This window comes from Ahaetulla prasina, chromosome 1 (assembly GCF_028640845.1).
Source record: "Ahaetulla prasina isolate Xishuangbanna chromosome 1, ASM2864084v1, whole genome shotgun sequence".
Lineage (NCBI taxonomy): Eukaryota > Metazoa > Chordata > Lepidosauria > Squamata > Colubridae > Ahaetulla > Ahaetulla prasina.
The window spans coordinates 63,853,539-64,141,896 of NC_080539.1; the positions used below are offsets into that span (position 1 = coordinate 63,853,539).

The following is a 288,358-nucleotide window of genomic DNA, read 5'->3' on the forward strand; positions in this document are numbered from 1 at the left end:
ATAACAACAACAACAACAACAACAACAACAATAATAATAATAATTTAATTTGTATACCGCCCTTCTCCCGAAGGACTCAGGGCGGTTCACAGGCAAATAAAATCAACAATAAATAGGTACAATACAAGTAAAAACAGTAATAAAAAACTTATTAAATTTGGCCCATAATTAAAATACATAAAATCATAAAACCTCATTTAAAATACAAATGATAAAACTAATTCTATGCCAGTCCTGCGTGGAAGAATAAATACGTCTTCAGCTTGCAGCGGAAGGTCCGGAGATCAGGAAGTTGACGAAGTCCTGGGGGAAGCTCGTTCCAGAGGGTAGGTGCCCCCACAGAGAAGGCCCTCCCCCTGGGGGCCGCCAGCCAACATTGTTTGGCTGACGGCACCCTGAGGAGGCCCTCCCTGTGGGAGCGCACGGGTCGGTGGGAGGCAAATGGTGGCAGAAGGCGATCCGTAGATACCCTGGTCCTAAGCCATGGAGCGCTTTAAAGGTGGTAACCAGCACCTTGAAGTGCACCTGGAAGGGGTTGGCACATTCCTAATAGTACCCCAAGAATTCAACAGCAGGCACTGCTATTTTGCACTTGCTTTGTTTAACTTGCAGTCCTGCATTCCAAAAAATTGTTAGCACCTTTCGTAAACTGTCTCCCAATTGTTTGTCTGCTGCAGTGACAAGGACGTCGTCAAAATAGGGCTCAGGAAGAGGGCCCGCTTCTGATTGTCGGACAGCGCTTGAAGATCATTAGCTTCGAGGAAGCATTCAAACCATGCCATGTACGATCCCTACTTCTCTTTCACGGGATCGAATGGCGTTGGCAGTGTATAGGCGGACATCATGTTTGTTGTGCTTGGTTCTTGCAGACTTGTCTACCTGGCTGGATTCATTAGTTGTCAGCTCTTTTTGTGCTACCTGTCTACCCCGATCCCACCTTTGTCGTCATTGTTAAGTTGGGAAAGTGAGGAGACAGGAGCCAGGTCTATGTGAACAACAGCTCTTTATTTCACAGTGAGAATCCAGCAAATGTACAGTAGGAGAAGCTCTCCTTATATAGTATCTTGGCCAGGGTGCTGGCCAATAACCATTGAGCTTTTTCCTGCTTAATTTTCCCTCCAAAATTAGATACTTAACAATACATTTCTGTTTGGTTATGAAGAAATATCTCCAAAGTCAGATGTAAACTAAATGTGGACTGACTTTAGCTACACACCTTCCCAGCAAACTGCAAATGTTAAAGCTCCAGGTAAAGACGATTTATTTTATTTACTTACGGGACCGCCTTCTGTTACCTCATGCCTCCCACCGACCCGTACGCTCGCACAGAGAGGGCCTTCTCAGGGTGCCGTCCGCCAGACAATGCCGGCTGGCGGCCCCCAGAGGAAGATCCTTCTCTGTGGGGGCCCCCACTCTTTGGAACGAACTCCCCCCTGGTTTACGCCAAATACCTGACCTTCGGACTTTTCGCCGCGAACTGAAAACATATCTGTTTGTTCGTGCGGGGCTTTCTTAAATTGTTTAGTTTTAACTTCTAAATTTCTCTTTGGTTTTAATTGGGGTTTTTTAGATTCTTAATTATTTTAAATTCGGCCACATTGTATAATAAGTTTTTTAACTGTATTTTAACTGTATATTGCTTTTTTTTTTATTCTGGCTGTACACCGCCCTGAGTCCTTCGGGAGAAGGGCGGTTTATAAATCTAATAAATAATAATAATAATAATAATAATAATTTTAGGATGAGTAACCACGGTTGCATGTTGGAGGTTCCTAAAAGAATGCTAGGAAAATCTGTATTTTAAAGAACATTTGAGGGAGGGGTGCAGAATAGCCCTTCTCTGCCTGAGGCTGTAGAGACCCGGCACCAATCAAAACACTTTTTGTGAAGCAACTGATCAACACTGGCAGGGTAAGCCACTAGTATAGGAAAATAAGAGCAAACTCCACTCCCTTCTAGTACTGATGATGTTACCTAGTTTGGTAATGAAACATCTGCAAGAAAACCATCAAGCTCAGGGAGCACCAAGGACCCCACAGTTCAACCTTGACCTACAAATATTCTCTTCTATCGATAAACACTTTTTGGTTAGAGGGACTCAAAGCCTGCCTTATATAAGATGGCTCCCAGTTTTGATATGATATCTAAATTTTGATATGATTTCTGTAAATAAGGAATGTAGAATTATAATGGCTAAATCTTTGATTCTTCATACATCAAAAAAATACAAAGCTAAGGAATAAACAAATAAAAAACAGATTTGAAAAAAGAAAAGGCTCAGGAAAGAAGAGGAGTGAAAGTGTAAGAAAGAAAGAGAAAAAGAAGGAAAACCGAAAAAGAATGACTTCCAACTTTCTTTGGTACAGATATAAGTAAAAAATATATCAAACTCTTATTCTAAGATTAACATTTGTCTACCTTATTTCCATAATCCCATATCTAATCATCAAAGCTCCAGATCAACTTTTAATTTCAGTTTCTCACAAAAAGTCCAGTAATGGTTCATATCGCTTTAATCACTATTTATTAAGGAAACCACAGCTGATTTATATAATTGCACCAAACTCTAAATTGCACCAAACTCTACCCGTTCCAGTCCGGTTTCCGGCCCGGTTACAGCACGGAGACGGCTTTGGTCGCGTTGGTGGATGATCTCTGGAGGGCCAGGGATAGGGGTTGTTCCTCTGCCCTGGTCCTATTAGACCTCTCAGCGGCTTTCGATACCATCGACCATGGTATCCTGCTGCGCCGGTTGGAGGGATTGGGAGTGGGAGGCACCGTTTATCGGTGGTTCTCCTCCTATCTCTCCGACCGGCCGCAGTCGGTGTTGACAGGGGGGCAGAGGTCGGCCCCGAGGCCCCTCACTTGTGGGGTGCTGCAGGGATCGATCCTCTCGCCCCTTCTGTTCAACATCTACATGAAGCCGCTGGGTGAGATCATCAGTGGGTTCGTGTGAGGTACCAGCTGTCGCGGATGACACCCAGCTGTACTTTTCCACACGGACCACCCCAACGGTTATCAAGTGCGGTCCCGGTGCCTGGAGGCCGTACAGGTCTGGATGGGGAGAAACAGGCTCAAGCTCAATCCCACCAAGACAGAGTGGCTGTGCATGCCGGCATCCCGGTACAGTCAGCTAAATCCGCGGCTGACCATCGGTGGCGAGTCATTGGCCCCGATGGAGAGGTGCGCAACAGCGTCCTCCTGGATGAACGGCTGTCTCTAGAAGATCATTTGACGGCCGTCTCCAGGAGAGCATTCTACCAGGTTCGCCTGGTGCGCCAGTTGCGCCTTTCTGGACCGGGAGGCCCTATGCACGGTCACTCACGCCTTGTGACGCCTCGCCTGGATTACTGCAACGCCTCTACATGGGGCTTCCTTGAAGGGCATCCGGAGGCTGCAGTTAGTTCAGAATGCGGCTGCGCGGGTGATAGAGGAGCCCTCGTGGCTCCCGTGATAACACCCATCCTGCGCAGGCTGCACTGGCTACCTGTGGCCTTCCGGGTGCGCTTCAAGGTTTTGGTGACCACCTTTAAAGCGCTCCATGGCATAGGGCCGGGTTATCTACGGGACCGCCTACTGCGACCAGATACCTCTCACCGACCCGTGCGCTCTCACAGAGAGGGACTCCTCAGGGTGCCGTCAGCTAGGCAGTGTCGTTTGGCGACGCCCAGGGGAAGGGCCTTCTCTGTGGGGGCTCCCACCCTCTGGAACGAACTCCCCCCAGGACTCCGTCAACTTCCTGACCTTCGAACCTTCCGTCGCGAGCTCAAGACACATTTATTCATCTGTGCAGGACTGGCTTAGATTTTTAAATTTAGAGGGGTTTTAAATTTAAATTGATTTTAATATTTATATTTTATATTTATATTTATATTTTTAATAATTCGGGCGCTAGAATAAGTTTTTTAAGGATTATTTTAATTTGTATATTGATATTGATGTTTTATATGCCTGTGAACCGCCCTGAGTCCTTTGGGAGATAGGGCGGTATATAAATTCGAATAATAAATAAATAAATAAATAAAACAGGAGTGGAAAATCCTAAATTCTAATTTAGACCCATGCTTCTCAACTTTGGTAACTTTAAGGTGCACGGACTTTAATTCCCAGAGTTCCCCAGGCAGCATGAAGTTCACCCTGCTTAAACTTGCCAAGACTGAGAAACGCTGGTCTACAGATAGGGATTTTTCCATTCCTCTTTTATTGGTACTTTTATTTTTACTTACTTAAGAGCAATCATAATGCAAAATCCTCACTCCCATCCCATCTCAGAGCAACCATAATTCCCTCACTAACCTGCTTCCCAGCTTCATTCTCCTGCGTGCAGGGCAACAAAAAAAGACCATATGACTACCAGTTTAAAAAAAAAGTACAATCAGTCCTTCCAAGTTCTGGGAGGTTGGGGGGAGATCTCGTAAAATTAGAAGGTCTGATTGAACTTAGGTTTCCTGCCTAAGCAGGGGGTTGGACTAAAAGCCCTCCAAGGTTCTGTTTTCTATTCTATTCTATTCTATTCTATTCTATTCTATTCTATTCTATTCCTATTTTTTTTTGGACTGGTAGTCACATGGTCTTCTTTTGTTGCCCTGCACGCCGGAGAACAGAGCTGGAAAGCAGCTTAGTGAGGGAATTGTGGTTGCTGCAGGATTTTTCAAGCGGCCATTCAGGCCAAAAACAGGGTGCGGGGGGGGGGGTGTAAGTACTTCCCCATGCCCCATTTTTGCTAGCACAGGCACCACGGGCCGGTCCTTCATTATTTCCAGGCCCACCCCGTGGGTTAGATCTAAGCACCCTGTGGGCCGGATATGGGTCTGACAACCCTGTTCTAAACAGAATGAAAAACTTATTTTTGTTCAGAAATGATAGTAATGGACTACATAATTTTAGCTAGAATTTCTTCAGTCATTTTCTTCCATTGCCATTATTTATATCAACCAGTTGTCTTTTTATCTGGTGCACTTAGATTCATTCTCCTGATTTTTTTCCTGTGACCTGCTTTGGAACATTTCTGGTATTGAGTTCATGTTAGAAAATCGTTATTTTTTGCAAAAACAAAAGCTTTGTGAAATGGTATGACTATTTTTCAAGGAAGATGCATAAAAGCTGTATTTTTCAAAGTACATATTGTCGATTAATCCTGAAAAAGAATAGTTTTACTTTAGCAATCTCAAGTTCATGTATATTAGTAATATATTACTATATTAAAAAGTCACTCTGTGTGAGTTGGATGGCTATATAAATCTGTTAATACCTTAATTAATTAAAAAGGAATGCATCCAATGTTATTTATTCAGGGAGATTCTTTTCCACCTACACCCTTTCAAAATCTGTGACAAAAAGCCTTCAAAAGTGCTAAGTAAGAAGAAAAGCACCAAAAAGAAAATAGAGAAATTTACAGTATGGTAATACAGTTATTTTATTGGACAGAAGCCATTCAGTGCAGGCCAAAGATCCCACCATTAAAACCTAATTGTCAGTGTAAATTATCTTAGGCCATACACAGCTGAAGGCCAATTCAAACAAATCAGAAGGCTAATAAAAATACTGATGTAAAAGAAGATGTCTGAATAATATTTATTCCAGGGGAGGAAAAGGAAACTTTCTGCTATAGAAAATACTGAAATCCACTTCAAATTAAAATTATATAAATTTACACATAAAGTAACAATTTAATAATTTTAATGACACTTTTTATTAGTGACCCTGTTATCTACAAATATGTCATACATATTGTGGTCTAGCAAGAATCCTAAAAAAAACGTTTTTTAAATTCAAAACCTCTCTTTTTGTATGTGCATATAAATATAAAAGGATAAGATTTCTGCAATGTCCCCTCTACTATTGAGGGACTTTGACCCCTTCTTGTGGATGACCCTGACACTAAAAAGAGCTCCTGGGACTGATGTTATTTCTATGCCAATTTATTACCTGAAATACTTTTCTTGCTACAAACTCCATGTTTAATCAGAACTTGGGAAAGAATTTCCTGAGTCCCTAGGGAGATAGGGCGGTATATAAATGTGAAAAATAAATAAATAAATAAATAAATTTTAGCTCTCTTTCCCTTTCTCATCTTTATTTGTCTCCTGCCAGAGAACGGCCCAGTTTCCCAAAAGAGTAAAAAAAAAAATCCCTCTACAGAATCAGCAGGTGTATGAGAACTCTTAATTTGTACTAAAGTAAGGATCCCTCTTCAGAAATATCTTGCCTAAGATAAGAGGATGTATACAGCAGCTGTCAGTCTTGTAAATACCAGGTGGCATCACAACACATGCATGTCACAGAGACAACTTTTTACAGCTTCATAACTGAGGTTGTTTTATTCTAACATGACGCCTCTAATTATGATTTATTGGACTACATCTAAAAATGATAGTTGTAAAACATACTTTTCAGAATGAGCTCTTTTAAAATAACAGGATTACATTATATGAGTATTTGGGAGTAAACATCCTTGAATCTCATTATTGGTATGATTGGATATTATTTACAAGTTCCTAATATAATGACATTCCATTATTGATATTTTCCAAATGAATTTTTAGATATATTTGATAATTTTCATTATTACCAGTTGCATATATTTGTAAAAAAAAATTTGAACAAAAGATATTTGGAGTAGACGATGTGAATGAAATAAAACTGTATTTAGATGTCAGCTTTAACCTTTCCAGTACCAGGATCAAAATCATTTTATTTTATTTGGCGTGAGGCCAAATACACCTGTTCTTAGCTTGAAATCTTAGTATTACAAATATTTCTCAATCAGAGAGGTAAGGAGAGTACAGTAGTAATTTTCAAACCTTTTCAGTATATGGAACTTGTTAGTTAATAAAGGAAAAAATCCCAGAAGCCTTGATCAACAGTTCCACAATAGAAAATTGGTTGTGTCTATGTGAAGAGGTGTGAGTGTGAGTTTTAGTCTCTCATGGAATTTCATTAAGTTTTCATAGTAGTTTGAAACACAATCCACTCAAGCAGTCATTTAGGAGAAGCACAGATTTTTATTTATGCTATTCAAATGAGACATACTGTTGTTTCTTTAGAAGAAAAGCCGAGTACCAGTAATTTTACTATATACATAATTAGTAACAATAAATGGTTCCTAACTATGACTGTTATATGGTATAAAAATTGCTTCTCAAGGACATTATCCATAAAAATATATACTAATTGGTTATGCACCCAATTCTTTATCTGGCACTTTATTAGGCTAATGGCCCAACATACTCAAGATATAATCTAAAATCATATAATCCCAGCAGAGTCATCCAAATATATAATCACAGCAGGGTCATCCAAGGCATGAAGGTCATCCCAGTTGTCTAGATAAAGCAAGTACACATCTATCTTGGCAGCAATGATATAGGAAGATGCTGGAGGTGAGAGATCTGTTTAATAACAACAGTAATGGATAATTTCATGTTGTGCAGGAAAAGTCAATGGTAAACCACTTTGTATTTTATCAAGAAAATCATATGGATGAACAATATACTGTAAATTTATGTGTTGCTAAGAGTTGACATTGACTTAATGGCACATAATTAATCAGTTAAGACCTCCCTCTCAATCATGTCAAGCACAGTACTAAAAAATCTATATATTCATTTAAGGAGGCAATTGGGAAAAAGTACTGTATGTTCTATCAAGTTTAAATTATTTGCATTCTCTTGGCATAATAGAACAGATGGGTTCCTTGACAACCAATCCTCATTCAAAACTCAGAAAATTTAACACAAACTATAACAATAGGATAAAATCTAATTAATTGCAGTTAGGTTGCAAAACAGTTTTATTTTAATAATAGAATTCATGCAATCTACTAAAAAGACAAGATTATAAATATCAGAATTGGTCTTTTTTTGACTTCTGTTCTTGATAAGACTGGAACTCTAGGTGTGAGGTTGAGCACATACCCTAATTGTGCTAAGTGTGCTGACTGGTTTTATCTCAGCTGCTTTATTTGTTATTTAGTGTTTTTGTTAATGTGTTTTTATTATTAGCCATATATGAGATGGGTATAAACTGAATAAATAAATGCTATCTGTTATGTATTAACAGTTGTGCCTTTAAATATTTGAGCGGGAAATCAGCACGTTGCTGATTGGACGAAGCCTCCAGCAGAACTGTATAAAAGGAGAGGTTTTTCCCCCAGCCTGTTGCTGGGTTCACCCTATATTAAAGAGCTGTTGTCACTACCCTGGTCTCCAGCCTCGTTACTTCCCGAACTTAACATTGGCGACGAAGGTGGGATCTCGAGGCTAAGGAGAACCAGAACCGAGCTGAAGCACGCTAGTCCCGAACCCAGCAAACTCAGGGCAGAAACGCGGAAATGGCAAACACGCCACCCGCACCGTACAACCCGGGCAAGGAGAAATGGGGAACATATATGACCCGTTTCGAAAGCTTTCTAGAAGCCAACGAACTACAGGGGATCCCTGATAACCGCAAGCGGGCTTACTTCCTAAGCCATTGCGGGCCGGAGGTAATCGAGATTGCGGAAGCCCTGGCAGAGCCAACGCCGATACAATCGGTATCGTGGCCGACTCTGCAGACTTTGCTGAAGAACCATTTCGCACCGACGCCGTCAAATACGTGCAGCGGTTTGAATTGGAGAACGAGACAGATGGAGGGCGAGTCCATCGGTGACTACATGGCCGCTTTAAGAAGAGCGCCCAAGGACTGCGGATACCGAGACTTAGGCGAAGTGCTACTCGAGCAACTCATCCGAGGGTCAAGGACATCCGCCACGGCGACGACTGCTAGCCAGGAGCAACCTGCCACAAGCCACCGCTCTGGACGAGGCCAGAGCACACGAAATGTCTACTAAAGCAGCAGAGACTCTGCAAAAGCCTCTTCAATCCAAGACGAGCGCAAAGCCAACGCCAGTACACCAGGAGGAGATTCAGTCCGAATCCGAAGGTGAGGGCGTGGATGAGGAAGGGGTCTGCCGGACCGAGAAACGCGACACTGAGGACCGTGACGAGTGCGGAAGCTGCGGAGGGCAGCATCAGCGCCAACGCTGCAGGTTTAAAGACGCAACATGCCGGCGGTGTGGGAAGAAAGGACACTTAGCTCAGGTTTGCAGAGCGGCCCAACCTTCCCGCCGAAAATTCAAATCGTTGAATCAAAACGCTGAACCGGAAAGGCGGCCCGCGATTGGTTCAAACAAGAAAGGCGAAGTCTAACCAAACGACTGTCATTATAGGCCGCGCCTCAACCAAAGTGGAAAAGAAGATTTTCACAAAGCCCAAGATCGAGGGAGTACGGTGCAGGCTTGAAGTAGACACGGGATCAGCGATAACCATCATGTCCTGGGACACTTTGGCGAAGTCGCTGCCGTCCGTCGCGAAGCGCCACCTGCAAGCACAACGACTACGAGTCCACGACTACCAGGGGAATCGCATCCCTGTTCGAGGGACCACCTCCGTCCGAGTCGAGTACGGCCCTCACAAGAAGACCCTGCCCATCACGATCGTCGAAGGAACTCTGCCCAGTCTGTTGGGACTAGACTGGTTTCGTGCCCTGGGCATGGGAGTGACTGGCATCTACAGAAGTGACTGCAATTTGAAAGACATTCTCTTTAACGAGTTCGAAGATGTCTTCAAGGACTGCCTGGGCAAGTACAAGGGGACCCCTATATCCTTCAACTTAGACCCCAGGTAGCCCCATTAGGCTTAAGGCGAGGAGAGTCCCTTGCCCTAAAACCAAAATTGATAAGGAGCTGGACAAGCTCATAAATCAGGGGTTTTGGTGCCAGTCGATCACGCAAAGTGGGAGACGCCAATCGTCACCCCATCAAATCGGACGGGTCAATTAGAATTTGCGCTGACTACAAGGCGACGCTTAACAAAGCCTTACAGAAAAGCGTACCGGTTCCCGTAGTGCAACATTTATTGCACTCCTTGGGGCAAGGGCAAGTCTTTGCAAAGTTAGACTTGGCCCAAGCCTACCAACAACTGCCAGTAGACGCCCGCACAGCGAAGCCCAAGCGATTGTGACGCACAGGGGGCATTCAAGTGCACCCGATTGCAATTTGGGGTTAGTGTGGCACCAGGGCTGTTCCAAAACCTGATGGAACGACTACTGCAAGGGCTCCCAGGGGTAGTTCCCTACTTCGATGATGTCCTAATTTCAGGGGAAAACATGGAGGAATTGGGGGAGCGGTTAAGAAAGGTCTTGAGCATTTTCCGGACAGCCGGATTAAAAGTCAAGACAAATAAATGTCAGATAGGGGTCGAATCGGTCGATTTCTTGGGCTACCGGATAGACAAGAAAGGAATTCACCCTACTGAGAGCAAAGTTAAGGCAATTAGGAAGGCTCCAGCGCCCAAAAACAAAGCAGAGCTGCAGGCATTCCTGGGATTGGTTAATTTTTACGCGGTCAAGGGACGACTTCTGGTATCCGGCGGCAACGGACATCTGGAGGTGCCTCTCCTGCCTCCAGTGTCCGAATCCGGCCGCCTCCGAGGCCCCCAGGGGCCAGGTGTTCCGAAAAGGACACCTGCCGCACGGACGGCTCGCCAGGGGTCTCCCAGCCGACATACAGGACTGGGGGGACCGATGCTGGCGCGTCCTAGGCTCGGAGGGGTTCGGAGGCCTCAGGCCGCGGCCATTATTTTGGTCGTCGCCTAGGCCGCTGTGCCCAGTGACACCGGGGCTTTGGATTTATAATTGCAGCAGCCTGGTGGCGAACAGGGAACGGAGAAGAATTGAGGAAGGGAGAAGGGAAGGAGATATCGGCAAATGTGAGTGGAGTGCTCCGGAGTGCGGGGGTTTCTCCCCTGCGACTGGAAGGAGCACGAATCACTTTGGAGAGAGGAGAACTTAAAATAACAAGATTACGGTTTTGTGGAGCTCTGGAGAGAAGAGGTGATGGAGAAATTTAGGAGGGAGGGTTTGAGGCCCCTCCTCTGGGGAACAATGGTGGCGTCCAGCTTCCGCCTTCACTATGAGAATCTTGATGACATCACTTCCCTTCGGCTTCCTGGTTGACTAACTGTACTCTGGACTCGTTGCTCCTGTGAGTGCCCCCTGGTGGATCCGGAGGAAATTACAAGGATACTGTGCTTGCCTGAGGATTTAAAAAAATTTTTTTAAATGGCAAAAGGTTAGAGACCAACTGCTGGAGAAATGGAGAGAATTTTGGAAAAGTTATCTAATATGGACAAGAAACTGGATGAAATAAGAGCAGAAATTGTGACTATCCAAAAGGATTTAAAGGACACTCAACAAGTCTCAGCAGAAAACAAGCAGAAAGTGGAAGGTCTGGAGGGAGAGATGCGGGCAGTGCAGAAAAGAGAGGAGACGACAGGCAATGCTGTGCTTGGACTACAGATGGATAAAATGTCTTATTTCCTTAGGTTTCAAAATCTGGAAGAAGTGGACCAAGAAGACTTGAGAGATGTTGTGACTAAACTGTTGGGAGAATTTCTTGGGAGAGGTGTTGACTTTATGAATTGGGATGTGGATCGAGCTTATAGAGTTAATTCAAAATATGCACGCACGCATGCAGTTCCTAGAGAGGTTCATGTCAAATTTGTGAGAAGAGAGACAAGAGATGAAATTCTTAGAAAACATAGGAGTGGGGCACTGACTTATAGGGGCAGGGAGATAGCCATTCTGAGGCAGATTCCCAGACAGGTACGTGAAATGAGAAAGAAATATTACTTTTTGTCAAGCAAATTGTACCAGAAGGGAGTAGGCTTCAGATGGCTGATGCCAGAGGGATTGATGATTTTCGGGAGGCATTACGAAAAAATTAGTACAATTATGGAGGCTGCGGCCTCCGTGGAGGAACACAAAGCCCTCCTGGAATTAGATGACCCAGGAGTTGAAGAAGGGGAGGTTATAGACCATGGGGAGGAGGCGGCTGCCGCTGTTGCGGCCCTGGAGTTGGGTCAGGCTGAACCCAGAGTTCTGAGATCCAAAACTAGGAAGTGACAATGATATTTGGTATTGTGTTGGTTTTCCTTATTCTCCTTTGTATGATATTCTGATTATTCTTGACCCTTCTTTATTGCGTATGTAAGATTGATAAACTTAGCTACTTCGTATCACCTGCTTGCCATATGGCTGTTGTATGTGTTTAAAATTTTGAGTAAAATTCTTATCTTGTATAAGAAAAATGAAAATTTACCATACCTGATATGTATTTGTATAAACCTTTTTTGACCAATAAAAACTTTTTGGATAAAAAAAAAAAAAAAAAAAAAAAAAATTTTTACGCGGTCTTTTTGAAGAACAAAGCAACCGTTGCGGAACCGCTGCATAGGCTCTTAGGAAAAAATACTGTTTGGTCTTGGGGAAAGTCAGAAAATAGGGCTTTTGAAGCAGTAAAGAACCTGCTCTCAAGTGATAGCCTGCTCATCCAATATCACGACTCACTACCCCTAGTGCTGGTTTGCGATGCGTCCCCTTATGGGGTGGGGGCTGTACTCAGCCATAGACTTCCAAACGGCACAGAAGCCCCTATAGCGTTCTACTCTAGAACGATGTCCTCCCCAGAGAGGAACTACAGCCAATTAGACAAAGAAGCATTAGCCATTGTATCAGGGGTCAAAAATTCCATGAGTATGTCTTTGGGCGAATTTTGAAATCGTGACTGACCACAGACCGTTACTTGGATTACTGGCTGGCGACCGCCAACGCCTGTGGCACTTTCGCCACGCTTGACTCGATGGACTATATTTTAGCCGCTTACTCATACAAGCTGCAGCATCGACCGGAAAAGAAGTGGGGCATGCAGACGCATTGAGCCGATGCCCACTGCCAGGGGCGATCAAGACCCCACTCCGGGACACCCATCCTCCTTATTGACTCGTTGGACTCTGGCCCAGTCACATCAAAGGAAGTGGCTCGGGCATCATACCGGGACATTGTGTTAAGGACTGTACCGGTTGGGTACAGAGGGTGGCCGCTGCGCCGGGCTTAACGGTTCAAAGAATTTGTTAAGAAACGTGATGAGCTCTCGGCTCAAGGGGTGCCTGTTATGGGGTGATCGTGTAATAATTCCTGTTAAGTTAAGGGCAAGGTATTGGACCTCCTCCACGAGGTCACCCAGGCATCGTAAGGATGAAGGGGTTAGCTAGAAGCTATGTATGGTGGCCACTCATGGACGAGAGATTGCTGAGAGGGTAGGGAAATGCCAAGCTTGCCAAGAGTCCAGACCGCTACCCCAACAGCCCCAGTCAGAGAATGGGAAAAGCCCCAAGGGCCTTGGTCAAGAATCCACATTGACTTTGCTGGCCCTTTCACGGCCAAACGTTCCTAGTGGTGGTGGGCGCATTTTCCAAATGGTTAGAGATCATACTTATGAAGTCCACCACAGCCAAGCAGTAATCGCAACCCTCGCCACCTATTCGCAACTCACGGGTTGCGGACACTCTGGTGTCCGACAATGGGCCCCACCACGGCAGCCCAGTTTGAAGAGTACCTGGCAGAGGAAGGCATCCGACATGCCCTCTCTGCACCTTTCCACCCTGCGTCGAATGGCCTTGCAGGCGTTCCGTCCGGGCGCTAAGGAGGCATTGTCCAGGCTCAAGCCAGGTGACTGGCAAACAAAATAGACTTTTTCCTAGCCGTCCAGCACAGAACCCCAAGCACAGCCACTGGAAAAAGCCCAGCCGAATTGCTAATGGGACGGAAACTCCGGTGCCCACTTGACCGTTTGAACCCCCATTACACACCCGAGGGTTACAAGGGGGAGCTAGAAAAAACAAGGGAAATGAGCATAGGCGACGGTGTGGGCCCGAAACTATGGGGACGGCCCGAGTTGGGTCGCCGGACAAGTAACAAAAGTAACAGGGCCAAAATCGTACGTGGTAGAGCTACCAGACAACCGAGTGTGGCGGCGCCACATAGATCAGTTAAGGAAACGAATAACTGACCAAACCAAACCAACAGAGACAGGTAATGACCAATACCACTTTGAATCCACAGCTGACAATGACCGGGAGGCGCAAGACTTAGCTGAGGTCCCAGAGTTCCAGCGACGCCATCAGGTCCCCGAGGAAGCAGCAGGAAAATTCAAAATTAATCCAAGGCGGATGGCCAAGAAAAAGTCGGCCAATAATCCAGAGCCCGATGGCCCAGAGAAAGAGCTGGGAGGAAAACAGCCCCTCCGACCAGCTCAAAACACCACCAGAACTGAACCGCAGGTCAGAAAGAACTAGGAGGCGCCCAGGTTATTTGCGTGACTACGCCGAAAAATAACATGTAAATAAATATGTAAATAAGACCAAGTGTTTTCTGGGAGGGAGGTGTTATGTATTAACAGTTGTGCCTTTAAATATTTGAGCGGGAAATCAGCACGTTGCTGATTGGACGAAGCCTCCAGCAGAACTGTATAAAAGGAGAGGTTTTTCCCCCAGCCTGTTGCTGGGTTCACCCTATATTAAAGAGCTGTTGTCACTACCCTGGTCTCCAGCCTCGTTACTTCCCGAACTTAACACTATCTACATAGCTCTGCTGTTGAAGAGCATTTGGAAGCTAGTTCAGAATATGGCAGCATGCTCAATATTCAGTGCACTATAGTACACTCATGTAATGTTGCAAGCCGTCCCTAGCTGTTTCAAAAAGAAATGGATGGCAAGTAAATTTAATAAATAAATGCAAATGACATTGCTCTACATGAATGGGCTTAGTGGGCTTCCAGAAGCAGTTCAAGGCACTGGCAGTCATCCTGAAAGTCCTACATGGCACATGGGACTGCCTAGCTTTTGTGTTTGTCCCACCAGATCTGAGAGGATGGGCATATTCAAGGTCTCTTTAATATAGCAGCATCACCTGATGGGGCAGAGAAAGCATGCCCTCTCTATCATGGTGTCTGCTTTATGAAACAAACTTCAGTCTGAGTTTCAGCCCCAATGCTGTAGGCTTTTTGAAAGGCCTTGACCTGGGTTTTCCCCTAAGGCTGAGATGTTAATAGAGATTGTTAATGTGGTTAGGATGATTTTTTTATTAGGGTCTCTACTAAATTCCGTTAACTGATTTAGTTCATTTATTGTGTTTTTATCTTTTGTTTACTCCCTAGAGTTTTCACTGACTGGATGGACAGCTCTATGAATTTGGTTAATAATAAATAAACACAGTAACTTAAACCAAAGTTCATATCATAAGTACATTAGATGATACATTTTTTTTCTGCTAGTTTTTCTTCCTACAATTTAATTGCAGCTCCAAATAATTTAATCTGAACTATGACTATATAAATTGGATGACTACAATCCTATATAACTTTACCTAGACTAATCACCGAGTTCAATGGGGCTAACTGTCAGGTAAATGGGTACAAGAGTACAGTCAACAACAGCAATCTTATCAGAAATATATCTTGAATCACATAAGTGCACACAGTACATGTTAATTATATACTGTAGTCCACAGGACAAATTCCTGTCTTCCCCAATCTTGTCTCCGATATATTGGATCACAACATCAAATATTCCCAGCCACCTGAAGATATAAAAATGGAAAGGATGTTCATGCTAAAATTTAAAACAAAGCAAAATTATTCCTTGTTCCTCAAGTTCCCTAGGAATGTTGTTACAATATAAATAAAAATTACATTTTTACTTAAATGTTGCAATAGGAAGTCACATATTTTTGTTTTAAATATAGTTTCAAAGGCAGGAGTTTTTCAAATACCAATGTTAAATATCCAGTTTAATTTATATTGGCTTTTCTTCAGCTGTGGGTAAATAATCATTTTACAAGAGAACAGGGAATTCTAGGTCAAGGGAACAAGCCACAATAATGCAATGTGATCAGTGACAACTGGCTACTAGAACTGGGAAATGTGAGGTTTTTTAAGTTGATATAATAGCAAGGCTGTTGAATGAAATGAAATATTTTACATTATTTATATACTTCCAAGTGATTAGTGGTGACTTTTAGAAAAATCCTGTTTGAATTTCAAAAGGAACAAAGAGATCTGAAAAAAATGCACTATATAAATTACGAATTGAATTTACAAGATTATAGTACTGCCCTCCATAACTTTCTTTCCCAGTTTAACAACCATTTTTTTAAATTCAATCAATAAGAAGGAAGGACGTGTTCATCAGAAAGAGTCTAAGCATCCCTGTGCCTCCTAGCAACATACGCATCGCCCCTTACGCCCACCGGGTTTCTGCAGTATATGTGCAGGAAGGCACGTAGCTCAGTTTCTGCAGCCCACCTTCTGGGAAGGCTTCCTTTGAAAGAGAAAAGCCCAGCTTTGCCTAATCATCCAAAGGGAGGGCTGAGTGCAACCCACCGTAGAGCCCTCGGGCTTTGTGAGGGAGCCTGAACGTGCCCTCCCACACATGCACCAGTCCTGCTGCTTTCCCCGCCCCCAAAGGTTAGTCTACGTCCATTTCCACCGAGGGGCCTCCTGTCACCATGCGAAAAGCTCAGCAGCGAAAAACTCAACATGGACGGGCGAAGGCAGCGCCGCCTTCTTATTGGCCGAAACTTTTTCCGCCTCGGCTTTTCATTGGACGGAACGCGAACTCCACGAGTCGAGCACGCTCTGCCCGGACTGACACCTCCGTTCTGGCTCTAATCTCTGGGAGACGGAAAGGAGGCGGCTTTTGAGGAGCCAATGAAACCGGGAGGGGGCGGAGCCTGGGGCCGGGCCTCAAACCAAGAGGGCAGGGGCGAGTTGGTAAACAAGCTCCGCGCCTCGTGGTGCCACGGGGCGGGTGTCGGGGAGCTGGCAGTCGGGGTTGGGAGCGGCGCCGTGCGGGCCGAGGTGAGCTAAGCGTTGGAGACATACGGCGCGGCCTGGCACCTCATATGGAGGAGCTGGGAAGGCCTCTAATCTCCGCTCGCCTCCCGTTAGCCTCTACAGCGTATCGGTCCTGTAGCGGCCTGATGTATTCGGCCAAGGGGAAAATGGTGTCCCCATGAGCGGGGAAGCAAAAAGATTTTGGCCGCGGTCGCGCGCTGCGAAGAGTGTCTCTTCCGAGACGTTGTGCCACGTGCCGGCAGTCGCAAAGCGGGTCTTCAGCTGTGCCTTGCTGGGGAGGCGACTGAGGGGGAAAAAAAACCCGAATTGCTGCTACTGTGGCGCTGTGCGTGAGAAGAGAGGAGCGGGGGGTTCCGGGAAATAGAAATCGGGCTGAGTGCGCTGAGACCATCCCTTGAAAGCAAGCTTAGCTTGGGGCGAACCTTTTACGGCCCTTAGAGATGCGTTGGATTCTTAACTTCCATCCGACTTGAGCCTGCTGGGGAAGTTTTAGTATAATCCGTCTGGAGGGCGCTGGGTGGGCAGGGCTGCACACTGGCCCGTAAGAGTTGTCTAAGGCGCAGTGTTAATCACAGGATCGGATTGACAAGCTTTCCGCCTATTCCACGCTTGAGTCAAGAACGTGATTATTCGTGGTTAATTACCAAGGGACGCCAAAGTCAGAGCTAGTTCTGCGTTGAGAAGCTACAGGAGGAGGGGGAGGCGTGATAAGTCTTGTGTCGGTGTGTTTGTGTTTGCCTGGGCGGCAATTGCACCTCTGTTTTCTCTCCCTGCCTTATATTTCGTTCATGCCCACTACCCCCCCAAGCTCCTTTGCTCGCTCGCTCTGCTGAATTTTAATGTAAAATGTTTGCTACTGGTATATTTTGCTTCCTTAGGAAGTAAAAAGGATTGGTAGGAAATCCTGATTCAGCATTTTATGCTAATAAGTGAACTCTTTAAGAATTGGGCAGACGTTTTTTAAAAAAAGGCAGAGTCTGAGCTGTTGTAAATTAGGTTGTTGGGAAATATTCACTGAGAAAACTGTCTTTTGAAAATAATTTTTTTTAAGCCCCACACTATAGGGCAAATTATTTAAATGGGGAAAAAATGTGCCCCATATCTATTTCCCATTTTCAGTTGATCTTTCCACATTTTATTTTTGATATGCAAATTAATTTTAATCTTTTTTCTTCTGATCCTGTGAACATTATTTAAAGACATTTTGCATGAAATGATTTTGTATGGAATCTGCCCGATGTGCCTAGAATAGTGTAAGATGTGCTGTTTGTGCCATTGTAATAATTCTCTTTTCGGTCTACCTCATTGGTCATGTTCTCCTGATGAGGCTATGTAGCTTCAAAAAGAGCAACATCCAGAAAATTACTGGTCTGTCAAAAAAATAAAATCAATTCCAAAAAAATAAAATAGCATTTAGATTTCTGCCATGAATTTAGTCTAAAAATAAAAAAAACTTTTTAAAAGAGATAATAAGTTGTCATTTAAGGTCAATGGACAATATTTGAATAAAACTTAATGTTTTGTGGCATGGAAATTATGCCACAAAACATGGCATAATATTGGCATAAGAATTATTTGGGCAGGGCACAAATATCCAGTGAAATAAGGCTACATTGCAGAGATTGGTTTTCTATTATGTAGAGGGTTGGGATTTTTACTTTTAAAATAATAATAGTCTTATTGCTCAATTATTCAACTGCTGAATGATGGATGAAATCAGTGCTCCAAATTCTTAATCTTTCCATTGAGTGCTCATAAATTTAACTCTTTAACAGAAAAAGTGTTGCAATTTTGTTGTTGAATATTGTTGCTTTGATCACAGAGGAGTTCTAGGATTGCAGTTTGGTCACTCCTGGATTAAATCACTGTACTGAATTGTATTCATAAAAGCTAGCAGTGGAAGATAAAATTAAATATTTTAAATGAGAGTTACTATAATTAGTTTAACACTGGGTGACTGCTTATTAGAAACATTCAATCCCAGACTTCAGTTATGCAAAGAAACATAAATTATTAAAAGTTCCAGCACAGATTTAAATGCTTGAGTAACTGTTGGTCAAAAAATTGTAAATGCTTCTTACATCTAAAATGGTAGCCTATAGAGACCTGCCTGGTTGGAGTTCTGGAAGATTTCTGTTTATTTATGCAATTTGAGATTTGGAATGAAGGCAACTCCTCCTCATCTTTATCAGTGGCTAACACACTAATTCACTTGCTTTGACTTAACAGTCTCTGGAACAAGATCTCTAGCTTTAGTCCAGTAGGCTGATTTAGAATTGTAAGAGCATGCTGTGAATATTCTTTTAGAAAGGTTAATGGTATGCCCAGGTGTTTCATTCACAAAATGAATATCATAAAGAGCATAACAAACAAGTTACAAAGCACTCATTTACCAGAAGAGCAGGCTGGTGAGGATGCTGTTTGGGATCCCTGTAGCCTTGTATGACATGTTCAATCACCCAGCTTATAGTTGCTTTTTCCCTTGAAGGTGGATAATTTACAAAATAAAGAACTGGGCCGTAGAACATAATCAGTTTTATTTTCTAGCAGTATTTTTTGGAAGTAAATAAGATTTTACTTTTCTTTGTAGTGTGCTAGCTTTTGATTTAATATATTAGTGGAAAAAATAAAATCACATGGAAAAAGAATTTTGGTTACTGTTTTCTAGGAAGAGACACCTCCCTGACATAGGTACCAACTTTCAGAAATATATGGCATCCTTAATTTTAAATATAAGACACATACATACTCTTATGAGTAGCTGGGTAAGTTTTTAGCTTTCATTAAAACTAAAAAAAAGTGTTAGTCTTGTTGCACACTAACAGTTGACCTTAAAAAATCAAATTCAAGGATTCAAACTTTTGTTGTTTCTAACTTAGATATTCATTCATTAGCTAAGATAGCCAAATAACACCCCTTATGTTCATCATAGAGTTATATCTAAAATACTACATGTTGGGACAAATGTTCATTTTGTATTGTTATTTTCCCCAGCAAGTTATTGGCTAGCTGCCATTGAAGATGGAACACTGATAGAAGTGTTTTAATACAGCAAAATAATTCAAAAAGTATAGGGGAATAAAAAATGTTTGTGTCAGTGCAAGAAAAAATATAATGGTCTTTGATATACACGGCTTTAATGCTGAAATTTGTATTTATTTACAAATTAGCAAAGGATGACTGTAATGAAGACTTAATCAGTACAAACATAGACCATCTTCATTTGACTCACCAGCATTGAGAGCAATGATCCTTGTAACTTTGAAAACTAAATAAATCATATCTGCCAAAAGTTATCTTAACACAGATATTATACATGAATTAAGAAAAACATGACCTTGGAAAGCTCTTAAAAACAAAACAAAACTGGTATTTGGGGGAGGGAGGACTTCTCCTTTCCAAGAACAGTTGTATACCTGCAGGTAGTGATGGAATATATTTTCATATCATGACAGTATAAAGAGGTGGAATCTTCATTTTTTTAGCCTTGTTAAGAATTTTAAAGAATAAAAATTGCAAAATATGGAAGTGTTTTTTAAAATAATTTCCTCTTTCCTGAGTTTTGCTGACTAAAAAACTTATTCTATAAATCTGTTTATGCTTTGACTAGGTGTAGAAAATAGCTAATAATAGCAATATGTAAGCACTTTCATGTTATCTTTTATCAGTTATTAACAGCAGTTAATATAATGTTTATACTGCTAAAATCCCCTATGTTTGTTAACTTTATTTGCAAAACTTTGAAGAGATCATTATTTATTTAAATCTTTATAGCCTTCCCAATATCAGTGTATCCAAGGATGGGATGCTTCAGAAACAAAGCATAATGTACATGATTTTGGTAAACCAAAAATACAGACCAGACTACTTACACTGACATCCAGCAATTTGTCATTCTGAAACAAAGTTAATGTCACCCTTGCCTGTAATGTAAGGACATTCTGTAATCTGTGTGCCATAGCTGAGAAGGCTTTCTGTCACGTCTCACCTAATGTACAGCTTCCAGTAGAAGGAGTGAAGAGCCCCCTTGGCATTTCCTCATGTTTGGGGTAGATATATTTATGGAAAAGTTTTCCCTCAAATACTAAGTTTCAAAGTAGTTGAGAAGAATTTCACATAAAGAGAAAAAAATGGATGTTTGGGAGCAGTTGAGAGAATATTTTTTTAGTGGGTTCTAAGAATCCAATTTAATTTGCCTGCTTCATGCAGTTCTAACAGAAAAAAAATGAATATCCCAGTTTGGCACTTGAACGTAAAAGCGAGTAGAGGGACCTTGATAATTAAATTACAGGAGACAATGTCATGCGACTGATTCATGTGAAATTGGAATTAAGAGCATTCCAGTCCAGATTGTGTACAATATATATATGCATTTTCAATTACCTATCAGTTTTCCTGTGATACAACAATATGTTTGATAGAGTGGTTATAATGAAACTTAAAGTGCAATTTATGTTGGTTAAACTTGTAGCTGGTTAAATTATGTATCAGTCTTAACTTTAGGAGAGTCTCTTGCTTCTGCCACCGAAATGCAGAGAAATTATTTGGGAGCTGATTATAAAGTTAGAAGAAGGATAGGCAGTTCTTGAGAGATATGCAGAAGTTTACTAGTTCTTCAAAAGTCCCCCAATTCTTGCTTTTACATCTGGCCACTTATCTCCTGTTAATTTTGCTTTATTGACTTAGCTGTGATCACCGGGGCAGCCATCTCTTTTGTATAAAACATCAGTTGATTTTAAATATAGCTTTAAGACTAATTGACAGCCCAAATTCCTCACCATTCCATCTATTTCAGTGTCTAGTCTGGGCATTCCTATCATTTGACATTTTTCTCCATTTGTAAATTTTAGGTGAATTCACAAACTGAATTTGATTTTTCTGGAGGAGGAGGACATCTTTATCTAGATGTAACTTCAGCCAGAGAAGCAGTTTCTTTACCTGTTTTGTCTCATCTGGATTATTTTACAGCTTGTTCCAGTCCCTTCCCTCATGTCTTCCTGAGCTCAAAAATTTCACAGTCTCCCTTGGAAAAGTAAATGGATGGTAAAATTGAATGTCACAGGCATATTTAGAATATTTGGGCCCAAAGTTATGAATTATTTCCACTAGCCTTTACATGCAGACATTTACAGTCTGGAAGAGAAAACAAAACAGTGTGATATATCTTGCCACTGAAAATGAAGCACCTTTTCTGTTACTGGTTCCCTAGAAGGGACTGAAGCTGTGGTCACAAAGTTAACTCAGAAAGGTATGTAGCATATTTGGTGCAGACTGCTTAAATTAGGAAGCAAGCAAAAATATGCTCAGGGATTGAATTCATAGCTTTGACAACAGCTGCGAAAGGAGAAGAGTATATGTAGCATTTTGCTTTATGACATATCAATGGTAAATTAACATATATCACTGAAGAATAAAATATATTAGTGTATTTTTCTATTAGATTGTGAAAAGATGCTGACTGTCCCTAAAGTTGACTATGTATCTCCTTAGCTGTTTAGGAAGAACAGTAATAAGTTCTGTACCTTCTGCCAGTTAATTGTGTTTAAATCAGATTAAGTAGGATGCTGAATTAGTTCAGGAAACGTACAAGTTCAGTTTGTCTTGTTCTCTTGCTTCTGTTTTGCTTTGTTTTCTGCAAATGTAATAAATGTGGATTTATGTATTCAACCAGGAATACAGCAGAAAGTAAAATCTTTCTAAGTGTTTAATAGGAACTAACTTCTGCATAACATCTAGATGACTTCTGTTGATGAGTTTAGATATATAGTGTTTTATGCAGGGGTGAAATATAAAATTCATTACTACTGGTTCTGTGGGTGTGGCTTGGTGGGGGCGGTAATGTGACTGGGTGGGCGTGGCCAACTTTTTTTTTAACTTTTAAAAGCATTTTTTCTACAACGTCTTCAGCCGAAGAGGCTGTAAAAAATGCTTTTAAAAGTCTCTGATGATCAAGCAACTCAGCTGGGATTACCAGAGGAGCCTTTTAGAAAAAATGCTTTTAAAAGGTTCTGACGATTCCAGCTGAGTTGCCTGATCGTCAGAAAAAATGCTTTTAAACAATTCTGACGATCCCAGCAGAACCGTGCGATCATCAGAGGCTTTTTATTTACTTTTAAAAGCATTTTTTCGGCTGAAGAAAAAATGTTTTTAAAAGTAAAAAACAACAACCTCATGATCGCGCAGCTCAGCTGGGCATGGGTGGGGGGGGGCGGGCAGGGATTTTGCTACCGGTTCTCCAAACCATCTGCTGCCATCGCTACCGGATCGGGTGATCTGGTCCGAACTTGGAGCATTTCACCCCTGGTTTTATGTCATCTTACACTATTGCCATTAGACAAACCTAATACATTCCTCTGAGGGCTTATTCATTGTTTATGTAGGGGCAGGTAATTTTCCCAGTGACAAAATACAAAAAATATTGCTGAGTATGGAATTGCTTTATCTGTAACCAAACTTCAGAAAAAAACACACCAAACCATCTTCTGGAAGATACTGTATATTTCACAATAACAGATACTTAAGTAATGAAAGTAGGCCTAAACATTATGCTGCTCCCACTCCTGTGGTAGAATGATGGTGTATAAATGTCATTTTAACTGGGTATTTTTTCTTGTGTTTCTCATAGCACAAAAGAGAAATACATATAGCCCCAATAGCACTGTTCCTCGCCTCCTGACAAAAATAGAATGTTACTTTTTAAAGAGATGCCAGTAGTCCCTGTCCTAGTGATAAAAGCAGCTGCCACAATGCTGTTGCATTACTTTAACCAGAAAATAGATCAGTGCTTTGGCAACTGCCCACATATACCTTCTTCAGTCATTAAGGTCAGAAAAGTGGACAGAGGGAGCACATGAAAACAGCTGACATAGTATTGAATCATTTTCATGGCTTAAAGATATACCCATTGCACTATGGCAGGTGCACTTGTGAATTCCATCTGTCTTTCAAAGGATTGAAGGCTAGTAGTCATGACTTGGTAAATGAAGTGACTCACACAAAGTAATTTGCTTAATGTTTTGCAGAATGACCTTGAAATCTTGTAGAATGGCTGTTAGTTATATAAGGGAGCAAACAATTTTTGAAAATGAAGCAGAATATAAAGTATATCTGATTTTACAGTCCTCTGTACATTTCTGTACAGTTATTACTGTGTTTCCCCGAGAATAAGACCCATCTTATATTTTTTTGAACCCTGAAATAAGCACTTGGCCTTATTGCCATTCTCTCAAAAGCCCCATTGGGCTTGTTATCAGGGGAAAACGGTAGCAGCCAAAAACTTTGGGATAGTTGAACATAAAGTATTGTTGGATTAGACTAAGAATTTCATAGAACCATTTTCTTCAGGCAGATAATTATTTTAGTCTATGGTATCCAAACATAGGAGTCTGGCAGGGTTTTTTTGAGACTTACTTTTAATAAAAGGCATAAGCTTTCATAAACAGCAGGTCTTTTCTCAGATGTATGGAATTTTGGTTGCTAATAACTGGATTTGACATGGTTTGTTTTGATGATTAAATATTTGGTGATAGTCTCAGAGTTATACATTTTATTATTTGTCTAGAGATACCACTGTACATGAGCAAATATTGCTATTTACCAGGTTTTAGAATATATTGTAATGGTTTCAGTTATGGCATTGCCTGTGAGAACTTTAAAAAAATCCTGAAGCACCCACTCACAATATGAAACAACTGTGGAGTTTTAACGCATAGTTTGGCTGTGTTAAATATTCTCCCTGGGCTTTAGCACTCTGGCCACAACCCTAACCATATATAGTGAGAATAGAAAAATATATGTTGCCTATTTTTATAAAACACTTGCGTTTCTAGTCTGTAAAAAATAAAATGCTCTGTAATGAGTGTTATCTCCTGTATAGTATACACATTTTCTGCAAATGATTGAGCTTTATTTGACATTGAGGGAGAACTGAAATCTTATATGAATTAATTATTTGCAGATTTGTGGAACAAAATGTATTAAACCTATTAAGCATTTATAGTTTTGAAAGTAATTTGTTGTTAATCTTCTATAATTTCTTAGATGAATAACTTAAGCTTGTCTTAAAATATATTTTAGTTGCATCTTGAGGAAAACTTTGAGATAAATTCATATACCTATAGTCTGTAGAAATGATATTTTCTCCTGTGCACTGCTTAGAGAGTCCAAAGGAATGGGTGATACCTTGTCTGATTGGCCAGAGAGTTGTAATTTGTTTAGACACGCCTTCTCCTTCCTGTTTAGCTCGTTTGTTAACTCAGTCGACCTAAAGACACATATTCTGAATATTTCAATTGCTTGGACTGCTTTAAAATCACACAGTAGAAGAATTTATTGTCAATTTGCTTCGTTTTGGCTGGGGAGCGATTTCTGGGACCGCGCCCAGCCAAGTGCCGGACAGTTGAGCCGTGGGGCTCTGCAGTGCTGTTTTTTACTGTGGAAAGGCCTGCCTGGCGTTGGGAGCCTCCAGCTTCTTCCTTGATCTCTCCGGAGCTGGTCTTGTGAGTTTTTGGTGGTGGATTGGTGTAGGGAGAGCCATGGTGTCGGCTCTGCACCTCTATTAGCTGGGATCCGTGGCGTTGGATTTCAGCTCCCTGGGCAGACTGTGTTGTAATTCGCACTTAAAAGCCTTGGTGTAGGCTCAGCACCATTTTGGAATCCCCACCCACTGCAGCCTTTATTCTATTACGTTACAAGCCGTGGTGTCAGCTTGGCGTGATTAAAGCCCTTAACTGCCCTCCATACTGAGGTTTGTGTACAACAGGCAGGTGATTGCAAAGAAATTGTCAACAATTAATTGAGAGTTTTCAAAGAGGAAATTTATTTGGCTGGTTCACAGTTACCTTGTGGTTTCAAAATGGCGTCTCACAGTAGATCTTCTAATGCCTCTCCCTCCATTAGGCAACAAGCCTTGGAGGCTCCAGTCACAAAAAACAGAGGAAATCTAGATCCAAAGTACCAGTTACTAGATGACAGTCCTCTGTTCAGGCCTCAACTTCATCTGCAGCTGATAATGATGCCATGAGGCGACAACGTGCCTTAGATAAACAATTTGATAAGGCACAGAAAAAGGCAGAGGCTAGCAAGCTACATTCCACTTCTGCTTGCAGCAGGGAAACAACTGATGCATTAAACCTCTGACTCTGGATTCCCAACCAAGTAAGTTTGGTTGGTCTCCCACTGCCTCCACTAGCATACAGCCACTGCAGGCTGCAGATATAGAGGTTCCCTTGGGCATAGCCATTCGTGAACCAGGATCCTCTCAGCAGCACAGGGGTTCTTGTCCCTCCTCTACCTTTATGCCTATCGCGGCGGGGCTCCGCCCAGAAGAAGGCCAAGGCACTTCACTGTCACAAGACTTGTACAACATGATTGCCCAAACTATTACCAGGGGTATTGATGCTGCTCTTATGCAATGGTTTTTTTTAGTTTCACTGCCAGCGACAGATTCAAACCAAGAGCCACTTCTCCAGTATGTCATTCTGACAGAGAATATATTCTGGACTCTCATTCTTCTTCACCTTTGCAGCAAAGTGACATAGCCTTTCATAGTGGAGAAGAGTAGTTGCTGAATTATAATTTTTCTGACAATGAAAGGGTCATTCCTGATAAGCCCCCTGTCACAGGTCTGTTTTGTCACCTATTTAAAACACTATTGTACAAGGCAAAGACAACAGCCATTATGGGGCACTTATTGGGCAACCTGAGGGATCCTCGGAACCTCAAGATCCCATGGCTCTTCTTTTTACCAAGCCTGTTACAGAACAAGAGGTGGTTCTATTCCCTAAGCTCTTTGTGGATGACACACAGTGACAGTGGAATCCATCTCTGCCCCTAGTGGCATGGATAGGAAAATGTACATGGTGGAACAAGAACTTGATGATCTCCTCAAACTTCCGATCCTTGATGTTCTGATGGCCAGTTTGGCATCACCTAACATCCTTCCGATTCACTGAGGGCCTGAAAACGGAAGATCGAAGGGCAGAGCTTGCCACTTGTAAGACCCACCAAGCAGCCGCCTGGGCCATTTGTTCCTCCATGGCATCCTTCTTTTCTTGGACTTCTATAATTTGGCTACGTCAAATGCAATCCCGGGCGTCACCTGAGGCCACCCATTTGCATCAGGACTTAAATAAGCTAATTGCTGCAGCAGAATATTCAGCAGATGCTACCCTCACCTCTGCTAAGTTTGCTTCTCAATCCTTAGCGTTTAATGTCACCTCCAGATGCCTCTTATGGCTGAGGCACTGGCAGGCAGACATGACAACAAAGTGGCGCTTAGCAGCATCCCCCTTCAAGGGTAACTCTTTCTTCGGGGAAGCCTTAGACCCTATATTGGTGGAGGGTAAAGATAAAAGGAAGGTCCTCCCTCACGTCTTTTGTTGAGCAGACAAACGAATTGGGTATCCTTACCGCAGGCAGCCCTTTCGTGCATCTGACAAAACGTTTCAGAGCCTGGCCTACCAAAGGTCTTTTCCACCAACAGCAGACAGGTCTCCCTTTCAGGATCAATCCAGACAGCCACAAAATAGATGCCTCTTTCAGGGAGCTGGCTACCGACCATACCATTGGTCCAAATGACTGTCCCGACGAAGGCCCTATAGGCGGTCGCCTGGGCAGATTTGCAACCTTTTGGTGACACATGACCACCGGCGCCTGGGCATTACAAACCATAACACTAGGTCTAATCCTAGAGTTCAGTTCCAGTCCCTCTCGAAGCTTCATCCAATGCTCCGTCTCAAGGGATCCCAAATCCAGCATCTGCTGGCCATTCAGTTCATAGAACCTGTGGCTCTTCAACACCAGGGGTTCGTCTTCTATTCAGTACTCTTTCTGATGCAAAAGAAATTGGGCGGCTGCAGAGGAATCCTAGACCTAAAAAAGCTGAATGTCCACATCAATTACAAATGCTTCAAAATGCAATCCCTGCACACCATTCTGGGTTGCATAGGACAGGGAGATCTTTTGACATCAATCAATTTACGAGAAGCTTATCTGCATGTGCCCATCAGACCGTCCCACAGGAGATTCCTCAGGTTCTCCTACGTGGGATTGCTGTATTACCAATACAAAGCCCTGCTGTTCGGACTTTTTCCGTATTCACAAAACTTCTGGACCTGGTGGCTGCTCACTTGCGGATGAAATCCATATGTTTGCTATGTTATCTGGATGACATTTTTCGTCCCCTCAACAGGCGAGTCTAGATCTCCAGACCACAATACAATTCCTCCAAAACCACAGGTTTAAGGTGAATTGAGAGAACAGTCACATGACCCCTCCACCAACCTGGTCCATCTGGGAGCACGGATCGACATTCAGGTCAGTCTCATCTTCCTCTCCCAGGAGCGTCGATCTAGCATCTGCTCCACCATAAGGCAAGTCAGAACCCTCAGAAGGGTTCCTTTGATGCTTCTTTCTCAATTGTTAGGAAAAATGATGTCCTGCCTACAGATTGTTCCTTGAGCGAGGTTGCACTCCCAACCTCTTCAATGGTTCCTATTACCAAGTCAACAGGCGGGCCTCAGCAACTCCCCCAAATGGATCAAAGTTCCCTTCAAGGTACTCAGCTCCTTGGGGTGGTGAACGTCGAGAGCCCTGGAACGGGGCTGTTCCTTCAGGGAGTAACCCTGACTGACCCTGACCACAGACGCGTTTTTTTGGATGGGACACTCATCTACAATCTCGAGTGACCAAAGGTCGGTGGTCCCCACACAACCTCCTCAAGGACATCAACTGGCTGGAACTGAGAACCGCCCATCTGGCGCTTCTCCACTTCCAGTGTCAATTGTCAGGGCTATTACTGAAGGACAATGTTACAGTCAAAGCACAAGTGAATGCTGGGGGGCACCCGATCCAGGGCGCTGATGAGTGAGGCTGCTGCGATAGGTCTATGGGCAGAGAAACACCTGTCCTCCTTGCGGGCAGAGCACATCGTCGGAACCTCCAATATCCAAGCAGATTGGTTGAGCAGAAAGACCATCGATCAAGCAGAATGGAAACTTCATCCAGATCTGTTCTGCCAGGTGTCAACCACATTCGGCCCTCCTCAAGTAGACCTTTTTGCCAGCCCAGCGAATGCACAACTTCCTCGGTTCTACACCAGATTCCGATCACCAGGGGCTGAAAGGATGGATGCTGTCCATTGTCTGTGGTCCCAGGGCCTGTTGTATGCTTTTCCACCGATGCCTCTAATACTGAGGGTCATCAGGAAGCTCCTGGAGGAAGGTGCAGAGGTTCTTCTCGTAGTTCCTCACTGGCCCAGAAGGAACTGGTTTGCGGACCTATTGACCCTATCAATATCTTCTCCCTGGAAGATTCCTCCAGACAGGATCTTCCTCAGCCAGGGGGCTGTGCTCCATCCAAACTCTCAATGGCTTCAGCTGGCCTTCTGGCACTTGAAAGGGAGATCCTGAAAAGGGACCACTTCTCAAGGAAGGTAATCTCTACTATCCTTGCTTCCTGATGTCGGTTGACAACCCGCATATACAACGCTACGTGGACCTCCTTTTGCCACTCGTGCACCAGGCAAGCACTAGTTCCAACCTCAGCAACTGCACCACAGGTATTGGGCTTCCTGTAGGAAGGGTTAGAGGCAGGACTAGCAGTTAATACCCTCTGTAGACAAGTAGCCACCTTAGCAACTATTCTGTCCTGCGAGGGAGCTTCTACCCTCTCTCATCATCTGAGGGTCTGTAGCTTTCTAAAAGGGGCTTCCAATCTGCAACCTCCGCCTGTTCATAGATACCCTTCTTGGGATCTGTCCCTCGTCTTACAGGCACGTCCTCTCCGTTCAAGTCTTTTAGTTCCGCCAGTCTCAGGCTTTTGACCTTCAAGGTCAAGGTTTCTCATCGCCATCACTTCTGCTCGAAGAATCTCGGAACTGGGGGCTCTCTCAGTATGGAAGGACTTGTGTATTGTGCATCCTGACAGAATCATCCTTTACGTGCCAAAAGTCAGTTCCTGGTTCCACCGGGCCCAGGAGGTTATCTTACCGGATTTTTTCCCAAATCCCAAACATCCTAGGGAAGGCCGGTGGCACACCTTAGATTTATGCAGAATTGTCAGGCTAGAACTTGTATAGTTAATTTGCTGTACTATTTTATGTATGAAAGGATTGAAGTAGGTTATGGGATTCATCATTTTAGTTTATAGCAATCTGGCCAAGCATTTACGATTGTGGTGATAGCTTCCTTACTCCCTAGTGCAGTTTTTCTTTGTGTTTCATTTAACAAATATGTTTTTCAGGCTTGCCTGACTTACTCATGGATTTTCTTGTATCCCAAAATACTGTACAATATAATCTCCACCCCCCCAACCTGATGCTTTCTACGTATATTGACTAAAACTCAGGTCATAATAATTCATTGTAGTAGGAATAACACATATTTCCAGTTTTTTTCTGAAAGAGAAGGAAATATATGGTTTCAATGCAGTGCTATCATAGTCTTGTGTCAAATGATTACTTAATCACAGGAAACAATGAAAATCTGTACTTAGAAAACATGCACCTATGTATCTGAACTGTTAGTACTCTTTTTTGCCTTGTATATCTTTTAATCTCAGTTTCTAGCTAAATGTATATACAGTGAGTGAAGAAGCAGAACTTGATAAAACTGTACCGGAAAGGGTTTCTGCTCCTGAGCTCTTTAGTTTAGCTATAGGAATTTGGCTTTGCAGCTTGAACCTTCAGGTTTTTTGCTGAGGTTTTTAGATATCTTATGTTAAAACTTTTTTTAAGCAACCACTGTGCTTTTATTTTATAAAAAGTAGGAATTCCTTCTATAATTTATGTTCAGTGATTTCCCTCCCGTAGAGACTTGCATATCTACTGAAGTTCGCAGATGACACAACAGTGATTGGTCTCATTCGAGACAATGACGAATCCGCATATAGACGAGAGGTCGAACGACTAGCCTTGTGGTGCAACCAAAACAATCTGGAACTGAACACACTCAAAACCGTAGAAATGGTGGTAGACTTTAGGAAAAACCCTTCCATACTTCCACCTCTCACAATACTTGACAACACAGTATCAACAGTAGAAACCTTCAAATTTCTGGGTTCTATCATATCGCAAGATCTCAAATGGACAGCTAACATCAAAAACATCATTAAAAAAGGACAACAAAGAATGTTCTTTCTGCGCCAACTCAGTAAGCTCAAACTGCCCAAGGAGCTGCTGATCCAGTTCTACAGAGGAATTATTGAGTCTGTCATTTGCACCTCTATAACTGTCTGGTTCGGTTCTGCAACCCAACAAGAAAACACAGACTTCAGAGGATAATTAGAACTGCAGAAAAATAATTGCTACCAACTTGCCTTCCATTGAGGACCTGTATACTGCACGAATCAAGAAGAGGGCCGTGAAAATATTTGCAGATCCCTCGCATCCTGGACATAAACTGTTTCAACTCCTACCCTCAAAACGACGCTATAGAGCACTGCACACCAGAACAACTAGACACAAGAACAGTTTTTTCCCGAAGGCCATCACTCTGCTAAACAAATAATTCCCTCAACACTGTCAGACTATTTACTGAATCTGCACTACTATTAATCGTTTCATAGTTCCCATCACCAATCTCTTTCCACTTATGACTGTATGACTATAACTTGTTGCTGGCAATCCTTATGATTTATATTGATATATTGATCATCAATTGTGTTGTAAATGTTGTACCTTGATGAACGTATCTTTTCTTTTATGTACACTGAGAGCATATGCACCAAGACAAATTCCTTGTGTGTCCAATCACACTTGGCCAATAAAATTCTATTCTATTCTATTCTATTCTATTCAACCTTTTTAAAAAAATATGTTGAAAAAAAATATGTCATACTTTTGATTTCCAGTCTGTGAATAATTCCTTCTTCCTTTGTCTCTTTTTGCTATATCTTGCTTCTTTAGTGGGGCTTCATTCTGTTATCTTTATTGCTTTTGTGCATGATTTTGTATTTTTCATTCATTCCATTATTCTCAGCCCTGGCATGTTTCTTGTGTAAAGTCTTTGGCTGTATATCGTATTTTTCCCTAGATTTTCTTACATTTGTCTATCTTTGATGTACGCTCCCTCTAAAGAACTGATTATTGGGAAAATAATGAACGAACGTATCTGTGCAGAAACTCTTCCCTTATTTTGGTTTTAATTAAATTATTTGTATTAAACACTTAGATATGAAAGCCAAATTAAGGATGAAACAGTGATTCTCCAGTGTGCTGAGCAGAGAATCTAAAGAATGGGTTAACTCTGCTCTTGGAGACTGAGTCAATCAATCTTTTGGTCATGCCTCCTTTGCCTGCGCATGCCCAATTTTAACTCAGTCTTTGCTCAGAGGAAACGTGCAGAAGAGTGCTCTTAGAACAAAGAACAGAGTTATTCCTTGGATTCTGGAAACTTTACAGTAAGGTCCCAGCTCCATGTTAGCCTTCGCAAGACAGTGAATGGCTAGACTGGCTCCCCCAGTTTGTCTGGCATAGCTGCTTCACCCTTTCTAATTGGCTGGTTCCCCCAGTCTGCCCGGCATAGCTGCCCTCATCACGGCTTGCTCTCTGGTCTGCCCGGCATAGCTGCCTCGTCACGGCTGCCTTCCCCGGTCCGTCCGGCACAGCCATCTTCGTCCCAGCTGGCTCCCCGGTCCATCTGGCATAGCCGCTGTTGTTCTGGTTCCAGGATAGAGCTGAGGCTGTATCCTGGATAGAGGAGGAACTTTGGTTTTGAAGCTACCAATACTTCGGTGATGAAAAAGCAAATAATCACCTTGGCTTTCAATAGGGTAAACTTAAAAGGTTGCAACATACTTCCCTGTTCAGTGGCTCCTATGAGTCAGAGCCATTCCTTCTGTATTGCTTGATTTAGCCCATGTTGGTTCAATCAGCCTTTAAATAGAAGATAGCACTAGGAGGATAAAATTGCTGCTTCTCTGGATGTTAATATTTTTAAAACCAAAAATAAATGCTTTGTTTAGAACTTGGTGCCAGTTCAAATCTGCCCCTTGTAATCTCCATTCATTTAAACTGAGATAAGGGAAGCATTTTTAGAATTGCTTTAAGATGTGAAATGTACATTGCCCACATAAGTGTGGGAGGGGAAAAGGTCAGCCTATGCTTGAAAAGAAAACCTGCTATTGAGTTCAAATGCGGTGGGAAGAGGCACAGTCTTCCCACTAGTATAAATACGATCAGTTGGTCAGATTCAACAATATTAGTTATTTCCTATTACTACCTACATAAAGATTGAATTGCCAAAACAACTTTATGAGCCAAGAGGATATTTTTAAAACTACCAGCTGTTGATTTAGTGTATATATTTCTTTTAAGGCACGCTATCAAACTCGGATCGCATCACGTGACGTATTATGACTTTTTTGCCTTCATTTTACTGTATTTGTTTAGGCAAAGTTGTTAAAATGTTTTGTTTTAAAATATCTAAAAAGTTCTTAGTGTGTTGGTTATACCTCCATTTAATATTTTAATTTAGTAGAGTTCCTTTATTTTTCAATGTTAACACTTGTTTTTCTGATACTGAGAATCATATGTACACAAAACGACATACTTCAATAAGAAGAGAAGAATCTGGAAGGGTGTAGAAAAAAAATGAATATTTTAAAAAAGTTAGCTGCCACCATCATTCATTAATTACAAGGTGCTGACTTCTGGACAGATCCAAATTGTTCTTCAACCTACACACAGCCATTTTGTATCATAAGCAATAAGTGACTGTCAGAAAGCCATTCATCTTTAGTCTACAAGACCTAGTCCCAGTCCTATGCTTCCAAAGTGTGTTTAATGAAAAACTTTGCTGGCAAGCATACCACCAGAGAGTTCTTCAGTGCTATAAAGCCAGTGTATGGTTCTTCTAAATCAGGATGCTCCCCCTTGCTGTCATCTGATTGGTTGAACTTGATCAGAGACCAAGAAGGACCGAAAACCGCTAGGCTGAACAATTTTCAAACTTACTCAATTGGCTCAGTTGATCATGATATCTTACAACAGATTCCTCTGCTGCCAATATTGGATGCCAGTTCGGTGTAGTGGTTAAGATAAGCTATAAACCAGGGGACTGGAAGATCTAGTTCTGCTTTAGGCACAAAGTCAGCTGGGTGATCTTTTGAAAACCTTGCCAACAAAACTGCAGGAACTTGTTCAGGCAACCTCTGAGAATCGGACATGACAAAGAATGAAGAAAATAAATAGATTATCTAGTCTAAATTCACATATTAAAAACTTGACTTACACTAACTTTTCTTTCATTCTAGTATTCAATGTTCTGATTTAACTGTTTCATAATGACAACATTTTGCAGTTAAGTAGATTGAAAACATAGCTGTGTTCATTGGCTTTTTCATTTGAAGCCAGTTTGAGCCATAAATAGATTGGGAGCTTCAGTGGAAAACTGCTAATAACAAGTATGATCCAATTACCGTATATACTCGAGTATAAGCCGAGTTTTTCAGCATGTTTTTTGTGCTGAAAAACGTCCCCTCGGCTTATACTCGAGTATATACGGCTTATACTCGAGTTTTTTTTTTTTCTTCTTTTTTTCACATTATACCGGATGGTGCAAACTTGGCGGGCTTTTGCATTAGCGCGGGGAAGCCCTGCCGGTGCAGTGAGAGGGTGGGGCGGGGGAGCCGCCAGCCTTCTCGGCTGAGGGAGGGAGGCTTTCCCTGACCGGTAGCTGCCTCATTTCCCTCCCTCGGCTTATACTCGAGTCCCCAGTTTACCCCAGTTTTTTGGGGTAAAATTGGGGACCTCGGCTTATACTCGGATCGGCTTATATTCGAGAATATACGGTAATTTGCTTATTCATGTAAAACTAGCAAAAGGGAACTGCTCTTATTTCTTCATGCAATATGTTTAGCTTTTTAAAAACTTTGTGGATGTTGAGCAATATAAATGTGCCAGTAGTTTCCTTTATAGCTTATCCGTTAACTTTATTTTGGAAAAATGTTGTAAAGAGGCTATTCCACCATGACTGACTCTTTCCTTTTGCTGCTTGGCTCCTTAACTTGTTTTCTCTTTCCTGACTTTGTTATGCTGAACAGAGCATTCTGGCACAAGGTCTTGGATAAAGGAGCTTTAGAGTTTGTTAGATCATTCATCAACCTTCTCTAGTGTTTTCTGTTCTCAGCCTTGGCGCTCCCTGGTTTCAAGCAGAAAGAGCATTCCTAGCTCTGTTTCATGGCTAATTATTTAAAATATCTTTGTCCAGATCTTATAACTAAAACAAAAAGCAGAGTAGCTTACGAATATCACTAGTCAGATGGTCCCTTTCAGTAGATTTACAATTTCAAAGATATAAAACACAACAAAGATATGGGAAGAGAGGAAAGGTCAACTGTATAACCACTAGCGTTTAAAGTTACAGTTCTGTGATCAGCTTGAATGCAAACAATTCAAGTATATGTTGAAATGTTGCTAGATGATACTGAGTGTTGGCTATGGGAAGGTCTGCATGAATAATATATACTTTATCATTGTGTAGAGGCATGTTTCCAATGTTCATGGTATGCAGAGATATGAAATCTGCTATTTATGTGTGTTGTTCAGATTGAAGGTATTCTTTTTTCCTCCTTTAGCATTTGAATATTAGAATGTGGACATTGGATTAGCCCAATTCTAATGTAATCTGCAAATCCAAACTACCTTTTAGGGGATGGTTAACTTCTTAGTTCATACCTGTCATAATTACAAAGTTCTGTTGGGCATAACATTTATTTATTTAATTGAGTGCTTTTGTACTGAGACAAATTCCTTGTGTGTCTAATCACACTTTGCCAAATAGAGAATTCAATTCAACTGCGTGGCTGTCCACTCAAAACAAGTGATTCTGGGTAGCTTACAATGATACCCCCCAACAAACTGAAGAAAAACAGTTTTAAATAACTTGTCAGCAGCTGAGATAAAACATCATTATAAATACAATACAAGTTCTGTATAATTTTGGTTTCAATAGCCATTCTTCTACAGGTAGTCCTTGATTTATGACCATAGTCCTAAGACTATGGTCTAGTCCTAAAATCAGACGAAGTCCTTAGTCTGCTGTTGTTCACCCTGTTGACCCATGACTGTTGTGCTAGGTTTGCCACCAACCATATTGTAAAATATGTGGACGATACAACAGTAGTGTGCCTTATTCAAGATGACTTGAATAAGGTCATCTTGAATAAGGGGGGGCAATAAGTTGACTTTGTAAATATACAAATAGAATGAGACCATTGCCTTATACACTGTAAGCTGCCCTGAGTCTTCGGAGAAGGGCAGGATATAAATGTAAATTAAAAAAAATGACAACGAGGATGCTTACCGCAAGTAGGTAGAGGGTTTAGTGAACTGTTGTAACAAAAACAGCTTCATTTTAAACGTAGGGAAAACTAAAGTGATTATTGTCGATTTCAGAAAAGGTAGGCACAGCCACACACCTCTATGTAGTAATAATCATCTGTAGAGGTGGTTAGCAGCATCAAGTTTCTGGGTGTGCAGTCTAGCTTGGTCGCTCAACAGTGAGACACTGGTGAAGTGGGCTCAGCAGCACCTATATTTTCTGTGTCGCATGACAAAAGTTCATCTTTCTTCAACCCTTTCCTTATCACTTTCTATAGTGGGACAATCGAGAACATCCTGTCATATTGCATTACTGTCTGGTTTGGAAGCATTACTGCTTCAGTCAGGAAGGCAGTGCAGAGAGTAAGTGAGGATGGCAGAAAAGATCATTGGTAGTTCATTCTATCCAGGACAGCACATAAGCGATGCTCGAGCAGAGTCCGCGTGATTGTCTGGGACACTACACATCCCCTTCATGACCTGTTTTCCTTGTGCTCACAGAAAAAAAAAGAAAATAATAAAGTTATTTTACCTTATCTTATCTTATATTTGGGACCAGTATTTCTGTTGCTAAACAAGGTGATTGTTAAGTGAGTCATGCCCATTATATGATCTTTTTGCCACAGTTGCTGTGTTTAACTAGCTTCGGGTGAATCAGTGCTTAACTTGATGTACTTGTCTTTCCTTTTGAGGAAAGATTTCCTTTTCAGTGCATGGCATATGGGTTTGCTGCTTTGAAAAGAGAAGTCATTCAGAAGAAGAAATTTGCTACATGTTTCTTAGACTGTTGGCCAGGAAAGGAAGTTGAGTGAAATAACTGCGGTATTTAGACAAAATATTAAGATAGAAATAGTGAATTGTTTTGGCAAAATTATTTATTTATTAAACTTCTATACTACCCATCTCACCTATGTGACTCTGGGCAGTTTACAGTTAGGGGTTTTATTGTAGTGTTTTAATGTTAGTTGTGAGTCAAAAGGAAAGATTCCTCAAAATTAATTTGATTCTCAAGTATGGTTAGATGACTTTGGTGCAGGTGAAATTTATATTAACCCTTTTATGACATGTTGCTGAAGTCAAGAAAAAAGTGTGCTGGAAGTATGGCAGTGAGCAAGGCAGAAAAAAGTACTTATGGGCCTGTGTCATAGAAGAAGGTGCGATTAGAGTCTTGTCCTTTTGGCGTTTATTTTTTGTAATTTGAAAATGGCATTTTTAAAGTTAATAAATATTTTACAGTTTGTACGTTCCTTTCTCACCAATCCCAGCTGTGGGTTTTCCATTGCTTAGAATATATAGGCAACAGACAAGTTCAGAAGAATATTGCCACTAGTTTCTTTAGTTTCTTAGCCAAAAAATGTATAGCATCACTTTCAGCCCAGATATATATGTATGGATCTTGTATAGACAAATAGGATCATTAACATGTGCATAGGCAGGAATCCATGAACACCAGTTATGAATTATTTTTTTTTACCTGAGAAGGGAACTTTTCATTTAGCCCTGTAAAAGTATTAAGTAGATAACTATCAGCCCTCCTGGGTAAATAAGATAGGAAACAAAACTAGGTGAATTAAATCTACTTTATTGTAAAGCTACCTTAACACAAGTCTGAAAGTACAAAACTTCTCACCCCCACATTTAACTGTTCGATCCATTAGGATGGGTCCTCTTTTCGATTGTTTCCTAGGCAACATCTTTTCCTTGCTATCCCCAAGGTCATTCCCATGTTCCATTACAATCACCCTGCAATAAGCAATCCATAGAATGTGTGTGTGTATTCATGGACTCTCATAATTTGGGTTTTACCTGACTGTTATCTTATGTCTTCCAGTGCTGGAGGTGATCAGTCATGGCAAGTGATGCCATCATGATGGTGCGAGGGCTGACAAAGCTCAGTAAGGCAGTCCTAGAGACACAGGCAGGACAGCTACGACAAGTAATCCTTGGTGGGGATACATTAACCATAGCCCGAAGCTTTCAGGCGGTTGCTGAGGAACAGTTCAGTGCTGCTATGGGGAAAATGCAGGTAAAAATATTACTATGTGTTTGTTTGATTTCACTTGTCTCTTTCCTCTTTAATTGATAAATACTTGCTATTGTCTTCCCCCATGTCTTGCATGTAAAAAGCATAAGAATTTTTTATTCAGTACTACTTGGGTTTTTTAATATATACCGATTTTTTTTTAAAAAAATGTATTTTAAAATAATATAGCTTACATTGCACTAATCTGGGAATTATTATAATCTTGCATTGACAAATTTTCCACAAAGAGATAATATTCAGTGAAATATTTCACTTGATGAAATATTTTATTCTAAAATTTAAGGATATATTCTTGGTGTTATGATTGCTGTTTGGGGGAGAAGATGAAATTTGCCCATTAGCTGAATGGCTGGAGTGGTTATGTAACCAGTGGTAAAATAAAAGAAAAAGTCAGATGGGACAGAAAGCCTTAAGGGCATCAAGGGAAGTGACTTTGGCACCCTTATAAGAACATTCTAGCATGTTATTAGCCGCGTTCACTTGGGCTGAGACATAATAAGTCTGAAGGCAACATAAATGTCAGAGACAGAAGTAGCTATCTGAAGACTACAACTTTGCCTCTTTGAAAAAGCACTGATAACTCAGTATGTTTGTTTTCATATTATTTTTGTGTTTTCAGTTGGTGTGAGGACTTTTGATTTTGTTGTTGTTCAGTTACTAAGTTGTGTCCAACTCATTGTGACCCCATGGATCATAGCACACCAGGCTGCCGTGTGCTCCACTGTCTCCCAGATTTGTCCATATTCATATTCATTGTATAATGTTTATTGTTTTCTTTTGATAGCTAACCATGTTTTACTGGAGACTTCATTTCAATGCTTTGTTTGCAGGAACTGGGCAAACAACAGGAAAACTTGAAAGATATTGGTGAAGACTTTGGAAAAGAATACAACTTTTCAGAATCAGAGCTGGGAGGCATTACAAAGGACTTCTCTTCTCCTCAAGACCATAAGCACAGTGGTACAGAGGACCCATCTTATCCTTATGATGTCAAAGGACCTGTTCAAAGTGGTGGGAGTGGAGATGCTACTGCAAGTCAAAATCCCATTTCTGCCAAAATAAATACAAAGCTATTTGAAGGCTTTAGGGACCCTGGGAATCCTTTTGCTCTTGTCTTTGGCCAAATCCGATTTTTTCACCAAGACCATTCCCCTGTTGGTGGATTAACAGCTGAAGACATTGACAAAGCCAGGCAAGCTAAAGCAGATCCACAGCAAAAGCCTCACAAACAGATGGTTAGTATGCTATTTCATGGAAGTGGAAAAGCTTCTGATACAGCAACCTTTATGTGACCAGTCTCCCTATTTAGCTCCTAGACACTTAATGCCTGGGTTGTGTTGGGAGATATATGGTAATTCCTATTGTTTTTAATTAACTAAACTTTTGGCTTATCTTATAGACCAGTACATACAGTGTGAAATATACTGAGGAAAGCTAACCCTTTTATTTTATTCATGTAGTGTAAGTAGGCGATCTTGCTATTTATTTAAGTCTATTAATAGCAATAGCACTTAGATTTATATACCGCTTCACAGTGCTTTACAGCCCTCTCTAAGCGGTTTACAGAGTCAGCATACTGTCCCAACAACCTGGGTCCTCATTTTACAGACCTTGGAAGGATGGAAGGCTAAGTCAACCTTAAGCCTGGTGAGATTCAATCTGCCAAACTGCTGGCAGCTCGTGATCAGCAGAAGTAGCTGCAGTACTGCACTCTAACCACTGTGCTACCATGGCTCTTAACCTATTAGATCTTAATTAACCTATTAGATCTTGCTATTAACCTATTAGTTTATTTGACAAGTTCCTAGCTAGGTTATATCCTGGAACTCTAATGAATCCTGCCCTTTTTAGGGAAATATCATAATGTGTGAATCTGCCTGTTGCTTATTTATATGAATTTGTTTTTCTGATTGCATGTTTCATGGAATGGATCAACAGATTTTATGTTCAGATAAATGTGCACAGATTTGTTCTCTTCCTAGCTTTTTTACTTAAGAATCATGCACATTTCTAAGTTTCTTATTAATAATTTTTTTTACTTAAAAAGTCCTCTAAACTGCTGATTACTGTATCTTAAATTGGGATTTTTAAAACATATTTTTCATTTATGTTTTTGTGGTATGCTGTCTTTGAAGTCTTGACAATCAAACCTCAGAAAATGGAGAGCTTAAAATAATTTATTATTTTATTTGGTTTTGCTTTTCTAAGCTAGATGTATGCGGGTGTCCTCTCAAAATTAGTTCAACTTTCCTAACAACCAGATATTTGTTTAGAAAGGTCATGATATTCCCTAGAAATAGACTTCTTCTTTTTAACATTTAACAGGTGTTCATCTTTCCTTTGCTGGACATTTGATATTTTGCTAAATTGTTGGAATGGTTAAGAAGCTAAGATTTGTTAGTTGTTTTTTTTCTGTCCATGAAATTAAAAGTCAAACAGGTGCAGCAAAGTTTGCTTATTATTCTTTTTGCTTTGGATTTTTTTTAGAAGAGACAATTCTGTTTATTCTGTACCCCCAAATATATTGTGATTCAGTTCCTATAATTCTATTGGCCATGCTGGGTTGGAATTATAGGAATTGAAGTCCAATAGTCCAAAGAAGGAGCACATTAAGTTAAGGAATGCAGCTTAAAAGGACATAGTTGAATAGAACATGTTATATCACTACAGAGAACTGAATAATTACAATGATTTAGGAAATAACCCCAAATATACATTCATCTAAAACAAAAATACTATTCTACTGAATTTGAATATTGGATTTTTTTTTTTTAAAGTATGAAGATCAATTTTAGAGGAAATTCTCTCTTAAGTGTTAACTCTCCTGTCTTCTCAGAGCTTCTGGTCATATTAATGCCCATCTGATGTTTCTTGAAATGAAGACTTTGGGAAAATGCAATTTTTTATCCCACAGAAATCAAAAAACAAGGGACCTAACAGCACAGCAGGCCAAATTACAGCCAAGAAAGGCCAAGTTCTGCCTAAAATTGGATACACATTAAAATGGGATTTGAAGTTGACAGCAGTGCTTATTCTGATTAAGTGAAGACAAATAACCATAATCCCTTGTTCATTTTGTTTTTTTGCAGAACAAAATATGCATTAAACAAAGTACTCTAGGGAAGGGGAAACAATACTTGTATAAATGGCTGAGTTTCTAATAGTCTCATGAATTAGTGAACAGATGTAAAACTTGGGTAGATGAGAGTAGCTATGTGTTTCTTTAAATAAATTTGAAATAATGTTCTTTGTGTGGCAGAAGTTCCTAGCACTTGGTGGGAAAACTCTCTTTTAGACCAGGGGTCTCAATCTTGGCAACTTTCAGACTTGTGGACTTCAGCTCCCAGAATTCCTCAGCCAGCTTTGCTTTGTGGAGTTGAAGTCCACAAGTCTGAAAGTTGCCAAGGTTGGAGACCCCTGTTTTAGACCATCTGCTTGTGAAAGATTTTTTTATTGTTTATTAGTAGATCAAGCATCTATTTATGCTTTTTTTTGCAGCTCAGTGAACGAGCTCGAGAGCGAAAAGTGCCTGTTACTCGAATTGGAAGGCTTGCTAACTTTGGAGGTGAGTCTCTTAATTTAGGGAGGGAAAAATGATCTGAAGTTGGAAAATTCTGAAAAGACTAAAAGTCTGCATGTTACATTCAGAGAAAGAGTTGTTCATCTGTTAATGAAGACAGATGGCCCTGTGCTCTGGCTCTCACAGTGTTTGATAAAACACAGAAGAGATGGGGGAATGAAGGGTAGAGAGAGCTGCTCCTCAAAGTCAGAAAAAAATGGCAAGTAACCATCAATAACAGTAAAAATGTACATTTTTAAATATAAGGATAAAAATATGTACTGTATTAAAACTAATATATTGACAGAAGCCAGTAATGAATCTTCATGAAAAATATTTTTTTAATTTTTAATTTAATTTTTTCATTTTACAGTATTTTATTTATTTTTGTACAGCTGCCCATCCCATATAAAAGTGATATTTAACTAAACGTTGTACATATCTCTCTCTCTCTCACACACACACACACACACACACACACACACACACACACACACACACACACAATCCCAATTAAAAACAAGTATAAAAACACAGAAAATAGAAGAGGATATAATATAAACCACAATAAGGAAGCCATTGCAAGATCTTCCCAGTTTCCTGGGATCCCAAGCTCTGACAAAATGGCCTAGTTTTGAGCGGCTTGCAAAATGCTGCGACAGATGGCGCTAATCTCACTTCTGGGGGGAGGAGTTTCCACAAAATTGGCACCATGGCAGAGAAGACCAACCTTTTGAACATCAGATGTAATTCCCTAGCGGGTAGAACCCAATATTTCTTTTAGGAATCAATTGAATTTGAATTGAATTTCAGGAAAATCTTCTCTGAAGGCTATATAAAGTAATTTAACAACTAAATAGTTAACAAATCACATTCACATATTGCTAGCTACTTAATTATATTTTAGAAGTGTTTAAAACAATTTCACAAATGTTTAGGGACTCTTTTTATTAACACAATTGAATAGATTACTTCCGGCCACCTTTTTTCTATAATCTCCAGTCTTTTGATGATTTTGAATTACTTGTAATAATGTATTGGTAATACTTCAACTAATACTTTCTATATCAACTCATGTTTAGAGAGGAGACAAGGTTCTGAGATTTTTCATCTGTTAACTGAAAGTTGGTTAATACCATGGAAGTTGGTAGGCTGCAGAAGCATGGGGTAGGAGGAGAGGGAATGTCACCTTTCACCAGACTGTTTTGGCAGCCAAAGTGAAGTGAGCACATATTAGTTAAAAGAGAAGCCTCTCTATTTTATGACCTTTCCTATTTATAGCCAGAGTTGGCATCTATCCTTTATTTTCATTTCTCCCAGATGAGATTTACTTCTATATACTTTTTGAACATTTCTGTTTGTATAATAGAGTGATAAGGAACTTGGCTTTTACTAGGTAAGTTACCACTGGCCTCTGTATGTACTATATACTATCCCATGAAATAGAAAAGAGTAAAAATTTCCTTGAGCCAGTAATTGAAATGACTGCATGGGTGCCATTTTTGTCTCTTACCGCTTGTGCCTGTAGCATATACTTCCTGTTCGTTGAATATAATCAAACCTGCAAAAAATTGTAGATGTTTGCTATAGCATCGGAAATTATTTCTTTCTGTGGCCATTGGAGTCTTTTAGCACTTTAAAAAAGCTATTGTGTTTGGCACAATTTTTGTGTGACATACATGCATGTGCAAGAAAGTGGCCTATTCAGAACTGGGCCCTGTGAGTGGCAAGCTGGCATACATGCATGCATGCACAGCTTGAGCGGTAGGCCATGTGCACCACTTGCACAAGTTGAGCTGCACTTGAGCGGGTGTGCACGTTCACTTCTCCCCCACTGCCGGGCCGCAAAGTTTGGGGACCACTGCTTTATGACACTCAATGTTAACAACTTTCCTCAGAAGACTGGCCATATTAACATAATTGTTACATTAACCCTTTTGTGCTTCGATATGTTGCTGCTTCTGAAATTGATGAAACACTTCATATGGAAGTGTTTTTACTAATTCTAATAGTCATATTCTTGCCTTATGAGATGATAGTGGAAAGATTTTATGGCTTCTGCAATTTTGTATTCGAAGCTGGTTTGTGAGAAAGAATAGGAAATGGATCTGTCATGGTTTTGTTCATTGAACAAATACATTTATAGCTTTGCATTTTAAGCTATAAACCAATGTGTTTCTCAAGTTCTGTAGCCACACTTCTGCAGTGTTCTATTGCTGTTCAAATGGAGAAAATCAGCTGTTGTGTTAAGATCTAGTTTCTGTATTTACAGCAGTTGATTGGAAGAGGGTTGAGAGCTATTGCTTTTAAGTGGGCCAAGAAAGTGGGCCGGGATAGCTCAAGCAGTAGAGAAGCCTGTTATTAGAACACAGAGCCTGCAATTACTGCAGGTTCGAGCCCGGCCCAAGGTTGACTCAGCCTTCCACCCTTTATAAGGTAGGTAAAATGAGGACCCAGATTGTTGGGGGGGCAATAAGTTGACTTTGTAAAAAATATACAAATAGAATGAGACTATTGCCTTATACATTGTAAGCTGCCCTGAGTCTTCGGAGAAGGGCGGGGTATAAATGTAAACAAAAACAAAAAAATGTGCTGGAATGGGAAGATCAGAAGGTGATGCTGAACAGGCCAGGCAAAGTTATTGACTTGAACAGTACATGCTTGACTGAGAATGAAAATGTGGGACAAAGTGGCCTTATATGTTAGATCAGGGGTCCTCAACCCCTAGTCTGTGGACTGGCACTTGTTTGTGGCATGCGAAGCCCATCCACAGGGCCACTGAGTTAGATCCATCATGGCAATGAAACTTAGTTAAACTTGGAGCTTAAATATGTTTATGTCTTAACAAATTTTCTTTTATGTTGTGAAGATCTACTTCCAATATTGCCTTTTAAGAGAACCAGTGGATGTTTTAAAATGCTTTCTTCCTCAGAATTTAAGTAGACTCATTTGGATGTTATAATAAACAAACAGTATGATTCGTACAGCTGATGACACTCAGCTGTACATTTCCACCCCTGACCACCCCAACGAGGCCATTGAAGTGATGTCCCGGTGTCTGGAGGCCGTCTGGGTCTGGATGGGGAGGAACAGGCTTCGACTCAATCCCTCCAAGACTGAGTGGCTGTGGATGCCGGCATCCTGGTACAGCCAGCTATTTCCATTGCTGACTGTTGGAGCCGAGTCATTGGCCCCTATGGAGAGGGTTCGCAACTTGGGCATTCTCCTGGACGCTCGGCTGTCGTTAGAAGAACATATGACGGCCGTCGCCAGGGGAGCTTTTTATCAGGTGCGCCTGATGCGCCAGTTGCGCCCCTTCATAGACCGGGATTCCCTATGCACGGTCACTCATGCCCTCGTCACTTCCTGCCTGGATTACTGTAACGCTGTCTACATGGGGCTCCTCTTGAAGAGCACCCGGAGGCTCCAACTGGTCCAGAATGTGGCTGCGCGGGTGATAGAGGGAGCTACTCATGGCTCCCATATAACACCTCTCCTGCGCAAGCTGCAGTGGTTGCCGGTTGCCTTCCGGGTGCAATTCAAGGTGTTGGTTACCACCTTTAAAGCGCTCCATGGCATAGGACTGGGCTATTTATGAGACCGCCTGCTGCCACCGATAGCCTTCCACCGACCTGTGTGCTCACACAGGGAGGGTCTCCTCAGGGTGCCGTCAGCCAAACAAAGTCGGCTGGCGACCACCAGGGGGAGAGCCTTCTCTGTGGGAGCACCTACCCTCTGGAATGTGCTTCCTCTGGGGTTACGATTACTCCCCGACCTCCGTGAACTCAGGACTTTCGCCGTGAACTCAGGACTTTTCTGTTTCACTGCGCAGGGCTGGCCTAATACACTACGATTTTTAATTGGGTTTTTATCATTTCTTATTATAGTTTTAAATGGGATTGGCCAAATTGAATAAGATTTTTAAGATTTTTTAATTCTATTTATAAAATTGTTTTATGTTGGCTGTAAACCGCCCTGAGTCCTTCGGGAGAAGGGCGGTATAAAAATCAAATAAATAAATAAATAAACAAAATGATTCTCCTGTGCGCTGCTTAGAGAGTCCAAGCAATGGGTATTCACTTCGTCTGATTGCCCAGAGACCGAGTTGGAATTTGTTTAACCACGCCTCCTCCTTCCCTCAGAGCTCCAGTTTGTTAACTCAGTCGTCCTAGAGAGACTTCAAATAGTTAGCTCCATTGCTTAGACTTTGCTAAACTTTTTAGGACGCAGAGTGAAGACAGAGAACTGTACCATCATTAAATCCCTTTGCTGCGGTGACGGTGGCGCTTTGCCTCGCACCCAGCTGGGCGCAGCTCAGCTGAGCTGCCAGGCATAGCAGCTACGAATTTCTCCTCCTGCAGGCCTGTGCGGCACATGGAGCTGCTGTGCCGCTTCCACAGATTGAGGAGTTGTCCAGAGTGAGTTTTGCAGATGGAATAGTGCTAGGGAAACGGTGGGGTCAGATTCGTGCTAGAAAAGGAGATTTACAATCGTGTCTGTGGTGTCGGATCACGCTTCTCCCCTGGACATACTGCAGCTTAGTCGGCTTCTTTGGAGCCGTGGTGTCAGCTTTGCGCCATTTTGCTCGCCCCCCCACAGCTTTTTTCTTGGTGCTCACGAGCCGTTTTGTCAGCTTGGTGCAATTAAAACCCCGAGCTGTAATTCATACTGGAGTGTTGTCTAAGGCAGTATGGCATCTTGGGGAGATTAAAGAAGGTCCTGTTTGGGCTGGATTCTTCTCCAGGCCCCACACCTCATTTTGCATAAGGCCTCTTTCACTCCTCAAAATGGCGGATCACAGTCACTCGCCTTCCAGCTCTTCTGCCTCCTCCTCCCTCAGGCATCAGGCCTCAGAGGCCCCAGGCCACAAAAGAGGGAGATCACGGACCAAAGGACCATCCATCAGGTCCAAGTCCTCTGCCCCAGCATCTTCTTCCTCTCCATCGGATAGAGATGCCAGGAGAAGGCAAAAAGCATTGGAAAAACAATTTGCCACGGTCCAGAAAAGGGCAGAGGCTAACAGGGATCCTGCCATTCCAGAAAGCAGCAGGCAGTCAAGTACTGCCTTAGAGGCAGGCATTCTACTTCAGACCCATTAGCCAGATCAGTTAGACTGGTCTCCCAATGCTTCAACTGGGAGATAGGAATTTCAGGCGGCAGATATGGATCCTCCTTTTGGAAGCAATCAACCCGGAGCCAGGACTTCCCCATTGTCACAGGTCCTCCCGTGCCTTTGCCACCTTCACCCCTACTGTGGCAGGGCTCCATCCGGAGGAAGGGCAATGGTCTGCAATGTCACAGAAAACGTGTGACATGATTGTACAGACTATTTCAAAGGGCATTGATGCTGCTCTTATTCAAAGGGTATTTTGGCACCATTACCAGAGGCGGAGCCTAACCAATGGGCCCTTCACCCAATTGGTCATCTTGACAGGGAATATATACAGGAGCCTCATCTCCTTTACCTTCGCATCATAGTGACACGTTGTTTATGGTCGAAGAAGATATGGCAGACTATAACCTTTCTGAGGACGAAGGAGTCATCCCTGACAAGCCAGCTGCCATGGGGCTCTTCCGTCATGACCTATTTAAAACCTTTTGTACAAGGCAAAGACAATAGCCAATATGGGACTGCTTATTGGGCACTCTGAGGGCTCTTCGGACCCTCAAGATCCCACTTCTCTCCTACTCACTGAACTGGTCACGGAGCAGGAGGCCATACCATCACCCAAGCTCTTTGTTGACATCATACAAAGTCAGTGGAATCAGCCGGGTCCATTTCTGTTCATGGATAGAAAAATGTATATGGTGGAACAAGAGCTGGAGGAGCTCCTAAAACTTCCAACCGTAGATGTTCCAATGGCCAACTTGGCTTCTTCCAATATCCTCCCTTCCGATTCGGCTGAGGGTTTGAAAACTGAGGACAGGAGGGCAGAGCTATCTGCTCGTAAGACCCACCAAGCGGCCGCCTGGGCTATTCGATCTGCCATGGTAGCGTCCTTCTTCACCAGGATGTCTCTAATGTGGCTTCGCCAAATATAGTCCCGGGCATCCCTGGAAGATACTGGTTTGCATCAGGACATAAATAAGCTGATTGCTGCAGCTGAGTATTCCACTGATACAACCCTCAATTCGCTAAAATTTGCCTCCAAACAGAGTCATTCTCTGCCTGGATCTGACATTAGTGCCAAAGATCAACACCTGGTTTTATAGGGCCCAGGAAGTCATCTTACCTGACTTCTGTCTGAACCCCACCCCAGGCATCCCATAGAATGACGTTGGCACTCCTTGTATATCCACAGGGCCCTGTGCAAATATATTGACAGGATGGTGCTGTTCAGGAAGATGGAAGCGTTATTTATCTCCTTTCAACCCAACGGGGACCAAGATGATTCCATCCACCATTGGTCACTGGCTCAAGGCTTGCATAGCCCTGGCCTATGATGATCAGGCCCAACTACAGCCCGGTCATATCACGGCCCACTCGACAAGCACAGCCACCACGGCGGCTTAGGCTATTCAAGCTTCTATCCTAGAAATTTGCAGGGTGACCACCTGGGCCTCGCCCTCGCCCTTCTTCAGGAACTACAAACTGGAGAAGTTTTTCTCAGCTGAGGCAGCTTTTTGGGAGAAGGGTTCTACAGCAGGTTATTCCAGGCGAAGGGACCCTAGACGCCTCCGCTTCCCACCCTAGGGATATTTAGCTTGGGTATATCCCATTGCTTGGACTTTCTAAACAGCATACAGGAGAAGGAACGTTGCTCTTACCTGAACGTTTGTTCTATGTGCGCTGCATGAGAGTCCAACCCCTCCCTATTTCCATATGGGTCCAGGAGCGAATGTGTTTCATTACAGGTTACATCCACTCCAGATCCAGACCCTTGTTAACAAACTGGAGCTCTGCAGGAAGGAGGAGGCATGGTTAAACAAATTCCAATTCAGTCTCTGGCCAATCAGATGAAGTTAACACCCATCGCTTGGACTCTCACGCAGCGCACATAGAATGAACGTTCATATATGAGGGAGAATCTTAAGGAATTTTAAGTTTAAACAGATTCCTTTTCCTGACCTTAGACAAAACATATACTGCTGTTTTGGCTGAATCAATACAAATTGGGGAGAGGAAATAGCCACACAAACAGTTCAGAATTATTATTTGACCAAATTTTTAGGACAGAATAAAACTTTAGTTTACCTGATTCAGAAATGTAGAAAATTGTGATATGTTTGTAATATGCTTCAGATGAGAACTAGTTTAGCCCTGGAGTTACTTAGTCTGAAACTAAATATCTGCAAGCAAATATCCAAGCTCAGAGAGAACTAAGGACTTCATAATTTCTTTTCATCTATTTTCAAAAGGTAGACTTTCCTTATTCTTTGTAATTACATTCTTTGCAATGCTCCTTTTCTCTGTGTACACATTGAATGGACATAGCTTAGGAACAGATCATCATGGAGAAAACCTATCTATGTGGTCATTAGGAGTTGAAAACAACTTGATAGCACATAATTCATCATCAATGATTATAACAGATTGCACAATGTGTGATAATTGTATTTTGAAACAATCATTCTTTTATGTGCATTCTCATCCATAACATCTTTTCTTTTCATTTTACTAACCATCTTTACTTTCTACCATTGTAATTCCTCATGCCTTACTTTATCCAAGCAGTTTTTATATTCCCTTGCATCCATTTTCCACTCATTCTATTTGGTGGTATTTTTATTTATTTATAATTACATTTCTATACCGCACCATCTCCCGAAGGACTCAGGGCGGTTTACAGCCAAAATTAAAATACACACACCAATACAATATAAATATAATAAATAACAATATTTAAAAACAATTAAAAACAAATATTTACTGGCCGAATCACTAAAACGGTCAGAGACCGATTAAAACCCATTAAAATTTCGCTAAAATATGTCTTAGGCTAGTCCCGCTCGGTGAAATAATAAGGTCTTCAGTTCACGTTTGAAGGCCCGGAGGTTGGGGAGTTGGCGTAACCCCAGAGGTAGCTCGTTCCATAGGGCTGGTGCCGCCACAGAGAAGGCCCTCCCCCTGGGGGCCGCCAACCTACATTGTTTGGTCGACGGCACCCTGAGGAGGCCTGCTCTGTGGGAGCGCACAGGTCGTTGGGAAGCAATCGGTGGCAGAAGGCGGTCTCACAAATACCCCGGTCCTAAGCCATGGAGCGCTTTAAAGGTGGTAACCAGCACCTTGAATTGCACCCGGAAGGCTACCGGGTAATCTTCTAAAATGTTTTCATAGAGTTCTATTTCTATACTTATTCTGTTTTTACTCGTTTTTTAAATTTCTCCCCCCCATCAGTTTTTTCTCTCACGAGTCTCTCTCTTTTTAGAAAAGGGGTTCTGTGTTACATTGGGAATTCTTCATCATCCTTTTATTGTCTGAAAGACTGATTGTCTCAGTCTTTCATCAAAACATCCAATTCAGTCAGATTAATTCTTTTCTTTGTACACATTAACATTTAAACCATACAGTCAAAACAATTAGATTTGTCTCTAAACATCCTCTTTTTCTTTCATTCTTTGGTCTCCAAATTATTTGAGAGTTGCAGATACATGGCCATGTGGTGATGTTTTGCCTTAAGGAATTTGAGGGTTTAAGATGAGGTCATTTGTGCTTTTTTAGCAGAGTAGTGCCTGTAGCCTTTCCTCCTGAAGGTTTACCCCAGATAATAAGTAAGGAGGACCCAGGAGATCTGTGCAATCTTGTGGCCATCTGTGCTGCAGGAATGACTCTTGGATCTTTTGGCAAATGCCATGTTTTTAATTTTCTGGTAGCTGAATTCTAGTTGGTCTTCCTTGGAGTACTAGGCTAATGCTCTCAATTCTCTTTTAAGGTCAATAAATGTTGTTAATTTTAATGTTTTAACTTTTAATACCTAATGGTTTAAATCTTTTAATTGTTTTGTACAACTATTTGTGACATTGTAAGCCTCCCAGAGTTTCTTGATAGTGACATGGGTAGCATACATATTTAATAGAAATAATAAATAAATACAGGTAGCCCTTGACTTGCAACTCTTTGTTTAACAATGGTTTGAATTAATGGCTTCCAAACAAGTCAGTTATAATTTAAATTAGAAGTTATGACCATTGTCCTGCCCTTGGTCACATGATCATAATTTGGGTGGATTGCTTGCATTTACAAACAGTTGCAGTATCCCACCATCTAGTCCAACCCCCCCCCCGCCCAAGCAGGAGACCCTATGCCATTTCTGACAAATGGCAGTCTAATCTCTTCTTGAAAACTTCCAGTAATGAAGCTCTTACAACTTCCGAATGCAAACTGTTCCATTGGTTGATTGTTCTCACTGTCAGAAAATTTCTCCTTACTTCTAAGTTAAAGCTCTCCTTGATCAGCTTCCATCCATTATCTTTTGTCCGGCCTTTGGGTGCCTTGGAAAACAGCTCCTCTCTGTGGAAAGCCCCTCAACTTCTGGTACACTGACTGTCATGTCTCCCCTGGTCCTTCTCTTCACTAGACTAGCCATACCGAGTACTTGCAATGGTTCATTGTATGTTTTAGCCTCAACAACTATACCAAACTGGCTCCCACGAAAAGGGCATGGTGAGAATTTATATTGAAGCTGAGAAAATGAAGAACAAAGAAGAAGGAGTTCATCTAGTATTCTATACGGAGGTTTTCATTATGAAACTCCAAAGAAAAACAACAGTCTGATAATTTTACTAAGGCATTGTCTGGCAACTGAGCATGCTCAGCTGGAATTGTCAGTATATTCCTGCACAAATGCAGTTGAAATATGTAATGTGAATTTAAATTACATGTATGCCACCCAGAGTCTTTGTAGAATTGGGTGGCCTTATAAATACAAATAAATATTTCCTATAGTAAATGCTTAGAATTTAGCCTAATCTTGACTATAATTTTGTGTAAATGTTGCTTAGTAAACATGACATGATTGTGTATCTCCAGTAGTTATAATAGTGAACACTGAAAAATGAGGAAAATTAATGTTTCAGATTTCAGTGATGTGTCCTAGAAAGTTTCAGAGTTGATACATATTAATACACATGAAGATGTAATTGTATGCCAGAGGCATTTTAACTTACTTCCTCTTCCTCCTTCTTTATTTCTTTGTTCATTTAAGGCTTAGCTGTTGGTCTTGGCATTGGAGCATTGGCAGAGGTTGCAAAGAAGAGTCTCAGGTCTGAAGAGCGCAATGGTGAGTTTTTCTTTGTTTGCTATTAATAAGAGTTCCCAGTTTCTGAACGCTCCTTGTTTCTGACCATAGCATGTTATGCAAGAACAGAGAATAACAACCATTTGAAATAGTTGTATTAATGGATAAACAGGTCACCATACCTTTTGCTTTTAGCTTGTTTTGTCTTCAGAAGTTATCTGCATTTCTTACTTATTTTGAATTAATATTTTAAGAATAATGGTGATGATGATGCTGTTTGTTGAAGGAAGACAAAGACTGCCTCTTGTCCCTTAAGAAGGATTGGGGAAAAAACTGACCTATGAACTGAGAATGAGGGATGGAAAAGAAATCATCTGCGTCTTGGACTTGGTCAATGCAGATGTCTAATCTGTTTGCTTAACAAAACATTCATGCTGGATTGTCTTGTTTTACTACGATCTTTGAAAATTATTTTGAAAATTGACCTATTTTTTCCTCTTAGATTTGTGTTTATGGTGACGCCCGATGTTCTCTGTGTATACACAAACATGTATACAGATTAAACATATAGCTGTTCTTTTTAAAAGCTCTACTGTTTGTCTATGAACAGTCAGATGCTGAAGTAAGGGTTACATTAAAAGGAATCTAAGATAAAGGAATAGGATTATTTTACAAATAATGTGGCAACAGGATATTGTTTTACTCATATTGTCCAAACTGGGAACATTTCACCCCTGCTTTATTCTGTCCAAGGCACAAAGTATAGATAAGATACTGCTTGACAAAGTATAGATAAGATACCTTTACTTGTGCGAGAAGAATGCAGACATTTTGTTGCCACATTTTGGGCTGCTTACACATACTTTGGCACTCTCAATTCCTTCAACAAAGAATACTTTAACATAAGTTAGTGGCCGACGTGTCATTATGCCAAACATTGACAACAAGTTCAATGTTGGTGTCTTAACCTACTAAATAATGAGCAGCTATCATCTTTGCAACAGCTTCTTGAAGAATGTCTATAGGGGAGTAACATAAATAACATAAATAATTTGTAATTATACTTCAGCTTGAAACCTAACTGTAAATTCCAACAAGAGTATGTTTTCTGCTATTATCTGACCATTTAGCTTTGTAGGGAAAAGATACATTTTCATAGCACTAGTGACTACTAAGCTAGTCTTATGTGACCTTGACAAGACCTTGGTTAATATTTACAGACTAACCTTTACAGGTTGACTTAAGATCACAATTGAGCCCAAAATTCTGTTATTAAGTGAGACTTAAGTGAATTTTGCCCCATTTTATGACCTTTCCTGCCTCAGTTTTTAAGTGAATCACTGCAGTTGTTAGGTGAATCTGGCTTCCCCGTTGACTGCTTGTCAGAAGGTTGCAAAACGTGATCACATGACCTTAGGACACAGCAATGGTCGTAAATAAGAACTAGTCGCCAAGCATCTGAATTGTGATCACGTGATCACGGGGATACTGGAAAGATTGTAACTGAAAAAAGCCATGTCACTTTTTTTAGTGCCATTGTAACTTTGAATGATCACTAAACGAACTGTTGTAAATCAAGGACTACCTGTATAGTCCTTTTGCTAGATAAGGTAACAAGATACTAGATATGTTTAATTTAAGGAAGAGAAGGATTGGGTGACATAGCTGTCTTTTAATACTTGAAAGACCATGACAGGAAAGGGGGGGTCAATTTATTCTCTAAACAACCTGAAGGCAGGTTAAGAAGCAACGGGTGGAAACTTGTCAAAGGGAGATCCAACCTGGAACTAAAGAGAAATTTCCTGACAGTGAGAACAATTAGTCAGTGGATCAGGAAAAGCTATATATAAATAGCTTTCAAATGTTGTATTTCCTTGTATGCTCCCAATATGTTATATAATTATCAAAACAAAAACATACTGAATTAACAGCAATAAAATGGCATTTAAAACTTGACAGTCGATGTCAACTTTTGTCCAAAATGCTGAGTTTGTAACTTGTACAATAGGACTTCTGGGGCAATTTATTACTATCATGGTATCTGAAAGAGTATTGAGAAATAGGCATGCATATTACCTGTGCACTTCTGTGCACATTCACTCTTAAGTAAATAAAATAGTAACTTCAGAAAACGGTGCAAAATTACCTGTGGTCTGTCTGAAAATGATTGGAAAAAAATGACAAATTCATAAATACAGAATATGCTGTACTGTAAACTGCATAGATAGAAAGATGAGGCATTTGGTGTGAGTGCATTCACACCATTGGCAGAATCCCTGAAAGCATTTCTTTGCTGCTGTCTCGTTTCAGCAGACCTTTCCCAGGACGTTGTTGTGCAATCGTTCTATTTACATTTTCCTGTTTTCAAACAGTGCTTTGTTTAACTGGGCACTCCCCGATCTGAATGCAGGCAGAACAAAACTAATTGCAAGAAGTTAAACTTATGGCTGCTAACCAGTTTAAAGCTGGAGAAATGGGGACAGATTGATCTTATTTCCTGAGTTTAAGTAAAAAGAGAAATTAACTTTTAAGGGCTTTTGTTTTCTACTAATTTGAAGAGCTTTAACACAGAAGAGCCTTAGACCTTTTTGTGCAGCTTCCAAGTTCAAAGACTACTTTTTCTGGCAATTTTTTTCCTATTGTTATGCATAGCTTATAGGTTTCCATAATACAGCATAATAAGAAAAAGATAAATATCAAAGGGTCCATTTTGAGGCCTGTGCCTACTTGGCTCTGTGCTATTGAAATAACATATATTTTCCATTTATCTCTTTTTTTGGTCTTCCCAGCTGGATTTTCCACCTGTCTGTTCTGTCATTCATTCCAGAGCTTGCAACTAGAGCTGTGTGGCTCCTTCCCCCCTACCCACCTCCCAGGGTTGATGTCACCTTGTCAACAAGCAGCAGGCTTATTTTGTGTTTGTAGTTGGGTCAAGACATAGAAGCTTCAGGACTGTGGCTAAAATAATGGATATGTTTTCCCCTCATTTGAATCCCTTAATAAACTTTTTCTTAGTATATAGTTAAAGAGCCACAAAGCAGTCTTCAAATGAGAAAATCCACTCGTAGTGTAACTTTTACTGAAATGAGATGCTGAAAAAAGAATGCAGAATTTGCTTTAGAGGCAGCCATATCGGTTATGGCAACCTTCCTCAATCTGGTGGGTTTTTTTTAATGAATGTTGGTTTTCAAATAGTGTCTTATGGGCTCCAAATTGGAAAATTGAGTGATAAAATTCTGCATTCTCATTATAGCACAGAAGTCCACTTGTTAATAGCTTTGCCAGACAGAAGAGCCACAGAACAAAAATGAAACAAACAAAAATCCAAAATAATGCAATATTAAATCAGCAATTGCCTATGCTAGGTAATGTATTTTAGAAAAGACCAAATTAATTGGAAGAACATATACATATGTGTAATCTTGAAATAATATTTCACATATTCAGATTCAGTATCTTTGTTTAAAATGACATTATAACTAATAAATGGTAGCCAATTTTGATTGAATTTATTTTTTCAGTGAAGAGTTGTTTTATTTTGTGTATTTTTATCTAAATAAATGTCTCCCCCCCCGTTTTTAATCAGCACTCATCCAGTGATGCACACACTTTAGTTTTGCAACATTTTGCAATAACAGTTTTAATGCCTAATCAAGTTTTATTTCTTTTGCTGCACAATATGTAGACATTCAGAAATATAGACAGTAAACAGTCTCAGTCTGTGGGTGGTTTCTATTTCCTCCAGAACTACTTTTCACTATAGTTTACTGGCTTGATTCTAATGCCAACTTGTGGTTTGCCATAGAGTGGAAAGGCACAGACCAAAGGTTTGTGAAAGTATATCAGTGATGGTTTGCTCCTGATTCTGTCCGGTTCTATAGAACTGATAGTAAAAGCGGCGGGAGGCTCCGCCCACCCAGCTCGCCATCATAATTGATGAACTGCGCATGCACAGAAGCGCGTGTGCGAAACAAGTGTGTGCGCTTGCTCCCGTTGCGAAATGGTAGTAAAGGTAAGTAGAACCCACCCCTGAAGTATATGTATATATTTAAGTATTGGACCCTGTTTACAGCCAAATTATTTTAAATAAAGTATGCGTGGGCAAGGAAGTGCTTATTTGAAGCATGAATTGCAGATGAGACTTACTGTACTACCAAACAAACAATGTTTTAAAAAGCTTTTTGATTAACCTTGCCTTTCAGAACCATTATAGTGTTTTTAATGGGAGATATACAAGCCATATTAGGTGAAAAGACAGTGTTTCCAGGAATATAAAATGAAATTCAATCTTGATACGCCCTCTTGTGTTTGGGGATGAATGAACTTGAAGGTCAACTTTATTAAAAGTTCAGGGACATGATTTAACTTTCAGTATTGCAAAACAAATACATGGTTATTGAGCCAGAGAAGTTTGTGAAGGATGTTGATAAAAAACATGATGGACTATATTGCTTCAGAATACTTACAAAAGTTGCATAGATGAATTTGGTCCCAGATTATGCAGTTTTGTTACTATATGAAGCTATATGAATATCATTAACCAAGAAAAATAGTTTAGTTTTCTCCTTAGCCATGCTTCTTTGCACAGATGAGGAGTGTTTTCAGTATGGGTATATTAACACATGGACATGCACTAACGCACAGAGAAAGAAAACAGAATATCTTGAAGAAGGTATTCAATTGTTATTAGGCTAACAGCTTAGCCTTGGTAGGGAGGGACGGCGGAAAAAAATCAGAAGATTGTCCTGCCTTGATTCTATTTGGTATGAGTGAATGTATAAGATGCTATCAAGGTTCTGTTGTTATACCCTGTAATAGTAAAATAGAATTCCAATATTCTTTATGGACCTGCCTCACCTCAAAGGAGTGACACACAGAACACACAAAATATTCTGCAGAAAATATCTGATCCATTATCCAGTGATCCTATCCCTATGTTAACATCCTCTAAGTCAGTGGCCAAAATTATTGATGCTACCTGACATTGAAGGGCATAATTAAAGACAGTGAGATTGGGGAAGGTTGTTAAAAACTTTGATTCGCTGTTTGATGTTTAGGAGGAGAAAATCTACTACAAATCATAGAAGAAAAAATATAGAATACAGGAGTTACTCATTACTTAATACTCATTACTTAATATGAGTTTTCCAATATGGTTGAAAAAAAGGGTAGGCATAGGTCAGGTTATAGGTAATTAAAAATATATGTCTTCTAATCACAGTCCCTAAAGAACTGGCAGAATATTTCAATTGGTTGACTTTTCAATTTGTCCTGGAGTTGCAGTGGAAGCCTGTATAGCCTTGCATATGTTTTTGCTGACCATATTTCAACGTAATAAGATAAAATATTTTCAAATGTTTTGGCTGCATATAGAGCCATAGCATAGAAATAAATCAGTCTATGCTTTATTTATCATTAACTTTAATTTTCCGTTTATAGCATTTAATTATGTAATTTTAGAATTATTATGTTTTCTCTGGAGTATAACTCAGAGTAATGTTGCACCCAGCATACCATCTGCTGTGTTCAATCCTGGATAACCTCACCTGTAGCAGATTTCAGAAGGGCAGATTTCTTCTGTGTTGGACCTAAGGCCTGCTTGATGCTATCATACATCCCCTTGATGTTGTCTGTATCAGCTGCTATCTGGATCTGCAAGCAAAGTTGCAGCCAATAGTCGTTAGCACAGCCTAGCGATCTGTGGGACTTTGCTACGAGCAGCTCGCAGAACCTGTAGGTTGCACTCACTTTAACAGGCTTTATATGCAATTAGAGCTCTCCTTTTTTCCTCAATGGCTGACATCAACTTCTCCGAATGGGCTTCAAACCAATCTGCTGTCCTTGTGGTCTCCTTACTATATACCAGCAAGGCGGTGTTATAAACCGCATTCTTGAAATATTCCCATTGTTCAGTTGCATTTGCTTCAGCCGGGCCTGGGAAAGTTTCCTTGAGTGCTTGTGCAGATTCCTCCACTTTGCCCTGGTTGTGGGTCTTGTTGATAACAGTTCGTGGTCTTCCTTCCTTCTTTGAGTGATGCATTCTTCTGATTAGTGGGACAGGCAGCCAGGCATGGGTATATCTGTCTGATAGCCAGTGGGACCGAGTCTGCAAGCTGACAAGCACCTCCTCTTCCTCTTGCTTCCCAGCTTTCTGACTCAGTCTGATTGGGACAGACGTGCCTTAGAGCTACTCCTTGCTTGCAAGGGTTTTTTTCTCTTTCAGACATTTATTCCAGCAAGAAGGGTGACATAGTCCGATACTACTGAAGACTGCCTTTGCAGCAATTGTCATCTAGAGGGCTCCCAGTCGCTGGTTGAGCCCTCTCTGCCGGCGTGAAGGGTGATCCAGCCCGATACCACCGAAAACCGCCTTTGGGTGTATTATCAGGGAAGGGAGCTTGCGCCCCCTTCCTTTCCAGTGTGAACAGTTTGTATTACTAATGCAAATACCATAGTAGCAGCAAAACTCCAACAGCTGTTGACCATTTTCGTTCATCTTCCTGACGCCGAACTGACCTAAACAGGTGGACCAAGAACTATGATCTGCTCCAACTCTGGCATTAAAATCACCAAGAATAAACAGTGGTTCTTTCTCAGGGATTTTCTTGATAGTAACAGCCAGATTGTTGTAAAATATATCTTTGGATTCTGCTGAAGATGATAGTGTCAGTGCATATGCGCTGATAAAAGTAGCTAACCCTGCTGATGACAAGAGCTGCATGGACAGAATTCTTTCACTCCCTGAAGCAGGTGGAACAATAAGTCCTAGTAGGGTGTTTCTGACCGTGAAGCCAACCCCATATTCCCTAGACTTGTTTGATGGTTTTCCCTGCCAGAAGAATGAGAAGTTTCTCTTCTTAACAGATCCCAAGTCTGACAGCCTTGACTCTTGAAGGGCAACGATATCCATTTGCAGTCTGCTCAGCTCCATGTCTATGACAGCTGTCTTACATACGTCATCTATTTCTTATAAGTCGTCTGAAAAGACGGGATCATTATCCGAACATTCCAAGTGCCCAACTTTAGGGCTAAAGTTTTCTTATATTTGTTGCATTGTGCAAAGTTATCGATCTGCTTGTCGGCTTTGACCCTAAACCCCACACACCCTGTGAGGTTAGCAGACCATGGTAACTGAAGAAGCATTAAATAACATTGAGTGTCTGCCTGTCTTGGAGGAGCTTGATAGTGAACCAAGTTTAGAAGAACTAAATGTGGCCCTGGATTCCCTTGCCTCTAGCAAGGCACCCGGGAAACATAACATCCCCGCCAAAGCTCTGCAATGTTGCAAAGAGAACATCTCCACTGAATTGCATGAAATCTTCTGTCTTTGTTGGAGGGAAGGTGGAGTACCACAGGATATGAAGGATGCAAATATCATCATACTGTATAAGAACAAAGGCGACAGGGGTGACTGTAACAACTATCGCGGCATCTTTCTTCTTAGTGTCATAGGGAAGTGATTGCCTATATCGTACTGAAGAGGCTTCAGGTGCTTGCAGAGAGAGTCTATCCAGAATCACAGTGTGGATTTCGAACCAACAGGTCCACTACTGACATGGTATTTTCCCTTAGACAGCTGCAGGAGAAATGCAGGGAACAAAGACTGCCACTTCTCGTAGCCTTCATAGATCTTACGAAGGCTTTTGACTTGGTTAGTAGGGATGGCATTTATAAAATTCTCTCCAAGATTGGATGTCCCCCTTAGCTCCTTAACATCATTAGGTCCTTTCATGAGGAAATGAAAGGCACTGTAGTTTCTGACGGCTTAACATCAGATTCCTTTGACATTCAAAGTGGAGTGAAGCAGGGCTGTGTCCTTGCACCAACTTTATTTGGAATCTTTTTTGCTGTCATGCTGAAACATGCTTTTGGAACTGCAACAGAGGGTATCTATCTCCAAACTAGATCAGACGGAAAACTCTTTAATTTTTTCTAGATTGAGAGCAAAGTCCAAAGTCCAGCTGAAATGCTTACGAGATTTCCTCTTCGTTGACGATGCTGCTATTACTGCTCATACTGCCGAAGACCACCAACAACTTATGGACTGTTTTAGCAAGACCTGCCAAGACTTTGGACTAACAATTAGCCTGAAAAAAACACAAGTCATGGGTCAGGACGTGGATTTATCTCCCTGTGTTACAATCTCTGCACAAGAACTGGAGGTCGTCCATGACTTTGTGTACCTCGGTTCAACCATATCTGATACTCTCTCTTTAGATACTGAGCTGAATAAACGTATTGGTAAAGCGGCCACTACATTCTCCAGACTTACAAAAAGAGTATGGCTTAATAAGAAGCTGACAGAACATACAAAGATCCAGGTCTATAGAGCCTGTGTGCTGAGTGCACTCTTGTACTGCAGTGAGTCTTGGACCCTTTACGCACGGCAGGAGAGAAAGTTGAACACCTTTCATATGTGCTGTCTCCGACGTATTCTTGGCATTTCCTGGTATGACAAAGTTCCAAATAGTGCAGTCTTGGAACGTGCTGGAATTTCTAGCATGTATACACTATTCTCACAGCGACGTCTATGCTGGCTTGGGCATGTTGTGAGAATTGCTTATAGTTAAGATTTGTTTTAAACAGGATTTAAGGTATATATATTGCTATATAGTGTGCATTTTGGCTTTTTGGCAATTATGTAGAACTGTATGCTTGAGTGTTCTCATTTCTCACTTTACGGATACACTTCTCTATTTGTTTAGTATTTGAGAAAAGGACTCTTGACTTCCTTAATCATTAACTTTCTCCTTAATATGTTACTTGCTGGAGATCTATTTGTGACCAGAAAAGATAAATTCAAGGTGATGGGGGTGGGAGGAGGAGTTTTGTACTCCGCTTGAGCTGTTAGTTTCCCATGCTGTAAGCAGCTTTATCTTTAGCTCTTAAGGATATATGAGCACATTATTTTTTTTTTAAAAAAAACCAGGGAGTTCTGAGATTGAGTTGTTTGTACAATGTATTAATGGTGCTGGTACAAAGGAAATTCTATACAGATAATCCTTGACAGTTCATTTAGTTCAAATTTACAAAGGCACTGAAAAAAGTAACGTATGACCATTTTTTCACACTTACGACCGTTGCAGCATCCCCAGGGTTATGTGATGCTTGACAACTGATTCACATATATGACTGTTGCAGTGTCCCGGAATCGTGTGATCCCCTTTTGTGACCTTCTGACAAAGAAAGTTAATGGGGAAACCAGATTCATTTAACAACTGTTACTAATTTAAGAATTGCAGTGATTCACTTAATAAATATGAGAAAAGTCATCAAATGGGGCAAAACTCACTTAACAAATTTCACACTTAGCAAGATAAATTTAGGGCTCAATTGTGGTCGTAAGTTGAGGACTACATGTATTATCACCCATTTTTTTAATTTTCTAAATATCTTTTACTCTGCTGGTCCCCAGGAAAGAAGGCTGTTTTGGATTCCAGCCCATTTCTCTCTGAAGCAAATGCTGAAAGAATTGTGAGTACCCTGTGTAAGGTTCGAGGTGCTGCACTGAAGCTGGGACAGATGCTGAGCATTCAAGGTAAATATAATAACCTATGTAGGTTTCCCCCCCCCTTCCTTTTTAACACTCTTTAAGTTTACTGGATGAAGTACACATTGGGAAAAGCAAGGATAGATGAGCACATTGAACAGTACTGGATAATAATTTATTAAATGTATTTGCCACCTGACTCCGTCATTCCAGAGGGAACATAACGTAGTTTTAGAAGATGGTACATAACAAAAACGTCTTTCTCAGTAAATCTCAAAGTCTCTCCCCCTGTCTTAAAGGAACAAGTCTTGTTGAAGTTTCATCCCTCCTAGAAACAACTAGAGGTTGATTTTGCTAAGACTGTATATCTCTACCTGGATCCTTGTTAGATTTGATAAATAATTACCCTCATTTTTTCAAAAAGTATGCTGGATCAATCTAATCCACTTTTACCCTGTCCTGTGCTGAGTGGACTAGATTTCCAATTGCTGGAAGGACTTGCAAGAACATCTAGGTGAATATGGTTGCAAATTCGAATGTGATTAAACTTCTTTCTCAGATTTATCCCACAATACAGGAAGTTTGGAACTGGAATTTGTAGACAGCGTATAAATATTGAGTGTAGGATTGCATCTCCTGTTTATAATAATAATAGCTGAGTACATACACCAGCTTATAATAGCTGGGTACATACACCAAACTGAAACATGGATTGTTTGATTAAGAACTCTGAATAAGCTACAGTTGATAAGGTTTACATATAGTGCTAAGTTATAAAACATGTTTGGAAACTACAATTGTGGAATTGTATATCACATACTAAGCCATAAGTTGTTTTTGATTTTGGCTTTGCACGGTGTATGAATCCAATCAATATAAACATTGAAGTAGAATTTTTGTAATTTTGATACCCTTTTTCCTTCTCCTTTTAACCTAAACATCTAGCCTGATGCAGGCTTCTAAGAAACATGAACTCTTGGGCATTGGTCATTCATCTTCTGATTAAAATGACATGACTGAAACGTCAAATTTAAAAGGAAGTTGCATTTTTAAAAAATATGAAAAATGAAAAAACCTCAAAATAATTTAGATTTCAGAAAAAAAAGAAAACATATTTCATTTTTCAAAGCAATAAAATAAAAAGAGAATTGAGTGGCTTAGTGGCCAAGGCAGCTGTCATCATACTTTCAGGATCAGACAAAGGTAAATGTTTCTTAGAAACAGAGCAGGGTTACTGCTCTGAAGCCTGGTTTGGGGTACTTCCAAATACAGATAGTTGGTTGGTGAGAAGCAGGATATTGGACACGTTAAATCTTTGTTCTCTTCAGGGTTAAATAATATGTCAAGAGACACCACTATATCTTATCCCTGTAATTCTCCACTATAGTTACTTATATTAGATGTCTATTACCAAGGTCCTGTAAATAAAGAATTTGACACAGCTTGGTAGGTAGGTAGATATATCCATATAAGCTTTTACTAGAATTACTAGTGTTTGTCACACAGATGTGAAGTTGGCCATGAAAGTTTATGTTAACATTCCACAATCCTTCACAGTCTTCGTCCCTTACCACTTTTTTTTTTAATGTAGAGGATTGTCTCAGTTTGCTAATGGGATTATTTGTTAACCTTTAAGACATCCTAACATGTTGATATAATAGACTAACATGGCTCCCTTTCTGGAAATTGGGCTGGAAAATGTTACTTACGTGACAAATATACCTAAATTATGCCATTTTAGTCCAGCAGTTCATCAGGTTCATGTGGACAAATATGGAACCGAGTGTGTTGTAAAAAAAAAAGGAATTTAGGTATAAATCATGCTGTGCACACCCAGAGCATGCAAAAGTGGAATTGTTAATGTTACCAGAATTGTGAAGCCAGGAGAAGCAGCTGGCAGCCCAGCCCTTCCTGTTTAAAATTAAACAATTTTTCTGTTATTAAAAAAGCATTGCAAATGTTGCTGGAAGATTTCAAAGGGGTAAGCAAAACCTAAGTGAAAGCAATATTAACAGAAACTATGGACATACAATTTGTATTCTTCCTCTAAATTCTGTCACTCTTTTGCCGAGTTTTTTTTTCTTGCTCTGAAAAGAATCAGGCAATTGGACTTGCTACATCAGACATTTAGCTCAGTCTACTGTCAGTAATAATATTTGTTAGTTTTTAAGTCAATGTTAGAATAAATACTGTTTTAATGTTTTATCTTCTTGCCTTTATTAGTTATAGGCTGCCTAGAATCACCTCTGGGTGAGATGGGCAACATATACATTTAATTAATCAGTCAATCAATCAATAAATGAGTTGCTGCAGCCTGCTTGTAGTTGTTTCATGCCCTAAAACTAACTGCTAACTCTATTTTATGATTAATATGGTTAATAACAACTCACTGGGGAAAAGGAGCCAGCGGAGTTTTATGAATTATCCATGCTTATAAAGGGATGGATATCAAGAAGAGCTCATTTTTCCTGTTTACTTCAGCTGGGTGCATCATTGCTTGGAGGTAGTTACAAGAAAAATATTTCTAGGACATGTCTGATACACAGGAAAACTATGAAATGAATTGAATAGTATGCTACATAATGCAGGACAAATTTACCCAATGTAGTGTCCTCCAGATATGTTTAACAAGAATTGCCACCAACCCCCAGCCAGAATAACTCAATATTTAATTCAGCATATCTGGAGCCACCAACTTGGGGAGGGCTGTGGTAGGGAATGCATAATGCTTTGTGGTAGCTCTACTTCATTCTCTTAATCTATTCTCCTTCATTGCTTACTCTGTTTGCGTGACCTTACTTTCAACTGATTTCCTGATTTACCAACCCTAGCAGGTGAGTTCCCAGCTATATTTGCTGCCTGTTCTGTCTCCTGTCTTTTAAAATGGTTTCCTCACAACCTTCCACCACCTCTTATAAATTATAAATGTGCAATGTAGAGACCTTTGTCATCACATGATGTAGGTATGTTTTGGGTGCCTCTGCTAGATGGAAAGTACAGATTATTATTACATTATGCCACTTTAGAATGCTTCCTCTAGGAGTCCTTGAAGGCTTGGCAGACCTGTTGGTATATTGCAAGCAAGGCAGATATGGTCACATTGTTAGGATTTACATTCTGCTTTTTGGATGGAGTGAAAGACAGAATTGAGACAATTGATATATTGACAATTAAGAAGCAGTTGTTATCATGAGAATAATCTGCTTAATTGAGCTGTTTTAATACGATTTAGTGGGGACAGCTCTGGAATAAATGATTTCAGCACTGAGAATTTCAAACTTGTTTCTTAAGAGCAGATGACACAGTTATATTGTGGGACAATCCACATTCTGTATGCTTCTGTATGCTTCTAAAAATAGCATACATGAAATCTAGCACCCCAAATTTTGCTTTAACACACAGCTCTTTGGCTTGCATGTCCACTATCTGATTTGTGGCCTTCCTGCAGGGAAGTGCCAAGTGCCAAAATGCTTGAATATTGTTGTGCACATTGAGTCCACTTTTGGAATGTGGGTAGTTAAGGTTGGGAGTGGATGACTGCTGGCTCCTATTTTCATCCTTAATCCCTTCCACGATTTTATTTTAAAAAATGTCATAACATCATCAGATTCCCCCAGAAGATCATGAGTCTAAAATGGAGTCTCTGTTCCAAGAAACTTTACCCAATCCTTCTTTAGCAAAATGTTTGTGAACCTTTTGAGCTGTAAGTATGAATGTAAAGATTTGGTATAATAGTTAAGATGGTGACCTAGAAAAAAGGAGACTGTAAGGTGTCCTTTAAGCGGTAAAGCCAACTGGGTGAATCTGTTACTCAGCCCAGCTCATCTCACAGGCACACACAGACGGCTTGATGAAAATATCTAGGGATACTTCAGAAGTAAGGATCCTGTCACTATGACTACCAGAATGAGTATAAATTGTGCAAAATATATACTTTTATATACACTGTATTGGTCATCCTTCTTAATAACAAAATGGCTTCCTAACTGTTGCTCGGTATTTTGATTTAACACATAGAATGTGCATGATCTTCTGTGGTGTCATTTGTGCTGAGGATAAGAAAACCATAATGTACATTATACATAATTTTCCTGTCACACAATGAAGAAGTTAAAATGCTTGGCTGTGATAGATTGGATAATAGAGATTATAAAGCTTTTTATAATTGTGGACTGCACCATGTTTTTGTCACTGTATGACTGACCCTTGTTTGGGTTTTTGTTTCCATTCTTCTCGATAGATGATGCCTTTATCAACCCACACCTGCAAAAGATTTTTGAACGTGTTCGGCAGAGTGCAGACTTCATGCCTTTAAAGCAAATGATAGTAAGTTACTGGTTTAGGAATGTGAGAGGTGAGAATTTGGGAACTGAACTAGAAATCAGATTTTTATCATTTAGACAATGTCTCCTTATTCAGACGATGGTATTCTTAGGCAAACAGGTGAAACACAGGGCCTATTCTTGCTATATTGTAGCCATAAAAGCTCTGCCTGCTATTTTTTTTAAGATTAGCTCTTTACTTTGTAAGGAACGGGTTTTTTGGGGGTGGGGGGGCATATTGTGCAAGTAAATTACCAGTGGCTTTGAAACACATTGTTGATGTTTGTTTAAAATAGTCCATATCTTATAATATAATATATAAGAAAGTCTAATTTATATTTAGATAATGTAAAATTTTTTGTTCTTATTTTGCTACTAGAAAACGTTGAACAATGATCTTGGCCCTAACTGGCGTGATAAATTGGAGTTTTTTGAAGAGCGACCTTTTGCTGCAGCTTCTATTGGACAAGTTCACTTAGCTCGTTTGAAGAACGGCAAAGAAGTTGCCATGAAAATCCAGGTGGGGCTGGTACAGGAGTGAAATGCTACCGGTTCGTTCCGGTTCGGGTGAATCGGTAGTGATAAATAAATACAGGTGAACCAGCAGTAAAAAAAAAAAAGCTACCAGTTTGGGTGAAACTGTTCTGCTTACCTTCCTAAGCCTCCTTTTGGCGCACATTGTGCATGTGCACACAATGTGTGTTTGGCACACAGTGTGTATATGCGGCCACTGAACTGGTAGCAAACCAGTTCAGATTTTACCACTGGGCTGTTAGCTTCAGTATTTATCCCAAATGTGTTTTCTGATAATATATTTGGCAGTAATACTGCTGCTGGGGATAATGTTTCTAGCTTTTTGTTGGGTCCACTAGCTGGAGGTTACCAGTGTTCCTGAGCTCTGCCACTGTTTAGCCTTCTGATATTTAGGAAGAGCGCCATACAAATTTCATATTAGAAATAGAATTCAAAAACATATGCACCTGTTTATTGGAACATACCTCCAATAAAATAAATTAAGCCAAAAATCCCAAAGGAGTAAATGAAATGGGAAGTTGAAAAAACGTTCCAGATGAAGTTAATAGGAAACCATTTTTGTCTTATTTGAAAGAAAAATAACACAAACATACACTGGTAATGATCCGAATCTGAGTACTACTTGATGATTGTTTCATTTAAAACATTCTGAAAACTAAGAAAAAAATCAACTACTTTGTTATAAAATATCCCATATTTAATTTTAACTTTAGAATAGGCAATTGGGTTGAACATTCTTTGTATATAAGGCAATAATTATTTGTTGCCAGTTAAGCATAGTAACTGCATTTGCCTTTTCCTTTTATGGTGAAATCAGAGTGGGTCAGGGGAAAATGAGCTTCTTTATTGGGCAGCTTAGACTGCGTCAGGCCTTCACAACTTGAGATCAATTGAGATATGATCTTAGATTTATTCTTTGGCTATGACAATTGCCAATGCTTGGTTCATGTGTATTAACTTTCCATGCCTGTTGATCAAACTGACTATCTGAATTTGCATCTGGTATCTAATTCTGAGAATAACAAATGCAAAGCATTCTGTGTATGGAAATCCTGGCATTGAAGTTGGCATAATTCTTGATTGTCGGAGTTCATTTCTATCTGTGGCTACATTGCTACTTGTTTTTCAACAGTATTTATTTAAAATCTAGCAATCTAGATTAAGATAGGAGGAATTGAACTGTTCTTTAAACTGTTTGTGTCAGTCAACCATCTGGAGCAAAAATATTGAAATGTGAAGGTGGCTTTTCACTCTTTAAAAAAAGGAGGCAGCATAGTAATGTATCTGCATTTTCTACCTCCGGGTTTTGAGATTAGTTATATTTCTAAACACAACATTTCTACTTATAGAACTGCATAATGGAAAAGAGATTATTCTGAATATAAAGAGCCCTTATAAAGGATTTTGTGCTGACCCTTTGCTAATTGATAACTAAATATTGAAAGGCCATTCCCCCCCACCCGCAGAAAACATAATTTATAAGCAAAGATCTTAATATCTTTCATATACCTCTCCAGAAAATAGTGGGGAAGACTTGCATTTGTAAGTCTGCTAGCAGTCAGTATAGATATTATAAAGCTAGATTGGCCAAGAATCAGAGTTGGTAATAAGCAGCCCCTTAAGATCCTCTGTTCTTTTTTCTATGCCAAGCCCAAACCATTATTATATTCTTTAGACTTAATGAAGAATGATATTTCAGTTATGTATATGCATAATTAGATGCTTTAAGTGGGCAAGAAAGCAGGAATGACCTTAGAAATATTTGGAAAAAATATCTCTTTATTATTGACATATGACCTGGGACTGCGTGGTTCTGGCTTCACACTATCAGGAACACTACAGATTTCTTACCGCTAATTTAAAGGGTATTAAGATTCAGAATCAATTCTCTGCTCATCATTGTCCTTTTCTGTCTTGCAGTATCCAGGAGTGGCCCATAGCATTAACAGTGATGTCAGCAACCTGATGACTGTCTTGAGTATGAGCAATGTTCTTCCAGAAGGTAAAATTGTTCCAAGAGGGAGGGAATGTTAGGTTTCAGAGGTTTGTGTTGAAAGAGTTGATGGGAAGCTTCATCTCTTTTCCTCTTCTAAATGATACTCCTAAAGCAGATTCTGCAATTGGGAAAACCTCTATGTTTTTGAGAAGTGCTCCCCACTGTTAACTACAGCATAACAGAGTAGGGAGATTTGGATGGGCCCCACACTGTTAGCCTTTTAACAACTTAAAACCTGGTTGTTCCTGTAGGCATTTGGGTAGGGATGTTAATGAACTCTGCTAGTTGGTTGTAGTAAATTGGGAAGAATTTTCCTTGACGCTGAACTATTATTAGTTATGTGAACTATTATTTTATTGTTGTTTTAATCTTTTTTTATTGCCCAAAATAATCACTGTGAAATGGGTAGCCATATAAAATGTTCAAAAGACAATTTTAGCATAAAAATTAAGATGCACAGTTGATGGCTTTAGCCTCTGTGTACTTATGCTTTACATATCTGAAAAAATGACCACATCTGTGAAAGAACACAGCATTCATGCTTAATTTTAAGTAAGCAGAGAGAGAAGATGAAAGATTAGCTTGTTGTGTAATATAGTATTCTTTGTCCTGTTGGCAGTTTGTGGCCAACAAACTGCCAATAAAAAAAAGAATATTGAACACAATTTTGTACCTTTATTAATTTTGATAATGAAAGGGTGGGGTAGAATGACTTCCAGCTTTTTTTAATGTGTTGTTTTCTTTAGTTATGGACATGGTGCCCAATGGTTTCCCATACTTGCCCTATTTATGCCATATCAAGGATGGCTTTAATCTCATAGTAGATATAAGCCAAGATGCCAGTTTAAACCTAATTCTTTCCCCTTTTCTTTTGCATCTAGGTCTTTTCCCCGAACACCTGATTGAAGTTCTAAGGAGAGAACTGGCCCTGGAATGTGATTACAAGAGAGAGGCTGCCTGTGCCAAGAAGTTCAGGTAAGATCCTCTGCCTCTCTTTGTTCCTGATCTTCCTCTTTTAGGAAGCATTATTGGGGAGGTACAGTAATACATTTATGCTGCAAATGGTGAATGCAATTTTATGTTAATGTAACTTTTGGGAGTATCTGAAGCTAAAAGAAAAGGCTGCAAAACAGAGTGAATGTCTTGAATAAAACACTTTAATATTTGCTGATCAAATTGCGCAGACATTTTAAGATGTTTCATCAATTTGTTGCCACTCAGGGAGCTGCTCAAGGACCATCCCTTCTTTTACGTCCCTGCTGTGGTAGATGAGCTGTGTGGTCAGCGTGTCCTTACAACAGAACTTGTGTCGGGGTTTCCACTGGATCAGGCTGAAGATCTAAGCCAGGAAATTCGGAATGAGGTACTCTTTCATCTTCGCTGATGACAAAAGAAGACCTGTAAACAGCCACAATCTGACTTCTTTCTCAAACATTTTGTAAGAGACACTTGTGAAGTCTGTAGGTTAGAGCTCTGGTAAGGCTTATAATCTAATTATGTGGTTGAGCACATTTTGTTTCATTGGGAACGATATTACAGAGTCAGTTTAGTTCTTCGCTTGGAACAGTTTTCAAGTAAGAAGATATGGAAGTCTTTTTGCAACTGTTGATTTAACTCTTTAAATCTGTGTCTCCAATAAAAAGGGTTTTTGGGATACTTCAAGATTTTTCAAGCTCTGCATTTCAAACACTGAATTTCATCTGGAAGGTTATCTATAAACGGAAGGCTATTATCTGTTGGATTTTACTCATTAATTAAGAATGAATGTATATATGAAGTTTTCAAGAGATCTCTTTTCCAGCTATTGGAAATGTTTAACAAAACTCAAAAATAATTCTGAATACAGGGCAAATAATATTCTGGGCAGACTATTCTCTGCTGCTGAACATTTTTTTTTCATGCCTGTTCCTGTCAAACAGCTTTGTGACCTTGTGAGTAGAACGACAAGCTTGCCAGAAAAGTTCACCTTCTATTTCCTTGGCCAAGTAATGAGAAATGCATCATCTTCTTATTGCATAAGCACCCAAATATAGGTTTCCAAGTTAGGGGCAATTCTAGCTGTCCAAGGCTGATGGAAAAGTACTGTCAGTAAACAAGAGACAGAGGAGAGTTGAAGCATGGACAAAGGAGGAATTGGAACTGAATATGGCAAGGAATAGAGAGTTAACATTAGGTCTGACAATCCCGCAATGGCTGACAGACTTGTCCTGGTGTTTTAACATATCCTGTAGGAAGCTGTAAACATGTACCAATTGTCAGCCTAGAGCATATTTGCACCAATATTAGTAATTGGGTAAGATTATCTGTATAGGCTTGCATTATTGTCTGAATAAATGTAACCATGTAGTGCTACTAGAATTGTGTTGTTTGAGCACAGCTGCCCACAAAACACACAACTTGTTTGTTAGAAGCAACAGAATGAAAAAAAATGTGTTTTGAGTTTCTATTTTAGATTGGGTCAGTTGAAATACATTGCTTTTTCTAAATTTTACCTTTTCTTAGCTTAGTGTGGTCTGTGGTAGTCTTTGTTCTCTTGTTCATTTGCAACTCTTTTGGTCTTCTATTAGTTATTTTAGCTCCCTTTCCATGCCCTTTCATTCTTTCTATTCAAACCCCTCCAGGTAAAACAAAATGTTTATGTTCATGTTTCCTTTCTGCTACTTGTCTATATCTTGTTTCAAGCAAATGTTTTTTATAATAATTTGAGTATCTAGGGTGGTGTGCTTATTAGAAAACTGTGTATAATATGGACTATTTTCTTACGTGTCACAGAATATTAGAATATCACTATTATACAATAATGATACCCCCCCCCTTTAAAAAAATCCATAAAGTCTAGAAAAACAAATAGTCAGATGGCAGTGCATTTTTTGATTTTTAGTAAAAGCTTCCTTTCTGAAAAAAAGCTTTTGAATATTTTAATTTTCAAGCTGTAGAAGAATGCAAGTTCTCTGTAACTATGTCAGCTGTAAAGCAATAATGCTGGTTTTTCCTCATTGTGCAAGTTCTGCTTTAAAAGAGAAGAAATATTTCATATATCCAGTATTATAGTTATTGAATTGTAATTTTGTATGGTTTATGTCCTTAGGCTTACCGTTACTGCTGAGGAAGCTGCTACAGATGTTTTGATCCTGCTCCATTATAGAGTAGTCAAATCTTTTATCAGATCAAGTTGCTTTTGCATCTTGAATCGTACATTGGAATCTAATCATAGCATCTATCTTGAACTGTATCTTCAATGATTTGCTTATTCCTAGTATATATTGCTTTATTTATTTTTTACTTATATTCCACTTTGTTTTGTTTGTGATTATATTTGCAGATCTGCCACAACATATTGGTTTTGTGCCTGAGGGAGCTATTTGAGTTCAGGTACATGCAGACTGATCCAAACTGGTCGAACTTTTTCTATGACCCAGAATTGCACAAGGTAAGCTCCCGGAAAGTTGAAATGCACACTCTAGAATTTATTTTCTTTTTGCCTCTTTACATTATTTCCAGTAGCTTTGCAGTAGGATAAGTGGACACCTGCTTTTAAAGTATGTATCAGTTTTGGGGTGAGGGGGCTCTAGTAGTATGGAGAGGATTCTGAGTCATTCCAGCCATTTTTTGGTTCCTATGAAACTTTGGTTAGACCAGACAATATTTGTCATCTTGTCATCCATAGGGTCTGTGTTTCAGAAGAAGCTTTGTACTCTCTAGCACCCACATATTTCAGGAAAAGAAGGATGGTGAAATGTTACTTTTATGCCAAAATATACTGGTTCTCTAGCTAAGGAAACTATATAAGGATTTGGGGGGAAAACTTGAGAGAATAAAAATTCTGGATTATAGAAATTGAACAGTATTTTTATGATGCTCTCTGTCTTCCTTTTACTCTGAAGGTGAACAGAAGAGTACAAAACAAAATTTAAATTAGAGCCCAAGGCCTATGCAATGTAACTTAAAACAATTCTTGTTTAGTCCAAAGATACTGTATTGTAACAGTTTAATTTTATGGTGGAATTCTGTTATTAATCGGAATATGCTGCAGCCTTAGGACTGACATGCAAAAATTGGTAATTAAAAATGCCATTTCCAGACACCTATCATTTAACAAAATTTCTAGATACCATTGATTGGAGATTTGGTACTCGGTATAGGGTAACTTAGATAAATAACATGCAGGATCTGATTATCTTGATCACCGAGGAGGCACATTATGCTGAAGTTCAGTGTCTTCTGGTCATTGAAGGGTCTTTGTCCTTTATCTGAAATGTCAAACTGCAACTTTCCACTGCAGAGACAAGAAGACAACGAAGCCTGGTCTCTGTACCCTGGCCTACGTAGCCTGGCCTATGAATAGCCTACCCAATAGCCTACTTGTACTACAGATAGTCCTCGACTTACAACCACAATGGAGCCTAAAATTTACATTGCTAAGACAGTTAAATGAGTTGTGCTGCATTTTACAACCATTTTTGCCCTGGACTGGTTAAGCAAATCATTGCAATTGATAAGTGAATTGAGTGAGTGAATGTGGCTTTCCCCAGCTAGGAAGATTACAAATCACATGACACAAAGACAGTGTAACTGTCATAAATACATGCCAGTTGTCAAGTGCCCAGATTTTGATCATGTGACAGTCTGGATGCTGCAGCAGTTGTGTGAAAACTGGTCATAAGTAACTTTGAACAATCTCTAAATGGATGGTTGTAAGTTGAGGACTACCTATATACGCCTTTTCAGCTGCTATCAAATATTTTACTGCTCTATTTATCCAGTAGTATGCTTATTATAAGATGTGCTATTTTGTAAGATACTGTAATGGTATCATTTTAGGATTTTTTCAGCCATTCCAATGAAAAATAGATGAAGAATGTAACTTCTGAGAAACTAGAATAAACGTTATTTCAGACCATTCATTTAGAAATGAACCCTCTGGAATAATTCTGCTTTCATTCAGAAAATTTTGTACATGTCTCTTTCTAGGTGGCACTTCTGGATTTTGGAGCAACACGTGGCTTTGATGAGAAGTTCACAGATACCTACATAGAAGTAAGGGCTATGAATTGCTGTGGAGCCTGTTGTGGGGCTTGCGACAAGTGGATGCTTTTTGTTGCATATTTTTTTGTGATTTTTAAATTTTTAAATTCAATTTAAAGGTAGTCCTTGGGTTCAGTGGGAATTGGAGCTGGTCTGTCATTGCTAAGAGACATGGTCATACAGCACATCATGTGGCTGCATTGCTTAGCAATGGCAGTTCTAGCAGTCCTGGTTGACATTGTTAATCAAGTATCACATTGATCATTAAGCAAGACCCTCACATGATCACAACTTCCAACTTCCTGCCGACTTCCCTGTTGACTTTGTTTGTGGGATGTTGGCAATGAATGTCAGAAATAGTGATCACATGACCATGGCTCACTGATGTCATAATCGTGAGCCAGACACCTGGATCCAATTGTGTCTGCAGGGATGCTATGATGCTTAGAAGTCTGAGGACCGGTTTTAAGCACCATTTGCTCAACTCAATTGTAATAGTAAGTACCATTCGCTTGGCTCAGTTTTAACAGTTGCTGAATGAACGGTTGTAACCCAAGGTCTACATGTGTATCTTCAAACTCTGAGAGTATGTTACTCCATATCACAGGCAACATAACATTACTTTTCTTGTCTTTGCCTTCTAAAAGAGAATCAAAAATATTTAATCAATAAGTCCACACTTTTCTTCTGAGGAAGGATGTCCTCTTGTCCTATTTACATGTTTCTCACCCCAAATGGATAATATTAATATTAAATATCAAACAGTTGTTCATATTTAACTAAACATCATGATAGCCAGCCATCCTATATTATATCAAATTGCCATAGAGGGAAAAATGGCTATCTGATCAGCTATATATGAACAATTGTTTGATATTTGTTCTACAGCAGGGGTGTCAAACTCGCGGCCCGGATGCGTGATGCACTAGCCACACCCATGCCCAGTTTAGCAAAGGGGAAAAAAGTCACGATACATCATGTGACACTGCTGTGACAACGTGAGTGTGACACCCCTGCTCAATAGGATCCAGATGCTAATACAGGTTTCTGTGATAAAAATCACATTATTTTTTTTAGGTCTTTTTGTGTTCCTTTTGGAACTCTTACTTTAGTTTCCTGGTACTGACCTCTCAGAAGAAATATTCAGATATTTATCCTGAAACTTGGGATCAAATTTTTGCCTTACATGTTTTGGGAGACAGCAGAAGCTCTTGCTTTTTAAAGCCAATACCTTTTAGGAATTACTAAGATATTACAAGGGTGACTTGCTTCCTTGTGAAATAAATGCTTTTCTTGGCTGCAAAAAATGCCTAATTAGATTTGTTTTTGATTATTTTCCTCTTATAGTTAATCAAAGCAGCTGCTGACATGGACAGAGAGAGAGTACTAAAGAAATCAATAGAAATGAAATTTTTAACTGGCTATGAAAACAAGGTATGTTGCAGAACCAAACAGTCCCTACTTTGCCACCACTATGAGTTGAGTTTGATTTTCTTAATCAGTAGAAGCGAATGCAACAAATATCCCTTCTTACACACAAAAATGTCTGCTGTTTTATAGGGTGTCAAATTTTTCAACTTCCAAACATTAGGGGTGCTCTAAAGTTGTGACATGCCTTGGGGATTGTAAATATATTTTAGTTACTTCAATATAATTTAGATGTGCATGGTAAGTAACTACATAAATACCATAACTTTTTAACATTTGGTTTCTTTCATAGCTACTCAGTTGTTACATTGCAATCTAATAGGTTGCCAAAGTGTTTTCTGTTTTAATGTGTGATGAGCAGAAACCACTTCCAATCTGCTTCTCTTCCTTTTGCATAAATAGCTAAAACTAATCTGGAAGCCTTAGTTGGTTTAAGCTGTGGTTCCAGTTTCTTGCTCACAAGCAGGCAAAATTCTAAGGTGGTAATAAAAAGAAGTATATTTCCAAAACCTGAAAATCACTGCAACTGCTGAATCATAAGTCACCCTCTTTCTCTTCCCTCATATAGTTTATCATGTTAAGAAATCTTGATAATCCAGAAACTCTACTTTAGCTGCTGATCTATGCAGGACAAACATGTGTCCTGTTGATCTTGAAAAGAGTCTTCATTCTCAAGTGATCCTTTTTCAGATTTGGCTTGAGCCTTTTTATAGAAAACAGTCTAAAACGGAAAAATTCAATCTAAGTTAAGCCATTGCACACTTACAGAAGCAGGTGCTAACTTTCTATATAATATTGAAAACTCAAAATTTAGTAACAGGCAGCAATTTCCCATTTTATATAACAAGGAAAGGATTTCAGCTGAATTTTTTTTATAAATAAATGGATGAGGGGCTGGTTTATAAACTAGGGAATTTTCTCTTTGCTGTTCTCCATAATTTGAGGTCTGTGTATTGATTTTGTATTGAAAAAGCTATAGTTATAGAATCATATTCCCTATTCTAAGTGTACGTTCGCTTAAAAATACGTAGAATTGGATTGGAATTATATGCTACCCTGGTTGTTCAAATTCCATCTAACCAGATTAGGGGATAAGCATGTCATGTATCTGCCCCTTTTTAAGACTTGCACTGCATTTATTATTCTGCACTAAATTGCCAGCCACAACTGTCTTTATCTGTGCTAAGAAGGCAGAGTCTATTTTGTATATTAAGCCAAGAATCGCTGCTTGTGGGTTATTATTCCAGAGCTTGAGTACAGCTGGATTTTTACTACTGCTGCTATTTGTCAGACCATTTTTGTCTGATTTATGTTGGTGATTATTGATTCTTTCATTGTCTTTTCAGTAGACCTGCTTGAAGTAGCCAATCACAATCACTTTCTGTTTTGTTTTTAATCAGGCTATGGAAGATGCCCACTTGGATGCTGTCCTTATTCTTGGAGAAGCTTTTGCATCCAGTGAACCTTTTGATTTTGGCTGTCAAAATACTACCGAAAAGATACATGGATTAATTCCAGTCATGCTGAAGCACAGGTTGGTCCCTCCACCAGAAGAGACCTATTCTCTTCATCGAAAAATGGGTGGCTCTTTTCTCATATGCTCCAAGCTGAAGGCCAAAATTTCATGCAAGAATATGTTTCAAGAAGCCTACAGTAAATACTGGAGTAAAAAGACCAAAAACGAGTAATGGCACAAAAGAACTATTAAATATTTTTGTCTTATGAATATGGCCCAATCATCAAGCTCTGGCACACCACAGTACTATTTCTTCCCTATCACACCTCCAGAATTGCTTTAGCAATGCAACAGATGATCTTCTGGAAGCAGAATAATTCTGAGGAAATTGTGCTTCTATTGGGTACAGTCCCTCTCAACATTCTCACCAGATTTTAGGTTATCTCCTGTTTTATAAAAAAAAATAGTGGTTTGCTAGTTTAGAAGCTGTGGAGGCAAAAATGAACTGCTGCATTTCATACTGTCCTAGATCTTGGCAATCTTTTTCATATTTTAACATTAGTAGCTGAGTTGACTTTTTTTAAAGAAAAAAAAATACTGAGGAGGAACATAAGTCAAAATGAGTTGGCATAGAAATTTATTTGTACTTCTTTGTTATTTTCCCCATCTTCAAGATTTTTTTCAGTTTCCTTCAAAAGTTGAAAGGCTTTCTTCTGCAGTTTCATACTGCAAAGAATAGAATGCCAACATCATTTACAACAAAACCTTATTTTTGTATGATACTTGGTGGGAGTCTGTAATGTCTGGGATTTTCTTATAGAACAGTGTGAAATATATATATGTGGAGTCTCTGGTGCTCAACAAAACGGGATTTTAAAGAATCTGATACAAACAGTTCATTGGTGTATGTAGAACATCTGACCTTGAAATTTGGTTGTTTATCTTTGATTCTTTGAGCTATAAGTAGAAGGAATGTAATTAACGAGGTTGTCTCAAAAATTGGGTTTACTCGTTAAATGGAGATTTAGAGAAGCCAAGCTCAGTGGCATTTATGAGTCCAGGAGCAAAATTCTAATTTCTCCATCTTCATATTTGGTAGTGCAACTTTTGATGAAGACAGAAGATGTATATTCAGTATCAATTATGTTTCAGAATTGCATTGAAAAGCATGATCTACATTTAAATATCTCAGTGCGCGCACACACACACAATACTATATATATATATATATATATATATATATATATATATATATATATATATATATATATATATATATATATATATATAGACATAAAATTTGAAACTTCAATTTTGAACTTATTTGCAATAAAGAGGTGCTTGTGCAAATATTGTGTTGGTGGAGTTAATTGTCTCAGTGATAAGAATCTTGTATTTTTTGTTGTTTTAGTCTTTAGACAGTCGGAGGAGCATGTTAGACATAATTCAACACAAATAAACTACAGCCACTATCCATTGAGTAGGAAGAGTTTGATATTTACATGTGTTCATCTGAACCTGATTTTTCAATTTATACCTCACCTTTCTATCTTTATGTAAAATAATTGTTAATTTAACCCCAAAGTCAAACTCAGTTCCCAAAAAAGTTTTAATAACTTGAAAAGCCTCAGATGAGGATGTGCAATGCCCACTTAACAAAGAATAGAGGAAATTGTTACCAAAGATCTTGTGGTCCTGCTTTTCCTTTATATATTCTGAAAATTTGTTGATTGAATGCATGAGCAGGCTTCATCTGGACTCTATTTTACTAAAAGTAATACTTTAAAGATACATTGCTCTGGTCTGAAGTATAGGCAACCTGACACTCTGCAAGTGTTTTGGGTTGTGCCTCCTACGGTCTTTTGCTATTGATCCTGCTGCAGTTGGATCTGATAGTAGTTGTCCAAAACCTCTAGAAAACTGTTTCCCTACAATGTGTGTCAAAAAATACTGCCATTATGCTAAGAATAAGATTTGGCTGAACATAAGAATTGAAATACCAAAAAAAGTTGGAAAGCTGAATTTTAAGAAAGCAGACTAGGAAGAGTTTTGACGCCTTTGAACTTCGTTGTTGTTGAAGACTCCTAAGAATGCCATGGGCAGCCAAGAAAACAAATTGATGGATCACTGAATAAATCCATCCAGAATTCTCAGATGAGGCACAAATAACCAGGTTCAAATTAAACTATTTTGGACATATTATGCAAAGACTCAGCTCTCTGGAAAAAAAGATCTAATGCCGAGAATGGTGGAAGAAAAGAGAAATAGGATAACCAGCAACTAGGTAGGTAGATTCAGTTATGTATAGTGGTGATGAATACCACTGTTGAGAGTTTTGAAAGAAGTTAGGGATAGATCATCCTGAGAAAATATATCTTATGTAGTTGCTAAGGGTCAAAAATGATGGCATATAATCAATTACAGCAAGTTACCCTGTGGCCTGGAATAATCAAAGTAAACATTTCTTTTGAAACCAGAAAGTTTAACTGCGACATTCTTTAGCTGACTGCTGACCTACCATAATGCCTTTAATACTTTCTGCTTAAGATGGTTAATTCTGTTGCTAAATGTGTTAACAATAAATTAATTGAATTTTTACCTTTATGCTACACCAGAAACTATAAATCCTGCAGGAAGGAAGGAATAACAAAGATTTCCCACTTTCTCTTGCCTAAATCAATTATTAGAATTTAGGATAATGGATGATGGAGAAAGAGTCTTGCTGTGGATACATCAGTAGTTAAAAATGTCTTTCTAGTACTATGACAGAGCTTCAGAAGGTCTGCCATTATTTATTCCAATTTACATCAATTTTGGCTTATCGCCTAAGGCACCAAAGTGATCGTGAGAAAAGGTTTAACAATAGCAAGCAGATTTTGTGGACAATTCTCTATATGTGTGTGTATCAAATTGCTGCTGAAGAGGATATGCATGTCATATTTTCTACCAATCTATAGCATAAGTATTTTTATTGATTCACACTATTTGCCTTTCAATATAATTCATTGTCAAATTAGCAAGGATTTGGAAAGGGTGTCTACTTATTACTTTATTATTTCATTGGTCCTAAACCTCTCTCTTGTTGCCTAAAATATTTTACAGATTGCTTCTATATATTTAGATAAATTGATCTTATTTCTTTGGAGCTGTTTACTGTGTTATTCACATAGTGCACAATTGATGGTATTGAAGCGATTATATTGAAAGGATATTATGGAATTCAAGTGCTAAGTTCATAGAAAAATGAATAGATGTTTGTAAATTATAAAATATTATTTATAATCTGGTGCATTGTTCCAATAGACCATTATAGTCTTCCATTTCATCCAACAGGAAAGAAAAATTTTAAAATTCTGTACTCTACGCTGCAATATCAGAGAGTTAAAGAGGGAGATGAAATGTGTGAAAAGATGAAAAATGAGCATTACTAAGAGTATAAAAAGCTGACAAGGGGCTTCTTAAACCAAAAATATTAAGTGCCAATAGGAATCTGCTTTTTGAGGAATTTAACATTACTGTAGAAAGTATCACTCTTCCAGATGTGATTATTCAAATACCTTTAATCAAAGAAATTAACAATCTCATTTACAAGGAATGTATTTGAAAAATTTAATGCCAAGAGAAGAAAACCACTTTCTTCCTGCTTGTCACAAAAAAATAAGCTCCCCCAGAATCCTTGATGCCTTTATCTGACTGTTCCCAAGAAAATGCAGTCAATCTGGTGAGATTCCTGTAACATGGGTGACTAGCAATAAAGCTTCTGTTTGCGACTATTTACAAGTGGTTCTGGTTGCTTTCACCTGACCTGACAGTGCTTCATGCAACATTTATGAAATGATTTTCCAAACAGGAGGAGCGATTCAGTGAAACACAGGTCTATGTCAAAGCGAATCAGAAATACACACTGTAGTGATGTGGTCACTAAATTCTCTGAACATCTCATGACTAAAGTTCTACATGTCATTACATCTTCACAATCAAAGACAATACCAATACTAGTTAAGTTATGTGAATTCAAATTATTTTAAAGAGAAAGTATGGTTGATTTTGTCTAGAGAAATAAAAGTGGTCCAGCAGTTTTATGTTAGAACCATCAGGATATTTAACAATGTACTTGCCGTAGAAAAAGGCATGGGCTTTTCTGTGGCAGATTTTTAGAAATGGCAGGAATGTTTGTGGGCAGGAATAAAGTACATTGCAACTGATATTTAGCAACTGTATCAGATATCCTTCCTAATTGTTTCCTATAAAATAAACTACTGTAAATAGCACACTGGGTAAATAGTATTATGATGGAAGAGGGCTGGGGTGGAGATGGCAAGGTTTTAACAAATAAAAAATAAAAAATAAATGCCCTCACCGTTCTGCTCTTTTTTTCCTAACTAAAAAGCTGCATCTATAGGGTCGCACAATAAATTCCTGTTTTCTGTTTGTTGCAGTGTATCAGTAAACAAGAGCAAATTAATATTGACCTTACACTTTTAAGTTTAGTTTGTCCTTCAAATAGCCATTCATTAAGTTCTATTCACAAAACAGTATATTCAATATTCATCTGGATTCATTGCTTGCAAACCACATGCTGGAGAAAAAAATATGATCTTAAATGTTTTTAACCTCAGCAGCATTGAGCAAACAAGAACAGAATGTTTGATTAGTCTATGGTTTAAATTAAGTAGATGCTTTGGAAGAGAGCAACCACTCCTTAACGTTTCCTGGCCCAGCACTTCTAATGTAAGAAATTAAGATCTTAATAGCTGAATTTATGGACCCATTGTTACCATAAAATTGATCTGAGGGGGAAGGGAAAAGAAGACAAACGATCTGAATTTCTAGTATTTCCCTGTTTTATTGCAATACATCAAAGTAGGTTAATATTAAGTGTTATCAATGTAAAATATTGGTGGTCTGCCACTTATTACATCTTTGACTGACCCACCTTAAATATTTCTGTGCAATAGAATCTACATCATTGTTCTGGAGCAGAGAATCTCTTACAATGTCCTCTACAACACTGAGGACATGAATCAAAAAGACGAGTGAGAAGAGCCAAAGCAGAAACTTCCCCCTCCCATGCGCACTTGTCAGCTTTTATACTCTAAACCAAAACAAAAAAAGTGATTACATCTAGGCCATGCAAAACTGTACAACAATATTACAATGAAAAAAATCCCTAAAAATATCTTTTTTTAAAAAATAAATGATATGAAATCGTACATAAAAAGGCAGGTATAATTCTGTTAAATACCATTTTTTGGTTGTGAATTGCTTCCTCATCAGTGTGACTATGTTTTTTATGCAGAATGAGAAAGGAAAACAATGACTCTCTTTTGTGGAATTGCTTTAACATGCAATATGGTCCCCCAAAATTTAAAGTCCCCAGCTTTACTAATTCCTGAAGGCCCCTATAGATGAAGAATTGCAAACCTAGTTTCCCAGGAAAATCCAAATGATGACACTTTGAAAGTGACAGGGTAGTACCTTGATTATTAGTCCTGTTGCTCTGGACTAAATTTTGCCAGAAGCTTTTCAATAACCTTCCTCTGAAGGCACATGCATGTCCTGAGGACTCCAAACTGTACACCAGATAAAGGACCCCAGTTATAAAGAGGTAACTCTCTGGTATAATCCTAACAAGCCAATTTCTTTTCATTAAACAACAGACAAGGAAAGAAAAGAGGAGTAATCGCTGCTGCTGTTGCACATGTGTATGTTATCCCTGAAATCTGGTAGCTGAAAAATCACAAGTATTTTTAACATCCACCATCCTTAACTCAATTTATCTCCCAAGTTTTTGACTTTGGAACAAAAGCTTTGTTTGCAATTTAAGATGTATCTCTGGTGAATCACATACCCAAAAGTACATTATTGCATTAATATGTATCATATTAAAACATTAGTCTGTTTCCAAATACCTGAGTTTAACATAAATGTTATAGTGAATCCCCCCCCAACCCTGCTGTTCTAAGAAAAGAAAAGAAAAAAGATAAATAGGAATACAAAATAACCTGTCAGTCAAATTTTAGACAAAGCTATTAATGAAAGATTGATTCAGAAGGACAAAATTATACAATAGAAATATATTCTGAAAAGAAACATGAATATTGTGTATAGATTGTTTCTATTTTAAATACACAGAGTCTCAAGAGGTGAACCATCTGAGGTTCAGTTATAATTATAATCCAATTTATTGAATCTCTTAAATATAACAGGGCAATGAATGAAGTGCCTGAATCAATTCAAAGCAAGCTTCTCCTTTAAGGGCCAATGTAGCTTCAAGTTGCATACAAAAGTGATCCTAATAAAATTAGTCAGGATTCAATCAGAGCACATGAAAGTGTCTGGAGAATAAGAATCATGTAGGAATGAAAACAGAGAAATGCATCACAGGAAACCTCAACTTTACTAGCTAACTCTTCAGAGATTTAAGAGTGTTTATGATGGGTACAGTCGGAAAAAAGTACCCAATAATTTATCAAGATTGGTATTGCAAAGTCACAAATCCTAATGAAGGATGAAATGTGCTTACATTTATTAAATAGTTCGATGTTATGTAAAACTATTTCTAATCTGCAGATTCCTTTCCCTTAGCTCTTGTTTGCATGTGTGACAACTATGTCTCCAAGTGAAACAGGTTGATTGCCATAGGACTTGTTGAGGGCTTCCAAGATCATTTCTGAAGTCAATAATTCTGCAAGCCAGGTGCAGTTTAAAGCTAGAACCAAAAGCCTTTAAAAAACTACCAGCCAATTAGGGGTGGAGGGAATGCTAACCTTTTTGCCATGGTATGGAGCAATGACAAGAGCATCGCTATAGGAAAGACTAAAGGGGTTGAAACAGGATCTTGGAATAGCGACTGTCAAAGGAGATGAGAGCTAATAGATTTTATATGCTGTTCTTGTCACTGTGAGTCAATTCCTTGGAGAAGTCTTGCAGGAAATTCCTTTAGTATGTTTAAGTGAAATTCAAATCTTTTGTTTCTAACTCATAACAAAAAACCACAATTCTGAGATTCTTAATAAAGTCAATTCAACAGACAGGTTTAGGATACAATGCTTAATAGCAAAATTTTAAGTTTGCTTCCTACTCCCAATTATTCCCCAGCATACGAGAGCTAAATGCAAACCAGGACACAAAAATAACAGACTGAATACACCTAGATGATTAGAGACAGGGATCTCTATCTTCCAGAATTTGGCGTGATTGTAGTTGATGATTTTTCAGAGGTGACCTAGGAAACTTACAGATTTGTTGTTTTTCCACTGATGTTAACTCTAATTGTTTGACAATATCCATGATATATTACAAAACCTGTAGAAACACTTTTTTAAAAAAATTACCACCTAAATACTTTATCCACTTGAGCTTCAGTCTAGCCTAAAGAAGCAATTATTCCAAGAAGAAAAATCACATTCGTCTAGTGTGAAAATGCAAACTGTACTCATTTTATTCAATAACACGGAAGAAAAAAGGGTTTGCCTTTCCCCTCCATCTGCATGTTGTCTTTGCCACTGCTTTTCTAGGTGACGATGGATCTCGACTATTCAGACAGAAATGCTGTGCTCTGATTAAGCTCTCCCTATTAGATTCAACCATCAAAATTCTACACCAAAGACAATGGGCACTCTGGACCAGGATGGGCGAGCAGATGACCACAATGAAAATCTTTAGAAGTCTTGAATAATTTAGCAGAGTACAACTCTACAAGTGGCATGTTAACTTTCAGTGATCAAGAACAAACTACAAACTTCTATTTCGGACTGAATGATCCTTGTATTCAGTGAATGTAGTTAGTTAACTAAGAAAGTTACTTAAGAGCTTGTGGTGATTAAAAGGCAAAATGGGTCTGAAAGCCTAGCCCTAATCTTCCAAAAGCTCATTCATTTCTATTTGCATTTACTTCAGCTGAGGAGACTCTATAATTGTTTGGACACCCTTCAGTTTACCTTCATCCGTGTATTAGTAAACAATTGGTTTTACTTGTAAAATAAAGAACAGGCAGAAACAGGCAGAGATAATTTAAAATGATGCTTATGGCTTTCGTTTTTCTACTGATAAGGAGGAAATGTCACAGAGCAAAAATTGTGAGGATGGAGTCTTCATCTAGGCTGTGTGTTTTTTATCCAGTGCCATGTTCTAAATTCAGATCACACCCTCAATCCATAGATTATTTAGTATGAAAAAAGGAACACCACAAATTTTAAATTAAAGGATCTCTTAAATAGGAATCCATCTTCTGCTGCATTACAATGCTGCTTTTTCTTTTATTATATACATATGTACTAACTCTTAATTTTGTGTATTTACTTAAACTCTATTATAGTAAAATATGCATCATTTTTCCCCAAAATCAATAAGATTTACTGGTAGCAATCAGACTGACATTCAGAGTGTCTGAAAGCATGTGTATCTTCCTAAGTAGGGCAAATTTCACCCTATCATCAAACATGGAGGATGTTGCTGTATTTATTCCTGAAAAAATATAATATGGGTCTACGTGTACCAAAGCAAATCTATCTGGCTTCCTGTTACATATTGTGTATATCAGCCTACACTACCATGTTTTGTTTGGAGTGTGGTGTATTGCATAATATGCCATACAATGGAATTTCATAATCCTATGAAATAAAATTGATAATAATAGAAATATACCAATATTTCTCATATAACAACAACTCCGTGCTGCCCTCCACCAAGGTTTTCTTTTGTTTGCTGGCTGCTATTAGGAGGGGAAGAGAATTGCGCTACTGGTGCCAATTATGGCACATACACTCTCTTCCTCACCCTCCCACCCACAGTTTGATTCTTGTAGGGAAGCTGAGAGGAGATGAGAATGAGAGCAAATGGAGAATCATGGGGACCAAAAGCTGCTGAGATGTCAAATCTGAGTGCTGAAGCAGTTCATGAGTCCCAACTCACGTGGTCCGAGCTCTCCAGGGAGAGGCTCTTGGTCTTGTGAGGAGAAATGGGACTGGGAGGGCTGCTCAGGTTGGAACTGTTGGAAGCTGTAGAATGCCTTGGAGAGTCAGAGTCCTGTAGCCCAAAACACGTGAAGAGAACATATTAGTGAAGAATAGTGCGGCAACAAATGGAAACAGGGAGGCTTGGAAACCTATAGAGGGGTTTCCTCTATAGGAAGGGACAAGGAAGGAACGGAGTTCCAAGGGGTACCTCTCGTTTCTCTGCCTCGCCAGCAACCCTATCAAAAATAGGCAGTGAAGAATACCCATTTCTACCTTATCAAGAGAATGTTCCTAATTTTGTTCCCCAAGCGCATTGGTCTGAACTTTTGGAGGGATGAAAACAAACAGCACATTATACAATTATACAAGCAACTTTCTAGAAGGTCTTTTTTGGGGCTCTTGACATTTTGAGTCCACGCAATGCTGCAACTAATGCAGTAGAACATATATTTACGATCTGCCAAATATAAAAGCACACATTTTTTATTGAGTTGTTATAAACTTCAGTGGCAATTAATACATTTGTTGATCTAATTTTTAGATTATTTTCCTGTATCTGTATCTCTGCCTAATCACATTTATATAAAAGTTTATTTGCGTAATTTCCTGAAGTGGCTTTGTTCATACTGTACTGTATTACATACACCTAAACAATTGGTGTATGTAATACATACACCAAGAATCTCCCCAAATTGTTTCTCGGAGTATTTTTTGCTTGTTCAACAAAACATTTTTCAGCTGGTGGCTGTTTCCACAGCCCATTTGACAAATTTACAATTTGGATTGATCCCTGGACCAAAAAATCTAAAAATTTTAAGGCTTGCCTTCTGTGATCAGATGACTTAACAGATACGTTGTATGTAATTTTCATAAATCAGGCTTGATATGATGGTGCTGTGATCTAAAACATGGAAGCTATTTAATTATTGGTAACAAAATTATCAACGTAATTCATGCTACTGGAATTTTTGTCATATTTTATAGAATAATATTTTCCCTTTCAATTATTGACTAGTGCAGTAGTTATATGTCTCTGTTTTTGATTACTTTAAGCATAGACTGGAATTTATACCCACCTCTCTCTCGTACTCCCTCACTGGTGCATCACTGCCTTGGTCCAAGCCACCAGAAGACAAAGAGCCATCTGAAGGGGATGCCATTGGCTGACGCTTTGCTCCATAGCTACCTCCTGAGAATTCTCTCCGCAAAGCACTACCATTTTGTGCAGATGTTCCTAGAAATGCACCCAGGAATTTAAGTACATGCCATGTAAAAGCATTAGAACTATCACCCCTAGTATTCATTGTCACCCTTTACCATTATTTGGTTTACTGATGGTTGCCAGTTTTGTTTTTCCATCGTCATGCCTTTCTATCAAGGCTCCTCTCCCTCGTCCATCCCAACCTTTCAGCAAGAATAAAAACAATTTTATATGCATTGCTGAATTAACATCTCTGTGTTGGTTAAGAAAAAGTGCTTGGTGGGGTAAAGTATAGGAAGGGAGGTTTAACATCTTCCACTTGCATCGAATCTCAAATATTTTGCCAACATTTCTGGAAATGTTGCTCCTATAGCAGTTCATTGCAGATGAACAGCAGCTCTGAAATATATCTGAAAATATTATGCAAATTTCCTAGTACCAATCCTGATTAGGCCTCCATCAGTACCATGACTTCAATAATGACAACAGTACAGAACATGAAACTTGATACATGCATTGAAGTACATTTTTTTTCATAAGATATAACCATACTTTCAATAGTATTGATATTTTTGCAATTTAATCCCTGCATCAATGTTCCTCATACTTCTCTACAGCATTATGCACTGAGTAACAAGTGGTTGTACAGCTAACACTTCTTTACTGTTGCCAAGAAAAGTCTATGGGCCCTTCCATGTAATTATCAGGACTTGGGTTCAACTCATTTCTTTTAAAAAAATTAAATTTGATTAGTACTCAGTTCTGCAGCTCTTTTTCATATTCAGATGAAATAAAAATACTTTTTCATATGATTGTAAGGCTTTATTCTAGGTACTCTGTTGATATATATTTCATAATAGTGAAATATGACAAATAGGCAAAAACAAATATATTTCCCCTTTTTTAAAATATGGAACATTTGCTTGATCTCAGTTCATAAGCATGTGTCTTCTCAATATTAAGGAGTTCCAAAAGTTAACTAAGAAACGAACAAAAATATACTGTTGAACATATAGCAATAGCACTTAGATTTATATACCGCTTCACGGTGCTTTTTACAGCCTTCTCTAAGTGGTTTACAGAGTCAGCCTATTGCCCCCAATCCGGGACCTCATTTTACTGACCTCAGAAGGATGGCAGGCTGAGTCAACCTTTAGCCTGTTGAGATTTGAACTGCCAAATTGCAGTCAGCCAGTAGAATGCAGTACTGCATTCTAACCACTGTGCCATCTTATATATACATAAATCCAGTGTTATTGCCTTTGAAAATTATTGAGTCTGCATTGCTTTCATATTTATATTTTCTCCAAAGAGAATGTCTAAACTTTTCTCCATCAATTCTTGTCTAAATTCCCTTTGCTCTTAAGGCCGTATATCCTTGACCACCAATATGTCTGACTCTTTCATAATACACTCTTCAGGAAGCAGACAAATGCAGAGGTAACAGTACACCCTTCTCAAGGAAAATATAGAAAGAGGCTGACACCAAGGTAAAGGCTCAGACACTTACTTGCTGCCAAACCACTACTAGCACTCATGGAGCGTCCAGGCTCAGGCCGGGTTTTTGTGATTGAAGGGATGCTGACAGAACCACTAAACATTGCCCGACTTTCTTGAGGCCGAAGGTTCTGCAACACATAGACAGGCAAGTCAGAAACAGAAACATACAAAACAGAAACAGCAAGTCGACAAGGTTTGAATTTAAAGACCTTGACTGATTGACTCACTCATGAATAAGTACAGGGGTAGAATGGCATATGAAATGCCAGGCTTATCCACCCCATTGATTTGGATGTGCTAAATTACAAGCCTCCCCAGCCAGGTTACTGAAGAGTTATGATGGAAAAGGGGGGGAAACACAACAGCAGGGTTAAGAGTGGGTTGGGGGAAAGCTGTGATAAGCAAATGGCCATCAGTGACAGCACTGATTGCAAAGAAGCAATTGAAAAAAAGAAATGAGAGGTTGGAGATTTTTGACCTGAGGGTCAAGGGATCACGCAAAATGGCATTTTCTTCCATCAAATATGAAAGGAAGAACATATGCTTCCCTTTTGTGCCATCTTTTTCCCCCTACTTTTGTCATTTATTGCTATGTTGATCATTAATGCTATGATTTTATTTGTGTTGTTTTACTCATACTATGGATGCTTCAAAGTTTGCATGTATGTAAATTGTGATAGGACAGAAAACCAATACATTTTATTTTTATTTTATTAAATTATATTTCAGACAAATTCATTTCGCTTTTGTTATACATTACACCAGGCTATGCTTACTTACCATAGGCAGGTCTTTGAGGATCTGTATACCATCTCCTGGGCCCATGTGTGCTATATGGTTAAAGTTAGTTGGGTGAGAAATTAATTTATTTCTCATTTCCGGATCTCGCAGCATCTCTCTGCAAAAGAAAATATTCAGATATTGTATGTTGAAGTGGCTATTTGTAAATATAAAGAGTAAATATATGCTAGTCATAAATTATTCCACAACAGAAAATCAAATAGCCAAATATTTGGCTAAATTTTAAAAGAAAAGTACTTTAAATTCTGATACTGATTCTATCTCAGCTGTTAGCTTGATGGAAGGGAAAAGGTCAGGAAGAACAGAGGTTTGGCTTAAAAGCTTAACAGCCCATGTTCATAAAAAGTCCAAATGGTTACTGGGTCTCAGAGTGCACTACGAGAGGGAGTTGAGACAACATTCAAGAAAAGGTGTAGAAGTGGGCTCAGTGATGATCGGATGCTGCAAAGATGGAGGCAGAGATGAAGGATAGAAGAAAAGAAAAGGATTAGAAGGATATAGCACTACTCTTTGCATTTTACTCTTACAATAATTTAAAGAGCTTTAGAGAAATTTGCCAATGTATTGTAGGATACAAAGGAAAATTTTTGAGTGTTTCCAGCATTTTAGAAAACTTGACAGCATAAAATTGGTCCTAATCATAGATTATGTCATAAATAGGTCTAAAAAAAGCCTCAACAGTAGTTAAAAAAAAGGCTGATTTGAGAACAAGCAAGTTCAATTATTTCCCTGTTTTCCCATAATTATATACAAACTTTTATCAGCACAGCCTATACATAAGAAATGCTGAAACATTAACTCTATATTTCTTGAAAGTATTTTCTTAAAAATCAGAATCCTTTCTGAATATTTTCATATAGTCTGATTGCTATCTTTGCAAGGTGACCCTTTTGCTGCCTGAAAACTATACAAAATTTGAAAAATAATTGTTATCGTCAGAGCACTGGGAAATATTACAGAGAATCAGATAGGAATTGTGTAAAAAAAAGAATATCAAAACTGGACAATATATGCATAATTAGCAATATAAATTTCTTTTGTAAAACTTTATTATCAGTCATATATACAGTATATACACACATGCACACACAAATGTACTTATGTACAGTAGTTGGAGACATGCATTCCAATTTACAATAGTTCTTTTGCATTGATATTTAAATTAAAATAAATTTAAGTATTGGGTTATACATAATGTAAATAAAGCATACTATATAACAGAAAAGACAAATGTTTGAACGCATTGACCAGAAATCCATTTTTTTTCTAACAATCAAAGAAAAAAAAATACAATGACGGGACACGACAGTCTTCACGGCCTACAAGCATGGACAGAAGACAAGTACAGGTTGAATACCGACCTTCTCTGCTGCATTCTCTCTTCCTCAGGCACTCGGAATGAGTAGCGCCGTTTATTATTAATATTTCGGACCATTTGCTTTCGACTGTTATCTGATGTCTCAGGAACCACCAACTCATCACCCTCTAAGAGAAACATAAAAATCCAAGCAGGATCACTTTTTTTCCCCACTGCAGAGGGTTAGCTATAGAAAACTTTTCTAAATTAGGTACAACTGCTAATGCTAAAACAATGGAAAAAATAGAAATACCTAGTATAGTGTTATGGCTCTAAGTTTATACTAAGTATATATTAGCTGCAAACATTCAGCTTGAAAAAACAAACAAACAAACAGAACCCTGACTTTGAAAGAAATGACTTTTTTCTCAACTGACCATTTTTGCATCCCAAATAGTTACTATGTAACTTGTACCATCCGTAACTTCAGAGGCAAAATTATCTTGTTCTGAGACAAAGACTGCGTGATAGTGGTGATGGGTATTATCATTGAAATAATATGTAAGGCTAAGGTAAAACTTTCCACTTCTGTGTTTAGTTCTACTTCTTGTTTGCATCTAATGTGGAGTTAAATCTTGCATTCAGAATTTCTTCTAAGAAAAATTTTATGTTTAAAGTAGATGTGCTATACAAAAAATACTTGCATGTTATATAAAATAAATGGGTAATTTAAAAATGTTTATTTTTAGAAATTATAAAATAAAACAAATAGGAAAGTTTTTCTAGGAGACTGAAACAGAAAAGTTTACTCAAGCAATATTTCTTGCATAGCCTTTAACTACCAGATTTGCCTGCTAAAACTTCTGTGGTGCTAACTGAAACATTGCCTATTGTTCACTTACTGGGAAGTGGCAAGAAAAAACAAGAATGAATTCACAATGCTAACTCAATGATTTAATTGTCTATCTGTAGTTAATTTTTAATCTGAAAGTACTTTACAGATAAATACTATAAGGAAGAAATTGAAATAATTGTCCCCTTCTGTCAATGGAAACTTTCTGAGAGGAACTCTACAATGCTATAAACTTCCAAATCACTGCATTTATAAAAGTTTTATTTATTTCAAAGATCTGGATCTATAATTTTAAGAAGTATTAATATATCTTATATTTGAAGAAGTGGATTTTTTTTTTTACTTACCTGCCATCTTATTTTTGAAATAGATTAATCTAACAGTTTCTAGTCCTAGGACATTTAGCGACCCTTCTGTGTTCAAAGGACGTACCTAAAAAAAGTAAAAAAAAAAAAAGTAAAAAGATACGATGAAAATGTGAAAGTATAAATTTTCATACATCATACATAAATATCAAGGAGGCAAATATTCAGGAGGACTAAATCCAGAAGGTGGATTTAAAAACAGTGGGGTTTTAAACATCACAGTTGTTAACTGATAAAATAGTTGTAATCTGTCTCCAACCTGTACCTGTTTTCTCTTCCTTTTCTCACCTCCTCCTTTCTCAACTGAAGTTCTACATCAGTTTAACCACTCACTGATGAAGTGAGCTGCAGCTCACAAAAAATATTCTTTTAATAAAAAAATATTAGGCAAAAAATGTACCAAACTCCTTCTGATGAAATGCTAAAAACGTTTAAAAGGAACATATGTATTGTATTGTTTAAAGTGTCTTTTCTCTAAAAATTCAAAGTGCTTGAAAGATCTTCCTTCTTTTTATTGCAACAAAGGCAGCACTCTGACAGCAGCTTCAGTGAGTAATTGCTTCATACCGAATTAGTTTCCATTGCAGATCTGAAGGTGGGTGGGTGTCCCCCTTCCTAGTTTATCAGCAGAATATTTTAATCCAGATGGAACTCAATATGTCTTTTAATTTATATTATGAACAACCTATCCAAACTGTTTAATTTAGGAGCCTCTGTGGCTCAGACTGCTAATGCAGTCTTATTAACAGCAGCTGCCTGCAATTACTGCAGGTTCTAGTCCCACCAGGCCCAAGGTTGACTCAGCCTTCCATCCTTTATAAGGTAGGTAAAATGAGGACCCAGATTGTTGGGGGCAATAAGTTGACTTTGTATATAAATATACAAATAGAATGAAGACTATTGCTAACATAGTGTAAGCCGCCCTGAGTCTTCGGAGAAGGGCGGGTATAAATGCAAATAATAATAAAAAAAATTACTGTATAATTCATTAGTTACCTTCTTGAGGGGGATGGTCTGAATCCACTCCATTGAGTTCACATCAAATATATCAACTGTATTTTCACTGTAAACTGAGAGGTATGGTGCATTGTAACCTAGAAAGAAACACAGATATATGTCTGGATAGATGCCATATGGACATACATTGGATTGGGTTGAAAACTGGAAGGTAAGGAAGTCACTTTTCAGTATATATTTCTTGTATTTTATTTAGAAGTACATTTTTTACAGTTAAAAATAAGCCTAGTTTTTTATTGGTGTTTACCTATCTGTTTAATATTTCTTGAAAATAAGCAATGAGAACCAATGTTCACATTATATGAATAGACACATTAAAGGTTAAAATGAAGCCTTTGGAAAAAAATAAACCATTAACCAAGCTGAGAAATAAAACAGTATTAAATATTAATCATATATTTGCTAGTCCAATATTTCCTCAGTTACCAAGACATTGAAATTATGTATAACGAGTAATCATTCAGAAATGAGCAGTTAACAAAACAAATCAAATTCTTCTGATGTAGACTGACATAATAGTAATGGAGTGTTCGTATCTCCATGTGTAATATATATACACACACACATAAATGCATGTGCACACATACAAACATGTGGAAAGGGTGTTTTTCTGAAGTTATGAATTTTTTTTGAAGAATTGAGGAAATACAGTATTCTTAATACCGCAACTTCTAGCATCTTCCTATTAGCAGAACACCCCTACCACTATTTTTTTTTTTATCACTAACCATACTGAGAGCTTCAAATGTGGTAACTATAGTTATATCAATAGGACTTTCCTTGCATTAATTCTAGAAGCAATATATAATAGATCCCATGAACTTTGGAGACAACTATGTTGCCTCCAAAGCGGAGACTTATTTCAAAATCTATGATTCTTCTTTAGAAGGAAAGTCATAATGGTTTGCCAAATAATATTAGTGCTAAAAAATAAATGAAGAGGAAATAGATTGATAAGAAGAAAAGAGGGGATAGAGCTATAACATCACAACATTATACCAAATGGATTATTATCATAGCACATAGTTAAAAAGTTATTTATGTTTCAGTATCACATCTTCTACAACTTGTTATTAACTGATTAATTATACAGTGTTATTCAAATTCTGTGGACATCCATCAAACCATGAGGAAAAATAATCCTTTATTTAATTAATGTAATGGCAGAAACTTACAGGAAGAAGAAGGAGTTGCAGGCCACATTAATTCTTGTTGTCTAGATCTTCGACCCTGACAGTCCACATAAATTCCTACACTGCTAAAACACAGCAGGTATTCTTTATTTGATATTTCAACAGCACAGATGGCATCAGTTGGCTGCTGTATAATGAACGACAGTGTGTGATCATCTGGATGAAGCAAACTCTGTGGATTTCCTTCTCCATGCAAAGGGTACTTTAAGAATCCTGACTGGTAGCCAACACAAAGCCGTTCACTAAAGATAGCCATCCACTGGACATTCCCAGCCACTTGGATTTCTTTTATTTTTTTATGGCGTGTTTTGCTATGATTTAACTCATAACACAGGACCTGTCTTTTCATTGCTACACACAGGCAAGTAAGGGCTCCATGGCGTACTTGTCCAGAAACTATGGTCTGGCAACCTTTAGTTTCTGCCAGTTTATAAAAATCAATCTCTCGACCATCCAGAGCTGTCATAGGAAATAGTCGTACATGACGGTTTCGTCCCGAAATCACTGCAATAAGTTGTTCATTTGGGATGAGCTCAATCTGATGAACTTTCTTATTGTCACCAACACGAATTATCTCTGCAAAAAATAAAAGGTTGCAAGAAATTGTCCTGAAATATAAAGTGTGCTCAAGGCTACAGTAATAATCTTGCTTATTAAATCTCTTTGGTTTTTCTGGAATAAAAAATATAAACTTGCTTTTCTAAATTGCTTTTTTCCACTAATTTCTTCTAAGAATCATTGTATCCCATTTGCATTTTCAAAAGTTTGCCTATGACTTTTTTTCTAACCGGGTAATTACCTTTGAGTAGGAGTCTATTCAAGTGTCCTCAAAAAGGAAGTTTATACCTTCTTTTCCCAAAATCAGTTCTACATTCTTTACACTGCCTCCCCTTCCCTTCCTTGTGGATGCTGTGTTTCTATGTTCTATATCAGGGATGTCAAAGTCAAGGCCAGTGGGCCAGATCCAACCCACAGGGTGCTTAGATCCGGCTTACGAGGCCACCTTCAAAACAGCAAAAGACCGGCCCGCAGTGCCTCTGCCAGTGAAAACAGGCTCCCAATCTCCATTTTCGGCTGGGACAGCATCCTGCAACCCTCTGCCAATGAAAATGGAGCTCGGAAGGGCCGCCCCTCCTGAGCTCTGTTTTCACTGGCAGAGGGTTGCAGGAGGCCATCCCAGCTGAAAACAGAGATTGGAAAACCCGTTTTTACTGGCAGAGCACTCGGGCCACCACAGGTGCCCCTGATACAAGTGATGCCGAGCTGGCTACGCTCCCCGTTCCTCCCCAGGTGAAACACAATCCTGATGCGGCCTCAATGAAATCTAGTTTGACACCCCTGTTCTATACAGTACCTATTAATATTATGTTATCTATCCACTGCCAAACAAAACCATATTATATTTGGAGAGTTTGTGCCTGCTATTATAGAATTGGATTTGTTACACTTGGTTTTATCTATGCATTTTGAATATTTCATTACTATTTGTGTTTAATTATTTTAGATGATATAATTAAACACAATTAGAAATTAAACATTCATATTAAGCACCATTCCATTTCTCATTAAAAAAACAGCAACAGCAATAATATTTGTCAGCTGCCCATATGCTTGAAATGGGTGGCCATATATACTGAATAAATAAACAAATAAGGCAAAACTAGTGTTCCAATCTTCTGACATACCACAGACTGAAGAGCTTTTATCTATAGGTAGTCCTCAATTTATGACCCTTTCCTTAATGACCTCTGGAAGTTATGACAGGTATCTTCAAAGTATTTATGCCTTGTTTTTCAAGTTACGATAGAATTACACTTGGAATGATGGGCAACTGGCTCATCTTTATGGCCATTTGCAGCATCCCATGGTCACATGACTGCAATTTGCAATGTCTTTTTGTCAATTTCTGCAAAAATGCTTAATGAGGAAAATGGATTTGCTGAATATCCACCACAAAAATATCAGTATTCAGAAATTACTTTTTCAAAGTCAGTGAGTAGGTTTCCTTTGCTAAGGATGGACTTGAATCTGAGCCTCCCTAGTGTTAATCAAATAGCTTAACTATTAGGCTACACTGAATGAAATAAAAAGTATATCTTATTTGAATTTTCACTTTTCCAATATAAATCTAATATTCTTACCATCCTTTGTAACATGAACAACAAATAACCCTTCTTCATTGCCCAAAGCTATTCGTTCATGATCTGAAACAGTTAATAATGGAAAAAAAAATTGAAATACACATTCTGTAAGGAAAAACAAGTATCAGATGCCAGGATAGTTGAAACCGATTAATAATATTAAGTATAATGATACCATTATTGTTTCATTTTGCCTTTAAATGAAAAAGAGAAAAAACCTCTTGGGATTTCTGTAATTAACTAAACAACATAAATGTTCAAAATTCAGAATTTAGGTGAAAGGTAAAATGACTAACATAAAATTAATGCACAATTTTAACTAATCTACATATTTACAAATCAAGAAAAATACAATTTCCAAACATTTTCGAATTCATTTGACTCAAATTATTTTCCATTTTGCTTTTCATTTTTTATCATATTAAGCAGTTTTGTAATTCACAATACCTCTCATCATCTTTATTTTTATTCCAGTCCATAAACTACCAGTTTTCCATTATGTTATCTTGGCCATTTAGCCTATATGGACTGATAACCAGATACCTCCCCAATATTTTAAACTCCAGTGCTGGTTTATTATTGGACACTTTGTTTAGGACTGACAGGAATTGAAATCAAATACATCAGGTTGCCCCTTTACCTGGAAGCCTAATTTAATTCTGAGAAATATGCATAGATTTGTTTATTAGTCTTATACAGATAGTCCTCAATTTACGACCATAATTGAGTCCAAAATTTATGTTACTAAGTGAGACATTTGTTAAGTGAGTTTTGCCCCATTTTACGGCTTATCTTGCCACAGTTGTTAAGTGAATCACTGCAGTTGTTATATTAATAACCTGGTTGTTAAATGAATCTGGCTTCCCCATTAACTCTGCTTGTCAGAAGGTTGCAAAGATTGTTCACATGATCCAGGGACACTAACCGTCATAAATATGAACCAATTGTTAACCTCCAAATTTTGGTCACATAACCATGAAGATGCTGCAATGGTCATATGGGGGGGAAAGGGTCATAAATCACTTTTTGCAGTGATGTAACTCTAAATCGAGGACTCTCTCTATTTAATTTCCTTTTTACAAAATATTTAATACAAAGGCTTGTGAGGCTAGCTGACAAGAACACAATATTTTTTTCTCCAAATATTTATAAACGTGTGGAGGATAATTTTACATTTGCTGAGTAAAAAGGTCTCTGAAGATTACCAGGTGTTTTGGAGGGGATGCTACTTGATGAATTTAAATATTTTTGAAAGTTCTAAAAAGAGCTTCTCTCTTTTCTTTCCTCACAAGTCAAATATTTCTTCTATGTTTTTCTTATCTATACAGATATATTTTCCCTTATGCTTCCCTTCCTAATACTGTATATTTTCCTCAGTGCATCTCCATTCTTTTTTCCCCACCAGTACCTGCTGGAAGAAGGGGGGGCTGTGCTTCTGAATGCACAGAAAACATGGTTTATATACGTAGATGGGAAATCATGTTTTAAAATGGGATATTATATTTTACAGGTAATCCATTTTAATACAGTGATACCCTGGTACTCAACTGCTTTATAACTCATCAGATTTAGTACTCAGCTCATTTTGACATGAAAATTTTGTCCCAATACTCATAGTTTGTTTGTATTCAATGCACAAACTAGAACTTGTTGGTGTCAGCTGCCTTGTGACTCACTAGATTATTCCATATGGGAAAAATCTGTTTGGTACTCATTGCGCCTTCCGGAACCAATTAACGATGAGTACCAAGGTACCATTGTATTCATTATTAATTCAATTAATATGGATTTACTTTTTTGTCTTTGGCCTGTCCTTTTTAAAACAAGACTTGTGGAAGATCTATACGTGTGTGTGAGTGCATATTGAGTGTGTATCACATTTGTTAGGGGGAAGGGCAGATTTCACTGGATTTCACTAGATTAACTTTATTTTTGTGTTTATAATTTTCTCCCATCTTTTCTTAAATTCAGAGCCAAATCCCTTCCAGGCAAATGGGGGTACACTACTTCAAAATCCAAATATGAATTAGAACTTCATAGTTAAAGCAAAAAATCTGCAAAGTGTTTTTAAAAATACATACCTATAATTGCTGCTGCTTGGCTAGTTTTAATAAGGGGTAAGGTACTATCATATGCTTCTTTGGGAGCGTAGACTGAGCGATCTTTGAGCTTGTTCTTCTTTAAGATCCTATGTAATTCATTTAAGACTCCTACCCATTTACTCTTTTCATTTTCACTGTCAGCTAGGATCAGGACTGAACACTTATTACTTGATGCTAATAGCTGAGAAGCTGAAACCTGGAAATGTTACAGATATGTGTAACTAAAAAATGAGATTCTTTGATAAATAACAACATCATTTATTCATTGAATAAATACATTTATTCAATGTATTAAAAATATCCTCAATGTAACTATGTAGTAAGTAAATGAAGAAATCAACATCGAATATAAGTTACAAAAGACCAATGAAAGCTATTGAGACATTAAAAAAAATGCATAGTGAATGACCCCAATTCAAATCACTATTCACCCAGTGATGAAGCTATGAGTATCTGTCTTGGTAAAAGAATCATAATAAAGACAAAATGGGCAGGATAAAACTATGAATAAAACCTGATTGTAAAAATATAAGTATTAATTTGTATATAGGTAGTCCTTGAGATATGACCGTAATGGAGTCTGCCTGTTACAGTCCCATGTCGCAATAGTAGTTAAGTGAAGCACCTCACTTAACAACCTCCACATGCCTGCTCTTCTTAATAAATCATTAAACAAACACTTGGGTCGTTAAGTGGAGAACCGGGTGCCTCAGATCCTTGGAGGCATAGCACAGGGTGAGACCTGCCTATTTTGACCCCCTCCCCCAGGTGTCTCCCACCTCCTGAGATGCCTGTGCTCTGCTTTCCACCCCCTGGGGCCCCACAGACTTTTTCTACTTCCACAGGGTCCCCTCAGGCCTTGGGCATACTTCCCACCCCATCAGGCCAAACACCCTCCTTCTCACCTACCCTTTGAAAAGCTCTGGGGCCATCCTTTGTGCAGCTGCATGGTGAATTTCCAGAAGTGGCCATCATTTTGTCCTATCCATAAAATGGCAGTCATGTTTGAGTTGCCACCACATGGGCTGGGGACAAACTGCTTTGTTTTGTTGCCTTAAGAAGGACTGCACAATGCTGTGGAAGCTTTCTGCTGAATTCAGAAGCTTCTGCAGTGTTGTACAGACTTCATTAAGGCAGCAAAATGAAGCAGTTTGTCTGGCAGTTACCATTTTGTCCCTATCCACAAGTGAGCAGGATAAAATAGCGGCCATATTCAGCCCTGCAACCAGGGGACAAACTACTTCATTATGCTGCCTAAACAGGGTCTGCATAGCAGTGCAGAAATTATATGCAGCATTCAGAAGCTTCTGCAGCACTGTGGAGACCTTGTTAAGGCAGCAAAACAAAGCAGTTTGTCTCGTGGCTGCCATTTTGTCCCAGTTCACAAGCAACAGAAAATGACAGTTGCCTGCATGCAGCCCAGGGAAAGGTGGCTGCCTTTCTTCACCAACATGAGGTCCAAAAATCTTCAGAAAGTATGTGTAATGGGTGATAGATAAGAGAGGAGCAGGTCCATGGGCTGCAGAGTCATGGTGGAGTGGGATGGGGTAGAGAGGTGGGGGTGCTGCAGCATGAAACACAGTCTTATGCAATTTGGGAGTGTCCATCCTAACTTTGAACATTCGTTAAGTGTACTGTCATATCTTGAGAACTACCTGCATAGCATTTTTTAGAACCCTGAATGCTAATTGCACCATTTCTGGGGGATTAAAACCAGACTTTGTTGATATTCCTATATTTTAACATAGAAGGCTGGAATAAAAATATGAAATTTCAAAGGAATCCACAAAAACCACACTGAATAACAAATAGAGAAATTTTCATTAATTAAAAAAAAATGAATATAAGAAGAACGATTTATTTTCTACTCTGTGTTGCAACTGTAATAGAGTATTACTTACCCTAAAAATACAGGGGATATCTTTTCGGTTTGCATGGATGACATCAGAAGCCAGAACAGAACACACCGAGAATTCTTCATCCCTTTTATAAAGATATTAGTGACAGATTATTACATTTGAACAGTAACTATTCACATTCTAGAGCTAAGTTTCTTAACCCCTCTGCAATGGACCTCTTTGAGAGTCAGGCTATGGACTTCTCAGAATGTATCTAAATTATAAAATAAAAACACGATAATTTTTTTATAAAAGAAATTGATTATGCTCAAATACAGTTATCAAAATTTTCAAAATGATAAATATATAACAGAGTTATATTCTTCTTTATTAATCCATTAAATCAGTAAGACAAGTTAAAAATTATTGATTTTTTTTCCCAATCCAAGATCACAGACTCCCAAGCAATCCATGGATCTCAATTAAGAACCTTTATTCTGGAAGAAAATCATATCAACACAACATAGAGTTCTATGTTTTATACTTAGCTCACCATAAGAATACATTACATTCACTCAATATCAGTACCAAATAATTTCTTCATATAAATGTTTGCTATCCAGTTGTCAAATTGTTTTTCTATTGGTATAAATGGGCAAAATGTAAGAGTGAAAGACAAATGAAGTAATAGCCCTACTCGAAGTGTCACAATAGAAAACTTGGATAAACTTTTATTTACATTTAAAAGAGATTTTGAAAATAATATTGCTATATGTATATCCCTATCACTGAAGACTACACAATCCATTTTATTATCTTGAAGATATTTGAGCACTTACTCTGAAATTTTATTTGCAACAACTCTATAATTCTTTAACTCTAAAATTTATTTAAATCTTTAGAACTTTATTTATTTATCTATTCATCATATTTCTATAGCTGCCCATGATCTAATATATGATCTGTTCTCCACACACCTAAAAGTAGATACAGAAAACCCAATTAAACAAAATTAATTCATTTATTGCAGAAAAAAATCCAAAAATAATATATTTGTTGCGGCAAAAGTATGTGAATCTTTAGGATTTAGGATTATTAGTTCATTTGAAGAGGAAATTATAACCAGGTATTTCAGTCAATGGGACAACTGGAAATGTTGCAAGGAGAAAGTCACAACTTTTCTGAAAGAATATTACTGACCCCTACACATTTGATACCACTCTAATGGCAGAAAGCGAAGAGGAACTAAAGAGCCTCTTGATGCAGGTGAAGGAGGAGAGTGCAAAAGTTGGCTTGAAACTCAACATTAAGAAAACTAAAATCATGGCATCCGGCCATGATTACTCTCAATTCCTGGCAGATAGATAGTGAAGAAATGGAGGTAGTGATAGATTTTATTTTCCTGGGCTCCAAGATCACTGCAGATGGGGACTGCAGCCACGAAATTAAAAGATGCTTGCTCCTGGGGAGGAAAACTATGGCAAATCTAGACAGCGTACTAAAAAGCAGAGATATCACCCTGCCAACAAAAGTGCGTATAGTCAAGGCTATGGTTTTCCCAGTTGCAATGTATGGCTGTGAAGGTTGGACTATAAGAAAGGCTGAGCGCCAAAGAATTGAGGCCTTTGAACTCTGGTGCTAGAGAAGACTCCTGCAAGTCCCTTGGACTGCAAGGCAAACAAACAAGTCAGTTCTAGAGGAGATCAACCCTGACTGCTCTTTAGAAGGCCAGATCCTGAAAATGAAACTGAAATATTTTGGTCACCTAATGAGAAAGAAGGACTCACTGGAGAAGAGCCTAATGCTGGGAAAGATTGAGGGCAAAAGAAGAAGGGGACGACAGAGAATGAGGTGGCTAGATGGAATCACTGAAGCAGTCAACATGAGCTTAAATGGACTCCAGAGGATGGTAGAGGACAGGAAGGCCTGGAGGAACGTTGCCCATGGGGTCGCGATGGGTCAGAACAACAACAACCCATTTGCAAAAGATCATGTCGATAAACCAGAAAGATATTAGAAGTATGTTTTGTGGACAGATGAGATCTAAATAAAAAGGTAAGGCTTGAATGAAAAGCATTACATTTGGTGAAAGGCCAACACTGCATTCCAGCATAAGAACCGTATCCTATCTAAAAAATAAATGATAGTGGCAGTATCATGATTTGAGCCTGTTTTGCTGCCTCTGGACAGGATGACTTGCCATTATTGGACCCGTTGTGGCTCCAGCTCCACCCCCGGGCCTGGCCCCCTGCCAGACAGTGTCTCAGAGAGTGAGGGGGAAGGACCGTCAGGGCTCCCTTCTGCAGAGCCGGCCTCTCTGGCTCAGCTCCAGGAGCCAGAGGCAGGCCAGATGGAAGAAATAACAAGGCCTCTGTCTCCTGTATCTCCCCCCGTCCAGGCAATGCTCCCAGACCCAGCTGAGGACAATCAGTCCTGGTTGGATCCTAGGTTTCGTAGACAAGAGAGGCGGGAACAACAGAAGCAGGGGTGGGGCAGGCCTAGGAAGTGCTGAGTCATGGAGCCACACCCCACAGGGTATAAAAGCAGCAGGGGCTGTTATACTACTCTGTGGCAAACAAATCAACTGCTTAGAGAGAACTTGAGCTCAAGTACTGTTTGTTCCTGGTTTCCTGGTTGACTCGCCGGCATCAAGAAAAGATAATGGAGAAATTTGGCAGGCACTCGCTAGTTTGCTGCCAGAGCTGATAGCTGCCGTGGAATGAATTGCCGGCTAATTAAGTCATCGCTCGTGCCTCCCGGACTGAGGTGGGGGGGACAGAACAGGACCTATGAGTTCTTAATTGTGCCAGGAAAATATCAGAATATCTGTCCATGAATTAAAGTTCAAGAAAAAGTGAGTCTTGTAGCAAAATGATCTAAAACATACAAATCATACACACAAAGAATGGTTAAAGCAGAAGAAATTTAATGTTTTATAAGGGCCAAGTCCAACTCCTGACTTTAATTCTGTAGAAATGTTGTAGAAGGACCTCAGGAGGCAGTTATTGAGAGGAAGCACACTAAATTCTCAAATAGGAAAAATGGGCTAAAGTGTCTCCAAACAAATACGCAGGACTGATCAACTCTTATGGGGTCTATGGTGCTCTCTGAGCTTGGTTGTTTGCTTGCAGATGTTAATGCACTAATAATGCACTGATTCAGTGCACACCAGTTAGCTAGCTGGGTAATAAACCATCTGAAAAAGAACAGCTAAACTCAAAGAGCATTAACGATTCCATAGTTCAGCCCTGAGCTACGTATAGTACATTCTCTTCTATTGATTAACAGTTATCAAAAATGTGTAGCTGAAATTATTGCTGCCCAAAGGTTTCAGATCAGTTATAAAAAGCAAAGGTTTACATCCTTCCCCAAACATAAATACGCAGTTTGGGATCATTTTCCACAATAATCCAACGAACAACTCAAATATTTTGTTTAATTGGCTTCTCTTTTTCTAGTTTTTGGATTTGTGTGCAGAATAGATCACATTTTACGTCATATTTATGTAGAGATACTGAAATTTCAAAAAAGTTCACAAACTTTTAAGCACCACTTTATTTAGATGTAATTAGCAAATGTTTAAAAAGAAGTCCTCCTGACAAATTGTGAATATACACTAATAATAAATCCATTTAAAGAGAGATATGATTCTTTACCTGAAGCAACAATTGCTATCATTTTAAAACTTCAACTTCTAGTTCTATAATTTTCCACCATATTTAAAGCTCAATAATATTTCTATACTATACCATAGCAGTAATGGACTGCTACCGGTTCACCCCAGATCGGGCAAACCGGTAGTGACGGGAGGCTCTGCCCACCAACCCGGACACTTCTGCAGACACGCACGCACGAGCAAAGCGGTAGCAAACTAAATTGAAACCCACTACTGTACCACAGCTACTGCTGATGTTCTTTAAAAGTACACCTGATCAAAAAGGGATAGGCTGTAGGAAAATGGTCAACTTTTATGTTATTCATACCAGCAGAGATTCAAAAGAGAAGCACTTGCTGCCTTGGGTATTAAATTAAAGCATGCCATTCCTACCTCATATCAAGAACCTGACTAACTACCACACTGGGTTGGGATGCTTTTCCTTCTGCTATATCATAAAGGAAGAGCTTGAAGTCACAAACAACAGCCAGGGCTCTCTGCCAGCCTTTCTTCACTCCAGCTGGCTTAGGGATCTAAAATAAATTTAATCACATTAATTTAATTAAATGCAAAAAATCAAAACAGGAAAACAATGTTAACATCTAAGCATAATAAACAAAATGTACTTTCAACATTTATACAAGAAACCATTCACCAAGTCAATCAGATATACATTTATACTTTAAAAATAAGTTGACTTAATGGTCATGTCTTTCTTCAAATAGAGCGGTGAAGAAGCTGATGCCTGTTCTACATGCAAGATTGCATCGATCTGAGATCAATGCTAGTTCCGACTTCCCACAAAGCAATGGGTCTTGAATAAATAAACCACAACCCAGCTTGAATTCTAGGAATATTGCCGCAGTGAAAATGTTGTAGTATAAGGCAGGTAGTTCCCATTGGCAAGAGTCCCTAGTTTGTCCCATTTCTTGGGATTTCTTAGTCTGTTCTGCAGCTAAGGCACTTTGAAGTTGTGCCACAATTCATGTCCTCTCCAGTCACTCTGGAGATTAACATCTTCAGTAACCACACAACGTAATCTTTTTTATTTTTCCCCCATGGGGTAAAGCAAATATAACAGGAGCTTAATCAGTGAGTGTTTGGGGTATTAGCTGGTTATATTTTTTATGCCCTTCCATTAGCCAGATGGGTGGAGCACTGGCCACCTTCATAGGATAATGGAGTACAACAGGATAGATATTAGCACATTGGTACAAAATTGCAATACAAGTGACAGTATGGAAGTACCCTGAAAACTATCAATTCCTAGCTTTTTCTCTGAAACAGTAGGAGACATCTTGGGGTTGTCACACACACACACACACACACACACACACACACACACACACACACACACGATATATACATGTTTGTTGTAAAAATGATAAGAATTTCTCATTTCACACACACACACACACACACACAGAAAAAATGAATATCAATGATAAACAAAAAACAGTACAGGTTTTCTTAGACTTACTCGGACATGCCCTTCATAAGCAGTTCCTATTCCTTTTTGTGGATCAATCCCTAAAGGACCTTTTGTCTGTTCAGGTGGGATGGGACATACTGCTGGTGCTTTGTCTGCACAGGTCACATGGCATGAAAATCCACAGACTAGGAAGAAAGACAGTATTTGTAATGAAAATGTACTTCAGTCCTTGTTGATTGTGCAATGATTATTTTAATAATATGAAAATCAGTTAATAAGAACAAACACCCTTGTCAATTTTTCTTGGCCAATGGAACTATGTGTCTACTATATGTTATCCAGTTTGTCACTGTAAACTTCCATTCCAGATTTGCTATAGATGAACATGTATGTTCGCTGCATTAATACCTTCTGGCCTATTAAATATATATGTTCTGATGATTTATACTTCTGCGACATTTACATTGCTAATTTATAAAGGGCAATTTATAAATTTGGATAAGAAACGAATATAACATTAATTGTTTAATTCATCTGAGATACTGAATTTTTGTTCAAAAAATTACTTTAACAGAATCAGATGTTGCTTCATATATATATTCCACATCACTCTTATCGGCTCTACTTTCTTGAGCTAAAATGAATATCCATAAAGAAAAGTTCGTTATAAAAATATTTTGCTCAGTTTGATAAAATAGCCCACCATCTCACTTAGGTTGTAGTACATGAAATTTCTAGGAGTCCTAAGCAGGGTGATAAACATTATTGTCCTATAAACATATGCATCTTCATACATATAATCATATTCTCCAAGCTTCCAATGGTTTCAGTACAACTGAGATTGCTACACAGGAAAAGTTAAAGTCCTTTCTCCATTTTCACTTAATTTCTCTCTGCTGACCCAGCTGTTCATTTACCGAAAAGCCTTGTTTTAGACAAGGTTTCACAACCATAAAATCTTCTCAATACTGAAGCCAACGAAACAGATACTCAGTTTTTTCACAGTAGTTTTAAAAAACATTTCATTACCAGAACCAAGGACCATACAAAGTGGTGTTGCAGATCACCGGTTGTCTCAGCATCACCTATTGCAATCACCAATCTAAAACTGTATTATGACATATTCAACTATAGTGTATTATACTAAGTTAGGGAAATTTGTCCCTGAATCTTCGAAAGGTAGTTAAAACAGCTAGCTGTTCACTTTTTTTTTTTTTGCCACAAGTGTAACAGCTAAAAAATGGCATTAACATGCAATTACTATCATATAATAAATATAATCCTTTGTAAAAACAAACAGATGCCAGACCTTACCTTCACAGGTACAGCCCTGTCTTATTAACCCAACCATCAATGATGTGCACTGATTGCATTTGGTAGGGGTATTAAAGGATTTTACTACAAACTGATGGGCCTTAGGCTGTAAAACAAATAAAAGTATGATTAGGTGAAAAGCGCTTTGATAATAAAAAATCATTATTAAATTATATAGTTTAGTTTTGTTGCACTAATAAAATTAGAGTTTATTTTTCAGTTTCATAATTTCTAAGCTATTCCTATATCTTATACTTGTTTATTCATAATCAGTTCCATTCAAAGAACAGAATCATCATTTTCCATTAAGTTAGGTATGTAACTTTATAATAGTTTTACATCTCATGTATTTTATAGGAACAGTCTAAAAAATCGAATAAATGTTCAAAATCAGTGGATCACTATCCAAAAAAGGAACAGTTACCTTGTGTTTTAAATTTCTTTTTTTCACAGCAAAGTACATTAATATCTAATGTACCAGAAAACTCATTGGCAAAATATTTATTATTAAACTATGCAGAAACAAATGTGGGGTTTTTCCTTTAGCTTTCAAAAACATTTGATGATCAGTAAAGCATTTTGCTCCTTGTAATGTTGACCTAATAGAGAATAATTATTACATTTCTGTAATGAAGTAGAAATCATGGACATGTGACAAAAGAAGTACGTAATCTGTTTCCAGAGGTGGGTGTCACATACTGTAACAATCGATTCGCCCGGAACCGAAAATGTGAGCATTGAAAAACTGGTGATTATATAGGACGTGATAGTGCCAGGGCGGGTGGTTGGGCCCAGCCGCTAGTTGGAACTACCGGTTCACCCAAACCTGTCCGAACCAGCAGCAGCCCACCACTGTTTCTTCCAAAGTGGGTTTAGTTCTTACTGATACTAACAACAGCATCCTTATTCATAGGTAAATGATAGAAGATCAACAAAGTAGATACAAGTAGTCCTTGACTTATAACTGGTCACTTAATGAAAGTTCCAAAATTATGACTGACTTGAAAAAGTTATGTCCTCAAAGTTATGACTGCCACATCGCCTCCAAGATCATAAAGTCTTATTTTGGGTGCTTGGCAACTGGTTTGTGAAAAATGTTCATATTTTAAAATAGTTTTTGCTATTTTCTGGCAAAAAGTTCTGTTGGATAAGCTGGATTCAGAATTACAACTACACAATTCGTTTAATGACACATGATTTTACTTAAAACTGTGCTGATTTGCTTAATGACTGTCGTAAAAATGGTCGAAACATCAACTCCAGTCATATGGACTCAACTTACGACCGCAATGATTTATGACCAATATTCCAAGCTCAGTTGTGTTCATCAGTGAAGGACTACCTGTATAATAATAGGCTAAGATTTTAGCATAGCTTCTAATCATAATATTTGATTGAATACCTTTGGCACAGACAGTCCTGAACCACTATATGGTGATCTCATGGTTGGTGTGTGAACTGGACGCAGAGGATGATCTGAAACCTGAGCACATATATGGTGAACATTAATTTACATTAATATTAACTGCCCCACACCCCCACTGTTAAATGGTGTTAATATAAGCAAACTGGTGCAAAAAGTACACAAGAATTTGAAATACGCATATAGCATTTTTTAAAAAAAGCATTTACTTTGGGTAACGTATTCAGATTTTCCTCACTTGCAAAATACTTAAATGCTTTACAGCCTTTAACAAATCTAAGCTGACTGCCTCAAAGTAAATGTATTTTAAGAAATTGGTTTACTGGAAAAGCTTCAAATACTCAGAGACACATAAATACACAATTATCGGTAACAAGTATTATTATTACATTATTCATATACTTTTTTTTAATATTTAAGGTTGATTCAGCCTTCCATCCTTCTGAGGTCAGTAAAATGAGGACCTGGATTGTTGGGGGCAATATGCTGACTCTGTAAACAGCTTAGAGAAGGCTGTAAAGCACTATGAAGCGGTATATAAGCCTAAGTGCTATTGCTATTGCTAATATACTGCTCAAGGTGAAGAACTTCTTCTTCCTCCTATTTTCCCCACAATAACTACCCTGTGAGGTGAGTTGGGCTGAGAGGGAGTGACGGAAGTTACCCAGCATTCCTTCATGCCTAAGGCAGGACTAAAACCCAAAGTCTCTTGGTTTCTAGGCCAGCACCTTAACCACCACTGCAAACTGACTCTCTATGGAGAGGAAAATGGCAAAAAGCATTCACATAGTGACTCTGAGGATTATTCTTTTTGATGTGCATATAATAAAAATGTTTTGCTAATCAAACAGCCCTTGCCCTGGGGCTGCCAGCAAAGCAACGCAGCTGTCCATGCAACATGCATGCAGAGACCCAAAAAAGCTTTTCAGGCAGTCATGCTGACCATTCCAACCATACAGTTGTTTTAATTTTTTGAGAAGAAAAATTTGTAGCAATATGCACAGTGAAGCACTTTTTCTAACATTTGCACAGTTTTGTTAATTATCTAACACACACACTCAGTTTAACTGTCTTCATTAAGCTGATGTTTGGCTGATTACCTCTGAACCAATACTGTATCATACATCTACTACTTCAGGCAGTTATTAAATAAAGGAGTTTATATGATAGAACTGTGTGATAAATGTTCTTATATGTGTAGCCAAGGAGTTTAATAAAATGATATAGGTCAGTAGCATGTGCCAGTAACACTTTGGTAACGCTTCATTTTTATTTTATTAAATATAAATATTGTCAAAGGAACACAAACTTTTCTGAAGCACTATAGTTTTTATAAACTGCTTTTATCATGATGAAAAAGGGTGTTAAGTAATTAAAATATTGTAATATAGTATAGTACATACAATGTAATATAATATATACATGAAATAAATATGCTTGAGTATCTGTTGACAAGCTCATGGTCAATATTAATGTGCCATGATAAAACGTTACATTGCTTTGTAACTGTCCTTCTCTTTTTAACAGGTAATTGTGACAGCATGTGGTTACCCGGCTAATTTATGTAAAATCATAAATCAGAATGATTTTTAATTTATGATTCATATTACACTGGATATTGTTTTTAATTATTGAGTATTGACTTGACGAATAATGTTCAGAAGACTTAAATATACAGCACTAATCTAAATTAATAAAACTAATAAAAGTTTCATTTTTATTTAATCTTGCATGTAAATTTATTTTCTATTTTTTCATTTTTCTTGCTTTTCTTGCTTTTTGATTCTATTCTTTTTAAATATTTATTAAAATAAATAAATAGGAAGAAACCAGATATATAACATGGTTGTATACAAATGGGAAATGGCTATAAATGGACAATAACCTCAGGAACTATAGCATAGAATAGCTAAACAGCTTAACATTGCAAACCCTGTCAATTGTGAAACAATAATTTAAAAACAATGATTTATATTAAAGTTAAAGCAATCATGCATATAATTGCAGTATAAAGATACAAGAAGTATTCCAGTTTTGAATACTTTGGTAACATTTGAACATCAAACCATGCAAGAAAGAAAGAGTATTTAATGTGACATGTGAACTATGAAATTAGGGTTTCTGTGAAAAGTCCAAGAAATATTCTGAAGATCAGTGCTTCCATCCATCAGGAGACAATTACATGGTGCTTCTAGCAAGCTAATGAAATAAATTGTTATTTTAGTTAGAATTGTGGATATATATTCTACGATCTATTCCATATCATAAACTATTTTTGAAACTTTTGTCATTTTCACAAAAATTTTTGCTCCAGAGTGAAGATGTTAGCATATATTTAAAATCTTGGCTTGATTCAGCCTGACCAACAGGCTTCTAACACATCACAGAAGAAGATACCGAATCTGAGAAGGAATTCCACAAGGAACATTACAAAGCTAAGTTCCTTGGCAAAGGACTAATGGAATCAGCAGCTTGCTGAAGAATAAAAAAGAAATACTGCTTCACTCTAGAAACAAGTTGATATCTCAAAGTAGCAGCACCAATGTACTGTATTATTTTGTCCCTGTATTTGTTTTCTGTATTGGCAATTTGCTTTCTATAATGGACAATATAACTACATGTTAGAAATTACGTGTATGTGAATATGTTTTATCTTGCTTCCATACTCCAAGGGATAGTTTACATATGATTTTATAAACCATATTTTTGGAGTATAAGACACATTCCCGCCCCCTCTAAAAGAGGGTGAAAATTTGGGTGTGTCTTATACTCCGAAGGTAGCCCAGACCACCCACCGGTCCCAACCCTTTGGCCTCTGCCTCCCAGCAACAAATAGCAAAACAGCCCATTTCAGCTTCAGCACAGCCTGATTAGCACAAGCAGTTGACAGTCATTTGGATTGGCCTCCTAGCCCTCAGCTGTTTCAGGCCGTAGGGATTGCCATTACCTATTGCCAAGTGGACCTCCACTGCTTGCTGCAAGCAAGAAAATTGCTGGGAGCCAGATTTTTTTTTCTTATGCTGAAAATGAAAATGAAACTATAGCAGGCTGTTTGCTGCAACAAGGCAAACTGAAAGGCAGAGTTATTGTGAGTGTTTTATGGTTGTATTTTCTTTTTTGTGTCCTTTTGTTGTAAAATTTCTGTCTAGAATCAACAATTAGCTGGAATTTAAAAAGCTTTTCACTAACTTATTTAAAATGTTACCTGAAGGAAAATAAAGAGAGTGGGGGAAAAGCTTTACATCTAACAGATTGCATTCTGAATAACTTACTAATTCTGATTACAATACCAATCTATGCAAAGAAAAAAAACTTAAAACAATTCCAAACTGGTAAAATTTCATATTATTTCCCATATCCATGCACTAGTGTATATCTTGTTTTCCTCCCCAAAAAGGTAGGTGCATCTTATACTCTGAAAAATAGGGAATTTATTTATTACTTTTATGTCTCAATTTCTGTTTATAGAGTACTATTTAAAATATGTCACTGAGTGTGAGTTTGTCTGTGCACATACATATAATATGCTTGAATCCTATGTATGTAAAATACCTCTCTCATATGAACTAATGCTCAGGCATAGAAGTGTTTTCAGGAACCACTGAATTCCATTAATATAGGTATTCAGATGCAAAGCAAACAGCAAAACACTGTTATATCTATCTTTGGCCATCTGTTTTCCATATGAAACAGAAATAAATCTTCCAAAAACACAGCATGTTTATGTGGTTGACTGACTTGAAAAACTCGTAAAATTTAAAAGTAACCTTAATCTCCTTTTAATAGATATGCTATGTAAAGACAGTGAGACTTTAGGCCTCTGTTTACCCAATATGCTTAATTGGCTCATTGGGTTAATAGGATGTCAGGTGAACAACTATGGTAAATCTAGTTAAATGTCCAAATCAATTCATCCTCAGGTTAATTCCTATAGTCAACTAACTTTCCACATGGTATCTGAACTACTTACCTGAATGCCCTTTTTGATTTTCATGATCATTATGAAATCCTAGAAAAGCTACAAAAAAATGAACAATCTCTGGGCATTATAATTTTAACTCTTTTTCTAGCTACATGAAGGAGTGTGCGAAACAGGCAGAAACAGGTGAGAGTGGGTAAGTTCTCTCTGCTCTTTCCATAATGGCCACAGATTGTTCTCTATATGCTAATGAAAAAAGAATCATAAAGTAAAACAATGGCTTTTAAGTTTTCTTTGCTCTAAAGGAGTGACTGGCCAAAATATTCTAACTCATGTTAGTGATAGAAATGGCAAGATCTCTTCTGAGGTTCTGGAAAACTCTTGAGATCTGCATTTGGTCCCAGACCTGAGCTTAATGGGCTTGTTATGATGTTTTTATTGTTGGTTTCTAATTCTGATAATTATTATTAATTAGTCCAGGCAGTATGTATTTAGGTTTTCGGAGGTTTTTTTTTTTTTTGGTAAGTCACCCAGAGTCTGCTGGACTGTATGGCCATAACAAATAAATAATAATATGTGACCAACCATTATTTTAATAATATCCATTGGGATGAGTTAAATCACCAGGATAAAATGTTATGGTTACCATATTATGAATATATAACCTTTATTTGTTTATATAATTCCCATTTAATTCAACTGAGCTTACTCCACGGTACATTTGCACAGTTGCTTTGACACTGAGCTATGGGACAGACAATTCTTACACAAATGTTCTATGAGAGAGTACCTCAATTGGTTCAATGTCACTAGCTGTGGAAGGGGACCTAGATCTTGAATGAAGATGATACTTGATATCTTCATCCCGCGAAGGCGTATTAGATAAGGTAAAATTTTCAACAGAATCAATCTAGAGAAATAACCAAGGGAAAGAAACAAGCAAAGGAAAAGAAATGGAAAATGAAAGGAAAAGAAAAAAAGGGGGGGAAGAATATTAAGAAGCCACATTCGATAAGTACCAGTTTTCAAAAATATAGAAATGCAAATAACATAAATGTAGAGTCTTCTTTAATAAAGTTTGTCTCCTGACTTACAGAGATTGTGGGAAACAGTATAGAATCATTTACCATTTCCCTTTTCCACACATTGCCATTTACTCTACATACTTGAGATTTCCTAGTGATCTACCATCCAAATATTATGTTGAGTAGATGCCACTTACTGTGACACAGAAATGTAGAAGAATTACACTACAATTTTTTTAAACAAGGAAGGTAATCATTATTAGTTTATCCCACCTTTTATTATAGATAAATATTTGGACAACTTAAGGTAGTGAACATAGCTATAGTTTGGAAAATTTGAATACCTGTGATATCAATATCAGCATAACAACAATTCCTCTTATATTGCATTGATGTAAAGCTCAATGAAATCTACTCTCACCGTTTATTTCTCAACAGTTATAATCAAATCAATTTATATAAAATTAAACCTATGGCTACACTTGCAGGCCTCTGGTGTTCTTTTATATAAATTATAAGAAATAAGCTTGATAGATTTTGATTTGTTGGAAAATAATAAAACATCTGGAAACGAACAACCACTAAGGACTCCACAACTTTTGATTCTTTTATAGTCTGAAACAACATTTTAGAAGCTTCTTTTGTATGGTAATTGTAATTTCATATAATAAAATGGATTAGAAAGTATTAATAAATAGTGACAATACACAGCAGTATCATGATACTAATTAATTAGTAAATAAATCATTTAAATATAGTTTAATAAAATGATCTTAGCCCACACTTATCAATCTAAAATAACACTGATCAGGTTTGTTCTAATAAAGGATAAATTTCTAAAGATGACAGTGACACCTTAGTCTATGTTTTCAAATGTATTTTTTATCAGTACGTAAAGTCATATTCAAATCATAGATGCACATTTGCTTTTGTTTCTTTTAACAGAAGCAAGTGTACAGGACATATTTTCATTATTTTCCTATACTACTAAAACATTGTAATGTTGGTTTAATTAAAATATCTTTTAAGAAAAAAACCATCTCTTTTTGGTTAAATTGTTGGTTTCAGCTAACTAACCTTCCTTTTTCCCCTCTAGTTTAGTGTCATCATTTAGGATTGTCAGTAAAAAAAATATTTTTCAACATAAAATTGTCAAGTAATGTATTTTGATTTAAACTTATATTATCTATGCATTTTATTTTGTACTGATTAGGATTCATACAAATGATATTGTAAAAAGCAGGTTACTTTTAAATTTAAGAAAAAAGTTAGAGCATGATTAGTTGTTCTGAAAACACAAAAAGAGCAGATAAAATATATCTAAGAGTCTTCCTTATATGCATGTATATATAAATCTTCGTGTACATTTATATGCGTAGGTATATGTATGTTTGTGTGTGCCACTTGAATAAACCATAAGTAGAGAACAGATGAGTGATCAATTTGTGTTCTTTTATTTTGTTGAACATAATGCTTGACTGCTCACTTATTTATTGCAAGTCCTATCATAAAGCAAACAATAACTGAAATTCAGAATGCAGTGTAGCACTTCTTTTAAAATATAGATGTGGCATTATTTAACTGACATATTTATTTATAAAATGTTCATACCATTTCAAACTGCAGAGACTATAATCAATGACACATGATCATCAATATAATTATTTGCTACTTGCATATAAACTATTTCAAGCATTGCAGCAATTATTAGCAGAAATTCTTTTCTATACTTTGATTCCACCGCTATTAAATATAAAATTATCTCTCTCTGAACATCAGGGAGAACTTTATTTCTTTTATTTGTTGAAAACCTCACTCGGGATCAATAATCTTTTCCATCTGTCCTGGGTATTATATCAGACAAAGAATGTAGGAAATAAAATATTATGAGACATACACAGAGGTAGCAGAGGTAACACCCTCTTTTTGCTGTTTTTATTTCTTCCATTAAAAAAAAACCCAAACCAGAAGGGAAATAGAAATGACAAGAAGAATACATAGTTTGTGTTTGTCATGTAAGTTAATTGCAAACTTCTGTTCTCCGCACAGGTGGAAGTGGATTTTAGAAAAGTCTGTCCACAAGATCTAGTCTGAGACACATATTCCATCTTTCCATGATATAGATGCACAACTCAGTCTGAGAACACCGAATAGCCGGTGCTTGCTCAATATGGGACACAGCATAAGGGAGTCCATGTATGTGCATGTACGCTGCTAACTTGTAGCATGTATTTGAAAGAGTTAGTTGTGGTGGGGAATATATGAGAAATATTAGGTAAGTTTGCCATGTTGGATCATAAAGCATTATAGCCTAAGCAAAGCAACCTTCTTTGAAACATTAAAGCAACCATGCCGTTTAAAGAGCTTGGTGCAACTTCTTTAAGGAATGTCAGTTGTATGCAAGCACAGCCAATATTAAAAACAGGACCCACCACCAAGATGAAGTGGTTGTACATGCATAGGTAAGCATAGAGAACAAAGATAGCCTTCAAAGCAGCCGTGCAAATTTTCTAAAATACTTTTTGTGGCTGTTTTAATATTATAAAGTCATTTTGTTTGCATTAACATGTTTTGCAACAAGAATACTTTGCATAGCCTAATACATACATGCATTTAAACACAGACACATCTCTGAATGCTTAGAAGCTAGTTTGCAGATTGTTCTCCCTCTCCCTCTCTTTCTGTGTGCATGTGTGTTGTATCTGTGTGTGTGTGTGTGTGTGTGTGTGCGTGCGTGCAAGAGAGAGAGAGAGAGAATATTCAATGCATTAGAGTAAGCATAAATTGGCAAACCAATAACCGAACTATAAAATACTATGAAATGTTCTCAGACTGATAATACTAATCACATTAAACAAATGGGTTCTTGTCAAGACTTTGGTATCCAAACTAACTTGACAGAATTGATAATCCTGCTCATAATTTGATGATGACATGGATTAAGAAGGCAGATTTCTCTTGCTAAATCTTTGTACTCTAATAGGTTTAAGGTCGAAACATAGTATTGTAATTGTATATGAAACATTTATCTCATTTGTAAGAAAATATCTGTAAAAAACATTATTTAATCCCCATCATTTTAACAAAACAGGTAGATTTTACACTAATTTTGCTTTGTTTTTGTGACATCCTAAAGCCAAGAGCATAAAACAGAATAAAACCACACACACATTCTCAAAGCTTTGCACTTAATAAACAGTATTAAACAGAAGGAAAATATAGGAAAAGCAGTAGCACAAGACAAGCAGCAGGGTAAATATGCAAGCCGTAAAAATATCAAGGAAAATGGTCTACATTGAACGAAGGCAAAGCCATGTCCATGATATGACAAACTAAAAGCCAACACACAACAAGACATCCTCTTACACGTCTGCCTTTGTGGGCTGGAATACAGGAGGGAGAGCGCTTTAACAGAGAAAGGAGGAGACTGTTAACAAGGGAAAGATACATTCCTTCAATCCACATTTCTGTACAAAGATTGATATCATTTTGCATTGTAAAGACAGGGATTTGTGTATCATGATAACATAAACCAGAAGAAACATCAAGACACAAGAAACAACTACTTTCAAACATCATTTTTAAAACATCACGTGTCTAAATAAAATTCTATTTTAGACGAAATAATTTCTTATTAAATGTTCTTCTGCTTTTTTAAAAAAATGCAACTATGATCAGGAATACAGGCTGATCATTACTGTATTGGGATTGCAGCAGACTTTCCGTGCTGCACCCCATGATGAATGTCTGTTCACAGCTGCCAATGGAGATTTCTCAAAGGAAAATGGCAGCTTCTTTAAGGACTGCAATGGGGGAAAACATTTTCTTTCTTTTTTGTTGGCTACAATCTCAGTCATATGTCTATGGAGATTCTCAGTCGTGGTTGTCCCAAAGGTGCTTTTTCAAAGGCAACTGGACTTTCTGGTTTTTCTTTGAAGACGTTTCGCTTCTCATCCAAGAAGCTACTTCAGCTCTGAGTGGATGGTGGGGAGATGGTGGGGGGATGAGAAACGAAACGCCTTCAAAGAAAAACCAGAAAGTCCAGTTGCCTCTTGAAAAAGGACCTTTGGGAGTCTGAATCATAATTTCTTATCTTTGCTAATACTACTTTACACTTAAAAAAAATTAAATGCAGCAATGCATTCTGAGTCACATTAGATCTTAACGTTTTATTACAAGTGCAAGAAACAATGTTTATTTATTATCTGGTCTTTCAGAGCTTATGTAATGTAATATAACTTTACACAGAATTGTTATTATTAGCCCTTTAGTAATAAAGGTGATACAGGTAGTCCTTAAGTTATGATTACATTTCGGACCAGAATTGCCACTGCTAAGCAAGGGGGTTGAGTCATGCCTGATTTTACTACTTTTTTTGCCATGTTTGTGAAGTGATTCATGCAATTATGGTATTAAATAAATCATATGGCGGTTAAATTAATCTGGCTTTCAATATTAACTATGCTTGTCAGAACCTGGCTGGCCAAGTTGCAAAATGGCGATCATTTGACTCTGGGACACTGCAACAATCATAAATACATGTCAAGTGCCCAAATTTTGATCATCTGACTATAGAGATGCTGCGATGGATGTAAATATGAGGACTGCTTGTAAATAACCTTTTTCAGTGCCATTGTAACTTCAAACGGTCACTAAATAAATGGTTGTAAGTCGAGGACTACCGGTATTAGCATTTTAGCATGGCATCTGTGTCTCTTTTTGAAGTTTAAGAAACCATGTTATTTCTTTAAGCCAAAGCAATTTCCTTTGATGCGCAAAAAATATTCTGAAGTCGCTGAGGTGTTGCAAGTATTGAAGAAACAAAACAGGTGGAAAAGAAGATGATATGACATATTTTAAGGGGATCAATCCTTTTTTACATCTTATCAATGGGTTCTATTGTTTAATTTGTTGCTTTCTGATGCATCACATATATTGAATGTATGTACCATTTGCTTCTGAACCTTATATAAAGATTTGATACCCCTGCCTTAATAAAATGTTTTTTGCTTTGCCTGAAGCAGTTGGGGGGGGGGGAGAGGTGCAAAAAAGCCACTTTGCAAAGGTGTTGGTTGTTTTTCTGTCAAAATCAGGAACCAGGTTCTTTCCAGTTCCATGGCAATTCAGGTGCCTGGGCAATATACTTTTATAGGCAACATAATCATGAATCTCAATAAACCTGGAAGTCCTAAATAGCCATTCAACTCTGACTATGGTAAACAAATAAGAAATCTTTAGAAGAGGATTGAAGCCATTTAACAGCTTTTAACACAAGTATTTTGACTTGCTAAGCAATGTCCAGGTGATCAGTAAAACTTGGAAATTTAGTCCTGTTCTGTGGACAACAACACATAGATAATAAACTACACTGAATTGTGGGACACAAGTTGCTTAGACTCACTTTAGCTACTGAGGAAATTTATTTTGACAAGGCTATTTCCTTCTTACAGAAATGGGGGAGACGTGATCTAATATTAGAAGAAATTATTTTAGTTAGCTGTCAGTATTCAAATTTGTTAGGCACGTTGGGACTTCTAATGCTATAGGCAAGACAATATTAAGACAATATTCTGTTACTGTCTTTCACAAGGCCCACAGGCTAGATAAAAATTTCAAGGGAGCATAAGGATCTCAGTAAGCCTTAGATCCTTTCTGCTTCTTTCTTCCATTTTTACTTGCCTAAATTGGGAAAAAAGATGGTTGGTGTATTAAGTGTGCAGATCTTCTTACAATTACTGGCCCAAAAGCTTAGAAGGAAAGGCAACAATTTTCTCCAAGAAAATCTGGCCATTTAATAAAAACATTTAACATTTCCATAGACTAATGATAAAAAACCCACAAAATATATCTTATTTTTGTTCTAGTATTGCTTTACTTTTGATAAGCAGGCTAAGCAGTTTTTAAAGTGGGAATGAGACCCAAGTTCAATTTCTATTCAGCAATGTGATTCATTGAGTGGCATTAGATCACTTTTAAGCTTTCAGACTAAATACTACACAAAGGTCACCATTAGATATATTATATAAAAGTAGTTTATAAATATGACTGCATGACTAAGAATAAATATATTAATCAGAGCTATTATCAATTAAAGACACAGGACTATTTGAAAAAAGAAGCTTGTAGGTTATGATGTCAGTTTTGTAATCTGAATACTTTGACAAATGTGCTCATAAATTTTTAAACCCATATTTATATACCACAAAAGCTATTTTAAATTTGGAATACATAGAAATTGGTTCTTTTGTGGTAAGCGATTGCTGCAAACTGAAGGCTAGCATTACTATTATTACACAAAGCCATTGATTTATTCATACAAAGCACCCAAAACCTATTTATTACTTCTTATGGATGCATACTCTTTCCAGCTACTGAAATCACCCTATTTTAGAATTAAAAGTTTTCAGAAGCATTAATATGAAAGAACCTAATCATTATTCAGTCAATTCCATCAGAAACTTGTCTTTTTTAACCAAACCTAGTCTCCTGAAAACCTGGATTGTATGACCTTTGTTTTGAGAATATGATAGCATATTTTTAAAATTATTTTGAATATAGAACTATTGGGATATTTCCTGCATGATGCAGAAATTGTAATCCAAGCTCAAAAATGGTGAACAGTATCCTCCAGTGTCTTTACAGTGAGGACAGTCATATTGAAAAATGTTACTGTGAATAGGAGCACTACAGCACTACATTTTGTACTTATCTACAATGCTACTGACATAATTATTCCACATATATTTGCTAAAAAAATGTCACTGGTGTATGAGTTTAAACTGACCAGGGAAAAAAATCTTAAGAAAGTGACATGCATGTGAATGAAACATATATTCACACTCATCCCAAGCTTAAGTTAAAAGAGAATTGTAGAAGCCAATTTTAGTGGTATAATTTTGACCAAGCAATATCAATAATAGGCCAGAATGAGTGTGAATGGTCCCTTGAAACAAGTCATGTCTTGCATCTCAGTTCCTTCAAATAGCAAATGAAAAGACACATATGCAAAAACTTTGAGCCCATGCCATGAAAACTTATACTGAAAACTATACAGCACGGACACATCAGGAGCACAGAACCTGCTGAATTTCATGCTCTTGATGGTTTAAGATGACTGCATTACCATCTGAAGTTGCCAAATCAAATCTGTTTTATTACTGAATAATTTGTGGATTTGGAGATGAAAGACTTACGTCATCCATAAAATCAATCAATGAAGAAGAAGATGAAGAAGAAAAGGAATCCTATTTTAATGCATACAGCAGTAAAGAAACAGAAATAGATAGATGAAAATGTCTGTTTTGTGAAAACAACTGTATCACCATACTATTAAGAAATCAAATAAAGAAAAACTGGAAATGACTAACATATTATTTTGTTTAGCATAATTTCTACATAGTTTTGTTAACTAACTGTAATCCACAAATAATGAATATTCTTTCACTCACACTAAAAACAGATCAAGGGGCCATATGTTTACCAGATAACAAAATAATCATTATAGGTAGTTCTCAACTTACAATCACAACTGGGACTGGAAATCTGCTTGCAAGTCATGGCAGTCACGTGACTGGACCCATATTTTTGCCATTTTTGTGATGGTCATTAAGTGAACTTAACTGTGGTCGTTAAGTGAACCGCAGTTTTTGCCAGAAATTGGTGGCAAAGTCAAGGTGGATGCCAAGTGCCCCAAACGAAGTCATATAACTATGGGGGCCTGTGATATTTTATGATAGCCAGAAGTGCTTTACAGGTTGTAAAACATCTGTTCCAAGACCATCATAACTCTGAATAATCCTTAAATGACCAGTTGTAAATTGAGGACTACATGTAATGGGAATGTAAAATTTATTGTCACTATTTTGTCATAGCATGTTTTAATATCGAAACAAATGACTGCCAAACAGTAAATATATTGATAGGTAAGCTACATTTAATTGGAAATAAATTAGTATCAACTTGCTTCATCGGTGAATTCTTGCTTCTAAGTACCTTTTCCTTAGGCCTCATCTTCCTACCATCATCATTTTCCTCCCCCTTGAAGGCTACAATCCATCTCTTTCCTAGTTCCATAATATGCAACTCATTCTATTCTCTACTTCAGAAATATTTAATAACTTTGTTATATTATGTCCATTAATGAAACTGTATCAGAGATAAATAAGGATAGTTGCTGCTAGGTGGGAAAGGGCACCCCAGGGTGCACAATGGCCTGTTGTGGCTTTGTGTAAGCACTGCAAGGCTTCAGGTGGCTACTGTCAAGTGTGGGAACTTATCCAAGCCACATGTGACTTTCCATGTCAACTTCCCTATTCACTTTGCTTGTGGGAAACAGCAAAGGTCACAAATGGGGATCAGATGACCATGGAACATTGTAACTGTCATGAATTTGAGCCAGTTGCCAGGTGTCCATTTTATACTACTTATTCAGCCTCAGTCACTGAAAGAGTGGTTGTTAGCTGAGGACTAATTCTAGTTCTGAAAATATTACAGTTGTTTCATTTTAGGGTTAAGTTTCAAGACTTTAAAAAAATGGCAAAAAAAGAAAGCTCTTCTGTCATAATATTTGAAATACAGCTTAGGTTGGCACATAGGAAATCTGCATTAAAAGCATCATACTAATACTTTTAACATTCTCCTTCTCCCTTTTACAACTAAAAAACGATAAAAGTAGTAAATAATATTCCGTATGAATCAAAATATTTTGATGTTTTTGCAACATAATAACTACAGTTATGATTTCAAAGTAGTAGTGACCATGAACTTCATCCTTTTGTAACATCAAAATATTAAGAAATAAATCGAATTACTTACTTCAAACTGATCCAGAGCAGAGGTAGGTGCATTCAAAAATGCCAAGAAAGAATTTTGGGAGTCTTGATGCTTCACTCCTAGAAAACAATAGCATGATTTTAATCAATAGAAAACGATCACCCACATACTGATCTACCTGTTGCTGTTCCTGAGTTGTTGCTTTCTGCTTAAGTTCAAATTGTTCCCAAAAGATGTTATGGATTTTTTTTCTTGGATTTCTTGGATTCAAGTCCCTGTAGAATCAGTCTTGTTAACCCATATATTTCCAGCTCTTTAATCTTTAAGGTAGTAGTAAAAATTCATGGGAACCATTTGCTGGGATGGTCCTTTCAGGATTTAAAACAAAATTCTTATTCCCAGTTGCTAAATTTTGATACCAATTGTTACATAAGATCTCCCCAATTAAAACATGAGAAACTGGACTTATAATATTATGTGACAATTGATTTTTTTGTACATCATCTAGAGTCCTTCTTTGAGGGAGATGGGCGGTTCAGAAATGTCATAAGCAAACAAACAAATAATTAAATGCATAAATACATAAATAATACATACTTTCTTTACCTACTATGGCATGTAAATAATACCCATGATCTAAGGCAATTTTCACTTTCAGTTTTTACTGAGAAGTTCCCTGTTCCCCAGTCTGTATAGGTTCCATTAGTGTGTTCCCAGTGTTCAAAATAGAAAGGAAAGAGATTAAAAAACTTGCTTGCTGCTGAAAAAAATGAGTGTCTCTATAAAAACTTCAGCAAAAATCCTGTTATTATTCAATATAACCCAGCTGATCTTGTTTGAGATTGGAAGCTAAACAAGGATAAGCCTGTTTAGCATTTGAATAGTACACTATCAGGAAATCTCTAAACTACAGATTAGACTGAGAGTTAAAAAACATCTCAGAAAAAAAAGAAATGGAAAACTACTTTTGCCCTGTGACCAAACAAATGGCATCAGTATTCCCTAAAGCTATCAAGAGTAAACTTTAATCTGAAGACTTTTATCTACTGTATTGAAGGAAATTAGAGAGACTGTTGAATTATTATTTTCTGTTTAAAACTAATCTGATCCTTCTTGCAACAACAGGAAATTAATCCCTAAGCATTTATTCTGAGATTAGTGCTATCTAAAATGAGATATCTTTTTTAACAAATAAGCTTCTACCATGTATTGATATGATTTTTTCTGATTGATACAACTAAAACAGTTAAGTATTTGCATATGATAAATGTGTCCAACAAGATACATATTAGTATAAGATTTGTAAGCCTCATAAACCATCTGGTGTCACCAACTTGAGTTTGTGGCTATCAGTTCCGGGCTTCACAAATCTGGAAGACTACTTAATAGCAGCAACTCCAATTTTGGTGGCTCACATTTGGCAACTTTACACCCAGTATTCAACACAGAAGGTTCAAGGCAAATTTGACTCTTTATGTAGAACAAGCATCCTACAGGATTGGTTGCTATAAACCAAATAAAATCATCCTGATGTATAGAAGAACAGCAAACATGCTTTGAGTAATGCTGAAATATTAAAGTAAAAAGGTTTTGGCAGTAAAGCAATTGTTTAATGCGATTTGGGGGGAGGGGTGTCTCCTGGTTTTAATTACTAATGTAAGATCCATATGCCAAATCACGTATAAAATAATAAAAAGGTGGAATTAGGCATAAAAAGGGATGATTTTTCACATTTAAATTAGAGATGGAAAATACTGTTAAAAACGGGTGTTATTTATTATAATACATGAGCTACTTAATAAGAAAGCAATCCTGAATCTGAATGAATGTCAGAAAATTCTTCTGATTTTTTTACATGCATTTTACTTGCAATGGTTAAATTACTGGAAATCAGAAATATCGGTAAATGCTAATCTATTTCTATCTCCCATCTCTTGGAGGGCCAGGTTCAGGAGATAGAGAGAAACACTGCATGGATTAAAATGAAGCAGTGAATAGTATATGCAAAAGAGAAATTAAAATTCAACTGCATATGGCTCTGAACTAAAACTCTTTGATATAAGACTCCTTGAATGCAAGCATATTGATCTCTGAAGAAACAACTACTGTAAACAGGGATATGTACATTGTTTTGCAATAACCAAACAAACTAGTAACATCTGTTTTGTCCAGCAACGATCACACAATACAAAAAAACCCAACAACAACTGATTCCTATCCTCAGTATGCATTTGGCCCTGAGATCTACTCTTTCACCTTGCCTTATCAGTGCTAATATAACACTATAGTACTTTTAAATCTTCATCCCTGATGCTATATTACTCCTGAATTGTGATGGGTGAATTTGTTTTACAATAGGATCATTTGAATAAGGTACACTTAAGTGTCCATTCACAAACTGAAATGTATGATTTTTATAAACAGATATAGGTTCTATCACAATTAGAGGTCCACTTCCAGGCCTTCTCACACTCTAAGATACTGCTCTATAGTTGCTTTCTTTGCTGTTTCTTCCCAAGAGACATCGGATGAAGAAAATACTGGTGTGTGTGTGTGTATGTGTGTGTGTGTGAAGTTCTCTTCCTTAGAATAAATAGTAAAACCAACTAACATTTTCAATTATATTAATGCAATTATCAATAGATTAAACTTCCTGTAAAAGGTTTACTTTAGAGAACTCATAAGTCTTAATTGAGCTCATGGCTTAAAATGATCAAAGATTAAAAGACTATGCATTTTATATATGTTCTTTTCTATCCTATATAGCTGACTTCTAAGCAGTACTTGACAACTGAAGACTAAATTAAGAATCACCTTCTTTTAAGAAGATAAAACAATAAGGTATTGCGTGTTCCTAATACAGAGACTATAAATGCACAAACAAAAACATGATTTGAAAAAAATGTATTTCAAGTATGCCAAGAGTACATAAGATAATATTAATTTTGTAACAGCTGTGTGGGTACATCTTATCATGCCAGGGCTACTATGACACGTCAAGAGTCAGAATCTTCAAAATACAGATTCTGTCAGCACTCTGTAAGTGGACGTTCTGATTTGATAAGATGTACCCACCACCAGTCAGCTTTATTTGGATGTCAGTGCCCGTACCCTTTTCTGACTGAAGTTCTTCTGCCTCTTTTTTCAATCTGTCTATTTCTGATAACAGGTTGGAGTTCTTCTTTTCAGATTCCTGTAATTTGCTTTACACAAACAAAACAAAAAGAGAGACACTCAGTTAGTAAGGACCATGATGTGGTTATATTTGAAAATTGATTGCAGTGTACTTCAATTAGGAAAACCCCACTTAAGTCTCACTATTAAACAAAAGATAACATAAAAATGGACAAAAGCATTTGATTTCAATAAGTAAGCTTGAAAAGGAAAATAATGACTTCTCTTTGATTCATGATTTTGTTGTATAACCCAATGGAACAAGATGATTTTATGATTAGTTTAAAATTATCGATAGTGATAGTTCCATGATAATTCCTAACAAGCAGGCAGAATAGAGGGAAGATATATATGCTGTGAATGATTATAGTATGATTTCAATAGTGCAAACCTCCAGTTGTCCAGATGCCCAGTCTCTAACCTACCAACTGACCCTAACAATTTTTTTCCCTTTGCACTTTTATATGAAATACAAAGTGGCAAAAACTCTCACTTTTATGTTCTAAGGATATCTTTGGGGGCCCAGAACCATATTTGTAAATTATTAATCTTCTTAATAAAAAAGCACACGGCTGGCAACCTTGAATAAGACAAGGTGGTACACTGGTATCAAAGTCATTATATGCCTGCCAATGGGGGGCACAAGACAAAAGACAAAATGTATTTTTGTTTTGTCAGGACACATATACAAAAGACTGGGATCTGAATTATTACACTGTGAAGTACGTTTTGCCTTTTTTTTCTAATTATGGGTTGCACTGGACACTTATATACCTAATCTTGAACTTCATGCTTACTTTAACATTTTTTAACATATATAAATATCATTCTAACGAATGAAGATTTTAAACTATGTTCTATATAATGATTTACTCTATGCAGAAATTTTTCATCATATAAAAGCAGTATTATCAAACTGCATTCTAACATCAAAGAATATTTATTTATTAACATGATTTATTGTGGAAAAAGCTATATAGAACTCTTATTGTTACAACTGCTTTCTAATACAACTAATATTTCTTTTGTTTTAAATAGTAGGGGTTCATTAAGTTTTGCATGTGGTATTCTACTTCTGTAAGTCCCTGAAATATCACTGTGTTGGATGGCCATATAATTTAATTACTAACTAACTAGCTAACTAACTAACTAAATGCATGAATAAAAGGAAGGGAGGGAAGAAGGAAGGAAGGAAGGAGAAAGATTTTATATTGTTTCCTAGTAACAACTTCTAAACAGGAATTCTGAATAAAGAATTTTCTAATTCAGTACAAGAGACGAAAAGACCACAATTGGAAAGCAATTCATCAGGTATTCTAATAGTATGTCAGAGGAATATTGTATGTTAATCTTAATAATGTTGTAAAATATGACAGGTATTTATTTTCAGCTGAAGTCTTTCAATTGTTTTCAGGAAACAATTTTCAAATAAATCGCAAACCATACACAGAAAATTGGATTTTTTTATGGCAAGCCATCAAACTATTATATTCAGTTTCTGAAACCAAAAACAATGTCAAATTTATCAGGATGAATCTCAACAGAAAGTATCACAAGCTGCCTTAAAATCTTAAAAGGAATCATTAAATCTTACCATTCTGTTGCAATGTTACAAGCTTTAACTTTATTTAACTCTTCCTGAATGGCTTGCTTGGCTCGTATTTCTGCATCAAGGGCTGACTGTAGCTCTAACCTTGCAGACATATCTAGTTTCGCAAAGCGACGCATCTTCCAAGGCATGTCCTTCAAAGAAAATGTTTTTAAATATTATTAGCTAATATGTCTCCAATGATACCTTAATATTTAAAACTCTAACAAACATTATAATATCACTTTTAGATAGTGGGGTGGATCTAGAGCTGTCCTTTTTTGATATGATACATTGTTTATGTAATGGGCCAAAATCCAGTGGAAGAAAAGGTAGGTTGAAAGTGGAAATTTGTTTGCTTTGCTATTTGGCCACTTCTCCTTCATGACTCTGGAGGATTTTTGAGTTTTTTGGAGTTTTCCAAGAAAGGTGTAAGGGAAAGGAACCAACAATCTCCCACTCCACTTTAATCATTGAAAGCATGGCCTTTTTTAGTCTAGGTAATAAAAGTATGACTTCACTGGCAAGATACTTAGGCTATTATAGTCTCTCTATTGGGGAGATGGGTGGCATGTAAATGTAATAAATAAAGAGTAAATATTAAACATTTTTGCCAAAGACTACATTAAGTAGTAAAGGACCACTCCTATCCTCTCACATAAATTTATTTAATAATTATTTATTTAATAATTACTCTATAGTACAGCGGCCCCCAACCTTTTGGGCTTTGTGGAGAGAGTTTTTTCCACGGACTGGAGAGGCATCGTTTTGTGTGCTGCCTGCATCCTATGAATGGGTCTTTGCTTATTTGTGCAGCCCAGTTTCTGGCATGCGTGGACCAGTGTCAGGCCACGGACCGGGAGTTGGGGACCCTTGATCTAGTGGATTTTTTTTTTAATTTAATGAATTATGTACTTGTTCTACAGAAGCAGCTAAGGGCATATTACAGTTTCATGGATTAAAAAAAGAACCAAAGAGGAAACCTAACAGAACTTTTACATATTTTTCCCCATGTTGTTTTCCATATATAGTTCCTATGAAGTTTACAAATAACAGTTTTTGGTAGGTATACAATTTTAATAGCAACAACAACATAAATATCGGCACAAGCAAGATAGAGTTCTCTAAGTGCAGTTGTTTAAAAAATTGGCAGAAAGAATTTAAAGAAAAATCTAAACTTTGTGTTTACAAATGTTTTCATGCTATACTTTGCCGTAATTTACAATGATATAGATTCAGTTACTTTTCTGAATTAGAAAAGTACATCGTGAATAAGAAGTTAAGTGCCTAGATGTAGGTGTCTGGTACAACAGTTGATACAACTTACAGTAAGCATTTATTTAATGGCTTAGCAAATTATTAGAACTAGAATCATGTCGAAAATGCAAAGCTTACTGTTGCCCTTGCACCCAAGCTGGAGCTCTTCAATGCTTCTAGTTCTTCAGTCATTTTGGAAGCTAACGCTTGAAGATAACCTCGGGCATCTTTTTCATCACTCACCCTGAACAAACAATGACCAGATGAAAAACTTTAGAAAAGCTAAGGGCTGTATTTGAACATAATTACATTGGAAAATAAAATAAAAAAGTTGAGGAAAGCAGCAGTGAAATTTTAACACAATTAACATGTTTATGAAATTATTCCCTGTTAGCTGAACTTCAAGATATGACATTACTGGAAGTAGAAAAGTAACAATTCCATAAGGTTGAGATCAATGGCTGTTCACTACACACCAGCAATACGAAACTGGTTTTAAATTGTATTCAAATTTCAGGTATTCTGAAGGTGCAGTAAGTACAGAAAATGATTGCCACTACATGATTCTTATTGCCACAATATACATCTGAACCTGGTCTAGTAAACCAAGAATGCTTTGGCATTCTGACAGAGATCATTTGGGAGCAATCCTATCAAGCAGCAAATTTGGTAATCTAGATCTTAACCACTTTCTCCAAAGAACTGCCAAGCAGCCTGCTGGGAAACTCTCCAAACACCTGTTGGAAACCAATGAAATCCATAAAGCAGCTAGGGCAGACCACTATAGTGGATGGGCCCATATTATGGCACTAAGGAGTGGCTGCAAGATTCAGAATAATAAGATAGAGATCTCACCATCATTAAGGATTGATGTTAATGTCTTACACCCTCAAATTACATATCAATTACTCCAACACAAAAATAGATCCAGCGAAAGACCCTCAATATAGGTTGATCGCAGGTTGACTTGCAACCAGACAATGAATGTAATGTGAATTAAAAATGGAATTATCCTAACTTGCAATATGGTGATTTTATATAGAATCTGATCATCAATAAAATTCCTTATGGAATTCTGCAAACAGATATCTAGAATTACAGTCAAGATAATAAATACATTTCCTTGAACAGATGTAACTGCACCATGTTACATATGTACATCTTTATTCTTAATCAAGGTCACATTTTTCTCTGCATAAATGCATTCTTCATTTTTCAGTTTAATTCTGAAACAGTCTTTGTCAGATGCATAGTTGTGATTTTATTCCATATTACAACTAAACCAATTGGTCAGAATTATTGTATGATGGCCAATTAACGCTCATCCTTATGCAAGATAAGGATCTTGCACATATGCACATATTTAGCAACTGTTAGTAAGAAATCACAACTTTTTAAAATTGTGATTAAATTGTGAAATAACATAATTGTTCTATGTAAAACCCTTTGGATTCAGGAATCTTGGCTCAATATAAACATTGGATTGCTTCTACTAGTTTTCAGTAGCTGATCTCATTATTTCTAAATAAAGACAGATAAATTAAAAAATATATGTAAATATATGTGACATAATTTTTGACATTAGGGGAAAATGTGCATCTTTATAATGATAGTTATAACAGAATATTTTATAATAGAATTGCATCAATTTGATTCTAACTATTTATAGCATCAGGCAAAATCTATTACGACTTTGCTATGACATATATATTTAATATGAAAGGCTTTTTTTCTCTTGTCTTATCTTTTCTTTACTTATTTTATGATTACTGCATTGGGAGAAAAATATTTTAATTAAATGGAAAAGTCAAAGCAACACTAGAGATGTGATCCTACTGAAGTTACCAATTTCGAGGGAAATCATTATAACAACAACAGCGATTGATAATATGGATCCATGGAATGTAGTTTTGTAGGAATCAGAGTGTGGCATAGTAGAATTAAAATGAGATTTTGTTTTGGAAGAGACAAAAATATTATGAATTAAATATGCAAATGTTCTTAGTAGCAGAGCAGACCATGCTTTCCCCCCCTCCATTTCTGGGTATTTGAAATAGTAAAATATATTAAAAAGTGGAGAAGAATCAGGAAGGCTATTAGGAAGGCTGAATGTAGGAGAAAAATAAGATTGTTCACACTGAATGAAGATTATGTAAGTAAATTTAAGGTTTAAGAGTAAGGCATAATCCCCAGAGAAAATTAAAGCTTGATCGTTTAGTCCAAAGGAACCATATCATATGCAGGAATACTATTAAATGCAGATAACAAGTAAATACATCTTTTCCCTCCAATCCAAAGCAATGTTTGTATTAACCCCAGAACAATAGCACCAACTAATATAAATTAGCATATAAAAAGAATAATTAAAATTGGTTGCAGCATGTAGTTGTCTTTTTAGGGAAATATATGATCATGAAGGCAATATTGCTATTTACTGTTGTTGCTAGTAAAAGAAAGAAACAATCAGATCCCTGGGTTCAATATACCAATGTCTCTTTCAGAGCCTGCTGCTAACATGTAACCATTCTTTGCTGCCTAGTTAATGGCTGATTAGTTAATTGGGGAAGAATTAATGTTGGGACTCTCTGAGAGACTTAAACTGAGAGTGTGAATCTACTGAATAGTTGGGTCCCCTGTGATCAAAGAAAAATCCACATGTGAGAAATGGAACATTCCAAAATCCAAGTCTGTCTCCTCCATTCTGGAATGTTTGTTATTTTGTGTAAACATTTTTATGTTCTGAATTCTGAAACTCCCATTATCCTTTTCTCCTGAATAGTTTTAATAATTAAGGTATCTATTATATTTCAAATTTCTTTTTTAGAAAGCAGATGTATCTTCATCAGTAAGATTATGCTTCCAATGATCGAATGAGACTGAGTAAAATATAGTTTTACTGCCAATGTTATATTTTTTTTTCTTGTAACCAAAACTTAATTTATAGCAAAGGAAAAGAAAAAATCAAATTATGTAGCTTTGATTTTTTTTTTTTTTGCTTATAAGTCAGGCTGTAAAAATAAACATGGATCATGGTCTTAGATTGAAATTATGTCAGTTCACAAATGTAAGTAACCTACTTGGACCAATTCAAGTTTTTCAGAATGAAACAAATTGTCCTGCCATATAAAAGAGAGAGACAGAGAGAACTATTTCTATATAAGGATAGCAAAGTTACATTACAAATAAAAATGCAGAGGCGCTAAATGTTTCTCTAAAAGACCTCTGTTTATCTATTTTTTAATAAAAAATAAATTACACTGCTGTTATGAAAGCAAGCAAGATTAAAATATGTTAGGCTGATAGAACATGTTAACATTAATCAATGTTAAATGACTTGTGGAAAAGATTGTTAAAATTAGATCTAAATATAAAACAATGGGACAACAGATTACAGCAAAAGTATTTTTCCATGAACAATTCTGAATTCATCCCTGTTTTTCACTCTTAGCTTTGTCACTCAGAAAGATGTCTATTTGATATAAGCATTCTTAGTGGAAAATCAGTTTGCATTCAATGCTATTAGTTTCTGTTTAAGAAAGGTACCAAGTGTCTCTACCATGTTTCATCCACTTAAAATATTTTAATATTAGGGACAATAACAGGTCAAGGTTTTCAACTACTCTTTTGTTCTATTATATATTCAGTTATGAAACTAATACAGTTAATGAAATATAAGCAAGTGTGGCTTATGACTTATTGAAAGTTCAAGAACTTTGTCAGACATGATTTGCTCTTTTAAGTAGACTCGGGATTATCAGAAGGCTCAAAATAGATGACAAAACTGTAAAATTATTTTTTGTTATGCAAAAATAAATGTACCTTACTGCATGAGTCACAAACAGAAAAATGTCCTTACCACTGGATGATCTCAGTAATCTGGGCTTCCCAATGTGCTACAGATTCTTTTTTGTCAGCAAGATCTCTCATCTCTTCTTCAAGTTGTCGGTTACTCATACTTAGTCTTTCATACATTGCTGTAAGCTAAATATATATTTTAAAAAATATTATAATCACAATTATGATTCTGCACTAGTGATCGGAAAGTGCTTTCTTCTGAGCTCATCATGCATTGAAAAAATCTAAATGAGGCACTAACTATATTCACATATGTATTGCCCCAGGAGGTTTCTTACATGTTACATATATTTATGATGTACTCTTATTTTTCAGTTGTCTTTCTGTGAAAACAGTTGTAACCTCTGAAATTTTCCAAAGTGTCATTACTGATATACTGTCTGTAAAAATAACACTGTAACATTAAAAATATTTAGGCAAATGCTAAATATCTTTTTATTTACTTCAGCAAGAACAGGCTTCAACTCATCCAATAAGACTAAGTGGTTTGGGATTTTATGGCTACCTGGAACTGGGAACTTTCCATCTTTAATTTTGGATAGGTAGGCAAAACTACTACACCACTTGCTCCTATTTGAGGAGCAGATGGCAGATGTGGCTAGGAGGACATTTGTACAACCTTCTGCTGGGCACTGTTTGGGACCTTTCTTGGAGCAAGAGGCACTGCATACCATAACTCCTGTTTTGGTTACCTCTTAAATTGATTAATGACACATGTTTTACATGCTGCTGTCCTTGAAGAACATATGGAGATTACAAAAGGTTCAGAATGTGGTGGTTCATCTGACCTCCAGTTTGCTTCACTGACCTCCAGTTTGCTTTTGGTTAGAATTAAAGGTGTTGTTTGTTATTTATAAAGCCTTTTCTCCAACTAACACTACTAATCTCATCAAATCTGGCAGGAGGTCCCATTGAGTAGAAAAAGTCATCCAGTGGGACCCAAAAAGTGTGCTTTTTTGGTCACAGCACCTGTCCCTTGGAACACCATACTGTCCAAGATTAGATCAACCCAAACCTGCTGTCTGATTATGCTGACCTTTTGGAAAACTTTTAAGAACTATTTGTTTTTCTGGGCATATGTATCCAGAGTATAGCTGAGCCTATATTTCTTGGTGGCATTGTTTCTTTGGCAGCTATTTTATATTTTTTGACTTATTTGTAGTATTTTTAAAAAAATTTGTTAAGCTACCCAGATTTGTGCTTAGACAATAGACATTAATCTAAACAAATAAATTTGTGCCAGATTTGTGCTTAGACAATAGACATTAATCTAAACAAATAAATACATTCTATTATCAACTTTACCTAAATCTGTTCAATACATTAATGCATGTTAAAGAACATATCACTCACCTTGTCAAGCTCATTGGAAAGCTTTTTGTTTTCTTCAGTCAGCAGAATCTTTTCGCGTTCATATTTATGTTTGAATTCTGTTTCAAACTCCTCCCTTTCATTTTGGCTATGATAAAATGTGCAATACAATTATGATATATAAAGTATAATTTCCTAAATTTTCTCACAACTTAAAATATACATAAAAATATTAAGATCCCACAGTAACTAATACAAAAAAGAATATAGTAATCCATACAATTGCTCTATAATAACACCATATAATATTAGAATTTAAGTTAGCAGTTTATAAACGCCTTAAATATATGGATTTTTGAAGTATGCATCATTATCACCAAAGTATGTCTAGGTTTCACTGAATAAATCCCTTTAATTTCAGAGAATTATATTGCATGGATATTCTGGATGACATTCCTTCAGCTGCATTATTATAATATATAGTCTATGAATTCAAACAGTCACAGTTCAGAGTAAGTGTTCTGATTCAATATGCTTACTCATTTTTATAACACTGTATTTTCAAAATCCCAGTCAGTACAAAAGAAACAATTGCCATATATGGTTTCAAAATCTGAAAAGCTTGATGCATAGAGATTCCCATTAGGTTTTTAAAGTTGATCTAATTATAACAAAATTGCTAAAACATCCAAATGCTCAGTTATCATTAAGAAATCATCTTTAATATGAACATTCTAATTTTCAACATAAGTAACATTTTATAGGCCATGAAAAAACTTAAAAGTGAGAGGGACAGACAACTTTTCTAAGAAATGTGAACATATCTCCTTACATTCCTGTTTCAGCTGAACAATAACTGTATATCGAAGGAGAAGCAACATATCTCATAAAATCTTGTAAAACAATCTCCAGTCTTTTGTATCAAACAACCTGCATGAATAATGTTAATTTTTAGCTTTATAAAATGAAATGAGAATTGTCTTTCCCCTGCTTCTAAATTTTTTTACTGGATGATTGGAAGATCTTTTTGAAAAGAGAGAAATCAGTGAGGCAGAATACAGTGGGGATCCAAGTCACTTTTCTTTTTAATGTACTTCAACTATACTGTTGGCAATATACACAAATGAAAAATTACAGAAGCTATTTCACTTAGGGGAAAATTGTCCTTTTTGCATTTTTCACATGTGATATTTGGAGAGGTTACCTATATTGTAGATTGCATTTCCTTACTACAAAAACAGCTTCAGATGACTACTTGTTTTCAACCTTTACCTGACAGAATTTGCTTTGTTTTATTGTGGAAAAATGAATCACATATATCAAATGTTTATGAATATAAAGTGTTCGTATCTGTGGTGGGTTTCAAAATGTTTTATTACTGGTCTGTGGGTGTGGCTTAGTGGGCATGGCATGGCTTGATGGGCATGGCTTGGTGGGAGTGGTAGGGGAAGGATACTGTAAAATCTCGATTCCCAACCCACTCCAGGAGAAGGATACTGCAAAATCTCCATTCACACCCCACTCCAAGAGAAGGATACTGCAAACTCCCCATTTCCTCCCAATCAGCTGGGACTTGGGAGGCAGAGAATAGATGGGGCAGGGCCAGTCAGAGGTGGTATTTACTGGTTCTCCGAACTACTCAGAATTTCTGCTACCAATTCTCCAAAACTGATCAGAACCTGCTGAAACCCACCTCTGGTTCATATGCATTTCAAGCTGAACTGACAACTTTCCCTACAGTCCAGAAAGTGATTTCATTTGGCATCTGAACTTGAGATATAATAATAGTTATAGCTGAGATCAAGCATAACTATGTCTTTCTGACTGATTTTTTAATGGAATAAAATTTATTCAATTGTTTAGTCTGAACTTGTTTTGTGGTTCTATTCCATAAAACAAGGTTAAAAAATGTCATAGTTTCTATGGATGAACACAACCCAAAAAATTACTAAGCTTGTTTTGTGGCAAATTCTGGAATAAAGTAGACATCATTTTGTTGCACCTGCAATTTTGGGTATCCATCTAGTATAATTTTATTTGAAGTTGAAGCATATTAGAGTTTTTTATAATGACAACCATGAATCCTTAAAAAACTTTCATAAATATTACATTAAAATAGAATAAGCCAAATTCAACTCTGCTATAATAAATAGTCCTCAGTTTAGTACATGAAACAAAGATGAAATGTTGTGGATTTCCCTTCCCAACCCATGGTTAAAGGAGACAAAAAAGCCCCTGCCTCTAGTCCCTGCCTATTATATAGCTATTTACTAGCTATAACTGTGCTATATTAGTTTCAATTTTTATATACCTTTGCTAAGCAAGAACTGAAGGCAACAGGGAACGATAGCTGAGAAAATGAGATTGTTCAATCTATCACAATCCCTATAATTATGCTTGTCTCTAGGACAGAATTTATAACTGTTCTTCAAAGATACTCTGAAATGTTTATCAGCTTAACTATGAGAATAAAATGTAGACAAAGGGAACAAAATACCCTGCCTTCAAATTATTTTTTTTCAACCAGTCTCTGAAATACAACACAACATATCTGAACCAGTTCTGAATTGGCATGTTGCTAGGCATCATTTGAAACACAACACTTCATTCCAACAGTGTTGCATATTAATAACTGCTGTTCAAACTCTGAATCTGTAATCCAACACCATCCACTCCTCTCTTCAACTAACAGATTCCTTGCATATGATGAACCTTCTGGGGGAAAGCCAACAAAGATTAAAGCATTAACTCTCAGGGGGATGGATAATGGGTCACACAGCTATGCCTCAGACTGGGGTTTAAGGCTAACTTCTCAGACAACAGTTCACCATTCTTTAAATTAAGCATATGATTACATCACTATTTTGATATATGTGTTTAGCACAGATTTCCTAGAAGTATTTTTTAAAAAATTCTTTTATTTTGCAATATGCAAAAGATGTGATGTGGAACTTTATGTGAACTCTGATGATAGATTTAGAGATCTGATGTTGAATGCTACAGCTGAAGCTTTCTATAGTAGAAAGAAATGGAATTGGTTCACAAAAGTGGAACCAATAGGCAAAATCTGAATTCAAAATTATTTGGTGGTTCAAATGTAACAGAAGAAAATTAATTTTACGTACCACACAGATATGCTTTCAAGTTTCAACCCTGATACAATTTTCTTCTATATTCCAGCACCTTTGGTCTAAAACAGGTGTTACTAACCTTTCGGACTTCAGGGACCACTAAATTCATAATTTTAAATCCTGTGGACCACTAATATGATTTGCCTAATGACTGGCTGGCTGGGCATGGCTAGGTGGTCATGGCCAACTCAATGTCACTCATGTCAAGGGGTGCCTTGCCAGCCTCTAGTCACCCATCCCCTCCCAGCTACTCCTCGCCTGCCTGTCCAGGCTCCTTAGGGCCCCAGCAGGAAGCAGTTGTTGGAGCTAAACAGCCACCATGAGAAAGAGTGGACAAAACAGGTGGCTCAATCCAAACTGGATCTGACCTAGAAGGAGGCTCAGCAGAAGCACCTCATTGATGACTACGAGCATAGGCTTTCCAAGCAGAGGGAAGACCTGCAGGAGTGCAAGGCCAGGTACCAGAGCCTGGAGGCTAAGCAGGCTAAGATGGTCAGCCAGTTCCAGGCCATGATGCAGTCCCACTGGAACAAGGCCCTCTAGCTCTTTGCCACAAGCAGCAATTCCCTCCAGCCTTCGCCCAAAGCCTCTCACCAGGAGGCTGAAGCAGACCCCGAGTCAGAATTTCTCCCCCTCCAACCCACACAAAAAGACCCCAAAGGGGGAGACTCTCTGCAGCAACACAAACATTCATTCCATGTATCTGTGCCAGGGGCTGTAGTTTGAGGTGCAATAGAAAAAATGCAAACAATTTTTCTGCGGACTACCAAAATTTTCTCGAAGACCACCAGTGGTCCACGGACCACCAGTTGGTGACTGCTGGTCTAAGAAATAGTGGAAGATACAAATAAAAAAGCAGAGCACTGGAATGACATGTTGCAATACTGCGCACAATTAGTTTAAAATAGTTCTGCTAAATAAGGGTGCCCACAATGAGACTCTCAGTATCACAAACTTGGAATTAAGTATATACTCCTGATATTTTACCAAAATGCAACAAAGCAGTGTGGTACATATCTTTTTGAGTTGTCATTTTTCAAAAACAGTTTTTACAACAGAATGTCATCTTGGTCATTCCTTTAATAGCCATTAAAATATTTCATTTTGCCTGTTTTCTAACGAACTAAACAGCCTTCTCCTTACAGCATTTTTGCTAGATATTTTAAAAATATCTTTCAAAGCAAGTCCTTCTTTGATATCAGTATAAATTACAGAAAAACAACTGAAGAAAGATAAAGCTAAAATAACATGTATTGCAAGAACATTATCAAGATTGAGGTATAAACTTTACCTACTTTTATTTATATTTAATTTTTAAAAATAGAAAAATAAATTCCAATACTATTCATTTCAATCTGTACTGTCAGAAGTAATACTTGATGCTTATTTCTTACAAATTGTCTGTTTTGGTCACTTTTTCAAGTGTGTTTCCTGACTATTTTAATGTAACATCCTTTTTACTCTTTACAGAATTCAAGGCATTTCTTTTCTAAATAAAAATATCAATTATAAAATTATAACTGATAAACAGAACATGAAATATTCACAAGGGACAGAATTTGGTTGGAGCCAACCACTCAAAGTATTCAATGCTTAATGAAGTGATTTATTAAGCACCAGGTACTATATAATATAATTATCCTGCACAGCTGAAATCCAGGACAACTGATATCTGAAAATTAGCAGTCATGATCCAATATCATCCCATGGTGATACAACAGTAACTTATAAATAGATCCAGTTTAGATCTACTACAGCTGTGTGTAAAACCTCTCTGCAGGTCAAGTTTTGTTGCAAAGAATCCCACCTTTGAGTTCTGTGTACAAAAATGCACAATACATTCTAGGAAAGATTCAGAAAAACTAGAGCAGTTGTTGAGAAATATAATGAGTGATATTTCATCTTGAATAAAAACTATTGAGATTGGATTCAATTATCTCAAAGAATGTTGCCCAGAAAATCAAAACCATGCCTCTATTCTACAAGATATAAATTAATTATAGGAGCAGAATTTCTAGTTCAAACAGTAGGAAAGTATATTATGTCAAGAAGAGTAATTCAGCAGTGGAACCGAATGCTACCTTTCTGGATATGTTCAAGTGAAGGCCAGACAGTTAGCTCTAGGAATTATTTAATACAAATTTCTCCATGGAGTAGGTGGTCCTAAACGTTCCCTTCTAATTCTATAATCTAAATGTGCTTTGAATAATAAAGCACATTTTATGTCCCAAATCCTGTTTCTTGGAATAGATATCATCAATCAAAAATATATTTACTCATGTCTATTTTTAATGAAATCTATTACAAAAGAAACTGCTAGCAATATTTACATGTATAAAGACTACATTCAAATAATTAGAACAAATTTTGTTTTTGCTAGAAAAATAATTATCAGAGTAGACGTCTGCTCAGAATCCTCCAGTTGAGCAAAAAAGAGAATATGATAAAGCCCTATATGTGATATAGGTCCAGGGTATTTGAGGAACGGTCTCACCCCAATGGGACTAGCCCACCCCACTTGCTCTAGTAGAAGTGCCCTGCTGCAGACCCTATCTCGGGAATTCCAGTGGGGGAGAAGGAGAGGAGCCTTTTCCACTGTGGCTCGGGCCCTATGGATTATTCCACTACCAGAGGTGAGAACTGCTCCCCCCTCTTGGTCTTCTGGAAGCATATAAACAGCTGGTTTTGCCAACTGGCTTGGGACTCTGAGGGGGGCACATACTACTGGAGGTGGTTGATGGGATAAGCAGAAGTTCGCATCCCTGTGCCATCCGTCTCCTTGGTTCTAGGTTTTTATATAGTTTTTAAATTTTTGTTTTTATATTTATTTTTCTACTGTTCATTAGCTGCCTAGAGTTGCCTTATCAATGATATGGATAAATAAATAAACATAGTTGCCCACTCTATTCGGCCAATACCATCTGCTTACATCACCACTTTCACTCAAAGAGTTGCCTTATTGACTGGAGCATGCAAGTGTGCAGGAGAATCTTTAAACAAAAAAAAGGGATTATCTCCTTCATTCAGCCAACAGAGCTTCTCTATTTTACCATAACCTATTAAGGACAGAGACAGACTTTTATTTATAAAAAAAACACACTCTGAATTCAACCAAAATCAGAGGCACATACATACAAACTATATAGGACAGTGAATGAAGTGCGTATGTAAACCCTTCTTTCAAGATAATTTACCGTCATTGTGCATTATTTTTCATCTTCATATTTTATATAAAACAGTTTGAAAGAGCTATCCAATACAGAATGTAAAGACATGTATGTAAATGTAAAATGTAAAAAAAAAAAGTAAAATGTAAAAAAATGATCCATCTGTTAAACTACTGAAGTTTGCAGATGACACAACAGTGATCAGTGTCATTCGAGACAATGATGAATCCGCATACAGACGGGAGGTTGAACAACTAGCCTTGTGGTGCGACCAGAACAATCTGGAACTGAGCACACTGAAAACCGTAGAAATGGTGGTGGACTTTAGGAGAAACCCTTCCATACTACCACCTCTTACAATACTAGACAACACAGTATCAACAGTAGAGACCTTCAAAATGGACACCTAACATCAAAAAAATCATCAAAAAAGCACAACAAAGAATGTTCTTTCTGCGCCAACTCAGAAAGCTCAAACTGTCCAGGGAGCTGCTAATATGAGTCAAAAAGAAGGCTGTGAAAATATTTACAGACCCCTCACATCCTGAACATAAACTGTTTCAACTCCTACCCTCAAAACGACGCTATAGAGCACTACACACCAGAACAACTAGACACAAGAACAGTTTTTTCCCTGAACGCCATGACTCTGCTAAACAAATAATTCCCTCAACACTCTCAAACTAGTTACTAAGTCTGCACTACTATTAATCTCATCATTCCTATCACCCATCTCCTTCCACTTATGACTGTATGACTGTAACCTTGTTGCTGGTATCCTTAAGATTTATATTGATATTGTTTCCTGATTGCTTATTTGTACCCTATGACTATCATTAAGTGTTATACCTTATGATTCTTGATGAATGTATCGTTTCTTTTATGAGAGCGTATGCACCAAGACAAATTCCTTGTGTGTCCAATCACACTTGGCCAATAAAGAACTCTATTCTATTCTATTCTATTCTATTCTATTCTATTCTATTCTATTCTATTCTATTCTATTCTATTCTATTCTATTCTATTCAGTTGCAAAGATCCAACACATTTAAGATACAATCTTTATATATATATCTTGCCAGGTCATACTGAATCTAACAAATCTTTTTATTTATTTCATAATAATTTTTTTTAATTCATTTCAATCTTTTTATTCATTTCAAAGACTAAAACACATTAATCTGTTACTTTAGGATAAAGTAACCAAATGTAAATATCTGCAGCTGTATCAACTTTTTAAAAATCATAAAAATATCCAAGTACAGAGGATTGTACATGCATGGTCATACCTTTCTCTCCTTGTCTTTTCTAATTTGTCTTTCAATATCAGAATTTCTTTTTTGAGAGCAAGTTGTTGGATCTCTGCATCACGCAATTCCTTCTTCAGATTTTTTAATTCATTAGAATGTATTACTTCTCGTTTAGACAGTTCTTCTTCATAAAAAACAATTTTCTTTTCCAAGTCAGCTTTTAATTTTGTTATTTCCTGCTGATGTTCTGTGCTGCTCACCCCTGGAGACCAACCAATTTGTTTCTGCTACAGAAAAGGTACATTTCAGAATTAGCTTTTATGATCTGGAAAATTCTGACATACAGTATAAAATAGGAATAATTCATCCTAGAAGGTGAAAAAAAAAATGAAAATGAAATTGATTGATTGACACTGATTTTAAAATAAAATTTAATAAATTTTACTGGATTGCTGTTGTTACCCAACTGAGCTTCCTCTTTGATAAATGCATAACAAATTATGAACTTAATTATCCATTCTTCCAATATTAACAATAGAAAATAGACCACTGCACAGAAATTATCATTATCGTTATATGAATGATTCATTATCATTCTGCTGGGGGCGTGTGTGTGTGTTTCATGACTCCTTGGACCATTGTTTCAGTGTTATTTTTTTACCAGAGTCCTCATTCCTCAATAGTTGATTTCTATACATTTTAGTATGCCTTCCATTTAAAGTCATTCAAAATAAGCTTTGTAAATGATAATAACTTGCAAATCTCCTACCCCTACATTGGACAAAGGCAGTCACACGCTTTAAAATGGTGAAATCAATAAAGACTAACCTTTAGCCCTTCTAATTCATTTTCCAGCTGCTTAGAATATTGCTCACTTCTCTCACGCAGTTTCCTGTCCTTGGATGCCTCAGCAGCTGCAGCTTCAGCATGAACTTCCAGCTACAAATATAATTTTAAAATCATAAACATTCATTTTAGCGTGGCTTTTCCTTATTAATGCACTAGAAACTTCTGGATTCATCTGCATATATAATTCTATCATAAAGATGATATAAATAAGTATGTTTAGAAGATTAAAATGAATGGCAGAGTCTGTTATTTACCAATTACCATTGTTTAATTAACTAAAAGACAAACACATGAATTTAAATTTAAGTGAACTTTCTTGTGTAATACTATCCCTAAGGTAAATCTGGGATGATTTTTGGTGCTTTAAAAATTAGATGGATGGATGGATGGATGGATGGACGGACGGACAGATTAAACTTACTTCTTTCTTTATTCTGTCTATTCTACGTAATTCTTGTCTCAAGCTTTCTGCCTTTTGCATTACCACTTCCATCTCTTCTTCTTTATCTCTAACCAGGCGGGTAAGCTTCTGTTTTTGTGAGTGCAATTCCGTAAGCCGCTCATTCATCTCAGAGAATTCCTGCATGGCCAGTTTACGTTGGCTATGTGCATCTTTCAGTTCTTTGGTTTGTGCCTTTAACCTCTCACTGGAGTCAAGCAGTTCCTGCAATCAGAAACAAAATATGACATATCCTTAAATATTTCTATCACTAAATATGGTTAAAAGAAGTAAGACATAGAGTTTGCAGAACATAAAAAGATAAGTAGAAAAGAAATTAAAAATTTAAAGCTATGTCCATTAAAACTTTAAAACTAAGCAAAAAACAGAACCAAGGGCATGGATAGCAAAAGACTTGGATAAGGACTTTTTACCTCATAAACCACTTCCAGTGCTTATTACTCCCTTGGCAAAACCAAGTTTCTGTACCCTTCTAGAAGGCCAAAAAGGCCTTTCTATTATCTTAGAACACCTAACCAATTTAAGTATTTATTATAATTAATCATACACAATAATAGAACAGACTAGAATAGAATAGAATTTTTATTGGTCAAATGTGATTGGACACACAAGGAATTTGTCTTGTTGCATATGCTCTCAGTGTACATAAAGGAAAAGATGCCTTCATCAAGGTACAACACTTACAACACTTAATGATAGTCATAGGCTACAAATAAGCAATCAGGAAACAATCAATATCAATATAAATCATAAGGATACAAGCAACAAAATTACTTTGGGTTGTATATAATGGATTGTATATTAATTTAAATTACTTTAAAATGTTTTATCACAGATTTTCATAGTGGCTTTTACTAGATAATTTAACTTCCAAGGTTAATTTGCAGATTTACCAAATTCAAATATTCTCCTTTCTCTCTGCGCAATATAACACATTCACACAAACACAGGATGTCCGAATGTTATTTATATCATTATTCTCAAACTTTGTATCTATTACTTTGGTATAGTTTTTCCATGACCTACCCCATAATGAACAATATTACCCGAGTTTAAGAAAGCTTTTTATATAAACATAGCAGTAAGCTCCTGAAGTGGTTTAAAATGTGATTGCTGTGTGGCTATATTAAGATGATTGAATATAGAAGTGAAGCTTTCTAAAACTAAAATGGAAATAAAAATGTTGATCAGATTTTTTGTACCTTATTAAGATCATCCCGCTCTTGCTTTAGTGCTTTCATTTGCTTCTCATAAGTTTTGATGTGCCTGGTAGCATCTTCTAAATCTCTTTGTGCAGAACTGGCTTCTTCAAGTTGCTGCTCTAATCGCCCAGAATCTACAAGAGAAAATTACTGAGAAATATAAAACACTAAAATAGAAGCCTTACTGCTCACTTTGGGCAACAAAAAGGACCCATCATTTATTCCAATTTCCCAGAAGAGTTGAATGTTTAGGTACTATTTGTCAGTTTGTATGTGTGAAGTGCTGATTACTGTAGCAGGACTTTCTGCCAGTTAAAATGAGAGGTAAGTGATCCTGTCTCCATTTCTTCTTCAAATTGTATCTTCTGTAAAATGAGCTCCAGACTAAGGCTAGGGATTAGTGTGGGCTTTGTGGCCAATTTTGCTAATTTTAGATTTTCTCTTCCTAGATCTGAGAATTCCCTCCAATGCCATGGTGAGAATTTCACCTCTGTATTATTTTATAGAAGTGGGATACTGTTCCCTAGGGAGCTTGGCATTTTTAAAAATAATTATAAAGTTTTAATTTAAAAACTCCAGGTTGATCACAATTTTCTTTCTTCAAAGATCAATTAAAAACAATCAATTATTGAACTTCCTATTCAATAAAGGCCTTTTTAAACAGAAATGTCCAAATTTTATGGAAGATCATTAATAAAGGGTATGAGATGACCTTCCCTAGGTGGGGGGTTACAGATCCTAGGTGTATGAAACTTCTAAAGATAAAGTATAAACATATCCTAGTTCTAGTGGGTAATTCTAGTGGGAGACATATTTCTCTGATATATCTTGTGTGCATAGTAATATGAATAATCTGAATTAAAAAAACAAAAGGGATTTATTTAAAAAGTGCTATATTAGTTGTCAAAAGGCCCACAGACTGAACAGGAAACAATATCATTACATCCTGAATCCAATCTTATAAAATGAGACATTAACTGTGGCAAATGTCTAGTAGATAGCTGAAATATCTATTCTATACTGATGAGAAATAAAGCTGAACAGAAAAAAATAAAGAATTTCTACCTAGAAGAAACCATAATGGGGCCCTTATGCTTTCTTAACATTTTCTTTATTATTTTTGATATAATATCAACCCATGGGTGTTGTTTTTAGAAAAACACATACAAAATACAGTTAATATCTGAATAATTTGGTTGGTTGTGGAATTTTGCCTCAATCTTACTTATTTCTGTTACTTCAGAATATAGTATCAGAGGACAAGAGATATGAAAACATGAGCAGGCTGAATATGCAGAGATAATAACTGGGCTTCACATGGAAAATAAAGTAACTAGGAATAAATATGCTCTTTGTATGTTGAAACAACAGAACCCACAATATTTAGTCTTAATGTTGGTAAACTTAATTCTAAATAAGGAAAAACATTCGAATTTCTACAAATAAACTTTGAATTCAGACCCTTGACTAAGTAAACATGAAATTCTTCTCTGCAACTGTTAATTTCATGATATTCATCTTCATGTAATTCAGAATCACAAGTTGTAACGCAGGTTATGCTATTATTTTCTCTTAAGAAAAATGTAATAAGACAGATTACATAACATTTACACATAGCAGTTAGGTGAGATACTGTCTAAGCCAAAAGCTTTGGTGTATAATTTAGCAAATTAAATTGAAGGGTGCTTAGTATTTTGTGTGCATGTTCTTAAAATGAGCAGAAGTGTTTCCTTACTCAAGACAAAATTTTGTAGTTCACACTCTTATTATACATAGTTGACTTTAATTACTCCTAATTAAAGGAAGATAAATTAAATAATTAAAGTTCTAATTCAATATAGTATTTATTACATTTATTTATTATTTCTGAAACTGCAAAAGGAATCTACTCCCCAAGCTTTTATTTTTAAAACAAATTAGTAGTCACTTAAAATAAATAAACAAAGCATACAGAATGTTACACCATTCATTTTCATTATGTATAATATCTTGAACCTAATTTATCCTAAACCATCCATTTATTTTTGCTTCAGACATATTACCAAGATGCTGACAGATCATTTTCTTGGGAACAAGGAATAAGACAGAAGCTATTTGAAATTTCAAATAGAAAAAAATCTAGGTTTTTTTTACTGTGCTGTTCATAAAAATATGGGAATATTTCAACTGCATTTCATAACGTTTAGTCTTGCAGTCTACAGACAGCAGAGTGCAGAGACACATAGGTCTTAAAGTGCAGAGAGGCAAGGGTGACTGCGGCTGGGACTGACTCAGGCAGCTGCTGCTTTCCAGAGTGTGGCAAGCAGCCTTAGAGCCACGTAGTTCTAGGGATGCTTGCTGCCCCACAAGGCAGGGAGAAATGTGGTGGAAGATAGGCGAGTGGGCTAAGTTGGAGACAGTCTTTACCTTACTCGGGGCACAAAGGGATCAAGCCTGGAATGATCTGAATTGGGACAAATACTTGCTTAACAATCCACAATTCTCAGTTAATAACGAGTTAATAATTTTTTTTTAATTTGAACTTATATCCCACCCTTCTCCCGAAGGACTTGCTTAACAATCCACAATTCTCAGTTAATAACGAGTTAATAATTTTTTTTTAATTTGAACTTATATCCCACCCTTCTCCAAAGACTCAGGGCGGCTTACACTGTATTAAGCAATAATAATTCCCCCTTCCCTTAAAAATATAGGTCCGTAGTCTGGAAGTGCTCCTTGATGCCACAGTTGTTACAGTGCATCTACTGTAATTTTTCTATAGCTATTTGGATCTGGCAATGAATACCAAAGCCTTGGCTAAATCACTGTTAAGACTATTTAAGACTATTCTTGAAGAATGTCTGGAAGCTCTGTCATGCAAAATTGAGCAGCTAAGGTGATGACACTAAGACAGATTGATTTTATGCCTTCCAGTCAGACTGGATACTTGGCAACTGCATGGACAATGCACTTTCCTTGGCAACATTTTTGGAAGTGGTTTGCCATTGCCTTCTTCACAGAGCTAAGAGAAAGTGACTGACTCAAAGATACCTAGCTGGCTTTTGCCTATGGCATGGCAGGCCAAGAACTCACAATTTCTAGGCTAGTATCTTTAATCACTATACCAAACTGGCTCTGTCATTAGCAACACCTGCACAATGAAAATAGTTCTGGGCACTATTACAGATACTAAGTAATCAGAAATCTGTAGAACCTTTTCCAACTAGCAGCTTACTAAAAGGTTCAGAAAAGCTTATTCCTCTTAATCAAATCTATTAGTCAATAAAGGTACTATCATATTCCTGAGTTCTGATACTAACTTTCACAAAACTACTAAGATCATACTATGTTAATCTTGATAAATTAATATAGGGACAATTCAAGAGTTTTTGATTTTCAAATCCCTTAAAATGCTCAGGGCCTGAATATCTGAGTAACAGCTATGAAACTATCTCAAAGATGCTTGCGATAATAGAAGCTAACTTGTCAAGAGAGAGCTTTTTCTCATAGCATGACCAAATTATGGAATGCATTCCCTTAGAAGGTATACTTAACCTTCATTTTTTCTGTGTTAAAAAGGAAGTCTTAATCTTTCCTTTCATCCAAATCTTTTAAATTAATTTGATTGTTTTAAATATTGTTTTTGAGTTTTGAAATCTAAACTTTAAAGGTTTGAATCTAAACTTTAGATGAAGTTGGTTAAAAAATAATGGAAGAATTTGCAGAGGCAGCTCCTTTTCTTCTTCCCTGTACAGATTTGGGTGAGACTCTCACCCAAAATATTAGGCTTGAAATATTCTAGATATGCTATTATGAAAATGCAAAACTCCATATATGGAAATCACAGGGAACAGAATTAAGAATTAGAACCTCTACTTTGAGTATGATTTATTGATGGTTTTATAAAATCTCCCTTTAAAGCTAGTAATTATTAAATGCTTTATTATAGTGACTTGTGTAATAAGAGTTCTCATCTATCTTTTTGCCATTAGTGAATTCCAATGTGACCTAGAATCCTTAATTTTATAATAGCAGAAAATAAAAGAACAAACAATACACTCCATGCTTCTATTCAGGACAGCAAATTTTACCATGCCCACTTGTTATCATCTTATTTGCTAACCTGGATGTATTCTAGTAATAATGGCACCCTCATTTCTTCATTTTATCTCTTTCTTTACCATTTTTGAGATAGGTGTACTAATCTGAACACAGAATCTAAATGAAATGCAAATGGTATTACATTAATTCAGCAAAGAAGTCACCATTACCATGCTAAAATATAAAAAATAAGCCCACAAGTCCTGCAGTGATATATTATTGTGATAAAGGGGCTATCCTTGTAGCGACAGTAAAGAATGCTGGAGGATATGCCAAAAATATCCACGTAGAACAACCCAAGGCATTAAAATTATCCCAGATAAGCACCTATATTGGACAGCAGATATTTAGCAATACCAATAGAACTCAGATTTATATACCGCTTCACAGTGTTTTACAGCCTCTCTAAGCGGTTTACAGAGTCAGCATATTGTCCCCAACAATCTGGGTCCTCATTTTATCAACTTCAGAAGGATGGAAGGCTGAGTCCATCTTGGGCTGGTCAGAATCGAATTCCTGGCAGTTGGCAGAATTAGCTTGCAATACTGCATTCTAACCACTGTGCCACCATGGTTCATATATAGAAAGATGCTAGAGACACATTATTGTTTTACTGTCAAGTTATTTATTATATTTATATGCCACCCATCTTGCCATCAAAAGACTCTGGCAAAAATGGCAAAACATCATTTCATATTGCGTGGGACAAAGGTAATGTAAATCACTCCTGTATTTTATCAAACAAATCACATTGAGAGACAAGATAAAATGACTTGCAATGTAGTGTTGATGATGGGTCCCTTATGTTGAGAAGCTCTTAACATGCTACTGAGGAATAATCAAGGGTGGTTTTTTTTTTTTGGAGCAACAATAGGGTTTATGATACAACTATGTTAAAACTTTTTGGATATTGCCATGCAGGGAAAGAAAATCTGGAGTTGGCAAAACTGAAATACAGAGGGAACATGGAATGTGAAAGATGAACTGGAAAAGCTTAACATTGTGACAGATAAAATGAACTGGCTACATGCTGATATCTTACATATCACTGAATTGGAAAGAACTAAAACTGGATATTTTCAGTCAAAAGATCATACTGCTTACTGGCCACAACCCCCCCACCCCCCAAAAGGATAGTGTTGTTTTCATCATCAAGAAGGCTATATAGCAAAGACAGTATTTAGGTACAATGTATTTAGGTAAATGCAGTCAGTTGACCAAATCAACTGCAGGACAGCCTTCAGTTATCAGTGTTTATGCTCCAACCACGAATGTAGAAGACAATGAAGTTGACTAATTTAATAATCAAATTCAATATAAAATCAACAGAACATGCAAGTAAGACATGCTGCTTGGTGATTGGAGAATAGAATGCCGAAGTTATAAATAGTAAAGTGGAAAATGCAGTTTGATTGTATGGCTTTATAAGAAGAAATGAAGCAAGGAAACACTTTAGTAAGTTTCAATGATTTCTTCACTGATAGGGAACCAGAGGAACAGGAATGAAAGCAAAGAAATTGTTAAGAATGAATGTGAAAAAGTTGGAATGCTCACCCCAGTATTAGGATAATTGGCAAAAAGGGAGTTAACTAATTAACTTTAGGCTATCTGGTTGGTAAATAGTCAGCATTACTGCATGCCTTTTAATGTGTATTCCCCATTATGTGCCTACTTACTAACCAATGAAAACTGGGGGCCGGGCAGGGAACAGAATGTATCTGCACTCAGTGTGGAAGGGATTGCCACTCACGGATTGGCCTTTTTAGTCACACTAGATGCTGTTTTAGGACCTCTTTCCAGAGCACAATACCATAGTCTTTTGAGACTGAAGGATGCCAATGTAATGAACTCTCTTGTAAACCCTTTCTCTCCAATTTCTTTATTCTTTAGAGGGGAGGGAAAAAAAGAAGAGACAGGAAAGATTATCTAAAGAGGTCACCATTTTAGGCACTCTCTCTGCTCTGTGAAGGGGAAAAAAATGGGTCATAGATCAATGCATGCTAACTGACTGTAATGCAAACACATGACTTAGAGAGAGTTGCTATGAAAGTCATGTGTGCACCTTGGTTGCAATTATTTTTTCAACACTATTTTAACTTCAAACAGTCGCTGCATGAAGCAATTGATAAGTAAGGTTTATCTGTTGACATTTTACATTGGATGATAAATATAACAGTTGAAACATTTGTGAAGTAAACTGTTGTTCGTTTGAGCAAAACACAAAAACTAGAAAAGAATTAGTAATGTTTTCAATATTAAATATTGGTACTTACCAGTGACTTGTTTTCTCAATGTTTCAATTTCATCCTTCAGGCTTTTAATTTCTAAATCTTTGCTTGCTGTTAATGGACCATCTACAGTTGAATAATGTAGGGCCTGGACTGTTTGTGTAGACTCTTTAAAAAAAGCAAGGAAGATGTAAGACAGCATTCAAAATTTTCAATCTATAGGTTTTGGCCTTTCAAAATCATAATATGGTATCCAACAAGGATCTATGGCCTGACAATTTTTGGACCCCAATCTAAAGATTCTATAAGACTTTCTGTCATGCCAAACTTTTTGAACTTCTATAAGGAACTGACCTTCACTTTTTTCTAGTGATCAAGAACAGTAAGAAAATGAATCTTACACTATCACATTAATCCTATTTTTAAAAAAACAGTATGTTAACTAATTTACCAACTGATAGCATTTGTGCTTTTCTGTAACTACTGTCCAATAGGTAGGTAAATTGTAGAAAAACAACTAACTGCAGCCACATACTGCTCACTGGTGGTGGTGGTGGTGGGCAAATCTTCCTGAATGGATACCACCATTTGCCCAATCATAGGGGGAAAACTCACTGCTTACCAGCATTTACCACTGTGGTACTGAGTACTGAGGTGGTTCAGTGGTTAGGGTGCAGGCTACTTCTGCTGACTGCCGGCTGACTACAATTTGGCAGTTCAAATCTCACTAGGCTCAAGGTTGACTCAGCCTTCCATCCTTCTGAGATGGGTAAAATGAGAACCCAAATTTTGAGGGGCAATATGCTGATTCTGTAAATGGCTTAGAGAGGGCTATAAAGCACTATAAAGCAGTACATATGTCTAAGTGCTATTGCTATTTCAATATAGAAACATAGAACATAGAAAACCAATGCTGTAAATCAATCTTAAAGGAGTGATTTGCTGGCAAGAGAAGGGGAAACTGAAAAAGTTGAAGCCTCCTATACTGTATCCCTTTGGGAAGCAATGGAAACTAAAATATTATTTTGTTACATTCTTAAGTGTCTAAAAAAAGATCAAATTGCATTAAGGGAATAAATGAACAGAACTTCATGGAAGTTATGTAAGCTAGATTCTTTCTACAAATCATAAGCCAGGCTAAGCAAGTATTCAGTACAAACCTCTCCATAATCGGAAAGAAATCTAGACTACAGGTTTTTTTGTTCAATCCAACATTTGAACTTTTTGTGTAACCTACAATGTAAAACTCCTTATGCACATTTTTGTTACCTTGCATAGAATTTCCATCCTCTATCAATTTCAGTTCTTAAACTATTTTTATGTTCTCAATTTCATACTCAGTCTAACCAACATTACTCAGCAGTTCTCTCTTTTAATTGTCTCATTTGGTTTTTGTTTCTGAATTATTTTTAAATCTTTCATTTCAATATTAAAATACTCTCATTTATATGTTTCTTCAAGTTCTTCCATACTGTATTCTCTGATCCTCCAGAAAAATACCTTCATAAAGCCCTAGGGGTCACTTGTTCTCCAACAACAATTTTCCACATATTCTAAAGTTGTAAGCCATGGATTGGGCCTGACTTGGTTTTAATTTTGCTCAATTTTGCTCAATACATTGTCATTTTACTTTACTTCTTTTCATTCTGCAAATGTCTTAATAATACCTTGGCTATATGTTCAGCTGTCTTTGCAATATCAAAATATTAATAATTTATTGTAATTTCTACTTGTAAAATATGTTCTTTTCATCCAAATTATTACTAAGCTGTGACACTGACTATACCACAGTAAATTAATGTCCAGTTATATGCGGAATGTTTTCAAATACTGTTTCTACTGAAAATGTAGTAATATAAGTCTTTCCACCACATAAGTCATGGAATCCAAAATTGACTTAAACAGATAGTCATGTATACTTTATATAGGAATACCTTGAAGTTTTCTGCTAAGTTCCAGCTTTTCTTGCTCTAAACGTCTTATTCGTCTCTCATATGCTTCTGTAGCTAAGGTATCTTCTAGTGTTCTTTGAACATTGGCATCAAGTTCCATTACACGTTGCCCAGCTGCAAATCTTAGAGTACTACGATCCGAAAGGACACTGAGAAGATAGTTATCAGGTTTAGAACATTTTAACATGATCTTTATGACTTTCATATTAGGATAATTAAAAGCTCATATATACATTTCAACAGAAAACAAAGCAGTTAGGTCTCTTTATTGTACAGTTTTTTGCAAATGTATTCATGAAGCCACCATAACTGGCAATTGAAATCCAACATAATTCAAGTAGAAATCTACTTGAACATTCTAATGAAATCCACTCACAAAGATTGTCTCTCTTCCCTCTTATTACCTTCTAAATTGACTTCTGATGATATTCCAAATATCCAGAGTCAATTTTAAATGACGACAATCATAAGGAGGGAAGAGAATAGTTTTGTCACCTCTTCCCATTCCAGCAATGAAATAGCTCTGTCAGTAGAAAAAAATAACTAAAAATTACCCAGATACTTAGGCATACTCTTAAAATATCTCCAATTATGCAGTGATGCCAAAAGGTTTGTGAAACCTTTTGAATTTTCAATATTTCTGCAAAAATATGACCTAAAACACATTCTCCATACAAGTCCAAGAATACAAGTCCTAAAACTAAATAAACAGAACCAAATTAAAGAAATGAGTCAAACACATTGTACTTGTTCATTGATTTATTGCGGGAAATGATTCAAATGATGTGAATCTTTGCTTTCAGTTGATCACTTCTGCACATCAGCCTGGAGGAATTTAAACCCCTTCTTCCTTGCAGAAAAGCTTCAACTCAGGAATGTTAATATGTTTCCTCTCATGAACTGTCTACCTCAGGTCTTTCAACAATATCTCTATAGGATTAACATCAGGATTTGGACTTGGTCATTTCATTTCTTTAGTTCCTAAGGCCTTTAGTTCCTTAGACATCAACTCCTTTTAAAATTCTTCAAGACTTTCCAAGATATTATATGCCTTGCTCTTAGTGTGATCTTGGTTGGTTGACTACTCCTAGGGAGGGTAACAATGGTGTTGAACTGCCTTCAGTTGTACAAAATCTGCTGACAGTGGACTGGAGGAGTCCAAATTCTTTGGAAATAGTTTTATAATCTTTTCCAGCCTAATGAATATCAACACTTGCTTTTCAGGGAACTGTAGAAATTTCTCTTTTTTTTCAAATCATGACTCATACCCACATACCTGCATTATGAAGATCAGACTTCAATAGTGAATAGTCTTTAAACAAAGCAGGACTTCTGCACTCATACCTGATTACTAGATTCCCATTGATTGAAATACCTGACTCTAATTTTTTTTCCTTCAAATGAACTGATAATTCTAGATGTTCACATTATTTTGCTACACATTCAATAAAACAATTAAGATTTTGACTTGATTTTAAAAATTAAACTATTATTATTATTATTATTATTATTATTATTATTATTATTATTATTATTATTATTATTATTATTATTTGGTTAATTGGGCTTTCTTTATATAGTTTTAGGGCTTGTATGGAGAACAGATTGTATTTTAAGTCATATTTATGCAGAAATTAAAAAAAAATCAAAAAAGATTCACAAATTTTTAAGCAGCATTTTATATACTTAGACAAAGCAGGTAAGGAAATGATCTATGATATAAACTTGCCCAACTGTGTAAATCCTGTATTCTATCAGCCAGAAATCCATTGCAGTACCATTGCAAAACAACTATTATGTTTGTCTCTAACCATTAAAAAATTCCTTTCAGTTTTGGCCTTTTAATATTTTGCATTCTACCTATTATTCTAGGTGGGTCAGCATGGTAGCTCAGTGGTTAAGACACTGGGTTATCAGCTGGAAAGCCAGCAGCCCAGGTTCGAGACCTGAGTGCCACATGATGGGATGAGCTCCCATCCTCGCCCCAGGTCCTGCCAACCTAGCAGTTTGAAAGCATACAAATAAAAGTAGATAAATAGGTACCACTTTGGCAGGAAGGTAACAGCGATCTATGATGTCATGCTGGCCACATGACCATGGAAATGTCTTCAGGAAGTGCTGGCTCATGGCCTTGAAATGGAGATAAGCCCTAACCCCTCAGTTGGCAATAACTAATGGAGTAAAATCTGCAGGGACTCCTCTACCTTTATTATTATTCTAGACAGAGGAAACAACCAACAAGAACTATATATTGGATATAACTGGATATAACCAATATATTGGACTAACATTAGGAATTTTGTCTGGTGTGCAGTTTTATTATACAATCTGTACTTTCTATGAAGATGGAAACAATGTGCCATTGAATGTATGAATTTTGTACTACAACTGGTTCAAAATTTTCATGTAAAATGCACACATTACAGAAACAAATATTAGCAAATAATGCAAGGAAATACTTGCATTTAATTCTATTTTATTTTTAAATCACAAAATATTTGAGCTATTCTAGTATGATTTAGTATAAACAAACTGGTCACTTACCAGCTACTTGTATATGTGAATCCTATAAATGGCAGGTGATGGCCAGAAAATGCAGTATGTGTTGGCGGCGGCATTGTCTCCTGAATTTTAAAGGAACAAGAAGAGTTTACTAATTTAGAAAAGGTTAATCCATTTGTATTAATTTCAGGTAAAATTAGCACAATGGGTATTCTGGTTCAGAAAAAGTAGCAGATTTGAAAAGGCTATCACAGAAACAAGACCGCTGGCTTCCTTGATCATTTATGGTAGCATAAAAGTAATTCTGGTTCTATGCTTCTTATTTCCAGCAATGTTTACATCACCAAAAGTACAGAACAAAATGCTGAGAAAACAATAAAAACCAAGAAAAAGAAAATCTGTCTTTTTTGGAGTGTCTGATTGACATTTTTACTTATTTTAGAAATTAATGGAAGCTTCTTATTGTTCAGTTACTTTCCATTTTTTGTGACCCAATGGACATAAATTTTGATAGTAGTGTCAATCAGTAATTTTTATTTACTTATTTGTTTGTTTGTTACGTATTTCATTTACTGCCTATTTTAAATAATCATTGGGGTATTAGTAAAAAGTAAGATAGAAATTTTATACATAAATACACAAATATCAGTCTGATTCTAACATATTAAAAGACACTCTCCTCTATTACTTACAGAATTTTTTAAACAGTCATCATCTACATCAAAATTTGAAGTATCTGTTGGACTGCTGACTTCAGGAATATAAGGTGCTTCACAGTTCTGAATGTTATCCCAGTCAATCCCTGAAAAAAATGGGTGGCTTTTAAAGTCTTCTATTCCATTCTGCCCAAGTCTATGTTCTCTGCTGCAGATAAGCCTTCGAATTAGGTCCTTGGCATTTTCAGACACATCTGTCATTTGGGCAGGAAACTGAAATCTTTCCTTAAAAGAAAAAAAAGAATGCTAATTAATAAACAAATGCTTACTACTTTACAAAAAAAACATAAACTAACCACCCCAACCCAAGAAGCAAAACCCCATAAGTTCTGTATGGGTACATTTATATCTTCCATCAGAAATTTATCAAGTACAAATATATTGCCACATAATGTGAGTTACCACTTTCTCCAAGGAAGTGTCTTCAGTAATAAATTTATTCAGAAATATAAGCACAAATTGGTAAGAAATTTTCAACACTTGTATGTTGAAATCGAGAGTTTTTAGAATTTTGTTATGCATTTAGGAATTCATAAAATATGTGTTTTGGGGAAATATGCACAGAATATTTTATATCAGAGATACAGTACCTGCCTTGAAAAAAGATATGCATACTAGGAAATGCACCATAAAAAATAAGGAGTACATGAAATGAAATTTGCAGGAAGATGTGTAAAAATCTGAGATCATACTATTCTTGTAAACTAATTGACGAGGCAGAAACAAATGAAGAAAAACCAAAATTAACAGATTCAGTCTAGTTGCAATAAAGACTGAACTTCTTTTAACAAGGATAAAATAGTACTTATTAAATTAACTCAGTACAATTAATAGGAATACTGCCCTAAAATGTTATTTATTCTTTTGTCACATGAAATGAAGCATTTCTATCTGCAATTTTGGAGGCTGCACTAAAAAACAGAATTCAGAAGGTGAAATTCAACCTCACAACAATATTTGTTTGCACTAATGATCTTTTCCTATTTTTTTCATTCTTCTGGACACATGGAAACTTATATAGGACAGGAGAAGACACTATTCCCTCCATCTAATCCATTTTCAGAAGCTGTTTCACTAGAAAATCCATTTCTTTAGATTTCACCCAAAGTCCATTCAATAGCAATAGCAACAGCACTTAAGACTTATATACCACTTCATAGTGCTCTACAGCCATTTTAAGCAGTTTTCAGAGTCAGCATATTGCCCCCAACGATCTGGATCCTCATTTTACCGACCTTGGAAGGATGGAAAATTGAGTCAACCTTGAGCATGGTGAGATTTGATCTGCCAAACTGCTGGCAGTTGGTGATAAGTGGAAGTAGCCTGCAGTACTGCATTCTCACCACTGCACTACCATGGCTCTTTAATTAATTCAAAGAAATATCTTAACTGAATTAATTTACAGCAGCTTCATAATCTGGTGTACCTTTTACTATTTTCTATCATGACCTGCCATAAGAAATGCTCAGGGCATTTTAAAAGGAAATATATAAAATAGAGGCAGAAATAAATATAAATGAATCGCTAAGCAAAACAATTCAAAGATTATTTGGATGCTGTCATTCATTTCTACAGAAAAGGAGCGCTCACTCACTTTGTGGTTCATTATCTTTCCATATGTCTCCACCAGAGATTCAGCATAAAAAGGTGTTTCTCCATAAAGCATTTCATACATGCAAACACCAAGGGACCACCAATCACATTCAGGACCATATTTCCCTTTCCCATCTTCCATGGCTTGCAGAATTTCTGGAGAGATATAATCTGGTGTTCCAACTGCCACTGAAGACTGAACCTGTAAGGATTATTATTTCACAATGAAACATTCCCAATAACACTATATCTGTTTCTATATGTATAGGAACAGATCCATTTATATTTAAAGTAATGATAGGTTTCAGTAGATGGAATTAAAGAATGTTTTCCACCATGACAGATTAAAAATCCTACTAGCAATCTGGCATTTAGTAGCTATAGCTGTAATCTTGTTCCTGAACTTGCAGTGAAGAAAAATTCCACATCAATATACAATCTTGTATTTCTTCCAGATTGTATTAAATACTGAAAGAGTGTATTAACAAACTTTCCACATTTTCACTTTTATCAAAAATCTAAAATATTTTGCCAGGACTTGGGAATGATGTAAACAAAAAATAATAATAATAGCAAGTGATATAGAACTAGATATTTAACTTAATTATGAGTTATGGCTAGGAAATACTACAACACAATATAGCTGCAAACAGACAGAAGTGGGCTCTGGATTTTATCATAGATTTGGCAGAAACCAAGTAGCTGTATTTTTAGAATATTTTGATATTTTATCACATGTTTCTGACACTTTTAAAAAAAGAAGATGATCTAGAGTCAATATTCAAGGCTAGGGATCAGGAGAGCATATACAAATAACATTCAAACATAGTGAGACAACATAAATCACAGAGAAGACATGAGATAGACTGCAAGAAAAATTACAGGTTTGAGTCAGTAAGAAGGAGTAAGTAGGATTAGAAAGTTTTTATATTTTAAAATGCTAAAATATTCAAAAGACATGCTTGGAAGTATCTGAATAGATATATTTGTTCATTATTACTAAATAAAATTCTTTAATAATAAAATCAAGTTCTATTAATTAACAGCAAAAAAAAGTAAAACTGATTTCAGGTATTTTTAATACCTATCTTTGTTGTTTAAGGACACAAAATCTATAGAAAGGAGCACAGAACTACATGTTACTCTGCAACCCATGCTACACTAAAATATTGGAAAGTTACATAAGAAACTGAAGGAAAGTTCTCCAGGATGGTATGGTATATTTGTATTCTGTGATACAATTCTAAATGGCTGTAGTTAAAATAACAGAGCTTTAAAGTACACAAATTTTGTAAAACTGCCCAGTCACAGTGCTACATTGTAAGAAACTTTTAAAAAAATCATTACACAAATGAAGAAAGGAAATGTTTACACACTCATCTCCATATTTATTTCAGCAATGCAGTCAAAATATCATGGTTATAATAGTAGCTATCAAAGAATACAAATTACATTATTCCGTTATATTTGGCATATTGACATTAATGTTGTACCTGATACACCAATTCTCATGTGATTAATTGCCAGCTATAACAGACCCCTATGACACCAAAAAGGATACTTTGTCTTCCTAGCGCTGTCCAAAGACGTCTCCGTGGTCATGTGGCCAGCATGACTCAATGCCAAAGGCGCACAGAACGCTGTTACCTTCCCACCAAAGGTGGTCCCTATTTCTCTACTTGCATTTTTTACGTGCTTTCGAACTGCTAGGTTGGCAGAAGATACTATGATATAGAACTATATAAATACTATAAAAATGGAAGTGTCACAGGATAATGAGAATTATTAAATATTTATGGACAATGAAGTAAGATATTTGGTGAAGGAACATAAAAGGACTGCAAAGTGAATGAGTCTTATAGTATATCCAGCCAGAAGAATTAAAATGGATTTCTGTTATAGCTCTAACACAATTGCTCAAAAAGGATAATTTAGCAACCAACAACTTTTCTTTTATCAAATATAATCCCAAAACTGAATTGGTTAACAAGGATCAAATATTAAAGATGTTTGAAGCTACATTTTAACTGAGCTTATTAAAAAAAAAATCTAAATTACCGTTCCATCTTCCATCAGCTTCAGACAAGAACCAAAATCCGCTAACCGAATATGTCCATTCACATCCATCAGGATGTTGTCAGGTTTGATATCCCTGTGAACAAAATTCATTTGGGTCATTCCATGTTAAGTGTCATTTTATCAGTTTAAGTCTAATAAAATATTTTGCATTTCAAACACTTTGGGGACAACTGAAATTAAAATGTATATTGCAAAGTAATCATGATTTGATGAAATCTGAATCACATGTATTTCTATCAATTAATGTGCATCAATTAAAATCTGTATACATTTACATATTACTGATATAATAGTAGTGAACTGCAGTAATTGTACTTTTAGGTAAGGCATGTAAGTGCTGTATCAAAAATAATATTACAGGATATACGCTCTATGTCGGTGAGGAGATCCTAAATGTCTTTTAAGATTGACATGCAATTTCATAAAGTACTTTCTAAAAATAACTTTATATTCCATTGTAAATTTAAAAAAAATATTTATTAAAATATGGCACAAAAATAGATAAACATTAAACTACTAAAATCATTTTAAATATAATGCTTCAAAATAAGATACACTGAGTATGATAGATAAGTGTAAGTGCATTCAAGTATAATTGTTGTACACTGTTTTCTTCTTCCCTTTATTCCTTCAATGATGTTGTTGATTATTTAATGTGTCTTCTCTAGTTCCTATTATTATTATTATTATTATTATTATAATTATATAATAATAATTAATAAATTATTATTATTATTATTAATTATTATTATTAATTATTATTATTAATTAATAATAATTAATAATAATAATAATAAGTGTTGCCTACATACTGAATTCATAATTTTGGTTGTAAATATAGAGGTGTTATTGCTTCTAAATGCTGCTTCCAGTACCTTTTCTGGATATCTTTATTAGCAGAGGAAGTTACATCAAACTAAAAATCCAAATCTAGGGGTAAGACTTATAATGTAAATACTAATGTGACAGCATTACGCATTATGAGTCATATTCTACATTAATTTGTTCACTTTGATTCCTTATCAATAACATAGAGTATGGGGAGAGGAAGCAGCAAGCAATCCTTCAGTTATTGTTTAATTTTCCATTGACCTGAGAACAGGTCAAAAGAACTATAGCTTATCATATCTGGGTAATGACACATCCTTTAACATAACATAATAACAGAGTTGGAAGGAACCTTGGAGGTCTGATAGTCCAACCCCCTGCCGAGGCAGGAAACCCTACACCATTTTAGACAAATGGCTATCCAACATTTTCTTAAAAATTTCCAGTGTTGGAGCATTTACAACTTCTGCAGACAAGTTGTTCCACTTATTGATTGTCCTAACTGTCAAGAAATTTCTCCTTAGTTCTAAGTTGCTTCTCTCCTTGATTAGTTTCCACCCATTGCTTCTTGTTCTACCCTCAGGTGCTTTGGAGAATAGTTTGACTCCCTCTTCTTTGTGGCAACCCCTGAGATATTGGAACACTGCTATCATGTCTCCCCTAGTCCTTCTTTTCATTAAACTAGACATACCAAGTTCCTGCAACCGTTCTTCATATGTTTTAGCCTCCAGTCCCCTAATCATCTTTGTTGCTCTTCTCTGCACTCTTTCTAGAGTCTCAACATCTTTTTTACATCGTGGCGACCAGATGGACCAGTCTAGTTGGACTAGAAGACTTCCAAGGTCCCTGAATGCAAAATTCCAAGTGTGGCCTTACCAAGGCATTATAAAGTGGTATTAACACTTCACGTGATCTTGATCTTTACTTTGAAAACAAATGCAATAACCAAGTGAAAAGACCTATGTACAGAACTAAATAAACGATTACATCCAACATCAGTCTTAGCAAAGAACATCCCCACCCCACCTATTAGCCATTAAACCATTAGCCACTCACGCCCTCGTGACGTCTCGTCTGGATTACTGCAATGCTCTCTACATGGGGCTCCCCTTGAAGGGCATCCGGAGGCTTCAGTTAGTTCAGAATGCGGCTGCGCGGGTAATAGAGGGAGCCCCTCGTGGCTCCCATGTGACACCTCTCCTGCGCAGACTGCACTGGCTACCTGTGGCCTTCCGGGTGCGCTTCAAGATTTTGGTAACTATCTTTAAAGCGCTCCATCGCATAGGGCCGGGCTATTTACGGGACCGCCTGCTGCTACCGAATACCTCTCACCGACCCGTGCGCTCTCACAGAGAGGGACTCCTCAGAGTGCCGTCTGCTAGACAGTGCCGTTTGGCGACACCCAGGGGAAGGGCCTTCTCTGTGGGGGCTCCCACCCTCTGGAACGAACTCCCCCCAGGACTTCGCCAACTTCCGGATCTCCGAACCTTCCGCCGCGAGCTTAAAACATATTTATTCATCTGCGCAGGACTGGACTAGATTTTAAATTTATATTGGTTTTAATGGGTTTTATTATTTATATTGCTTTTTTAATTATTTGGCTGTGTAGAATAAGTTTTTTAATTGTTATTTTATTCTGTATTTATTTGTACTTTTTTATCTGCCTGTGAACCGCCCTGAGTCCCTAGGGAGATAGGGCGGTATATAAATACGATAAATAAATAAAATAAATAAATAAATCTGGGCTGCTATAATACCCTCCGTTTTCCATAATCACAACATATTCCTCTTGAATCTTTTTCCACCTCAGAAACGACAACTCTGGGCATTCTTCCCTGTTGCTGATTTTTACCCAGCTACTTCCAAGCTTAATTTAGGCCATGTTAATAGTGTGTGAAGTATAGTTGGTCTGTGACTGATGATATATTGAAGGCAATTTATTATTGTTGCTAAACAAGACTGAGTTTTGCAAAGTACAAATAGTCCTCAACTTACGACCACAATTTATGTTGTTAAGTGAGAAATATGTTAAGTGAGTTTTGCCCCATTTTATGACTTTTCCCACCACATTTGTTAAGTGAATCATTGCAGTTGTTAGGTTAGTAACATGGTTGTTAAGTGAATGTGGTTTCCCCATTGACTTTGCATATCAGAAGGTCGCAAAAGGGGATCTCATGACTCAGGGACTCTGCAAAGTCATAAATGTGAGTCAGTTATCAAGTATCTGAATGTAAATCACATAACCATGGGGATGCTGCAATAGTCATAAGTGTGAAAAATGGTCATAAGTAACTTTTTTTCAGTGCTATTGTAACTTTGAATGGTCCCTAAATGAACTTTTGTAAATCGATGACTACCTGTGCAGGAAGCTCTTTTTTTGGGGTCCACAATTTATTTATTTATTTATTTATTTTGTCACACAGTATATATAAGCATAAGCATGAAATAACTATACAATATATAAGGATATATATAAGTATGAGTATGTAATAACTATATTAATTGGATATAATGAAAGGAAACAATAGGAGAGGAACGGTAGGCACGCTTGTGCTCTTACGCACGCCCCTTACAGACCTCTTAGAAATGGGGTGAGGTCAATAGTAGACAATTTTTGGTTGAAGCTTTGGGGATTTTGGAAAGAGACCACAGAGTCAGGTAGTGTATTCCAAGTATTAACAACTCTGTTACTGTAGTCATATTTTCTGCAATCAAGATTGGAGCAGTTAACATTAAGCTTAAATCTATTGTTTGCTCGTGTATTGTTGCAATTGAAGCTGAAGTAGTCTTCGACAGGAAGGACATTGGAATTGATGATTCTATGAGTTAAACTCAGGTCATGTCGAAGGCAGCGTAGTTCTAAATTTTCTAAACCCAGGATTTCAAGTGTGGTGGCATAAGGTATTTTGTTGTATTCAGAGGAGTGGAGAACTCTTCTTGTAAAATATTTCTGGACATGTTCAATTGTATTGATGTCAGAAATGTGGTATGGGTTCCAGACAGTCAAGCTGTATTCAAGAATTGGTCTAGCAAATGTTTTATATGCTCTGGTTAGTAGTGTAGTGTTTTTGGAGAAAAAGCTACGCAAGATTAGGTTTACAACTCTTAAAGCCTTTTTTGCGATGTAGTTGCAGTGGGCTTTGGCACTTAGATTATTTGATATGAAAACTCCAAGGTCTTTAACAGGGTGGGGGTCATCTGTAAGGTAATGTCCATCAAGCTTGTACTTAGTGTTTAGGTTCTTTTTTCCAATATGTAAGACTGAGCATTTGCTGGTTGAGATTTGGAGTTGCCAAGTTTTAGACCATTTGGATACAGTCAAGGTCTTTTTGAAGGGTAGCTGTATTGTTGGTGGTGTTAAATAGTTTGACATCGTCAGCAAAGAGAACACAATTACTTGTAATATAGTCACAGAGATCATTAATGTATAATATGAAGAGTGTTGGTCCAACACGCTGCCTTGGGGAATGCCACTTTTGCCAGGAACAGGATTTGATAGAGCATTGCCAATTTTTACCACTTGTTGTCTGTTTGACAGGAAAGCTGTTATTCAATTGTGGAGGGGTCCTGAGATGCTGTAGGATTTTAGTTTTAGGAGAAGTTTATCATGTTGGGACCAGCAACTTATCAATATCAGTTGATAATATTGGGACCAGCAACTTGGTCATTAAGTGGAAGCGGTCACTAAATGAAATTGCTACCATGCTTATGATCTTATTTCAGCTTTCCTTTGCTTTAGAGACCTGCAAAGGTCATAAATGCAAGGAATGATCATAAAAATTACTTTTTCATCACCACTGCAATTCTGAAAAGTCACTAAACCATGCAGCTGCCAATGAGAAGATTTCTCTCAATCTTGTGGGAAAAGTGAACAGAGTTAAACAGACATAAAGAGCCATGGTGGCACAGTTAGAATGGATTCTGCAGGCTACTTCTGCTTACTGCCTGCTGCCAGCAGTTTGGCAGTTCGATTCTCACCGGCTCAAGGTTGATTCAGCCTTCCAAGGTCGGTAAAATGAGGTTGCAGATTGTTGGGGGCAATACGCTGACTCTAAAACTGCTTAGAGAGGGCTGAAAAGCACCATGAAGTGGTATATAAGTCTACGTGCTATTGCTATAAAAAGAAACGGAGAACTGAAGCCACAATGAAAAAAGACAGAAGGGCAGGGTAGTATTTAGGGAAACTGAGTTTCCTTGTCCCTGCTTCTTTCTTTCAACAGAAAGAGGAGCCTTCCTGATCCCTACAACTGACAAGTGGACTTCAGTAGGTGTGGTAACATGAATGGCCACCATAATGCCAGTGACCTTGCAACTGGCTACAGGAAACCTGCAGCACAGACGTGGATCGTGCAGAAGTGCAGGCAGAAGGTGCAGGAAACCCAAAATTTCTAAGACTACAAGTTGTCAAGGTAAAGAATTAGACAAAAAATGTCTTGAGGACTTCACAGTCATAAACAGTTAAGAAAACTAAATATTCAGCAGTAGGTACAGCATTTTTTTAAAAATTGAAGAAGCAAACACCACCAGTCTACTGAGGCCACATGTGACCATAGGACAGAGTAGTGGGAAAAATGGGTGACGGTGGGAGTTATTTATTATTAGGAGGACCCAGATTGTTAGGGGGAAATTTGCTGATTCTGTAAACTGCTTGGAGAATGCTATGAAGTGGTATATAAGTTTAAGTGCTGTGTGTCCAATCACACGGCCAATAAAAATTCTATTCTATTCTATTCTGTTCTGTTCTATTTCTATTTCTATTAAACAAAGTTATATGGCTGCTCACTCATACATAGGTGACTCTGGATGTCTTACAACATTAAAAAAAAAAAACATGTTTCCAAAGTCCTCCCTCCGCTGCCACGGCAGAAACATGCCACTAGGCTCACTAACAAAATCATGTCTTCTGGACCTTTTGGAAAAACAACAACTTCCCAATTATGTCCCAGTTATGGTCATAAGTCCCAATTAAAAGTCCCAGTTATGGTCATAAGTCAAAGATCACTTCTATAATCCAACTAAATAATACTGGTTGTTGCAGCTGGTTGATTAATGAAGCATTCTGCAGAATAGAAAACAGCCTGGATTAGATATGTTTAAATACGGAAGTGAAATGAAAATTAGGAGCAAAATAGATATAAAATGCTAATAGGCATTTCTTCTGTTTTGATTGAGCACCGTAATAATTCTGCTAATAATTCGGCTAAAATAGATGTCACATAGTATGCTATCATTTCTCTATAGAAATTAGTTTTGGGGCCTAATAAAAGCTGTAACCTACAATATATACCAAAGGAATAACTCAACCTCCTACAAGAGAAACTGTGTAATAGCACTATTTAAACAAGCAAAAACATACCAGAGCAACTCTGAACATCAGAAAAAGAAAACAGATCATCTATACTACATTTCTGCCCCCTCCAAAAAAATACAACTTCATCAAAAAGTGCCCTACCACTCAAACCAAAGAGCACAACCATCGCAGGCTGTAAAAAAGATAAAAACATTTCAGAAACCACCAACAGACTATTACAATCACATGGCATCAGTATAGCACAAAAACCAATTCCAAAACATTTTACGTAAACTAAAAGATCCAGCAGACCCGGACAAAAAACAGGAGTCATCTATAAAATACAGTGTAAGGACTGCAAAAGTCAAAAAATACCTCCCCATCAGCAATCAACACCTAGTTGAGCAGAGATTAACACCAAGATTTATATTAGACTACCAATCAAAAAGTAAAAAATATCCCAATGAAGCTAACAATAAACAGTCCAACCAAAGAACCACTAAGACCACTCCCACCAACACTGATAGTGCAAGCCACTAGAATATAAATTGAGAGCAAACCCCATTCTCTAACAGTACTGATGATGCTACCTAGTTTGGGTAATGAAATGTCTGTAATAAAACAACCAACCTTAGAGAGTACCAAGGAACACTCATTTCAAGTTGTGAGTTATGAATATTTTCTTGTATCAGTACTGTAATATATCAAAAGTTGTTCACACAATTATTATATCTATATTCTTTTATTTCCATATTCCCTTTCAACTAAAGATTTTACTATTCTGGGGCTTCTGTGTTGTGGTGTCCATATTATGAAAAATTCTCCCTAACCCCAAGTGAAATCAAAAGAATTTCTTCATAATAATGTGATCATGACTTTCTTTAAAGAAGCCAGATCTATCAAACTCACAAAGAAATATTATCTTTGGAGCCCAGACAGTTAGCTTATTTCTGCTCTTTACAATAATATGAAAAGGACAACAAGAAAGTTCTTTAAGAAGGAGTTGACTTGTTTTTCCTTTTAATTCATCCTCCCAATATCCCAGCAAAGGGAATGTTTAGCTTATGTACATCAGTCCCTTTGAAAGAGATATGTGGCTGGAATAGTAGAATAGCTGTTACTGTTAGAATGTATGTTTTATTTTCTCCACTTCCTAGATATTCTCTGTTTGGAAATATTTCAGATGCAGCTGTCCATTTAGTCATTACTTATAATAATTTACTATACCTTTTCTGTAAATTGATTCTTACTTTTGTCTTAGTTTCATTAATAATTGCCAGATTAACAACATACAGAAAAAGTAATTATAATTTGACTAATTTTTAAACAATAACCACATTCTTCCTTATACATTGCATCTCTGCATTTTCTCTAGGTATAATATTAATATTAATTACAGTTTTCCCCCATGGATTCAGCCTTACAATAATTCTATAATTTTAGATGGTTTTTACAATTATTTTCTAAATTATCATTTAATTTTATTATGATTCAAATTATATAATGCCTTGCTATATTAGCTGAAATTGGGACCTTGGATACAGTTCAATTTGTTGCTACCTTACTGGCTTCCCTGCTACACAGCAACTTTTCTACCTGGGCTACTAAACTCCACTGCTGATAGCAATAGCTTTAAGGATTAACCTGTCCCTGGATAGTGTTGGGCTTGGAGTTGCTCGGGACCATGCCCACTATAATAAACATGGACTTGTCCAAAATTATTGAGGGACATTAGGTCTGTTTTTTTATCTCAGGGCAGTTCTAATATGAATTGAAGATAAAGGATATTACCATTAGTTCTGTGCCATGCTCAGGTCCCATTCTGGTCACTTTTCTGCTTCTACACATGAATATAATATCCTCCTTGCAGGAAAGTAAAACCTATTAGATGACTCTGACCCAGGAAGACTTGAAGAGAACGCTTGGGGTTTTTTTTTCCTGAGGATCTGATGGGCTCATCACCTGAGGTATGTTTTTCTGACCAGAATTGGCAGTGACAAGGGTCTTGGATCGGATTACTCTTATATGGCCTCTATGTATGTACCCTTCTTTGAAAGTTGAAACATCTGTAGAGATTACTAGAATGCCACTGAAAGAAGAGTTTGTGTTAAATCCGACTGAGTTTGTGTTAAGAGTTCATGTCAGAGATTATGTCATGCTGATAATACTGGTGAAACACAGTTATTTTCACCGTTATCCATCCACTAATAACCAACCAGCAATCCTTTATCTAGTTGAAGGGCAGGGATGAGCATTAGGAGCATCTAACGAGTCTCTGAAAAATATTCTAGTTATCTAGCAAATTAAGTTACTCAGATTTACTTAGAGTAGGACTCATCATTCTACTCCAATGATGATAACACCATTCTACTTACTTGGATTAGACTGGCAATGATAAGTTAAGCCTACTTTAAGAAAAAAAATCTCAGTGCTCTGTTTAAAAGTGAGTACATAGTTCCCTTTGTTAAATTGATGATTTTCTAATGACAAGTCTTAAAGCCATTATTGCAGGACTTTAGAAATGTCTTAAAAGCCAATTCGATTAGTTCCTTTATTATGATTTGGAGTTTTATTTATCATTATTTTAAAACTAGATGTATACTTTTTTTTTAGTTTTGCTGTGTTTTTATTATCTTAAATTTAGTATTATTTTCATTGTTATCTTGAATGTGGCTTAAACCTTAAAATGTGGCTTAAAATGTCTGGTCACAAAACGGGGGCTGAAAATTAGAAAGCTAACTATTTTGCAATTCTTTTTATACTATGTCCAACATGAATTTGATTTATATTAAAGGTCAACAGAAACCACCCTGGAAGCTGGCAGAACACTATAGCTGCAGTTCAGTTAATAATTCTGCAAATGTTTCCTTTTCAGTAAGTGGGTAAGCTGCCAGTTTGTTTCTCTAGAAAACAGCACAGCTGGCAATATGTTTTTTTCATCTCTTTCTACTAGCACAGCTTTATTAAATAAAATAAACTGGAAATAAGTCATACATCTCGGATCTTTGAGAGGGGAAAACCTTGCTTTATTGACATGATTTGTGCCAAGTGATAAAAACTGTCATTTTAGATATAAAGAGATTTGTGAAACAGGAAAATACAGTGTATTAGCAAAGTTGCGAAAAAATTAAAAGCATCGAAGTCTTATGAAAAGAATATAAGCAAAATAAGAAGCATGCCTGCAAAGACCTAATCTAACTAGTTGCTATTCTAACTGTGGAATACTTAACTATCTGAATATGGAAAATGTTACACTGGCATGTACTTGTAGCAGTGAAAAAGGAAAACTCCTGTGTTAACCTCAATATACAGACAAATTGGAAGGCAGTTTTCTCCCCTTGCATTAACTCTCTTTTCAGTTTCATTCTTTTTCATACAATGTAATAATTAGTTCTTCATATTCATGGATTCCCTTGTTTATATTGTTTTTACAATAGTTTCTTGCCAGGTCCTTGGCTCTAAAATCACTAAAGTCACTAACTTCACATCATTCTGCTGAAGAAATGACTACAAATATCAGTCATTCAGTTATAATATTTTTTTCTCTCTCAGTTATAAGGCATTGTGGAGTTATTCTCTTTCAATTCTCTACTCCATGTGGAAATTACAATATTGGATGCAAATACCAGCCTGGCTGCATTCTCCAGACAAAGAAAGAGGCCAATATCTCCCAATAAAGGAACAGACAGTCAAGGAATATGCACAGACCAACACTTGGTAGAATAGCCATGAAGGCCTTGGAAAAACTATTCAGATGCTACAATGTACTTATACCTAAAAAAGTTCAGAACCCAATGGACTTTGAAGAAGCAACATATCAACATATTGATATTGTTGAAATTATGTGTCAAAGAAGACTCCTGAGAATAACCTTGACAGCTAGGAAAACAAACAAATGGATCATTGAGCAAGTCAAAAGCTCTGAGGCACAAATGATCCAGCTCATACTTCAGACACATTATGTGAAGAGCCAGTTCTCAGGAGAAGGCTCTAATGCTGGGAAAGGTGGAACAGGAGAAGAAGATAACCAACAGGAAAGTGGTCAGTTACTGTGTTAAGATATTGTAAGACATGAAGGACAAGGTTAGAGACAGATCATCATACCAAAAAAAAATCCATGTGACTGCCAGTACTGATGCCAATATGATGGCACATAATCTATTTCCCTATTCTTCTTAAGGAGTTTCTTCTGAAGTTTTTCTGGGATGTGCTTTTCAAAGTTCTAGCTCTTATTTTCCTCTTTGCTTTGCTTTAACCCACCATGTCTTTCTTTAGTTTTCCTTGTTCAAACTAAGTCCAGGATTTTCATTTGGTTCTCCCAAGACTGGGTTCTAGATCCTTTAACATTTTGTACAACCGAATAAACAAGGAAAAAAACATGGAGATATATGCAAGTCTGAACCAAAATATTCTGAAAAGTATATGCAAAATTATTTGTAAGCATTTTCAGCTAAATGTATGTATATATTTCCAGTTAGGAACTGTGCAGCAAAACACATAAGTCAAAGTGTTAAATAAAATAAGGTAATAGCAATATCAGATGCTTGAGAATTTTAGTTGTTTGTTTTTTACTTGACAAAACACAAAGACAAAACTTACAGGACAAAACTTTTACTTGACAAAACAAAAAGAACTTACAGGAAAATGTATTGTGCTTTATCATCAATCATGCACAAATAAAAGGGGCAAAGCAGCAAAAAATATGATTCAGGAGAATTTTAAAGCTATGAACCTGAATACAACTTATCCAGAACAAGGTGACACTTTAAAACAAACGAACAAACAAGCAAACAAGCAAACAAACATACTGTTTTATCCAAACTCATTCAGCAAATGTTTCCTAAACAGTTAATTAAAAATCCTGGAAGTCGGTACAAAAAGTAGGGCAAGAGATATTCAAAGTTGTGTATTTTGTACAAACTAGACTTCCTATATATCTTGAATCTTTCAGGTTATCAATTCCTTCTGGTCTATAATCAGCATGATAAATTAGATTACCATAATTACTCTCTTGAAAATAAGAAAAAAATATTCCCCTAAATTTAGTTGTAGAAATTCATATCAGCACTTCATTTTTTGGCTCTTTATAGTACATATTAATTCTTATATAAGAAATCCAAGAAAATATTCAAAAATTATAGATGGTAAAAACACATTTGTATATTTTGTGCTGAGCAATACAAATACACTAGAATATTATTAGAATGTTTAAGACTATTTATAATTGCATATTTATCTCACAATACTACCAATCTACTTGTTTGAAACATATATGCAAACTAATTTATTCATTCTAGAGTAATGAAGCTAATGAAATATGAATGAAAATCTTGTATATATGGCTGTAGCTATAAATGACTTGCAATCTGACTTGACAAAGGCTCATACTGTTAAAATTCTTCAGCAAAATTGTTCATCCATTTCTGTCAAAAGCACTATATATTAATAGATAATACTATCCTTATTAAGCTAATGTTTAAAGATTTAATTCTTTGTAAACACCACTTTAATTAAAACAGCAGAGACTAATTCACAATGGGAAGTATGATCTATTGATAATAATTACCTGTGGACATAATGTAGCTGATGTACAGAATCAATTGCTACCACCATTTCAGCTAAATAAAAGCGAGCCATTTCTTCAGGTAACCGATCCTCAAACTTACTGAGCAAGGTAAGCAGATCTCCACCAACATAATAATCCATAACGAGGTACTAGGAATATAGAAAACAATTTTGATAGAAATACAAATATGCACTAAATATAACAAACAGGATAAAACCAAGAGCTGCTTTCTCGGTATGATTAGAGCAGGATACATCTTCTGTAAATAAGTTCTTTGTATATCCTCCATTATATAACACCTCTTTCAAAATCTTTGCTCAGCCCCAATATTTTTCTTTTCTAGAGAAAGACGATATTAGAAGTGCAATAATGCTGGAGCAAAACACTACTGAAGTGCCTTGCTATTAACAAAAAATATTCTATGGCTTATTGTTCTCCCATATCTATCTGTCATCTGCCACAAAATACAAAAATAAAGCATAGCAATATCTAATCATTTGAGAGACTGGAGTGAGACAATGTCATGCTTCTGTTCAAAAATATACAAAAAGACAACTTTAAAAGTATAGTTAATTAACATATAGTTGATTTATAAAAAATCCACTCCCATCAATTCTTGCGATCCTATATTACTAAGGTTTGATATATTTTGACTGCAGCATTTTTTTAAAAAAAGGAATAAGATGGGCAAATGTTTGAAACTGTCATTACATCCATACATAATATTCAAACATAACCTTTTAAAAAATAATTGGGTCACACTACTCTAATACTTCACAAGTGACTAACTTCTTATATCATCAGAAGCTGGCCACTCATGGCTTTTAAATCCTGCTAGAAGTAATGTCATGTGCTTTGATGTGCTTTCTCCATCGTGAAATTGTGTGCAGATAATACGGAAGATACACCTCTTTGTCTATTCATAGGAACAATTAACAACTGCTTATAGGTGGCACAGCAGCATATTTGCCACTTAACTTTTTTAGCTATCAGTAAACAGGTAAATTAAAATTAGACATTATGTTCAACGATTACTTTTAAGTAATACTCACTAAATAATTTTCATCCTGGAAGGCGTAGTGCAATGTTGTAATCCACTGATTATCCCCATTCACCAAAACATCCCTCTCTTCTCGAAAACAAGCTGTCTAAAGGATAAACAATTATTATAAGTAAAATATAGAGTCATTTAGAGTTCTTTTTATTTAAACAATAATACTGAAGATGTAGGAAATCGGATTGCCATATAAAAATATTTTTTCATTACAACTATGATAATCCAAAGCAAGGGTAAAATGTGGCTAAAATAATAAAATTACTTTTAAAGTCATAGAAGTGTATCATTAGTTCTTGGAAAGCTACAGCTGCATATTAAAAACCAGAATGGCAAGAACCATGAAACATAGCTACTGTACACAGTTTCAATTAAAAGTCTAAGTAAATAATTATTTACTAATGTCTCACATCGGGGTACTAATATCAAAAACATCCTATCCTGGGTTGCCACATAGTAAATTCTAGTAAATTCATAGAAAAAACACCTTCAGAACGGTATTTTTCCTATCTTTTAATTACTACCTTTGATATAAGAGAAAAGACAATTATTATGGTAGGAGACTACATATTCTGAATTTACTAACAGTTGGATTCATTGAATGATCTCTATTGTACTGTTATAATGGAATTAATATTTGTGACAATCAGAACCCACAATTAAGAATCCCACCAGAACTAAAAAGAAATGAAAAAAATGTAAAAAAAATTCTAAACAAGAAATGTAACAGATTTTTCCTAATTAAAATTAAATCAATTTAGGCAGAAGTACTTTTTTGGTGTATTAAACATCTTTAATTATTTAATATGATTTTCCATCTTGATTTAAACCACTACAAGGGGCAAAGGTCAGTAAGTAAGTGATGGTTGTGTTCCCATTTGGCAGCATCAAAAAAGTATGTAGGAATACAATAAGCGTTTAATTTCTTGTCAAAATGCTGACTTTGTCAATCATCTATTGGACACTGTGCAGTTAATTCTAATCCAACAGCATGAACCAAACAGACAAAACTGGACCCACCATGCACCATGCCGTGACCTCCCGTGCCCTGTTTTGGGCCTGGAAAGTCTCCTGCACCAACCTGGAAGTCAAATGGGGGGGGGGCTGGGTGCATGTATGGAGGGGTGCTCACATTGCATTTTGGAGGTTCGGCCATGTGCGCTTTGGGCACTCGGCACCAAAAAGGTTAACCATCACTGATACAGACCATTCAACAGAAAAAAATTATGGAAATTAAAACTATGACAGCAACATATTGTTATATTTCATACTCTTTTAAGATATATTGCATTTAGAAATAATCTGAATTTTTTCTTTCAAGCTTGTTAGATTTTAATTAAAAGAAAAAAAAATCACAAACTTAATAGCCACTTGACCATTCCTTGAGTCTTACCTCCGCTCTTTTCAGCATTTCCCATTTATTTAATATTTTCATGGCAAATACTTTATCTGCATTTCTTAATTTCACAACAGCAACCTGCAAAAATTAAATTTTTTTTTTTAAGCGGGCATAAAATATTAATGTCTCAGAATGCCACTCCCGATGCATTTATAATCCCACAATTTATTTTAGTTATAAAGAAATACAGGTAGTCCTCACTTAATAACTAGTTATTTAGCAACCATTTGAAGTTATAACGGACCTCCCCAGAGCTACTTACAACCCATTTTTGAAGTTCTGATGGCCAAATATCCTCACCTCAATCAAATGATTTTGGGTATTTGGCAACCATTTCGCATTTACAGCTGTGTGCAGCATCCTGCAATCAAATGATCATGATTTTTGGTGGCTCTTGCCAGTTTCCAGTATTTACTTCTGATTTCTGGCAAAAAAGCCCATTGGGAAAAATGGACCAGTTTAATAACCTCTGTGCTAACTTAACAACCACAGTCTTCACTTAATGACTGCTGCAAAAAAGTCATAACATTGCGTGCAATCATGTGATGACCTATTTAATGTCTACCATGACTTTTAAGTACAATTCCAACTCAATTACAGTCATACATTAAGGACTACCTGTATATCAACATGGTGCAATACTTGTGTTTCACCAAAACAGACAGAATATATTACGATTTTTAACATTTTTCATATATAGTGGAGTTTAAACGTTTGTGAACCCTCTTGACCTTTCTGCACAAATATGACTGAAAAATTCATTTATTCTCCACAAAAATCTTAAAATTAGATAAAAAGAACCCAATTAAGTAAATGCCTCCATTACTGGCATGCTATAAGTGTCCCTCAGCAATGTTAACCAGCCGCAAATGCCCAGTCCTCCATGCCAAGGCCCTCCAACCAGCCTTCTAATACAGCTGCCAGCAAATTCTACAAAGGAAAAAAAAACCATTGGAGGACAAATGCCTACAGCAAAGAGAATACACTACACAGTGTGGCCACAGAAACAGTAAGCGCAGTCGGCACCAGGCCCAAAGGCCTGGCAAACATGGTTAGCACAGCCAGGGTAACAAGCATGGCCATCATCTTGCCCATTACTTCAGCGTCCAAGGCAGCCCGAGCAGGTTCAAATCTAGGCCCAAGCCAAACCAAATCCGACCTTAATCCAGGTAACTGCCAATTGAAACTTGTTGTACAGCTATACAACTTAAGAGGACAATCCGTCTGTGGCTCCTGCTGTCTCCATTATACATAAACCTTTTGAAAAGGCTCTTAATTCCTTTGCCCATCTGGATTTCTGTACACAAAATTATATGTGTGGAAGCAAAAGACACATGGTGACACTGGTATGTAGGGAGATTTTTAGTGAAAGCATTGCCACAGGCATAGCTGTCCTTTCAATAATTGCCTTTCAATAAATATAATGTAGTCTTAAAATAAGTGACGGGGGTGGGGGGAGGGAGACATGGAGAACTTTTACTCTAAATACAACATTGATTATTTTTCTTGTTTTAGTAAAAGTCAATTCTGAGGATAACAAACCTAGTGATTCCAAAGAAGTATTTAATATATTAGCTTCTAGTCCAAGCTTGAGCTCAAATAGCAAGTTCATACTTTGATGATAAATTGTCTTTTAATGTTTTATGATACTCTTGACATGTCAAAGTCACATACAAAACAAAATACAGTACTCATACAGAGAGATGTAACTGAGAAGTGAGCTTATTTTATTTTTATTCAATATAAAAAAGAGAAAAAGGAAAAATGATGGGAAGCTTCAAAAGTACACATTTTTTATAAGCAAAACAGATTATGTTACATTACATTTTATTATAATGTATTCACATAATTAATTCAAATTTAACTAAGGTTTCTTAGCAATAGGATATTAAAGAATATTTATAACTAATATACTTAGTTATTTAAAAGATTTACATTTTATTCTATGAAAGCAGTCATTTTATTTATTTTTTTAGAAATGGGGATACACAAAACAAAATAATGTTTAAACTTAAAAGAAACTGTTTAAAAAATTAGATAAGACAATCTCAAACAAGCTTTAAAAAAAAGGAGGGGGGAATGAGAGTCTAGTTATGCAGAGCTATACATAGAGGGTCTTTATGTCCTAGGAATTTTGTGTCTGACTGTTTTGCTACACTTTACTCAACTTTCTAACAAGATGCCCAAATACAAGAATAACAGTATCATTTTTAGCCGTTTCCTTTTTCTTATTTACTAAGCTTCAATCTCTAAATCAACATGGTACAATTATTTGAAAACAAACACATGCAAAAATCAACAGGAGACAAGTAATTATAATCAGGATTAGAAAAATAAAGATGAAAATACAGTGCTTCTACTTTACAATAAATAGAGAAAATACCATCAAAGCCTTCAGCTGCTGAAATAATTATGGATAATATAAATCAGTTGCTCAAATCCTCACGTGAGGTCTCCCCTCCAAAGGATTAATTAAGGCCATGTACTGAGCGCAGTTCAAAGATTCTAATTTATAGTCAAATATACATTGTCTGATAAAGCTTGATTGAACAGCAATTTTACCTTGAGTCAATCCTACCAAATAAACTGTTAATTTTTTTCAAGCTTTCTTGCCTTAATTAATGCAGCTCCAGTAATATAAGTACAACGGATATTTCTTCTTTGTCTTCATTCAAGAACGGCCAATATTATCTGATGTAAGAATTTTCCGTCCCTTCTATTTCCTCCTAAAAAGATATGTCTAAAAACTATATAGTAGATTCCAAAATGATTGACATTGATGCCTTATTTTCTTGTACATCTAATTTAGTGCATTCTAATAAACAGTTTATAAACAGTTACTATAGTCTTATGATTTTATAAAATGCACATCTAATATTCTAATATTTCAGGAAGTTTTAAACACTTTGAGCTGCCAACTCACATCTATACACCAACTGTAACTATTTCTGCATTTCAGGACGTGACATTCTTGATATTGCTCAACAAACAATAAAAAATAAGAATATCATTTAATGCTATTATTTGATCTATAAGAATCACCAGAGGCTGGTCAGCATGATCAGTGACGCAGCTGCCAAAAAAGTCAACACAATCCTGATTTAAGAAACACCACTGATCCATGATCCTTTGTTCCTGCCCAATGTCTGGCTCTTGTGTTATGATTATGTGGCTACTGCTTATGGAATTCTGACATCTGGATTGACTGATATCCTTGACCTGGCTCCTGGAACCTTGGACTGAATTTTTACTATTCTTCTGTGTGCTCATGTTAAAAGCAAAACTAATCAGGAAAAACATCTTTCAGAGACTCTGTTTGGTTTGCATTCCTTGTCTGCTGTTTTCTCCTTGAGCTTGAAAAAAAATACTAAATTCCATGACTGACTGTATAAGTGTGTATTTGTAACCAAAAACAGGAAAGTGAGGGCCTGGATGATGAACAACAAGGTTCAATTGAACCCTGGCAAGACTGAGCAGCTCTAGATTCTGGGGCCCTCCATTTGGTGATTATGACATCTTTTGCAATGGCTGGGATTGCACTACCCTAAATAGACCTGGTGCACAATCTTGGGATCCTCCTGGACTTGTGAATCCTGCTCAAAGAGCAGGTGGCAGTCGTGACTAGGTGTTCTTCCCACAGTTTGATACCGTAGGTCAGCTGTGCCCACTCCTGGATCAGGAGGTTCTGCTTACCATCAATCATCCCCTAGTCACCTCCTGACTGTTCTACTGTCACCTCTTGAATGGATTATTACAATGTGCTCTACATGGGGCGGCCCTTGAAGAATATTTGGAAGAACACTTTTCTGACATGGCACCTGGCCTTATTTGCCCTAAGGCTCCATCCTTGATATCTTTCCAGAATCCTCCAAAACAGTTGTGTCAACAGATTTGGGAATCTCAGGGGAATGGTGAGTTAGTGAGATGATCATACTGATGTATCTTCCTTGTTTTCTTTTTCTTTATTTTATTGTTCTATTATTTATTTTATTGTTCTATTTCTTTGCTTCCTTTTTCTTCATTTTTTATTGTTATAAGCTACCTGGTGTAACCCTATGGCGAGATAGGCAGCAAATAAATTTAACAATAATTATATCCTGTGACAATACTTTGAAACGCCATAAAACATCAACATCTGCCTACCCCATATCCTTGGGAAAGACTAGATAGGTGGAAACAAATCCAGTCTGAATGTCTGGCTGACTGTGCGAGGAACTATAATGGCTGCATTGCACACAACAATAATTCTGCTACTACTCTGTCATTAATAGTACTGATCCATGTTTTCAATTACAGAATTGTTGCTTTTGTTTTTAACTGTACTCCTCCCACCCAATGAGACAGCAACTATATACATTAAACAGACAGATAAAATTTTATCACCTCCCTCCCTCCCTCTCTCTCTCTCTCCTCAAACAAATGAATTGTTTTGCTATTTTCAAATTTTCATTATTCCATGTTAATTAAGAATAAGATAAAAATCAAACAAGAGTTGAAATGTCATTGCATCAAATACTACCTAAGAGCTAATACAGCTGATGGTGGAATTCCATACTTCACAAGATATATGGACAAAGTATTTGGAGCCTATCATTCTTCAATCTATAAGGGTTTTCAGTAAGCAAAACCTGCAACTCATGAATAAAATGGGGAAAAAATATTTCATTTTCACAAGGGCCTAAAACTTTATGGTACCGTGATTCCCCTTAAATAATGAATTTGTGTGAAATGATAATAAAAATAAAAATAATTGATAAAATAACAGAAGTTTCCTCAGGCATGCGTGACTGAACTGGGCAATTCTGTATTCAGGTTATCAGGACTTCAAAAGGAAACCAGAGCCTGTCACTTATTCATGGCTTTGCTTTGTTGTTAATTCCAGGACCAACTGTTTTTGGTTGTCACAGCAGCAGCGTATGAATGATGGTGCATAGTATCCTTGTATTTTTGAATGGGAAGCACATAACTGACATTTATAAATTATTCAAATCTTGAAGATAGTAGGTGGTAAACAACATAGAAAAATATTTAATCAACATAAAAAGAGTAGAATCTCTCAACAATATTGTAAAATAACTAAGGTACTCAAAATAACCAAGATGATTAAAATGAGTAAAAAGGCATCTAAAATTGCCTTTTGAAATTCCTTTTCTTCTCCCCATTGGTACTATTCATGCTTTTGTTACTTAGACTACTGGCATAGAGCAAAACAGCATTGTGAATCAACATAACTCAGTCTCGGCATGATGAACACTTTCACACTGAGCATGACAAATACTCAGTTATAGAGATGCAATAAATTGTAAATAATAGAAATGATTTCTACACCTCAAACTTGTAAAATCAAAGCTTATATGACCAAATCTAAAACCAGAAGGTAGGAATGCCTCTTAACAGTAACCATTATGCTCTCTACATGGGGCTGCCCTTGAGGTGCACCTGGAGGCTGCAGTTAGTCCAGAATGCGGCTCCGCGAGTAGTAACGGGAGCCGCTCGTGGCTCCCATGTGACATCGCTGCTCCGTAGTCTGCACTGGCTTCCTGTGGTTTTTCGGGTGTGCTTCAAGATTTTGGTTACCATCTTTAAAGCGCTCCATGGCTTAGGACCCGGGTACTTACGAGACCGCCTGCTGTTACCCTTTGCCTCCCACCGACCCGTACGCTCTCACAGAGAGGGTCTTCTCAGGGTGCCGTCCGCCAAACAGTGTCGGCTGGCGGCCCCCAGGAGTAGGGCCTTCTCTGTGGGGGCAGTGATGCTCTGGAATGAACTTCCCCCTGGCCTGCGTCAAGTGCCTGATCTTTGGACCTTCCGTCGTGAGCTCAAAACACATTTATTCATTCAAGCGGGACTGGCATAACTAGTGTTGGATTTTAATTGGGTTTTCTTACTATTTTAAAATTTTAAATCTAATTTTTAACTATCAGCCTTTATAATTTGCTTTGTTTTAATTGTTATCTTAATTGTATATATTTTGTTTTTTACCCTTGGCTGTACACCGCCCTGAGTCCTTCGGGAGAAGGGCGGTATAAAAATTTAATAAATAATAATAATAATAATAATTATAACTGGAGAACAGAAAATTTTAATTTATATAGAAATTATTAATTTAGAATTATAATAATTTAACTTAGTAGCCCCTACACTGATATTTGTTCCTATACATCATTAGAAATGGAGGGACTTCCGGTTGGCTCCATTGGTGGTGGAGATGGTCTTTTTAGACCGCCAGCCCCGCGATCATGTTAGAGCCGTCTAGACAGCGCAAATCGGTTGTCTGACTCAGCAACCTTTCCCTCGGGAGAAGAGGGAAAGGTGAGCGTACGGGCAGAGGTAGAGCTCCCTGGAAAGCCCCAGGAGTGATTCTAAGGGCTTGAGGGTGAGAGCTCCCTGTTTAAGCCTGAGAGCTCTGGATCTGGAACGAGTCTGCTTTTTAGCAGACCAAATCACCACGACCATCTCTGCGATCAATATGATAATTTAAATTGATAAATGGCAACGCAGACAGAGCAATGTCAGGAAGGTCAATAAATGCAAGTACCAGACCTTAACTCCGTTTTTAAATAGTACTTGAGAAGAGTTCTTAAGAAGAATAAGAAAATGGCATTTCTATCTAAAAGGGCGTGAAAGCGAAAGTTAAGGAAGTTCTCATTAACAAGGCTAGCGCTCTTAGCTCTGTTTAAACTTGTTGGAATTTACATTTACATGAAGATTTTATAAGAAGAATAAGATGTTCTCTCTTTTTTTTGAAAAGATTACAGATTTACTGAAATTGTTGCAAAGTATAAAATTAAACTGAGAAATGGATCTTAAAGATACAAAGTTTAATGTTAAGGACGGTGGAGTCTCGTCATTTCAAATACATAAGCTACAGGAAGATATGAAAAAAAATTTAAAGAGACTTTTAAAGGAAGCTTTGGAGTTACAATTTTTGGTTATAGATCAAAAATTTAAGCAGATTCAAGAGGAAATCCTGGAAATTAAAGATCAGAATGAGGATATAAGAAATGATGTGTTGGCAGCATGTAAACGACTGTGAATGTGTGATCCAGTTGGATTAAAGAGTAGAAGAAATTAATCAAGTTAATTTGAATTTGGAAAATAAAATAGAGGAGGTTCAGACAAAGGTGGAGAAGGTAGACGATGAATTGGTGGTGTTGCAATTTAAATCAGTGGAGTTTGCTCTGAGAGTTAGAGGACTTAAAGAAAATAAGCAAGAGAATTTTTGCAAAGGTTTTTGCACAGGTAACTGGAGAGCAACCAGATGTTGTAATTCAAATTGAAAAAATATATCGTGTTAATTCTAAGGTTGCCAGACAGAAATAGCTACCAAGAGATATTGTGATTTATTTTACAATCAGGAGGATGAGGAATGAAATTTTACAAGCATTTTATAAAAATAAAATCCAAATATTAGGTTAAGAGATATTAATTTTGAAAGAAATTCCTATTAAAATGTTAAGAAGTAGAAAGGATTTTGCTTTTTTGGTGGATGAGCTTAGAAATCGTCAGATAGGGTTTAGATGGGATATTCCAGCTGGTTTAACAGTAAATCATATATGAAGAAGATATTGTCTTAATACAGTACCTAAAGCAAGAAATTTTTATATTAATGTATTAAAGGCTGGAAGTCCACATTAAAAATTTATTTGTATCTGTTTGAATTTATAATTTAAATGTTGAAGAGGTGACTGTAGTGATGTTATTTGTTTATATATGGTTGAATTGTCAACAACTGAATTATTTGATTTGGGGGTGTCTTGATAAAAACAGAACAAGAAATGGACTTAATTAAGGAATGTATGAAAATGGCTATAAATTATTTGGTAATTTATAGTGTTGGAAATATGGGGAAGAATTGGGATTAAATGTAAATGGTATTGTTTGAATTTATACTCTAAAAGTTGGAGTGATTGTAGTAATGCTAGTTGATTATATGTGGATTTGTTAAAATTTAAATTAATTTGGATAAAAAATAAGGTAATGATAATAATAGATTAAGAAATGGAGTATTAAGGATTGGATAAAAATGATATTATTTATTATTATGTATGATGGATCCATAAATCTGGTGGACTATACAAGATATTACTTCGAAGAATAATAGGGAGTAAATTGATTTTAATTTTAATATCAGCAATTGGACTTTTGCTACTGAAATATTGGAAGATGGAATATCGCATACTGTTGAAGATTGGATACAAAAATTAATGAATTTAAAAGAGAAAGCAGAAACTTTAGAGTACTTAAAAGACTGTCTACAAAAGAATATTGGAATGGAGAAGAAGGACTGAAAAGCTTAAGAATGGATAGAATGTAATTGTAATAGTTTGTTCTCTTTTCTTTTTTCTTTCCTTTTTTTTTGAATAGATAAGGAGAGTTAAGGTACTAGGGGAGGGATGGAAGTTTATGGATTGTTTGCTTATTCTAGTTTATGACTGTTAGGTGATATATCCTGTATTTTGCTCTGGGAAGTCCGGGGGTGGGGGGATTGGGTGAAGGGGGTGGAGGGAGAGAATAGGGTGAGGGTTGGAGGGAGGAGTGGGGAAGTATGGGTAAAAATGTTTGTAAAACCTTTTGAATAAAAAAAAAAAGAAACTAATGGTCATACTACTGACTTAAGTACAACTTTGAAACTGTAATTAAGACATATGAATCATTTTTTTAAACTGTATTGTTCAAGAAATTTCATCCATAATTGTGCGTTCTCCAATCAATATATATCATGCACATAGAACAAAGCTATCATTCTTGCAATCTTCCCCTCCCCCCCAAATGTACAGAAACTTTATGTCTTGTGAGATTTCTTATTAGCTTAAATACCTACTGTAATTCTTAGTAGCTACTAATCTTATTAGCTTAAAGCTTTGATCTAGAACTAGTAATCAATTAATCCTAACCTTTGTTAGGGTTTTTTTCCACAATTTTAACATATACTATTAAACACTGCAAGAAAAAAAGCATTTTTGAATTTCCATTATTAAACAATCAAATTAAACAGATCCCAGCCATGTAGTTTTGGACTTCTTTGTCCAAACAGTAGTATTGGCTTCTATAGAATATAAAATGCTATAATAATAGCATCCATCTCTAAGAGACTGAAAAAAAACATAATTCTCATGACTCCCATGTTCACAGGAGAGGAATAAGAAGTGTGATAGTGGATCATGATAGTGGATAAATCCTACAAATAAATCATAAAATGCTCATACCTGGAACAATTAATATATAATGCATATTAACACAAGGTATTTCAATGGGTTAGTTCAAATTCTGTTTTCTCTCAACTGGAAACTATATCTATATCACTATTAAACACACACACGCACACACATGCACACACGCACATATATGTACATGATAGCTGAAACAGCAAATAGAATAGAAATGTAAAGTGATAACCACATACTTTCCCTGGCCTCTCAAAAAAGTCTGCCACTGTGATTTATTAAAACTGAATATTTAATGTTTTTAGAAGTGTGTTTTCCTCCATGAATAGCCTGCTAAAAATCTGTGGTATGTGCTGATATAAACATTTTGGTTTTAGTTTGAAGGAAAGGGAAAAGGCAAAATTCTTCTTCCATATTTCCCACAAATAGTTATTGCCATCTGGCTTGCTGTCAAACGATTTCTCCTTCTTTACTAAGTTAGGTCTCTTGTGTATTTATACATCAACATACTTGCCTTTCCTTCTTCAAATACTTTAATGGATGAAGATATCTGAGGGGGAAAGAAATCTAACAGATCCCTATAGCTTCTTGTGTAGGATTTTTTTTTAAATGTAGGAAGTAACCAAAGTATTAGCCGTTTTGCATTCATTTGGCATGAACAGTAGCAGATATGCATTGTCTATCCAGACTAACACAAACTGTCCTTGCCTTGAACTAAAGTGATGAAAAACTGGACAGCTGCATGCAGTCTGTATTCTAAATTAAGAAAAGGTTCCATTCCTGTACAGTAGACTTACTTTCCCTGTAAACTATACCAATAGATGCAGAATGAAAGTTACAGGAATAATCTTTAAAAATCAGAATTCATTCCCTCACAAACCATTTATACATTTTTTTTATATCTCCAGAGCAAATTTTATTTGATCTTGGAATCAACTTGAAAGCAATACATTAAGGTTTTTCAGTTGAAGTTTGTGCTGCTGTTACGATTATAGATTATTTTTAAGGAGGCACATGATTATAGAGGGAGTATAGCAAAGTCTTACTAAATTTTTTTCGTAGTTCCTTAGAATTCTTCAGATGACTTTTTGGAAAAAATCTAGTTAACATCAATGTTTTTATTTTAAAAAAATAGTCGGGACAATTAGATTGTTAACTGAATTTTTGCCAAACCTGAGTATATAGTTTCAGAAATCAAGGCTTGTATCAAGAGGAAAATAAACGGAATGCTGATCTTAAAAACATAGATTTTATGTGGTAATTAAGAATTCAAGTACATGTTCTCAGAACAAAGCTAGGCCTAAACAGATGCTATCAGCATATTTTATCAAAGTAAATTTTGTTGGATTATATCCTGTCTTTTCCCACACAGCAATAGGCAATCAGAAAAATAGACTTATGAGTTACTCTGAGGTGAGAAATAATAACTGAGTACATGTCATTCAGTTAGCGTCAATGGATGGATATACATTTAGGTCTCCCTAATCTTAATCCAGCAATTCAACTAATACATATTAGGTATCTAAATTGATTAAAAATTTACTGATATATATATGTAGAGATAAAACCAGGATGGATAAAAATCAATGATTTTTTTTTTAAATGGATTTTTTTTATTTAAATCATTTTTTTATTTGTATCTAATTTATTTTAATAAAATGCTTTTGGAGTAAAAATCTATCTAAAGATAGTTTTATATTTAAGATACATTAATAATTTAGTTTATTCAGCATGAAATGGAACTTAGTTATGTAGCATGAGGCTGTATATTCTGCAATATTGGGACTATTGGTGAGTCAACAGTAGGTCAGAGGAGGAGCCGCTGCGGGACAGAGATGGCAGTTGCTCTTTAAAAATTATGTTTTAAATCGAGTTGATTTAAATCAAGCCTTTTTACTAGTGATTTAAATCAAATTGACTTGATTTAAATCAAATACACCTGATTTAAATCAAATACACCCTGGATAAAACACAGTCATCTAATATGATTTGCAAACCACTGTGACAACGCTGACTCTTGGATGTTTTTGTTTTTGTAGTCATTGCATGCTGAACCAAATCCAGTAAAGATTTCTGTTGAACCCCTCAGTGTGGTCTCTTCCTTTGCTGGCCAAACTCGGAACAGTGACACACTGTTTTACAGTGAAACAAAACTTTCAAATACAGATAATCCTTGAGTTATGACAGTTCACTTAGAAACCATTTGAAGTTACGACATTAACCCCCCCCCCAGTACTTATGACACAGTCCCGAAGTTGCGAATGTTGTAGCACCATAGCAGTTGTTCACCATTATGAATGACCACAGAGGCACTGCAACATTCGCCTTGCCTATTCCCCTCCTGCCAGGTCTCCACAACCACTGGGCCTTGTGAAGATCTAACAAGTTGTCTTCTCTCTGCCATGGTTTCTTTGCCAGCTTTGTTGCTTCAGGCCTTCTGTGCATTTTCAGAGAACAGAGACCTAAAGCACCATGAGATCATGCGAGATCAGTAGCGCGAGATCTCATGCTACTGATCTTACTTATCTTGCACTACTTTAGGCCTGAATGAGATCTGTGGCAAAAGGCTTTGCAAATAGAGGGAAGGCTTCGATGCTTCAGGCCTTCCCTCCATTTGCTGTTTCATTGCTGAAGTCTGCAGAGGCTAGAGATTGTATCCCTGTAAACTCTGGTTGTCTTTGCAAAATGTCTTTGCTGGCAAGAACGGAGCACCGGAACAGGCGGCACATCTCTCTCGGGCTCCATTCTTGCCGGCAAAAGCTTTTTGCAAAGGCTTGCTGATACCTACAGGGAGATTGTGAACCTCTAGGCTCTGATTGTCTTTGCAAAAAGTCCTTGCCATCAAAAACAGAGCCCAGGAGGGACGCGGCAAGGAGCTATTAGAGCCTAGAGGAAGATTGCAAGACGAGCAGGGCGTAGTCATCCTGCTCTCCTTCTGTTCTCACTGATCCACTTTTGGAGCTCCAGGAGCATGCAAAGAAACCATGGCAGAGAGGAGACAGCTCGCTAGATCTTTGCAAGTAAGTAAGACCTGGCATGGCAGGATGGGGGGAAAACAATTGTGAGGAACATGAGATATCTCAGTGGGTCGAGGGAATCCTTGGGTGGCCTGTTCCATCACTAGCCTCCCCCTCCATGGCCTTCCTCAGCTTACCTCATGCACTTAATGACTCGCACATTCAATTAGCAAATGTGTGGGCAAAAGCAGGGAGTTTTCACATTCACTTTACGTGATTCACTTCAATGAATCCTTGGGTTGGCAGGCTCCATTACATTCATAACTCGAGGATTACCTGCAAAGTACATTCCTCACAGCAAAGGAGTTCAACTTCTTGAATACTCTGTCTTTTCTACCTTTAGGAAGCAGAATATTATTTCTGAATTAAAATTACTAGGATTTTATAAAAAGCCGAGGATACCATACTAAACAATATAGATATTGTACAGACCGTAGGAAATTAGTGATAACCTTGCCCTGATCCAGACTGACCAGGCCTGGAAATCAATTCTACACGTAGGCTAAAACTATTTCTATTGAGATTAGCTATAATAACAGAATTTTGCAAGCCTGATTGTGCTGGACCTCCTCGTTCTTCTTATAATTCTGTGACTCAGAACTGCATATACCTCAGCTGCTTATCAAAGTTATCTCATTATTCTGGACTTTACAAAAAGTGCTTCAGCCTCTTTGGTCTAGTGGGCTGGTTTCTGTATATCTCCATCAAGGTCATATTCCTTACTTTCTGCATAATGTCACTCAATCTATGACTGCACCTCAAATAACATATCCTGTAACATCAAGGAAGCCATTTACAACAACTCTGGCCAATGTATTACTACAGCAGATAAACATTAAGGAGCCAAAGTAGTGAATATCAGAATCCAGAAGATATCACGCTAGGAGGCAAGGAGCATATGTTCTTTCACTGACTGATGTAAAATTGACAATGGTTAGCCTTGGAAGAAAGATGCAGACTGAATGGAGAAATTCTCCCCATTCTGACCTCTAAGGGAAAAGAGGAAAGGTTAAAGAGGAAGGTGAATGGGCAGCTCACCTATCAGGTGAGAACTCTGGATATTAAGGAAGTAATTTTCAGCTCATTCTTGCGGTCCTTTGGCCACAAAATATCATCCATTAATTGACACTTTGTGTTCATCACTAACAGTAACTTTTCTGACAGATACTTGAGAGATGGTAATGCCTTTTTACTTCCTTTATAAAATCACAACCTAGTAAACAGGTACAAACTCAACAACTCTTTGTAACATGGCATTTGCTGAATAATACAATCTCATAGTATATGATCTTCTCAATCATATAATGTATAGTTGGTTACCATCGCATATGATTTTTGACCTATCAGTCCCTTAAAAATTACAAATATAAAAGACAAATGGCATTGGTATAATGCAAAAGACTTATAAACTATAGCATGAAAAGACAAATGTATCATTAAATCTAATGACACACTATGTACTGTATAGTGTATATCAGAAACCTCAAAGATGTATTTTGCAATTTAATTATATGTATTAGTAAATTTTTACTACAGATGGTGCAAAAACATACAATTTCTAAATCTTACCTCCCCAAAGGCACCTCGGCCAATCACCTTTAATATTTCAAAGTCATCTTTATGCAATCGCATCTGCTTCACCTTAGATGTAAAAGGCTTGCCTGAAAAACAGAAAAATATTGATCACTTTACATAATATAACTAATTAAAAGTCTATACAATTTCAGAAATTGTTGGTATAACGAACTAAGATAATCTACTATCCGCTGACCATAAATGGATTTGTTGACATGGCCATGATAGAACATTCCAAATGCATGCTTAAAATATTTTTAATGGCAACATTTTTTTTACTAATGTTTGCAAGAAAAGTATTAACATTTTACAGACCTAGAAGACTTGCTTCAGCAATTTCACATAGCGGAAGTCCTAATGATCACTTGGCTAAAAGTTGTATTCCTCCCCAAATCAAATATAAATAGCAAAAAAGGACTGTGTTAAAATATTGCCTTTTTAGCACTGCTAGCCTGAAAAACAAAAAACTTCCACAGTTCTATTTTAAAGTTAAAAACAAAATAAAATTTGGATGCAATATTCTAGATTTCAATATAATGCCAAAAACAAGGGAATGGTTCACATAACACAACTTGTTGGGAATTGCCTCACAGATTGCTTCAACAGCAAATTTTCTTTTCTAGTCCATCTCATCCGTCATTTTAGAAATGTCATACAACTAGAAAATTAAAAAAATACAAAAATTCACCCTCTTAAAGTAAACCATTAAGACTATTGAAAATTGCCTTTAGATTCTTTTCAAGAGATTAAAAAAATATTAAAAAGCTTGATACCTGCTGATTACATAGACATTACCATTCAGAGAGCCAGTTTGGTCTAGTAGTTAAACATCACGTTAGAAACTAGGAAACTGTGAGTTCTAGTCTCACCTAAGACATGAAAGGCAGCTCGGTGATTTTGGGTCAAGTCATTCTCTCTCAGACAAATTCACTTCACAGGGTTGTTGTTGTGGGGAAAATAGGAGGAGGAAAGGGTATTAGTAATGCTCACTGCCTTGAATTATTTATAAAAAAATAAGGGTGGGATAATAAATAAATAAATAAAATTATTTTGGCAAGATTATGGAAATGGTTTGCCATTGACAGCTTCTGTCAATGCCATGGTGGCACAGTGATTAGAATGCAGTACTGCAGGCTAACTCACTTCTCACTCTAAAAGTTCGATTCTGAACAGCTCAAGGTTAACTCAGCCTTCTATCCTTCTGAGGTCAGTAAAATGAAGGCCCAGACTGTAGGGGCCAATATGCTGACTTATAAAGTACTTAGAGAGGGCTTACAACTTGAAAAGGATGGGTGAGAGAGTAGACTCTTAGACCACCCACACAAAAAAGACTAGAGAGGAAGTTCTCTTCCCCCAAACCAATACCCTCCAACTACTCAACTGCTGGTCATTAGTATGCTAATATCACCAATTATATTTTTTGACCCTGAGCCAGCCAAGTGAGGCTGCCAAGGTTCTGTTTTAGTGCGTAGAGGCTTTGTGGGTTTCGATGAGGAGGAACTGTCTACAACTCAAACCCACCAACACTGAGTAGACACCTAAGTCTTTGGATGGATATTTCATCTTAGACCTTGGATTGGGTAGCATTTCCCCCTTCAAGTTTGGCATGCAATTTGCAGCTCTGCTTGAAAAGCAAGTGTTAACTGTGGCTGGAAGCCCTTTTCATAATTTGATCTGGTGTATTAGTTGCACCTTTTTCTAGATTGAGGAACTCTTTAGGAAGTAACTCATATCCACAAGTGCAATGCACTCTACATGGGACTGCCAAGAAGGATTTAATGGTTCAGAATGCAGTGGCACAAGCAATAATGTTTCAGTATGCTTATGTAACACACTCTTCTTTGTGACATGCACTAGCTGCCAGGTTCCTTCTGTGTGTGATTCAAGCTGCTGGCTGTTACCTATAAAGCCCTACATAGCATCCATAACATCTGCTCAGCCAATTCAATTTTGTGGGGTTGGTATACTCCCAGACTCCTTTGATTGATTAAACAATGTACAGGTAGTCCTCCCCTTACAACCATAGTTGGGTCCAGAATCTTGGCTGTTAAGCAGAGCAGTTGTTAAGCAAGATGCCATGTGATTGCTTCACTCAACGAAAGCAATCCTGGATTTTGTTGTTAAGTGGAGTCCTAGCTGGAGAGGACTTAGGTCTTTCAGAACGATGGTGTTTGTTAGCAGTTTCTCCTCCAGAGGAGAAAACACTAATGAACCCATTGTTCTAAACCAACCAGAACTATGGCATTCGCTAGCATTTTTGCAGGTTTTGAGCATTGTTCCTTCAGTCAGCAGGAGGATTTCCTTTGCCTGAACAGAGGGGAAGAAAAGTCTCTCGGCATGCTGGGAAAATGGACCTCAAATCCAATTCCCTTGGCTTGCAACTGTCCCTGCTGGCATCCTCATCGACTTTCCACAGAAACTGGCAGAGAAGATTGCAAATGGTGATCACCTGATTGCAAGGCACTTGGCAATCAATCATAAAGGTTAGCAGGTTTCCAAATGCCCAAAATGCAGTCATGTGACTGGGACTGCAGTGCAATATTTTATGATAGCTGAAAGAGCTTTACGGTCCATAAAGCACCTGTTCTGAGGCCATCGTAATTGTGAACAGTTGTCCCAAAGGTGCTTTTTCAAGAGGCAACTGGACTTTCTAGACCTGGATGACTGAGAATCTCTTTAGACATTGTGAACAGATGTTAAATGACTAGTCATAAATTGAAAATTACCTGTAATCTATGGAGACATTTACTGATTTTATTGCAATTTCTTTGCTTCATCATTGTGTGCTATCATTGAGAGGTGGTTCTCAATTGCTGCTCTGGTTTTCTGGAATACCCTCTCTTAGAATATGCTCCATTCCTTCTAACATTTATTGAAGATGGAGCTTTCCAAAGAATGAATTTTTTACCTTGAATTTAGTTGACTTTGAATTAACTGATTTATGGAAATTGTTTTGATTTTTTAATGATTTAGCTATTTTTAACTATCATTATTATAATTTATGCTTGTGTTGTAATTTTCATTAGTTTTTAGTTGCTTTAATTTATTTAGGTTTACTGTAAACATATTTAACGGTCATGCATATTTTTGTCGATTGTCCTGTAAATCGGCATGAGTCTATATTGATTTGGCAATAAACAAGTAGAATAAATAAATGTAAGAAAATAGATTGTATGTCTGCTTTTATATTTTGAATAAGGGAGCATGAACATAATTCTTCTGTAAATCCTTAAGCAGAGTCATAATTCCCTTAGAGAAGGGCAGTCATGCCCTATCAGGAAAGGACTTTAAGGAGTTGCGCAGAGTTGCGGACAGTATATTATTCATGCCCCTCTCATACTTCTAAGCATTTTTCCCTCCAAATACAAAGGTCCTACTGAATAAAGGCCCATATTTTACTGTGCTATCCAGAGAATGCTGGGCAGAGAATTTTTAGAATATAGAAATACTTCCACAAAGAAGTCTCACATCCAAAATAATGACCTAGAAAAAAATTAACATATGTTCTTTGTAGGACCAATTCAGTCTAAAAGTAAACCAACAGCTTTTTGAAAATCTGCATATACCAGAATTTCCACAGAATACTAAAAAGAATAGCATTATTTATATATCTAAAACATTTGTCCTAATTTACATTACATACTATCTCTAAGTCCTTAATATTTATTTTTTTACAGTATATGGTCAAAGGCCTGAAAAGAGCTTTCAATTTTATTTGGGTTATTTTCCATAAGTTAAAAAAGTTCACGACATCATGATACACAAAGGTCCTATAAAGTTAAAAACAATAAAGAATACCAATTTATCCACATAATTTATTTTTGAACCAAGTCAGTTTGCTATATCAATAAAATAATAATTTCTTAGTCAGAGCTACAGTAAAAATCTATATTTTTTCTGCAAAATCACTGAAAGTAAACAAAACACTGAACACATTGATCATACATAGTTTATGAACTTTCTGCTGTTTATTACACCTTATTATTAGCAAGCTGTTAAATCATCTACATTTGACTTTTCATGCAAAAGTAAACCCGCTAAATTCACAAGAAAGCAAAACCTTACTGTTATGTACAAAACAGCAATGACTCCCTAACAATCTTCACACAGCTTTAGATTCTGGTTTATTAGCAATGATGATAAAACAGGAGCCTGTTTAGATGTAATGACATTGTTTGCTTCTTCTCGGCTTCTTTAGTTTAGCCACTCTTGCAGCCTTCTCAGGAGTAGTGGGCCAGCAAATTTCATTACTCATTAGTAGCAGAGTAGTTATTGTTTACTGATCATAAGTCTACACAAGGAATTCTGCAGAATCACACCAATGATATATCTAATATAATAATCAATTTCCTACAGTAGCTAAGCAACAGAGAGTTCATGAAGTTTACAGAGATTTCCTGTAAATTTCATCTCCAGCAGCTAATCCTGTTCTTTAATTCCAGTAAAAAGCAAATTAAAAAAAAATCTTTCTAAATATATTTTAGTCTATGCTTAATGTATTGGTATATTATGCATTAATCCAATTCTATAAATGAACACAATCCATTTTCAATGGCTGGACTATAAGAACAAGGGCAGATAAAAAAAGGATTAATTCAATCTGTAATCCAGGGACAGAGAAATCTCAGAGTAATTTTTCTTGGCATAAAAATTCACTGAGAAAAGAGAGCAAAAGAGTGTGCACACATGGCAAGATTCAGAAGTCTGCATACAAATTAAGAAAATCCCACCATGTACTATTACTATTAATCAGTAATTTCTTTCTAATAGATATACTCTAAACTTTGGCAGTAGTAGAGAATAGGCTTCTCTTGCAGAAAATCTCAGGATCAATCTCTGGCACCTGAAGTTGTGATCTGTTAACAGGTTCTTGGACAACACTAAGAAAGCTGCAGTTAATCATAGTGGACACCACTAAAAGAAATAATACACTATGTTGAGAATGGTTTGTTACGTTCTGGTGTCAAGCTGTCTGTAGCATGACTTAACTGCTTTACAAGTGGCTTCTGTTTATGTATGTTTTCTGATACTATTCTTACATTATATTGTTCACCTTTACATTACACTTTCTTTTATTCCATTTGTTAGTATAAATACATAAAAATATACCTAAAGTTAAATATATAAATATACAGTGAAGCTGTGAATACTGCCTGAATCTGAAAAAATAGTCTGGAATCTTTAAAAGCATATTTGTACATTTTTATGTGCCCTAACAAAAGTTGTTGATTTTCCAAAATAGAATAGTGTATTTTATTGGAATTTTTTGCAAATTATCCCCAAATGTTCTTATTGTTAGTCAAAAGTTTATCTGTTAGTGAGAAGAATGGCATGGAGAATGATTTCTGTTATACAGCTGAATTAATCATAAATTCCTTAATTAACAGAGATGAAGATCTTTAATGAGCAAAGGATATGCAACAGTCTATTTATAATAAGAGTAGCCGAATAAAAGTGGTTGTAAGCACTTGGGGAATATTTGGAACAATGATACACAATGAGATCTATAGAAAAACCATCGCACAGGAAACCAGTAAAATACTGCTGCAGAAAAATGATAGTACAAAAGAATTACTTTTCTGCAAACCTTTTCTTTCTAAAGCTTCTGTGCATAAAAAATGGAAGGAGCAATAAAAATAATGTAAAACAATATGTTCTCTATTATTCATTATTTTAAACAAGAGAAAGTATGAATGTGTAAAGGTAATTTATTTGTACAGAAAGCTGTCAGAAGAGAAAAACAAAGTATAGAATGAGGAAGAAGAGAGAAGCAAGATTTCACATATTCCAAAGGCACTTTAAAACTGTCTGCCAATGATCTATCCAGCAAATGAGAAAAAAAATGGTTTGCAAGCAATGGAAGATAGATAACAGAATGTTATTTAAACCAACGCTAAATAAATAAATAAAGCCACAATATCCTTCTCAGTTTTATAGCTACTATTCTGTTTTTACTCATTAGATACATTCTTCACATATTTTTTCAGTCAAACAGAAAGTGTCAACATCTGTATCTGAGTCTCAAAAAGATCTGGTATTTCCTGAAAATACAAAGAGTAATCACAGATTCCTACTTTACAATGGTATAAACAAAAACTATATTCCTAATTATATACAAAATAGTATGATTCTAGATAGAAGAAATACCATGATACATCCTTTCTCGTAGTGTGGGATGGAACCGGTAGTTCCGACGATCAGCTGGCCTCACCCACCTGCCTCTGCCCTATCCTGTCCTATATTTCCTTCTTTCTGGCTCACTGATTCGTGTGGCACAGCTGATTTCCACGCCTCCGCTGTTCTACTTACTGGGGCTGCCTTAGAAGGTAAGCAGTTGAACTTCAAATTGCTGTATTTTGAATGCTGCGCACAAGCGTGTTAGGCACATGTGCATGCAAAGCAGGCACTCACAGAACCGGTTGTTAAACCGGTTGCAATTCACCACTGGCTATACTCCAAGCTTATATAGCACTAGCAAGGAGGTCTGAATAAAAACTTACTCCATAAAAAGATATTTAAAAACTAGATAAAGCTAAATATTTCCCCAAAATCCAAGATGGTATTAAAGCAACAGGACAGCACACTCTTATATAGTTGTGCCATAACTATCTTTTAAGTCACATTTGCAGAATATAGCACTCTCTTTTTTTTGCTATTGTCACACACATATGCACATATGTAAAGTAATATTCAAACCTTGTCATCAAACAGGAAAAGAAAGAAATGCCATTTAAAATGCTAAATGTAATTCACTTTATATGAAGTTAAACCAAGTTTTATAAATCAAGTTTAACTTACAAAATATTTATGATAAAAGACATTTCATCTTTATTTTTTTCTTCATTTTTTTTCAAACTTTAACTTATTGCTAAAAACGTTTTCAAGCAGCCCACAACACATATTAACATTAGAGAGTACAGTTTTAAAATTTGAGGCCACATGGGTCACACATCTGCCGCGGCAGTGGTGTGCCCCACCCCTCTTATTTCTTTTTTGGACTCCAACCCGAAGCGGCAGCAAGCGAAGGCTGCATTACACATAAATGTGGTGTGAAGGCTGGTACAGGGCAGCTTCACTCCTGCACTTTCCTCCCCCCGCCCCTCCTCTCGAAACTCCCGGGCCGGCTGTGGCTGAGCTGAGCATGCACATGCACGGAGAGACCCTCCAGAAGTGAGCTGCTGCCTCCCTTGAGAGAGCCTTTCCTGAGCTTTGGTGCTTGCTTGAGGAGGGTCTCCCCGCGCGTGCACATACTCCTGGCTGTCCGGGTGTCCTGAGAGGAAGACAGGGAAGAGGGTCACCAGAGAGTGCAAGAGCAAAGCTACCCTGTACCTGTCTTCACGCCACATTTGCACATAAGGCAGCATTCGGTTCCTGCCACTTCAGTCTGGAGTCTCTCCGTGTGTGTGCATGCTCCTGGCTCAGGCACAGCCAGCCAGGAGTTACGAGAGGAGGAGGGGAGGAGGAGAACAGTCACCGAAGGGAGTGGGACACACACACACACACACACACAGAGAGAGAGAGAGAGAGAGAGAGGGAGAGAGACAGACACACACACATACAGAGTGATACATAAAGAGGAGGGGAGGCGGGGAGAGGGAGAGATACAGAGGGATACAGAGTAGGGAGAGAGGGGGAGAGAGACAAATAATAGTTTTATGGCTGGGTAGGCGTGGCTAGGTGGTCATGTGACTGGGTGGGAGTGAGTGACATTGAGTTGTCCATGCCACCCAGGTTTTGTGGTTCCCAGTGTGTTTTTTGCCTGTAGGAAACAGGTCCAAGTGGCTCTTTGAGTGCTTAAGATTGCCGACCCCTGGGCTAGGCAAATTGAATGCTCCAAAATACAGCAGTTTTAAGGATATTATATTACAAAACCAGATCTTAAAAAATCGTGCTCAAAGTTTGAAGGAAGTCAATGCAAAGTTCTATAAGAGAAAACTGATCATAAACTAAATTAAATTATAAGATTCAATTAAGAAAAAAATCCAATATACTTGGTGAGATAGAAAATAGTGATTTGGCATACTTCCAAAGTCTACTACTTGATGAAATTTTTCCAAAGAATATTGGACTGATTAATTGTTAGTCTAGATTAGCCATGTTGGGCTAGATCCAACAAGGCACTTACATTCATAAGCAAAAATGTACACTTGGGATTACTTAACAAATGAGCCAAGCCTTAATATTTAAGAAATCTATCTGTAGTCTTCCTTTATAATACACATGATAATCAGAATCCTTATTTAAATTCTTACTATTAAAATTTTGATTGACGTGCTCAGTTTGAACAATATTTCTGAAATGTATGATGAACAGAGCAGGAAACACATTTCAAATTCCTATGCTCCTGTAAATATTTTCAGAAACCAGGAAGTAACAATTTTTTTAAAAATCTGTGAAGAAAAACATTGGCGGAATGCATATGAAGTGAAAACATGTAAGCTGTATAATACAGGAAACTAACAAAACATTTACTTGAAATAAGCATACCATTCTCTATGAGGGACATGGTGATTCCTAAATATGATGATAGATAAATAAATGGATGGATGGACGGATGGATGGATGGACGGATGGATGGATGGACAGAAAGACAGACAGACATAGATTTCCTTCCAGGTTGCAGGACAAGTAGATTCTACTGGAAGGAGATGGACCACTAGGTAACCTTGGCTTAAGCCATTCAACTGGAATCAAATATTGCCAACTAGGGCAAGGCCCACAATGCTGAACTGGCTCTCCAGCAGTGATGATGTATGCTGTAGTAGCTGCATGAAGTAAAAATAAACAGGTATATTTCTTCTTAGCTTATTAAATGGTACTCAGGAATTCTGAGGCTAATCTGAAGGAAATATTTATTCTTCTAAGAAGAATCCTGAGCTATAATCTTCTTTCACAGCTCCAAATCCACAAGGAAAACAATGTCCCTATTGCTGGGGAACTTTCAGTACTTGCAAAATTCTGGCTGTGTAACAAGACTGGCTGACCATACATCAAAAAAAGCCCTCCAGATTCCATCCCCAGGTAGAAAAACTGATTTTTTTTAAAAAAAAAAGTCTTTTAAGTTTACAGCTGATTCAACACCCCGACTTAAGCACTGCTTCTGACCTTCATTTTTGGCTGCAGGAACACATGAGCTGAACTGCTACAGCATGTAGGAACAGCTGCCAGTGAGAATAAATAGCAGAAAGGCACTGTACAATTAGGATGGCTTAAAAATGCTTCGAAGACAGAATAGTTGGCTCTTTTACTACAGAGTAAAAGAATCATATTAGTATAACTTACAATCATTTACTATTTTTACTTAAAGGAAAAGAATTAATATTAATAACAACATTTTCATTATTCATGACCTATTAAGTATAAAGTCGAGTCAAAACTACACTGAGGAAAGCCCCACTGAATTTGATTATACTTGCTACCAGGCAGTACCAGTATAAAACTGTCATGAGATATCTAAAACTTTCCCACTGAAATAAGAGGCTTTAAAGCTTTTCTATTTTATCAATTTTTGCTAACAGCACTTAGTAATTATTATTTCGTAAACCAAAGTGACAGTTTAATTGTAAAATGTTTAAAAATGTAATTCAATAATAAAAGCAAAAAATAACAAATCTATTGTTATATTAAACATATTAACAATATTAAACACTCAACTAATGAAATGAATTGACCTGCCATTATTTATGATAATAGAATTACAGTATTTCCATGACAATGACTCTAAGGAATCTTGAGAATTATCCAGATTAAAATGGCAGAATCCCTATATGTTTCTAGTAACAATTGGATTTAGGGTAATTCCCATCAACTTTTGGCCTTCTAGACGGAGACTTCAATGTCCATGCTATTTACTGGCACATGATGACCTCAGAAGCTTTTCTATTAACAAAGAGGAAAAGAAATTCTATTCACAGATGACAGGGTGCTAGACAGACGTATACAATTCAGAAAAGTGTATTTATCAGAATTTTTAAATGTACGTAAAAAAGTAAAAGTTCATTTTATTTCATTGCTCCAGATAAAAAGTATTAATTAAAATATGTATTTCTAGGGAAAAAAATCTAGAAAAAAATATTTTAAATACAGAAGACCAACTTCAGTACACATGACAAATCTCTACTAATTTCTAATACTTTTAGAAGTATGCTTTTATCTGCGTGTGTGTATGGGGGGGGATGTCCTCCCTCGTCTGTCTTCCCAGGATGTGAGCTGGAATGACTGAGACAGACTGAAGGGCAATGGTAGAGTCATGTATCCCAGAGGAAGGAGATCAGGGTGGGAAGGAGAAAACCATTTTAGGGGATCTAGGGTGGGACAACACATTAAAGAGATGACAGGCATAAGGTGCTATGGGAGCCAGAGGGCAGGCTGTTATGGAGGAAGAAACCCCCCCGATGTTTAATATCGACCCCCCCCCGAACTCACTCCCAGCCATTAGTCAGCATATACTCGGAGGTCCAGGGATTCGGCTGCTGCAGGTTAATGCCAGGTCAGTCAATAATAAGGCCCTGCCTTATCCAAGACTTCATTGAGAAGTAAGCTGACCAGGCATGCATACTGAGATTTGGCTGATTCTGAAAGAAGGATTCCCCTCTGAGATGTGCCCAGCTAGGCTTAGGATTTGGTACTAGTTGAGACCCAAAGGCAGAGGAAGTGGAATGGCAGTGGTCATCTGAGAACAGGTTTCTGACTGTGAAACCCTATTTCTGAAGCTGGATTCACAGGATGAGTCAGGATTGTTGCTATTGTACCAGGCTCCCTTCTATATAGCAACCTTCCTGCCTGAGCTTCTGGAGACTATCTCAGGGTTAGCACTAGAATTCCCCAAATTTATGGTCCTGTGCGACTTCAAATTGCCACCATTGGGTTGGCCTCAGAATTGACCATGAATTCATGGTCACTATAGGGGCGCGATGGCTCAGCATTAAAAATGCTAAGCTTGTCAGCTGGAGAGATGACAGCCCAGGTTTGAGACCCAAGTTCCATGCAATGGGGTGAGCTCCCATTACTTGCCCCTCCTCCTGCCCACCTAGCAGTTTGAAAGCATGCAAATGCAAGTAGATTAATAGGTACCACTTTGATGGGAAAGTACTAGTGTTCCATGTGCCTTTGGCATATAGTGTTGCAGGCCACATGACCATGGAAATTATCTTCAGACAACACTGGCTCCCTTGGCCAAGAAACGGAGATAAGCACGTGCCCTAGAGTTGGACATGACTGACAGGGAAGCCTTTATTTTTTTTTCATGATTACTGTGGTGGCTGTGGGCCTGCCCCAGATCAACTCAGTTAGCTATCCTCATCATAGTCAGATTGTGCCCTGATGTCCTTGAGATTCTCTTATGCAACCCCCAGACCCATTTGAGTAGTCCATCCCCAAGTGGCTGACGGACCTGAATGAGTTCCAGAGGGAACTGGGGGCTATCCCATGGGCTTTGCTGCATGGTTCTCCCAAAGCTCTAATTACAACCTGGAACCAAAGGGCAACCATGGCTTTGGATAGAATCATCCCTAGGCAGGCTCTTTTTACCCATTGCTCTCAAGGAGGTTCATGGTTCACAGAGGTGCTGCAGATTCTGAAAAGAAACATTTAGAGCACTGCCTGAGGAAAATGAGGGCTAAATCTGATCAAACACAACTTGGAGTTTTATTAAGGTCTAGCTTGTGGTGGCAGGAGTGGAGAGAGTTATATCTAGTAAGAGGGGTGGCATACAAATTCAATAAATAAATAAAAACAAATGTTTGCTTATAGCAGTCTTTTTTCCAAGTGTGGATTATCACCCATGAGGGAACATGAGACAATGAATGAACAATTACCAGAAAGTGCCTTCCTCAAACTTCTAAGCAGAGTTACCAACTTTTTAGTTATAATGTCTTTGTCATTTTAATTTCTACACCCATCCATTTGCACATAATTCCAAACGGTTTACAGGAAGTTAAAAAAATACAGTACAATCAATTTACCATATAATCAATATGATGCAAAAGTATGCAGAATTTAAAACAACATTAATAGTTTCTGAGCTCTGTATGATGCCTAAGTGCTCTTTTGTTAGTTTGCTTTAACACATTGTGTTTGCCTTTGGAAGATGGAGGAATCATACTTGGGAAAAACTCTGCAGAAGGCATTAACACAAAGGGAATGGTCTCAGATGAGGGATGTGATTGTCATCTCAGTGTCGTAAACCTGAGAGAGATAAAGTGTCAAAAACAATTTTACAACTTGACTGTTGTTGCTAACTTTGGTATTTTCAGTTTAAGAATTGATTTTAAGGCAAAGAAATAACCTTTCCTTTTCATTCTTCCTTGACTTTGCTGAATGATAGTAGCTGGTTTTAAAATGAAATCTAGATGTCAGGAATTATTTAAAAGCAAGCCAATCATGTTTTCCATCAAAAGTATATTTGGGAGGTTGCCTTATTTACAATTAAACGATTTTATAAAGTTGCAATGTTCCATCATTTTATCTGATGATATATTTCATTACGGCTAGAATCATGCAAAATAGTATTGTCAGATTTTGCAAAACATTGCTTGCCTAAAGCAGGAGCCAGTTGGAAAAAAAACCAAGAAAGCAATCAACCCAATTTTCATTTTCAGGGAAATGACGACAGATGAAAATAATCAGTTAGAAATTCAATAAAAGCAACAAATGTTACTGCTCAATTAAAAAAACTGATTTGGAATTAAACTTGCTCTGGAAGGGACTGTATTCCTACTATCAGATTCACAAATTAGAATTGTTTTTTGATTCATTGCTGCCTCTGGATTTGCAGGCAGAGGACTTGATACAGGTGGCAGTTATATGCATTCAAAAATTACAATATCCATTGTGTGGTTTCATGATATTTAGATAACTGTGAATTTGCACCAGATTTTAAAATAATCTGGAAATTTCTATCAGTGCATCTATGGTATATCATAATAAACAGTACAAGAGGAAGCCTGAAATAATCTTATGCCTTCATAAAATAAGATCATATTGGGTTTATTTTCCTCAAATACTAACCATCTTATATGGCGAAAGCTTTTTATACCCTCCTTACTACAATACTAGAATTCTCAAGTCTGAATTTTAAAAAAAAAACCATTTTTATTACACTATGATTCTGTAATGAAATTGAACAAAAGATATATTATTTTTCTAATGTATGTTTATTTTTCATTTAGGTGAATTCATCCCTAATATAAAAGGTTGATAGCAGTCCAGCTATACCATATTCCCTGTCATTATTTGTGCCTAGCATTTAGAGTAATTTGATAGCAGTATTCCAGCTGTATTATATATGTCAGAAAAACATAGAATACCACCATGACCATTACAAAAATATCAAACCTTACATTATACAAAATACTATATACATAAGATTGTACAGAAAACCAGAGCAATACAGCACATTAAAGCAAGATGCAGTTGATGAAAACAAATTCCTCAGATTGTACATAGAACAATTTTTCTTTTCCATGTTTCTGAGTACACACTGTCATTTCAAGTAGTATATAGTTTCCCCAACACAAGAGATACTGTGAGGATAATGTGTGAAGAAATTAAGAAGTGTTGAAAAACATCGACTAAATTGTTACTCCTTATTTTGAAAAGCAGATCAATCTTTCTATCATGTATGCTTATGTACTAACAAGATGACACCTTATTCACTGAAACAAGCAATTCTTTAGGAATTATAGATATTGCTAAGTGTTTACAAATAATAGCAAATATTATTTAAAAAACTGTTAAAAGACTTTCACATGCATAGCGTATAAGCTTTTCCATGAATAATGCTGCAAGTATATTCAAGTTGAGAAGATGCTTTTAAAAAAGGAAGACTTCAAACTAGCATTAGATCCTATAGTATTCATTAAGACAATCCAGCAAGACTTTGATGCTCCACAAACTTAGCTTAATGCAGTAACACTGCAAAAGAGGCAATAAGCAAATAAGTATATGCAAAAAACCCTCTGAAGTGTGAAGAGGGACAAAATTAACTTTACTATTTATTTATTTTTATTTATTTATTAAATTTTTATACCGCCCTTCTCCCAAAGGACTCAGGGCGGTGTACAGCCAAAATAAAACACAATATATATACAGTTAAAATCAAAATTTAAAATAGAGCATATTACAAAAAGGCCAATAGTTAAAAATTTAAATTTAAAATTTCAAAAATTTAAAACCCCGAAACAATAAAACCCCCAGTTTAAAATATTAAAAAACTATTATGCCAGTCCCGCTTGAATAAATAAGTATGTTTTTAGCTCACGGCGAAAGGTCCGAAGATCAGGCACTTGGCATAGGCCAGGGGGAAGTTCATTCCAGAGCGTCGATGCTCCAACAGAGAAGGCCCTGCTCCTGGGGGCCGCCAGCCGACACTGTTTGGCGGATGGCACCCTGAGGAGACCCTCTCTGTGAGAGCGTACGGGCCGGTGGGAGGCATAAGGTAACAGCAGGCGGTCTCGTAAGTACCCGGGTCCTAAGCCATGGAGCGCTTTAAAGGTGGTGACCAAAATCTTGAAGCGCACCCGAAAGACCACAGGAAGCCAGTGCATTGTTAATTAATTAATGTTTAATGGCACAAATTAATGGACTGTTTGGAGTACCTTATCAAGAACTGCTCTACTTCGATGGCAATTTCTCTGAAAAGAAGACAGTGAAGAAATAAACTGATTTGTCAAGGCCTACATTCTGAATATGGGTTAAAAAAGGTTGACAACTATTTTTTCTAAGCCCTTTTATTTCTGATGCTGTTGAAATTTGGAAGGAACAGCAAACTGAAAGCCTTGAAAATAAAAATGGGTGATGACAAGAGTTAAACAAGCCAATGGTCTCCAACTCATTTTCTAACCAACATACTCAGTAAAAAGATCAATCCTTCATTGCTAAAGAAAAGTTGGCTGTTATGTAACATGGACTTCACACAATCATTGTTCTGATAATTCTTTAAAGAAAAGTTACTTCTTGGAAATCCCTTAAATATTTGGATTCAGAGACTACTATAATTAGAGATTACTGGACATTTCGGTTCAAAGACTACTGCCTTTTTAGAAGTAGCAGTTTCCTCTTCTGGTACAGAAAGAAATTTTCTTTCTTTGAACTAGCTTATTCAAAATTGAGAAACAGCATGAGAATTTAAAAAAAACAAAAAAGCATATTATCTTTTCCCAAAGTCTGCATAAAAAGAAAAGACACAAATGAATTCACAACCTATTCATGTACCACAAGCTTGATTACTTGATTTTTCTTAAAATAATATTCTTTTTCAGTTCATCAAATATTATTAGTAAAGTTTTAAAGCTTATAGGAAGTGCTCCAGAAGTACTTTAGGACAAAGGTATCTTTGAAGGCACGTTATTATGGATATTAATGTATCCATAACTGATTCAGTTCCTAATAACTCTGGATATATTTAACAGCTTGCCTAGCTTCTTCATTGTCTATTACTTTGTCTATTTTGTGGTCCCACAAAATTTGGTCCCAGTTCTTGCTTGTGCATTTCTTGCAGATATTCCAATGCACCATTGTGGCTACTTTGTCACGGGTTGTTTGAATTCAGTCTGTGTGATCTTGCCATGGTGGCCGCAGTGGTTAAAATGCGCTCTTGCAGGCTAATTCTGCTGACTGCCAGAAGTTTGATCCTTATCAGCTGAAGGTTGCCTCAGCCTTCCATCCTGAGGTGGGTAAAATGAGGACCCAGATTGTTGGGGGAAATAAGCTGACTCAGTAAACTCCTTAGAGAGGGCTGTAAAGCACTGTGAAGCGGTATATAAGTCCAAGTGATATTGTTATCTTCTTGAGCAGCTAACTAGGTGATCCACTATTTCTTCAGCTTCTTTGCAGAGTTGGCATTTGCTGACTATTGCTGTCTTCTTAACTTTGGCTTTATATAATTTGTTCTTTAGACTTGGGCTTGTGGAATCAAAACTTAGCTTCTCTGTTTCTTTCTTCAACTTTCCTGCTCTTAGCCATTGCCTGCTATTTGTTATTTGCCTGCTAGTTTTTAACATACTGGTCATGTAATACTTTGCTTGTTTCTTTTCCATTCTTCATTTGGTCTTTCTTGTAGGCCAGTTTGGTCTGTCTAGTATTCAGTAAGCTTTCATGGGCTACTAACTCCAGTGCATCTTCTTCACTGTCCTTCAGGTACTCTTTCAATGCCTCCCCCCACCTTTTTCAACTGTATGATGCACTTGCAACATTACATAGTCACCTATGCTCCTTGGTAAACAGAGCCTGTCATCATTGCTGTGTGGATGAAGGGCATGATTGTCATTATTTTTCTGGCCTTTCTATCCAGAGTTTTTGTTCCACTTGATTCCAGTCCACTATTCCAGCTATGTATCTAATGATTGGAATTGCCCAAGTGTTAATTACCTTGATGGTATTTTCTCCACTGAGTTTGGATTGAACGATTCATCTCTTGATATTAACGCCTCCCACTCTATCACCATTGACCAGCAACGGTGGCTTCCATTGTGCTATCAATCTTTGCACAAAGCTTTTGATGTTTCTACTGATTCCTGTTATTTCTAAGCACTTCATTATCCATTCATGTGGCAGGGAGTTGAATGCCTTTTGGTAATCAATCCAACCTATATTCAAGTTGGTCTTCCTTCTCTTGCAGCTTTCCAAAATCATCTTGTCAATTAGGAACTAACTTGTTGTCCCTTTTCAATTTGGGCAATTCCCTTTCTACTCAGCTGGAAAGAGCTTGTTTTCAACTAGATCAGAGGTGTCAAAGGGACATTGACTTACCTGAACGTTGCTTTTCTGTGTGTTGCAACTTCCCACCCCCTTCTGCTAAATTGGGGGTGGGCGTGGCCAGTGCATCTGGCCCAGAGGCTGTGAGTTTGACACTCCTGAGCTAGATGCTGTTGGATGTTCTTTTACCTATTTTATCTTGGAAACAGACCTTGATTTTTACTTTTATTTTCTTTCATATGCTTGTAAGACTAATCAATCAATAAACTAAGTAGCATAAATGCTGGAATATATTCTTAATTCAGCTGTTTTTTATATTATTTTTTATTATTGGTGTACATTCAGGCAATCATCGATTTCTAGGTCAAAAATTATTAAAATGCTGTCTGTCTTGACTGAAAATTGTAGTGATTTTATAGCTATATAGGTAGTTCACTTTTATAAATTCAGAGTTGGACTCTGGTCCAGGTACTTTTTCTTATGCTTCCATTGCTGTGTCTTTGAATCATTTCCTCTTTCAAATTCTGTGCATAATAAGATATAGAAAATGCTATAGATCAGAAAATTTCCCTCTTTGCAGCGTTTGATTAGTGTTTCACATGCATTTACATTTTATTATTGTCCTTATAAACATTTTGAAAATTAACAATGGAAGGATAGTACAGTAATAAGGATATTAAGTGGCTTACAAAGCTTTGTACACTGATAGAGTATTATAAAGACTTATTATTTTTCAAATATGTAACACAAGTATATGTAATTAAAAACTCCAAGTACGTATTTTCTTGACTTTTTATCCACTTGTACTTCAGAAATATTGCTGAAAAAGATAAATAAATAATGACGTGCTCTCTAATAAACCCTGCTAGCTTTGGAAAAGGCAAATGTATAATAATGTAATGACAGGAAATTGTCAAATATTATTTGTGAGCTCTTTCTAAGTATTACAGGCTTCTTAACAGTTTTGTAATTGAATTATTAAGAGCGCAAAAGGTTCCCCAGCAAAGTTTAGTTGGAGCTGGGTGCTAGCCACTACTCGTCTTGCTCTTTATTCATTTAGTATAATATTCAAAACCCCAATATGATTATTTAAGTAGTTACTTGCTTGAAAGGTAAAGACCTGGAAAAGGGTGTTTTGTATTCCCCAGCTATAAGTACATTGGTTTTAGAGGTCTAATTGGCTCCAACCCTTTCTGCACATTATTTTAGTTTGGCCTTATAAATTGTTTTAATAATTTTTTATTATAGAAATCATTTTGTGATATGTAACAGCAGTAAGGAATAACCCTTAGCCTTATATACCACTAAATAGTGACTTACAGCACTCCCTTAATAATCTGGGTCCTCATTTTACCAACCTCGGAACGACAGAAGGCTGTGTCAACCTTGAACTGCTGGCAGTGAGCAGAGTCAGCCTGCAATACTGCATTCGAACCACTGCACCATCACAGCTCTTGTAACCACCAATTTACAGTATATTAATCAATTTGTAGGCAAACTGTAATTAATATACCTGTTTTATTATTTGCTCTCCTAAGTATTATTGATTGCAGAATGACAAAGCCAAAAAAACTATACATAAATATAGCCATGGACGTATCACTACTTCTTAGACTTTCCTATCTCACATGGTTGCTGCGAGATTAAAGAAAAAAAGTCATGAACGACAATCTAAGCTTATAGAAAATCTATATAAAATAAATTCTAAGAGCATAAACACTAGAGAATCTATTTACCGCAGAATATTTAAAGGTTGCCAATAAATTGACTTTACAGTAGTACTAATTTAACCCTCTTTTTGCATGTTTTGCATCTACATACATATAGCATGTATTACATACATACTGTAAAATATAAAAAGATGGAGGTAGGTTGCAGAAAGACAGTAAAAGAAAGAAATAATAAGATAATCAAAGAAAAAAGAATCAGAAAAAATAAGCAATTTCTGATCTTTGTTTCAACAATATAAACATATTTAATATGTTTATATTGTATTTATTTTATATGTATTTATTAAAAAAAGTAATTTAATACTGAATATTTAAGTATTCAACTCCTTATTCAATCATTTTTCAATAATCAACTTCAGAAATCATTTTTCTTTTTCTCCATTTTTACTAAGTGCACAAAGAGTTTCCAGGTTTTTTTTTAAATTGTTTTATTTTGTAAATAAACAAAACTTTCCCTGACCAAATAGGTCAGTTTTTCATTTCTACCAGTTTGGCCATCTTCACAAATTCATACCTCTATTGTGCATGTTTCAGTATTTCTCCATCATTTGGTATATAATAAATGGGGTTTAAATAGGGTTTTTATTGGACTTTATAGTTTCTAGCCAAATTCGAATATTTATCTTTTAAATTTGTTCTTAATTTTTGTATTTCGTTGTTTTATCCTGGCTGTAAACCGCCCTGAGTCCTTTGGGAGAAGGGCGGTATAGAAATTAAATAAACCTAAACCTAAACCTAATAATCTTACTGCAGTTATCTTTATATAATATCAATCTTCCATAGGTCTTTTCTAATTGGCTATCCATAAGTCGCAATAAAAAAGTTATGGTGTCTTTTCAATATAAATCTTTAACATTATTTATATCATTATATTTATTTTTGTATCCAAAAATGTCTTGCTTTTCTCCAAGTTCACCATGCATTTTACCATGTCATATTCATGTTTTTCACATTTCTAACATTGACTAGAAATGCCTTTGTATATTTTAGATAATTTCTGTGGTGTCTTATACCAACTGCACATTACTTTTTAAAACTTCTCTTTTAAATTATAATATGATGTGAATTTCATCCCTTTTTACTCAGTTTTCTCTTATTAATCCATGTATGTTATAAGCAAAATTAGCTCATTTTATCATTTCAAATCTCAAAAGTTGAATAGACTAGACTAGAATACTTTATTGGCCAAATGTGATTGTACACACAAGGAATTTGTCTCCAATGCATAAGTTCTCAGTTTACATAGAAGAAAGTGATAAATCATGATCAAATCATAAAATACAATCATCATAAATCATAAGCTACAACACTAGGTGATAGTCATAAGATACTAAATAAACAATCAACATAAATCATACAAGGATACTAAATAAAACAATCAATATAAATCATAAGATACAAGCAACAAAGTTATAGTCATAAGAAGATAATAGGCAATAGGAAAGATGAGAAGGGTAATAGTAATACAGCCCTACTAGGTAGTTTGACAGTGTTGTGGGAATTAGTTGTTTAGTAGAGTGAAGGCATGGGCAGCAAAACTGTTTTTATGTCTAGTTGTTTTGGCATGCAATGCCCTGTAGTGTTGTCTTGGGGGAAGAAGTTGAAACAGTTTATGTCCAGGATGTGAGGGGCCTGTGGATATTTTCACTGCCCTCTTTCTGGCTCGTGCAATATACAGGTCCTCAATGGAAGGCAGGCAGGTTGCAATTGTTTTTTTTTCTGCAGTTCTAGCTATCCATTGAAGTCTGTGTCTGTCTTGTTTGGTAGCAGTGCCAACTGGACAGTTATAGAGGTGCAAATGACAGACTCAGTAATTCCTTTGTAGAACTTTATCGCCAGATCCTTGGGCAGTCTGAGTTTTCTGGGTTGGTGCAAGAAGAACATTCTTTGTTGTGCTTGTTTGATGATGTTTTTGATGGTAAGTGTTCATTTTAAATCTTGAGATATTATAGAACCTAGAAACTTGAAGGTCTCTCTTGTTGATACTGTGTTGTCTAGTATTGTAAGAGGTAGTAGAATAGGAGGGCTTCTCCTAAAATCTACTATAATTTCTCCAGTTTTGAGTGTGTTGAGTTCAAGATTGTTCCAGTCACACCACAAGGCTAGTTACAATGTTCAAGTTCCCAGACTTGTCCTCTCGAATGAGATAAATCCAGGAGTGGGCTTCAAAAATTTTAGCACGGGGTTCTCTGCCCAGTTGCTGGGTGGGTGTGGCCATGGTGGGCGTGGCCTAGTCAGCCTAGTCGGGTTCCTGCACCATGGTGGAGGGGCATATTTGCCCTCTCGGGGCTCTGGAGGCTTTCGTCGAGCCTTCGGGAGGATGAAAATGGCCTCCACAGGCTCTGGAGCCAGAAACGTGTCCAAGCCTCCGTGCATGCCCTGCACTTACCTGCATCCAAAATGGGCTGCGTGGGGACTCCTGGGAGGGGAGGGGTGGATGGGTGAGGCCAGCCAAGAATGGGGTTTGGGGGTTCTCCAAACTGCACAGAATCTTAGCTAGAGATTCCCCCGAACCCCTGCAAACCCCCAGCAGCTGATCCCTGGATAAATCATTTTATACATTTTTATTCAGTTCTCTACCTTTCTGTATTAATAGATTTTGGTATATTAACCATTTCTATTTGCCCTTCCTCTTTTTTATAAAATGTTCCCAGTGCTGAGACGAATAAAGGTATTTTTGGGCATAACCTGGATTTGCATTTATTCCATACCTTTAATATGGCACATGAATTAGTTTCCTACCATGATTTATGCTGATTGCTTTTTAAATATCCTATGACTATCACTAAGTGTTGTATTTTATGATTTATGATCAATGTATTTTTATGATGACTATGATCATGATTTATCACTTATAGCTTTATGTATACTGAGAGCTTATGCACCGAAGACAAATTCCTTGTGTGTCCAATCACACTTGGGCAATAAATTTATTTATTTATTTATTTATTTATTTTATTTTATTTTTATACCGCCCTTCTCCCGAAGGACTCAGGGCGGTGTACAGGCATAATAAAACCGACAATATAATATACAAGTTTAAAATACGATTTAAAAAAACTTATTTAAATTAGCCCAATGATTAAAATTTACCATACTAAAACCCCGTTTAAAATTAATAAATTTAACATTAAAATCCCAATTTAAGCCAGCCCCGCGCGGATAAAAAGATGGGTTTTGAGTTCGCGACGAAATGTCCGAAGGTCAGGTATTTGGCGTAAACCCGGGGGAAGAATAAAGAATTCTATTTTATTCTATTCATTTACTTAGCATATTAAGTAAGGATTCTGCAGGAAAAAAATGAATCCCCAATTTCAGATTGTACCCTTAGAATTAAAAGTAACAAGCTTACTTTCAATCTGTTGAAGCTGCTTATCTCAACAAAATGTATTTTGTTTCCATGATTTTGTAAAGTGATTTTGGAAGTCTATATGTTTTAAAGCAACAGAACAATCAATGTCTGGCACAGAGATTCTCGATGTAAATTCTATGGAAACCCATGGATCCATAAGAGACTACTAGGGGTTCCCTGAAAGATCATGATTTATTTTTAAAAAGCACTGACCAAACGAAGATCCTCCCAAAACCCCTGGAACATGTATGAACCAAGGAGCAAAGAGTGAGTGGAGCTGAGAAGTGGGCAAAGAGTGAGGAAGACAGGATGGGGCAATAGTAGGGGGTGAGAGAGTGTACACAATAGAGAGACCATCCTGGTCTCTGGTACAGGGTTCTCCTTGCTGGTACATGCCTGCCTTTCTGCCGGCACAACAGCTCAGGAGGCTTTGTCTCAGGGTGGATGCAGGAGATCTGGTGCTGGGAGGGCCTACACATGAAACAAAATATATCAAGTTTGTAACTTCTGGCTAATATTTGAGCCTGGAATGTGCACAGATCCCCCAAGGCCTGACAAATGCTTCAAGGATTCCTCCAGACTCAAAAGGTTGCACTGGCATTATTTTGATTTCCAAGAATTTTTTGGTTTGGTCTACCTAAAATATCACTTTTATGATGTCATAAAAATGGTATTTAAGTACAGTGCAATCCAGAATTTATTACAACACTGCTCATTTGTCTTCCAAATATAATGGTAAATAATAGAAAATGATCTGAGAAATAGAAGGGTGAACAAATATTAGTCTTCAACTTATGACCACAATTGAGCCCAAAATTTCTGTTCCAAGGCAGTTGTTAAGTGAGTTTTGCCCCATTTTATGACCTTTGTTGCTATAACTGTTAAATGAATCACTGCAGTTGTTAAGTGAATCATGCGATCGTTAACAGAATTTGGCTTCCCCCATTACTTGTTGGAAACTGCCTGGGAAGGTGACATATGGTGATCACATGACCTCAGGACAATGCAACTGTCATAAATATATGCCAGTTGCCAAGTGCTTGAATTTTGATTGTGGAGATGTTGCAACAGTTGTTAGATGTGAAAACCAGTCGTAACTCACTTCTTTCTCACTTCAAAGTTATAGTCATTATAACTTTGAATGGATACTAAACAAATGGTCGTAAGCCAAAAACTATCTAAAATCTTATAATAAATGGTTTGTGATTGCTAAGACATATTATGGGAGCCATATTTCTGAATGAGAATTAATTTTTCAAGTCAGTCATCAGTCAAAGTAAGACTTACCCAGCTATAACTGATCTCAAAAACACTATGCTGGAATTAGCTAATATTTGGACAGAAAACCACCATGAATACCCAAGGCTTTCAAACTGAGAATTCTGTCTACCCACTCATCAATCCATCCAATCAATTCTGCAGGAAGACAATGATACATTTCCTCCAGGACAATCATAAGCCAAGAAAGTAATAAATGAAATATCCAAGACCAACTAAATATTACTTACTTCGAGCCTTCTGTGAAATTATTTTTAAAATTATAATCAGTCATAAAAATTTGAGAGAGCCTGATTTAGAGGACTTCAGTCATTGTGTGAGAAAATCCATTTTAAGAGGTTTAAACACGAAAATCAAATCCCAAGAAAATCAAACACTAAGTAATCAGGTTTTTACTTAAGTGAAAAATATTCTCAATTTTGCTTTGTTTTTTGAGTGCCTGAATGAATTGTCTCAGAAGATGACTGTAACATGGTGATGCCAAGCGAGCAACTGATTGAGATAAGTGTAAATACTTGGGGAGGAGTTTGGAGACTTCTTGTGGAAATCAGAGGGTTTGTCTAAGCCACCACATTCTATATACATGCACACAGTCCCATCACAAAGTTAAATTGTGACATGTAACAAATGGCATTTTAAACAGGAAATGATTAAAAACACTAAAAAATATATGGCCCAAACAGTCTCTGTAATGATATGTTGAAATGACCTTGGAAAAGGTGCGGGAAGAGAGAGAGAGGGATGATGCCTAGAAGTACCAGATAAGAGAGGGCATAGCTGGTAACTGCTAATAGGTAGGGAAAGAAACTCAGAAAAGAATCTTCCTAACTTCCTGGACTGTGAAAGAGATGGAATGAGATGTGATTCTTGTTAATGTATCCTTACAATAAAGTAGAAGTAGTTGTATTTCTTATCTACACTACCTGGGAAAGCTGACATTAACCTTGCAAGTCTCACAATACAAACCTCCATCTTTTTACAGCTTGAGAGGTTAAGGTGGTTCCTTTCTTTCTCTGCCTGTTAAGCAGCTGTGGGCCATGCCCTCTCTTATCTGATTGTTCCCTAGGCAGCATCTCTTCCTCCCCCCCCCGCCCCCCCCAAAAAAGATCATTCCCAAATGTCATTAGAGTTTCTTAGCTACAGGATTTCCTGAGGTTTTGTTCTTTACTATACAGTCACATAATAGACTATATTCAGCTGCCTAATACAAAGCAACAGAAACTGACTAATTGCACAAGGATGAGGAAAAGTTAGTCAAATGCTGATGGCAATGTAAATTTTCAGCAGCCAGTCAGAAGAATCTTGTTCCAAAGGAATAACTAGCAGAAAATTTAACCAGGTTAATTTTTTTTAACCATAAAAATTTAGAAGAAAAAAAACACATTTCTGTGTATTTAATTAATCAAAGTAGTCTAAATCTGAACAATGCAATATCGTAGACATATATAATCTTGTAATGGTACCAGAGGCTAACATTGACAATTTTTGCCTTGTTACTGCTTGAAGACAATGGTACATATTTTGGTAAAAATATGTCAGTCTGGTAAAAATTATCAATGTTAGGGCTAGTCGAAAAATTACATCAATTGTCAACACTTGAATATCAATTTTACCAACAAGAATAAAGCAACTGGGTGGTTATTTATGTTTCCTCTTCATTTAATAACAACAACTACTAGTACGAACAAAAGAAGTAATTAAAATATTGTTGAAGCCCACATCCCTAGGCCTCATATGACCCCTTTTCCATTTAATAAATTTCAAATTCAGTGAAATTCACATCCCTTTTTTCTTTCTTTCACTTTTCACTTTCTCCTTTGAATTCTCTCCCCATTTATTTTAATTCAAATATCTATTAAAGAAAGAAAAGCTTCTCTTCAATAAGATGGTGTGCAATCTGAGAGTCTTCCTGGATTCTTAAGACTCCTAAGTAGTAACAGATAGAAGCTGTGGCCAGGAGCTTCTAAACTTTAGAGTGCAACCCTTTTACTTTCGGATTTTGGAAAACTGTGTCCATAGTGAACCACTACTTAATGACCACAGCATTTATTTAATGACCACAGATCTGATTAACAACCACAACGAATTACTTAATGACAACCACAAAAAAGGTCATAAAATTGGGTCAATCACACAAGTGATCCAATTTGCAACTGTCACAAGTTACAACTGGGATGAGCTGATTACATTACAGTCATTACTCAAGAACTACCAGTAATCAGTGGATAACCATAAGTTTAAATAGTAACCTTTCAGGAAAAATTTCAAATGTACCAACAAATAAGTTCTGCTGAATTGAATTTTCCTCAATCCTATTGTATATTTATTGTATTGTATTGCATATTTATTGTATTGTAAATTTATTGTATTATGTATTGTATTGTTTACTGTAAAAATGACAGTTTTAACTTTCTTGAAAAGTTAAAATGATATTTTTCTTCTTCAGCGGAACAATATTGCAATGGAATCTTAGATATTTTCACCAACCAGTATGGGACTTATTCTAAATAACTGGAAGTAGAAATAGAATATTAGATTTGAAATATCATAATATTTCACTAACCAAAGAAATTTTATAAATGACTGCAGGGGAAAAATATAAGATAACAGAATTCAAAAAGATCATAAATTTCTCCAAAAGCTTGTCTGAAAAAAAACCCTTCCTAAGACCAAGTAATGAAAAGAAAACAAATGTTTACTTTATGTTAGTCAATGTAAGAATCTCAAGAAGGCATTTGCTCTTCTACGCATGCGCAAGATGGCGGCTTACTGAAACGCCGGATCATCGGCTGGTGGATCCCTGGCTGATGGCGATGGTTTGCGGTCGCCTATGCCGCTGGCTCCCCTCGGCCCGGTGAATAGTACATCTCAGCAATCGCGGGTGAGGTCTTTGGACCTCTTTGAACCCGCGGTTGCTGCGCTGGAGGCCGGAGGAACCGGAGACGGGGCGGATGAAGATGGCGGCCCTGCGGAGGTGCATGGGCGGCTGGCTGACCCTCAGCTGTTCTCAGTTGTTTGGCGGTGAGCGGCATGGGTTTCTAGTGCCGCTACCGCTTCCATCAGGCGACACCCACCCTGGACTAAGCCGCATGGACCCGGCTCCCCCGCTCTTGTTTTCATCTCCCTGTTGGTTACAGGGTGAGCGGTGGGAGACGAACGGCCATGTGGAGGTGTGGGGGGGGGCGGCGGATGCCAGCTTCGCCGCGACGCCCGGGTTGTGTGGCTCAGCATTTTGGCCCTCGCTTCTTCAAAACGTCTTTTCCATCGGCGGTGGAGGCTTGGCGGACTGGTGAAGGCGGCCTTGTGGAGATGGGGGGAGGGGGCTGCATGTTTTTCAGCTGAGATGGCGCTTATTCAGCTGCGCCTTGTTTGCACCCCTGGACTCCGCCTCCTTGGGCTTCTGGTTTCCAGCTTGTTAGATCATCTCTCCCACTGTGGATGGGGGCAAGTGATGGACATGATGACCATGTTGAGGCGTGGGGCAGGAAGGTGTATTCTTCAGCTGATACTGTGGCTACCTCTACCCCACCCCGGACCTCCTTCCTGGACTGCTGGAACATCTCTCCGCAGACGGCATACTCCGGTCCAGCGGAACATCTACCTGGTGGATGGGCTGAGACGGTTTACGATCTTTGTCTGCTAATCCATCAGGATATAAATGGACTTTACATCTTTTAGGACGGACTGCCTGTCTCTTTTTCCATCTCTTTTTCCATCCGTTACGGACTCCAGAATGACATCCCAGTATAACATCTCGGCTGCCAAATGGGACATAGTCAGCTGATGGTTGATTCTATGCTATTCGCAACAGGAACTCTTGCGCCTGCGAGGTGCCCCGCCGCAGGAATGGCCCACCACACTATCGAGGGCCGGCCTCTATGACGGGTCTTGGGACCCACAGAGGTGGCATGCTAAAAGAAGGGTTTATGGGGTTTTTTAGAAAGGGAATTTTTAAGGGGTGGGAGGGTAAGGGCGGGTAATGGGGGTAACCCGTCGGGTAGGGGGCCAGTTCCTGCACATGCTCGCGGCGGTTTTTCTTTATTAGGTCCAGAGGTTATGGGGGGAGTGTTCCTATCTGTGAGGGTGGTTCTATTGACACGGTAAGTGGGAGAGGCAGATATGGCGGAAGCGAGGGGTCATATCAAGTTCCGGGAGCGCGTGCTCGATGTTTGAAAGCGATCACGCGCTCCGACCCCTTGGACTTCACCCGTTTCCCGGATGGTCAGGATCCTCAGAGCTTGGGCCTCCGGCTGATGTTGTGCAATGCTCGGTCCGTGGTGAATAAAGCCCCCCTCGTTTGTGACCTTATACAGGGGGGTTCCGCGGACCTTATGGGCATTACGGAGACCTGGTTGGGCACTGAAGGGGGCGTGCCCCTGGTTGAGTTGTGCCCGCCGGGTTTCCGTGCATTCCATCAGCCGAGGGCCCAGGGTAGGGGTGGGGGGGTGGCGGTTGTGATTAGAGAGTCTAGAGCCGAGGGAGACCACTGTACCTCAGATTGCGGGTGCGAATCCTCTTTGTGAGATGGGGTCATAGGTGTCAGATGGGTATGCTGATCACGTACCTGGCTCCTTGCTGCGTGACAGCTGCCCTGCCCGAGCTCCTGGAGGTGCTGGCTGGGGTGGCAGTTGAGACCCCCAGACTTTTAGTCATGGGGGACTTTAACTTGCCATCGTCCGGCTCGTCATCGACGGCAGCTCGGGAGTTCATGGCTTCCATGACGGCCTTGGACATGACCCAAGTAGTTGATGGCCCTACTCACATTGGGGGTGGCACCCTGGACCTGATTTTTCTCTCTGGTCAGTGGTTGAGAGATCTGGACTTAAAGGAATTAGTCATTGAACCTTTGTCATGGTCAGATCACTCTCTTCTTCGCCTGGACTTTCTGACCGCCATTCACCACCGCAGGGAGACGGAGCCGATACGTTGGTTCCGTCCCAGGCGCCTGATGGACCGGATGGGTTCGGACGGAGCTTGGGCCATTTCCTGAGGGTCTGGCTCACGGCTCGACTGAGGAACTTGTTGCGGCCTGGGAACAGGCCGCGACGGGGCCTTGGACCGTGTCGTGCCTTTGCGGCCTCTGACCCGGCGCGGGTCCCAACCGGCTCCTTGGTTCTCCGAGGAGCTGAGAGGATGAAGCGCGGAGAAGGCGCCTGGAGAGTCTTTGGAGGTCTAGCCGTTCGAAGCTGATCGGACACTAGTGAAGTCCTATACTAGGACTTACCTAGTGGCATTGAGGAAGCGGCGTAGCTCGCCTCCTCCCTCATTGCATCGGCAGATAACCGCCCAGCCGCCCTGTTTGGGTGACTCGCTCCCTCTTACACCAGGAGGCGGGATGACCCGTTGCAGGGACGTGCTGAGGAGTTTAACGGTTATCTATACGATAAAATCGTTCAACGGGATGGTCTGGACCAAGATTGCAGTAATCTGGGCGAGATGTGTGAGGCGGTCTTGGTGACATTGTGTGGGATGAGTTTGACCCTGTGGCTCCGAGGACATGGACAGGTTGTTGGGTAGGTTGAATGCCACCACGTGTTTACTGGACCCGTGCCCTCTTGGCTGGTGCTGGCCACTCGAGAGGTGACACGAGGCTGGCTCAGGCGATTCGACCGCTTCTTTGGTGGAGGTGTCTTCCGGCCGCCTTGAAAGAGGCGGTGGTGAGGCCCTCCTTAAGAAGCCTTCCTGGACCTGGCTGTTTTAGGTAATTATCGTCCGGTCTCCAACCTTCGCTTCGCGGCGAAGGTTGTAGAGAGTATGGTGGCATATCAATTTCCCTTGCACCTGGATGAAACTGTCTATCTAGACCCGTTCCAGTCCGGTTTTCGGCCCGGTTACAGCACGGAGACGGCTTTGGTCGCGTTGGTGGATGATCTCTGGAGGGCCAGGGACAGGGGTTGCTCCTCTGCCCTGGTCCTATTAGACCTCTCAGCGGCTTTCGATACCATCGACCATGGTATCCTGCTGCGCCGGTTGGAGGGATTGGGAGTGGGAGGCACCGTTTATCGGTGGTTCTCCTCCTATCTCTCCGACCGGCCGCAGTCGGTGTTGACGGGGGGGCAGAGGTCGGCCCCGAGGCGCCTCACTTGTGGGGTGCCGCAGGGGTCGATCCTCTCGCCCCTTCTGTTTAACATCTACATGAAGCCGCTGGGTGAGATCATCAGTGGTTTCGGTGTGAAGTACCAGCTGTATGCGGATGACACCCAGCTGTACTTTTCTACACCGACCACCCCAACGGTTATCAAGTGCTGTCCCGGTGCCTGGAGGCCGGCGGGGACGGGATGGGGAGAAATAGGCTCAACCTCAATCCCTCCAAGACAGAGTGGCTGTGGATGCCGGCATCCCGATACAGTCAGCTAAATCCGCGGCTGACCATCGGTGGCGAGTCATTGGCCCCGATGGAAAGGGTCCGCAACTTAGGCGTCCTCCTGGATGAACGGCTGTCTCTAGAAGACCATTTGACGGCCGCTCCAGGAGAGCGTTCTACCAGGTTCGCCTGGTACGCCAGTTGCGCCTTTCTGGACCGGGATGCCCTATGCACGGTCACCACGCACTCGTGACGTCTCGCCTGGATTACTGCAATGCTCTCTACATGGGGCTCCCTTGAAGGGCATCCGGAGGCTGCAGTTAGTCCAGAATGCGGCTGCGCTGGTGATAGATGGAGCCCTCGTGGCTCCCGTGATAACACCCATCCTGCGCAGGCTGCACTGGCTACCTGTGGCTTTCCGGTGCGCTTCAAGGTTTTGGTGACCACCTTTAAAGCGCCCATGGCATTGGGCCGGGCTACTTACGGGACCGCCTACTGCTACCGAATATCTCTCACCGACCCGTGCGCTCTCACAGAGAGGGTCTCTCAGGGTGCCGTCGGTAGCGGCAATGTCGTCTGGCGACGCCCAGGAAGGGCCTTCTGTGGGGCCCCACCTCTGGAATGAACTACCCCGGACTTCGCCAGCTGGACCTCCGGACCTTCCGCCGCGGGCTTAAAACGTATTTATTTAATTGTGCAGGGCTGAGCTAGATTTTAAATTATTGGTTTTAAATTGGGTTTTATTTGATATTTTAATTCTAAATTTACGGGCTTGTTAGAATCAGTTTTTTAATTGTTTTATATTGTATTTATATGTCTTTTAAATGCCTGTACACCGCCCTGAGTCCTTCGGGAGATAGGGCGGTATATAAATTTGAATAAATAAATAAATAATAAATAATAAGAAATTCTTTTTTAAATTAGACCCAAAAAGGATATTTAATGCAGAGCTTTGCAAGGGATGGATGAAATGGCACAGCATTTCTATGTCTGTTAAGAAAAATAAACACAAAGCAAACAGGGTAAAATGCTCTAATCTCTGAACTGCCCTGTGGCATTTTCTGTCTGAAATTGCAAGCCCAAATTTGGGTGTGTTGAAATTATTAAAAGGAATTGCCCAGCAGCTATACAACCCATTCATGAATATAGGCATATTATATAAGAATCTAAGAGTACTATGTATCATTCTTGTAATCTACCATGAAATAACAATTCGACTGGTGTAAAAAACAAAACATTATCAGTGTTAGGGCTAGTCGAGAATGAAGCAGGTATGATACTGCCTACTATAGTTAAAATTGTGAATAAACATATATAACATCTGTGAACTAGAAGCATTTCTACCTGTGTCCTATGTTCCTCTATAAAAACACAAAAAAGCAATTTAGCAAAAAGATCAAATTTGACTACATAAGATAGTATTTTAGAAGATAATTCAGAAAATACTCCTCTTGAGACCACATAATTGGATTTATTTATTTATTTATTTATTTAGCCTACAGCAGTGGTACAATTAGCCAAGAGACTACATAGTTAGTACAAAGTAGTTATTTGGCTACTAAAGAGCACTAGTCTGTTTAGTTTGCACTTGCATGCTATCCAGGGTACACCACTTGCATGCTATCCAGGGTACATCCAGGGAACTAACGGAACATCCGAAAGACAAGTGGCATCCTGCAGTGTCATTTGGGGCCTTCTTTCACTACTGATGTCCCTCATAATTGGGTGCTGGCATCTGGATATGTCCAGCACCAGCAGGGGTCCCACTGTCTGCACAAAATGCCAACTAGTTTCCAAAGTGGTACCTATTTATCTACTCACATGTAGCATGATTCGAACTGCTAGGTGAGCAGAAGTGATGGGAGCTCACTCTGCTATGCAATGCTAGGACTTGAGCCACCAGAGCAAAACCATCTCCAGCATCTTTAAGTCAAAGAGGCTCCGCACCTCTTATACATTTGGAAATTGGTTTTGATTTATATTGGGACACTCACACCTTCTTATGTTGGTAATACCACAATTTGAATTGACTTGATGTAGAGGACAAATCCAAGCACTCCAAACCACTATAAGGATCCAAACTGTATTTAAATACTCCCAATACCCTTCTGTTTTGGACAGAAAGAATAAATGTAAGTATTATTCTATAGAATTTTATAGTACTATTTCTATAAACTTAGAAATACTTTAAAAGCAGAATATTGATAGGAATTTTAAAAGTTTCCAATTATTGGCTGTTAAAAGCTACTTACTCAGTCTACAGTGGATTTTAACTGTTAAAAACTATGAAGTTTATAATTCTTCATCCTATTGTACTTCTCAGTATTATTAAGTATCATTGAATAAAACATATGTCTACATTACCAGTTAAGGACAGGAGTTTGAGGCAGTACTATGCAATTGCTCTATTTCTTCCTAAATGGGTGATTCCAATTGGAAAGGAAGGAGAAGTCAACTTGATGGACATTCATTTGAAAGATACTCCTTTTGTTCATTATTTACATGACACCATTGGAAAAGTTATCCATTATATACAGGTGCATATACATACCTAACTATGTATCGCTACCAAGGGTGAGAGGACCTAATTGTGCTTATTATAGGACTATCTCATTAATACAAATACTAAGATCTTAACTGCCATACTGGCTAAATACTTGCAGAAAGTCTTACCAAATATACTTTCTTTTTCTTACTAAAGTTTATCAAAAATTATCAGGCACTAGTCAATTTGCAGTTATTAATTGATACACTAGATATAGTTAAGGACAGAAAAAGGTTTTGATTTGATTCAGATTAAATTATTAAAGAAATTGATTAGATATGGGTTTCCACAGGGTTTTGTTCAGTGGATTGAGATTTATTACTTGCAACACATCCCCAAAATTATCACAAATCGAATTATTTCAGACTCTCTTAACAATGTAACATTTTTCAGAGCTACCCACTTTTTCCCTTGTTAATTTGTTCCCTGGTCCTTTGTCCACTGTGGTAAGTCAGTCTTTAGTCATTAAGGATATTATATTATAGGATCTCCTCCTCTTTCAATGAATCAGGGAGTCATCTGCCGGAACTACTCCTAAATGTTATCTCATTGTTCTGAACTTTAAAAATGTTTCGTCCCCTTTTACAGTTTTGCATTTCTATCAAGTTAATTTTTTTTATTTTCTCAGGCCTAAATCACCACAAGCATTGTACTGCAATGAGCTTTTGACGAGACTACCTCTGAAGACAATTTGGAAACCAGAACTAGAAGAGAAAGAATATTTCTCTATATTTTATATTCTGTATAACGTGTTATTGCTGAATGAGATTTGCTCTAATTATCTTACACCACAGAGCAGCTGAACCTGAGCTAGTTCATTAATTAAACTGATATGTTCATCCACCTCAAATTCATGACTCTAACAATACAGATAGTCCTTGTTTAATGACCAACTCTGCCACTAAGTGAAGAGATTGTTAAATGGGAAGTCTCATAAGGACAATTGTTCTTTCCTGTTGGAAAGAGATAAGACTAATCAGTTTCACACCTTTGGCTATTCTTTGCCTCTCCCAACCACTCCCTTGTCCCCTTAGGATGCTCCTGTCTTGTATATCTCAAAAACACTACAATCAAACTGCAATTCAAGGGTGGGAGTCATAGGAAAGCTATGCAAGCAGTTTATAGTACTCTCCAGAAATCTTTCCCCCTCCATTCTCTCTGCTCTGGGAGTGGGAGGGTCAAGCAAAAGAGGATTGTTACAGAAAGAGAGGAGAGTAGAGAAGCTCGGAAGGGTAGTAAGAGCCAGTGGGTGTTAGGCAGCTAAAGGGGTGTGGATGGGGGAAGATAGGTAGGAGGGAGGATTTGAAACTACTTATTGTTATAAATGCAGGTGGGCTGCCAAGTACCTAAATTCTGATCATGACTGCAGGGGCACTCTAACGACGGTAACTTTGGACATGGATCCTAAGTTCCTTCATTTAGCACAGCCGCATCTTTGAATGATGTCACGGAACGAATAGTTGTAAGTGAAGGACTGTTAGCTGTTTGCTCTTGAATACAACGAGAGCAATGAGATTGCACTGGCAACTGGGAAAGGGTCAGGCAAAGGAGTGATGTCCATGGAAATGGCTTATTTTTTTCAACAACTCCCAGCCCCTTAGCATAGCAGAGAATGAGTTGCCGGCACAATCACATTGCTTTTTATGTGTAGAAAAGCACTCAGCTTACTTTCTTGCAGTTTCTTTCCCTCCAATCAATCTGCTCTGCAACGGGGAGGGGGAAGAAAAGAAAAAAAACCTCCATATGTCAGGCATAGGACAATGCATACTGACTGTGATAACGATCACATGATTGAGGAATGCTGTAAAGGTAGTAAAGCTATTTTTTCAGCACTGTCATAACTTTGAACAGTTGCTGAACAAAATGATGGGTTAACTAGAATTACCGGTAGTTAAAAAAAAAACATGAAATGGCAACCACATAAATACATATAAATGGCAGTGAAGGTAAAAGCAAATTCATCAATAACAAATTAAAGCAATCATTGTATGGGCTCTGCCACATGAGCCTAATCCCCAGACCTGACGACAGAACCAGGTCTTTAAGGCTAATGAAATGCCGAAGGACTGAGCCCACCTAATCTGGGGCAATGATATTCCAAAGTGTGGGTGTCATGAGAGAAAAGCTCTTGCCAATGGGTTTCTGGATGCAATTCAAAGGGCTTGCTATAATGCCTGTATCATTTGGTTCTCAGGCATTTGTTTGCTTGACTGCCTTCTCCAACTGATACGTCCAATATATTCTTTTTGATCAAATTTACTAAAAGTCCACTACTACTGTTAGGAGTTTAAGAGAGTCGTGAGCAGGTTTCCACTGGCAGTCCCATGTTTCATGAAATAGCCTGCCTCTCAAAGCTAGATTAGTATCCATTCTGGTAATCTTCCAAAAGCTGGTAAAAACAGGTTTTCAGAGAATGTTTTAAGTGTAAGGCTGGTACCATTAGGGATTATCAGCATTATGGTATTTGAGATATATGTTAATGTTTTATTGAAGTTATCTGCTAGGTTTCTCTGATGTTTATAGTATATATGTTTATAATAAACTTTTTGAAAATGTATTTCCCACTCAGGGCTTTTTTAATTCCTAGAATTTAATCCTGTTCCTATTCAGATCTAAATATAGTTATCTGATTCAAATAGCATGGGTATAAAAAGGCAGTTTTAAGATATGTATTAAGTTTCACTCCATGAAAAATTTATCCACAGTAACTTTTAGTTATAAAGGTTTGTTAGGTGGCAGTACAAACAAAGAACAAAACTGCTCTGACCGAAATATTTTTCTTCTCTCTTAACACGGCATAAAACAGCAAGAAATAAAATCTTGAAATTACGGCTGACTTTATTGAATCATAATTAGGAAGTGTTATATTAGAAGTATTTCCTCCAATCGGATATTTTAAAACAGGGCTGCTGTTTGTTTGGAACTGAGTCATGCAAATGGTGGGTAAGCGCACGCAGTTGCAATTGAGCAAGTGGTGGGTGCCTACGCAAGCAAGCACATGAAGCACAAGCCCACTCTCCCGCTGCTTGTGTGGAAACATCCCCTTTCCCGCCCCACAAACCCAGAAATGTTAGGGACCGCTGCTTTAAATAAATAGTAAGACAATTATATAGACATTAAAAAAAACCTACACTTTTAGTATAATTTTAACAGTATTTCTAAAAGTCACTCGTGAACTCTTTCGTATTCTTCCTATGAATAAAACACAGAACTGAATATAGTAAACTATTCTTTCTGCAGGCTAGGTGATAAAAACAAAAGGTATTCATTCCAATGATGTAATGTAATACAATGACATAAACAGTTGAAAAATAGGTCTATTAGCAATAGCAGTAGGTGAAGTTAATAAAAACATTGACACACAAAATGGCAGTCATGGGCATGGCCAGATGTAGGACATGCATTTCAACAGAAAGCCACCTCTTCTCCTAGATGCTGTACTAATATTTTTTTTTTTTGGAGTAGAAGACAACAGAGAAACAAATCACTGAGTTTGTTTATTTAATTTCTATGGCTGCCCATCTCAATCAGGTGATTCTGGGTGGCTTACAATTCTTTGAGCTGTAGCCATCCATTCTTGTAAACAAAGATGCTGCTGAAGACAAATCGCAATGAAAAAACCTATGAGCATATTGCTGTCCACCAAACATCATACACATGTTGTATATGCTTGTATGCCTGCATGTGTGTGTGTGTATACAGGCACACATATACACATCACTGACTGAGCTGTAATAGATTTGTTATAAAAAATAAAAAATAAATACTTTGCAGTTTGTATTTACAGTATGACAGAATACAGTTAAAACAAATTAAATTAATGAAAAAAGTTATTGACACTATTGTACAAAGAACACCATCCTTACAAGAAATTCTTGATTTACGACCATTCATTTAACCACAAAGTTATGGCAGCATTAAAAAAGTGACTTAAGGCCCATCCTTGAAGGTATTACCTTCATACTACCCCTGTGGTTACATGATTGCGATTTAGGCCTTCACATTTACAATGGTGGCAGCACCCTGTGGCCACAACTTCCTAACTTCTGACAAGCAAAGTCAATGGGGAAGCTGGCAGGGGAAGTTGCAAATCACAATCACATGATATTTCACTCATTGAGTTGATTCGAGAGATCTACCTTAACCATTGCTCTGTTTAACGATTTTTGTTCCTAATTGGGGTCCTAAATCAAGGAATAAGGTAAAGGTAAAGGTTCCCCTCGCACATACAAGCTAATCGTTGCCGACTCTAGGGGGCGGTGCTCATCTCTGTTTCAAAGCCGAAGAGCCAGCGCTGTCCGAAGACGTCTCCGTGCTCATGTGACCGGCATGACTCAATGCCAAAGGCACACGGAACGCTGTTACCTTCCCACCAAGGTGGTCCCTATTTTTTCTACTTGCATTTTTAGGTGCTTTCGAAACTGCTAGGTTGGCAGAAGCTGGGACAAGTAACGGGAGCTCATCCCGTTGCACGGCAGCACTAGGAATTCGAACCGCTGAGCTGCTGACCTTTTGATCGACAAGCTCAACGTCCTAGCCCCTGAGCCACCGCGTCCCAATAAATCAAGGAATACCTATACTGTAACATAGTATAGAGCTATGGTGGCACGGTGGCTAGAATGAAGTATTGCAAACTAACTCTGTCCAGAGTCAGGAGTTTGATCCTGACTGGCCCAAGGTTGACTTGGGGGGCGAGTTATCCTTCTGAGGTTGGTAAAATGAGGACCCAGATTGTTGGGAACAATACATTGACTCTGTAAACCACTTAGAGAGGACTGTAAAACACTATGAAGTGATATATAAGTCTAAGTGATATTGCTATTATAGAGTTATAAATTAAGATATTTCAGTTATCTATTTTCTGTGTTAAGATAAATGTGAAGAACTATACATGGCAAGCCCAAATAAAACTTTTTGTACCTTTTGTAACATTACACATAAGCAGAAGCTATGAAAATATCTGTCAGGTTTACTTTAATTTGGATTTCAAATTGAGCAAAAGACAGGATTCACTGTCCCCCTTCAGTATAGTGACATTATGTAGAAACGCCGGAGAAGACGCCTAGAGAGTTCTTGAAGGTCTAGCCGTTCCGAAGCTGATTGGACACTAGTGAGATCTTTTACTAAGACCTACCTAGTGGCAATGAGGGAGGCGAAACGTTCCTACGTTTCCACTCTCATTGCATCGGCAGATAACCGCCCAGCCACCCTGTTTCGGGTGACTCGCTCCCTCCTTCACCAGGGGGGGCGGGAGGACCCCTACAGGGACGTGCTGAGGAGTTTAACGGTTATCTATACGATAAAATCGTTCAGCTTCGGGATAGCTTAGACCAAAATTGCGATGATCCAGGCGGGATGACGGATGTACGTCTTGTTGAGGTCGTTTGGGATGAGTTTGAGTCTGTGGCTCCCGAGGACGTACACAGGTTGCTGGGGAGATTACATGCAACCACATGTTTACTGGACCCGTGTCCTTCCTGGCTGGTGCTGGCCACTCAGGAAGTGACACGAGGCTGGCTCCAGGGAATTATAAATGCTTCATTGTTGGAAGGGGTTTTCCCCACTGCCTTGAAAGAGGCGGTGGTGAGACCCCTCCTCAAGAAGCCTTCCCTGGACCCAGCTATTTTGGGAAATTATCGTCCAGTCTCCAACCTTCGCTTTGTGGCAAAGGTTGTAGAGAGTGTGGTTGCGTGGCAGCTTCCTCGGTACCTGGATGAAGCCGTCTATCTAGACCCGTTCCAGTCCGGCTTCCGGTCCGGACATAGTACGGAGACAGCTTTGGTCGCGTTGGTGGATGACCTCTGGAGGGCCAGGGATAGAGGTTGTTCCTCTGCCCTGGTCCTATTAGACCTCTCAGCGGCTTTCGATACCATCGACCATGGTATCTTGCTGCACCGGTTGGAGAGCTTGGGGGTGGGAGGCACCGTTTATCGGTGGTTCTCCTCCTATCTCTCCAACCGGTCGCAGACGGTGTTGACAGGGGGGCAGAGGTCGACCGCGAGGCGCCTTACTTGTGGGGTGCCTCAGGGGTCGATTCTCTCGCCCCTCCTGTTCAACATCTATATGAAGCCGCTGGGTGAGGTCATCAGTGGTTTCAGGGTGAGTTATCATCTGTACGCTGATGACACGCAGCTGTACTTTTCCACCCCGGACCACCCCAACGAAGCTGTCGAAGTGCTATCCCGGTGTCTGGAAGCCGTACGGGTCTGGATGGGGAGAAACAGACTCAAGCTCAATCCCTCCAAGACGGAGTGGCTGTGGATGCCGGCACCCCGGTACAGTCAGCTGCAGCCGCTGCTAACTGTGGGGGGCGAGTTATTGGCCCCAATGGAAAGGGTGCGCAACTTGGGTGTCCTCTTGGATGGGCGGCTGTCATTTGACGATCATTTGGCGGCCGTCTCCAAGAGGGCCTTTTACCAAGTTCGCTTGGTCCGCCAGTTGCGCCCCTTCCTTGACCGGGATGCCTTATGCATGGTCACTCATGCTCTTGTCACTTCCCGTTTGGATTATTGCAATGCTCTCTACATGGGGCTGCCCTTGAAGTGCACCCGGAGGCTGCAGCTAGTCCAGAATGCAGCTGCGGGCGTAGTAACGGGAGCCACTCATGGCTCCCATGTAACACCACTCCTGCGCAGTTTGCACTGGCTCCCTGTGGTCTTCCGGGTGCGTTTCAATATTTTGGTTACCACCTTTAAAGTGCTCCATGGCTTAGGACCCGGGTACTTACGGGACCGCCTGCTGTTACCTTTTGCCTCCCACCGACCCGTACGCTCACACAGAGAGGGCCTTCTCAGGGTGCCTTCCGCCAAGCAATGTCGGTTGGCGGCCCCCAGGGGAAGGGCCTTCTCTGTGGGAGCTCCTACGCTCTGGAATGAACTTCCCCCTGGTTTACGTCAAGTGCCTGATCTTCGGACTTTTCGCCGTGAGCTGAAAACGCACCTATTTATTCAAGCGGGACTGGATTAAAATTTTATTGGGGTTATTTATATTTTTAGATTTTAAATTGTTTTAAATTTTTCGGCCACATCATAATATGTTCCTTTTAAATTTCTTTTAATTTGTATACAGTGTATTTTTACTTGGCTGTACACCGCCCTGAGTCCTTCGGGAGAAGGGCGGTATAAAAATCGAAATAAATAAATAAATAGATAGATAATATATCATTCAGCAATGGTATAATTCATACAATTCAGCATAAAATATCTTAAATAAAACTTCAGGGTCCACATGTAAATTCAAAATAAGCAAATGTTCTAGTCATTTTAATACATTAAAAGCATAAACATTCTTATAACCGATACCAATAAGGAGGGAGAAGACCTAAGAGTTTAAAAAAATAGAGCTTCTGATAATGTTTGGTTACAATGTTCACATCCCTTGTATCTCTTCCAGGGACCATGAAATAAATAAAACCCTTAGCTAAAGCTGAATGGGCTTTTCATGCCTTTTTCATCTATTCTGCTTTAACAAACTATATTGCCTCTTTCTCATCCCTTCCTTTTAGTTCCTTCTCATTATTGAAACAGTTCATAAGCTTTAAATTACTTTTCACTAGACTGATGAGATTTCAAAGCCCATATTCCTGATCTCTAAAATCTCTTCAATTCGAAATTAAACTATGCCATAAAAAGAGAAAATGATTCTCAGATTCCCACTGGTTCCTAGAAAATATATGCAGATTTAAAATTTAAAATCTAGATGAGCACAGATCCAGGGCTATACATTGCTCTAAAGTCTTTCAATACTGGTCATCTTGCAGTCAAAGTAATTTTCAGAATCGATAACTCTGTATATGTATGGATGAGGACATTCATAATGGTAGGCACATAGATATTTTCAAGGCATTTTGTAATATAACTAACTCTGATAAAATTAATCATAGTTGCGTAGCTGATAGAAATGGCTACCTCCAGTGCAATCCTATGTACATTCTTTTTGAAATAAATCCCAGAGAAATATGCAAAGGATTACAGCCTGAGGATCTGAAAAAGGTTCATCATGGAACAGCACGAGTTTTCTTGAAATCAAAACTCAATTATGAAGCTAGAAAGTATTACCATACAGGTGATTCAGAATATACAGAAGTAGGTACAAAACACTACTTTTCAAATCTTTAAAGTTGCCATTATCTTTTTACAGCTTGCTGGCTTTTTCAGAAGCTGCTCCCAGCTGTCTCTCTAAGCATGTGTGTGCACAACCACAGAGACAGCCAAGTCAGACACCCAGGACTCTGGAAGACCTTCCAATACTAAATAGAATTTAGCAAACCCTATGAAGACAAATCCAAAATAAATCTGTAGGTGTGTTGCAGACTAGGCCAAAAAACACTGGAAAATAATATGCTGAAGCTAGTACAGTAATATTCCTAATTACATATTTGCTCTGCTAGTTGTTATTCTTACTTAAAATTGTAACTTTAAGCTGACAATCTAAAGTTCATATATGGGATACTCCCATGCTTTCCATCATTTACAATTTAATGCTAAATATTTACAGTACAAGGTAAGCCAGATCTTTATTAAATCATATTTATGAATGAGCAAAAATTTAATTAATATGTGCATTAAATGTACTAATGTAAATGGATGGAATCTCAAATTAGTTATGTAGTAAATGTGCATAACCAATCATATAAAAATTGTATATCATCCTCCAATCCTGAGAAAACTATGTGTGTAATCATATGAAATACACGCTGGAAATCATCTCTTTATATGCTATATTTAAATTTAATATTTGTGTACTTTGATAAAGTCATTTATTAGTAGTTTAATTTCAATTCAATCCATAATTTTATTACATTTAAGAAATGGACACAAAATATAATTTCCAGATAATATTATTCAAAAGCTACCAAATCTCTATAAAAGACTGAAGTAAAAAATATTCAGAATTAGATGAGTAATTGAGAGTTACTGTATTGCCAGTGAAATAACAATGGCATAATAATGAAGGTATAGTATCATTTTCTTACATTCTAGTTTATAAAATTCAACAATTATTAATAATCTTGGTTATTGTATTATACATACTTCATAAAATTTAACTTTCTTTGAAGTGCTCAAAATATATTACAATACATAAATGCTAAGTAATAGGATTATTTAATACATTTGGAACAACTCCTTTTGACGTGAATGTGACTAACAAATGCAATAAGACTAGGACTGCAGCCTTTAAAGTTTTCTAACTATAGTTTTCAATCAAAATCAAGATATCCTGCTGATAATTTATCTTCCATTTTAAAAAGTGTTCTGCATTAAGTATTAACATACTTTTAGCATCTCTTCGCTGCTGTAGTTTTTCATTTTATCTTCTACATCCTGCCCTATATTTCCTTATCCAGAGTCACCAGTGACAAGGTAGAAATAAAGGACAACATACTTAGTCCTTTCAAATTTTTCCAGGCTCCATTTATTACAAGAAAGCACTTACTTTTTCCACTTTTTAGTCTAAGTAATAGTGAAGCACAAAGTAATCCTATATAAATGGAATATATTAAGTAACTATTGTGCAGTAGCTTAATACCAAAATTGTTATAAATTTTCAAGATTGTTCCTCAGAAGATAAAGCAAATAACAAAAATTGAATTTTTGTCACTTATAGTTCCACATCAAAAACAGTAAGCATATTTGAATGTGTTTTCCATAAAATATCTACATATAAAGTACATGTATAATCAAAAGCAGATTATTATAAAAATAATTACATTGGTTAAAAAAAAAGTCAGTTCTGTTTTCCCTCCAACTCTGCCATAATAAATACTTACAAATCTGAAATAATGGAGAATTGTATCTGTTAAACTGTATAATTTTCAATGACCAAGCTATACTGAATACAACTCCTGAAAGAATTCAAAACTGCATAGGAAATTTATATGGCTATACTTAACATTTCAAAAGTAAATTCTAACATTTGCATTAATTCTAACATTTACTTTAATACATCAATTGATAAAAATATGTTTGAAGATCTCTCCAATTGATTTAGTATGTATTATGAATCCTACACTGAAAAGGGAACATACCACAAAGTTAATTCTAAATTAAATATAAACATAGTTACCTAAATATGTTGTCCAAAATACTATTTTATATGAACATCTCTATGCACTTTGCAGATATATTATAGCAGTTACAAAAGTTTTATATTCTTATTACTGAGGATAACGTGCCTTACAATGTATGATGATTGTATTTTATGATTATGATCATGATTTATCACTTGTTGCTCGTACATACACTGAGCGCTTATGCACCGGAGACAAATTCCTTGTGTCCAATCACACTTGGCCAATAAAGTATTCTATTCTATTCTATTCTATTCTATTCTATTCTATTCTATTCTATTCTATTCTATTCTATTCTATTCCATTCCATTCCATTCTCTATTCTATTCATGAAGGGGCTGCTGCAGTGAGAATGGGCCATTTCATAGGTATTGTGGAGAGTCCAGTTGTGTTTGGTACTGTCTTTCAACTGACAATCAGCAACAGTCATTCTATTAGACTACCTTTGAGGGAAAGATGGAAGGCAGAGCTACTTCCATCTGCTCTATTGAGACCATCTTATCAGACACCACCTGTCCATGAAATGTTTCTGTTCAAGCCTGTCATGAAAACATTGTATTGTCCAAATAAGTACCTAATTTTCCTTCTTTTTCTTTTCATTGTTTGTTCTTGCTTATATGCAAACTACCTTGGAAGTTTTGTAGCAGAAATGTTGTAAAAGTGAACAAAAGTTATGCCAAGCCTATCTTACTCACTGTTTTTTTTTCATCCTATGGGTATGGATCTACAATGCATGTCTGACACCAAAAAACATGGCTAAAGAAAATAATTTAGAAACTGCAGAAAAACATGAATTACTATGTTAATAATAACATATTTTAATATTTTATTTTTCAGCAGTATCCACCCAGTGCTTGGTTAGTGTAATAAGTCTGGGGAAAAAAGCTTTCAAGTGCTTTGGCAAACATATTAAATAAAATAATAAAAGTTATTTCACTATGCTGGAACAACACATTTACTTCCCAAAGTATAATAGAAATTACAGTCAACATGTGGTTATTACATTAATATTGATATAACTGTTATCAAATTCAATGTTTACAATATAATTATATCCTGTACAGTATCTATTATATGTATGGGCATGTATAGAGTGGGCGGTATATTAAAAATATAAATTAAAAAACATACATATAAGTTTTAATGGCAACTATGCTGCAGTTTTATCAAGCAAGAAACGTTCTCAAAGATTACAAAAAAGTTAAGGGATAATGTCTAAGCAACTGTTAGGTTTGTCATCCTAAAGCACACTACATTACACCATGTTATACTATATTAAACACTAGATCTAAATAACTTCGTGATATTGAATAAACCTGTTTAAAAGTGCACTGATAATTCTATAGCTGCTCTGAATATTTTTAAATGAAATATGCATGAAAATTCAGTCTGCTTTACTTCTTTTGATTGTAAGATATAAACACAATAGTTTTCTTTCAGATATTTTCATATAAGGATCTTAGAAAAAAACACTGTATGTTCTCTAACTTCAAATAGCTTGCTGTAAAAATCCTATAATATCTTACAGACCTTTTTTGAATCATTTCAAATATATACAGTATGTTTTTAATGCGAGGTCACACAATAACTATTCTCATGTGACTTAAACTCCTGTACTCTTAACTATTATGCACTAAGAAGGAAATAAATAATCACTCTTGTCATCATGCCAATATTATCTAGCTACCAATTGTTTGACATTTCAATTTTCTAAAAGCCTGATTTATTACTGTATGGATAGTGAGCAAAAGCAAACTTGGGTCCTTTGTTTTCTATCACAGCCAAATCAACAGTAGTTTAGAATATATCTAACTTCCACCTTCATTATTTTTACATAATATACATAAAATAGTGATTTCATTATTTCCCCCCAAAATACACACATCTCAACTCAAACAGTATTTTCCATCATCTTTCTGTATTAGGCCTTAAAAAGTCAAGTTTACACAGGTTGACAGGACCAAGACCAGTTAAAATTCCTTAGTCCTTGAAATCAGATATTCCCAATATAAAATCATAGTTACTGATAAATTCAAAACTATAAAATAGATGCATGCCTAATTTATTTATCAACAGCAATACCAATGAATATAAATCATTAGCATAAATATAAGTCACATAAAAAATGAACAAATTGTGGAGAAATATGCAATTGTTAAAAGAGTATATATGGTTAAACTTACCCCATTCTAGAAACTCCAGAATATTCTTCTCTCTTCTCAAGGGTGAATTATTACATTCATCATAAAGGCAGATGAGTATATCCAACAAGGTTTCCACACTAAAGCATTGCCCATTGGTCTGAGTTGGCCCATCCAAAATAAACTGTTCCAACTGTCTCAAGCGCACCTCTCCAGACATGGCTGCTTCAGTTTTTAACAGACTTTTCTTCTTTATTTTTCTGTGCTATCTTTGACAAATCTAGCACATTAGAATATATTACAGTTTATAAAAAGAATTTTGAAAAGTCAGTGCTTTAAAGATGGTGCTGAAGGTATAATCCATCTCAGAACTGCCATTCTGAGAACTGTAACTTGGTCAGTCACACATACATCTACAATATATACAGAGTATTACAGAAAAATAATTACCCTAAAATCTCTTTTAATAACATTTAAAAGAGAAAATATATACATTTAAATAATAATAATTAAAATTTAATCCCAGGACTGAATCCACTCTTCTGTCATCCATATAGATTTTTAAAGGTCTTTTCCTTCATTCGAAATTCAGATCATGAAACCCAATCCCGAAATGAATCCTTCTGCATCATTAAAGTGTAAAGTCCCCCTTCCATTTGCATCAACAATTCACTTTCAAGGAAAGAGCAGCAGGAAGAAAGCTATTTGAAAGTGGGAGGACAAAAAATAAAAAGCACAGGATTCTGACGATCTAGTGCTGGAGAATATCTACCACCTCCACCACCTTCTTCTCCACCTTCTCCACCACCTCCACCTCCACCTCCACCACCTCTTAGAAAATGCATTAGTGGCAACTCTTCAGAAAGTGGGGAGTGGGAAGAAGAGGGGAAGAGGAAGAAAAGTCCTCAGAAACAGAATCCTTCCTTAGGGCAATCAGTGCCACTCTTCCCTTAAGGCTCTTCACCATGCCAAAAAATAATGTATAGTCCGAATTTCCTTAACCTCCCTCCCTACTGGGGAGGGGGAGCATGTGGAGGGGGAAAGTCACACCCCTCTTTAAATATCAGGGAAAGTAATAATTGTCCTCTCTTTAAATACGGTATCAGCACATCCAGTCAAAGGAAGAAGGGTAGGCTGGGCTGGTAATAATCCTAGCAAATCCTCTCCATATCGCTGCACGTCCTCTAGCTCCTTGTTTCTCTTGACAGGGCGACAGGATATTGCCTTTCTCAATCCACACACATCTCCCACTCCGCTTGCGCGCTTCCTCCAAAAGATGCTGTGCTGCTGCTGCTGCTGCTGCTGTTTTCTAGTGCAAGAGATGAAAAGATGCTGCCCGCCTTTCGGTCCACCATGCTTAGGGCATCTTCTTCGAGTGGCGAACAGTGATAGCCTGTGCTCCCCCTGCCCCGACTCCTTCCTCCGTTTCCTCTTCCTCGTCGTGGTTGTTTTCCTCCTCTTCTTTCACCGTCCGCCCTCCTTGACTCCACACAGCTTCATGCATAAGCTCCGGCTGCTACCACTGAAGTCACCGGATCCAACATGGCGGCCTCTTCACCCTCCCTCCTTAAGCTCTGGAGCGAGCGGAGCTGCAGAGAGGCAAACGAGGCTGCAAGCTGTCGGGAATGAGAGGGAGAGAGGGAGGGAGCGAGCGAGCGCTGGAGAGATGCTTATACGGCAGCACGGAATGCAGGGATACAGGCGGACCTGAGGGGAGGGAACAGCAGCCGCACGGAAACGCCCTGCGGGCTACTGCAGGACCAGGTTGCTAAGCGAAGTTTGGGGCTCTTCTGGCTGCGTCAAGGGCTCGCGCCCAACCCGCAAGAAACATACCTGTGCTCTGAAACCCCATCTCGCCCTTGGGACTTTTAAAACTCCGTGGCTAGTTTGCATTTGATCCAGCCGACCGCTTAAAAGCGCTTCTCCCACAATTTCTTAACAGTCGCGGTTTGTTCCCTCCCCACCCACTCCCCCCTTCTTTTCTGCGTTTTTAAAGGGAAAGTATTTGACGATGGGAAACTGGAAAGAACGCCCATTTTTCTTCCAAAACTGTAAAGCTGCCTGTGATACCTACTGATTGATTGACACTTAGATAGGTAATAATAACAGAAAAGGAACATCTGATGTTATCAACCCTTTGCATCCCCATTTAAGAGCATGGCTGTTGAAAATGTAGGATTGGTACAGTTGGTGACTAACCCTACTTCCTAGTTTTAACATTCCCAGGCTACCCACTTATTGAACCTTTTGCTGATGTTCTCTCCAGCATTTTCCATTTTTCCACTTTCCACTTGTTATCTTTTTAAAAACCAATGTGCTTAGATAGGAGTAAAGCATAGGATTAAGGGGTCCAAAGTTGTGAAACTCAGTGGGTAACTTTGGATCAGTAATTCCTAATTTAGGATCACTACTTCCTCATTGCCTTCCACATCACACAAGTTTGCAGTGATGATAGAAGCAATAAAATTCCAAAATTCTGGGTGAATAATCCCCCTATCCTTTTTTTTGGCTTCTAGTAGCTTGTGTTCCAGAACTGTCTTACAGCTTTGTGACAGATATCACGTGTTGTTTCATAATGCAAAGATTTGGTAAATCCATATATGTAAAGTGTGTTATGTATAGTATTTCAATTTTCAAAAAAGATTTTTGGTTATATAGTGTTCTGTAAGTTATGTAGTGTGTCATGCAGAATTCTGTACTCAAAACATAATAACTTTTGTTTCTCAATCTGTACATTAAATTATTCAAATCAGTTATGGGTCCATTCTATGATTACTACTACTGTAGCTAACTCAGTCTGAAACAATGTTTCAAAATAAAAAGTATCTAGGAATGAAAGCAAGGCTTATGGTATGAAATAACCAACTATCATTGTTAGTGAAATCAAAGATCTATGTCATTTAAATCAGTATTCAATAATTTTCTCTTAAATCGCTTTCTTTTAAGAAGTTTTTTTCCTCCAGCAAAATAGCAACAACAACAATATAATTCAGAGCCCTAAACTATTCAGACAATGACTTATGGGACTAAAAACATTCCTTTTTATATGGCTAATGGGCTGTCCCCTCTTCTTAAACAGCCAGTCAGGAGGCAGAATAATGAGACATCTTTCCCAGAGTTTACATTTGGGAATTGTTCTCCCACTTTTTCTTCTTACTGCAGTTTACTGATCCTGCTCCATTCTCAAACATTAGCAGTTTTTTGGTTTGTTTGTTTTTTGCTGCTTCTGGGTATGATGGAAATGGTATGAAAATGGGAAGTATCCCCCCAAAAATCAGGAGCTATGGTGGTTATTCATATGTATTCCATAATATCGTTCCGTTTTCAACATGCTAAGAAAATAACAAGCTAACCAATATGAATAGAATGACATGGAATATCAAGAATGAATGAATAGAATGACATGGAAGATCAAGTCCAATTGAGTTTAGTTTTAGATTAGGGCTGCAGTTTAAAGCTGTTTTTCCTTGTTTTTAATGCTGTCTACATTATTATGATGAAGCAATCAACTTGAAATGTGAACTGATTTGGAGATTTGATGAAAAGATTGCTTGAAAGATGAATTCTATATTTTAAATGGAAAAATTGCAAAGACAGTCTAAGTGCCTCTTCCCAGGAAACAAAAATGATACAAATCAAAAATATTTGTAGCTCAGGGTTGAATTGTGCGTCCTTGGTGCTCTTTGAGCTTGGTTGTTTTCTTGCAAATGTTTTATTACCCAGCTAGGTAACATCTTTAATGTTACAAGAAAGTGAGGTTTGCATTCTATTTTTATAGCAGTCAAATGATGTGATGAAGATTCTTTAATTGCATGACATATGGACAAACTTAACCATAGTTAAGTAGTACAGAAGTAGCTTTGGACCAGTCCACTATGAAAGCATCAGTTCTTTTCATAAAATGAACTTCATTATTCTGGTTCCATTCTGACTTGTCAAAAACTAGAATAATATTTTTCTTTTGTTGTGCTACAAAAGAAGTTTGTAAATGCTGACAGAAACCGTTGCCTTGTCTTGCCTTCCAATTTCTGAATTGATTCACAAGTTATCAATTCAATGGTCTTCCAGGGTAAAAAACTGGTTTGCTGGTTTTGTAGCTACCCCTCAGAGTTTTTTTCATATATAATCAGATAGATTCACACAAAATCATTGGATGAGGAAGCATGCTATCAATTTTATTTTCTTCCATGGGTTTGGGTAGAATAAAAGTGAGGAGATTTTTGTTCCCTTTGTTTTTCCATGACAGACAGTTCAGTTCTTTATGAGATAAGCCTTCATTTTGGAAGATTTGAAGACTGATGAATTGCTTTAACAATATTTTTTAGAAGTGTAGGAATTTAATTTTCTTTTAATGCCCTATTCTATATTTTGTAGAAGAATAATCCACTATTTAATTCCACTCGAAATATTTACCTGTTTGAATTAAATTGTATTTCAATCAATTTATCAATTATAAGTTCAGACATTAGAGAAATATGCATATTAGAAAACTATGCATGTTGGAAAACAATGCAAAGTTCTAATAAAATAATCCTTTTACATATTGAAGAGGTTTTAAACAGAGCAGTTTTAGTAGACAACTAATTGGAAAAGAATTCCAGAAGTATTGAAAGAAAACGGGTACTGAAGACATGTAGTGGTCCAGGCCTTATTGGATTCATATTCTGTGGGATCTCAACCGATTTTCAGGCCAATAGGTTGCTTTTCTGATCCCTCTTAGTAGGGAGACTCCAATCACTACCACATGGGTGTAGGCAGGAATCTTTCCTTTTCTCAGTCCCTTAAAACGTATGGCAGCTGCTCTTCATCCAAGAGTCCATAAACCTTTTCTCTGGGAATCTATCTGAAGCTCCAGAGAAAATGAGCCCTTCTTGCAAAGCAAGCCCTTTATGCTGATTTGTTCATCTCTAGCATAGAATAGAATAGAATAGAATAGAATAGAATAGAATAGAACAGAATAGAATAGAATAGAAAAGAATTGAATTGAATTTTATTGGCCAAGTGTGATTGGACACACAAGGAATTTGTCTTGGTGCATATGCTCTCAGTGTACATAAAAGAAAAGATACCTTCATCAAGGTACAACACCTAGTCATAGGGTACAAATTTAACACTTAATGATATAACTCTTAATGATAGTCATACGGTACAAATAAGCAATCAGGAAACAATCAATATCAATATAAATCATAAGGATACCAGCAACAAAGTTACATATTGCTTCTATTTGTTTTTCTTTTACGTTCTGTGATGCATCTTAATATTCTTCTGCTGCAAGCATTTCCTATGACAGATCTAAAATTTTCTTCCCGATGATAGGCTGGAAGGTTAATAGGAATGCCTCTAGCTCCTTCCCTTCTCTTTCAGGAGGGCAATCAGCATGCAGCATGTGTAGTTGTCATCATCTTCAGTGAGGAAAACAAACATGGCTCATCCCCGGAAAGACATGAGAGTAGTTCTCTCTGTTTCATGTTCCTCCGATGAACAAAAGAAGAAGAAAAACCTTTCTCACCAAATTCCTATTTGCTCTTCCTCTTTATTCACTCAGTGACCTTGTTTGAACCCAGTCATTTACAGATAATTTGATAAATCATGGTTAAACAAACCATTGCATGCTGAGACATATAAACTCAATCACTATATCTGAGCCTCAGTTCCTTAATCCATAAAAACTTAATAACATTTGCTACAATCTTGCTATGAGTTAGAAATGACTACACATAAAAAAGTTTGAAAAATGTTCCATATAAATTAATAAAAAAAACCCTACAAAATGACAAGAAAGAGCAAATATTGAATTTTTCTTCTTCTTGTGATTAAATTGTGCTGGAGAAAACTACTTGCTGGCAGGAAAGAAAATCATAATAAAATAGATGTTCCGAAAAATCAGATCTAACACTTTATACCAGTGGTCCCCAACCCCTGGGCTGTGGCCCATTACTAGGCTGTGGCATATTCAGAATTCGGCCACGCGACTGGATGACTGGCATGTGCGCATGCACAACTCAATTTGCTTGAGCAGTGGGCTGGTGGGCACTTGCACAAGGGCTTCATGTGCAGGCCCACCACTCGCGCAGCTCAATTCCCTTCTCCCCACAAGTGGGCCACCAAGCCTCAAAGGACCGCTGCTTTATACAGCTTCCCTTTAAAATACTGTTTTTTAAATAACTCTTATATTTTATTGAGAAGAATTCACATTCATCATTCAATTTATAGATAATATAAAGATTATTTCTAGATCAGAAAATGAAGTTGACTTGAATCTCTATTAAGAATAGCATACTTGTATATAAGATACCCAGTCACAGCTGCACCTCTAATGTAGTTGTCTGTCAATCTACCCATTATATGTGTATCTGATATATGTAAATGAATATGTCCTCATATTATAGCTATTTGTGGATATATACAGAGATAATATGGCAATATATGCATACTTAGGCATGATATAAGCACATTTTAATGCAGTGATTTAAATATAGTTAAAGTGATAGGGGGGAAAAATGTGTGCCATCTGCTTTCAATAAAAATAGCCTATTTTATATCAGTGATGATTAAACTGGAGGACCTTTGGATTCTTTGATTCCATTTCTGCTTCTGCCAGGGAACTAGTTTCCTCTTTGGGAATGCAACTTTCTTTCTCTGATTGCATTTAATTATGGAAAAGTTAAAAAGGGACTGCTGAACATGGAAACCATACAGCAAATAATATATCAGACAATGCTTTTGCAATGCAATATAATGCCTTCAGGTATTTTTTTTATTGCTCTTACTATAATAAAGGAATAATGTGCTCCTATAGGCATAAGCCACCACTGTCTATCTGTCTGTCCTCTTAACATATGTTAATATTTTTATTTCAGTGCAAGTGGTGGAATTGTTATAGGTAATTGCAATTCCATCTCTCTTACCGAACAAATGCAAGGTAAAAACTTAATTCTGCCTGCATAAAGTCTGATTGGTATATTTGTCAGAACTGACAAGATAGGAAGTGCAAATGACGCATAATTCATTTCTTCACATGCAAGGGCATAGCCTCTAAAGTGGAAGAGAGAGATGTGTTCTTCATAACGGAAGAATATTTCTCTCTTCATTTTATATATGATTTGAAACATGAGGAAATGGGATGGCTTTGGGAAAGTTAGGAGAACATTAGTGCTGTTCGGTTCTCAGTAAGCCCTTTGAATATTGTCTATCACGTGAGATACAACGGGGAAGCCCTGTTTCATCAGAAAATTTGCCTTGATTTAGTTTGCTATAAGATGGGATGGAGCAGTGGTAGAATTCAAATTTTTTTACCACCAGTTCTGTGGGCTTGGTGAGTGTGGTGTGGCTTGGTGGGCATGAGATACAACGGGGAAGCCCTGTTTCATCAGAAAATTTGCCTTGATTTAGTTTGCTATAAGATGGGATGGAGCAGTGGTAGAATTCAAATTTTTTTACCACCAGTTCTGTGGGCTTGGTGAGTGTGGTGTGGCTTGGTGGGCATGGCAGGGGATGGATACTGCAAAATCCCAATTCCCACCCCACTACAGGGGAGGGATACTGCAAAATCCCCATTCCCACCCCACTCTGGAGCCAGCCAGAGGTGGTATTTGCCGGTTTTCCGAACTAGTCAAAATTTCGCTACCAGTTCTCCAGAACCTGTTAGAACCTGCTGAATTTCACTCCTGGGATAGAGGGAGCCTTTGATAAGCTTTCAAAATTCTGTTATTCTGCCTTACAACAAGAAAGAGATTTCCTAAAACTTCAGCTGCTGTTTCTTCCTTAACTTTGCCTATTCTGAACACACTCTCCTTCCAGAGTCTAGAAACTATGGCCATTTTGGCTTGAGCTGCAGGCAGTGCCAGGCATCTGGCTTCTACAGAAGTATCTGCCTGCATAATACTTGACTGGATTTCCAAAATGCCTTTTGCCTTTGGACTGCCTTTCTAAAATGCTTGACAAGTTTTATGTAGAGTCTTTGTAACCATCAGTCAGCACTATTTTTAAAGTGCTAGACCTGTTTCCAAACATACTGTAGATATAGAGCTGTTTCAGACACTGTGCCCATAGTCCTGGGCTGCACAGAACTTTATTAAACTTAATCCATGTCTTACGAGCCACAAATTGCCAGTTTTATCATCTTTGGGTTCCTTACATTTTTTTTGCTGCTTTGGTTGACAAAGTTGTTGTTTTTTTCTTAGCTGTATTTTTACTGTTGTTATTACTCAGGGAAGGTACCATTTTATCTATTCTGTCCTAATTTTTGTACAGCTAGGTGTCATGGTAATACCTGTTGTTATTATGAATTGGCCAGTCAAAATGGCATGTTCTTGCTGGCTGGCTACTTCCAGAAGCTACTGAGCATGAAATTATAACTGGACTTGGTCACTAGCTGTCAGTGTTATTATCCCCGTGTAATACAAAGGAACATTGTTATACACCTGCTTGATACAGTTCCACCTCTTCTATACATGCTACTTATCAGCAGGGTTATTTTTTAAAAATGGCTTTAGTGCTCATTGAGAAAAATGGTAGATCCTCATGTTCAGAAATAACTTGACTGACAAAACACAAGGGCAACTGTCCGCATGTTCCTTTGGCTTCATGATTTTCTGTACCTTTGACCTGTTAGGCAACTTAAGAGGTGATTAAAGCTACTGTTTTAATCATTTTCACTCATCCAGCTCTATCCACCATCCATATTAGGAAGAATGATGGTTATTTTCCTGCAAGAGATAGAAGAGAAAATAAAACCAGGGAAAATAGCGAATCCTTTTCCTTAATTTGTTTTGTAGTAAGCATACTGTATAAACATCTTTTATCAGGCTTACTACTATTGCAGAATAGGTACCATCAAAGGGGACAGCACAATTTACAGTATGCTAGGATAGTTTTCTGCCAGCAACAGAAGTACCAAATAACATGGCCATCTAGAATATACTTTAGTTCGAATATTACTGGGGGGTGGGGGGTGGGAACGACTGTTAACATATATTAAACATTCTCATACTTGACTGATTTCTATGAAGGTGTTGTGTCTTGCCCGCTCTCACAGCAGCCGGGGCCTTCTTATCTGCTCCCGAACATGGAGGAATGTATGCCTCCCGGCCCCAGTCCTGGCTCCATGCCCAGACAAGCTGAAGAGGAGGGGGCACCTCCCGGTCCCAGCCCTGGCTCCATGCCCAAGCAGGCTGCAGAGGAGGGAGCACCCCCCGGCCCCAGCCCTGGCTCCATGCCCAGGCAAACGGAGCAGCTAGACCCCTCCCCCTCCTCCACAGCATGTGAGCCTGAGGAAAGTTTATTTCCAACAGCTGCTGACTGGAGTGACCCTCGCATCAGAAGACTGGATAGGTGGAGGCAACAGAAGGAAGGGAGGGGCAGGCCTTAATGAGTGCTGAGTCATGCAGCCACACCCCATGGCCTATATAAAGGATCTGCTTTCTGGCAGTCTCTGAGTCAGGCAAAGTCGAACTTATCTTGCTGAAGTCACTTTCTGGTCTCCTGCCTGCTCTGAGGACTTTGCTAGGACTTTGGGCAGAGCTGCAGAGGCAAGCCTGATTCGGATTTCCCTGACCCGGCCATCAGCGGAGGAGTGGGACACGACAGAAGGTATGATGGAATGTGGGTTTCACTCAAAAGAAGTGGAAGGGGAATTACAGAAGAGATATCTTAAGTCCAGGAGAGTAGAAAAAGTGAGAAAATAACTCACCTCAGATATAGGTTGAAGTGAAGGGGGGCTTTGAGATGCTTTTTAAGATTGTGTTATAATACCCTAGCTGGGGGTGTCAAACTTGCGATGCCACATCATCACGTGATGTATCATGACTTTTTTCCCCTTCGCTAAATCAGGGGTAGGAGTAGCCAGCGTGTGATGCATCTAGCCAGTGGGCCGCAAGTTTGACACCCCTGTCCTAGCTGTACATTCCAAAAGATTCAAAGGACTGACAGAATGTTAGTATAAGAAGGCAGATATTAGTTATCAAGTGAAATTATCTTTCTAATGTCATATAGCTCAAGATTCCTCAAATTAGTTTCTGAAGACTGGGAATTAGAGCTTGAAGTGCGAAAGACAGATACTGCTATTTGGTATAGCTTTAGGTTTTAGGGAACTCCTAGCAAGTCAGGGTTTACTCTACATTATAAAGTTGCAGCTGCCATTTATTTTTTATGAAATGCAATGCTCTGTTAAAGTCTTATGGTATTATAGGGAATAATTTCCTAGCTTTGGTTCTAATAGAATGTCAGAGCTCTAGCAGATGTCCAAGAATATTAAGTCCTAAGAAATCTGTTGACAAGGCAATGAGGAACATAAAGTAATCAAAATTGCTGTCTGAACTAGATCCTAGCCTTATGCTATGAATTTCCTGGTTCACAGACTGGGCATCCTGAAAACACCAGACAGCAGTTTTCTGTTATTATAAATCAGTGTATGTTTAAATGTCTGCATATTCCAAACCACAGTCTTCCTAACATTTTTATTGTTCCAAGTCAAAAGGTTTGAAATGCCAAGGAAAAGAAAGAAAGAAGGAAGGAAGGAAGGAAGGAAGGAAGGAAGGAAGGAAGGAAGGAAGGAAGGAAGGAAGGAGGGAGGGAGGGAGACAGGAGGGGAGAGGAGGGGAGGGGAAGGAAAGGAAGGGAAAGGAAAGGAAATCTGCTTCTCTTCTGAAAACTTTCAAGGTATATAACAAATTCTCTCAACTTTTTTAAAAGAAGATTTAAAGGGTCAGCTTATCCATGGATGGGCTTGTTATTGGGTAACAAAAAAAAAATGAAGTGAATGCAATAGGAATTACTTACTTAAATATATGTAGGAAACAAAAAAGATAAGGTAAAGAATGAATTAATACTGAATGAATGTGGATTAGGTACAGAAGAGAATTATTAGTACAAAACAAATAATAGGACAAAGGCAAAAAATAGGACTGAATTTCAAAATAAATATATAAATGGAGAGTGAATTGCTATAGAGCACGGGTGTCAAACTCTCCACGTCACGTAGCCATCATGTGACATGAAGCTTCTGCCACATGGGGGTAATGACTGGAAGCTACTGCCTGCTGTGATCATGTACTGACCAGTACAATGCTTATGAATTGGGGCTTATGCAAGTGGTACTACTGCTGCTACTGTTGTGCTCTCTATTTTGGAGCACGTTTGTGCGCTTATGCACGCCCCTTATGGTCCTCTTAGGAATGGGGTGAGGTCAATGGTAGAAAGTTTTTGGATAAAACTTTTGGGATTATGGGAAGAGACCACAGAGTCAGGTAAAGTATTCCAAGCACTGATGATTCTGTTACAGAAGTCATATTTTCTGCAATCTAGATTAAAGCGGTTGACATTAAGTTTAAATCTATTAGTTGCTCTAGTATTATTGCAATTAAAGCTGAAGTAGTCTTTAACAGGAAGGACATTACAATAGATGATTCTGTGAGTTAAGCTTAGGTCTTGTCGAAGGCGATGGAGTTCCAAGTTTTCTCAACAAATCCTTAGAGGAGCAGATGCGTTTCCTGCTTTGACAACAGGACACAAAGCAAAAGCTAGGGGTTCTAAATTGATAAACATGCTCACATGATTTACTCTTAATGTTTTCTTACAGGAAGGTATTGGGGAGGGGCAAGTTGTACAGGGCGTTTTGGTGTCTATAATAACCTCTCAGAAAGAATTACAGAGAAAAAACATTGATGATAGAAATGGAATGTGTTTAATTGAAGCAAGTATTTCAAAAACACAGTGGATAATGTTTATCTTGATCTATTTTCTGATACCTATGAGCAAGACGGGGCCTTAATAGGAACTTTTTCTGTATGGTTTCCTTTTCTTGAAACTATTAGATGATTGCACACCAATATTAGAATGCAGAAAGTGAATGAAAGATGCTGTTTCATTTTCTTAGCTGAACAGATGACTGTAAGAAGGAGGTGGAAATAGAATAAGTTTAAAGAGGGACCCAAAGTTGCTGACTACAAAAGTAGACCTGAGTGTTCAGTAAATTTGATTTGTCTTATCTTAGAATAATGAATTGGAAGTAATCTTAAAGATCAACTACTCCACCTCCATTACTTAATGGATGAAACTATTATTTCAGTATCCCCAACAAATGGCCATCCAGTTTCTGTTGAAAGTCCTCCAGAGAAGGAGAATCCATTACCTCCTAAGGTAGTTTCTTCCATTATTGAATAATTCTTTCTCTTAGGAAACTTTTCATGAAGTTTGACCTACATTTATTTCCTTGTAGCTTACTTCTCCCACTTTTTTTAGAGCCTTCTGAAATAACCCTGAAAAATGTGATCTATTTTTTTACATGAGACACCTTCAGATACTTGAAGACTGCCATATAGTTATTCTGTTTTTTGTCCTTCTACATTCAAAACTATATGTGGGAAAGACTTGGGAGACAAGGTGAAGAGATGTTGCCTTAGGAACATCAGATAAGAGAGGACATAGCTCACAGATACATTGTGGGCTGAGCAAGAGGCTCAGAAGGGACCCTTCCTAAGTTCTTGGGTGTCATGGATCCATCCCAGAACCCCTATGCAGATGCAAGTTTAGAGGAGGATACAGAGTCTACAGAGGAAAGTGTGGAACTGAGTATTGGTCAGGATCGGGGCTCAGAGAATGCTAGCCTTATGGAGAAGTCTCAGTTGGGTCACAGGCTGGGCCACAGGCTGAGGAGCAGTCTCAGCTGGGTCCATCAGACTGAGGCTGAGGGAGGTGAGCCACAGCTGCAGCAAGTTGGTCAGGAGGCTCTGGCTAGGACCGGGAGCAGCTGCCACCCAATAGCAATGAGGAGGAGGAGGAGTCTACACCTCCTCCTGATCCAAGGACACATAGAACAGAGAGGAGACAGGCATAATACTGGTCAATTAGACTAGTAATGAGGATGCAACCTTTCCTCTTATGAGGAAAGTACTGCACTGGCATTGCCTACTTAACCCTGCCCTGAAGACTTGAGTGCCACTGGAGCAACATGCCCAGTTCTGTGCCTTGTGTGCTTGTGCTGTGCATCCTTTGACTCTTGGACTGCTTTCCTGGACTTTGTGCCCATTGGATTTGGTTACCCAGTGACTCTTGCTGTACTCTTGCTGTACTGAATTTGGAATCTGGACCTGTGCAACAGAGGTGCTTTCTAAGGACCTGTTTGGATGATTTGAATAAACACCTATAGAACTCTTGCTGCATGTGAGTGTGTGTATGGGGGCAGCACATTGCTTTATAAAGATGACAGTGGGAGAATTGTATTTTCAGATTTGCAAGATTATGCTAATGTAGCTTTATAATAATGTTGAATTAGTTTATCTATTTGAGTTTCCTATCTGATCTATCTGGTAAGGCTGACAAAAGCATATGCAGCACATCCAGATGTTTAATGAAAGGGTGAAAGTGATGCACAAGATGAACCTGCTTTGTTGATTTCCACAAAAGATCCAGCAAAGTTGCTATTTCCTTACAGATACTCAACTTCCCACCACAATTGGGACTGGAACTTCCATCACTAAGCAATACAGACAAGTGAGTTGTGCCCAATTTTACAACCTTTTTTGACAATGGTTATTAAGTGACTCATGGTTGTTAAGTGAACCTGGATTCTATTGATTTTGCTTGTCAGAAGCTGCCTAGGAAAGTAGCATATGGTGATCCCTTGAGCCCAGAATATTGCAACCATCATAAATACATGCCAGCTGTCAAGAGTCAAAATTTTGATCATGTGACTGCATTGCTGATGCAATGGTTATAAATGTGAGAACCAATTGCAGGTCACTCTTTTCAGTACTGCTGTAACTTTGAATAGTCACTAAAGGAATGGCCATAAGTTGAAGGCTATCTCTACATACCCCTTACTGGGAGCTTGAAAAATGTTTGTTTCTTTCAAGTAAACAGCTTGACTTCCTTTTCTTAATTTATGATGCATTGCTGGACTTGGGTCCTTGCTAGCTCAACTCTGGATCAGCACTCAATTTGCACGTGTGATTCCTTAGATATGCTCTCTTCAGGTAAATCCTGGGATGTAGGCTGAACTCGGTCTAGTCCAGGGGTCTGCAAACTTGGCTCCTTTAAGACTTGTGGACTTCAACTCCCAGAGTTCCTCAGCCAGCTTTGCTCATGTGGGTTATCACAGATTCGTAGGGCTTGAAGGAACCTTGGAGGTCTTCCAGTTCAACCTTCTGCCCAAGGCAGGAATCCTTATACCAGAGGTAGAGAATCTTGGCAACTTTAAGACTTGTGGACTTCAACTCCCAGAGTTCCTCAATGAAGCTGGCTGAGGAACTCTGGGAGTTGAAGTCCACAAGTTTTAAAGGAGCCAAGTTTGCAGACCCCTGGTCTGGTCACATTTTTTAGCTTCTAAGACCTAGACTTAAAATAGCATTTCTCATACAATGTAAGTATATTGAAGAGCATAAGACTTAGAACTGAGCCCTGAAACATTTGCTTATCATTTCAATCCAGACACAGGCAGAGCTATTGATATACCTTTGGTATACAAGTGGTTCTTGACTTACAACAATTCACTTAGTGACCATTTGAAGTTACAATGACACTGAAAAAATGACTTACAACCATTTTTCATACTTATGATTTTTGCAGCATCCCCATGGTCACATGATTTACATTCGGATGCTTGACAACTGATTCCTATTTATGATGGTTGCCGTGTCCCGGGGTCATGTGATCCCCTTTTGCGACCTTCTGACAAGCAAAGTCAATGGGGAAGCCAGTTTCACTTAACAGCCACGCTACTAATTTAACAACTGCAGTGAGTCACTTAACAATTGTGGCAAGAAAAATCACAAAATGGGGCAGAACTCAATAAATTTCTCTCTTAGTAACACACATTTTGGGCTCAATTGTAAGTTGAGGACAGCTGTAATCAGCTACCTTTGAATAAGACTTTGTCTAATGTTGTACTTAAGTCAAGGTCCATTGCATTTCTGTGGTCAGCTGACCTGCTAAATCTAACAAAAGAGATCAGTTTGAATAGCTTGTTCCTGATGAACTGCCATAAATGAATGATGCAGCCTCTAAAACAATGAAAATGAACACAAAGCATAGAAATCTCAGGTCTTGTTCTTGCCTGATGAAATTCCCCATAATAATGCCATCCCATGAGTTATCAGTCTCATTCATATATTATGTAAACTCTCTTATAGACCATTGCAGAAGCAGAGATTTTGCCAAATGGGAGCTGCAGGAGTCTATACCGAGAGTGAAGAGTTTGGAACTTTTCTATGGGCTTTTAAGATACCAAAAGTCAAGCTGGAGGAAAGCAATTTTCAAATTGTTCCAAAGCTGCTTTTAGTCGGCAGTTTGATAAATTTGTTAAGGCATCGGAGTCTAAATATATTCTCACGTTGCAATCAGAGTTTTGCATAATGAACAAAAAAATAATACTGTAGGTCCGTGATGGCGAACATATGGCACGTGTGCTAGTAGTAGCACGGAGAGCCATCTCTCTGGGCACATGAGCCATCACCTGATGCTCTTCTGGATTCCGGCACACCGGGCAGCTGCTCTTCACACGTTCGGGAGTGCTGGAAACTGGAAGAACAGCTGCCCAGAGGATATGCACGCGCCAGGCGGCTGCTCTTCTGGTTTCCACTGTGCGCATACGCACCTGGCGGCTGCTTCTCCAGTTTCTGGCACGCGTGCTCATGCACGTTCTCATTTCAGCATTCAGTGCCAAAAAGGTTCACCAACACTGCTATAGGTTCTTGAACTTCTTATTTGGCTTTCAGTGCTTCCATTCCCAGAAGCTTCTCTTTAATCTGGCCAGGAACTAATACAATACCTCAGATTACGGATGCATTTTATATTTAGTCATTACAGTATTACAGAGCATGAGGTGATTCTTTTTAAAGGAAAAGCATGTAAAAGTAAAACAAATTGCCAGAAGTAAAATCTACACAAATCCAAATAAAATCATGTCAAAAGCAAAAACACTAAAATTCTTAATCACTCTAGCTATGCATAGCATTCTTTTTAAAGATATTTCCCTTGTCATTTGTAACAGCAGGTAAGAAAGTACAATTTTTTATTTATTATGAAACAAATAAATTCATTCTCCTGAATGACACTCACCACCCTTTTCTGAAAACTGAACTTAATATTGCTCCTTTCCTGTGCTGTGCAAAGAGTACTGTTGTATTAGTATGTGCAAAATAAATACTATAAGTTATTATTACCCTTTGTACTCGTTAATGGTGTATGATTCACCAATGATAAAACAGTTGTATTATAATATTATGGCAACACCTATCTGGCCCAAAGTTATAAGATCTGATAAACATACTATTTAAATATGCTTTAAGTATGTTTACAACATAAAACGTATCTAAAAAAACAGAAAACAAAACACTCTGTTCCGTAAAGTTGGTTAAAAATAATGTGTGTCAATATTAGCATTTGGTACTTGTTTCAAGAACTGATTTTCTAAAATATTTCTAATCACATAAAAATAAAATGCCAGTTTTAAACTTTTTCTCCTAGGTAATAATAGCACATTTGTTCATGTCAAATTGCCGGAATCTTTTGTTACACATGCTAGAGGGAATCATACTGAAAAAGGCTTCATTTAAAATGTTTGTAAAGAACATTTGGAACAAATTATTGGAAAAAAAAAAGAAAATCCAGATTTGCACCTAGTATTGAAATAGAGTAAAAAGAGCCTACTTGTGCCTAACTGAAAAATTATTCTATAAGCATTGAACTCATAGAAATTAAAGTTTGATAAAGGTTAGTATTGTTGTCAAATTCAGAAACATCTGTAAATTGTAATTCAATTCTAGAATCTAAATAATCTGAACAACCTGGCAGTGAATTTGAGTTGATCAACCTCCTGAAGGAATTGTGTCTATTTGGCATGCTTCTTTATGATGCCAAGTGGCATTAAGAATGTATTCCAGAGACTGGTGGAATATAATACCCCAGTTATAGCTGAGCTATAATTTCTAGCCCAAAGGTGTTTTTTCAAGAGGCGACTGGACTTTCTGGTTTTTCTTTGAAGACGTTTCGCTTCTCATCCAAGAACTTTTTCAGCTCTGACTGGATGATGGAGAATGGAAGGATTTATACTCCTTGCAGACATTTGCATTCTTTTAGCGAGTTGTTAAGGTCACCTGGAGGTTTATCTGTGTCATCAGGGTCACCTGAGCGGGGCCATCCAATCAAAGCTGAAGCAGCTTCTTGGATGAGAAGCGAAACATCTTTGCGTCAGCTTTGGAAGCCATACTAGGCTGAAGGCTTCCGCACTGCCACTTTCTCCTGTGTGGGAAAGTAGGAGGGTGGGGATTTAGTAGAAGGGGCCATTAGACATAATAACATTCTTCCTGCCGGCCAAGGTCAGGCCAGGACTGCAACTGGAGAAGGAGTGGTCGGAGTGATGTCTCGATATGGGATGGTTGGCGATTGGAGCATGTGATCGGCAGAGGGATCGGGGTGGTGGTTTTGGAGTGTGTTTCTCTGAGGAAAGACCCAGATCTCCCAGATTCGGATTTCCCCGGTTGTGCCAGTTTACCTATACTAGTAAAAGAACTTTGAAAGATGCTTGCTTCAGAGTTTTTACTTGAAGAGGGGGTTTTCTGGAATACTGACATTAACCTGAGATGCCTAAAGGTCCTCCTGGAGGGGAGAGAGGGGGTTAGGAGAGGGAGTACGGAGGACAGTGTGTACTGGTCGTTAACCCCATCTTTTGTATTTTGTCTGTTTTGTTTTCCAGGGTGTCTTTTCTTCTATGGGGGGGGGGGGGCGCCTGTCAGTTTTGGAAGTCATACTAGACCAAAGGTTCCGTGCTGCCACTTTCTCCTGTGTGGAAAGGGTGGGGGTTTAGTAGAAGAGGCCATTAGACATAATAACATTCTTCCTGCCGGTCAAGGTCAGGCCAGGACTGCATCTGGAGAAGGAGTGGTCAGAGTGATGTCTCGAGATGGGACGATTGGAGCATGTGATCAGCAGAGGGGTCGGGGGTGGTGGTTTTGGAGTGTGTTTCTCTGAGGAAGACCCGTATCTCCCAGATCCAGATATTCCCCAGTTTACCTATCTTAGTAAAAGAACTTTGAAAGATGCTTGCTTTGGAATCTTTACTTGAAGAGGGGGTTTTCTGGAACGCTGACACTTTGAAGAAAAACCAGAAAGTCCAGCTGCCTCTTGAAAAAGCACCTTTGGGACAGCCATGACCTGGATGATTGATAATCTCCATAGGTATTTAGTTATAACAATTACTATCATCTCTAGAAAATATAGTCAATGGTGTGGAAGCCTAGCTCATTCTGATATATACAAAATTTCGCTATTCACCGAATGTTAACTTTCACAGTTCTGGATATACCATATGAAAGGGAAACTATCTGGAGTGAAACCATTTCAATTTTTTATAAATTGGACAATGCCAAGTATCAATGTAGATCTTCTCAGGTATAAAAGCAATAGGCATGAAGCAAGAAAGAATTCTAGGTGAATTCAGACCAAGTCATGTATGCATACCAACGCCTGAAGAATTCAGGATAGATCGAATTAAAACTGAAGATTTTCAACTTCTACTAAATAAGGTAAAGGTTCCCCTCGCACATATGTGCTCATCTAGGGGGCGGTGCTCATCTTTGTTTCAAAGCCAAAGAGCCAGCGTTGTCCAAAGACATCTCTGAAGTCACGTGGCCGGCATGACTAAACGCCAAAAGCGCATGGAACTAAGGTGGTCCCTATTTTTCTACTTGCTTTTTTACATGCTTTCGAACTGCTAGGTTGGCACAAGTAACTGGAGCTCATATTGAGATGCATTTCTTGCCTTTTCAGGAGTTGCCTTCAGTTGCTCCTGTGTGGTATTTTCCAGTTCCTGTCTTATGTCTTATGTAGATATATACCTGTAATGACAGCTTATCAGGGCTTTTCGATTCGAACCGCTGAACCTTTTGATCGACAAGCTCAGTGTCTTTGCCACTGAGCCACCTCTCCTACTAAATAGTAGCTGTTTTTTAAAAAAAGTATATTTAGTATTTCCTTGGAATAAATTAACCCATCCCTGTTGAAGTACTAGTCAAGACCAAACAGAGCATATTGTCAGCGAAAGAAGCAAATTGAACTGATAGTACTAACATTTTACAAAGTTTTTGAGAATATACATGCCACTTGAATATGGGGCAACAAAGCATTTTTCACACCATTTTTACTTCTGCAATATTCTACAAGAACAAGCCTTGCTGGATCACTTCAGCTTAGTGGCATTGCCTACCCAATATATACTGATATATATATATATATTCCAAAACTAAATGCATGTTGATCGAAGTAATGCTTTTTATTTCCTTTTTGTTTCTTCAAATGAATTCCGCAGGTCATGTTTATGTATTATAAAAACCAAGGGAATGCAATGTACTGTTCATAAAGGGAGTGGATCCCCCAGCCATTTAAGCCATTTTAAATGGAACAATTGTTTTTTTTTCCCTCTCAAGTTTCCTTAGGGCATTTTACAAGAAAAAGCTCAATGGTTTCTGTTGACTACAGCAGGAAACCGGGGAGATGTCTGCCCAGCAGACTGAAGCCAGATTTTGGCAGCAAAGCTGATTTAACTCTGGGAAATCAGTAATGCAAAGCCCTTCCGCAGCTTTAATTTTTCAGCCTTCCTCCACTTTTCATTGTATCACACTACAGATACAGCCTGATATTATCAGTCCCCATATTTTATTTCATTGTACTTGGAAAGCACGTGGTTGCTAGATGCAGTGCAAAGCTATAGGGACTGAAATTATCTTTTGTGGATAAGGCCAGCATAAAGTTTACAAACTTTTTAAATAATTCAAACTCTGAAGTCAGCTTAAATAATATAAAATACTTTGTACTGGCTCTTTGTGCAGGAGGAATCTAAAACTGGTCAAATGAGGTTATTTAACCATCCCGTCTTTTTTCTTCTTATTATTATGACTGGTTTAGAAAAGTAGATCTATATGTATTAGGAGTGACTACAAAACCAATGTGACTGGGCATTTTGCTTTCAGAACAGTGGCCAGGAAAAAAATTATTTTTTTCCTGGTAGTTTTCCCATTTCATCTCAAACAGGAACAGTGGCTTAGAAGTGATCCTATCATTTTGTAGGGCACCTTTCTGGCAATATGAAACAGAATCATCATAAACCATGCTACTGAAATTCCTTCCCTAAACTGAGGAAATGCAGTTTTTATACAAAGGAATGCTTTACAGACTCCACTTATATCCTGTTCGCAGTTGCTTTGGCATTCTGGAAAAAAACCAAAAGTACTTCTTTTTGAAAACTGCTTTCATTTGGCCTTAGACAGCTAGTCATATACCACCAGTGCAGCTAAATGTTGCTAGCATTATACAGTTCTGCAAAAACACTGATAGTTATTATTTTAGACGTGATGTGAGATTACAGGTAGTCCTCAATTTACAAAGCTCATTTAGTGACCGTTTGAAGTTATAACGGCACTGAAAAAAGGATGACAATTTTTTTTTTGTTTTTTTTTTGTTTACATTTATATCCCGCCCTTCTCCGAAGACTCAGGGCGGCTTACAGTGTGTAAGGCAATAGTCTCATTCTATTTGTATATTTACAAAGTCAACTTATTGCCCCCCCAACAATCTGGGTCCTTTGTTTATTAATTTTTAATTAATTTTTAATTTTTCACACTTACGATCATTGTAGCATCCCCATGGTCACACATGATTTACATTTGGATGCTTGACTCACATTTATGACGGTTGCAGTGTCTCAGCGTCATGTGATCCTCTTTTGCAACCTCTGACAAGCAAAGTCAATGGGGAAATCAGTGTCACTTAACAACCGGGTTACTAATTTAACAACTGCAGTGATTCAGTCAGCAAATGTGACAAGAAAAGTCATAAAATGGGACAAAACTCACTTAACAATTTTCTCACTTAGCAACATAAATTTTGGGCTCAGTTGTGGTCATACATCAATGACTACCTATATGTACAATGAAAGAACAGTTATACATGTTCCTGTTAAAATATCACTATACCCAATGGAATATGTGGCAAATATATCTAGATAATGTCAAGGCACTTGTCTAATAAGAAATAGCCATGCAAATGTGTGAGTCTTGCTTATTTATCCTTAATTTCTACAATATATCAACCTGTCCTTCATCTCTCCAATAACTGCTTGATACATATGTTTTTGGATTATAATGTTATTATTTTGAACATCAAATATCAGGTTTAAGTATTCTTTCCATTTTCTTGACTTTGGTATTCTTAGCAGTTTCCTTCTCCAGATGTCTGATGCATTTCAAATCTGTTTTAGAGAGGGGTGAGAAATTTAGCCAAGAGAATTTTTAGATTACTGGACACAACAGCCATATTTAATTTCCAAACTTTTGCAATGAACTTTACAGTTTAGTAATAATCATAAAATGGAAAAAATATGTCCATAATATATATATATGTTGGAGAAATACACAAATTTTAAATGCATTTTCCTATGGGAAAATTACAAAACAAAAACTGGTAGAGAATGCATATCTTTCAAACTGAAAATGGTAGTATTGGTCTGTTCTACTTTTGTCTCTTTAGTTATGGCAGCTAGTAAATAATAAACAACTAATGGTTCTTATGTTACTAAAATGAGATTTTACTCCAAGTAATCTGGTGGCTTTTCACTTTACTAAATTTTCATATTAGTGTTGTCACCTGAAATTTAAACGGTATGTATCTCTATACATAAATATTTTAATTCAGCACAGGTAGTCCTGGAGTTATGAGCATTTGTTCAGTGACTGTTCAAAGTTATGGCGGCACCCAACAAATCATACTTTAGCCTAGTTCCCAAAGTTACAGATGTTTCAGCACCCCTACAAACATGTGTTACAGATGTGATTCAGTACCCCTACAATCATGTGATCAAAATTTGGATGTTGGATGCAACCCACACACGCTTATGTCCCATCTCTGCCCTTTTGGACCTTTACACTCTGTGGCCCCTGCTGCCCTTTGTTGCTCTGCCCTCAGATCAGTGGTGGGTTGTTACCAGTTCACCCTGGTTTGGGCGAATCGGTAGTGACGGTGGGGAGGCTCATATGCCCATGAGTGAACTGGTAGCGATGAGTTTTGAAATCCACCCCTGCCTCAGATGGTCTTCACCGTCTTTTTTGGTCCTGCTGCTGACCAAGCAAATCCATCCTGGCACTTGGCATTAATTGAACTGATGAGGTTCAGTTAATGAGAGCAGCAGGGAATGCCAGGATAGCCATCATCACTAAGCGATGTGGTCATGTAACGAGGAGCTTTACAATTGCATCACTCAGTGATATAAATTCCGGTCCGACTGCCATTGTAACTGGAGGACTGCTTGTATATAAAGCAGATCTGGAACAGAGAGAGATAGACTTTTAGTATATATCTGTTGGCAAATTTTAAAATAGTAGTATGAAATAAGAAAAGAAAGAGATGGTACCCAGGATTAATTTCTCTCAAGTTGGATGAGGGACCCTTGTTGAATGCTCTTTGAATACAATTTTCAAACCCGAAATATATCAATTCCTTTCTTTTTTACCTTCCAGTTCAAATTTATTTACTGCTTGTCGTTAATTAGTATATCATAGTGTCATTTATTATCATTTTCCTAAGAACAAAGAGCAATATGGGAAATTCAACAGTTCCCACAAATCATGATCTTTGTATTCATGAATATCCATATTAAGAAAAGGAAGGTGTCTTATTTGTTAAATATTGTACTTATTTCTGTGTCTCCTTTTTCTCCCTCTGTTTAACAAAGTAATGTAACAGTGCTGATTGAATTGAAAACTTTTGTCATTATATCATCAACTAATCATGCCTTTGAATAAAAAAGGGGTGGATTTTGAATAAGTAAGCAATGTTGATGGGATTCTAGCATTTTTCTAGTTGTAGTATAACTTCTTGAGGAACAGTGACCCTGTTTAATAAGTTTGTTTATCTGAGTGCAAGTAAATCTCATTAATTTTATTTTGGCTTCTTATGAATGCAGGATATTGGAGAGAAATGGCAAATGCAAAGCATGGCTAATTATACATTGGATTATGTGTTGTACATGGAAGGAATTAGGAGACTACAGCTTTGCCTGAAGTAGCCTTCTGTCCTAATTCACAAAAAGCTCTAAGTACTGTGGATAATTTGTTGAAAAGATAATGTAACAAAACAGTATCAACACAAATTTCATAATTCCCCATGTCTGAATTATGAAATATAAACTACTTCAGGATAAATAATTTTTATCTATTTGAAACCCCTTGTTAAAGCAGGTTATAAATACTAACAAACACTTTTATTCTAAAATGCATTAAAAATGAGCATACCATTGACCTGATTTAATGAATTACTATGATTGTTTGCTTTTTAGGTTTGTTCTGCTTTTATTGCTTTATAAATAATTCAAGGCGGTGAACACACCTAATATTCCTTCCTCCTATTTTCCACATAACAACAGTGCTATGAGGTAGGTTGGGCTGAGAGGGAGTGACTGTCTCAAAGACACCCACCTGGCTTTCTTGCCCAAGGTGGGACTAGAACTCATGATCTCTGGTTTCTAGCCTGGTGCCTTAACCATTAGACTAAACTGAATCTTAATGTGAAATTAAGTAGACAAGACAGACAACGAAATTAAATACTTATAAGCACATCTTTAACTCTCACGTTGACTTTTAAATGCATGTTAACTCTTGACACTTAAAAGTGTTTTTGTGAGAGCAGTTTGTATTAAAAATGCTGCATGTGGTATTGCTCAATAGCTAGCAGGAGTGCCAGAGGGCTTGATCCTCTTTATGTACTGTGTTCCCAAGTGCTAATTTGTTTTTAAAAGATCAGAGAATTTATATTTTTTTGGAGTGGGAGTTACTTACAGCCTGGTCTGGTAACAGAGTGTCATTTTGAGATGTAGAATTGTGATTGTACTATGAATTGATACAGATTCTGAACCAGCATTCCTAAATTACTGTAATATGTTTAGTTCTGGATCATATTCTTCTCTTTAATTAATGTTCAATTAATACGTTCTGATCCAAGATATATTATCCCTCCTTGCTTTAATGATGTATGTTAATTACGTTACGTTATTTCCTGTATTTATCTCCAGACCTTTTCATTATGGAAAGTGGTGTTTTGAAGCATAACATCATCTTTTTTTTCTTGGCGCAACACAATAATTTGCTGCCTTCCTTACCTGTAAACATTATTTTCACCCTCTTGGCAAATGCAGCATATGGTATAATTATCCTCAATTTATTCATGTTTTAGATATAGCCAGAATTCTATCCTGCAAGCTCAGGCGTTATACTTTAAAATACGTACAATCAAAGGTAACTAAATGTAAGAATGACATTTATTTAACTCAGTTGTCTCACATAGTTTATGTTTGCGTGTGTGCATGTGCGCGCATGGTTTCAAACATACAGAACTTATGAATTCTGAACATGAACAAAGCTAATAAGTGTATGTAATAAATTAGAGAATCAAGACAAATAGACGGTAGCTGGGATTGGACAGAATTTATTTTTGGATTATAGTAGATCATGAGCTGATTTGTGACAATTTGGAAGGACTTCTGACTTCTACTTTTTCAGCAAAAACAGCAGCAGAATTGCTCTCATCACCCACACACTAGATTTGTTCTGCTGAAACAAAGAAAGCTTGAGGATTGAATTTATGCAATGGAAGTGTTGTGGGCCCTATATAGTGGCAAGTGCTAACAAGTAGCCGAGGATTGTCTTAAATGTATGACTTTTGCATCGGTTGATCTTGGAGAGCTAGAAATAAACAAAGTCAGTCCTGCTAATTTGGAGTATGGCTCTTATGAAGGAAAGTTTATGTTATAGTAAACCTATTATTACAGGTTTCTGTAACTTAAAGTCCACTGTCACACTCTCGTCAAATGGATGCAGCTCCACATCAAAGGACTATGTTTCCATCGGATAATTGGCACTACGTAATTCTAGTTAAGTAAACTTAGACTCAGTAAAAGGCGCTGTCGACAGTTCTCTTTTCATGGAAAGATTTCCACCTTAACTAGTTTTCCAGAAATGAAATGCTAGAAATTGTTATTGGCATTTTTAGAATCTCTGAAAGAGTCTGACCACAACAGCTAAAGTTTGTAAACCTTTATTTGAGCAATTAATGTAGATACATTTCTGAATGAAATCCTAATAATAATGTTGCTTCAATAACAATCTGTGAATGTGCATAAATTTCCATTTATGACTGTATGACTATAACTTGTTGCTGGCAATCCTTATGATTTATATTGATATATTGACCATCAATTGTGTTGTAAATGTTGTACCTTGATGAACGTATCTTTTTCTTTTATGTACACTGAGAGCATATGCACCAAGACAAATTCCTTGTGTGTCCAATCACACTTGGCCAATAAAAATTCTATTCTATTCTATTCTATTCTATTCTATTCTATTCTATTCTATTCTATTCTATTCTATTCTATTCTATGTGCATAAAAGACTATTATTATAAAGGAAAATAAATGTATAAAGCAGTGGTGGGATTCAGCCAGTTCGCACCACTTCGGGAGAACCGGTTGTTAACTTTCTGAGCAGTTTGGCAAACTGGTTGTTGGAAGAAATCATTAGGGCAGAGAACCGGTTGTTAAATTACTTGAATCCCACCACTAGTATAAAGATATATTAAGCGGTTATTGTCTTCTTCTTTTTTTTAACTTTTAAAATAGCCCAGCTACTTACCCAGTTCTTAATGAAGTACAAGTATTAATTTTCACAAGTAAGGCAAAGGTTCTTAAAGTTTATAAAAACACTTCCCTAAAGTGATGAGTGATAAATTTGTAAGAACTGGGCAAAAATAAATATATCACATACTAAAAGATGTTATTTTCAGCATACTTTCTCTTATTACTCCATAAGACTTTTTCCATTTTGGGTTGGAATTTTAAAATAATGTATGAAAGTATTGAACTACTTTAAAACATATGCCTCTTCAGATAGACTAAAGATTGTATATTACGATAGAAGTCACAGACCAATGAGAACCACCCCCCGTTTACTGTCCTGCTGTGAATACAGTGAAGAAAACAGTACAATAAAACATCCATGATAAAATAAATCAATAGTTTAAATCCAAAGTTTTCAGTTAAATAAACAAACCAATAAACTGATGGCATAACTGTAAACACTCTTCAAAATAATTCAATTTGTATAATTTGCAGAAAATCAACAGCATAGGAATTATGATTCTTCTTTGTATCAGGATTAATTGGCGGCACTGTCTAAAAAACCAACTGCTTCAACTTTTTCAATTTTCTGTTTGAAATGGAATAAACCAATGAGTGAATTATAAGACACTTTTTTTTGTCATAAGCTTTTGTGGCTCTAACCCACAAAAGTGTACTGTATGCCATAATTTATTGTGTGTGTGTGTGTGTGTGTGTGTGTGTGTGTGTGTTTAAGATTCTGGTACACTGCTATTCCATATTTTTATCTGATGTTTTTGACAATCCACTTGAGAAAAATACAACTCAGGGAGAAAGACAAATATGATACAATAAAATGAAGGCTGTTCACACTTATTGGACAGTTGCCTCTAATGCAGTTCATCTCAAAATAATAGTTGTGGCCCAATGTGCCCATTGTGTCCTAAGGCCAAAGGCAGGTTTAGAAAATAATTCAAACTTCCCAGTGTTCTGATCCTTTGACTTAACAATAAATGGAGGAGTACATCAGAAGCACTTGAAGCCCCAGTTTCAATTCTAATTCTAAACCTCATCAATTTCTTGTCTCTGGCATACTGCACAGATCAACACTAAGTTAGTTGTTTGAGAAAAAAGTTTTTTTGACATTTATATAAAACACTACAGTGAGGAACAGAGGGACGAGAAAGTATAGGTTTGGTAACATAGACTCTAGGTAATAATATATAACCACAATAAGTTTGGATAAGACCTGATGCTTCACTGCTGCTATTGCTAATTGTAGGCCTGAATGTGATCCTTACTAGGATATAGTGTTGGATCCACTTTTGGCTTTTCATCACTATTGCTCTAGATCAGGGGTGTCAAACTCGATTTCACCAATGGGCTGCATCAGGGTTGTGTTTGATCTTGGGGGACTGGGGGGGAGGGCTGGCCAGGATGGGTGTGGCCCAGAGGTGAGTTTCAGCAGGTTCTGACCAGTTCTGGAGAACTGGTAGTGGAAATTTTGGGTAGTTCGGAGAACCGGTAGTAAAAATTCTGACTGACCCCGCCCCCCATCTATTCTCTGCCTCCCAAGTCCCAGCTGATCGGGAGGAAATGGGGATTTTGCAGTAACCTTCCCCTGGATTGGGGTGGGAATGGAAATTTTACAATATCCTTCCCCTGCCATGCCCACCAAGCCACACCCACAGAACCAGCAGTAAAAAAATTAAAACCCACCACTGGTGTGACCAGCTCAGGGTCACTCATTGAGGGTCCATTTTCAGCCGTGACGGCCTCCTGAAGCCCTCTGCCAGTGAAAAGGGAGCTTGCGGGGGGCCACATGCGGCCTCCCCAAGCTCCCTTTTCACTGGCAGACGGTTGCAGAGGCTGTTGTGATCCAAAACACATGGCCCTCCCGAGCTCCCTTTTCACAGGCACTGCAGGCCGGTCCTTCGCTGTTTCCAGGGCAGACCCATGGGCCAGATCTGAGCACCCTGTGGGCTGGAACTGGCCCCTGGGCCTTGAGTTTGATACCCCTGCTCTAGGCTGTCTTTCAGTTACATCTTTAATTTTCTGCAGCTCCTTGATAAAACCAGGTGTTGCTTGGGAATGGTAATTGGGCAGAGGCATCACAGGAACAATCTCATTCATTATTTTAGTTATCTTTGCTTTTCACAGATTATCCAGGTGCAAGATGGAATTGCCTGTCAGGCTGAGCTACAAACACCTGGGAGCATTTAATAATGACTGAGACAGAGACAGAGTCTACCAATCTTTCATGGTCCAGGGTGACTGCGATCTGCTATATGATTTTGCAACTGAGATGTGCTAATGTCCTTCATTTTCATATAGGTTTTATGCACTCCAAAGTGAAAGACTATATCAAGGATGTGCTCACACATAAATGTCAAGGCTATAATACCTGTGACAGTCCTATGGTTGCCACAGAAGCTATAAACTCATGAGCTAGACTGCAGCCATTCCCCAAGGCATGGAAGTCACCCAAACCCCAGAGATTTTGAGAAATCCAACACCAGTCCCAGGATAAAGTTCAGGAGCATATAGAGAAAGCTAGCTGATTCATAAATCACCAAAGGCCTAATCACTTCTGGGGCAGAGGTCACCACAAGGTATTCATGAAGAATTACAAAAACCCTTCTTCCCTAGCCTTGGCATCATGGCAACTATAATAATTGAAGTCCAGGTGGCTAGATTTGCAACAAGGCTACAATCACTTCCAACCAAGTATTGATAAGAGATGCTAAGTCTACAAATACCAGGTAATAAATGTAACTACCACTTGAATCATTAAAAATTGCCTTTACTAAATGGGGATAGATAGCTATTAGTTCCTTTTCAACTAGGGCTTTCAGCTAGCAACAAGCTAATAAAAACAACCACACTTAAACCTAATCCACCCCAATTACCATATGTGTGATAAACAAATTCCATTTGACAGTTAATAGACAGATCCTTCTTTAAAATTGCTGTTTGTTGTTATTATTATGAATTTTAGACTATGCAATGATATGTCATAGTTGTTAGCTTCTATCTTTATAATATTGGATCCCAATTTGCTTCATTTAAGTTATTCATGTGTGATTTTAGAATAGAATAGAATTTTTTATTGGCCAAGTGCGATTGGACACACAAGGAATTTGTCTTGATGCATATGCTCTCAGTGTACATAAAAGAAAAGATACGTTCGTCAAGGTACAACATTTACAACACAAATGATGGTCAATATATCAATATAAATCATAAGAATTGCCAGCAACAAAGTTACAGTCATACAGTCACAAGTGGAAAGAGATTGGTGATGGGAACGATGAGAAGATTAATAGTGCAGATTTAGTAAATAGTTTAACAGTGTTGAGGGAATTATTTGTTTAGCAGAGTGATGGCCTTTGGGAAAAAACTGTTCTTGTGTCTAGTTGTTCTGGTGTGCAGTGCTCTATAGCGTCGTTTTGAGGGTAGGAGTTGAAACAGTTTATGTCCAGGATGCGAGGGATCTGCAAATATTTTCACGGCCCTCTTCTTGATTCGTGCAGTATACAGGTCCTCAATGGAAGGCAGGTTGGTAGCAATGACTTTTTTTGCAGTTCTAATTATCCTCTGAAGTCTGTGTCTTTCTTGTTGGGTTGGAGAACCGAACCACACCGTTATAGAGGTGCAAATGACAGACTCAATAATTCCTCTGTAGAACTGAATCAGCAGCTCCTTGGGCAGTTTGAGCTTACTGAGTTGGTGCAGAAAGAACATTCTTTTTTGTCCTTTTTTGATGATGTTTTTGATGTTAGCTGTCCATTTGAGATCTTGTGATATGATAGAACCTAGAAATTTAAAGGTTTCTACTGTTGATACTGTGTTGTCTAGTATTGTGAGAGGTGGAAGTATGGAAGGGTTTCTCCTAAAGTCTACCACCATTTCTACGGTTTTGAGTGTGTTCAGTTCCAGATTGTTTTGGTTGCACCACAAGGCTAGTCGTTCAACCTCTCGTCTATATGTGGATTCGTCATTGTCTCGAATGAGACCAATCACTGTTGTGTCATCTGCGAACTTCAGTAGCTTAACAGATGGATTATTGGAGATGCAGTCATTGGTATACAGAGAGAAGAGAAGTGGGGAGAGCACACAGCTTTGGTGGGCCCCTGTGCTAATTGTACAGGTATTTGATGTGATCTTGCTTAGCTTCACCTGCTGTTTCTTGTTTGTTAGGAAGCTTGTGATCCACTTACAAGTCTGTTCCGGTACCTGTAGCTGGTTTAGCTTAGTTAGAAGAGTGTCTGGAATGATGGTATTGAATGCTGAACTAAAGTCTACAAAGAGGACTCTTGCATAGGTCTTTGGAGACTCAAGATGTTGTAGGATGTAGTGCAGAGCCATATTAACAGCATCATCTGTTGATCTATTTGCTCGGTATGCAAATTGCAAGGGGTCTAACAGCGGATCTGTGATGGTTTTCAAGTAGGAAAGCACTAGCCTTTCAAAGGTTTTCATGACTACAGATGTTAAAGCAACTGGTCTGTAGTCATTCAGTTCCTTGATGGTGAGCTTCTTCGGCACTGGGATGATGGTAGAGCGTTTGAAGCAAGAAGGAACATAGCACATCTCTAGTGATTTATTGAAAATATGGGTGAAAATGGGTGCCAATTGGTCAGCACAGACTTTTAAGCAAGAAGGAGTTATCTTGTCTGGGCCTGGAGCTTTTCCTGGCTTTTGTCTGTGAAATAGGTCCTGCACTTCCTTTTCTGTGATCACTAGGGGTTGTGAACCCAATGAAATGGGGTCAGTTGTAGGAGGCTTGGCTGTTGTTGGTGTGTCTGAGATGGAGATTGTGGAGATAGGTGGCTGTAGTTTCCTTTCAAACCTTCAGTAAAACTCATTCAGGTCATCGGCCAGTTGTTGATTACCTTCAGCCTGGGAAGGAGGTTTGCCATAGCCGGTGATATTTTTAAGAGTTTTCCACATGTTTGCTGGTTCATTTGCTGAAAACTGATTCTTTAGCTTCTCAGAGTAGCTTCTTTTTGCTGCTCTGATCTCCCTTGTTAGTGCATTTCTGGCCTGATTGTACAGCATTTTATCATCTTATCTGTAGGCTTCCTCTTTGGAATGTCGTAGCTGCTTAAGTTTAGGTGTGAACCAAGGTTTGTTGTTACTGTATATTCGCAAGTTCCTTGTAGTTCTATTGATTTCAAAGCAAGAATTCAATTGTCCTCACAACTCCACCCTATGCCTACTTTTAAATAATCCTCTCTAAACCCTGCCATTAGCTTTACATACTTGCCCTACCATCGAATTAAATAACTTAAATAACTATTGACTATAATAAAAATAAACCACTAAACTAATTACCACCCTGTTAATGGTTTGCTTCTTTTTCCTCTCAGAGTTAAAATATGCCACTTTGGTAGTTTTCTGAGCTACAGCTTAACATTTTTCCATTTGGAAATTAGGATTCTTACCTTGGATAAGAAAAATAAACAAGAATTCTAATTATGCCTTTTTCTGTAAGATATATAGTGAACTAATAAAAATATACTCCAAGAGCTTCTTGTGGCAGTGCCTTTAAAACAGGGGTCTCCAACCATGGCAACTTTAAGCCAGGCGGACTTCAACGGGAACTCTGGGAGTTGAAGTCCGCCTGGCTTAAAGTTGCCAAGGTTGGAGATCCCTGCTTTAAAACATATTATGATGAATCTTAATTGTCTCTGAGAGATTCCCTTTTTGTTACAAGTTTTTCCTAAAGGCCAGACAATGTATAGTCATATTTCTGATGGTAAATTTAAATTAGTGCTTTGAGCAAACATTTAAATGTGTGTGGTCTTAATAAGATGCATCTTACATGTACAATGTTATTTTAATGTGGGGAAAGAAGAGCTAAATTATGAGCCTTAATTTGCATGTCATTATTATGTCAATGAAATTATTGATATAATGTGAATGTCGGCATCATAAACAGTCAAGCATGACCATTGCCCCCCATCTGTAGGTTAAATGGGGGTCCAGTGGTTTGGTTTGTCCCTAAAGCCCATCACCTGAGATCATAACATATAATATTGCTTCTTGAGTGAATCAAACTTGAATGTATACCTCAAACTCTGAGGGGCAGTGATTTGGCCATGAGGGCTTCAAATGACCGATAGATTTGTAGCTTTGAAAAACTTGTGCAACTCTGTGATATTGATATGGCAGGAATGAAAGAGAAGCATTAGGAATGAGATTGATTATGAGGCCCAAAACCGAGAATGATACGTAGCAATTCTTTCCAAGCTGATTTCTCCATTGTCTCACACCTATAGACAGAATCTTGCTGGAATAAAGACTCAACTGTCTGCAGTATACAATATACCCTGTGAACTACTAGGGAGAGGTTGTCTTCACTTTTTTTCTCTCACACATACTATCTGGGCCGAGTTACCTCTCACTCCTCTGATATGCACACCCACCCTCCTGGCACCCACTTCTTGATTACATTCTACCACCTCATCCATGGACTGGTAGCTAGCAGGCAGAATGGAACCTATGTGGGCTGCCTGGGTTAGAAGAAGTAACTGCAGTGAGGATAAGAATATTCAATGAAGGAAGATCTTACATAAGCACACTAGACAGGATCAGCAGATGCTTTTGATTATTAGAAACATTTAAATCAGGCTTCTTCATTATCTGCGCAACAAAGAAACCTAAATACATTCCTTATTGATGGCAAGTGGGTAACAATATGGTTTATAAATTAATCTGGATTACAAATCCTAGTTTGCATAGGATAAGTTAAAACCTCAGTTACAATCCTTGTTTATTGTTATTCATTATGTTTTTGGCATACTCACCAAAATATGTCAGAATGGACAGACACTATGTGTGCTGTTAGCAAGCGATACTGCAATGGCTTGGCTATGACTAAGGGCTGGTAACCACCCTTTGTATCTTATCAAATTATTATGCAAAAGCTTTAATTAACTAAAATCTTGATGGGTGGCCAGGGCCAAAAAATCTATGGGAATGATCACAGTCTAAAGAAGATAGAATAGAATAGAATAGAATAGAATTTTATTGGCCAAGTGTGATTGGACACACAAGGAATTTGTCTTGGTGCATATGCTCTCAGTGTACATAAAAGAAAAGATACGTTCATCAAGGTACAACATTTACAACACAATTGATGATCAATATATCAATATAAATCATAAGGATTGCCAGCAACAAGTTATAGTCATACAGTCATAAGTGGAAAGAGATTGGTGATGGGAACTATGAAACGATTAATAGTAGTGCAGATTCAGTAAATAGTCTGACAGTGTTGAGGGAATTATTTGTTTAGCAGAGTGATGGCCTTCGGGAAAAAACTGTTCTTGTGTCTAGTTGTTCTGGTGTGCAGTGCTCTATAGCGTCGTTTTGAGGGTAGGAGTTGAAACAGTTTATGTCCAGGATGCGAGGGATCTGCAAATATTTTCATGGCTCTCTTCTTGATTCGTGCAGTATACAGGTCCTCAATGGAAGGCAAGTTGGTAGCAATTATTTTTTCTGCAGTTCTAATTATCCTCGGAAGTCTGTGTCTTTCTTGTTGGGTTGCAGAACCGAACCAGACAGTTATAGAGGTGCAAATGACAGACTCAATAATTCCTCTGTAGAACTGAATCAGCAGCTCCTTGGGCAGTTTGAGCTTACTGAGTTGGCGCAGAAAGAACATTCTTTGTTGTCCTTTTTTAATGATGTTTTTGATGTTAGCTGTCCATTTGAGATCTTGCGATATGATAGAACCCAGAAATTTGAAGGTTTCTACTGTTGATACTGTGTTGTCAAGTATTGTGAGAGGTGGAAGTATGGAAGGGTTTTTCCTAAAATCTACCACCATTTCTACGGTTTTGAGTGTGTTCAGTTCCAGATTGTTTTGGTTGCACCACCAGGCTAGTCGTTCGACCTCTCGTCTATATGCGGATTCGTCATTGTCTCGAATGAGACCAATCACTGTTGTGTCATCTGCGAACTTCAGTAGCTTAACAAATGGATCATTGGAGATGCAGTCATTGGTATACAGAGAGAAGAGAAGTGGGGAGAGCACACAGCCTTGGGGGGCCCCTGTGCTAATTGTACAGGTATTTGATGTGATCTTGCTTAGCTTCACCTGCTGCTTCCTGTTTGTTAGGAAGCTTGTGATCCACTTACAAGTCTGTTCCGGTACCTGTAGCTGGTTTAGCTTAGTTAGAAGAATGTCTGGAATGATGGTATTGAATGCTGAACTAAAGTCTACAAAAAGGACCCTTGCATAGGTCTTTGGAGACTCAAGATGTTGTAGGATGTAGTGCAGAGCCATATTAACAGCATCATCTGTTGATCTATTTGCTCGGTATGCAAATTGCAAGGGTCTAAAAGCGGATTCGTGATGGTTTTCAGGTAGGAAAGCACTAGCCTTTCAAAGGTTTTCATGACTACAGATGTTAGAGCAACTGGTCTGTAGTCATTCAGTTCCTTGATGGTGGGCTTCTTCGGCACTGGGATGATGGTAGGCGTTTGAAGCAAGAAGGTACAGAGCACATCTCTAGTGATTCATTGAAAATATGGGTGAAGATGGGGCGAATTGGTCAGCACAGACTTTTAAGCAAGGAGTTATCTTGTCTGGGCCTGGAGCTTTTCTGGCTTTTGTCTGTGAAATAGGTCCTGCACTTCCTTTTCTGTGATCACTAGGGGTTGTGAACCCAATGAAATGGGGTCAGTTGTAGGAGGCTTGGCTGTTGTTGCTGTGTCTGAGATGGGGGTTGTGGAGATAGGTGGCTGTAGTTTCCTTTCAAACCTGCAGTAAAACTCATTCAGGTCATCTGCCAGTTGTTGATTACCTTCAGCCTGGGAAGGAGGTTTGCCATAGCCGGTGATATTTTTAAGAGTTTTCCACATGTTTGCTGGTTCATTTGCTGAAAATTGATTCTTTAGCTTTTCAGAGTAGCTTCTTTTTGCTGCTCTTATCTCCCTTGTTAGTGCATTTCTGGCCTGATTGTACAGCATTTTATCACCTTTTCTGTAGGCTTCCTCTTTGGAATGTCGTAGCTGCTTAAGTTTAGGTGTAAACCAAGGTTTGTTATTACTGTGTATTCGCAAGTTCCTTGTAGGTACACATAGGTCTTCACAGAAGCTGACATATGATGTTACAGTATCTGTGAGTTCATCCAGGTCTGCAGAGGTCCAAGATTGGACCATAAGAGGAATAACTATTAAAGAAGGAAAGGAAATGACACATGTTGTGTGTTTGTAAAACTAAGGTTATTTTTCCCACTAGTGTCTCTATAGCATGGATGTATTGATTTTGCACTATATAAGTAAAATAGATGAATAAATATCACTAAAGCCATCAATTATATAATGCCTGTCCTCATTATTGTTGTTTTGGCACAACTGTGGCTAGAAGACTTTAAAAGTCACCATAAGCCACTAGTAGGAAAATTACTTAAGAGAAAGGGGAAGAATATTATTATTTGAATGAAGGTAGTTGATCTTATGGGATGGAGTTCATGAATACATCTAGGGAAATAAAGGCAAAAATTTAATTATGTTATGGAATGCCACAAACATTATGAAGTTACACAAATGGGAAGTTGAATAAAAAACTGGAGAAGGGGAAAATGCATATAAGAGGAATAATTGGTACAGAAAAAGAAGATGAGATGTTATATTATTAAGGAATATGGATAAAAAGATAATTGAAATAATTAAAATTAAAAGAAACAGAGAATATGCAGAGCAATTTTGATAAAAATAGAGAAATTATTCTGGAGGGTCTGAAAAAGGCTAAACAAGGAGCCTCTATCTATATGAAAGATATGAAAAATGATAAAATGATGTGAAATTAATTTCATATCAATTGGAAAAGTGAAATAATTTAATTTTAAAAAGTAGAACCAAAATTACTGGTATAACAGTTATTATGAAGTCTACCATCTGTGATTAAATGTTCACAGAAGCGAGAGCCACATGGATTGTAGAAAGGCATTTTTAATAATAGTCAGGGATAAAAATATATTCTTAAAAACTGTAAGAATAAATCCCCAGATGGACTTAAAACAAGCCAATTAAGGCAGTCTCTTTGCAATGTTCCTTTCCCACAGCCACTTCCACTTGTGCTTCCTCTTGTCAATCCAACCAAACGCCTATTTATTTATTTATTTATTTTGTCACAACAGTATATATAAGCATAAGCATGAAAGTAACTATATAATATATAAGCATATATATAAGCATAAGTATGTAATAACTATATTAATTGGATATAATGAAAGGAAACAATAGGACAGGAACGGTAGGCATGTTTGTACTCTTATGCACGCCCCTTACAGACCTCTTAGGAATGGGGTGAAGTCAATAGTAGACAGTTTTTGGGTAAAGCTCTTCCACCCTGTCTTCCACACTCATAATAGAGATCAATCATTTGATAATTGCCTTTATTTTATTTTTGGTTATCCCAGAAAGAAAGCAAAACCAGGAATTTTATTTAGCACTTAGGAATGCTTAGTGAGATCTATAAGAACAATTCTACAGACCTCCCAGGAGAAAATCACATCTCTTGCCATTGGTGCCCTCATGATATGGGAAAAGCAGGTATTTACAGATACCTGCCTAGTTTTCCTTATTGTCTGCCTCTTGTCCTAATCTCCAGGTACCTGATGAAATAAGAAGTAAAAATAGAAAACAAATTAAAGCAAAATACTAGTTTGTGCTTGTTTGGCAATGAATTTGAGTCATCTGGCTTCAAGGATGGAAATAATGACTGAGAATAATTTAACAAAGCGCTCTGAGAACTTATCAGCCAAACATAAGAAAGTAGGAAGTGCCATAATTGGTTGGGCTCTTGGCAAGAAAATGCCTTTCTTTTCCACAGTAATTCCTAACCACGAAAATCATTCCAGACTCCCATGAGCACTAACTATGCACAAATATCAAACCTCATCCATGGAAGTCAGAGGTGACTTGGCCATGTGGGCTTGAATCATAAATCTTTCCTAATGCCTATGAGATAATGTCAGGAGCCCCTAGCAGATCATTACAACAGGCTTTTCAATTCCTTCAAGAACTTTTGCCTGAAGAGTCAATTGTCCTCTTCATCAATTCTTCATATCATTCATGCTGTATATTTTATTCCATAAAGCCAAGGTCCAGTCATCTATAAGTCTAATTCCAATCTGCTGTTGCTGGTGGGATTGGAGACTTATTGTGCAGAGCTCTGCATCCACTGAATTCAGGTCTTTATTAGTAACAGATGAACAGACATTAGTGCTGCCAAGTGAACTCCTGGTTGTTTAGGAAAGCTAGTACTGACATAGATAAGTATCAATGTTGCTAAGGCTGCATTGAGAGCATGGAGACCATCTCATGTATGCAACCAAGATAGTTTATATAAATAGATATAGTTAAAATACCAGATGGGTGAAGCAACTGATGGAAAAAAGTTTGCCAACTTTTAAATTCCAGCTGAGACAAAAAAAACAACAACAAAAAACCTAGTTAAAAAATAGTACATCTATGGAGCCACTGTGTAGAGAACTTCTGAAACACTCCAGGCCATATGGAAAGCCCATCAGTGAATTTGGCTACAATTAATTTGCATAGTACATTGGGCTGTAATATGTCACAGTTGGTACATAATTTCCACGAACATTATGGATGCCAAGAAATATTTATGGCATGTTGCACTTGGTCCATGATGTGCACATTCTGAAATTATTTACTAGCAAACCTCCATCACACTCCAATTCTAGATTTCTGAGCATGATTTGTGAGTGTGCATTGTTGCCAAGTTAACATTAAATAACACAGCAGAAACACAATCACTTTTTAGCAGATTTAAAAAAAAAAAGATCATAAGATTTCAGTGACTGTACTACAAGTGCGAATAAATCTAGATCCAATCCATCATAGTCATTTATTTAGTTTATTGCTGGTAATTTTAAAATATATAAACTTAAGACAAACTTTTCTAGATCATATCCAAACTCATATTTAACTGAGGCTAAATTGTATGATGAATTGCTAAGGGAACTAGGTATGTTTAGCCTAACAAAGAGAAGGCTTAGGAGAGGCATGATGGAAATCTTCCAATAACTGAAGAGCTATCACAGGGAAGGAGGGCATTGATTTATTTTCCATAGCACCTAAGGGTAGGGCAAAAAGCTATAAGTGGAATATATGGAGATCCTACCTGAAAATAAGGAGGAATTTTCTGACAGTGAGAACGATTAATCAGTGGAACAACTTGCCCTCCAGAGTTGTGGGTATTCCATTGCTAGAGATTTTCAAGAAAAGATTGGATAACCATTTATCTGGATGCTATAAGGCAGGGGTCTCCAACCTTGGCAACTTTAAGACTTGTGGACTTCAGCTCTCAGATATCCTCAGCCAGCTTTGCTGAGGAACTCTGGGAATTGAAGTCCACAAGTCTTAAAGTTGCCAAGGTGGAGACTCCTGGTATATCCTGCCTTGGGCAGAGGGTTGAACTGGAAGCCCTCCAAGGTTCCTTCAAGCCCTACGAATCTGTGATAACCCACGTGATTCATTTTATTATTTATTTAACAAATAAATAATAACGGTTGTTTCCCACCTTTATTATTTTTACAAATAACTCAAGGCAGTGAACATATCCAACACACCTTCCTCTTCAGCTTGACTAGGTGGCTCAGTAGCTAAGACACCGAGCTTGTCGATCAGAAAGGTCGGCAGTTCGGCGGTTCGAATCCCTAGGTCTCCTGGGTGAGCAGCAGTTGGACTACTATAGATGGCATCCAAGGTTCCTTCCAACTCTGTTACTGTTAAAGCTCTTATTTTCCCCACAACAACAGCCCTGTGAGGTGAGTAACTGAGAGTAACAGTAAGACAGAGAGAAAGAGTAACTACTTTCTCTCTCACTGAGAGAGTAAGATTACCCAGCTGGCTTCATTGGGCGGACTTGAACTCACAGTCTCCTGCTTTCTAGCCTGGTGCCTTAATCAGTAGACCAGTTTGTGTTGTCAAACTGTGTTGTGTAGACCAAAATCTATGTTGATGTTGATGGAGTCATTCATCAGTATCAATCTCATCTATGGCATGGTTATTCAAAAGGATGCTATTGGATGTATTAGAACCACAAAGAAGCATTATTCATATGATGAAGATTCTCAGCCATCCAGGATTCATATGATGTTTATGTGAAGAGACCCTCCAGCAAGACAATATTGAAAACTGTAGTTTGTGGGAGATTTGTTGAATGTAACGTGTTGCACTTGAATATCTGAAAGGGATAATAAAACACAACCTCAGTGGCTCAATGACTAATACACTGAGCTGGTTGACCAGAAAAGTCAGCAATTCAGCGGTTCAAATCCTTAGTACAGGCCTCCTGTGTGAGCAGGGCATTGGATTAGATGACCTCCAAGGTCCCTTCCAAATCTATTACTCTTAAATCAGATGAATTTGGAAGAGGGCATGAGAAAAATACACGTCTATCTCCCATGCAACAGAAGTCCTAGTTTAAGAAATTACTGGGACAAATTTAGGGGGTCTAAGAAGTAGCTGAGCTAAATCATGCAACAATAGTCATGCCAACCAGAGGTTATAAAATGGCCCTGGTGTTCAGTAATTACAAGCTGCATACCTAAAGAACCCAGAATGTATATAAAATAAATGGATACATTCCAAACATAGTCACATTTTAATTCTTTTGAAAGCATTTGAGAGAAAAGGAAAGATTCCCCACGGCAAATAATCATGCTATAAGCAATGGGGAGAGGCAAAGTATGGTATGCTTACTGCTGCTTATGTATTCAGTTTTACAAATGAGCAAGCTGTTATTAAAAGATTTTGTGCCAAATGCAGGAATATTTTTTACAAATTATGAGCACACTTTGCTGAATGCAGTGGATCTATTCATCCAGGGCTGAGAACAAAGGAAAGGTATACAATATGCCAAGTTGGTATACAATGTACCAACTTTATATTGGTATCACTTTATAAGGTGTTGTAAGACCACACTTGGAGTACTTTTGCCACAATGTAAAAAAGTTGTTGAAACTCTAGAAAGAGTGCAGAGAAGAGCGACAAAAATGATTAGGGGACTGGAGGCTAAAACATATAAAAAGTGGTTGCTGGAACTGGGTATGTCTAGTTTGATGAAAAGAAGGACTAGGAGTGACATGATAGCCGTGTCCCAATATCTAAAGGTTGCCACATAGAAAAAGGGGGTCAACCTATTCTCCAAAACATTTGAAGGCAGGACAAGAAGCAGTGAATGGAAACTAATCAAGGAAAGAAGCAACCTAGAACTAAGGAGAAATTTCCTGGCAGTTAGAACAATTGTAACAACCTGACTCCAGAAGTTGTGGATGCTGTAACAATGGAAGTTTAAAAGAAGAGATTGGACAACCATTTGTCGGAAATGGTGTAGGGTTTCCTGCTTGAGCAGGGGGTTGGACTAGAAGACCTCCAAGGTTCCTTCCAATTCTGTTACTCTGCAGCTGCCATAAGGCCAGCAAGTTAATGCAGTTCAGAGAACATTGCACACCTGCTCAAAATGAGAGACTAGATGAAAAAGAGACGAAGCAAATGCTAAAATTAAGGATCTTCCTCGATCTCCAGCTTTTCTCCATCGATAAGAAACTGCAAGTGTCCTGTGGACACTCTGGTTTGAAAGCAGACGTGCTGATCACAACACTCTCCCTGCCACTCCTCACCTTGGCATTTTACCTAAACAATGAATTTTGTTTTTCCTTTTTTGGCTGCCTTTATTCCTCATAGCATAGTTCACACACCCATCTATCCCGTGCTGGCAAAATAATAATAATAAAAAATATGTTCCCAATCAGTTCACTTAACAATCTGGGTTTTGCCCAAATGGGATGCATAAATATTATGTTACCTCCAAGATCAGTTACAATATGCCTTTATGAGATGCAAGGGAGCACCAGCAGAATGTTTTTGCCATCATACTGCGCTTATGGGCTTCAAACATCTGGGTAGATCTGTGGGAAACAGTATACTAATGTAGAAATGAATTCTCACTTCCTGAGGTCCAGCAGAGTTCTGCTCATGCAGCCTTTTCCAGCCTGGATGACTTCTACAGTTCTGTGAATTGTGATTGTCAGAATTAACAGGCAATTGAAATGCTACCTGTAGATCTCTGAGAATTGAAGTCCAGATAACTAGAAGAGAAACTGGATGAAAATATGCTTCATTACATATTTTACATATGTAATTACATCCTATAACACTGGAAAGGGGATAACAAAGAAGTGAGAGGGTTGACTAACTGAATAAAAGAACAGTAGAGAGAACCAGATTAGTTCCTACATAACCTGTCCTACATTTTGCTTGTCAGGGTGTTAAACTATTGGTAAAGAATGGGAAAATCAAGGGAAATTTAAAGAGTGAGGAGGATGGAAAGTTAGAGAAACTTGGTTCTCTGAGTAAAAATGATTAAATGGTAATTTAAGGCCATTTAACCAATTGATTACTTACCTACCACTAGGTGGCAGGACAAAACTAGTCAATCCATGGCCGGTTTGATCATAAACACTACCAAATGACAAATAAAAACATCAAATCAAACTGTTGTTAATAGAGGGAATAAAATCTGGAGAAAGCTTTCAGTAAGGGCATTTCTGTGATATGTGTACGATTGCTATCCCCTAGCAGATTTCTGAGTGGGGAGGCGAGGCGGGAGAGAAACAGTAGTGGCAGTTGTGGTAAAAGAAAGCATAACTCCACCCAACCCAGGCATGCAGCCCCTGACAGACTATATCCAAAGGAATGCAGCCATTGATGGGAAAAAAAATCCCTGCTATAAATATAGCATCTCTCTCTCTCTCTCTCTCTCTCCTCTCTGTATATGATTGCAGATTTAAATTTTTCCTTCTGTTCTGGCAGCCCAGTCATGTGTTTGAACTGTGTGAGAACAAACTTTGGGGGATAAATTGTGTGTGTGCGCCTGTGTGCGCAGTATGTCCTGTTTTCTTCTCAATGGCATCCGAATAAAGCAAGCTGCAGAAGGAACTTCATTCTTCCTTGCCCTGAACCACTCTCTCCCTCTCCTTTATTACTCATACACTTATGTGGTTAGCAATGTGAAGAATGTGCCAACGGCTGTGGTAGCCTTCAATATTTACATAAGCTAAGAACAGCTTCCCTTGGCCTCTTTTGGTCATCTCCCTCCTCCATAACCAAATTCTGGACATTGTTCCCATATGAAATAGTCCTGCGGAGTCTGACACTACTGCTGACGCTGATATATCATCCCTTTGCTCCCCAGAAGATGGTGAATAATTGCTGCTATGCATCGGCTGAAGCAGTTTTATTTTAATAGGAAACATGCTTCTAATTAACTTAGGAGACTCAGTTATAAATGTTATTTGCCCGGTCAGCTACAGTAATGCAAATGTTTCAAGTGAAGGGCGCCATCAAGTGGTTTTTAAATGAACTGCAACCAAGATTCCAAATAAATCGAGCCTCTATCTACTCCTGTATATAGAATAGAATAGAATAGAATAGAATTTTTTATTGGCCAAGTGTGATTGGACACTCAAGGAATTTGTCTTGGTGCATAAGCTCTCAGTGTACATAAAAGCAAAGATACGTTCATCAAGAATTGTAAGATACAACACTTAATGATAATCATAGGGTACAAATAAGCAATCAAGAAACAATATCAATATAAATTGTAAGGATACAAGCAACAAAGATACAGTGATACGTGGAAGGAGATGGGTGATGGGAACGATGAGAAGATTAATAAGCAGATTTAGTAAATAGTTTGACAGTGTTGAGGGAATTATTTGTTTAGCAGATACATCCTTTTCTCAGGGATTTAAAGATTGATTGCACATAAAAAATGGATTTGAAGAAACTAAAGGATCACCAGGTGAACTATGCATTTCTGACTCAACTGGCAATGCAAACCAGTTTTCTGAAATCAGAATTTTTGATGTGCTCATCAGAAATTTTGGGACTACAAAGTTCAGAATTCTCATCAAGCATTTCCTTTGATGATTGGCTATTCCTGACATTGTAGTCCTACATATCCAAAAGACATCTAGCTATAGAAGGTTGACATATGCACATTTGTTTACTTTAAACTATATCATTTTTAAACAAATTTTGATATGTTTATTGTTTTATATATTGTTGATCTATACTACCCAAAGTCACTTTTTGTTTGATGGGTAGCCCCATAAACAAACTAACAAATAAATAACTGGAATCACTATTTCCAATGTGTCCATTGGCTCAGTATTATTTAAAGTTATCCTTATATGTATGGAATATTGCTGTAAATCTTGTGGCTGGTTTTTTTTGATGCAAGTTGTGAACTTATTCTTACCCATTCAAAAGTTTCCAGGATGCCCAGGGGAAGAGTGAGATTTTCCTCAAAGGAAGGGCCCTTTGAGTCCTTCCGCTAGCTGAAGACTGGCTGGAGGCCCGATTAAAGAGAATTACAAAAGAAGTTGGCTAGCTTTTCAAACTTAGGGCAAGTTTCTGTTTTAAATAACTATTATATTTGCTTTTGGTAGACAGGTATAACAAGGTAAGCTGTGTTTAAAATTAAGGCAGCTACAATACTTTGTTTCTTAAAGCAATGAGACATGGATGTAAACCAGTTCAACTTGTTTTCTTTTGCTGTTTTTCCTCATTCACTCTTTCGTGACTTTATTGCATTTCCCCTAACTAGAAAACAAGGGAGTTAAATGTTTATCTTGCTTGTGCATTTGTTGTGAAACAATGCACCTTAAGTTTTGTTATTGGAAGAATGCAATACACTGATTCTGCAGATAAAGTTGATGACCTCACAAATATATGAATTAGTTGACTACAGTTCAATACATGAAGTAGAACCAGGGCCGGGTTTCAAAACCCATCACTATTGGTTTGCTTGTGGGTGCGCGCTTGCACGCACATGCAACACTTCTGCAAATGTGCAGAAGCGTCTGGTTGGGTGGGCGGAGCCTGCCACTGCCTCTGCTACCGGTTCACCAGATCCTGTGTGAACTGGTAGCAACCCACCACTGAGTAGAACCATTAAGGTATCAAATGAGATGATATTATTGCTGGATCCAGATTTTTGCTGAATTGCAAATCTCTTTGAGAACACTTGGGAAGAATAATTATTTCTTTTTTACTTTTTTGATATAATGCGGAGTCTCAGAAATTGAGAACTTTTGTGGTAAATTGCAGGGAACTCTAGACGTTTTGGAGTGCAAAAGTAATGGAGGAACCTGAAACCACTGCAACTTCTGCCTCCTCTGTTTAGAAAATTTGTGGCTTTAGGTAATGCAGTATTATTGGAGTGAGGGCCACATATTTTCCATATGTGCTAGAGCCAGGTAGGTTGGATTGAGAGAGAATGACTGATACATTCAGTAGTCACTAACGAGCTCCATGTGGCAATTTAAATCTATATTTCTCTGATCAAAAACTCAACACTTTACCCGATATAGTGTATAATATTGGATCCTAATCATGGTCACAAAGCACAGCTTCCCTCTAGAAATTCTTTTAAATTCATGGATAAGGTAGAAAAAGTAGGGATGTGAGCAGTTATGCAATGTTTTTGAAGATATGTTTCACATCATGTGGAACTGTTGGCTCAACATATCTCCCCATTAAAGCAGCACACAGAATTTCATGTGATGCTAAAAAAGAAGCTAGAAATCTCAATAACTTTTAACTGTCCCCTTAAAACAATGGTATTTATTTTCAGTAAGTCAATCAATCAATTTGCTTTCAATCTTTGGCCATCGCTAAGTTTAGAACAATGCAAAAGCAAGGATTTTAGCATGAAATCTTCCTATAACCTAAAAGCATCCTGCAATAATAAGTACAGTATTAATAAGATAAAACTGCAAAATTTACTGCAAAATATTTTGAGAATAAACTGTATAAACCGATTACAAGAATGAATTTAAAATGTATTCTGCAGGCTAGTTCTCGCCCTAAAATAATACCATAGTAACTGGGTTAAAATTATATTTTGCTTGGGAATGCTTTAAATAATAAATCCAACTTTCTAGAAAGTAAGGACAAAATAGAAATACTGAGAATTTCTAGCACAATGTGTACTGGTTGTTAGATTTTATATCCTGCCACACAGAACATGGCTACACTGTAGATAAAAAAGCATTATTCAGATACAATAAATGAGCATATGGTGGTTCTTATGGCCTAGTATCCTTGGAAGTAGGGGTGAATAAATGTATTACAAATGCCTGTATAATGTGGAAGAAAACATATTCAATACTCTATACTTGGCCATTACTGAAGGAGAAAATTTCAACATGACCCAATTTATCAGTGGAAACCACACAAATCTGCTTGAGTTATGTTTATTTGAGCAGCATTGGGAAGGCCCTACACACTTAAGGAGAGTGCATACAAACTTTATATAGGCTATATAATAAATCCTGATCAGTAATAATGACAAATGTTAATTATCTTATTTTTGATAACATCCATTAGATTTTCTGATTATAATGACAATGCACATTTAATAAAATGGAAGTTGGAGCAAGTCATCTCTTGTATTTAGTTACTTCCTAGGTATCCACTTAAAAATACAAGTACTGGAAATGGTTTTATAAATACCAGAGAAATACAGTTCTTCCACTTGTGTAAAGTTTCTTCTAAGCATTTCTCACAAATCATTTTCAGAACATGCTTAGTGCTAGGAATGGCTGCAACATGAGTAGATTCAACGAATATACTTCCCTTTCCCAAATTATGCAATTATTCATACCCAGGAATTGAATGCCTGAATAAGACTAGTATTTGTGAATGTATTAACACCATCCTGACCTTATCTTGGCTCAGGCACTAAGAACAGTTAAGCCTCTAGTACATTCACAGGAATCCATCATCTGTTGACCAGACTAGTCTAAACAATAATCTGTATTATTAAGGCTGACTCTTTATTTTCTATATCTGTAGAGAATTCTAACGTAACCAAGAAGGATATGTGGTCCATCTCATGTTAGTAAGGGAGGTCATGACTGAATGAAGGCTTTCTCAAGGCTGGTTTCCAGAATTTTCTTTGTTATCATGTTAGCTTTCTGTAAAAAGTGATCTGCTTAACATAACCTCAGATGTATAGCTTCAATTACAGCCTAACTGGTGGAACAATGGGCAGCCTAACAGAAGTATTTCCAGATCTAACATGCATAGATAAACCGGAACTGAATGAACACTGATGGAAAATTGGCTGCAAAGACATTTATGGTTTCTACCTTTGGTTCAATGAAAAATTATCTGATGGGCAGAGATGGAACCTGGGAAATACTGTATAGCTACTGTTGACCAGATAAAGCATTTGATGGCAGGGGTGCTGCTTAGAACAGAATTCTATAACTTACCACCCCCCAACCATCTGGGCACCAGGGACTGGTTTCACATGCTGGCTGCAACCCGCAGATGGGACTTTGCTCATTTGTGCAGCCTGGTTGCTGGCATGCTATGGACTGGTGCCAGTCCATGGACCCCTGTAGCTGTGGTAATGCGACTTATTATTACAAAAAAAAAAATAAGGCAGGTTTATATAAAAAAAAGATCCCATGAAGCATCATAGCTGCATCTAAAATGTGGAACAGAGAGTCAAGAGACTGGGGGTATTATAATTAGAGGAAAGTAATATGGACATTATACAGGGACGTGGTGGCTCAGTGGCTAAGACACTGAGATTGTCAATCGAAAGGCAGTTCAGCAGTTCGAATCCCTAGTGCCACGTAACCGATTGAGCTCCCGTTATTTGTCCCAGCTTCTGCCAACCTAGCAGTTCAAAGCACATAAAAATGCAAGTAGAAAAATAGAGACCACCTTTGGTGGGAAGGTAACAGTGTTTTGTGTGCCTTTGATATTTAGTCATGCTGGCCACATGACCATGTAGACATCTTCGGACAGCGCTGGCTCTTTGGCTTTGAAACAGAGATGAACACCACCCCTAGAGTTGAGAGCGACTAGCACATCTGTGCGAGGGGAACCTTTACCTTTTAATATGGACACCTCTTTAGTTATTCTCAGAATATACCTGTAATAGGTAGGGCCAAAATTTTGGTTTATTTTTTGTAATGGTATGTAGGAATGACCCTGGGAGGCAGGAAGAAGACCCACAGACTAGCATGTAAAAGCCATCTCAGTTCACAGAAAGAAGGGAAGGGGGTCATGGGAAACATTTCACAAGGGACCTTCCCTGGTTTTCCAAAGAATAAAAGGAAAGGTGGGAAAATACTTTCAGTCTTGCAAGATTCTGTTAATGTAACTTTAAAGATAGCTCTGGCATTTGTTTTTGTGCACTTTGTTTGGACTACCTGAAAGGGCTAACATTTTTGCTCTATTTTGTGTTCTGGACTAGTTTTGGAGAGCAAAATAATTGACTCCATTTCCTCATCAATTCTCTCTTTACACAGTAAACAGGTTGTACTTCATTGACTTTAGAATATCATTGATGAAACCTGCTTTGACCCTTGGAGGCCATTGATTTTTAGAAACTGTGCCCATAGGAACAAGTTGCACAATCTTTTTCACTCTGATATAGACTGCACAAGATGGATCAATGAAGATGAAGTGAGGCAAGTTCACATGGATTTTTCAATGGGGAACTGAGAAATGAAGGGTACTACACGAAACACATTGCAAAGGACATGAGAGCAATCTGTGGCCTGCAGAACACATAAAGCCCTCCATTTTGTAGGTTCTAGAGCAGTGTTTCTCAACCTTGGTAGTTTGAAGATGTATGGGCTTCAACTCTCAGAATTCCCCATCCAGCATGGGGGATTCTGGGAGTTGAAGTCCAGACATCTTCAAGTTTCCAGATACTGCTCTAAAGGCCCAACAGCCTTTCTTATTTTTACTCTCAGGTGATAAGCAACTGTTTCCCTACCGTTAATGGGAGAGAGGAAGGAATAAGTTGGAGAAGGATTCTGTGAGGGTGATTTTGCTTTCCCTTGCAAACCTGTGGGGAATTTATGTACAAACAAAGAGGCAGCTCCTGACCCATGGTTAGTACTGCGTGTGACACTTAGAAATGTAAAAAAAATCACTTCTAGGATTATGCCTAATGGGCTTGTTAATAGACCCAGTATTCTGGAATAGAAGGATCACATTCTTGAGGTAATGTATCCAATTTCATATAGTTATTATATATATGCTTATATATCGTATAGTTATTTCATGCTTATGCTTATATATACTGTTGTGACAAAATAAATAAATAGAAATAAAATAAAAAAAATGTATGCAGGTGTCATGATAGTGAATCCCTGCAGGGCTGAATCTCATGGTTATGCCAAGCAGACAAGCACAAACATGTTCTTCCAAAAGGCAATATTCCCTTGAGATCAGAAACAATATGACATATAGGGAAACCAAATATAATTTACAAACTCAAGGATTGAAATAGGCCAGTTGTTTTAATTGTGGATTTTTTTCCTCAAAATGCACTGACTGATAACTTTAATTAGCTACAGTGCATAGCTATAGGAAAGATAGTTGATGTGTCCCAATGTAACTTTTTGATCTGTCATAAACAATGCAAACAGTTTCAATTACACAATGTGGATTTCCTGGTTAATCATTTTTAACTTGGAAGGCCATTTAACGACACTACTGATACAATGTCAAACTACCAGCCTTTCTACAGAGTTAACAGTGGAATAATGAAACTATGCCAAAACATAGAAATTCAAGTGTTTTCCTTCTCTTAAGTCTAGGAAGCTTAGATATCCTTTCCAAAGCAATTTTCCTACACCAGTCAAGGTCAAATTCTTTAGAGGTATATCGTCTATTGTGGCTTCTTTATTTATGAGAGTTACATATTGGCAGGCACAGTTTCATAACAGAATTGTTATTAATATTTGCCCATCTCCGCTGCATGCATTTCCAGGAGAAGCCACTAGATGGCCTAGTGACTATCAATTAAATCAAGACACCAGGAAAAATAATATTATGATCAATCTTACTCATTTTGTCTTGGTAAGTTAAGATCAAGCTTGACAGGATACTGTTCATGCATATAGCCCGTGACTAATAGTCCCTACCCAATGAAAAGTCGAAATGTGCATTTCCACACTTTGGTTATAACTCCCCACGCACCTCTTATTTCCAATTTATTTATTTATTTATTTATTTATTTATTTATTTATTTATTTATTTATTTATTTATTTATTTATTTATCGTATTTTTATACCGCCCTATCTCCCAAGGGACTCAGGGCGGTTTACAGCCAAGTAAAATATACACATAGATAAATACAAGTTAAAACCACAATTTAAAATACTTATTAAATACGGCCAAATATTAAAACCCCAATAAAATAATAAAACCTGATTAAAACCAAATTTAAAATTTAAAAATTCTAGTCCAGTCCTGCGCAAATGAACAGATGTGTCTTAAGCTCGCGGTGAAAGGTTCGAAGGTCAGGAAGTTGGCGAAGTCCTGGGGGAAGTTCGTTCCAGAGGGTGGGAGCCCCCACAGAAAAGACCCTTCCCCTGGGCGCCGCCAGCCGACACTTCCTGGCTGACGGCACCCTGAGGAGTCCCTCCCTGTGAGAGCGAACGGGTCGGTGAGAGGTATTCGGTAGCAGCAGACGGTCCCGTAAGTAACCCGGCCCAATGCCATGGAGCGCTTTAAAGATAATTACCAAAACCTTGAAGCGCACCCGAAAGGCCACAGGTAGCCAGTGCAGTCTGCGCAGGAGAGGTGTCATGTGGGAGCCACGAGGGGCTCCCTCTATCACCCGCGCAGCCGCATTCTGGACTAACTGGAGCCTCCGGGTGCTCTTCAAGGGGAGCCCCATGTAGAGAGCATTGCAGTAGTCCAGGCGAGATGTCACAAGCGCATGAGTGACCGTGCATAGGGCATACCGGTCTAGAAAGGGGCGCAACTGGCGAACCAGGCGAACCTGGTAAAAAGCTCTCCTGGTAACCCCAAATTACCAAATTGATTTTCAGATCTGAGCTTTTCCTGAGAAGTTAGAGCAAGCCATTTCTCTGAAATGGCGGAAGGATTATATTCAGCCAGAAAACATAACTTTTCACAAAGAACTCAGATTTGCAAAGGAAACACATATTCATGTTCCCTAGGGTCTGGAAACCCCAAATCACGTTTGATTTTCAGATCTGAGCTTTCTCCTTCAAAAGACAGCCATCCATCCAGGAGCACGCCCAAGTTGCGCACCCTCTCCATTGGGGCCAATGACTCGCCCCCAATAGTCAGAGGGAATAAGAGGGAAGCAGGGGTGAAATCTACTTACCTTCCCTACTGGTTCGGAAGTGTGTGCACCATCATCAGGTCCGATTTTTGACCCTCTGTGCATGCGCAGAAAGTGAAAAATGGGTTACTTTCCTGATTAAAACCAGGAAGTAATGACGTCCGGGCGGGTGGATGGAGCCTTGTGCTGCCGCCGCTACGATTTCGCCAAACTACACGCCAACCGCTGCTACCAGTTCACATGAGCCAGACAGAACCTTTCAAAAGGCAGGTCTTGCAACAAGCTGTTTGATTGTGGGAACCCAGAGCTCATCAACTCTACTAAGGAGTGGGCAGAGAGATCGTAAGAAAATTGCGTAAATTTATGACCCTTGTTTGCAACTGGCATAATTGAACCCCTGTTGAATATCAGCCAACTCAGAGCTAGAGATTGTGACATACTCTCATTTTGCACAGAACCAGTTGTCAAGGCCAGGCACAACTGTTTTGCAATGAAATTGATTTGAGTCATTCTTACGCTCAGTGCGCAGTGGCAAAGCATCCAGGGGAACTAAGAAAAGGAGAGATAAAAGTCTAGTAAGGAAAACATAATCAAATTAATTCTCACTAGTGGGGACCTGCCTACCCTATAGCTTCAGAGGAAATGCAGCAATGCCTTCGCTGTGCCTCTTTTACAACAGCAAACGAACTGATTAAATTCTGAAGTTCATTGGGCCAATATACGAAATCATTTTTCTGATTGAGTGAAGAACCTCAGGAGCTGTACAGAGGCTAAGATGGGTGCCTACTCACATCTGGAAAGCCTTTTACTTTCTGATTTTAGGGAATGAGCAGGTTGCCTCAAGAGGAAGCAATCCTTAGGCATCAAGCCAAGCCATTTATATCTTTTAACATATTTCATTATGTTAAATAGTGCAACAAATGTACATTTCCAAAATAAAGAAACATATACACAAACTAATTCAAAGAAATGGTGCCCTCTCTGTACCTATGCCACCCAAAAGAGGTGGGTATGTGTATAATATATATCTTTTAATTTTTCAAGTACTTATAACTTCTTTGACTTTAATTGCATTTAAAATGTGCAAGCGTGGAATTCATGCTTATTTGACCTTATTTATTGTTAAATTTGCATCCTGGTCCTGGGGAGCTTGAAGTGGCAAGTAAAATTACAAATTCCCACGTTATTCTTATAAAAACAATCTTGGGGTGTAGGTTGGGTTAAGAAAAAGAAAGAAACCAACCAACCCAAAGGCATCCACCTAAGTTAGGATTTTGAGATCTAAATGTCACCCAATTAAGATCCCCCCACCAAAGAATCCCGATTTTTCTTTCTTTAAGCTCCTTTTTATGTCCCACCACCTTTGATTTGACATATAGGTTCTCTCAATGTTCTTCCAATGCTGTTCTTCCAACCACCTCATTGTAAAATCAGCTGATCAGGTTGGAACATGGAAGAAGCAAGTAGATTGCGTTGAGTTGTCTATCAATTGGCCTCTTTTCAATGCACTATATTAGTATTATTCTCTTTCACAATGCAACAAAGGAACACAATAAAAGAAATACTTTGAGCAAGCAAAAATAATTATGAAGCATTATGGTAAAAGACGATCTGTTCTAAGCACACCAATAGGGAAGCAACCATGGAGTCATACTGTATGTTCAACTATGAGCAATGCAGGTTTAGATTTGAGGCTAAGAAATATTTCCCATGCTTTGGGAATTAGTTCAGAGATTAAAAATTTGTTTCCCCTGACATTTTAATTCCCACTAACTTCCTAATAAGCATTTATTCATTAGTCTCTTTGTCTTGCTCAGTTCTGATAGTATATAGCTATGGCCCAATATTAAGAAAGTAGGAAGAATTTACAATTTCCCAATCTGATCTCATTTCATTTTGTTCATTGCTCATTTATGAACAAATTAAGATTGGAAATTCTTTATATTGAATTGCAAGGGAATAAATGCTGGCTCTTTTGAAAAGATCGATGAAATGTCAAATTGGTTTCATAACAACTCTAGAAATAGTGATCAGATGTTCTGGTGACACAATAATGGTTTGATTCAAAAAGAAACTCTGTGGCTAACAAGGCATTGGATATGGTATCAGATGCTTCCATTCTTGGAAACATACCATGCAGTCTCAAAACACTGCTAAACAATAATACTTAGGGCTGTGTGTATTTCCGTGTGTATTTCACTAGGATTCGAAGGAAGTCCTTTGGAAATCTGATCTGGAGGTTTCAATCATCTGTCACTACATTATACACATGAAGGTGTAATGGTAGATGAGGCTTATCTTCAAACAGCTTCAGTTAACTATCAGTGTGACATGGCATTATCTTTAATTGTTCAGTAGTCCTACAATTAATTGTGTGTGTGTGTATATGTGTGTGTATACATTTCGAGCTCAAATGAATTTTTGGTTTTTGCATTCTGCAATGCGTACATTAAGTTATGGATTTTTCAACGAATAGTGGCTAAGGAAACAATTGTGCCTTACTGCACAGTTGCATAAGGTGTTTTTTTTTAAAAGCTGGGTCTAAAATTGTAGAAGTAAGCAAGGTCAGAATAGGAGCACATTGGCAAGAACAAACTGAATTTGATTTAATTCAACATATTTTTCAAATATAGTTCAGGTGCTCCCTATGAATTAGTTTCCCATCCCACTGGGCTATTTCATTTCAGAATAAGTAATGTTCAGCAAAATGCAGAAAAGGATCAAGAAATAATAAGCCAAGGAAACTAAGGAAACAGGGAGGAAAATGGAAAAAGAAATGCAATCAAATCTAATTTATTCAAACATCGTATACTTTTTGTTCTTGCAAAACATCCTTGCTTCCACCACATCTCTATCCCACACCATAAATTGCATTTTGTTTTTAAATGTTCTCTATCTGAGGGTCAGTATCACTCACCAAAGACGTTCTCAGTTTCCCTCCTGATCCATTCACTCTTCCTTAATTTTTTTTTTGGTAATTTGCCCAAATCTTCAATTCTTGTCATTTGTATCCCATTCACATAACATAACATAATGACAGAGTTGGAAGGGACCTTTGAGGTCTTCTAGTCCAACCTCCTGCCGAGGCAGGAAACCCTACACCATTTCAGACAAATGGCTATTCAACATTTTCTTAAAAATTTCCAGTGTTGGAGCAATCACAATTTCTGCAGGCAAGTTGTTCCACTGATTGATTGTTCTAACTGTCAGGAAATTATTCCTTAGTTCTAAGTTGCTTCTCTCCTTGATTAGTTTCCACCCATTGCGTCTTATTCTACCCTCAGGTGCTTTGGAGAATAGTTTGACTCCCTCTTCTTCGTGGCAACCCCTGAGATATTGGAACACTGCTACCATGTCTCCCCTAGTCCTTCTTTTCATTAAACTAGACATACCGAGTTCCTGCAACCGTTCTTCATATGTTTTATGCATTCATCATTGTTCATTCTTGACCGTGTCACTTGTTTTACCACATATATTTGAAAATACTACTAATTCAACTTAACTTTTTAATGTTTATTTATGTTTATTTTACTTTACTTATTTTAATTTTATTTTATTTTTCTGCTCTTTTATGATTAAGGCAGCTTATATTGGCTAAAAAAATAGAAACTAACTAAAACTTGAAATGCCCAACAACACTATAACAATTAAAATTCAGATATAAATCAAACTTCACATTGTAATCACTTTCTAAAATTGCCTATTAATCGTCTCAAACCTTTCAGAGACTTTCAGAACAAACAAGTTTGAAAATAAGTTATCTTCAGCTTTGAGCAGCAACAACAAAAAATATAAGTTTAGGAATTCAAAGAATTTGAAATAAACAACAAAAAGTTAAATAAGGTTTTGATCTAATGATGCTATGAACAGGGTCCAGATAAATTTGGAGTATTTCTTTAAAATAATATTTTGGAATTAACTATAAAAAAATAAACAGTTTCTTATGGGAAACAGACTTATTTTGACTATCCTGGCTGCTGTAAATCATAACAAAGAAAAGTGATGATTTTAAAGACTGGACACTAAAATGGACTAAAGAATCTAAGCAGAAAAAAAAATACAAGCCTGTTCTTGATGTCAATTAATACTCAGACTTACCAAATGACACAAGTCAATGTTATATCATTAGAAATATTAGAGTCAGCAGTGTGTTGCAGCTGCCAAAAAAACCCAACAGGCTACAGAGTCCATCAGGATCAAAGGCTCTGTACTACACTGGTCACAACTGGCAGTGAGAACTATTAAGCAGTGGAACAACTTGTTTCCCGCAGTTGTGGATGCTCCATCAGTAGAGGTTTTAAGGAAAAGATTGAAAAAGCATTTGTCTAAGATGGTATGAATACTCCTCTCTTGGGTTGTGACCAGAGGTGGGTTTCAGCAAGTTCTGACCAGTTTAGTATTATTCTCTTTCACAATGCAACAAAATAAAACAATAAAAGAAATACTTTGAGCAAGCAACAATAATTATGAAGCATTATGGTAAAAGACGATCTGTTCTAAGCACACCCATAGGGAAGCAACCATGGAGTCATACTGTAAGTTCAACTATGAGCAATGCAGGTTTAGATTTGATGCTAAGAAATATTTCCCATGCTTTGGGAATTAGTTCAGAGATTAAAAATTTGTTTCCCCTGACATTTTAATTCCCACTAACTTCCTAATAAGCATTTATTCATTAGTCTCTTTGTCTTGCTCAGTTCTGATAGTATATAGCTATGGCCCAATATTAAGAAAGTAGGCAGAATTTTGCAATTTCCCAATCTGATCTCATTTCATTTTGTTCATTGCTCATTTATGAACAAATTAAGATTGGAAATTCTTTATATTGAATTGCAAGGGAATAAATGCTGGCTCTTTTGAAAAGATCGATGAAATGTCAAATTGGTTTCATAACAACTCTAGAAATAGTGATCAGATGTTCTGGTGACACAATAATGGTTTGATTCAAAAAGAAACTCTGTGGCTAACAAGGCATTGGATATGGTATCAGATGCTTCCATTCTTGGAAATACCATGCAGTCTCAAAACACTGCTAAACAATAATACTTAGGGCTGTGTGTATTTCAGTGTGTATTTCACTAGGATTCGGAGGTAGTCCTTTGGAAATCTGATCTGGAGGTTTCAATCATCTGTCACTACATTATACACATGAAGGTGTAATGGTAGATGAGGCTTATCTTCAAAAAGCTTCGTGTGACATGGCATTATCCTTAATTGTTCAGTAGTCCTACAATTAATTGTGTGTGTGTATGTGTGTGTGTATACATTTTGAGCTCAAATGAATTTTTGGTTTTTGCATTCTGCAATGCGTACATTAAGTTATGGATTTTTCAACGAATAGTGGCTAAGGAAACAATTGTGCCTTACTGCACAGTTGCATAAGGTGTTTTTTTTTAAAAGCTGGGTCTAAAATTGCAGAAGTAAGCAAGGTCAGAATATGAGCACATTGGCAAGAACAAACTGAATTTGATTTAATTCAACATATTTTTCAAATATAGTTCAGGTGCTCCCTATGAATTAGTTTTCCATCCCACTGGGCTGTTTCATTTCAGAATAAGTAATGTTCAGCAAAATGCAGAAAAGGATCAAGAAATAATAGGCCAAGGAAACTAAGGAAACAGGGAGGAAAGTGGAAAAAGAAATGCAATCAAATCTAATTTATTTTTATTTTTATTTATTTTGTCACAACAATATATATGTGTCATACAAAAAAATTATATAGTATTTAAACATATATATGAGTAAATATTAGGAGGTATAAGCATATATATATATATATAGGAAGAAGAAAAGAAAAAACAATATGACAGGAATGGTAGGCACATTTGTGCTTTTATGCACGCCCCTTATGGTCCTCTTAGGAAAGGGGTGAGGTCAATAGTAGAAAGTTTTTGGTTAAAGTTTTTAGGATTATGGGAAGAGACCACAGAGCCAGGTAAAGTGTTCCAAGTGTTCCAAGCACTTATGATTCTGTTACAGAAGTCATATTTTCTGCAATCTAGATTAAAGCGGTTAACATTACGTTTAAATCTATTGGTTGCTGTTGTATTATTGCAATTAAAGCTGAAGTACTCTTTAAAAGGAAGGACATTACAATAGATGATTCTATGAGTTAAACTTAGGTCTTGTCGAAGGTGACGGAGTTCCAAGTTTTCTAAGCCTAGGATTTCAAGTCTGGTGGGATAAGGTATTTTGTTGTTTTCAGAGAAATGGAGATTCTTGTAAAATATTTCTGGACACATTCAATTGTATTGATGTCAGAGATGTGGTGAGGGTTCCAAACAGGCGAGCTGTATTCTAGAATTGGTCTAGCAAATGTTTTATATGCTCTGGTTAGTAGTGTAGTGTTTTTGGAAAAGAAGCTACGCAACATTAGGTTAACAACTCTTAGAGCCTTTTTTGCGATGTAGTTGCAGTGGGCTTTGGCACTTAGATCATTTGACATGAAAACTCCAAGGTCTTTAACCGGATGGAGGTCATCTGTAAGGTAATGTCCATCAGGTATGTACTTAGTGTTTGGGTTCTTTTTTCCAATATGTAAGACTGAGCATTTGCTGGTTGAGATTTGGAATTTCCAAGTTTTAGACCAAGCGGATAGATGATCAAGGTCTTTTTGAATGATAGATGTATTGTCTGTGGTGTTAAATAGTTTGACATCGTCAGCAAAGAGAACACAATTACTTGAGATATGGTCACAAAGATCATTAATATATAGTATGAAGAGTGTTGGTCCAAGAATGCTGCCTTGAGGAACGCCACTCCTGACAGGAACAGGATTAGATAGAGCATTGCCAATTTTGACCACTTGTTGTCTGTTAGACAGAAAAGCAGATATCCATTTGTGAAGGGGTCCTGAAATGCCATAGGATTTTAGTTTTAGGAGAAGTTTATCGTGTACTACTGAGTCAAAAGCTTTGCAGAAGTCTATGTAGATTGCATCTATTGTTTTGCCTTGATCAAGATTTGTAGTCCATATTTAATTTATTCAAACATCGTATACTTTTTGTTCTTGTAAAACGTCGTTGCTTCCACCACATCTCTATCCCACACCATAAACTGCATTTTGTTTTTAAATTTTCTCTATCTGAGGGTCAGTATCACTCACCAAAGACGTTCTCAGTTTCCCTCCTGATCCATTCACTCTTCCTTAATTTTTTTTTGTAATTTGCCCAAATCTTCAGTTCTTGTCATTTGTATCCCATTCACATAACATAACATAATAACAGAGTTGGAAGGGACCTTTGAGGTCTTCTAGTCTAACCCCCTGCCGAGGCAGGAAACCCTACACCATTTCAGACAAATGGCTATCCAACATTTTCTTAAAAATTTCCAGTGTTGGAGCAATCACAACTTCTGCAGGCAAGTTGTTCCACTGATTGATTGTTCTAACTGTCAGGAAATTTCTCCTTAGTTCTAAGTTGCTTCTCTCCTTGATTAGTTTCCACCCATTGCGTCTTGTTCTACCCTCAGGTGCTTTGGAGAATAGTTTGACTCCCTCTTCTTTGTGGCAACCCCTGAGATATTGGAACACTGCTATCATGTCTCCCCTAGTCCTTCTTTTCATTAAATTAGACATACTGAGTTCCTGCAACCGTTCTTCATATGTTTTATGCATTCATCATTGTTCATTCTTGACCGTGTCACTTGTTTTACCACTTATATTTGAAATTACTACTAATTCAACTTACCTTTTTAATGTTTATTTATGTTTATTTTACTTTATTTTAATTTTATTTTATTTTTCTGCTCTTTGATGATTAAGGCAGCTTATATTGGTTAAAAAAATAGAAACTAACTAAAACTTGAAATGCCCAACAACACTATAACAATTAAAATTCAGATATAAATCAAACTTCACATTGTAATCACTTTCTAAAATTGCCTATTAATCGTCTCAAACCTTTCAGAGACTTTCAGAACAAACAAGTTTGAAAATAAGTTATCTTCAGCTTTGAGCAGCAACAACAAAAAATATAAGTTTAGGAATTCAAAGAATTTGAAATAAACAACAAAAAGTTAAATAAGGTTTTGATCTAATGATGTTATGAACAGGGTCCAGATAAATCTGGAGCATTTCTTTAGTATAATATTTTGGGATTAACTATAAAAAAATAACAGTTTCTTATGGGAAACAGACTTATTTTGACTATCCTGGCTGCTGTAAATCATAACGAAGAAAAGTGATGATTTTAAAGACTGGAAACTAAAATGGACTAAAGAATCTAAGCAGAAAAAAAAATACAAGCCTGTTCTTGATGTCAATTAATACTGAGACTTACAAAATGACACAAGTCAATGTTACATCATTAGAAATACTAGAGTCAGCAGTGTGTTGCAGCTGCCAAAAAAACCCAACAGGCAACAGAGTCCTGAGTTACATCAGGACTCTGGTCACAACTGGCAGTGAGAACATGCAGAGCACAATAGTGCCTACCGTTCCTGTCCTATTGTTCCCTTCATTATATCAAATCAAATTAATGCATCAAATTAATATAGTTGATGCATATATTTTTTTTACTTATATATATATATATTCTTCAAGATACGTTGTTTTATCTATGACAATTGTTTGTGTATACTGTTGTGACAAAAATAAATAAATAAAAAAAAAAAAAAGCAGTGGAACAACTTGTTTCCCGCAGTTGTGGATGCTCCATCAGTAGAGGTTTCAAGGAAAAGATTGAAAAAGCATTTGTCTAAGATGGTATGAATACTTCTCTCTTGGGTTGTGACCAGAGGTGGGTTTCAGCAAGTTCTGACCAGTTTGGAGAACCGGTAGTGGAAATTTTGAGTAGTTCAGATAACCGGTAGTAAAAATTCTGATTGGTCCCTCCAGCATCTATTCTCTGTCTCCCAAGTCCCAACTGATCGGGAGGAAATGGAGATTTTACAGTATGCATCTCCTGCCACACCCACTAAGCCACACCCATGAAGCCATGCCACACCCACCAAGTCACACCCACAGAACCGGTTGTAAAAAGTTTTGGAACCCACTACTCGTTGTGACTAGAGGACCTCCAGTGGCTGTTCCAACCCTACGATTCTATGATCATTCAGAGAGTAATTGCACAATGAACAAGTTCAGCAATGTTCTGTATCTTCAGTTTATTCATCTTGCTTTTGATGCTAGAGAGTGAACATTTATCTGACTTCCGAAGTAACAACCTGGCAGCAGTTTGACAAACTCGCCCCAGTTTTCTAGTTGCATCTTTTCTGTCTTCGAAAGAAGAGTAGGTT

At 37.5% G+C, this 288,358-nt stretch overlaps 2 protein-coding genes across 9 annotated transcripts; one reads left to right on the forward strand and one right to left on the reverse strand.

The window, feature by feature from the left end:
• The first annotated feature begins 16,695 nt into the window (after positions 1–16,695).
• Positions 16,696–123,678, forward strand: COQ8A (coenzyme Q8A). Of its 6 annotated transcripts, none has more exons than XM_058174265.1 (17): positions 16,696–16,735; positions 37,130–37,207; positions 37,885–38,079; positions 38,928–39,332; positions 41,596–41,662; positions 51,802–51,876; positions 61,250–61,372; positions 65,565–65,650; positions 66,026–66,166; positions 68,101–68,182; positions 69,058–69,151; positions 69,398–69,539; positions 71,499–71,606; positions 73,148–73,213; positions 74,549–74,635; positions 76,030–76,163; positions 103,734–103,842. In XM_058174265.1, the coding sequence occupies exons 3-17, from the start codon at positions 37,903–37,905 to the stop codon at positions 103,825–103,827; spliced, it is 1,881 nt and encodes a 626-aa protein (XP_058030248.1). In that variant the 5' UTR covers positions 16,696–16,735; positions 37,130–37,207; positions 37,885–37,902; the 3' UTR covers positions 103,828–103,842. The 6 variants fall into 6 exon arrangements, with proteins under 6 accessions (XP_058030248.1, XP_058029465.1, XP_058030994.1 ...); XM_058173482.1 differs by lacking the exon at positions 103,734–103,842 and adding an exon at positions 89,827–91,013; XM_058175011.1 differs by lacking the exon at positions 103,734–103,842 and adding an exon at positions 109,492–111,839 and having other exon boundaries at positions 16,698–16,735.
• On the reverse strand, positions 80,912–231,236 carry CDC42BPA (CDC42 binding protein kinase alpha). Of its 3 annotated transcripts, XM_058169811.1 has the most exons (38): positions 229,340–231,236; positions 185,178–185,269; positions 171,419–171,502; positions 170,024–170,119; positions 168,972–169,120; positions 157,267–157,360; positions 155,210–155,410; positions 153,592–153,840; positions 152,942–153,021; positions 150,380–150,546; positions 148,491–148,613; positions 142,138–142,271; positions 140,897–141,139; positions 140,455–140,565; positions 139,666–139,913; positions 132,121–132,226; positions 130,769–130,893; positions 127,051–127,156; positions 125,662–125,810; positions 124,005–124,096; positions 120,936–121,012; positions 115,488–115,526; positions 111,887–112,006; positions 107,157–107,237; positions 105,755–105,860; positions 104,489–104,625; positions 103,402–103,541; positions 99,417–99,498; positions 97,495–97,711; positions 95,414–95,476; positions 93,255–93,848; positions 92,059–92,156; positions 91,045–91,129; positions 89,909–90,032; positions 88,527–88,644; positions 87,757–87,874; positions 86,122–86,279; positions 80,912–85,115 (listed from the first exon to the last, which is right to left on the reverse strand). In XM_058169811.1, the coding sequence occupies exons 1-38, from the start codon at positions 229,515–229,517 to the stop codon at positions 84,984–84,986; spliced, it is 5,316 nt and encodes a 1,771-aa protein (XP_058025794.1). In that variant the 5' UTR covers positions 229,518–231,236; the 3' UTR covers positions 80,912–84,983. The 3 variants fall into 3 exon arrangements, with proteins under 3 accessions (XP_058025794.1, XP_058026621.1, XP_058027444.1); XM_058170638.1 differs by lacking the exon at positions 115,488–115,526 and having other exon boundaries at positions 229,340–231,235; XM_058171461.1 differs by lacking the exons at positions 111,887–112,006; positions 115,488–115,526 and having other exon boundaries at positions 229,340–231,235.
• Positions 231,237–288,358: the final 57,122 nt, after the last annotated feature.

Bases quoted from the DNA above. Each gene is read 5' to 3' on its own strand.
- COQ8A (XM_058172683.1), top strand. From the start codon at position 37,903: ATGGCAAGTGATGCCATCATGATGGTGCGAGGGCTGACAAAGCTCAGT. The intron at 69,152-69,397 runs GTAAGATCCTCT...GTTGCCACTCAG, and splicing joins GCCTGTGCCAAGAAGTTCAG to GGAGCTGCTCAAGGACCATC. The intron at 73,214-74,548 runs GTAAGGGCTATG...TTCCTCTTATAG, and splicing joins TCACAGATACCTACATAGAA to TTAATCAAAGCAGCTGCTGA.
- CDC42BPA (XM_058169811.1), bottom strand. From the start codon at position 229,517: ATGTCTGGAGAGGTGCGCTTGAGACAGTTGGAACAGTTTATTTTGGAT. The intron at 139,914-140,454 runs GTTAGTCTTTAT...CCTTTTCTGTAG, and splicing joins ATGAATTAGAAGGGCTAAAG to CAGAAACAAATTGGTTGGTC. The intron at 90,033-91,044 runs GTAAGTAAAAAA...TGTTTCTCTTAG, and splicing joins TTTCAAAAATAAGATGGCAG to AGGGTGATGAGTTGGTGGTT.